The 225,476-nt window shown below is 40.3% G+C and overlaps 3 protein-coding genes and 1 long non-coding RNA gene across 4 annotated transcripts; 1 reads left to right on the top strand and 3 right to left on the bottom strand.

Moving 5' to 3' along the window:
• Positions 1-6,675: 6,675 nt before the first annotated feature.
• Positions 6,676-81,494, bottom strand: TRRAP (transformation/transcription domain associated protein). The gene is made up of 71 exons (XM_014869738.2): positions 81,405-81,494; positions 80,719-80,869; positions 80,307-80,356; positions 79,233-79,343; positions 78,574-78,678; positions 77,890-77,973; positions 77,081-77,137; positions 76,364-76,489; positions 75,960-76,037; positions 75,648-75,736; positions 74,713-74,809; positions 74,202-74,340; positions 73,652-73,730; positions 72,417-72,651; positions 71,356-71,683; positions 71,148-71,245; positions 70,322-70,516; positions 69,587-69,778; positions 68,017-68,182; positions 66,526-66,782; positions 65,730-65,930; positions 63,743-63,894; positions 62,529-62,728; positions 61,272-61,489; positions 60,954-61,151; positions 60,266-60,526; positions 59,152-59,313; positions 58,746-58,842; positions 58,175-58,296; positions 56,571-56,741; positions 55,761-55,829; positions 51,922-52,041; positions 51,479-51,598; positions 50,964-51,128; positions 50,382-50,563; positions 49,913-50,111; positions 49,374-49,502; positions 48,490-48,756; positions 47,748-47,954; positions 46,716-46,874; positions 46,495-46,629; positions 46,212-46,322; positions 45,226-45,372; positions 44,717-44,930; positions 43,900-44,025; positions 42,109-42,255; positions 40,741-40,943; positions 39,935-40,056; positions 38,885-39,098; positions 37,996-38,175; positions 37,506-37,652; positions 36,745-36,864; positions 36,164-36,451; positions 35,472-35,609; positions 34,980-35,092; positions 34,332-34,467; positions 31,866-32,057; positions 29,793-29,988; positions 29,323-29,588; positions 28,500-28,600; positions 26,114-26,315; positions 24,877-25,041; positions 22,831-22,921; positions 21,143-21,342; positions 20,129-20,390; positions 13,453-13,678; positions 12,429-12,646; positions 11,537-11,721; positions 9,934-10,137; positions 8,803-8,997; positions 6,676-7,971 (listed from the first exon to the last, which is right to left on the bottom strand). Exons 2-71 carry the CDS (start codon positions 80,816-80,818, stop codon positions 7,687-7,689), a joined length of 11,514 nt encoding a protein of 3,837 aa, XP_014725224.1. The 5' UTR covers positions 80,819-80,869; positions 81,405-81,494; the 3' UTR covers positions 6,676-7,686.
• Positions 81,495-82,645: 1,151 nt separating this feature from the next.
• On the top strand, positions 82,646-92,716 carry TMEM130 (transmembrane protein 130). The gene is made up of 8 exons (XM_014894350.2): positions 82,646-82,795; positions 85,235-85,525; positions 86,945-87,113; positions 87,536-87,705; positions 88,369-88,453; positions 90,091-90,293; positions 91,281-91,393; positions 92,139-92,716. Exons 1-8 carry the CDS (start codon positions 82,735-82,737, stop codon positions 92,313-92,315), a joined length of 1,269 nt encoding a protein of 422 aa, XP_014749836.2. The 5' UTR covers positions 82,646-82,734; the 3' UTR covers positions 92,316-92,716.
• LOC148221893 (uncharacterized) lies at positions 87,622-153,805 on the bottom strand. The gene is made up of 4 exons (XR_015807214.1): positions 153,665-153,805; positions 93,392-93,444; positions 90,069-90,398; positions 87,622-89,732 (listed from the first exon to the last, which is right to left on the bottom strand). It is a non-coding gene; the product is annotated as an uncharacterized LOC148221893 (long non-coding RNA).
• A 34,030-nt stretch (positions 153,806-187,835) lies between these two features.
• On the bottom strand, positions 187,836-197,873 carry NPTX2 (neuronal pentraxin 2). Its single transcript, XM_014869725.2, has 5 exons — positions 197,302-197,873; positions 195,719-195,935; positions 192,390-192,634; positions 190,669-190,848; positions 187,836-189,478 (listed from the first exon to the last, which is right to left on the bottom strand). The coding sequence occupies exons 1-5, from the start codon at positions 197,752-197,754 to the stop codon at positions 189,251-189,253; spliced, it is 1,323 nt and encodes a 440-aa protein (XP_014725211.1). The 5' UTR covers positions 197,755-197,873; the 3' UTR covers positions 187,836-189,250.
• Positions 197,874-225,476: the final 27,603 nt, after the last annotated feature.

Genomic DNA, 225,476 nt, shown 5'->3' on the forward strand with positions numbered 1-225,476 from the left:
TTGACTGAAATTGTATTATTTGATTCATGAACAGCTACCTATTAAAGATGGCGGGCACAGATACTGCAAATCCCTACGAGCAATCATGAAAAAATATTTCAGCTACACCACTGATGTCAGGTCCATTTGCACATTTTTATCACTGATTCATGTTCTGTAATCTACTGCTTCAACTGAGAGCATTTATCCCTGCTACTTCTGAATAACATTAAAAGCACATAGAGAGGTGAATCACACAACTCTAAGTTGCAGCTCTTACCATTTGATTCAGGCGAAATAGGAATATAATTGTTAACCCAATTTGCAAATACAGAGAGGAAAATTTTTGCAGCTAAGGCAATTAAGCTGAGTGTTTGTGTTTTCTTCCACTCTAGGAAAAGTAGAACACCTCAAAAGTGCCAAACGCTGGTAAATTAAAAGGGAACAATTCTGCTAAAAGGGGCAACATTTCTTTTCTGTGTGCATCCAGGTCCTGAGTGGTGAAACTAATCACAGCTGAAGAACAACACAATATTTACACAGCAGGACACTTAAAGACATGGTCCTGCATTGGGCCTCTCTTTGTTCCAAGCTCTGTTCATGCTTTTCCTTTAAGAAAAATGTAAAAGAGTAGCAGGGAAATCAGAAGAGGAAAGGAGTGAAGTAACTCAACCTACATGACAAACTGAGTCAATGAGAAACAGAAAACAGATCTTGGCATTTGCCAGCCTGTGCCATGGCTGGCAGATGTCAGAGTTTTTTTCACATCCTCAGATGGAGGAACTATAAACTGAGTTTCAAATCATTCAGCTTGCATTCCTCCAAGAAGGAACTGCAGTCAGTGGACAATTCCAGTTCTGCATCTGCATTTAAGTCTGTGTAAATAAGAGTGAGGTTTTTAAGACTGTGATCTGACAAAAATACTCTGTTCTTTAGAAAACTCAGGACTATTCTTTGACTTAGCAGTATTTGAAAGAGAAACACTGAGAAGCTAAAGGCAGTATTTTTCATTGCAAAGGAAATACATCTGTGTTTTGTCTTGTTGGAATCTGGAATGAGGGATTATGCCTTTAATTCTGTGTATGTTGCTCTTAACAAAACCCCTGAAATCTATGGTTCTGGTATTTTACAAAGATAGGACTAAAAATTGGTGAAAATCCTTCTCTCAAGCATTGCTTATCATGCTGCAATAAATACCAAGAGCTACACAAGCACAGCCTAACCAAGTATCTTGTCTTATTCAGAAGCAGCCTAAAAATTTACAAAATGTTTTCTAAAATCAAACCTCCTATTAAGAAGTGGGGGTTTAGACACTAAATTGAGTTACACTGACATTACTTCAGTTCCCCCAAAGAATCATTTTTGTTCCAGTCTATGAACGTATTTCACAAAAAACAACCATGTGTGGTGTTAAAAACACAGTTACCAAAGCTGAGTTCTCCTTCTAGGTGGATCTGCAGAGGAGTGCTACAAAGGAGGCTGAGCACCCTTGGATGTAACTATTACTACAGCAAAATACCTTCGTTCAGGTCACAGAAAAGAACTGATGAATCCCATGGTACACATAATGCCTAAAAAATACATGTGAATGAAAGCTAAACTGAGCTAGTTATCTTTCCCTGCATGACTGGCAGCCTGTTTGAGAGCTGAGCACAGAATTCATATCTGCACTGAACCATCCCACAGCTCTACAGCATCACGTCTGTCACAGAAGGAATAAAACAAGCATTTTGGCACTTTCAATAGTTACCTCATTCACAACATACCAGCTCAGTGAAACAGCCAAAGCAGAGGCAAGCAAGTCTAATATTTTCACCCCAAAGTAATGGTTTTGGAGTTTTTTGCAAGATTGAGAAAGGCTCAGGAATTTTGAGTCTGTCTTTTCCCCTAATCACCAGATTAAAAACAGGTAGTAGGTGGTGAGAGGAAGAGTCCCCAATATTCCAGTTCCTCAGTGTCTCTGTTTCATAAATTTCCCGGTTTTGATCCATTTCCAGAAGACAAAAGAATCCCAACACTTTCACCAAGAGTTTGCAGGCCACAGTAAAAAAAATTACTCTTTTCTCTCCAGAAATTCCCAAAGGCTAAAGCAAGGGCAGCACATCTCACACAGGGTGCATCCAGCTCCACATCTGGAAACCAGACACAGCCTGCAAGGCAAATTCATCTGCCCTGCCTCAGTGTTATTGTCATTGTGCCAGCTCCTGTGTGTCTGGACATGTCCATACATTTTGTCTCTGCTGATTTGTCTCTGCCAGGCATAGAGAGTGGAAGGGAGAAGAGGGCAAAGGGCCTATAGGAGATCACAGAATTTTGGACACTGTCCCAGAAAATTTTCTCTAAATTCGCTTAATCCCAACAAAATTGAGTTTGGACCACCCAGACTGCAGTACCTAGAGAGGAAAGGCAAGACAATTGGTTTAACTGGGAGACGCTTCTTTTCACTCACAGACTACAAAGCCACTGTGTTTTTACAACACACACACATCCTAAGTATCAAAATATCAAGTCCTTGTCCCCCACAGATTTATTTCACAGCAGAGGCTTTGCACCACACACAGAGTTAGACAAGGAGCCCTGAAATCCAGTCCCCACTCCTCCACAGAACCTCACAAAGATGGGGAGTAGTTCCTTCACAAGCTGAAGGATAAATGATAGCATAGTGTACTGCATGACAAGTTAAAAAACAGATTTTATAATAATGAATGCAGTTAATTTACAGAATTTTAAGGTAGCATCTTTCTCTCCTTCATAATCACTATTTTTTTATATTACAGAAAGGAATAGGAGTAGCTATTACACAAAGAAACTACATTTCAGTGATACCACCAGACCTCATTTAAAAGTTCTGTGCCACTTAGTACTGCTTCAAGGGATAGTAAAGCAATACTGACCTACTCTAAAGTGGTTTATGAATTGCTACCGATGAGGACTCTTGCTGAATAAGCAGGAAAGGTTCTTTAATGCCACTTTCTTACAAACAGCAGCAAGGAGTGGAGAGAGACAGTAATTAATGGCTTAGTATCAAGAGAAACAAAGAGCCAGCAAAGGTCTGTCCTTTCCCAGCTATCAGACTGAGCAAGCTTCTTTAATATAGCTCTCAGGGGCTGGACTGAGGGTAACCAATGCCTGATTGATAAAGGTACAATCCTGACAGTGTCATAGAACCTGGATAAATATCCTTTCCCCAAAAAAGTAAAATCAGGCTTCAGGCAGCAAGTGAAGCCTGGTATTAGGGTGTGGAGCACATGAATTTAACAATCCAAAGCTAATAGCACCTCCAAATGTACCAAACGTCTGCAGCATGTTCAGCACAACCAGGTGGATTGGAAATGGGCTTTTACCAGAGCTTTGTTATGACAGCTGATTTCTGTGACAGTTCAGTGTTTTCTCCCAAGAAATCCAACTATTGTGGATTAAATGGCAGGATAAGTTCATACAAAGCTCTAACGAGGTTTGTGTTGCTGAACACAATAGGAAATGAGCTGCTTCTGCCCAGAGCACACTGCCAAAACAGGGGGCAGAGGAGAAGTGCCCACACCAGTTAGTGCTTCTCCCTTGGAAGTGCAGACACTGCCAACTTTGCCTCCTCATTTCTTACAAGCAGCATGATATGTCCTCCAGGGCTAGACAAGGTCAGCATGGGTTTTACAGCTCACTCTAGAAGGATTTTCCAAGAGTATATTAACCACATGGAGTGCTCCAGTGGAGTCAGAGGGAAAAGCATCACCAAAGGATAAAAACTTCCCAAACAAACAAAAAAAAAATCCAAACAAATAAAAATGCATTTTGTAACATCAAAACATCCCTTACCGAGTTTCCCTGATGGTGTCCTGAGCCCGGGCTGTGCCAGACACACCCATCAGAGCAAGTTCCCCCAGCTGAAAACCTTTACCAGGCTGCTCAGCATCCTCAGCACAACAGTCTGGGATGAGGGATTCCACCTGATTTGTTGGCAATTAACATGAAACTCCATTCTTGAGGGGAAACAAACAACGAAATAAAGAAAAAACCTTAGGGCAGCCTCTTTCTTTGTGTTTCACCAGGTTCAGCTTTGACTCTGTCACTTCTGCTTCCTTGCCGGAAATTCCCTGGTTTTGCAGTGGATTCCACTCGGTCACTGCCCTTGGAGAAGGGAAGGGGCAGCACATCATGGTGCCCATCAGCCCTCCCTTCCCTCTCTCCCTTCTCCTCCCGGGATTTCTGTCCCCGGGGCTGGCAGGGGTCACCCATCAGGTCCCCCATGGGACAGGGGGGATGGAGCACCAGGAGCTCCCGAGGGGCCCCAGCTGGGTTCAGGAAGCTGCAATCCCCTGTGCAGTTTTCTGGGAGGAACTGGAAGAAATAATAAGATTTCTCAGAGTAAAGCATTGGATTATAACAGGGGAGGGAGAAGTTTGAAGGCAGAGAGGGAGCACAACCCAAGCCTGGAGCTCTCAGGGAAAGGCAATGCTCATCTAAAGATGAAAAGGCCACAGTCAAGAGATGAAAGTCTAAGTCAACAATTTCACAGGCTTCCTTTTTTTCTGGGTTTCAGCACCTTGAGCCCTGGTTTAGGAGGTGCCAGGTGAGGTGACACTGCCCTTTGGCTCACAGCTCATGCACGCAGGGACAGTGAGACCCAACACAGTCCAGGGATGACGATGATGATGATAAACCACACACAAGGCACCAGTTGTTTCACAGGTGCTCTCTTGAACCTCTTAAATGTGAAATGCACCCACACTGAGCTGATTAAAAGCTCCTGTGAGTGTGAAATCTTCTCTCTGAATAGGCTTCTAAACCACAAAGGAACATTTCATACATCATATTTGAAACAGATAGGAGCCTTAAAAGCAACTTTATTCGACTGCCATTATGAAACAGAGCTTTCATTGTCTGCCACTGAAACACTTTGAGTCATCATCTTCCAGTAATAACTAATCCCTTGCTCACTCTCTCTGTATCTGACAATGCATGGACAGCCCAATTACAGGAGAGGAAAGTGGCACACCACTTTCAGAGGGTGGACTCAAACACCCAACTACTGTTAAAGGCTTTTGTTTCAGAGTACAATCCACTTAAGCAAACAAATTCTGATAATCTACTTTGAGAGCAGACTGTAATAATAAAAAGTTAAATTGCAGCAGCATCATTTAATAAAGACAGAGTCAAACATGATTACAAAAGTCAGGAGACAAAAACTAGTGTAATTTGAGGAACCTGACAACTATTTATTCTCCATAATATCCACAGCTCACATTTTTATCCAGTTTTTCACGCCAAATTTGCTTCTTAGTTGTTCATACCTCTGTGCCTCGAGTGACCTCCCAGGTACACGTGCCAAAGTCTTCCAACATGCATATTGTATACAGAATTATAGGTGGCACAACTTTGGTGTCAAGGACTTGTCATTAGTCACTAGTTAGAAGATCTGGTTAAATCTGTCCATAACTCTACAGGGGTTAAAAAACAAACACAACAGGAGGAGTTTTCAGAATGGCATAATGCTCATACACAGTTTCAGAGACAATTTTAAATTTGACCTCTTTTTATTCTCGAGTGTTTGATTTTACAGAGTAATGACATGGGGTTTTTTGTGTAGTATCTAATCTGAGGGAAGAGACCTTGAAGGGAATACTTAGAGTGAATTGACAATTAATGTAGTTCACTTTCAAGTATCTGCTCAGCAAGATGCATTCTGAGCATGGATCTCTAACAAGACAGAGGGAACCCTTATCTACAATCATAAAAAATTAAATGCAGCTAAGATAGATGTCACATGTTCATGAAGATAATCAGGAACTTCATACCCTGTACTTTGTCAAAGCACTTTGCTGCTAATGGACAGCTGCTGATGATACAAGAGATGTCAGATATCCCCCAGGCTCTGAAGAATGTACAACTAAAAGCTTTCAGATTTATCTCCTGGAGCTGGTGGTAAAACTCTGGGTTAAGACTGTGTAAACCTTCTCAGGATTTGAGATACATCCATAGCATAGGCTCATGAAAGAAGAGAACCAAGTATTAACAGTTGCATATTAACACCATCAGGGAGCTCATTAAAATAACTCTGCTCCCTCACACCCCAAATCTTCTTTTAGTATATTTGAGATGATGCCACGAGCAAGAGAGATGTCATAAATGTAAAGACAACCAAGATTTGTCTCTTAACTCACATTCGCATTTTCCCATTAAGATTTCTATCATGGACAGAAAAGCAGCTGAATTATCTGATGACTTCCTGTCAGGGAATGCTGTCATCTCTCAGACAAATCCAAGACGTGCACATGATTAAGAAATGATCCTGCAGCTCCTCTGTGCAGTGTGTGCTGTATTTCACAGCTGCAAACATTACAATCTTCAATAAAGGGAAGGCAACAATTCCCTTCAAGTGCTGAAAGCACTGAGCTCAGTTGTGAATGACTGCACACACAGCGTGTTGTGACACATGCAGGAAGCACTATGTTTTATAAGACTCTTCTTGCCAACATGATTTTGATAAGGAAGTCTTTGCCAAAAAAAAATTTATGTTTGTTTTCCAAATCTTTATGTAGTCCTTAGCACTCACTTATTTGAGAAAAACTCTCTTTGATACAAAAGGAGCACCAAGCATGGGAATGAAGGGCCATGTTTGATCCATACATCATACAATGAAGCAAAATCATACTCATAGGTTAATATTAAAAATATTATAAATAAAATGAATACCACAGAGAGTTTTATAAAATATTTATTTTGGAAAAAATCACTCTGTACAAATTTAACATTCTCAACACTGAAGGTTTATAAAAATGCTAACACAACAGAAAGACGAGCGAAACATTAAACTGCTCTTTTTCTTAAATTACAAAGGAACAGATTGATTCTAAAGAAGCTACTGTAATTCTAAAGATAAGATTTCATTGATAAGATTTCATTTTCTCTATTACAGACAAATACAGGTATCAAAGGATGACTTTTTCCATCCTTTTATAAACTTCCCCCCAAACACTGTCCACAACTAAACCAAATACTCTAAATGGTTTACACTTTTACTGTACATAGCTTGTGCTCTAGGAAAAGTCAGCACAATTTGATCATCATTTTCTCAGTGCCTAACAAAATCTCACCTCTATAACATTTGGTACAAAACTGTCTGTACAAAGCAACATTGCTCGTGTAAATTTGAAGCAAACTTAAAAGTTAAGAGCATTTATCTGTGCCTTCAATTTGGCATTATGAAGAGAGAGTGATTAAGTAAAATCTCAGAGTAAAACTCAGTAACTGGGATCACTGTATTTTTCTTTTTTTTTAGTAATTACTATTGTACAAAAAAATTTATATACTGCAGGTTATTAGGAAGGGCAGACCCTAAATCTGCCATAAATTCATAGCCTAAATTCATAGTCTTCATCATAAAATTAGATTTTTCTGTATATTATTTTTCTCTCTTCATTTTAATCTATTTGCGAAAGCTGCTGTTGCATATCAACTGCTTAAACAGGAGGAAATGTCTCCTCATAAAATTAAAAACAGTAAAAACTCCATACTACTGTAAACACAGCTAGAATGAAAACTGACAAAATGCAGTGTGACAGATAAGCCATCGTCTGGAAAGCTTTTTTCACATTTTCTTAACACAAAATATGGCTCACACCACAAACAACAGGAAGAAATAAAAACGACAAAAAAAAACCAAAAACAACAGAAACAACAAATTGCCCCCAAACTATTGAAAGTTTCAAGTCACAGCCAGGGGTGCCAGGCAGGGTCCATCCTGCAGAGGTTGTCCAAGCTGTTTGCAGCTGCTACCAGAGTGTTGACTTTGCTTTCCCCTCCCTCAAACTGAGCGAGGTTGTGGAGGCGAGTCATGATGGCAGTCACAGCCTTCTGAACCAGTGAAACCAGCTGCTGGCTGTCCATGTTCTCGGGCTGCCCGGCTGCTGACAGTGGAGAGGAGGTGTCCTCTTGGGTTTTTTTGTGCCACGCAATGATTTCATCCCTTAGCACAGTTTTTAGGATGCCATCAACCTATACGAAGAAGAAAATCAGATTATTGCACTGCATCCAAAGAACAATCAGGTTCTATCAGATTACAGAATTTACTAGATTTTAGTCAACAGCATTTTGAGACTTCTGATGCCATGTTGCAATTTCCGACTTTTCAAGGTGAGTGTGGCTTCCAAAAATCTTTATTATTTCCTCTCCGGGTGTTTCTTTTCCTAAAACGTTTCCATTACAAAAGCACAACACAATGACTCTTACAGAAATTAATAACATATATTAAGATATTGATACACAGATACAGTTGTGTACATCCTATTTTTAAGTTACTCCACTAAATTCATGGCTTTTACCACACAGAAGTCTTGGGCAAAGATTTGGAATACTTTGTAAAGCTGGAGGGTTTTTTTGCAGTCATTACACTCTCAGGGAATATTATTTTCTGCTACACAGGGAAAGAACACTGACTACAACACCCATACATATGTATCTAATATATATACACATATATGTTATACAGGCCAGTTCTATCCTTGGATGGAAAAGAAATGCCTGCAACAAATACTTTCCTATTTTTTCTCATCTCTGAGTTGAGTTACTGGTATTAATCTGCCAACTCTGACAGTCTCAAGCTTCTAAGGCAAACTTATGTGTCCAGTCTGAGTCAAATTAAACATTTATGCATAACAAATAAAACATTTCCAAACATTTCCAATATTTCAGCTGGTCTTTGTGATGACCTCAGGGTAAAATTTTAAAACAAATATGCACCATCACTCAATTCCTACCTTCACCAAAAAAGTGCTGTTTCATTTCTAAATTGTCAAATACACATAACCATGCAGAAGGAATACAAACCTTGAAGTTTGGCTGTGCAAAGCAGCGAGCTACTGCAATCATGGATGCAGTGAGGGGCCCTGACACGCCGATGGTGGTGAGGAACTCCGAGATGTTTGGGGTGAGCCGGAAGGGAACCGGGCGATTGGCATCCAGATCTCCAGTGGCATCGTTAATGTCAAAGCGAAAGTAAGCCACGTTGAGCTTGCCAGTATCCTGGGTTGAACAGAAAGATGCACAAAAGCAATTAAATGAACTGATTTTCATTCATGGAACAAAGCAGTTGGATTTTTGTTTCTGTTAATGCTGAGTTCCAACAGTGCTTCAATAGTTTTTTTAACAATGAAGTTATAAATAATGGCAAACACAAAGGTAAGTAGTTCTCTCAAAATGTTGTGTCCAAACCTCCTTACTAAATACATGTAATATCAAACATAAGGAACAGATTCCTCTGGATTCTGCTCTGTACAGAGTCACTGCCAACAGACCACTGGGACAACACTCAGTGTCTAAGGTTCACTGTGATTAAACAGCTGAACACTTAAAAGAGGGATCAAAATTCCTAATTGCTATACAGACTATAGCTCTCCAAGCATTAAAATGACATTGAGACTTTAATAAATACCACCTTTGCTCTTTTTTAAGGTGGCAAACCTGATTTTAAATGTTGGGTTAAAATGCAAAAACCATAATTAATAGGAGGTGTAGCTTGATGGGTATGCTCAAAAGAGAATGGTATTTGAAAAGGAATCTAGCCCTTTAAGAACATGAAGCTCTAAATTTTATTTCTCTTACACCTGATTGATTAAATTTTAATTCTTACACCTAATTGATTTAATTAAGATTTAATACAAAGGTACTTTGAAAGCAATGTATTTGAAAGAATACTAAAAAGAGAGACTTATCAGTCATTTACAGGAGGAGTTCCAATATCTAAGAACAATTTCAAAAAGTTCTAAACTATCAGCACCGAAGGCAGAGTTGATGTCCAGGGCAATGCAGGTTCTCCCTATAGGATGTGCAATCACACAGCAATAAAAAGCCCACTGAAATGCACTGTTAATTATCCGTGTTGAACTTTGACTCGTTTCAAAAGCAGAGTGCAAATATCCATCCGACCCAAGACGAGAGAACCAACAAACTGAAGCACACCTGGGCAATCTGCAGCATCTCGGGGTTGAGCCTGTTCAAATGGAAGATGAACTCTGCGAAGCCAATGAGGGCAAGCTGGATGGTGAACATCTTGCGGAAGGTCCAGTAGTCGGTGGCGTTGGGGAAGGTGTGCAGGGCCCACTCCTTGAGCATGCTGCGAGGAACCATGTTACTCTGCACTTCCTTCAGGATGTCTCTGAGAACCTGCACGGCACAAGGCTTAGTTGGAAAAAGGCGTTTTTAATGCACTTCTTAGCAACAAATTGACCTAAAGCAACTACCAATCTCCTCTTAATCGATGTACCTCGTTTTAGGAAAAGTTAAAAAAATGAAAAAATTACCAAAATATTTAATTACTGTAGCATATACTAGCCTAATGAGTTAGAAAAAGAAGTAAGATTAGGATCTGCTCTGTTACACCAGAAAGCATGATAGTCATGTTGACTTCAATTAAATGGTTGTTAAAGTTCCAAATGTAAGAATTCTGAAAATAGAAACAAATGTTACATAGCATTTCCATTTTTATTTTGTAACAAAGAAAGTCTGAGACAATTGTTTAAACTACATCTGTAATACATATTTACAGTGTATTTTCTAATAGCTGTATTTGGAATGGGACTGGCATTTTATGTATGAACTTGCACTAAGCCTAAGAAAAAGACCATAAAACCACTTTATGTATCACAACTGGCTGTTTGCTGGAAGTTACAGAGAGAGGGAGCTTTGCTCTTTCTGAGTACTTCATTTATTAGGCGAGATTGCCCAACTGCTTCTGTTTGGCTTAGATGAATGGATCCACTGGCAATTTTAAGAGAAACATTAGAAGACCACGGGAAGCCTGCCTCACATACCATGCTGTAGCTGCTTATGTAAATTAGGAACGCTGCTTCCCATGCTGTCAATTAATTATTTTTAAAGCACTATACAAGAGAGCAAAAAAATCAATCAGCACCCTGCCTGTTTTCAGTTGCATTTACCCACAACAACTTCCAGCAATACAAATACAGCTTTTTTTTTTACAAAAATCTTTCCAAGATCACCAAAAACTCCAAAGAGATACAGAGTTCTCATTATGCAAAATCAAAATAAATGCAAAAAAATCGAACTGCCACCCGTGCACCATGCACTAACATCTAATGACATCTACGAAACACACATATCTCTGCTAACCTGAACTGCCTTTAAAAGACAGGCTGTGCTGAACATTTCTATTTTCTACATTAAACCTTCTAGCAAAGTCCTAGCTTTGTATATAATAATAACAACAACTTAAACCTGTCAGAATCTGCTACCTCTTTTCTAAACTACAAAATATTCTGTTATTTAGTACATAAAGAAAATCTTAAGTTCTGAAGAAACACTGGGGGGAATTTGCAAGGGTAAGGGAGGGTGCTGGGGAAAAGCCTGGGTGAAATTTCCCAGAGCAGGGCACACAGTGTGCTGGGGAAAATTAAATTGCCCAGGGCACTCAGGGTGAGGGCAAAGCCCTGCATGGAATTGCCCAGGGCAGGGCATTCAGGGTGAGGGCAAAGCCCTGCATGGAATTGCCCAGGGCACTCAGGGCGCTGGGCAAAGCCCCGTGTTCCCTCCTGTGCTCCGGTACCTGGTGACTGGCCTGCGTGCCCCGAGCCTGCACCGTGGCCAGCCGGTCGTAGTAGCGGGAGATGGGGTTGTCGTGCTCGATGCCCTTCTTGGCACAGCGCTGTTTGTAGATCTCCACCAGGGACAGCGACGAGGGGTTGTCCTCCACCAGCCGCATCTGCGGGGACACGGCCACCACCCGCGGCACTGCAGGGAGCGGGGCAGAGAGGGCAGAGCAAACCTGAGCTCATCCAGATCCCAAATGCTGACACACCAGCCCTTAAAACACAGCCCTGAAGATCAACTGAAGCCCATCAACAGAAAACTTTAATGCTATGCTTTTAACTAATTTACAAGCTCACGTGAAAAATAATTACAGCAGGGTTTTTTTATATCTTAACAGAAATATCAACTGTATTTTCAAAAAAAATTGAGCACGCATCACCTTCGTATTTTTCTTTACCTTTAGGAATGAGGGTGATACTTTGTTCAGATGAAATTCAGCAGAAAAAAGAAAAAATATTTCTTCTGTTATGTGGAAGATGTAAAAGAAATTTAGCATTCGTATATCACAACTTGGGGAGGTTTTGTTCTGTTCCTCTTCAGTTGTCTCTAAATGTTTATCCTGAAGTATGTGTACCCATTTCCACACCAACAGGCCCAGTGGGCATCTCTGCCTTAAATATTCACAAGTGCATTTAATATCATAAGGAATGCACATAAGCATTTCTAAAAACACCCCAGACCCCGTGCAATCAGCTGCACTTCTCCAGAGGGGTGCTACAGCTCCAGACAAGACTCATCACCCAGACAGATGTGAATTTACCTTCTGCATATTCAAAAACCTCCGGAGATTACAACCTCTGAGCACAACACCCACTTAAAAACCACACAGATCTCTCTCTTTTCGGTACCTGTGAAAAACAAATGCCTTTTGGTGGTCTCCTTCCTCTTCTCCAGGCAGGGGTTGAGCAGGCGGAGCAGCTGCAGGACGCGCTCCTCGCGGCGAGACTCGGTCAGGCAGGCGTCGTTCATCACCAGGTACGGGTAGATCTTCCCGTTGTGCCCGCGGATGTACAGCCTGCGAGCAGCTGTGTTGTGCTTCTGCACTATCTCCACCCTCGGCATGAACCTGCCAGGATCATTAGGTGAGACCTTTGTGGCTGTCTCGGACAACAGGATCTCCAGTGATTGTAATAAAAGCACGAATCTCAACTTACAGCAATGTGCAAGAAAACCAAATGAACTATGAACAGCGCAGGTGTTTAGTGATCAATCATAAAATTATTGGAGGATAAATTAAAAAGGTCTTACATCAAAGTTGGACTATACATGTGTAATATACATACATAAAACATGTATCTGCTATAAAATATACATCTACTTTTGCAGAGTGGATGGATGGATGGATGGATGGATGTGAGAGCTGATCTGTGAGCCAGAGAGGGTTAATGAATAAGGGTTATTTCTGAAAGGTATTCTATCAAGGCTGTTGGCCTGGAGACCAAAAGAAGAGAAGAAGGAGAAGGAGATAAGTGGGAAAGAAAACCTGCAGCTGGGAAAAGTATTTTTAGAAAAGTCTTCTGAAAAACAGAGGCGTAGATAGTTTTACACCAATCAACATTATGTTGATCTATTGTAACCAATGAACAAAGTGTAAACTTTGTAGAGTGTATAAAAGACAGCTAGCTGTAGTAATAAATGGGATATTAGCCTTCTGAAATGCAGTGTGTCTATCTGTGTGTTGTGCCCACCTCTACAGTGATGGATGGATGGATGGATGGATGGATGGATGGATGGATGGATATGGATGGATGGATGGATGGATGGATGGATGGATGGATGGATGGATGGATGGATGGATGGATGGATGGAGAAGGCTTTAATTTTCTTCTCTGTTTACAGAATTACAGCTACCAAAGGGATTTTTTTGGTTACCTTGCTATCTTGATGTAGTAATGTGTTGGCTTTGGCATAAGGAATTCTCCAGGTATCTCTACTTCTGCAGTTTGAGCTGAAAAGTTACTTAGAAAGCGGCACTTTTCCTCTATGAGGAAGAACTTTGGAAGCTGTTTAGTTTTGGCCTCCAGAATTTTGATCCATTTCTTTAGTTTGGAGATAAGGTTGTGGAGTTTCATTGATCCTGGCACACTGAAGTCAAAATCTAAAAAAAAAAAAGCCAAACAAAACCAAATCACCCAATTTAACAGTGTAACCAAACACACACACCCCCACTAAGCTGAACTGCCCTTAAAAGACAGGCTCCCTTTTAGCAAAGTCCTAGCATTATATAACAATAACTTAAACCTGTCAGAATCTGCTACCTCTTTTCTGTATACAACTCTAAAATATTCTGTTGTTTATTATTATTCCGAACTTCCTAAGATTTTCCTGCTTTACAGCCACACAAACATTGAAAAGCAAATCATGAAAAATTTAAATACTACTACTGTATTGAATTCTCTATAGACTGCAACCAGACATACTGCATAGAAAGAAAGCAGTAAAACCCCAAATTATTAGATCAGACCACTTAGCAAAAGAAAAAAAGTAAGCTTACTTTATAGCACTGTAATTTTCTACCTGTTTCATTACAAGTCATTTATTTATTTATTTATTTATATAAATTCAGTGGAGACCTTTCACTTCTAAAAGGAACGAAAGAGCCCCAGTTGAGGATTCAACAGAATCTGTGAGGAACTGCAGGATAAATAATAAAAATATTATTACTATTCTCTTCTCAGCCACAAGAAAATTCCTATTCTTTCCTGTCTTAGACAACAATTGAAAGACACTACAGGAAGAACAGCCACAGTAGCCCAAGAAAAATGACAATATTATGCAAACAGTCTACTCTTTCCACTGCAATGCTAACAGTATTACAGAGTGAGAATATCTCCTTTAATCCACTTGCAGGTGAAGAAGGAATTGTCTCAAGGTCAATACATGAACTTTGGTCCATTATGCAAGTAATTCTGTAACAGAAATCACTGCAATACTGAGCATTTTCTGGGCCACACCAACACCATCTTCCCAACATTGCTCTCACTACAGCTTCAGACTAAGCAAATAATGAATAAATAAATAAATGTCTTTGAATTTCCCAAAAGAGGGAAAATGAATAAACCACATTCATGAAACGATGGCTCAGCACTTCATTGCCACAACAATGAAAGATTAAATGCACTTGGATAAGAAGACAAACTACTCTCTGTAAACATCATTAATTATGGCATCCCAAATTGTGCAAGTGAACCAACAGACTTGAATTTTTAAACTCATCTCTACTCCCTAGAAGATGCCATTTTAAGTTAACACGTCTCAAGTGAAAAGGCAACTGAAAAAAAACAGAGAATGACAATTCAGAATATCTGAGATTTACAGCAAAATAGAATCTTCAGTATTACTCAATACAACAGAAGATTAAGTCTTAAAAATTTGTTTAAATTTTCTTGCAGAACCTTCATTTCAACCTTCATTTCCTAAGTTGACAAAAATACCAAAAACCAAACAAACATGAGTGCTGCTCAGAAAATCTGACCACATAAATATTCTACAAACATCTGCCTGCAAGTGTGCCAAGAGTGAATTAAGTATGTGCACACAGCAATTACTGCATATAAAAGTTTTTTTCAACCACAATTAAACCACTCAAAACTCTGATTGTCCAAAAGACTTACTCCTACAAACAACATAAAACATTCATTTAGCCAGCAGAGTTCCTGTCACACACTCTTCTAAGTTCTTTTCTTTAACCCAGGATTCTAATGCCAAAGAAAACAATGTACCTTAAGATTGCTTTCACTTTGCTGTTCTGTTACTTAAATAAATATCAGAGAACACATCACCCAACAGATTTCACAATAAACTGATCCACAGGAAACAGTATCCACAAACTGATATGCTAAAAGCTTCCAATGAAAGACCTAAGTTTACCAGCCTAAGACAGAGCAAAAAACCAGCTCATACAAAATCCTTTCTACTTCTGTAAGAAAAAAGTCTGCAATGAAAAATACAGTTTCATATTTATGGATGTAATATTCCCTTTTCTTTTCCTGCCTGCTGTGGGCAGTGCATCTATTGCAATATCACTGTAAAACACTCTTATTAAAATCCCAAGTCTACCCTCTAGTGAGCAGTGGGAGTAAATCATTTCATCAAAGTGACAAAATTATTGCATCATTTATCTCCCAAATCTCTGAAGTACAGGAAAGTACCCTCAAACTGCAACTGATTTTTGTGCTAATGTGAATCAGCCAAGAGGTAAAAACACGCATCAATGTATTTTCCTCACAAAAAAAAGTCACTCAGTTCACCACAAGAGCAGCTCTAGTTTGTTGAATGCTTATTTTAGGATTTTTGTTTCCCAGTGGCAGATGGGAAAAACAGAGAGTTCAATTAGTTTTTCTGCTTGTGTCACAGAGACTCCAACTGAGAAGAAAAATCACTTCAGCTGGAAGAAAGAGAAATACAAGACCAAACATTATTTGTGTACAAGGTCTCTCTGCTTTGCAGACAATCTATACAAACAGTAGTTTTGTTTCAAAAGAAAATCCATTTCTTCAGTACTTAGTACTGGAAAACACCTTTTTCAAACTAACACACACTGCTCTGAAGTACCTCACTACTTGCACCACCAATTCCTAAACAGGATGGGAAGTTTTCCCCCTTATCCTCAGTGGAGATTATCACTGAAGGCCATGGCACAGACTGCAGTGGAAGCAGTTTGCTCTCTCTTCTCAGTGCTGCTGAAGTTTTTTGCCACTCTCAATGGGAGGAGAAATGGGGCACAATCTTCTTCCCAGTGAGACAGACTTAAAAAAAATCCTGATGGCTCTTAACACACTGATTGAAGGCTGTACCATCACTCCTCAGGAAGAAACACCAAAAAACTTACTCGAGGTAGCAAAATTAGAGCATCAAACCCTCTGTGCTCCCCAGTCCTCTTGACCTACACATCATTAACATGGCATTAAGAAAATAAACAAGACTCCAAACAAAGACTCCAGAACTGCATACAAAAACACTTCTGCTCCACTGGAAGAAAATAGTTCTGAGCAATCAAAGACAACAGGCTATTAATGCTTTTAGAGCAAGAAACAGTTCATTTGAAGATTTTTAAGATTATTATGACCATGGGAAAAGCCTGATTCCATTAAAGGTTCACACCTCAAGGATCTCCAGCTAAAAAGCCAAGACACCCATTATGTCAGGTGTCCCTGAGAACTGAGTTGTAAGCTTAGCTGCACAGAGCAGGACAATCCTTTATGCCCATGACACTGAAGAAGATTCAAGCCTTCTCCAAAACTGAAGTGCTGTCTTGCTTTTGAAGTGATTATTCAAACATTTATATACTCTACTTTCCAAAACTTCTTTCCAATCTCACAAGAACTTTTGGAAAAAAACAATAAAGATGAAAAATTTCAGTGAGAGGAGAGCAGGATTTCTGGTTTATCACTCAGCTCCAGAAAACCAAGACTGTGTAGACCAGACACCAAGGTCAAATATTATCCATCTCTAACTGTGTTTCCTGGATAACATCCTGTTACCTAAAAATTACAAGGGAAGCAAAGAGCTACCAAAGTACACTATGTTCACTTCTGAACAAAAGGAAAAAAAAAATCCTTAAAAAGGCTGAAAATGAACAGAGCTCTTTCCCCTGCCCTCTCCAAACAGTTCAGAGCCACACTTGGGTTTCAAGAGCTTCCTCCTGACTGCAGAGCCAGCAGGAACAGTGAAGGATTCATTGTGCTGGGTGACAAGGTCTTGAGGAAATTACCATGCCCTTCAAGGGTGTATTTTGGAACTTTCCATTCATATTCAGCTTGAGTGGAGAGATGGTTGCAGAAAGAAGCTGATCCAAACTCTAAACTATCATCTGCCCACAAAAGGACAATTGAGGCAGTTTTTGTGCTGCTTTCACTGCTGAGAGAGCTCTCAAAGGGAGCATTTTTCAGCATTTTCTACTCTTTGATGTCAAAAGGTTTAGCAGAAAAGAAAAGAACAAAGAACAGATGGTCAAAGAACTATGCATTTGAAGTTCTAGAAAAAAAATTCAAAGTAAAATTTGTTTTTATAATAAAACATTAGGATGGATAAAGATGACCTATCACAGTCTGACAGTCCAGACTGCTGCAGACAAAGAATTTAGAATATAAGAAATGGTGTGAGAGTCTCCAGTGGCTCCAAATAGGAATCAAAATACAACTCTGATGTTGATGGAAATTATTATGCAACCAAACCCTGCTGCAAGTGTCTATAAACCATAGCTGTCAACATTAATCTGGAATAATTGACAAAAGTTAACTCCAAGACAGCTCCTTAGCTTGGATACTTCTGAAATGAAAGGCAACCACTGTAATTATCTGTCCATCATCCAAATGCAACTGGTACTGGGAACAGGAAAAACAAATATGAACATTGTGGTGTGACAGAAGCACACATCAGGCACATTCTACAACTCCCTTCTCATAATGTTAAAACTGCCCTTGCAATCTTCAGTACAGTAATCACAATCCTATTATTTAAATACATTCTACTGTTATTGCAAAATCAATAAAAAACTTATTTTCATTTTCTGCATAACGAATTAAATTACAGAAATTATTAAGTATGCTGATTGGTTTAATTTCTTCTGTTTTCCCACATTTAATTTGTAAGTTTAAACACTGAATGTAACAGATTAAAACAAAATCTAATCCAGCACTAAGCAAAATAATTATATGTATCCTGCAGACATCCATATTCCATTGTACTTGAAAAATAAAAAATGAAATAGTAAAAAAAAAAGTAATTACTGTTATTTAACTGCAGTTTCCTAAGAAACACTTTGCATTTGATGACTTTACATGATTTTTATGGCCAGGCCTATGTCATATTTTGGTTTATATGTTTTTCTATATAATTCCTTAATCAAGAGAGAAAATCTGAAAACCTTAAGAGCCATTTATATATCACAAAGATGTGCAAAAAATAAAAACAGCATAAAAAATACTGGAAGTTCTCTCCACTTTTTAATTAAAAGTTGTAACTGAATTGTAATTAAATTTTCTTAAATGTTTCCCTAGAAATGTTTTGAAATACTGCTTTAGTCTGGCACTGTCTTTACATTTCCTTTACACCTTGGAAACCCCAGAGCTCTCTGATGCTCACAGGAAAGGAAGCAGGAGCTCCTGTGACAGACCAAAATTAACTCAAATCCAACCAAAACTGAGCATATCAACAACACTAACAGCAATCAAGAAATGGCTATACTACTGTTGTAATGTACAGACTACAAACCATTATTAAAAATTAAAATCAAGTCCAAACTTGTATTTAATGTAGAGCATTTCAGCTGGAAGGGATCTACAACAAGCACCCCCTGACCCAGGGCTGGTCTCCAGCCTCCCCTCTCCTCATTTCCACGTGTACTTGCCATTGTTACTCTGTTCTGGGTACAGCACCCAGCACTTGGACTGGTGAAATTTCATCCCATTGATCATTATCCCATGATTTTTTTTTTCCCTACCCTGTATGCTCTCATTAAAGAGACACCAAGTGTTTCTACTTTCATTTCCTTCCCTAGTACACTTCATCCAGTAAAAATTTAATCATATGGTTCAGGACTTTCATTATCTGCTCTCATGCAACTGCTGTGCCTCAGAAAGGACATTGTGCAATGCTTGGCATGCACGAGATATGTAGGTCACTTCTACAACTCAGTTATTTTCACAGGATTCCTATCAGTTCTCTTATTTTCACAATATTATCAGCAAAATACTTGAAAAAACACCCCAAGTCGACTTGTCAAACACTCACAGTGTTTAAAGAAAAGCCAAGGAATTTATGCAAAACTCAAAACTCTGGCAATACAAAACACTGATGCCAATCAGTGTCACTTTCTGTCACATAAGAGCTGCATGGCCTTAACACATTTCACCAAACAAATCAAGCTTGTAAACAAGCTTTTCTTAGAATTTTAAATCAAGATCAGATACTCAGATATGTAACCACTGGTTAAGAGAAAATGAATGAACCAAAAAAAGCTACTTCCCTTAAGTATCTTTTTTTATTAGATCTGATTAAAGTTATTGATTCAATTTACCAGTGATGTAAATTTGGGTAATAGAATTTTTATAATCTAGTTACCCAAAACACTAAAGTAATCTTACTCATCGGAAGTATGCTGTTTTTAAAGACTTCACATAAAATCATCAGTTTGGAGTTCTGGGGTGAAAATTTCATTGAATTCTGCCATCATAGAGAGACAGAGACTATCACTGTCCCTCACATACAGCCAGCAGTTCTGTGCAAATTACAAAAATATTATACTGAAGTAAGCTATCTTAAAATACATATGTAATCAAACCACAGTTTTCAATAATAAAAGTACAACAATATATATATATTCTCTAGGTTGATGTCTGTTTTCCACTTGAATGACATTTATTACTGCACAAAAGACAGGAACTAAATTATTTCAGGTTTGCTGAATGACAGAAAGGTGCCTTTTTCTAAAATTTATCTCAGGAAAGATATTGGAATAAAAAAGTAGAATGCCCTCACAGCTGAACTGTGGGGGGAAATTTTCTTGAGATTAAAAGCAACATTTTAAAAAATTTTAAACATTTACCTGTTGTAAATTGGCCTTTTAACTTCTGGAACACAGGATCTTGAGCTGTTGCCTGTGCTCTCCTAGCTAGTGACTCTGAGGCTGCACTAGAGAACATGGTGGACACATTGGAGACATTCTCAAGACCTACTCCAAAGGTGCTGACTAATTTCTTGACAAAATTGAGTGTATGAGGAGTGATTTTGGCATCTGAAACAGCTCCACTTTTCTCAAAGGCCACAGAGTAGCACTTTGCCAAGCCCTGCTGCAGCTGTCTGAGAACCTAAGAATGAAAAACAGAAAAAACAAATAGTCAGGAAGATCAGGCTTTGTGATTTGACACCAGATATTCATTCCCACACTGCATTTTATATAGTAAAATTATTCTCTCAGAAACATCTGCTTAAAACTCTACTCTTAAACTGTATCAGAGGGGCAATCAGAATGACAGCACTGAATTTCATTAGCACTGCAAACAAACAAACTGAGCAGGGAAATGCTGCTTCACAAAGGACAACTTGCTCTTTCAACAGCAGGTTACTTTTAGATTTCATATTTTAAGATTTATGAAAAAAGGTGATATGAGGAACCTTCAAATAAACACTCTGCTAGGCAGACAGAACAGAATACTCCAACACTTTGAGAGGCAAGTAACAGCAGAGTGGCAGGTCCATCTGCTCTGAGTTGCAATGCAGATTTCAGGTAATAATCACCACCTGTCACAGACCACCAGATCAAAAGAAAACTGCTATCTCTGAAACTTCGTGTAAGAATATACATTTTCAGTTAATATGAACACCAGCTTAAATCCTAGAGGCATTTATGGCATTAACAGTTCTGCAAAACCCCCGTACTGCTTCCAGAAATAAGCAAGATCCTTAAACTCCAATCAGAACAGCCAGTTCTACAAACATCAGTTTACTAATCAAAACAAACAGTTAAGCTTTGATGTTTTAAATTAATTCTGGGTAAATATTTTGCAGTGAGCTTTCCCTTAGACAATCCATACATTGAAGGTGTTCTGAAGCCAAATACCTCTTCGTGCCAGTTCTCTCTGAACCAGACCATCTGATCCACAATGCCTTCCAGAGAGGACAGGAGAGTGGGGTGCAATTCCCGCTGCATGTGCATGATCCTGCTGCATCTCCACATGGGGGCAGTGGCTCTGATGGGCCCGGGGTCTGAGGCAGAGTGGGATTGGTTTCCAACTGAACTTGGCTGCTGCTGCCCTGAATCTGCAAAGTGAACATTAAAAAGGAAATAAGCATTACCTTCCATGAACTTGATATGTGTCTGTTTGAAATAAACTAAATTGTTCCAAGAATTGGCTTGAGATTTACATCAAGTATTCATTATGTATTCCTTACTGAGCTTCAGAAAGACTTTTTTTAGAAAGAAAATTGGGATTTTTTAGAGTGAAAACTCGGCACCAAATGCTATTTAATGGTACAGACTTCCCAACATTAAAGCAGAATAAACACTCCTCAAAACCACACAGGAGATGTAGCTTCTGCATTACCAACCTAATAACAGACATATTGAAATAACAGACATTGCTTCATATAGGATCAAATTATTTGAATTATGGGCAGATTTTTCCCTTCCCTTTTGAGGAGACCTTTCATATATAACTAAAGAATAAACATGTTGATGCCAACAACAGACAAACTGTCATAGTCTGTATCTTTTAGCACAAAACATCTCTAGCATGACAACTCCCAAGACAGTGATTAAGCAGTTTTGCTTCATCAGATGACCCCTACTAACTCACACAACTCACCCACTCAGCAGTGTTTTTGGCAGAAACTACAGGGAAATATTTTACTGTTGGTGGAAAAGAATAAATTATTAGGATATGTGGGCATCTTCTGCAAAAGAATACCCAAACAAAAATAAAACATTAATAAACAAATTAGTGCCCTTTCAAATTTTATACAGAAATTTAGTGAACTAATTCCCAAATGGAAAGGGCAACTAAATAAACAATGTACTTTGTAATAAGGAACACAGAACTGAAATAAGAGTTGTTCAAGTAGCTCTCCCAGGATTCCCAGGAAATTATATGGGACAAAAGAACAACTAAATTCCATGGACTCATTTAACATAACTATTCCAGATGTGATTTGTTCTTGGGAAAAAGTTATTGTGCAAGTTACTGAATGCTTTCCCCATCTCCCAAACATTTCTCAAAGCCAACATTGCTTTTATCTGGTATAAACAGAGATGGTAATTTTCCTTGAAAATTCACCATATGAAGTTATTATGGAGATATTATTTTTACAAGTGTGGCTCCTTTGAAAACAAATTAAATGTTGCATGGTTCATGCTTCCAATGAAAATTAGTCTAGAGAATCTTAGAAAACTGTGACATTCTCCTGTATTTATAAACCAAGAATTTTCTACTTCTCCACAAATTTATCAAGATAAACATCCAGTAAAGAACATGAGATTCTCAATAATTAAGGTGACATGAGAATGAAAGAGATTAAACTCCTCTTGGTATTTTATACAAGAAAATTCAAGACAGCTCAAGCCATCTGCAGGTTTAACTCCACAGAAACAAATCAATGCAAGCAAAGCTTATCAAGAGTCTTCTTCCCGTGCCTTGCTAATTGGTATGTTTTCTAGAGAATCTGTTTTCTCTGTAAAATCCAGTGAAACTCAACATAACAATTAAGTCAGATTAGAAAGAGCTCCAGCAATTCCATGAGGACCAAACTCACCGCTCTTGTAGCGCTCTCGCTGCTCTATCTTCAAGGTCAAATAGAGGGTCCTGATGGGGAAATAAACAGCCTGGGGATAGACTCTGCCCACCTATTTGGAGATACACATTTCTCAGTTAAGGAATACTGACTACAGATCACATCAACGTGGACAGATTCTCTTGTAAATGAGCCCAATTCAGGAATAATCAGCTCTTTGTGTTAAATAACAGCTTATGGAAATTAAAGATTCTTTCAGGAACAGAAACCCAAGGAGGATGAATTGGTAGCTCCCTGCACACACTGTTAAGACATTACCTAATTAGGGCTTCCAGATCATATTGCCTAATAAACCTGAAAGCAGCATAATGTCAGAGCCCCAGCTGGGCCAGCTCAAAGATCTTACTCATGTGCATAATGGAAGAAAAACAGACATAATGACAGCAGTTAGTCTTTAAATTAGGCCACAACTCCCAGCAAGCCCCACGATACTTGATAAGAGAGCCCATTAGAGAGTAACTTTACTCCACCTAATTGTAGCACTTAATGTAAGGGGATACCAACTGCACCCAAAAATAAAAACAGGATTTTATGGCTTCCATTAAAAAAAACAACCCTAGAGAGATGTTGACATTCAGCATCCCATTTAAATCTGTAAATCTCAGTATCTATTAAAGGAAAGAAACCATGTGTCTGCTACCTGTAATAGAGCACATCTTAAGATATCATTTGAGGCTTCTTCAGCCACAGTTTTACTAAATCATAGATCCTTTCCCCATCCAAATGGATACAGTAAGTGGTGGAAATGTTGCAATGGGACTGAAGTATTCAGTAATTTGATATTTAAGACAGACCACTAACCTGACACACACATGCTTCATGCTGTAACTCAAAAGTTATTTGAAGAGAATTGTGGAGTTTTAAAACAGTAACACAGAAAACATGGTATTTTTTTATTTCATACTTTTCCTATGTACCTGAAGTTTAAAGGCAAGACAAACAGGAGTATCTGTGGTATTTACAAGTCTAAGCTCCAACTAGTGTATGACTTCTGAGCAAATACTCACTTCTAAAAATTTTATACAGATCTCAACAAATAAAAAAGTGTCTACAATGTTGAAATGTGTTGAAATGAATTTTTTTCTGTCAGAAGACAGTAGAGCACACCAGTGTTGCCAGACAATACCAAGTCATATCCATCAAAGTTTGCCTTACCTACTTTGGTGCCTTAAGCTGCTTGGGAGCATGGTCTCTTCAAAGTTACATTTTAATTTTATGAAGAGAATGGGAAGGAAACATGAGTACATCTGCACACACATACTTATCTAGAGCTGTGTGCACCCATGACATATTCTCTAGCTACAAAAACACACATTCTCAGAGGACTGAAAAAGCAAAGACAGGGGATAGTATAAAAGCAGCTTGATCTCACAGGACCATAGAATACCCTGAACTGGAAGGGACCTGCATGGTCACTACTTCCCTATCTCAAAAACCAAAAGGGAGAGAAAGAAAGGAGTGCTGTGAGGAATTCAGCACAGCAGTTGTTCTGTGCCAGTTTCCAGGAAACAGTGGAGCAGTGCAAGGCTGGAATTCAGGTATTGTGAGATCTTCCATGGCCACCTGTGCCTTAATGGGACTTCACATCTGTTTTACATCAACCTGAATGAACAAACACCAGAACACTTCTAGACAGAGTTTGCCCTTTAGCTACTACATCGAACCATTCTTTACTCCTATGCTGCATGCATTTTAAACTATGTACTTCATGTGCTCTACCTCATTCACAAAAATATATTAAATAGAATTCCAAAGGGAGAGCTGCAATGCTTCATGCAAATAGGGATACAATTTCACTGGATTTAATCTCAGTAAGTAAAACTCACTTTGAAATTTAAAATATCCCGCTTAAAGGCAGAAATTACCATTTTTTAACACATCAACAGCTGCAAAGAAAATACCATTTTTAAAGCTTGGCACTTTTGTAATTTGCTTTAAAAAATATTTGTATCTCATATTGTCAACAAAGATTACAGACAATAAAGAATTAGAGATGATCTTCTGTACCTGACTGATGAGGTTGAGGAGGAGTTTGCCCTCGGAGCCAACCAGGCACGTCAGCAGCTGTGGGATCCAGGCCAGCCACTGGATGGGTGGGACACCAATACAATATTTGTCCACTGCATCTGCCAAGGTGTTCTTATCATCATCAAAACTCAGCAGCCAAAGAACCTACAAAAGAATTTCAAGAGGATCTCTCAGTGCTTCAATTTAAGACACAGCAATCATTATGATGCACAAAAGCAGAGATATTTTATTAATATGACTGTGGAGTACTTGAAAGCTGCCTTGGAGACAAGAACTCAAATTCATTGTGCCTGGCCAATGCTATTTTTTCCCCTCAGAAATATTTAAAGGATGCAATTAATAAATGTAAGTGTACTCCTTACTATGAAACAAGACAGAAAAGAGCAAATGAACACGACTGCATTCCAGAAATCCTTTGGGTCTTTGGCTGGGGGTGTGGATATAAATTTAGGCAATTTTATAGAACCTAAAATTCACAACTCAGATAAATTAACGTTGATGCAAGAACTTGATTATTTCTTTGGGTATTCTTAATTATTTTAACTCTCCACCCCTAGTTTAATTTAAATGTATATTGAGCATTGACTAAAAATCATGAATTATTATGCAACCAGACAGGGAGAATAATAAATTTCAGAGTGCTACTGCGGCCACCTTTAATCTCAAACAATATTTTCTGTGTTTGTTTCATGGTCAGAACAAATTGTCTTCCCTGGTCTAGTACAATTTTAAAAATTTTCTTCATGAGAGAGATTAAATATCCCCGAAGTGAGAAACATACAACACAAATAGCTTTTTTGGCCAAAATTTTGTTGAATTTCAGAGTAAAACTGTACAGAAAAAGGCTTATCTGGAATAAAATGCAGTATTATTTATCTATAGTAATGATAAAGAGACCTCAAACTGTGTTACTTTTTAAAGGACCAAAGGATGCCTTTTTGCAAGTACTTCACTACACTGTAGTAGAAATGCTGGATGTGATTTGTCCTCTTCCTCCTACAGGAAGGTTCCACATCTAAATGAAACCCCACACATCCCATGGAACTAAAAAGCTGCAGGATGAGTTACGAGCAACCACACACATCCCTTCCATCTAAATTAAAGCTTTCCCTCAGGAACCCTTTCTCTAATTACAAAAACTTTGATCACTGAACTTCATCCCAGCCCTTCCCAGGGGAGTGGAGCTCTGATTCTTTTTTAACCACCTAGACCTTACCTTTGCTAGGTATTTCCTGGACTTGCTCTCATTCTGGTGGCGACAGGCATGCAGGTAGCAGGTGATGGCAGACACCCCCAGGTGCAGCTGCCTCTCCTTCACAAAGATATTCTCCAGGTAATCCCCCCACATGGCCCACGCTTTCACCAGCACATCGTGCATTTGCACGGCTGCAGAAAAAGCTTTGTTTGCTTCTTCAGACCTGTGTGGTGACAAGAATATGAGTTTTATATAATTTAGTAACTGTTTGCTAGTCTAAGTCAGATTTGTGATAGGACAAGCAATTTGTTTCCTAATACTCAGTGATATTTTTGTCTAGTTCGGCCCCTTACAACTGTTTTGTCATTTTGCTTTCTTTAAAGTTCAGCACCTACAAAAGTAAATGCTTCATAATGAAAATAGTTTCACAAGTGTTAAAAATCTCCACATACTCCCTTAAAAAAAAAAAAAAAAAAAAACAAAAAAAAAAAAAAAAAAAAAAAAAAAACAAAAAAAAAAACTTCCAGTGCACTGCAGTGGAATCCCAAAAAACTGGGATAAAGAAGAGCAAATGATGACACAAGGGGAGTAGAAGCAAAATCATTTAAACACGCTGCTCCACTGAGCAAAAAAAGGAGTAAAGCAACATTGGGAAGATGTTATTTGTAAGTTATCTTTTAGAGGAGTGCATCTTACTTAGCTCCTTTTCCAGAGAAGTCATGAAAAATTTTACAATCAACTATTGAAACAGTCAGTTCCTCATCCCCACAGCTGTAAAAGTTTCTTTTTTCAACATGAAAAGTGAAGGAATTTGAAGGCCAATCACACAGTTCTGGGTAATCAAAAGATTATTTGTTTGTTACTCCTGAGGTTTTCTCCGTGTTTCCTCAAGTGTCACAAGTCCAAAATTTGGCATGATTCATCCCAATATGTATACAGCCCTTGAATCTATGTTAGGCATAAAAATAAAGGATGAGAAAACTCATACAAGCATTACCAAAATGAAGAAACTTAAAAGTATTTCAAGACTCCTTATTAACATGAAAACTTCACTTCTCCCTTGCAGAATAAGCATTGAAATAAACCATATGAAAGTAACATGATGCTTGTTTGACTCATTTTTTTAAATTACCTGTAATGTATTTTTAAGATAACAATATCAGCTTGGGTGATTATAATACTAGATTAAAATGACCAGCTACTGAGGCATAATTCCAAAAAGGAAAACAGTTTTGTCTGTCATGTATTAGTTTCTGTGCTTCATTAATGTCCTTGCTTCCAGAAGCTTCCTGCACCTGGATGAAGGTTTGAAGTGAACCAGCCCAGCAGCAGCCTGATGGATGACTTTGTATCACTACTGCTCCTTTATAAAAAAGGAACTTCTCTGTCTGTTTCCCTTTCTCCCACTCTACAATCCATCACTCTTGACACCTGAGGTGATTTTTTTAAATGGTTTCTATCACCTTGCCCAGCCAATGGGCAGCACAGGAGGATGCAGGAATAGAGGTGACCTTTAACTTCAGTTTTGCTGACACACAGGTAATCAATCAGCAGGCTCATTTTCGGGTTCAACACTGCCACTGGTCCAAACTGAAACCTTCCCAAATTCCCGACCTCACCTGCAGTGCTAAAACATGCTTCCGTGGTTTTTGGTAAGATTAAGAAACTGTAAGAACATCAGAACCGTGTTTTTAAACAGAAACCTTTACCCATTTTATCCTGAAGGAACAGACGGAGATAATTCTCTGTAAGAATTTAATTTTAAAATATGGGGGAGGCAAACTTTCTTCTCTTTACACCGCAACTACAATTAAGCCTGTGACCATATAAACACCCACTGTACTTTCCATCAAAGTAATTGCATTTTGCCTATTTAAAATTCTCTCTTGAATCCACAGAAGAAGATATTCATCATTTCCTGACTTGAATTGCTATGTGAGGTTGCAGTGTACTGATGGATTTCATTCCCTAAGTGGCCACAATGCAGTGGTAAAGGAATTATTCCACCCATATGTAACACATAGCAAAATTGCCATTAAATCCCATGCCCACTAAGAGCTCTTGAAATCTGAAAGGGTCTTTTTGGCATCACCAAACAAAATTTGACAAATAAAATATTTATTTATTGAATTAAAGATAGATCTTCCTCAAAATAGTAAAATGCTAATCAGTGCAAAGCAAAACCATTACTACATCCTTCCTACAAGGCTTCAATATAGGACCAATCATTACATTTCCAAACTGCAAAGGAACTCTCACAGGTACTTTTACTTTCTTACACACCAGTGAGAAATTTTAGGCTCATATAAAGATATGGAACAGCTTTTTTGCTCAAATATTGTGTTGAATACTTTGGCTGCATTCTTTTCAGATGTGTGCTAGTGCCTCTTGCAGCCAGCATACTCACTTGTTAATCTGTGCCAAGAACATTCCCTTTAATGCATAAAACTCTGCAGTCATCTCCTTGGTGAAGTACTTCAGATTGGTTGATTCAATAACTTCAAGACCCTGTTAAATAAGCCTTAGTGAGAAAAGTCTTTTAAAAAGGAAGGCTTTGTAAAATCAAAGTGCCATAAAACAACAGCCAAAATATTATCTTGAAATTTAAATAGCATGACTTTCTAGTATTTCATTTTCGTTTTTAAAAATATAGATTGACAATTTCCACTGGCCTATGCAAACCAAACACTACAGACAACACTTAACAGGTTATTTTTCCACCTTGTTTACGTTATAATATTATTTATATTGTTATATTACAAGGTTCATTTGCTGGTCACCCACATGCCAGTGGGTTTTGCCTAAAATCACATTTTTTTCCTTTTCAACACATACAATTTTACTTCAGTTTGACAGCATCCACCACTCATGAGTCAGACACTCAATTTCACTTCAATTAGTTTTGCAGCAGTGCTGTTTTTCCCCATTACAAATAATGCCATTTGCAAAGTCTCTTCCGTTTATCGATCTTGTAAGATCACAAAAAACCAACTCCCACTTTACTTCTGGGTCAGCTAATTTTCAATATATTCACAGTATCCAGTTCACAGAGGACATTAACTGCTTTAGACTAACAGCATTACTCAAAACAACACTCCCTGAACAGTAAAACACGGCCAAGGCAATTCAGCCCCTATTCTGGATACAGGCACTTGTTTAGATCAATGCATCCGATGGCCCCTGTAATCCCACAAGTTCCAACAGCAGCTTCAGGAATGGAGCTGCCCTACCTGCATGCACTCATTTTTGCCCATGACTCCAGCCAGCTGCAGGTAACACTTGACTTGCTGTCGGATTTTCTGGAAGCAGTCCACGATGGGCACGGTGGGGATGGTGTGGATGCGGCTCAGGATGTCCAGGGCCACATTGACCAGCCCCTGTTTCCGAGCGATCTTCCCGTACTGGATGATGGCAGAGGCAGAGGCGTGAACCCCCAGCATGGCATTGTTGGAGCTGGGGTCATGCTGGGAGCTGTTCTCATAGGCAGTCACAATGGCTGCAGAGGCAATGTGAAACGTTTGTCATTGTAAATGGAGAGATACAGAGAGCAGCACCTTACACAGCAACACACATGAAACAGGTGACTTAAGATAATCAAACACTTAAAAGAAAATTGAATAAAAACTAAAACTTGGCAAAATCAAGTCACCAAGAACTGGAAAATTCTATGATGAATGCATGCTGGACCAGGCAGACTTACCCTGGTAATGATGCTGCCTCCACATGAAAATGCTGCTCCAGTGGGATAAATCATCTGACACGATGGGTAACCTGTTCCTCCAAGTCTTGACAACGGTCTTCATATCATGTAAGCTGTTGTTCCTCCCCAGATTAGTTGGTTGCAGCCCTGCATTTATTTGGGCTGCTTCCTGAAGTTCAATTATTTGCTGTGCTGCCTAGAAAACACAAACAATATAAATAAGGAACAAACAGAAGATGGCAGCAGTCTCGAACCCACTAAAGGCAGCAGACAGTTTGTTAAAACTTCAACCACCTGAAGAAAAGGCCCACAAACTTTAATGGAATTTAATTACCTGTAGTACAATAAAGCCAGTGTAGTATTCTCTAAGCTACCACTTGGCAGATAACAGTTGTATTCATTGTTAATCAACCAAATGAGATAACTATTTGAGAAAAAAAAAAGGCAGTCCAAATTTATAGAGTGAAATATCTTGAAACAAAATAAATTAAAGTAATATTTTCCTACAATCATCACAGTATCAGCTCTCACAATAGCTTAACCTTCATCCTACACCCATTCATCACATAAATTTAATTTTCTCATGGGTATTTAATCACATACTATCTGATATTAAAAAAAAGTAATTACTGCAGTGCAAATTCAAGACTGCATTTGTACCTCTGTCAGTCACTGGCTAATTTATCATTTCTTCATGAAGGATATATACATATTAGATTGTTTTAAAAGCTTGTTTTAATTGATATCTGAAAGCACTTAAATACTTTATTTAGTAATATTAATCTTTTCCTGCTGCAGATGCTGCCATTCTTGAGCAGGGCAGGCAATTTGAAACATGGGTGAAAACTACACAGGAAGGAATTAAATTCATTGAGAAGGCATCTAATGGTATTGTGTGAGCTCACAAATTGTACTTATTTTCTTGATAACTTCTGAATGTGGAGAAGAATTCCATATTCATTCACTTTATCTGATGCATCAATTTATATTATAAAAATTCAAAGGTTTGAGCTGCTGTGTGAGCTCTATCCACAGGAGCAACCATTTTATAGAGGTCCCTTCTTCGTGTGGATTGGTTATGAATCACACACAGAGAATGAAACTACTGATCTTCAACAGAGACAGAGGCCTCTGTATCAAAGAGAATTCGAAGTAAAGTCCTCTCACTTCCACAGGAAGGACTCAGTCACAGATCTCTGAGCAATGGCCCGTGAAGAAATGATCCCTGTTATGATAACTGAGATATTTCACAATTTCTCCCCTGGAGATGAAAGGTTCCCTCCAGAGGAACAAGAGCTTTGTCAGGTATATATTTATAGGGTAACTAAACAGGGACAAAGTTTAAATGTCAAATGAATGGCATGTTTTGCCTAAATCTCACACAAGCCAAGCCCAGCATGATCCTGCCCCAGCCCCACTTCCACACTGGCTCCAGCTGTACCACACAGATCAGAGGAGAAAAGGATCATTTTCAAGAATCTTCTGAAAGTAACTCAAGGCCAAATCAAATTTTTTAAAGATGGATTTAGGCACCTAATTCTGTTTGATTATACTTGTCAATAAAACATCTACTCTGAAAAATTCTTCTCTTATAGTTGAAAAATGAATTATTTACATGATTAAATCCAAGACAAAACAACAGGGTGTGGCAATTTCATATATTTCAAAAGGAAACAGAAATCCATTTTTGTTGGGGTAAAATGTGTGCGAAAGTTGCAAAGGACACAACCATTGATTTTTTACCATGTAATACATGTTATTTCATTTCATGTAATAGTTAATACAATCAGAATCATATAATCAGAATAGTGCCAAGTGCTTCCCAAAAATATTTCTGGAGGCCTGAAAAGAGGTGGGTTCAATCTCTTACAAGCTCTTCCTGACAAACAACAAGCAGTTCAAAGAAACACAAACACACATTCCACAAATTCGAACAAAGAATTACCGTGATGCAAAAACTATCAGTACTGTACACATATAGTATATACACTAAAATATTTTACACTTGCAGCTACTGAAAGTTCTGAGGTCTGCTGCTGGAGGACAGCTGGGAAATAAGATCTTTGCTGTTACCTGGAGCAGGGGCGTGTGGACGTGGGACACGACGTGGGGCAGGCGCCGCCACTCGCGGATGGCCAGGCTGCTCGCCATCTCCACCAGGCGCTCGATGAAGTTCAGCTGCTGCTCCTCGGGGTGGCAGATGGCCAGGTACCCCCTGTACATGTTCACTTTCCAGGCCATCTCTTTTGGACAACTCAGTTCCACCTGGTCATGGAATAGGAAAAACATCCAGTAAAGATTGCTCCTACTCAGACAGTTTATTTTCAAAACATCAAAGCTGTTTGTTTAAGAAGGCTTAAAAAAAATTCTCATTCTTTAAAAACATCAGATTGAAGTATTAACATTTATGTCACTAGAGGAGTTTCAGCTCTCCTAAAGTTACTGCACATAAATTGCCAATTCAGCACAGGAGTAGAAGTGCCCATGCCCAAGCTGCTGCTGGGGTGTTTTCACACTGACAACTGTAATGCAGCTCAAAGAGCTGAGCCAGCCCAAAGCAGCCCTGCCACAGGAGCAGGAAGTTCACAGCAAACAATTCACCCTGGACCAAGCCAGAAGATGCTTCTCAGCACACACTACATCTGAAATGCTTCAGGGGCTCCAGAACACGTAAAGGCAACTTCTCACCTAAAAGGATCCTGCCCCCACCTGTCCCACATCATGCAGAATTATACTCCCTGCCTGCTCTAGGACATTGCTGAGTTTATGGAAATAAACAGCTAATATTTTTTCAAGTAATCAACAACCAACCTTCTCATTTATGTAAAGTAATTTCTGAGCACAGGTGCTAAGTCAAGTCATAGTGCTAAAATAATTTATAAAAATTTGGCAACTAAATCCAGCAAAGCACTTGAATTGTGCAGCACCTAAATTCTGTGAGCATTTTATAGCAACCTCACACTGAGCCAGTGCTCACCAGCTGACACTGCAGGCCTTTCATTTACAACTTTTTTACCTCTTTTTCCTCCACTTTATATCAAGCCCTTTATGGTTTGATGTGCAACACAGAAATCCCCCTGCATTATCCTCGTGTTGATAAACTGTAGGGTGACCATTACAATTGTTATTCCTGTTATCCTCAACTGACTTTTACGCCTGAGCCAGCAAAGAAAAAGTGCCAGGTAGCATCCTTACACTTACACAGTGAAAATAATCCCCTTCTTTATTATGTTATCTACTGGATCATTAAACACAATGGCAGTGTGAGCAAATGGAAATGAGTCTTGGGTCCTATCAAAGGCTACTTGCTGTTTTAATAGCTCAACTTTAATGAGTAGATTATTAAAAATCTTTCACCAAGATTTATGAAAGCTGATAGATATTTGCCATCGTCTCTGGCCTCTCTTGTGAATCAACCAGGGAACTTGACAAAAAACAACCACATTAAAGAATATCAATAAAATTGGAGTAGTGAGTACAGCAGCACAGAATCAATTATTCTTTCAGATCCCAATATTTATGCAAACATGTGCTGACACTTTTACAAGAACCTGACTAGAGTCACAAAGGCTCCATTTATGGCTTCAGCAGCATCTTCTCCTCAGTCATAAAGTAAATGTCTCATTACTGAAAATACCTCATTTAATACAACTGCAGCTAAAGCATATCAGCACTTACTCAGGGTTGTCACTTCCACTCAACTTGCAATTGTCCAAAAACAGAAGCTGTCAGATATGATCTATTTCACTCTCTTCAAGCCCAAGGCTTATAATATACTGTACAATATAATTCTTATTTTAGGCTTTAAAGGTTTCTCAAATATTTCTAAACTTAGCCTCTGAAGTTGCATACTTAAATAGGACACAAAATACTAAGTGTTATAGGAACAAAAGAAATTAATTAAAATGTAAATAGCACCCATAAGGCAGTTTTTGTTGCATGTGCAGTTTGCTACTTAAAGATTTGGCTTCACATTGCATTTTAAATATGTACTTCATCCCTTTATTGCAAATTCTGGCATCTTTAGCACAGTAATTCCAGTATTGTCCCACTGTATACAACAGTGCAAGAAAGATCTGCAAGCTCCCTTCCACCTGTGATTTAATGAAGTATTCTCACCTTTTATATTTCAGTTTTATATCTGGTTAATGTTTCTATATTAACTCATCACAGATGAACAACTCTACCTACCATGAAAAGAGAATGTATTTCCTTAAGACAAAACATTAAAAAAAACCCCAAAGAAAAATCAAATCAAAACACATTAAAAAAAACCCATGTTGTCCATCTTCTTTAAATAAGTGATACCATGTACAATGCTTAAAAAAAATTCCAGACAATCTACTGGCAGCTCCAGCAGAAGTCTGCCATTGGCCCTAAGAAGTTCAAGATGTTCATGCAGCCTGGCAGTTCATAGCAGCCTCAAGAACAAAAACCATCAGCTTATTCTCATGGGATGGTTCTTAAAACAGTTGGGATGAAGATACCAAAGGCAGGATGAGGAGAAACTCAACATGAGCACAAAAAGCCCTCACTCACCTGCACCAGAGCCTCCTTCATAGCAATCCAGTTGGAGACCCTCCATGCACACTTCAGCACTAGGTAAGGATTTATGTGACCTTTGGACTGGCCATATTCTGTCAAGGGCTCCCACTGGTTCAACTCTTTTGAGCAACTAAGAAAAGCAAATGCAGTGTCAATTTTGTTACAAAAAAACCCCAAAAACTTCAATAAAAGTGGCAATAAATGTTGTGCATCAGAATATTATCTGCATATTTGTTTGTCTACAAACAGCTTTGCAAGCACTGCACAAGTTTTATCCAGATGGGAAGACTTTTTTAAAATTTATTTATTTATTATCAGTTATAATACAGAAATCTGTGAACAGGGAAGAGCTGCATTTTGTGTCTCCCAGAACAACCATTTCAAATAGGAAAAACAAATTTTAGCTCCAGTCTGTTTCCACCAATGGCAAATTACATTTTTACAGCAATTCAGGCATATCACTTCTGAGGCTCTGTTAAGGGAATACAAAACACTTTTTTTTATTCCCTTAAGTTTTCCCTGCATCTGAGCTAAGTCCTGAGACAAGTTTATTCTCATAACTAATGCTTTAAACCAAGAGCAGGGTATTTTGCTTCTATTGCAGGGTAAAATACTTGTTCTCCACCAGCTTTCAAGTCTCACCGAATCCAGTGGTCCTCCCAGAGCTGGTACTCAGGGAAGATGGAAGGGGAAGCGTTGCTCCTTTCGTGCTCTTTTTTAGCCTTCTCCATTGCTTTCTCATAAGTTTCTTGTGCCTAAAGAAAATTCAACCATTCCATGTTTCCATCTGCTATATCCACAATAACTCAATACTCTTTTCTTTTTAAAAACAAGTGATAAGAAAAACTTCACAGACTTGAAAGAAAGTCAAGTGTGTTAAATTTATTCCTGAATATAGCTGTTATTTGGCAGCTTGACAAATGTCATGAAAAGCTGATGGGTGTGCACAGAAATTTCACCTTACCTCAGTATTACAAGGCCTGAAACTACTACTACAGACAGGAGGGAAGCCATGGCACTTTCCATTTTAGAAGACTTTAGTTAATAATTAACATTAGGAGTTTTTTTCTGCTGACCAGAATATTCATCCTGACAGTAGAACTACTCAGATAATTTCTAAATTCAAGACTATACCTGTTCAAAAAAGCCATGCTGTTCATAGGCAATGGCTGTTGCTGTCTCTGGGAATTTGCAGCGTTTCTGCCACAGCCCAGCCCACATATCCTCTTCTTGTAACAAAGAGTAGAGCTCAGCAAGGGAATCCAGGATTTCCTACAAGGTTAACAACACATTATTTCTCCACAGTCAAGCTGTCTTTAAAAAGCACAGTAGGCAGCAAACCCCATGTTCTACACCAAGGCAAGCTGAGAGAGACATGGAAATAGAAAAGAGCTTATAAAACTTTTTAAAACTCTCTTTAAAACTCTACAAGGCAAGAAATTAGTAACAACCATGTACTGAAAACAACACTGCATGACAAAAAAATCCTACGGCCTGTACACTGACTCTTGCCTGTCTTCCCTAACACAACACATCAAATCATAGAAAACAAAATTTTTCAACAAGTCAATAATACAATAGGACAAGAGGAAACAGCTTCAAGTTACACCAGGGGAGGTTTAGATTCAATATTAATGAAAAATGTTTTCACTGAAAAGTTTGTTAAGCACTGGAACAGACTGCTCAGGGCAATGCTAGAGTCCCTGCCCTTGGAGGTATTTAAAATACATGTAAAATATGTATGGGATATGGTTTAGTGGAGGACTTGTCAGTGTTAGGTTTCTCTCTTCATATTTCACAAGGTATTTCAATAAACGTAACACTACCTGTTGAGGAGGAGTTATGCTTTCCTGCTCATAAAATTCTGTTGTCTGTTTAGGCTTAATCTGCAGACTCAGTCCTTTTTCAAAGGCTTGATGTTCCAGCATGAGTGTAGAACGAAACCAGAGGTTGTGAGTTTTACCCAAGTATTTCAGGACACAAGGTCTGATGGGAATGGGAGGAACACACTGTGACATTGCTTCCACAAAGCAGTTCAGGGCACTTGGCTGGCAATCTCGCTGCACCTGATGGCTTCCACTGCACAAGAAAGGGCTTATTTCACCTGCTAGAGCCTAGGAGAAAAAACATAGTATTAGCTGTCTATTCAGATTCTACAATTAGAGAAATTAGATTTAAAATCTCTTTTGTACAGGGAACAACCATTCAATAAGTATATTCCCCTTTGTAAAATGAAAGGACCTATTTCTTTCAAAAGATGTATCAATACAGGTATACAGCATTCAACACTCTGAGAATGGCAAATATCTCAAAGCTAATGAACAAAGTCACCATACAAATACAGTTTCCTGGAACAGCAGTCATTTACAAAGAGGAATCTGCAAATGGGGGAGAGAGAGGTGCTCACATGTTGCTGTCTGTCAGACAAGATTTTCCAAAGCCGTGAAAATAGTTGTATCCAAGTCTTCTCTGCCAAAGGTGTAGAAATATGACATAACTGAACAAAGGCACTCAGCAACGCTCCCGTCTGGAAACAGACAGATGGATAGAAACAGGAAAATACAATTAATCCTGTGGTAAAACAGTTATACCATTGTTTCACTAGTAATGCTAATATCTTTTGAAAAAAAAAAAAGTTTCCTTTAGCAATAGAGACTTGCAAAAAGAAATTAATCCTATTTTCATGTTGATCAAGACTCTGATTCATTACTGTAACCATAAAAAAAAAAAAGAAGGAAAAAGGGAAGATGTTGAATAAGGTTAATTGGATAGAGCTGTTGCTAGTGTGGAGCTATTTAAACATAGCTTTCAGCTAAATTATTTTCTTAGAAATTATTTAATCATAACATGCTGATACACATTTTTGATCCCATAACCTGTGTTTGACATCACTAGTTTCTGAATTGAATTGTTAAAATATACTTTGGGTGAAGGAGGATGATATTTAATTTTGTAGAAAAGGGATGCACTAATAACTAGCGACAAAGTGAAGGCTTAAGAATTTTTTTACCACAGGCAAATAAGAAATTACAGATTATAAGAGATGTCTATGTAAGAAAACTCAGGTAAAAAATGAGAAGTGTGAAATAGAAGAAAAGAATAACCACCTCAGATCAATTTGAAGGTTTTTAGAATTAAAATGGTTTTTCACCAACAACGTGCACCCACCTTCACTTCCCGAAGGGAGTCAAGGAATTTGTCGTGCCTGTTGGTCAGCATGTGCAGTTGGTTGCCAATGTCCTTCTCTGAAAGTTCCTTGGTTTTGGGAGTGCTGGTCTGATCTCCTGGAGCCAATTCAATGTCTATTTCAACATCCTACACAGACGAAAACAACTCAGTAAATAAAAACAGGCATCTTCTATGTGCTCTTGCTTATTTTCCACAGTAGAAAACACCCTCCTGATCAATTTATTTCAGGTCCCACTGTTTCTGTCACTTCTTCAGGTTCAGATCTGTAATTGCCTAGAGTGCTGAAGCAAAGGCTAAATGAATGAATGGGAGTTCTGAGAGACCCACACGTGCTCAAACCACAAGAGACACGAACAATCTGCACACATCATCTTCATCACACATTCTCCAAAGTTATCAGGTGAGAAACTAAGAAGAGCTGAATTCCATCAGAGAGATTGCTTTTTCCACAGTATTTTCTGTCAGTTACCTCCTCTTTGGACTCGCTGTTCTCCCTCTCCCGAGGCTCTTGCTTGACATGTGTGACCATGGCAAAGGCTGCCCTGTCGTGGCTGTCAGCAAGGTTGATGACATTGGTGATGGAGGGCAGCATGGCACCCTGGCAGCTTGTGCCAATCGTGGTGTTCCTCTCACACACTGCCAACAGCAGCTACCACATGGAAAAGTAACAAGAGTTTTTGAACACACATTTTACTGCAGTACTTCAAAGAAAACATCACTATGGTTTAATATACAAAAAGAAAGTTAAAGTTGCAATAGTAAGTTTAAGACCCATTTATCACCTTTATTAATAGAATCCCCCTAGGCCTAAAGGCTGTATTTTGTACTTTTTAACACATGTATTAAGTGCCCTCAATCTGCTAATAAATACAGACTCTGTTACCCTAAAAAGGATGTTCACAGTCACCTTAAATTCATGCTTTAATATAAAATTTGTTAAAACAAAACGTTTTGCCCCATTTTATTTTAAATAAACCAAGGAAAGATGCAATTTCATTTCAATGCAATCCCAACTAACAGCTGGTACACTGTTAGAGGAGACATTCCAGCTTTAACAGTTTTCTTGAAATCGTCTCCTTTTTTTCCTGAAGAAGTATTAACCTGGTCATTAAGCTTTTTGGCAGAGAAAATAGATTGCAGACATTTATATTAAAGCCACTTCCCAAGCATCAGCATTTCACTGTTTAGCCACTGTATGTATTTTTAAGCACCACAGGAGCTGAGGCAGCAAAGTTCGTATTTTCAGCTTTGATACAGACAATATAAACTACAAAACACACCACTTTTACACTCAACAAGGAAAAACAAGGAATAAAACATATTTCTAATTGCATTCCTGATACAAGCAGTTTCCCTACCTCGATGCACTGCTTTATCCAGAAGTGATTTCCCATGGCCTCCCAGTTCTGGGAGCAGGTCACATAAAGCAAGCGCTCGTAAACGCGACGTTTCATGGAATTGTCAAACACCTCGAAGAATTTGGCTCGGATGAGTGGCTGGGCACAGCGTAAACCAGAGAGAAATGCTGGCTCCAGTTTAGCTGTAAGTTCACTCCCAGAAAGATTCTCATCCCTAAAATTAATAACACAGCCATTAGAAAGAGAGGACTCCTAGGTTTTGTATAACACACTTAAAAAAAAAAAGCCCACATGTGGCAAATGTCCAGGTGCAGTTTTTGAGAGAAACAGCAAAGAAAATATTGCTGCTTGTTGTAAAACTGCCCCAGAACTATCAGAAATACTCTCTCAGGATAAAATCTAATTATAATTGTGAAACACTGAGCCAAATCTGTATGGTGTTTGAAATGACAAATGGTATTGACTGATAAAACTTTCTGAGCACCGTGTGCACATGTTGCACAGTGAACCAGCAGAGTACAAGAGCAAAGTGACTGCAAAATAATGTGAAGCAGCAGCACATCATTAAATACCTGGCATTTGTTGATAAGGTGACTATTTTAATTATTTCATTGTGATTCATAATCTGCAAGTCTACCTAGCAAAGTAACTCTCCTGAGAGTCTAATTTACAATAAAGTTTCAAGGAGAAAGTATATTTATATCCTATGAGTGTGAAAAGACAGATCTTAGCTGTAACCATAGTGTTAGGTCAAGGTACAGTCAGGTACAAGGATGTCTTGGTATCTTGGGAAAGAAAGAAGTTGGGGTGGAGGTATTTTATCAGTGCCAAAAGTAAAAATCCTTACTAAGGAACCTCTGTTTTCAAATTGTCTTCCATAAATATGGACTGTGGTCTCAGTAAAGTGAATTGATTTTGCATTTTAGAAAAAAAAAACCAACAAAAACCCTTAATTCAGACCTAAAAAGATTGATGACATGTTATAAAGTTCATATATGGTACAAATTATGAACCAATAAGCTGCAACAAATGATTAATTGCTATAATTACCTATAGACATAGTTAACAAGGTCTAAGAACTGAGCATTTAATTCAAGGTCTTCTGGAAAACGCTTTTCAATGTAAGTCATCATTTTCACCAGTAAAATGGACTTCTCCCGGAGAGTAGGTGTCTGTGGTAAAAGAAGACATGATTAATTTTGTCAATTCATCTTAAAACATGCAGAGAACTAGCACATTCAAACTACAACTCAGCCATCCTTTACATGACTCTTTCACTTCTAAAGTACTGAAAAAGAGCTTGGTAGGTCATAGTTCTTAAAAAGAAAAATCACTCCAGCATTTCTCCTTCTAATATATGCTGAGAATTAAAAAATTATTACTAAAAATAAGTTTAAGTTGTTCGGGGATTAAAAAATTCTGATGCATATTATAAAAGTGTAGGTCCTTTTGTACAGCACTAGACTGTAAAGAGCTCAACTCTTAAAAAATATGGCAGATTGAGGAGGCCACAAAATGTTACAGAGTAACAATTTACACCAGCATTAGTCATCTCCCTCCTGAGGAGTCGTTCTATCCAGGTTAATGTGAAGTATATTTTACAATTTTTACTTTAAAGGAAGTTCTCCACAAAACAGCATTTGAGATCAAACACCAAATACAAGCCTATAAAATGCAAAGTATCTATAGCTGTAGCTATTTTCACAAGGAATGAAAATAGTCTAATCATCATCAAGGGCATCTAAACATATATAACAGATCATTACAAACCTCATTGTCAAAACTGATGAATTATAGTGGCTAATCATAGTAATTTAGTATTTGAGAGCAATAATGACTTCATCTACTCAATTTACCTGATTAGCTGCCATTGGGGAATTGTTTTTCACCCACTCCTCCACTATTTTTACCACTGCACGAAGAATTTTGGCATCAGTGGATTTTTCAATGAGAGATGTTAGAATAGCTTGTATAAAATTTTTCCTCATTTCCATGCTCATCACAGCCAAGCGAGTTTTCACAAGATCCAGACTCAGCATTACCAGTTCACTTGTACCTGCTATGGATGCCAAAAAAGGATTACAGTTGTGTATAAACCTACGAAACAACTAGGGAAAAAATTCTCCAGATAAGATCCTGTAATTTTAAAAATAGCAGCTGCATCATTTATTGCCTGGAAATACATCCCCATAATGTGCTCAGAATTATTCCTTTACATTCCTACACAACTAAGGCTTTAGTAACTGCCTAGTGGAAGGTGTCCCTGCCTCTGGCAAGGGGTTGGAATTAGATGACCTTTAAGGTTTCTTCTAACCCAAACCATTCCATGATTCCTATGACTCCTTTCAAAACCAAATCCATCCTAAAGGCAAGCCTGTTTTTTTCCTTTCTGCAAATCTTTAGTAAACGGTATTACAGACCCCCAGTACTGAAAAACTACAATTAACTTGGTGAAAGAAATTGTCTGTGATGCAGATAATTCTCTAATTCTGTTCAGCTAATTTCCTGACTTGCTTATCTATGAAGTTTAATAATTTTCCAACTGCTTCTCAGAGTTAATAAAATTTACAAGGTTCTTATTTACCTAATTAAAGTATGTGCTGAGAATCTAACAGCAGTAATTCCTTCAAAGTGTTTACTTCAGTAGCTTATTCATTAGTAAATTACAGGGCCCTTTACCAGCCCTGAATTTTCTTCTACAAGAACATCTGATTTTTTTCAATGACTCATGACCTAAATCATTTGACAACAGACAGAATTATACTGACTGAAAAAGATGCTATTTTGAGATTAAAAACTAAAGCATCAGCTCCAACAAGTTAATTCAAACGCAGTTGTTCCAATATTACAAAATAGGAAGGAGCAAAAAAAGTGAAAGCACAGCACAATTGAAAAAAAATCAGCCCCTCTTCCCTCAACATTCTAAAGCCTTGAAGAATTTCAGTACTTCTATTTATGCTGCAGCTCAACAAATGTTTCACTAACCCTTCACTGAAAAGGTTGGGCTAATACTGAAATTCATGTATTAATTCCAGCAGGTAACTGGAACTCATACGTGAATTTTTAGCTCCCAATACTTCAGTAACACTACTCACTAAGGCTCAAGTATTTTACAACAAGTAACAACCCACAAAAACCCCACAAATTCATTTGAATCCTTTTAGGATGAAGGTATTTTAATACTTTATAACTTCTAATCATGAACAGACTGCGTAAGGCAATACCTGTATTTGCTTCTGCTGTTCCTGCTGTTGCCTGTGGGTTCAAGTGTTCCCTGACCATCTTCTGCAAGGATCTCATGAAAACTGAGATCAGCCTGTCAATGTAGCTGGGGTTGTTGCTGCATGCAGATTTCAGAATCATCAGAGTCCCTAGAGATAAAAGCAAGACTTCAGAAATTAAAACTTCTGAGCATGACCTGAGTAAGGTACAGATGCCTTAAAAGAAGGATGGCACTACCCAGGTTACAAACATTAGAAATCTGGAGAGATTTGGAGAAAAATTTCAGTCTCAACTTTAGTCCTTAGACTAAGTCTAAAAAGTTACTTTTGTACTAATCAAAATATTTTGAAGTTTTGTATATAAGTGTGCGATGAACAGCAAGGGGAAAAAGGGAGGACAGAAAGAAAGGGATTGAGAGCAAATACTTCCCCAAGACCTTAAAAAAATGTATGTAACTACTCCTGATGTTGCACATTTATTTTAGTAGCAAAAAGTAGAAAAACTTTTAAATGAGCAGGCCTGGGTTTAGTAATTAAGAAATTGTAACTTTAGTTTTCTAATCTAGAATCTTTATTAAGTTTCATAAATCAGTTTCTGTAGATTGAAGTTAACTCGAGTTGGCTACTTCACTCTTTAAAAAAAAAAAAGCAAACATACCCTGTAAAATTATACCTACTGAAAAAAAAAAAACACCTTACTGCAACTCTCTAATTCAACATATCCACACAGCATATCTACAGAAGCATGCTCTGGTGATTGAATGGCTCCTGCCAAAGTTTTTATTCCTTTTTCTGATCACATGGGCACAAAATTTGACCCACAAAGCTCAGCCTCTGAGCCACAGAATTACTATAAAATGCACCTCCTGACAGCTTGATTGTGGTGCTGCTTTTAAGAGAACTCTGGACAAAATGTAAGAAACATCCTTCATGGTTAGTTTGATGTAAAGCACGTCCTGACATCTGACAAATAGGCAATTCCCAAGGTGAAATTACAACCATCCACACAGCTCACAGAATAGAACAGTGAAGGACATTTGCCATTTAAATCAGCAGGTTTTCCAGCATTGCACAATTTCAGGTCTGTAATACCAACACAACCAGTTCTGGGCCAAACTCTATTATTCCAATATATCTTTGTCATTCTATCATGTAGCTGAGTTGTCCAGCAGTTCAGTAAGTACAAAAAAACAAGAAAAGAAAAATATTTCAGCTCTTCAGAATGGTCTATAATAAAAACTCTGATTTTGTAACTCAAGAAAAAATAGTATATTTGTAATCTCTTGATTACTGAGAGTTTAAGATCTATGAATACATAAATCTTAATACACTATCCAAATCAGCTAATAAATGAGGCTTAAAAATTTAAAAAGAAAGGCAGGAACACATTAGACTTTACACAGATTCCTTGAAATATTCTGCTGTATCTCAGAGGACTTGCATGAAAGAAGCTACCAGTAACTTTTACTTTATTTTTTGGCTAGTATTAATACTGCACCTTTTTCTTATGCACTTTGAATACAAAAGGCTTCCACCTAGCAGATCTACACCTCCCCACCTCCAAAAATTGCTCCCAAGTCACATCAGTGAGAAGACAAAACACAAAGAACCCCCCTCCATTCCCTTTCTTCACAGATTATGACATCCCAAGCTCATCTCTCAAGTTAGCTTGAAATGCTTCCCACAGCTTGCTCTGCCTCAGGTCAGACTGCACTTTCCTTCTGGGGAAGGAAACTCGTGGCAGACATTACTGAGGGCATTCCCACGGAGCTGCCAGGGATGTGGGACACGTACCAAAGAGCTGGGAAGGGTTGGCATTGGTGGCCTTTTCATAATTAGTCAGTCCTTCATAAATCACCTTCCCAACTGCAGCATAAAGGCACTCCAGCTCTTCGTACTTGGATGCTACACTGGAGGTACCTGCAGAGTTTAGAGGTGAGTTTAGTTTTGGTAACATGACCCAAGGAACAGGCAAAGAACAGTTACACTGTGAATGTACAGTCACTAAAACATCACTGGAGTCTTATATTGTCAACAATCTAAAGTGACACAGGCAGATCCCTCATTTATATAAACCTCTTTATTACACCAGTATGTCCTTTATAATAATGTACCACTTCTTCTGAGTAAATCAATTTGACAAGCAGTCTTACATTACTGATTTACCTTTTTTCCAAGAAAAAAATGATCTAAATTAGCTTCTATTAAGACACAGCATATTACCTATTGCCTTCCTTTTTTACTTTATTTCCCATTTTTGTTTCAGCAAAACAGCAAAGCTTAATAGCTAAAAAATTGCACTTCTGAAGCTGAAAAGTTCTAATTGTAAAAATTCATTAGATTTATAGCATGCATTTCTTGAACTAAAATTATGACAGCCACAGGTTATTACGTTTTTATGTCAATGGATAATGATGTACTCCACATGATTACTTATTTCAGCTTTGCCTTTTTTAATCAGAGGTTGAAAGTGCAAGCTAAAATGGACTATTAAATGCAGGAATCATGAAACAGAATATTAGCACATTCCAAAGAGTGCCTTCATCCCACCCTCAACCACTTAAGTTATGCAGCAGCAAAGGATAACAAGGAGGAAGAAAACATCACTCACTTGGTTCTGTGGGGAAAATTCCCATCAAGCGAGACAGCAAACTATGGACAGCTCTCAAAACCTTGGTGTTCCCACAGGTCATACAGGCTGCCACCCCTCGCTGGAGGGGCTTGAAGCTGCTCAGGATAGCAGGGGGCTGCAGCACAGTCAACAGGAAACTTAAGACCTCTAAGCCAGTGCAAATGTTGGCAAAGTTGGCCTGATTGGGCTGTTCCTAAGAGAAAGCATCCAAAAAGGCAGTGAGTAGGGGTAAACAAGAATTACACAGATTACTATACTCAGACCAAATCTGTTAAAACCCACTAAGAAAAAAAAAACAAAACTAAAAAAGCACACCAACCAGTAAGCACTGCAGCTCTACAAATTATAACCACATACTTAACAACTTGTTTATTCCACTATAAAGAAAAGATTAGTACTGCAAAAATCTATATCCACATATGACTAGTATTGAATCATGTCACATGCCAGGGAAACCTAAAGTCCTACACGACTAGAATGCTACCTACCACAGTCATGAGCAGCTTATCAAACCACTGCAACTTCAGTTCTGACTTGGGCCACATGTCTGGTCTCAGAGCTGTTTTCAGAAGGTTGACACAGCGGCGAGACAGCAACTCCCCAGGGGATCCTGCAGTGTTGGAGTTGTCATTTACCTAGCAATTAATCAGAGTTAACAAAATGACACCCTTTTGGGACCTAGTCATTAATTTATTACACATTCCATGCAAGCACATCATTTCTTAGTTCTGAAATGGATGAGCTTAAGTACTTTCATCAGTACAGTCACACAGCATTTAATGCATTAAAAGCTCACAACTAATAGTAAACACCAGAACTGGTGTCGAAATTGCTTGCTAATTAACCCAAATCACCCCATCAAAGGTGTATTTTTAAAAGTTTCATCCCATCCTTTATTACTACTCTGAACATACCCAAGATGGTTAATCTTTAGTGTTTGCAAGGTATCCATAAACATGTGTGGCTCTTTACTCAATTCATCTCTATACTTAAGAGCACATCTACTTTGTGCAGTGGACTGTGGGATATAAAATCCCATGCTACTTACCTGCTGAGTCTGCTGCAGGAGCAGAAGTCATAAAATTTATCAGCCTGGAGGTACACCCAGATAATTTTCCCCATCCTAGAAAAGTTAATTCCCTCCAAATTTGGTGAAAAGCTTTAGTTCTACATGCTGCAGGAAAGTAATTCTATGTATAGGATTTTGAAAATAAAACTACAATCATTATCCTTAGATACAGTCATTCCCCATAAAACTCTTTAAATATTTTGGGATAAAGTATTCTTGTCATTTAACCTAGGCAACAAACCAAGCATACCTTGCAGCATCACCCAAATAGGTAAATTATTCATGAAAACAAAGTATAGAAACATTAGAATAATCCAAGCCTAAAAGGACCTGTGTGAACAGAGGGGTTTATGGGTTTGGCTGCTACTCCACACTGCTATCTGCATATCAGAATAAGCACAGTACCTGGCAAGCAATTCTAATGAGGAAATTCACAACAGTGTCTGTGTGCTGCTTGTCAATGGGCTTGGCAAGGAGGGCATCAGCTCCTGGCAAGGACTGGCTCCGTCCAAACACCTGCATGCACACAAAACACAGAAGTCATCAGCAAGACTGGAGGAGGAAAACAACAAGAACAGATTTAAAATACTTGCTAAAGCTAAAGCCTTCAATTTAGGGAGTTTTGAGTCATGTGGAAAAAAAAATTACACTAACTAGAGTCTCTGAACAAATCCTGATTTTCTCTTACAGCACTTATTGCTCCTGTAGCTGTCCTGAATCGTTTTACTTCTTGGCCAGAATCCACAGACAATCCCCTTTTCACAGCAGATGAGGCAGAACTTGCTCCTTCTCCACTTGCACTTGAGTCCATATCTGAATCTGGCTGAAATATCAGCAATGTGCATGTTAAAAAAAGTACATTAAACTGTGGAGCAGTTCAGTTTTTACCCATTTATTTTGATTTCCTACCTGCTGGTCTTTGATTCTTTGCAATTCCCATTTAATAACAACTTCAGCAAGATCCACAGCTAATTTTCTTTGCTCTATTGTAACACTGGGAGTGAAGCCCAGTCTCTGCATGGCACTAACCATGTGCTGAACTAAGTGATGTCTCACAGGATAATAAACCTGAAAAAATGGTTTCACAGAAACGTTAGTCATTAACCAATAACATTCTACACAAAACCCACAAAGTCGATATAAAGCAAAATTACAAAACAGTCATCAATCCCAAAGTTTGCTAAACTTGTACCACATCAAATTTTGCAATATGGAAAGGTAACAGGCACATTGAAAACAGTATTTTGGTTACAACTTTCAGTAGTGACTACTGATATCATGCACTCAAATGAACATGTTCTTTTTAAGATTGACGGTTTTTCTCAAGGACCACTTATACCAATTTTTACAAGCCTTTTAAAAAGCTTCAACTCTGATTTGAACACGCTCAGACATTCTTTCAAAATTTGCTGAGGCATCAGTTCCTGAAAAATTTGTATTAGTTTTCTCTTTGGATTGCATTTTAATACGTGTTTTCAAAAATGTTCCTGTATTGACATTCTGCACCATTCCCCCGTTTGTTTAATGCTTCCCAACATACATGGGCTGGAGATAAAAGTGATCTCATTAATCCCACAGAATATATAAAGTCAAACAAACAATGATTAGTGGAGGATGGCAAAGAATATGGTTCTGCACCATTTTAAAGAACTCTCAGAGAATCTTCACAGACCTGTTAAAGAACACTGCTAATGCATGTGTAATGAATTCATCTTGCAGACTCTAACCTGACATTTGGAATTCTAACTTCAATCATGATAGAGTTTAATAAATTACTTGCTATTAAACAGTTGTATTCAGTTATAGATAAGTATCTTTACACACAAATGATGCACTTGGAAGTTAAGCCATATAAATCAAGATTATACAGTTTTTCTAATCAACCTGTTTACTTCCTTAATACAGGAGATACAGTGAGTACCAGAATAACAGCATAAGTACCTTGAAATGTTGTACTATCAAGTGCAAAATATGTACTAGTTGGGGCACTGTATGGCCCTCCTCCACAATGATTTTTCGTGTCCAGTGAGTGAGCATCTGGTGTCCATCCTCCATTCGAGCAGGCACAGCTGGAGTCAGGATAGCCATGGCCTGCCTGACAATAGCCCGGGCCTCCATTGCATGAGCTTTGAGAAGGCTGTGAAAAACCTGGACAGCAGAATTTCTCATCAACATTAATACTGTATGTATTTACAAAAACAAAGCATCTATAAAGAAGGGGAAACAACAACATATTCTTCTAAAAAACACAATTTTTCTTTAAAGGCCCATAATTTGTTAAAAATATCATGATACATCAGCAGCAAAAGCATAGAGCATATACTTCTATTTCCTTTACACTCCCTTTTATTCCTCCCTCTCCACTGTCCAATCTGAAATTTTCCCTTGGTCCCCATATTGTGCCTCAACTGAAGTGTCTGCCTCTTAAATGAGGAAAATTCTCAATTTCGTTAATTCAACCAAAAGGTCTACTTGTGTGAAGACAAATGAAAACAGGAAGGCTAAGTAGTCCTTCTTTCTATACTCTCCTATTCCCAAGTAAATCTGTAGTAAACATTTGCCCTGCTGCATTTGTAGTGTTTGAATTATACTCAGTATTCAAAACCACAGTGCAGCTTTGACTCTGAATCTTAAAACAAAAGAAAGCACTCTGTGGAACTTAACACAAGGCCGTGGTCAATACCTGCAGAACAATCTTCTTGTGAATGGCAAACTTGGCAATGATGTGTGCCAAGAGCAAGTGGCCACTGTACTTGCAGGCTGGGTCCACACAGGCCTTGGACAGGAGGCAGGGCCAGGCAAAGGTCATCAGGCGCCGCAGTTTGCTGTTCCTGTTCTTGTTGTTGTCGTGGATGTGATGGGGGGCATGCTCCACCAGCAGCGTGGCAAACTGCAGCAGGTAGATCCTCAGAGAATCCAGCATATCAGCCTGCTTTTCTGGATCAAGTACCTAGTTCCAGGCATGATCAAAGAGGAGAGAATGAAGTTGAGAAAAAAACCTACTTTTATTATTATAATAAATGTTGTTATTATAAAGGCAAAGTCCCAAATTTTTGCTTTCTGAGCAGTTTTTAAGAAGACTAAGAACTTGTAATTACTTTCTTGACTCAGTTTAGCACCCACAAAACAACCTCCTGAAGTGTGAATCTTTAAATAATGAGCACATCTGGAAACTCCCGAACTGCTAATCTATAAAAAGAAATAAATAAAAAACCCCAACCCTCATCTTCAATAACATTCGTTTTATAACTGGTTCCATTAAACAGCAGTGAATTAGAAAGACACTGATGCTGGGTCATGGAAAGCTTTCCTTATAAAAAAGACTGGGATTACAGCCAAGTAAGGCCCATTTCTAAAGACACATTGCAGTTCTGAAAACAGCATAAACTGAAAAGTGCAGTCCCATTCCACTGATGACTGATGGATCTCACATTCAACATTATGAAGCAATTTGACATAACAGACCAGAACAGAACAACTAATTCAAATCAGGATGAAAAGTCAAATGATAGGAACAACTTTTTGTTTTAATTTTCAAATACTTCAATGTAAAGAAAAGATTGTTACCTTTGTTATAAAAACACTAGTGATGCTTTCTGGATTATCTCCTTCAGGGTTTGGGGGGCCCAACAGCTGTTCACCCTCTCCTTTTTCAAAACTGTACAAGAAAGCAGGATTCAGGATATGTTGCAGCACCTACAGAATAAAAACAAAGCAAGTTTTACTGTACTATTATATTTTTCTAATGGCAGCCAACATTCAACTCCCACATGCAAACCTGCCTGCTGGACACACCCACTGAGTTGCAAAAAGAAACTATAAATAAAACCCCAAGAAAAAGACACACGCCAATTTTTTCCCCTCTTTCTTCCTTCCAAGGGCATAGATTCTTAGAAAGTGTAAGCTAAAGCAGTCAGCATTGAACACAAGATGAATTGCTGTCTCTGTTTATTATCGCTCTTCTTCAGGTATGATATTTTCACCCAAATGACTCTGCCAATTATCAAACTCATTGACATTTAAGTAAGGGAGTTTTGTTGCCCTAGTTCCCAAGAAGAAAATTAAACCTAAATACCAGGCTTCTTTGATTTAATTGCTTTAGTTACCTTGGCTTTGAGCTCATCTCCAAAGTTTGGGTCATTCAAGTCTACAAAGCGGAAGAACAAAGCCCGTTTTTGGGGAATACTGTAGTTTTTGGGGATCTCTTCTTCCATATATTCCTTTAAGAAAGTCATATTGCAGAGAAATCGGCCTGTAAAAGCTCGAAGCAGCTGGAAAAGTAACTCTATATCACCATAATTCCTCCTGTGAAAACACATAAAATAGAAAGCTTCTGTGAAAAAAATACACTAACTACTATGCTGATGAAACTAACCTTTTAAAGGAGCAGAGAAGCAAGAGCAGCCAGTACCACAGGCATAGCTTTAGAGCCAATGACAGTACTATGAAATATATGACACTTTCTCTTCAATAACTGTAAACCATTTTTAGTAGCCCTATATACCTTTACAGTATTTTCCAAATTAAAATTTTAAAAAATCCATGCAGGGCCTAGGAAATAAGATTTTTACTTACTTGCAGTAATTCAGTAAGCAATAGGCCAACAGCTTGGGCTCTTTCCAGTTTGTTGCAGCCATATTCTCTTTCCTATGTCTCTCCTGAAAAGCTTCACTCACCCATACACGTTTCAGCTGATTCACCAAGGAGTGTTGATTTGCTAACCAACATTCATCATTCTTAACAATAATACTTATGATCTGTCCAAAGCAAAACAAGACAAATGCCCAGTCAACACAAAAGAGATCTGTTAGGAGAAACAATGATATACAAGCACTTGCTTAAGGTCAATTAAGGGTTCTAAAATATTCAACAGCAAAACAAAAGAGTGAAAAATAGTTTAGATTAAGAAAAATAAATTTCTGTTTCTGTTGTCATGCTTTCCTCTTGTATCCTACTTGACAAAAAAAGCATAGTTAATTTGAGTGTCTTTTCCCTTCTCAGAGCAGCTGCAACTACAAACACTCCACATTTTTTTACAAGTGGTTTTCTATGAGCTGTAATACACACACACACACTCTGAAAGCCTGGATGTAAGAGGCTTGTAGCTGAAGGGGTTTCAGCTATCCAGCACAGAGATAAACAGGGGTAAATGAATACCTTGATAGCCTGGAACTGCAGGTCGAGACGCATTGTGGTGGTGCTGGGGGAGCCAGGTCTCACGGCTGCCTGGGCACCCACAGGCAGCAGCAGGGTGATAAATCGGTTGGGATTAGCTGCCAGTACATCCCGCAGAGGTTTGGCATCTTTATGTTTCAAGAAACTCTGCAAAAGGGGAAGAAATAATTTTAATAACCTTTAAAAGCCAAAATATCAGGCGACTATATCATCCTGTAGCTTTTATATTCCACACTAAAGTTGCAGAGGTCATATTTCATGTATATAAAAATAACATCTACACTTCAGTAATAGCCTTACATGATCTGGAAAGGTATAAAATCAACACTTCAGGACAAACAAATATAAAACCAGGAACAGGAACCCTGCAGCCAAGAGTAAGACCATGTGGACTACAAGGTCATACAGGAAAAAAAGATGCAAAATATGAAACCTTTTTGTTCATCAGATTTGTCAAGTTGAGGGTTTTTTCCTGCTCCTCTCCCCACACAGCTTACCATAAACATTCTGCTCCACTGTGGGTCATTTAAAGTGGCTTCCATCATGAACAGTTCCACAGTCTGGGATGGATGACGTGTCAAAAACTTTATCAATGGTTCCCTAAATGGACTGCCAGCCTGAAAAATTCATAAACCTTAAATTAAAAATGCCGAGTATAGAGTGTTTCCTACTAATTTACTAGCACTCAGAAAAATGCATTTGACTTGGCATTTATGCAGATCCAAAATGTTCAGAACTTGCATGATGAGAATTCACTGACACTTTCAAAACTTCACTTCTAAGAGTGTAAGACAAATGTTAATACCTCCAAAAGGCTTGAAGAGCATATTTACTACATGAAATGTTCTCACATCATATTTGAAATATTGTAATTATCATATACTAATGTTTAAGAAGACTATAAAGCAAAAATTTCAGCAATGTTAACTTCCTCTTTTACCTCAATTAACATGGCTCGTTCTGTTTTCATAACAACTTCCAGGAGAGGTTTAACCAGAGTCTGTGGGGCAGCTGGGATCAGATGGAATAAATTTATAATTGCTGAACAGATCTTCATTTCCTACAGGTAAAAAGAAACACAATTAAATAAGTATTACTGGCTATAATGTCTAAAAACACTATCACACATCTTACTTCTTTTTTTTCCCTCTGCATTAGCATAGCCAGCAGCCAAATGCAAAGGGTTAACATACAGCATCTACTTACCATAATGCATGAAAAAATTGCACTTGTGGAAGTCTGCCCTTCTCCCTCTGGTAACATAATGATTTAAACGTTATTTTCCTTGCCAGTAGAGTGGTGTTTCACAGGTAAGAACTAAACACTCTAATGATGCTGCTGGTGGGGAAGTTAGAGTGCTCATTGCCCTACACCAAATGGGTCATGTACCAAACACCCAGACCTTCCCCCCTAAACATTTCCCCTATACACCAATGTCCTGGGGTGACCCCACACCCCCCGATTACACATGAAGAAAGAGAGACTCAGCTTTCTCACAGCACTGTTCAGCCTATCTTGCAAACAGCTGGTTACTCTAAAGTCAGCTCTGTTCTCTCACTAGATATTAAATTCTCCAGGAGTCGAAAATAATTTGCATCTTTTTTCATCGTGTGATTTAAATGGAGACTGCATTTCAGTTAGCTGGAGTGTAGATTTCCTTCAGTAAGAAAAGGTAAAGGAAAAAACAAAACAACAAATCCACCCTCAGATCTCTCTAAAACTAAGTTCTAGTGTGCAGTATCCAAAATTATTTTATCAAGTGCATTGCATTTTCTCAACTGAATTTAAACACAAAGCATTAGGCTCCACTCCTTTAAACTGATCTGCCCAGACAGACCCCACAAGACTCCTCTCATGGATTGAAGTGCAGGGCTGAGAATACATAAAAACCTTTTGAAACCACTTATGCCTTCACAGAAACTAAAAATCCTGCTCTTCCTGGTACAAACATGCTCAATATCCTTAACAGCAATGTGATCAAAACAGCTCTGCCACTGACAAACAGAAGACAATTCACAGCACTGCTCTCAAAGGCACAATGCACTGTGCCCAAAACACAAAGGTAAAACTAACAAACCATGAGTTAAAAGAAAAAATAAAACCAAACAAAACAACAACAAAAGAAACCATGACAACAAAAAAAGTTCCTGGTGCCTCCACTGAGTTTCTCACCTCTACCCCTTCCGTGGCAGGCTGAACCAAAACAGAAGTCACAGCATGAAAGGAAAAAGCCCACAAAAATATCAAATAAATGTACAAATTAGCACATGCTATTCTTCAGGCTGCACTCTAAACTTCAGCTCAGTTACTTCCTCATCTCAAACGGAAGGAATGGAGACAATGAGCATCTGACATGCTCCAAATTGTCCTCCAAAGGACTAGGATGAAAAGCATCCTTTTTTCTACTTTTACATTGATCAGACATGGCTTCTCAAATATTTAGACTGAATACAAAGATAATGGAGATGGTTAAGTCAGGAGAAACAATATTTTAGCATCTTTGAAGCCAAATTTGGCCAGTATCTATTACGAAACCACTTTCAGTACTTGAGCTACCAAGCTAAGAAGTCCTCCAGAGCTATCAAGTCCTCCTAGGCTGTAATGCAGAATTTCCACCATGGAAATTTCCACTCTCTCAGAAGAGAGACGGCTGAAGGCAGCCATATACTCAAAACTTATTCTTTCAATTACCAGAGACGACTTGAAATCCCATGCCTTTCCTTGGAGAGGCAGGGAAGAGAGGAAGAAAGATTTAAATCAAATATTTTATTCTCTGGACCAACGAATTAGATTTGAATCACTACTTAATATATTACATTCAATTTGTTCATTTCTGTGAACAGCCAGATCACAGTTCAGGATCACAGCAGGACTGTCATAAATTCTTTAGGTGAACAAGGCTTAGTTATTCTGGCATCAGTGTGGATCTTTACAATAGTCATCATTATGCAGCATTTCTAACTAAATCTTCAGTTTGCTGTAGTTCCATTTACACATGAAAACTCACTCCACAGACCTTTTGAATATTCTTTAAGAGGCCTTGCTGACCAGTCACTGTCTGCACTGTGCTGGAGAACTGCCTGACACCATCATCCAAAGGCACCTTCATCCCGTGCCTCAGCCTTTCCTGGTCAATTCTGTTCCCCACTGAGTGTTTACCACCTCCTCTACTCAACCACACAGTGTGAATGATTGAACCTGCTCCCCAACACTGCTTTCAGTGAGTGTCTCAGATGTTGGAATCTCACTAGGATGATGAAGAAAGGAGAGAAAGTGAAATGTCAGCTACAGTAACTAACCACCAGATTCACTATTCCTTTTTTCTACATTTAGAAGACAGTTTTTCAACAGCACAATGTACATACAGATACAGGAACACAGACTACCACAGGAACTGTACAAAGACCAAACTATGTTCTCCTGCAATATCCTAGAGTTTTTGTTTTTAAGAAAACTTTGGAGCAACAACTAGGAAGCAGAAGAGTAATATCCAACCAGCTTTGCATTGACACAATTCTACTTGAAATGTTTCCAGACTTCTCCCTCAAAATGTGACAGTAGATTCTTTCTCAAGTGTCTGGTGTGCACCACCCCACTCAACATATCTCTCTAAACATGTAATTACACAGAAAACATCAACAAAAAACATTAAAAGCAGGGGAATTCCCAACTTAGTGACAAATAAAAACTGTTCTGGAGGTGCCACACTGCAGTTTAAAAGACTATTGCTATAAAAAGATCTGCAAGAGATCTGCAACGATCACATTTGAGGAAAAGTGAATCCCAAAGGTATATGAAGGCCTTAGAACTACTCAGAGATGAATAAAATGAGGTTAACTGAAGAATGCAGAGTGTTTTAGTTAAAACATAAGAAACCAATCTTATTCTACTTCATTAGAGAACATCTGAGTCTAATATAAAGCAATGACCAAATTCAGAGTAAAAGCTCTCTTTGTAATGACAGGAAAGAGAAATGAAAAACCATTAAACCATTTCCATGTTTAGAGTGAAATAAAAAGCCAATGTAATTTTATTCTGATTTGAAAAACAAAGATATTAATAGAATTCTCCCCATCTTTTTCTTCGGTGCAATCATAAATCTCAACACTTAATAAAAGCATTTAGTAAAACATTAATAGAACTATGGGACTTGTGGTAATGTACAGGAAACTGCACTGAAGCAGGAATTCCCATCAGTATTACTAAGAGCACACAGTACTGACATCACTCTGCACAGTTTTCCATTTATAAGACAACTGAGCAGCTTCCCATGCTTCAACACTGAGGCCATTAGTTTCACTGGGAGAGTGATTTTAATGTGATCCCAACTAGTAAATATTGAACTTGGTTTTAATAAATTAAATTTTAAATTAACTGGGATTATGTTATCATTATGTATAATTTTCAAAAGGCTACGTTATGAACATCAAACATATTAATGAAAAAAAGGGGATTACTCTGCTGAGCTCATCAGCCATTCCAGTGAAGAAAGATTTCTAAGCAGAAAATCCCGAGGGAGAAAGGAAAGACAAATGCTTGAGCTGCTTCCATGCTAACCTAAAACAGTCTTTAAAGTAACCATTGTCAGCAGATAAGAAGCTCCTCTTACTGAGACTTCTAACAGATATTCAATATTCTATATTCAATTCAGCAAGTCTGTTAGCTTGTAACAAAGCATCAGTGTGTAATCAGTTATGGCAGCATTTACAACTGAATGAGTTAATTCCAAAACATTAATACTACTTCTTTCTTCTCACATAAAAGCATTCATTAACTTACATTTCCATCACTCCGTTGTCCACCTTTGTGAGTAATAACTACAACTTCCATCCATTTACGCAGGTGTTGCTATAAAGAAAGGATAATTAGTATTATTCTTCTAATTAGACTGCTCCATTTTAGCATATGCTACAAGAGACAATGTAGAGGCAGAAATAATTCTTTGAAGGAAACAAGGAAAAGAATTATCAGTTATTTTCATTCCCTCAAGTTGAAAAGTTGACTGTTACTAGAAGTCCTCTCCACATTCAAGAAAAGAGGGATATATATATATATATATATATATATATATATATATATACACAAAAAACTTAAGTCTGATAGTCTTACTCTTTTTTGATGACTTTGATGTGTATGCATTTAAATACCTAAATATTCACGCCAAGGGGATAAAGAATTCACATATTCAGTTTAAACACTGCAAATAAACAGAGCATAACCTCCTAAAATTTTATAAATCAAGAAAGCACCAAAACAGATTTAGTCCATTGGGATGTAAAATTGTTAAAGGTGCTGGTGGCACCTTGCTTAAAGATAAATTTGTCCAAGAAAACCTTAGCATAACTAGCTATGTCTTCACTAAAAAATAAAATCTCTTAAATTTTTGGTTAAGAAGCCCTTTAGAAATTTACTCCAAATGTTTAAAGAAATTGAGGTTTTTTATTAAACAAAATGAACAAAACCAAAAAATCTTTTATTTCCATATACCTTGAGTCACTACTGAACTTCTTTGATTTTTCACCAATAAAAATAGTAGCTAAAAGAAAACTTCTTCTAGAAGAGCTAAAATAAAAATTTGGATGGGCTTACCATCATCTGATCACAGAATTTATCATTGAAAGAGTTTGGGAAAAGTCTAGTGACTGATGTCAGGCGATTCACAACGTTGAGGGTCAGGCTCCGATAATCTCCCAGCATCATCAGCAAAGGTCTCATGTGGGTATGAATTTGATCAACTTCTATGGTAGCTCCTTCCAAGAACTGCAAGAGAGTGCACAATTAACATACAGGTGGAGAGGGACATGGCTTTTGTGCAAGCATTTTTCTTAAAATAGATACAGCTGACTTGATTTTTCTTCTTTTATTTTGTTCTTGCAGAATGCAATAGTTCAAACAACATCTAGTGTTGGAAATATACACAGTGACAAGATGGATTTGGGAAGAAGTGACGTATTTCTGACATATGGTAGGACATTCCATAAAATAATCAAGTAGGAGATCTTAATTACAGACTGAAAAACTACTACAGATATAAATTAAATACACAGCTGTGAGCAAACTACTTAGACCCTATATTAAGAACTGCCTGTGAATCTGGCTGAAGACAACAGAGCAAATCTCTGTGTTACAATCTGCATGCATCCTGAGCAACAGCAAAGGTCAAAAGAGCCTGGCTGCAAGCAGCCAGAGAGAACATTTCCTGTCATAACCAAATATCCTGTGGGCATGAGTTTATCACAGGAAAAAACAACCAGACAGATCTGATGTACAGGTCAGAAGAACCCTTATTTGCTGCCTCTCAACCCAACTGTGTTGTTAACAAGCCATAAATAATAAGTACATTCCCTTTCATGACCACAGTGACATGAAAAGACACAACCTCTGGCCAGTAAATGGCACAAACAAATGCAAACCACCAGTATTAGTGCAGTTAAATTCTCTGTTCCATGCCAGCCCATCTACACAGCATTACAAAGAGGCTGTAAGTAATTTCATTAGCTTTTTTTTTCATTTAGAAGAATAGAATTAAAATCTTGCTGAATCAGAATTAGGCACAGCTATTGAATAACTAATCATGACGAAAGAATATCCTTTCCCTGTCCTTCCAGCCTTTATACATGAAAATGTAACATCCACAGGACAGACAGGGCAGGGTCAGGCAAGGACACTAATTCTGACCTCAAACAAGACAGCCAGGGTCCTGTTCCTTAAGGTAACCATCACACTGTGATGCACAGTCAAACTCTGCTGTCCTGATTTACTTTTCCAAAACCAACTACGGGATCTCCACCACTTCTTTTAGGAACATAGACAAAACATGGGAAGAGCTTTGACAATAAAGCCAAGCCTGCACATTTGCAAAACAGCTGAGAAGGACTGATGCTATTTAGAAAAGGAGACTCATGTACAAAGACCAGAACAACAGAAAGAAGGAAAGACTGGACAGAAAGACTGAAAGATTTACCATGGTCCTTATCCAAGAGCTTATAATTCTTAATTGCAACCTGGATAATTCTTTATGGCCAAGTTCAAATCTCAAACAAACACATCTGACATGAACTTATCAGCATCACTAACAAAAACTGAACAGAGGAACAATATTTCCTGTAGAGAACTTTCCCACAAAGTCTTGTACCAAGGAAGTAGAGCAGAGAACAAAGGCCTCAAAAGGAATGTTGTTTTAATACAGTCACCTTTCTCATGCACGCTTCTCCTGCCTCCTGCAGCTCGTTATTTGTTGAATTCAGTGCCTTGAAAAGTGCAGCAATGATTTTCTCTCTTGACTGAGGCAAGTAATTGCAGGCAGCTAGAGCATCTGCAAATATCAAAGTAAATTTGTTCTCTTTGTTAACTCAATTTCAAAGGAGAGGAGAAAATAAACCCTAATTCTACACCACTTCTCTTATAGGTGCTTTTTATGTCATCTTAAATTGCAGACAGCTAAGGCACTGTATGCATTGCCAAAATCAACAGGCATCATAAAATAGTAAAAGAACAAGAATTCTATTAACATTCTATAGTTTTCCTAATGTTTTATAACATAATTAATCTTAAAATATTTTGGGTTCCTTTCAGAAAACTGAGTTCTAGTCATTAGGAAGGCAGTGATACTTTCCCATTATTCTCTCCATTAAACTGTAACCTCAGGAGAGCAGTCATCAGTCTTCCAGTGCTCATGTTTTCTGCTGATCTCAGGAAGCAGACTGCCCATTGCTCACAAGGACACTTAACTGCATCCAGTCTTGTTTAGGAGGTTTTACTTACTTAAGGCTGCAATTCGAAGAGGTACAAGTGATGGAAGACTTTTGTAGCAAGGTAGTTTCATTAGGGCAGCATCTTCAGCCTCACACAAATTCAGTAACTAGGAAAAAAACAAACAATCATTTTAATATTGCTTCTCACATTTGAAACACCACTATCTCACTCCCACCCTTACAGACAGCTTTTCATCTACAGCACTTTGTTTTTGTCTTAACTCAAAACCAGAGGAACTTCTGCATTGACTGCTGCAGGCAAAGCAGACTTCACTTGATGTTTCAAGAGGGAAATTCTTGTGTTTCAGTGCAAGTTTAGAACATACGAAGAAAAACATGTATTTTTAACAATGAAAGTACTAATGTCATCATACAAAAACATCTACAGTCAAAGATGAGAAAATAAAAGAAAGTACCTCTGTGTAGAAAACCTTGTGCTCCACAACATTCAGATCCATTGTAAACAATCGGGGCTGCAGGGTTGTGCAAAATGTATTTCCCTCCATCAGGCCAATCTGGGCATTTGCAGGTTGGTGCCGAAGCAAATGTTTTTTAGGAGGAACCATGTCCTGGAGAACCTACATGATGTGATTTAGATTACTGAATTAGCAGCTATTGAAATGACCCTACAGACCCAGCCACCAAGAAGAAATCATTAGTCATGGCTGCAGCTTTGTATCTCTTTTCCATTTTGGCTCCAGACGTGTCTTGAGAAATAATTAAGCAAGAGGAAAAGTAATTCTCTGAATTACTTTGATTCCCAGTCAGTTTGCAAAACAGTGTAGTAGCTGTAATTAATACATATTCTCCATGAACAGATCTATGATATTAAATAACTTCACACAACATCATGAACAATAAAGAAATTCATAGACTGAAGCATTTCAAACAGTCAAGAAACAAGAATATTTTAAGCTGCTAAAACATCAGAAAACCAAAAAAGTTTCTGTAACTTTTTTCCATGACACCAACTTCTCACTTTCCTCATTAAACAGCTTTAGCAAAGTAAGATATCAATTAAGGAGCTTCTCAGTATAATCTGGAACGTTGTCATGGCCCTTAAGACTTACGTGCATTCAATTACCTTCCAAAAGACTAAACAATATCAGCTTTAAGGAGTATCTAGCCAAAAGTCACTTCAACCAGCTTTGAACTTTATAGTCTCTTTCTGGATAGGGAAAGGCATAGTAATAATACCATTTTGACACTGACTCTCAAAATGTACTGTCTATATAGCCTAGCCTATGTCTGATTGGTGGTGGGATGAGCAACCCATAATTTAAGGAAGGAAATCAACCTGCTGACACTATAAATACTGGCTAAGAGTCAGGCAGAGCCTGTATGAACCTCTATAGTGTTCCAGCCATTGTATATATTTGAATAACAAAACTTAGCAAATGACAAGCATGTGCTATCAAAGCACTACGAACTTAATTCACTAGTGTGAAAAAATGTACTAAGAAAAGCATTTCTGCAAATCTGAACTGGAAAACAACTCTAAGCTCCAGCTCAGTAAATATTTCTGCTTACCTCTTTATGTGGCTCCATGATGACTGTGACACTTTTGCCAGTGACCTGTGCAAGCACCTGCAAAGAATGCATGGCTTGTTTTCTCACAGTGGAGTTTGGAGAGGTCACTTCTCGAACGAGGTCATGTGTGACATGATGGAAAGACTTTTCCTGTGCTGCAAGGATTTCTTCTGTTTTTTCTTCATCTTTTAAAGGAGTTGCACATCTAATCAAGAGCTGTTCTAATGTGGTCTTTGCCATAGCAACTGCTCCATTGGAAACCTGAGGTATCAGAGATGATTTTTATCAGCTAAGTACAGAACAAAGATCACACATCTATGCATTACTTATGAATTTAAAATTTGATTTTGATTAATCCCGTGATTCTGATTTCCAACTAAGCTTAGTGATTCTGTGGTAAGTGACAGTGAACCTATGTTCTTTTGTGATCTACGTGTGGCCTGTACATTTCTACTCTGAAAGCAGCAAATGTAAACTAAAACTTCAGCAAAGTTATGTGGAAAAATCTGACCTCATTCCTAACTTCAGATCTTGGTTTGAGTTAAAATAACTAGAATTCACTTCTAACTCTTGCAGGTAAAATGCTCTGAAGTTCAGCAAAAATCAAGATTATTAAGAGTTCAATCTGTGTGAATCTAAGGCCAGAAGTTTTCCCCACACTGTTTGATAAAATTCATTAATTACATACCTCTCCAGTTAGGTCCATCATAACGAAGAGAAGTGCCTTCAGGAAAGTCTGCTGGTTCTGGAGGACCCAAATCAGTGGCAGCCGTTCCATAAGAAATTTAATGGACACAACACCTCCCAGCTTAGCATACCAAGCTTGTTCATAACAGCAAGCACATAAACGTTCCACAATGTATGAAAACAAGGGAAGCTGACAAGCCTGGAAACGAAGGAATGGATCAGTTTCCTTTTCTCAGCTTACTGGTAGCCTCCAAAATTTTAGAAGCAAAATTGCATTGGCTAAAACTCAATCATTTCAACACATTTTTAAAACTCTTACCCTTTCCTTTGAACCCAAGATGATGCTTGCAACATCAAATATCACTGCTAGGGCCACTTCTCCTATTTTGCAGAGCTCCTTCTCCTCATATGCCATGCAGATTGCTATGGCATCAATAAGCACCAAGGGATCCATGCCTTTTGACCCATTTTCTTCACTGTGAAACATTGCTGTGCTAGGCTGGCTCCCAACTTGATAGCACTGCAGCAAGAAAGGACCTGGAATTTGTAACGGGGGGGAGGGGAAATAAAGATAAAACAATGGATATTTCAATATGAATAGTCTTCTTAATTAGATTTTACTACTCCTCGGACTAGCTGATGGCAAAACCAGTAAGCCTGTGCCTATTTGCATATAAATGGATTGTAAGGCATCCTTCACTCCTAGAAGAACAAAAGATTACATCTACTCGAATATTTTCTTCTTTCCACTAGACTATGCACTGCAAGAAGATTTAATTAAAATGAAGAGTCATAAAAATCCCAGTTACATTAATGTAACAATGAAGAGTGATATGCTCATAATATGCCTTTTATCAAATTACCTGTCATACAGCCCAAACAAAAAAGTTTTCTTCATGGATATAAGACACTGCAGTGCTCCAGTATTTACTTAGGTACTCTAAAGGGCCTTCAAAACCACAACTGGAAACAACCCAATTAGAGACCATCTGCAAATAGTACTGTGAGTATTAAGACACAAATGCTGGAACTTTGTAAGCTGTTCCACGCTGCAGTTATTTCATTGGCTGTAGTATTTACAGAGCATTATTAGGTGACTGATTGTTTTTTAAAATTTGTTTAATGATTTCCACTGCTTTTTAAATAATTAAAACACAATTCAGCTGTGGATATGGGTAATACAAATGAAACTCATAGTACTACAGATTTAATCAGCACATACAGCTTGATAACGAGGATGCCATGGCAAGAGCAAACAGACTGAATCAAATCACGGAAAATAAGATTTTATTAAGTCAAAACGTAAAGTTGGTCTATGTGATGGTTAACGAGATGATTGCAGTAAAATATTACCAGCCTTCCTGTAAATGGTATATAAGCACATGTAGTGCTCAGTAAAAATCAGGCTCTGATCACCATTCAGTGTCCCCGTCTCTCTCACATCATCGATATTCACCCATCAAACAGAAATCCACTACAGCCACCCAGAAGCAACTGCAGTACTGTGACTTTTTAAAGCCAGCTGCTGTGAGTAAAAGCACAAAGGTGTCCCAGGAGCTGTGTCCCCTGCCCTCACCGCACTGCTGAGCCACGGCCACCATGGTGTAGTGGCGGATCAGGCTGGCCACGAAGGGCAGGGCGCTGGGCCGCAGGTCCTTGATGACGGCCGACATGAAGGCACCGGTCAGGGCCTGCTCGAACGTCCTCCGGGCCGGGGTGTCCTGGGCCTTGTAGCGGTGGGAGATGATCACGCTGGGGATGGACTTCTCTGTGAAGCTGCAACACAACGTCCTGCTCAACACGGCGGCACCCCCAGCCCAGGCACCGCCGCTGCCATGTACTGCACTCAGAGTTTGCTCTCCACATCTAAACTCCTTCTCCACCTCCTGCTTTCCCCTCATTTTGATAGGGCTAGGCCAGTTCGCTCAGCCCATATTAATTTTGTCAGCCACTGGTCTCCAGAATGATGGATAGCTCAATTCCATCAGGAACATTTAAAGCCAGTGGTTCAGAAGAAGCCACAATATACAATAATAGGTATACAGGCATCACACTGCAACTCAATTACAGAATGTCATTTTCAATATTTTGACATTTTTCCCTTTTTTAAAATGACATTTGATTTTAATCTTGAACGATTGAAACATTATTTATCAAATTACTGCCCAACAAAACTTATTCATTGCAAAGCTATGTCAAGTCTAACAAGCCCAAACTGTGAAAGCTACTATGCTCTTTAGCTACACTTACTACATTGTAAGAGTCAAAGTCAGCCCACACATTTTGGGCAAAGATGGTAAAGTTGTCTAAAAGCAATAAACTCGTGAAATATCCATGACTAAATTGCAAAACATGTAAGAAAAGCTTCAATAAAAGGCTCCCACACCAAGACAGACTATGTGTGTGACTATGCTGTAGCTTAGTTACTAAATGAAACCAAATTTTCACTTTAGTAAAAGATTAGATGTATGTACAGAATGTCACAATCGAAATTAATCTTTAAAATACAATTAAGCACCAGAATATTTCAATTATTTAAATTTATGAAACTAAAATTAATCATATTGATCATATGCAATAGATTATACACGGGACTGTAATTCAGGGAAGAAAATTAAACTATGAAACATTAACATGTCACTTGCATTAAAAAACATGCTAAAAAAACTCCTTTTAACCAGCAGGCAAAAACCCCACGAATTGCACAGACTAATCATTGTCTCTAAACTAGATTGCTCCAAAGACACCATAAATTTTACATACACATTTAGGTTTAAAGAATTGTCATACTTGGGATGTGCAAGAAGCTGGTACAATGCATGCTTGTTATCATCCAGGCTCATCATGGCCACCAGGAAGCACTTGATGACCTCCCAGGCCTGCCTGCGGTAATAGGGCTCCGTGTTGGCACTCTTCAGACAGTCCAGGGCTGTCTCAATTGCCTAGAAGAGAACAAGAGAGAACCCAGACACCTCCTGCTCTTGGCAGTCACCATAAGATCATTAATCAAGGGAATGGTATCATTAATATATATTAAAAGTAACTTTGAAAGTATGCACAGTTTGGAGTGCCCAAGTTAAGAAATGCAGAGAGGTGGCCTGAAAACATCATGGTATTTTCTGTGCTTTTGTAAGTGCTAATTTTCATGGCAGACACATTTACCTCCATGGTCAGAAAGCATTTCAAGTTATGAGCCAGGTAAATCTTCACTGTGTCTCTCTCCTTCCCCAAAAAGAAACTTTCCTTGTCCTCCCTTCAGCAATAATTGCTGTGTCTAATCCCTTTATACTGCATGTATACAATGTATTTATACCCATATATAAATGGTACCTTTCCATGCATGATGAAATGTCCCTGTAAGCAACTTCTAAACAGCAATTATTTGATGGAAATAGCACTCCTCCTTTGCAAGAAGCTTTAACACATTTGAGAACAATTCAGATCAATCTTTTAAGATAAGAAGATGATTAAAAAGGGGAGTACATCTCTTTGGGAAATTTCTATTTTGTGTTTATATACATATATATACACAGAGATGAAAATACATAAAGGCACAACAACTGTCTAATTTCTATCCTTTTCCCACAGAACAAAGGAAGATAAACAAAATAGGCATTAAGTAAAAAAAAAAAAAAAAAAAAAAAAAAAAGTAAAAATTGTAAAATTTGTTCTGGAATGCATGAAAAAAAGAATTACCAATTGCAAATAAAATCTAACCATCCATGCTTAATGAGTTTATGCAGAAAAAGCCCCTGCTAAGAAATGGGCATTTTCCTTCCTTGGTATTTTTGCTTACTTAATTAATTGTCATCTCAAGTTTTTATCACAGCATCTCAACGAAAAGAAAACTTAGTTTTGGACAGACCACAAAAGTCTATGAGGGCATTAAAAAACCCAAAGATTTCTTGTTTTCAATTTATTTCACTTTTTTTTAATTTGCACTTCGACATTTCATAGATACCAAGTGTTCAGCAGATAACACTTTCTTCATCAATACTATGCAGCTGAAGATCACTCCATATCAATGTTTGATGCCAAAATCCTTTGGGAAACTCAGTTTGAATTAAACCTAGCAGGACAGGTAAATGTCAGCAGCTACATTATTGATATGTATTCAATTCATCATCTTCAGTACAGTGGAGAAATCGGTAAATCTGCATTTTAAGAATCACTTTTCCAAGCTATTTTTAAGTCTGTTGGCTGGATGGAGCCAGAGAGCCAGCTGCCTGTGAAGAAAATTGCTTACTACATTCAGATCATATCTACTTATGAAAGTCTAATTGAAAAGGTAAGTATTAAAACTCTACAGACCAAATTATCTCAGAATCCAGCTTCACTCTCAGAGATTAGATTGCTGTAATTAGTGAGAACTAAGCACTTGTGATACACTGTGACTGCCAGATGAAAGCCAGTACAGTACAAAGTGCTTCTAGAGACAACAAACAAAACCAAATCACTGGAGTCATAAGAATAATCACCACTGAAGAATTTCTACAGCAAATTTTTGATACATTTCAAAAAGCAAATAGGGACTTTTAGGGAGATTCCTGCTCCTAACCTAAGCAATACACCAGAAGTTCCAAGCATTCTGTGAAAACATTTATTTGGGCCAGTTTAGCTCCCTATCCTATCACTTTGTAAGAGCAGTACAGCATGCCTAAATCTATTATTTTGGGGGTGAAATCTTACACAGTTTATAGAAGAAATCAAGAAAGAACTTCCAGACAGATATTTTAAAAGTTGGTTTCTCAGCACTGAAAGTAACTTAAGCCCCTACCTTCTCCATTGGGAGCTGAATGGATGCTTTACAGTCTGAAAATTCAATTGTAATACTGGGTCCTTGGATTTCTGTGACCACATATTGTAGTTTCTGTGATTCCTTCAACATCTTCCTGTTACTTCCACCAAATTTCCCAAGCACACGATAAGCCACGTGGGAGATGCTGTCAGCAGGATTGCGCAGGGTTCGCCACAAAGCCTGGGGTTAAAAGGCACAGAGCAGGCTTACTTCAACATTGGCCAAGTTATAATGCAAAAAAAAAGTCAAGGAAAACACTTGATTCTTGTATTTGGGTAACTAACCCTGCATAAGTTCCTTATCAAGGTTGGATATAAGCAGTCTCAGTTCACAACAGCCCAAGTGCTTTGTAACAAGGTTGCCCTAAATGCAGTTTGAGATTAGACTATTGTCATCAGCTACAAAATCTTTGCTATCCTGGAAGGCAGTTTCATGCTTATGATGAATATTAAACAACATTGTTAATTAAAAACGCAGGCCAGTAAGGCTGAACTGAATTAAACTCAGAGCTAGTTTTGAGATATAAAAGCAAATAAAGTAAATAGAATATAACCATTTAACAAAGCATATAGGAGAAACAATTCGTTCACTTCTAAATTTTCAGAGTTTCCAGCTTAACAGCACAACACCAACTGTCCTTCTATACTCATATCAGACTGGTAGGGGTTTCATACCAGATTTTTCAAGTTTTTGTAACCAAAGCTTCACACAAATTTCTAATAATATTCAGCATATCAATGACCTCTTGTGGTCTAACAGAAAACGGCACATTTACCTGCATGAGCTCAGCTCGAACTGGCTGAATGTGATCATACAGAAAGTCTGGCTGCAAGTTATCCACACACAATTCCAGAGTTCTTAAGCCCTGGCTAACCAGGGTCTGGGATCCATTGAGAGCTGACACCAAGGGGTCCATCAGCATTGGCAGATAAGGCAGCAGCGAGCTCAGACGAACGGGCACAGTGAGGCACAGCTCCACAAACAAGTCTTTCATGTGCTGCTTGTGAAGGCCACTTTGTAACATATTAAGTCCTGAAAATTATGGATAAGTTATACACTCGCAGGAAAAAGTCCACAGTTTAATGTTAAAAATCGCTATTTCCTAAATACAGAAAATCCTGACATTTTTTAAACACTAGAGAGCTTACAGTTCTCTAAATAATGGATTTACAAAATATTAGTATCATTCATTATTCTAAGTTGCATCTAAGGATGTCATGCAATGAATGCTTTTTTATGTACACACATATAGAAGAAAAAGCATCTATGCATATTTTATAGTTTAATATAAGACTTAATATGGCAGCATTTAAATACAGCAGATAAAAAAGAGAAAAAGATAATTTAACCCAAACCTCAGCCTTGTAACAATAAAAAACACAAACAGAACAACTGTTTTTAAAATATTTTGAATCCTGAAAAGAAACATTCAGTGAGTTCAAGTACATTAATTGCTCCAAACAGACTAAGCACATTCCCCAACTGATTTTTCTTCCCATAAAAATTTCACATATTCCATAAATCTACTGACATGAGTTTTACATAATTTACTGATAACATATATATTTGCTAACTGCAATAAAACTGTCCCTACAGCTGTAGATCTGAACCAGTCGACAGTCCTGGAATAGTTCTGATTAGCTTGTCCTTAGGTTTAAGTAGCTCTCCACATTTCCTTGCTCACCCTCAGGATTTCTGGAACACAGTTCTTGCAAGCATAAATGCTCAATTAATCAAACTGATTGTTATTTCCATTTCTTTTTGCAGTCTGGCAATAGTTGAATTTCTATTTATCATGCCCTTGCAGGTGCACACACATGCCCTCAACTGCAGAACAGCCAGGGCTTCACTGCCATGCTCTCCCCACAAAACCAGGCATGGCCTGGCTTCACCTACTCACTCATCCCTCAAATGCTTTATGCCAAAAAAGTTACCCGCTGCAAAAAAACCCAAACAAGTAGAAGAAACAAACAAGAAAACCACAACAGCCCCATAATGAAAGGAAGAAAAACAAGCAGCAGAAATTGTGAAGCAGCCAAAACTATGGAGCCTGAAGCAGCTGATAGTAAATGAAAATAAGCACATTCAAGGTATTTAAATCAACCACTAACTCAAAATCAGAAGCTACTTTATCAGAGGTAGGGCTTTAGTTTTGAGGAGTTTTTAACTACATAACAGAGTTAACTTATGTTAAAGTAATAACTTTATTACTATTATTCACATAAAAAGTCAGAAGCTGGGGTGGGGAAAGAAGGTATTGTTCTACCTTGCAGTAAGTTTGGTAACAGCGGCAAGAATTCTTGGTATAACAGATCATGACTGCCTCCTCCAATAGATCTGAACAGTGCTCTGAGCAGCAGGAAATAGTTATAGGGCTCTTTGGCAGTCTGTGCAAGTTCCATAGAGCTGTTCACAATCTTGTGCAAATGTGGCTATAAAGAAAATAAAGCTCAAAGATTAATTTGACCATCATCGTACTGTACAAGAGTTTAGCATGAGATTCTGCAAATCTGACACAATGAAAAAATATTTCCTCTCAAGTACCTGGGGATGTGGAGCAGAAATCAGAGGTGGCAAGAGAGGACACTTAACAATATTAATTTACCCCGATCTAATTTCATCGCTAGTTCTTAATTTTTGTGAATGCTAAAATTTCATTTTGAAAGCAAACTCTCTCAAGTATAAAAGGCTATGGAACTGGAAGCCTTTCTGGAGCAGAAGACATCTTGCAAGAACACCTTACAAAATTCATTAAAAATAGTTGATAAATACCAGTATTGTCACAGACCAGAGACAGTAATGTGTCTGGATATTATTAACATCTAAAAAGCTTTCTATATTGCTATGCAAATGCTGCAAACAGCCTTTTCAATTAAATTGTCTGCCCAAGGCCCCTCTCATCCATCCTACAGAAACAAAAAAAGTAACAGAAGCACAAAACTGTGACGGTAGTAAATTACACTCTTTAAACTTCATCTCCATCTTATAAAATCCAAATGGCCTTGATTCTGATGATAAACTGCAAGAATTAAAGCAAAATTATATGAATATTGCTTCATATTACTGTTAGTTTTCAAAGATTCTGAGAAATTGGTAATCCCCCCTCTGTTCTACGCAGTTACCTGTTTCAGAAATTTTGTTTGGTACAAAGTACAAAGAAGAAAAATCGAAGAGAAATGATGAGAGAACAATCAGTGTTCCATTAAATTCTTAATGTCTTTTCTAGATACAGGCAGCTGCTGCTGCTTTTATGAGGAAAGTGCACTCTTGCTACAAGCTCAGCATTTCTAAATTCACTGAATAATGAGATGATCTCATCAACATAAATAGATCCTTGGAATACACAATATGCTGTCAGTAGAAAAAATAGCATTCCTTAAACCCAGACTTTCCAAGAGCATAGAAAAATCTAAGTCAAGAGGTACATGCCACTGAATATGACATGAGTGAGCAAGATTCACCAACACACAAAAAAGTGATTTCAATCCAAGCAAAACTGTTCAGTTAATACAGAAACAAAGGGAGAAAATATACAAGAATTTATGTATGTCCTGACCATGAAGTTACATGGGCTTATGGCAATCACACACCACAGTCATGTATCAGCCATTTATATGCAGAATTAGTACACCATTTCATAGTTTCAAATATGAAGAAAATATTCACAGAAGCCATCTCTTATAAATAAGACAATGTACTTGGAATTTGGAAAAAAATGGAGACGTGTGACAAATAGTGCTTCAAACATTAAATGACTCTCAAATGTTAAGACTGTGCAAAACTCTTAAGAGTGTTGTTTTTAAAGCAGACTTATTTTTAACACAAATGACCTTTACCTTCAGCATTTGTTCATTTTCAGCTGCAAATAGTGAAACTGAGCCAAAGACTAACTTGAACAGCTTGAGATACAGATTGGAGAGTTCTACATTAGAGCCCATTTCTGGCAGACGATCCAGAAGATACTCCACCAAAATGGTTGCAAAGAGAGCAGAGGTAGTAGGGTTTGCCAAGAAAGAATTGGCAACAATCTATAAAAGGAAACCACAAAGAACTTATTACTGCTGTAATAAAAAGAACAAAAGGATAAATGCACTATCCATTAAAAAAAAAACCAAAGACAAATTTCTTTCCCCATCTCCACTGCTACCCAAGTGATTCTGGTTATCCTCAGTGGAAAACAACCACATATGTAGCTTAATGTTGAAGTCTCAGGTTAAATTTTAAATGGATATTATAGGATTTGCATTCTGTAAAACAGCAGAACATTAGCACAACAACCTGAACAAAACAACAAGTCTATAATGCTCAGTACTTTGCAAGAATTAGGTCCATTCATATCTTCTAAACTGAATTGTTCATGTTTGTATTGCATCACTTAGTCAGGTCAGGTGTTTTGAAAATCCATCTTTAAATTATTTTCATAGACTACTCTTTATATAGACTGTTTCAAATCTCACATGCTAATTTCAATATTATCATTTATAGTTCCCCATCAGCCATATGTACCTCATGGCATAAGCTCTTTCCTATACGCTGTTCATTATCAATTTAAAAAGTAAACAATAACATACCTGAAGAGCATAGTTTTTAGAGATCCTCTCCACCATGTAAGGAACAGTAGTTTGAAAGATTTCTTTAAAAGTTAAAGGATTCATCATTGTGAACACACCAGCAAAATGCTCCAGAACTTCCTTTTCCTCTTTCATCCTGACTGTTTGACAGTTTGCTACTCGAACATATGTCTGTCCATTTCCTGCTATTTGCACCTACAGCAATTGAGAAAACACATAACCTGGTTACAAAATTTGAGTAACTTAATACACATTATTCTTAAAATAGTTTTTGAAAGTAACTGAGATTTTACGGGTTTTACATGCAAGCCCCACACAACTAGAAGTTGCGCACAAGAGCCAACCATGACAAAAATACTAAAATTGACTGTTTTCTGACCAGATTTTAAAACTAGAAGTAAGAAATGGAGAAAGAGAACAGTAGGAGATATCAGTGTATTTGTAAATGACTTAATACCCAATCAAACATATTTACATTTCATTAGTACTTTGTGTAACTACAGACATGTGAATGCTTCAACTGTTAGCTAAACTATCTCTTTCAAGGAAAGATTTAATTCACCATATGAAAGACAATTATTTCCAGTCTGACCTGCCTGCATGAACAGACAGAAACAGCTGTTGAGAAAATAGTCTGTTGCTTGCAAATAGTAAGTACATCGAAATTCACTTTTGAAATTAATTCTTTGTATTAAGCATTCCTCAATACTTGTGGTCCCAATTAAAGACTCAGTGAAAATATCTGTAATATGTGTTTTAGTTGAAAAATCCTTATTAAAAGATCTGACATACAGTAATTGTATAAATAAAAGTGCAGGTTACATACCTGATAAATATCTAACGCTTGCATTGCATATTTTACCAGTTTTATATAGATTTGAGTTTCCTTAGGTTGCAACTGCTTATTAGGAATGAATTGTGCTTCTGAAAGAAGAATAAGACAGTTATGCATTAAAAATACTGTTGGCTTTCATTCTAGAGGCTTTTTTCTATACAGTTATGAGAGATAAGGGGAATTAAATATGCAGTTTTACCACCAGGAGCTTTGCATGAGGTGATGCCCCACGTGATCGTCTTGACCCCACAGACCAAAGTTTTCACTAAGCTCCGGCAATCCGTGACCTGGAATGTCTGCTTGTCTTCTTTTTCTTTCTCCCCTTGTTTTTCAAACACAGGTACTGGTGCAGGGGCCACAGGAGTGGCTGGGGCAGGAGATGGGACAGGAACAGGGGCTGCATTTGCTGCTGTGGGCACTCCAGGTAAGGCAGCTTCAGCTGCCCCGAGCTCAGACTGGGGCTTGCACTTCTTAAAAATGACAGACAGCTGGTAGCGGGCTATGGTGTGGAATTTCAGAACAAACACCTAAGGCAAAGGAGGAGAGGCAGATCAAAGAGCAAGGAGGGGTGGAAAGAAAAAGAAAGTAAATTTCTCCTTCAAAAATCATCCTAAATTTAATAGTACTAATATTTCAAATCAGCATACTGAGATCAATAAAATTTACAGCTATTTTTGAAGTCATTCAAAACTAGTTTGCCTTCTTCAAACAACTACTGCATCCTCGATTCTCAAAAAAACGAAAAACACCTCCATTTAAAGATCCTTAAAAAGGATCATTAGGTCTTCAAAGAGCAGATATTTCTAATTGTACAGATTGTATTGTGCCATGCCAAGGACCTGTGCAAAGATCCTCTTTCAGGGCTTAAAAAAACCCACACCAAAAAGCACACCCATAACCAGAAGGCATTAAAAATACAATTCCTACAAATTCTTACACAAGGAAAAAAAAATAATAACTAAAATTTAGAATAATTTTCTAAAATTAGAAGCTACTCAAAACAGGCATTCGATTTCCAGCTTTGAAGCTAGCCACTGAATGAAGCTGAGTTGACAAAACATCTCCACTACACTTGAGATATTATCCCATCTGCAGAGCATTTTAAAGAGCCCTTCTCTGAAGCACTGAAGGGAAATACAGTACACATGCTGTTCCTTCATACTCTCATATGCAAAGAAAGGAGAAAGTAAAATGTGATTGACAATGTATTACAAAACAGGATATCCAAGCAATTATCAAATGCTTTAAACAAATCAATACCTCCAGCATTCTCATAAGGATGTCTCTACCATTTCCATTTTCCTGTTCACTTTTAGACCGGATGCAGTCTACCAAATTTAGCAGAAGCTTGCAAGACATGGTCTGGATACTGCTTGGCAAGGATTCATCATCAATGTTCTTGGCAAAGAGCTGGACAGCCAGGGAGAGGTCATTGAGAGGCAAATGCTGCCGGACATGATGTACCAGGTCTGCCAGGGTGCTGTATGCAAGGGGTCTAAACCAAAACGAGGAATGAGGAAAACACACTGAGCACAACTAAAAGTGTTGTTAATTTGAGTAAATAAATAATTACTGCCTGGACATACTTCCAAATTTCTCAATGTAAGTTTTCTATTTTCATATGCAAAACCAGAGTTCACAAGGCTTTTTTGGTTACACAAGGGAATTTTAACCTGTGCAATCTAACCAATGATGCATCAATCTATCCCACAACTCTGGTATTACTTCTCTGATCTTTCTTCACTGCAGAACACCCCACCACGTATTTTCATCTACATGCACTTAACAATGCATGTTAGCCACATTTTGAGCAGCCCTGGCAATGTTCCATAATTAATCATAAATGATTCATTATTTCAAATGCAGTTATGAAAACTGATAAATTTTAAAAATCATTTCATTTCAAATACCAGGTAAGGAATCTAGCAGAGCAAATACTTCTAATACATGCTGTCAGTAAGGTACACTTGATACTTAAACAAAAGTAAGTCATTCTCCTAGTTCAGATACTAATTTGGTCAGCAAGCTCACCTAGAATTTAGACCATTGAGGATTCAGAAAGTTAGGTATGCTCTCCATTTACTTTTTCAATTGCAAACAAGTAAGTTTTAAAGTATTCATTGACAAAACAGTTTAAATCTCATTCAGATTTTAAACTGGACATAAGATTTAGGGTGTTTAATGAAATATTGGGCAGATACTGAGCTGGTTTCTCTGTTTTGGTTGTGCTCCACAATCAAAAAAACTGAAATCATTTTCATTCACCCATTTTTCTTATTTTGTCCTGCACTCACATTACCATGCTGTGCCATCAAAGTGTTAAACAAAAGCCACCATTACAGCAGCAGAAGCTCTGCCAATAAAACAACCTAGTAAAATTAGTTATTTGAAGCAAAGATTTAGGACCCTATAGAGAAGCTGCTGTAAATATTAATAATTTTCAAAGTAAGCAATCCTGGCAGGCACTCAGATCATTACTTTAAACTTTCTCATACCTCAGTGTCTCTCGGGCAGTGTATCCAGAGCCAATCAGTATAGATTCATCAAACAGTTTGTCCATGCATGGAATAAATTCTAGAATTTAAAAAACAGAATAATGAAAAAGCCATACACAGCAATTAGCAAAGGAAATAATCAAAATAAGATAGTTAAGCATTAAAACCAAAAGTTAGAAAGTGATTTTATCCCCAAATTAATTCCTGAAACTTAGAAAAAGCAGTACCATTTATAAGGCAATTATCAAACAATCTCTTGTGACTGTCTACTCCACCAACATTTTCCCCTTGAGTAACACTGCAGTACCCAGTCAAAGCCAATTATACTTGCTTGAGAGAAAAAGATGCTCAGGTTATTCAAAACTTTGAAAAACTATTTGTAGATAACTAATGAGTTACTGGAAATATCAAGTAGGATAACCCTGCACACAACTCTATTTGGCCTGGCATCTTGTGGTAGTGCAATATAAGTAAGTAATGCCTCTTAAATTAACAGAAATAGCAGAAATCTTTCCAGTTTACAGGTACACTTATAAAAAGTGCTACATACGGCTCCTGAGGTCTGTTGTCAGGATGTGCTTAGCAGCAATCAGGAGCTCCTTCCTGAGATGTGCTGTTTCAGCTGGACAATTGGACAGCAGCTGCAACATTCCTTTTACCATTTGCTGAGAATATTTAGCCACTAATTCCTGAAAAAATAAATAATAATAGCATGAGTACAACTACTACAACATCCTATTCCTAAGGCTTGTGCTACATTTGCGAAATAGTACTCAGTTAAAATTCACAAGTTTCTCTTCCAAAATCTAATAATAAAACAAAAATAAAATAGTCATTTCATAAATGCTCAGGGAGGGGGAATGGGATATTTTTACTTTGTATTCACATGAGGATACTTTTGAAAGGATAACCAAGTACAGCTCTACCTTCACATATTCTACACAAATGCTCCTGTCTCCAACCCCTGATGTACTGCAGTCATGCAGGTCACTTGCCTGCCATTAAGCAACCAGAAACTTGATGCATTAAATACCAAAAAAAGTAATAAAAATTCATCCTACCTGGTAAATTCTGATGATGTAAGCCAAGAAAGACAATGTTTTAATCTGAGCAGCAATAAAATCAGCATACAACTCCTTGTTATAAAGTTTATGTTGTCTGAAATTAAATCGAACAGTGGTTACAATTTTGTTCCTCCCTTTTAGACCTTCACTCAGAAAATTCAGTGAAGTTTCAAATTACATAGTCTTGTAGTGAAGTTCTTGCTTCTTAAAAGAATGCAATCTCTCTGGAAGAGCCCATTTTTAACAAGCCCTCTGCCATTCAAATATCCAGCAGCACCTTGCTACCAAAAGCCAAGCCAAAGCAGCACACATTTGGCTCGGCTCCCCTAACTGAGGCCAATTTCCCTCCAAGCAATATTCCCTTCTACAGACTTGTCTGTCTCTCTCAAGCTTCAACCACTTAACCAGGTCATCCAGGCAGACAGGGAAAGGCAGAGATCTTGTTCCCACTGCCCTGACCACAACCATTTGCTGCTCCTCACAAACATCCCTCTCTGAGGCAGGAAAAGCAGTGCCTATCCCTGCAACATCACAAGGCTTTGTGTAAGCTACACTTTGGAAGAACACAGATCTATCACTGATGGTATGGCAAAGATAAAACAACAGCAAGTGTCCACACTGCCAGGGTCTTCATCACTGTCTGTGACAACGTGTTTTTTTGTCAGAAAATCTATTTTAAAAAAACTCATTATCAAATAATAAGCTAAGACCTACTGCTCAAGTATGGACTTTACCAATGACATATAATGCCAATAACTTCACCTACAGAACCTCGGCAATATTTAGTCTAATAACTGTTGCTCCTTTCAAGATTTTCAAGATTAAGTAAGACTAGAATCAAAAATCACAAGATACAAGACAAAAATATTTTGAGCAATACTGAATGACAGGTTTATCTCAAGTATCATCAAAATACTGTTAAATGATCTTACCTTGCTTGAGCAGAAACTTGTATTATAATAGTGTTCATAATCAAGGGCACAAATTCAGCTACTACATTATGAATGTTCAGTTTGTAGAGCTGAAAAAAAAGTATTAGAGAAATTCACAAGTCACACCTGCAGTCAAATTACTGGAGAGCTAATCAGAAAAAAAAATTAAGACATCTCACCAGCTTACTTTTAGATTATATTTTAATTTCAAAAGTATATCACATTCATTTTTACTAATATGTTAGCCAACAGAAGTTACACGAGTCATTCAGTAAGGAAGTATTTACATGCAAAATACTAAAGTGTACTAACCTGATACATGAGAACAACAATAATGGGTAGCTCAGCCAAGACCTTTAGTGACAGAGACCCTCTGGGAATTATTGAATGCTGAAAGAAAGAATACATGCTTTATAAACAGTCTAATTATTAATTCAAATTAATATGTAAAACACAGTATTACAGAAACTGCTCATTTTAGTAGCACTATATTTAACAATAATAACATTTTTTTAAAAACACAAAAGCATTGGGTATTACATTAAATAAAAATCCTGTAATTACAGCTGCATAGAAAATATCTGGGAAGTTTCAATCAGCTTCTACAGAAAAGTTTTGATAAGAAAAACAAACAAAATGTTATTTTTGCCTGGCCTTATGATCTGTGTTCCTGTGTTACAGACAGTCCCCCAGCTCAGAGCACCCAGAACACTCACTGTCCTCGTTTCGCTGTCCTCTCGCTCAGGGTTCACCTTCACCACAATGGTTGTAATCATGCCAACCATTTCAGGAGTGGGAACTGTGTTCTCTGGAATCACCTGAGGGTTCTCAAAGTACCGATTCTACAAGCAAAGAGCAGAAGAGAAATATCACCGTGCCAGTAATAGTCAGAAGGCCACCCATCCCCTCAGAACTCCTCCATAGCATTTTCTCCCGGGGCAGTTTTCTCCTCTCTGCATGTGATGTTTGCACTGCAGGATCTGCCTGGGCCACACACACACACCCTGCACCTTCCCCACTGGACAGAGAAGCAGAAAAGCCCCCCAGGCCAAGGAGGTTCTTCTGCTAAAGGAAAGCATCCCAAGAGGTTACTCTGTATCAAGGAGGGATGATCAGACCTTCCCCCAAAAACACATTTGGCTACATGGAAACAAGGGCAGCCAGGCTCACCCTGCTTCAGAACTTCAGCTCACCTCCATGTTCTCCTACCCATAACAGTGTGCCAAAAACAGGTTTTCCAAATCATAATGTAAATGTCTCCATTTTTAGACATAGTTTTGATAAATAGATTCACTAAAACTATATTTACTTTGTACTGAATGCACTAGATACAAAATAATTATGTCAGTATCTTTTAGAGATAAAATTAAGCAACAAAAACTAGTTTTCTGACTATAGGAGGAGCAATTTAATTTAAGAAATAAAAATCTTACCACTACTTTTGGAAGTTCCTTGTAAATCTGTTTCACAAAGTCCAAAAAATGATGAATCTAGGAAGGAAGAAGTCAGTTGCCATAAACACATTTTTAAAAAATAATTTGAAAACCACAGTTTTAGAGTCTCTGTATCAAGAGTACAAATACATAAAATCTCTAGTCACGACTACAGTATATTTTTTATGACAACTGAAAATAATCTGAAAGTGTTCTCCTACCTCCTTCTGCTCTGTCAGTACTAATTCAAATTTTACTTAGAAAGAATCTGATCTACCTATCATTGCTACATAGTTCCAATACAGTAGTGTTAGGTATAATTACTATGAAACAACTAAGTCTTCCCAAGAGAAAATCAAGGCAAAAGGCAAGAGAATAACAATGCAAACTTCCAAATTCCCCTTGATGAGTCACAGAAGAGAAGAGGGGAGGCAGGGGGAAGTCAATCAGAGTAAATTCTCTTTTCAGGATTTTCCTTTACAAACTAAAAAGGCATCAATTCTCTTCCTTGCATGGGAATTTTATTCCTTAGACTGATTATACTGTCCATAAACATTTAAACCAAGTATAACTAAGCTTTAACAGTTTGGTTTTCTTCCCCAGGGGTGCTAGCATAAGGCAATCCTCTTGTAAAAATTACTTTAAGATTTAAAAAATTGGAAAAAAAATAAAGCATATAGTTACCACAACAGGTCAGGCAACATACAAGGACAACAGCAAAAGAAACCAATCAACCCACTTGAACAAAATAGCAATACTAGAGAGCATGGCAGCAAGTTTTATACCATGTAACAAGAGTAATGACTTACTTCTTGAGTGATTGCTGGTCGGAACTGTTTATGCAATTCAATAATTATTCTTAAGCAAATCAGTACATTTTCTTCATTCTCTGTCTAAGAAAAAAAAAGAAACTTCTTAGTGAGTCCACTGCTCACTAAATTCTTCAAATACTCACTGAGTACTTCCAAAACCCTGTAAAATTATACTCTTCTCAACAATCCAACGTGCTCCATTAACATGGATTTGCGTGAACAAGACACCTTTCCTTGGATACCCTGCAGTCCTAGAGTACAGCTGAAATTAAATCCACCCCTGGGGGAATAAAACCCAGATATTTCAACCACTCTGTACCATCAGATCTGTTCTCACTGCCCCTCAGAGACCCCCATGTGAGCTTCAAATGACAATGTTGTGAATTCCAAGACACAAAACAAACTCCCGAGAATAAGATATCTTCCAGAAAACCTTGCCAGCATGAGAACAGTTCCCTGAATTTGTTTAATCCAAGTTTCTCCAAAGGACAGAAGAGAACATGCAGAAAACCAGTAGCTGGTAAGAGAGGGCGTGGGTGAAGCTTAAATAAATGTCCTTCCATTCCTGCTCCAGCAGCACAGCTATTGAAAATCCTACCCCCAGAAAATTTTGGAGATGAAGAAAGTAGAGGAAAATATTTCTGAAAATTTCAAACAGTTTTAAGAGGAAGTAAAAAGTACCTCTAGAAATCTGAACATGACAGACAGGATATTTTTGGTATGAAGACGAAGATGTTCATTTGTTGGTATTCTGTGAATTATTTCAAGCACAAGCTTCCGGAGTTGCTATAGAAAAAAAAAAGAAAAAGAAAAAATAATGATGTGACAAAACTTCTTGAAAAGCCTACAAAACCCAATAACTGGTTGCAGCATCTTTTTCAGCTTAATAATTCTGCATGTTGGAAATAGAAAAAAGTCAATTTTATTTCATATAGACACAGGCTTGTATACAAAGACATACCCTTCCTACTACCCGCCTATGTGAATGAGGCAAATTTAACAAATTTACAGTTAAAAAAATCAGACTTTTTCTAAGGAATAAATTTTAAGTACTTAATGACAAAGATTCAATTTTTGCCTTTCACTCCTAACCTTCAGTAAAGTCAGTAATTTGAAACAATATGTAGCATTCCAGTAAGAAAGTCAAATCTGTTGCATCTACTTTTCCTCCTGTTTCACAGAAGCCCAGATTAGCAAAGTTTATAGGTAACTTATTTAGAAACAGCACTTCTTCAGTTCCACTCCAAATGACAGTCTATTTTTAACAAATCTTAAATCAGTTCATTAGGTTAATCAAGGACTTCACAGCAAAAAGGCAGGAGATGCTCCACACAGTTTACCTGTGCTGGCTTCTCCTGCAGAAACTGAACTTCCCCATCCTGCAGAAAGGTGAGAAACCGAGGGATGATGTGTTCCAGGAATGTAGAATATTGAGGAGATGATGTCACATTCTAATTAAGAACAAAAAAATGGGGAGTTATAAAATAGACATCACACAGATTATATTCAGTTACATTTAAAGCCACTATTAAACATTTTCAGTGAATTTTGAATAGATTCCATGACTAAGTATCTGCTGACACATACACAGAACCAAGTAAATTCCAAGAGAACATTAGCAAAACAAATCCTGATCAAGTTCTTCCCTACTGGTGGGAAGAGCAAAGAGAATCAACCAAGTCTTCAGATTCTAAACAGATCACCAGATTAAGCAGTTAAAACTCTTCTTTTAGTCAGATAAATTGTTTCAGAAATAGCTTAAGCAGATAAAAAACTCCACAAGAATGATTTTTAGTTTTCTGTAACTTCAGAACCGGCACATAACAATTAGGTATTCAACTAAAGTATAATTTCTGCTAACACAAGGTTAATTTGTGTTTCACATTTTCTCTGCTGCTCATCTAAAATGACAGTCCATCACTCCACCACCATGCAAAAGACGTCACTGGAGACATCTCCATTCCTGATGTCAGATTCTGCATCTGACAACTCCTCTCTCACACCATAGAATACTCAGAGGAATCAGAAGGGCCTCTGTTTCACAAGGGCACAATACACATTTGAACTACATAAAAGAAAGCTTTAAGTACAGATACTTAATAGCATTCAAAAATAGAAGAAAAATCTCTTACTTCACTTTTATTTAAATGCTTAATGAATAAAGATTTTGCAATGAAAGCTCTCTAAGTCCAAATGTAATTCTTCAACAACCTGGTTAATTCCTAAATGCAAATCTAAAATCAATGACTTGTAAACATATAAATCATAAGTCACAGGATGCTACTATTAATATTATAACTGCATAACATCAGAAATTCAATTAATATACATTAAGCACAAGAAAGACTGCCACTGTAGAAAGTTGGGGGGGTTGCTGGGGTTTTGTTGCTTGGAGTTGTTATCTTTTTATTTACCTCAAAATTCTCACTGACTTCTTGCATCATTTTCAATTTGGTTTCATCAGCTGAAAATGGAAATTCAAGCAAAAAAATGTGAGTGTAAAACAAGGTCATGAAGGAAAACACCAGGCTCATTGATTGAAGAAGCAATCAGATCTTATCAGTTTAGCAATCACTGCCCACTTATAAGACACACAGCTCTCTCAAACAACCACCACACGTCTGCACACACACACTCACCTTACTCACTTTGGCTCATGCAAGTGCTTCTCATCATTTTGCTTCTTCAAAAATCAAAACTCAAACAAATTTCAAAGTGAATTTGACAGACTTCACTGTCTCATTTATCAACTGTCTGAAAAAGTCTGCAACACTTGTGAAACAAACTACTGAAGATCTGCAATTTTCAATAAGAAAAATGTCTTACGTGTATTGACATCTGTAAGAGCAGCCACAAACTGAAGGTATTTTTTCATCAAAGTGGTTTGGTCCACCACCGTAGGCCCTTGTGCTGAAACAAATGCCATCTTGGAGGAGGAAAGATCAGCTTTCAGTACATAAAATCAAGATCAATACACCTACAAAAGAATACAGAAGTATTTGTTAGTTTATATAGCTTGTTAACAGCAGCTATTCCATCACCTACATCCATTCTTCTGACACACTGAAGAAGACACCTTTTCCAAAAACCACAAGTGGAACATTTACTTAGGCTTACAAATACAACACCAAGCATGTACAGCACTCACTGTGACAGGTCTGGGCTAACAGATAAAAAGGTTATTGAGCTCTTCACAGCACAAGCATTCACGTGTTTTGCCCGGTTGTCTCTCCCAGCAGCAGGCTCCAGGCTCAGGGATGCTCCCGACACGGCACACCTGTCACCCTGCCTTCCTACCCAGCCACATCCCAAACTTACAGCGACCCTGGGACACACCCCTGGGACACACCCCTGCGGGACTCACTGTCCTGCCGCCACAGGCTGCCTGTCTCGCTAGTAAAGAAGCCTAAAATCACATCTACCTTGAGAGACCGGCGACCTCCCTCCTCCCCTGGGGGCTTCCCATCCGTTTTGCTCCCGGCCAGGTCCGGCCGGGACCCGGCGCCCCTCACCTTCCCCGCCGCACCGCTGCTCGCCCGGGTCGCTCCCCGCTGCCAGGGCGCCATCACGCCGAGCCCATCTCCGCCCTGCGAACACGGGCACCGTGAGCGGCCGCAGCGGCGCTTCCCCCTCCGTCCCTCAGCCCTCCCGGTGCCGTGCTCGGCCCCAGGCCTCCGGCGGGGCTCCGACCGCTCCCTCCTGCCCGCGGCGCGCCGGTCCCGCCTCTCCCCGCCCCGCTTCACCGCGCCCAGGCCCGGGCCGCAGCGGGCACCGCCACCGCGCTCCTCACCCCGCGGCTCCCCGGAACCGCCCGCCCGCGGCCCCCCGGCTCCTTCCTTTGTTGCTCCCGGAGGCCGCCGGCAGCGCATGGGCGCGACGGAAGCGCCCGAGCTCAGTTCCGGCCGCCTCCTCCCGGTGCCTCCTCCTCCCGGTGCCGCCTCCCGCGCCTCTCCCCGGGCGGAGGCGGGCGCGCAGCTCCGCGGTACCGCCCGCTCCCTTCGCCGGCCCCGCGACCCTCGCACAGCTCCGCCCTGGCCCGCCCCGCGATGCCAGCGGCCGCTGCCTGAGGCGAGCCCCGCCTGTCCGCGCGTCCCCGGAGGCTCCGCTGATGCCGCGGCCGCCGGTAACAGCGGGCGAGGAGTTACCGGGGCAGGGGCGGCCGTGGCCGGTGCCTCCGGCCAGCGCAAGGCCCACCCCGGCCCGCCGGTGCCCCGGGGGAGCGAAGCGCGCCGGGAGACTGATCCGCCGCAAGAAACAGAACGGCGGCCAGGAGTGAGAAAGGGCTTCGAATGCTGAGTTTAAGAAAATATAAAAAATAAAAGTAAACTAATTAAAACCATAATATACAAAACGAAACAGGAAAAAAACCAAATAAAACGACAAAAAAGGAACACCAGAAAAACACATTCCGGCGCTTTTGCTCTCGCTTCTCGCCAGCAGCGCACCCGTTACAGGCCGTTCGGAGCCCCGCGGGACCGCTAACAGCAGCCGAGCTGCCCACGGCAGAGGCATCCCCGTACTTCATACGTGCTTGCCGCAACCAAAGCGCAGCGCAAACCCCTTCCCAAACGCTCCGGGGTGTCCCCATGCCCTCGGCAGACGCGAGGCATTTGTGGTTTTTATTGACTATTTGTTTAAGCCGCCGGCGGCTCTGCAGCCCGGCCGCGCTGGCAGCGCGATCCCGCAGGAACTGCCCCCGGGAGAGGCGGGCTGGGCGCTGCCGAGGGAGGGGGAGCGGCCCGGGGGCGCGGACACAGGAGCCGCAGCGCCGGGGTGGCAGCGCGGCCGGACCCGCTCCCGGTTCGAGAGCCGGCCCCAGACCCGGCCCCCGCAGCCCTCAGCATGCTGCTCTGCACGCTGCTCCTGCTGCTGCAGCTCGGCCACGGTCGCGCCCCGGCCGCAGGTAAGGGGCCGCCGGTCTGCGCTGGCATCGCCACCGGGGAGCGGGCGAAGGGTGCGGGGGCGAGGGCTCAGACCTCAAGAGTGAGCTGCATCATGCGTGGGGGTGGTTTCCTCCCCGAGCCTGAGAGATGTGACAAGGGATGGAAGCAGCTCTCTCTGAGTACGCTCCCATCACCCCAGACTTTATTCTCAGGCGCTGCGATCTTGGTGCCTGCAGTGAAGATGGGGCAGCCAGGGCTCTGCTTTGCACTTCCAACCCAAAAGCTGCGCTTCTGCTTCCTCCGCTGACCCCGCGCCGCGGGTCACAAGGCACCTGGGCAGCTGCTGTCCCTCGCTGTGAGACTCACAGAGCTCCATTCTGCAGAGAGAGGTCGGAAAGGCAGGAGAAATCCCTGAATTGGATAGAGTGTCTTGCTGTGCCGGTCACTCCCTGGGTGACCTTGGGTTAGCCACTGAACCTCCAGCTGCTGCAGCTGTTGGGCCGGTATGGCCCTGATTTGTAAAGCACTGATAACCTCCAAGGAGAAGTGCTAGATAAGCATGAGGTAGTCGGCTATTTTTTTCCTGAATTCTGCTGAAACCAAGTGGAGCATAGCCTGAATCTTCTAGAGACATGAAACCTCCCTCTGCTAGGTTTCATCAAATCACAAGCATTTCTCTTTTAACTCAAAAAACTAAACTCGCGGCCATCTCTTGTGCTGTGAAATGAGAACAGTAGTGTTACAGTTCATTCCTCACAGTTCTGCCTCCAGAATTGCTCAGTACCTGTGATCTGTAAAATAAAATGCAAGCACAAACGCTGTCTCTTTCATCCCATCCCAAGCTGATGGGTGCAGAAAAGCCAGCACAGGAGTTGATTGTCCCCAGTGCTCCCTTCGTATTAGAGGTCATGGGTGAGTGAAAAACACCGTTTCTAAAGGTCTAAGATTCAGGTTCCTGATTCAGTCTGGTGGCTTCTGAGAGAGAGGATAAGGAAAGGCACCTGCATTAGAGCCCTCCAGCTCTTTTGCTCTGCCCAGCCCTGCTGATGAGAGGAGAACCAGGCATGGCTCTGATACAAGGAAGGGAACATGCTCCATGTTGGAGGCAAGCAACCAGATCCCGTTCCCAGCTCTGTCCCAATTCACACCTATTTTGCATTTCCTATTGTTTTGGGGCTTGGGGGTTGATTTTGTTGTTTAACACATGCACATCCTTTAATGCTTCTGCATTGTTATTTTTGGAAAAGTTAATGTATCCTTTCCACAAAACTCAACACTGCCTATTGCAGTAGTTGCAAGATCTGAGGTAAGCAATTTGAGTCAGCATGGCAGAGAAGATACTGGTGAGTCATTCTGAGCAGCAGAGCTGGTTCAATATAACAGCCCCTGCACCTTTCATGCTTTGATATTTCGTGGGATCATAGCATGGTTTGGGTTGGAAGGGATCTTTAAAGGTCATCTAGTTCAACCCCCTGCTACAAGCAGGGACATCTTCAACTAGATCTGGTAACTCAGAGCCCAATCCAACCTGACCTTGAATGTTTATACCGGGCAACTCGTGCCAGTGTTTCACCACCCTCATTGTGAAACATCACCTCCCTCAACCTGCTGGCTGATTTTTATCTCAGCCTCATATCTTCCTTGGGTGCACATTGTTGGCTCAAGTCCAAATTTTTGTCCACCAGTACCCTCAAGTCTTTCTCTATCCCTTCGTCCCCCAGCCTGTACTGAATACCAGAGGTTGCCCCAATCCAGACGTAGCACCTTGCACTCAGCCTTGTTCAACCCCATGAGACTCCCATGGGCCCACATTCTGAGCTTGTCCATGTCCCTCTGGACATCAACTGATCTGCCACTAGAGCATGGTACAACTTGCATTTACCTTGGGATTTTTGGTCCTTCCCTAGAAAAGGAAATTTAAGATGGACCATAGCACAGAAAATGCTTTTACTGAGTTTTTTAATGTTTATGAGGAAAGTCAGAGAAACTTTTCAACAGAGCTGGCAAAGGAATCTAGTGAATGAAATCTCACCTGAGTTTGAAAGTTCACATTTTTTAGGACAGAAATTAGAACTGAGCCTCTTCCAATAGCTGGAAGTCTAGTGATCATGTTAGATCATTAGTGACAATGAACCTACAGCCAGCACCCAGCTCTAGGTTTAAAACCTCATCAAAGCTTTTGTGATGTTCTAGATTGAAGCTGTCTTCTCCTATGAATTTTCTAGGACCCAGTCTGACATGTTGCTTACTGCTATTCATTTGAACTCATATACACATGCAACAGTTTCTGTTCCAGACATTTAAAGTAAAAAATTATGGTGACAAAGTCTTTGCTTGGATGAGTGTCATTGTGAGTCATATAACTAGAGCTGACTAGTTAAGATGTATAAATAAATAAATGAAATTTAAAATGCCATACAACAAGGTTTAGTTTACTCCTTTTCTTCTGATTTCCACAGAGTTGTATAGTCTGGAAATAACCAACAATAGTCCCATCACAACGGGAGCTCAAGCTACTGTTCAGGCCAGGCTAAGAATGAAGAACGAAAATGTCACATCAAACCCGTATCACTTCAACTGGGTTTATGCTCCTCTGATTCTGATAGAGAAATCCGAGCAGAGGTTTAGCTCTGTAATTAATGTGACTGGTGAATTTCCTGGCACTTTCCCTGTGTCTGTCTGGGTGACTCACAAAAACTGTTGGTTGTGTCGGCCGGTTGCAAGAAACATCACGGTGCTTCAGATTACAGGTAAAATAGGTGAAATTGCTTTACAGCCTGTACCTCTACAGGAACTCAGTATAGACGCCCTCACCAGCATCAGGAAGAAAGCCAGTGTACATATGGCTCCTGACAAAGAGCTTGATTTGTAGCCCTGTGGATGAAGGTGGATTTGAGTGGCATGGTGCAATTATAGTACCATTAAAGCCACGCTCCAGCCTCTCTATATCCAGGAAGAAAGTGTGATGCTGCCTGTGTTTTCCTGCCCTGTCACTTAGAAAAACTAAACTAGAAACCAGATGCTTCAGCAGCTGCAGTTCACACATCAGCATGGGTCAGTGATGCCCAAACCCCTAGAACAATGCTGCTTCTACTGCCTCCCAGCATTTCTAGACCTGAAGTTAGGATGACCATCAGCAGTGACCATCTGCTGTTTTTCCCTGTTGCATGACACAGCAAATCTTAGGCCATCAGCACAGCAGAGCATTACATTTTCTTTTAAAGCTCTGTCCAAGTGTACTGAAATTGGATGTGAAGTCATGGCTGCATTTCTAAATGTTGCTAAGTGCAATTTCAGTTTTCTGGGAATATTCATAACCATAAATACGCTTCTTTTTTTAACAAATTAACCACTGGTGTGCTATTGTTAACTTAATCTCTGATACAAGGATTGACAGCCCCATTCCAACAGTAAGAGCAACTATTATTTGTGCATCACCAAGAAAACTGTTAACCAAGTTTAATGAATTGTTAACAGGATAAAAGTCTGTTACTGGTAATCAATAGCCCATTAATTTTATAACAAGCTTATAAGTGTCTCATCATAATACCTCTTTATTCATAAGTTAGAGAAGATTTTTTAGATCAGTCCTTGTCACTCACCATCTGACATAGAACCTCTCACAGACAAAAACATTCCCCCTGTTCTGTATTCACAATGTATAGCACATCTGTTATTCACAGTAGTCCAATCTTAATTTCTGTAGAAATAGCTAAAACTAAGAGGGGAAAAACGACCTTTAAAAAACCCACAAAACAAGCAAAAAACACCATCCCAAACATGATGAATATGTGTACTGGCCTGATTCTGAATCTAGATACTTGCTATTAGTACCGGTTATTTTTAAATCAATAGTAAAAGTTTCTATTGAGCTCAATCAGTCCAGGATTATTTCTCTTAGTTCTATTGGATGTTTTATCATGACCCATTGTATAACCCTAAATAAATATTTTAATTTCACTGCCTCATTCGCACACGTGACAACGCTGAGTAATACATACAAAATACACTTTAACCACTTGGACTAGGACACAGAAAGATTTACCCAGTTCATCTGAAAGAATGTTTTGATACATACACAGAGCATGCTGTGGAAGCATGCTGTCATTCTCCTGTCATATATGCCATCATATATGTTGTCAGTCTTCTTCCTCCTTTTTATTCTGCAGAATTTATCACAGGGAACCTCACCATTGCCCAGATAGAAGACAGCAGAGTTACCACACATGGTTCTAGTTCCTCCACGGACACAGTGACCCGGATTTCTTTCTCTCTTCATGACCCAAGTCATTACTTCAAGTCAGCATCATTTGTCTACAACTGGGATTTTGGAGATGGGTAGGTATGCTTACTTTGTTTGCTTTAATGAGTATTCAAGATGGCTCTGATTCAGATGTTCTTATTGAGAAAAATCCCAATTAAATCAGACTATTAGCTAGCAGTCTGCCTGCTATAAAAGTTGTTTTCATAATTTACTGACTATTCCTATTCAATTTTGTGAATTCTTTTAGCATTATCTTTAGTTTCTTTAACTAAAAATGCAGCAGTTTACTCTGGATCTTGTACTAATTGTAGTTCTATAGGTAATACCACAGACATAAATCCTCATTTATATGGACGTAAAGTAGAATTACAATCACCACCACTGGAACGTTGTCTGTAAAGAAAATATATTAGAGCTTGCCCCTATTTAAACCAGAAATATGCAAGCACTTGGTAAATGGCAATTTTGATTCTGTATCTTTTCCTGTTGCACACAGAGTTTACCACATTACCAAGGAACCCTTTGTCTACTGCAACTGCTCCTCCAAGGGGAACCGCACAGTGCATCTGAAGGCTGTAGCTGAATGGGAGCAAACTGGAAGCATCATACACGAAAGAGAAACTATGCAGAAAACTGGTGATTTTACCACAGCTCTGGAGCTCTTGGGTAATTATCAAGTATTTTGCACCTTCAGTGCAGAACTAGCCACTTATGTACAGATACAATTTAGTATGTACAGATACAATCTAGCTTTGACATTGTGACACAACTTCAACATTGTTTCACGTGCAATGACTGGGCAACATTCAGTGAAGTGTTTCCATTGCACAATTGACTTCGTGCTCTTCTAGGGCAGAAAAAAAGGGGAAAAAGAGAAAATCTTCAGTTTCTTTTTAATCTACAGACAATTTTACTGTCTTTTGTAAAAGCTTCACACACAATTCAAACAATAAAGTATTTATGGTAACTTACGGTGGAATTGCTTGTTCAATTCACAGCAGCTATCCCTGAACAATAAATTAGTTAAATCAAGCATTAGGAATGTCTTACTGATTTGATCAGCTTCAGGAGTAAATAAACACAGAATTAAAAATGTAAAGAACTAATAAAGTTGATTATACATACTAAAAAGCAATCAGACTAAAAGTCAGGAAGCTTACAACATCTTTAGTAGTAGGTTTCCTTTTGGGATGTGAGACAAATACTATTATTTGTGTGACTGATGAAGCTCAAATATGCAAGTCTGTGGAAACAAACCCTCACTGGGAAACCAGTGAGACTCAAGTTTGTGTGTGGAGGGTGATATGCTGGCTTTTCATCTCTTCTCAGATGCTGTTAAAAGTATTAACGTAGTGGGCTCCAGAGAGACTCACGTAATGGAAAACTTGAATTTATCTCTTCATATCAATGGCACGTAAGTAACAGACACAATTTCTTTCCCCCCAAAATTGTCTCTTTAAGTGTTTTCCCCCAGTGTTTCCTAAAAATAGTCAGTTGAACCCCACAGAATAATTATTTTTAAAAACCAAAACCACCTCCTTCCCCCCAAAAAATACTGTTGAATATTGCATCTTCCTGACTCGAAATGCCATGAGCTCTAAGAGCCTGAAAGATTCTGCATCTTTACAGAAGAGTAGAATCCTCCTATGTAAAGCAAATGTTTTTTTTTTAGTCTTTGTAATGGGAATATTAAAAGAAAAGTAGCCAGAGAAATAGTGGGGGAAAAAATACATCTGAAAACTTCTTTCTGAACTTTCCTCCTTCACCAATTTCCCTGCTATTAAATTGAAATGCATTCTAAGTCCTGTTGCATAGCAGCAAAGTTTGACTGGCATAGGGGATCAATAGGTTTGGGGAGTGATTCTGGCAAAGTCTAGATTGCCACAAGATGAATAAGACATAGAAGCTCCATGCAGCAAGGATCATGGAAAAACAGGAGAGTTGTGAGCACCTCAATCCTAGCACAAGCTCTCTCAAGTTGCAGCATTAGAACACTTTGGAGTTTTGGAGGGAGCAGCACCCAAACAGAGTCATTTACCAAAGGCATAAACAGTCCCAACAGACAAAGCAGCACAGTTTGCATTCAGAAAGTGAAAGGCACATTGGCAGGAATGAGAACTGGAGATGTCATCCCAGTAAATGTGAACAGCCAAACCTGAGATCACTAAGAGCAGGCTTGGTGACCTCCTAGTCACAGGACTGGCGCTGATGCAAGAGGAGTTTAAGATAGAGACGCAGTGACAAAGAGATGGCTTATCAAAAACAAAGCTAGAAAATGAGCTAAACACATAAACGTAATTCTTTTTTGCAGCAAGGAATGTTGTAAAGAGATAAGAAACAAAATACTAATAAAATAGGGTAAAGAAAAGCTCTGTCTGCTGTCAGAATCAAAGTCTATAGTGCATAAGGTGAGTTCAAGCGGGATCAGTTGAAACAGGGATCTGGAAAGGTAAATAGAAGGCTTCAATTAGACGTGGTGAGAAGCCACATGGCCATGAAGTGGGTTGCACTAAATTGCTTGATAGCAAATAAAACCCCTTTTGTTAATGTAAGCGAATGCTGTGATCCTTGAAATTTACTTACATTTTCCAGCTATTAGTCCTTTGTGCAGAGCCCATATTCTTTCCAGTTTCATTGGCAGGGTTTTTTAATTAAAAGTCTTGGGTGTGCTTCAGTGGTAAAGACAGTGATTTCTGTGTGGGAAGGACAAAGAAAAAAATACCTTCCCTTGGAAGTGCAGGAAAAAAGATTCCTTTTATCTTTATTGGAGAGTTTATAGAAGGAGTTTTCTACACACAGTGGCCTGCTGATGACCCTTGCAGGTATTCAGCTCTCAGCTGAAAGACCTGCCTTTATAGAAGCATCACAAAGAACTTTTTCATTTGGCATATATTATAAACCGAACAACAGTGCAGTTGATTATTTCTTTATTCGTATTTAAATTAACTTCATTCATTTCAAAATTATTCTGCTATTTTAGCCAAGATCTTCGTGGAATTTTTTGCAGTTTTCACCTTTTTTAATTTTACCTTTTTGCTCTTGTCGTTTCAGGCCACCACTGGCATTATGCTGGCTTATAAAATCCGAATGCATTCCACTAGAAGGTGACAAATGCCATCTGGTGGAGATCAGCGGCTCCTGCTACAACCTCAGCCACACCTTCAGGGACGCGGGGCAGTATTGCCTCAGTGTCAGGGTGGAGAACGGCGTGACGATGCTGCAGACGTACCACGGGATCAAAGTGCGGCCAGCAGGTGAGGGGCAGGGAGGCTGAGCAGCACAGAGAGTCCCAAACAGGTTAGGGACAAACGTGGATTAACCAGCCTGCAGATGAGGTTCCAAGAATGTGGTGTAGATCCCTAAAAGGAGAGGAATAAAAAGGGAAATGAGAATTTATAATGTGCCTGTTGTAATTGCTCTGAGCTTCTTGTGTTCTGCTGAACCTTTAGTCCCAAGAGTGTCTTGAAGCTACCAAGTGCACAGAGAAGGCTGTATTACTTTTAAATGAAATATTTTTCAGTTTAAGTAGTCCAGCTTTTGTAGTTAGAGAGGATAACTAGGAAAACATATGCATCTGTAACACTACCCTATTTAAGCAGTCTCAATTCTTTTTGCTTAGTTTAGTTATGGATTTTTGAGGGTAGATTTTTCTAGCCTCCATTCCATTATGAGTCTCTGTCCCTCCTGCTGGTGACACCAGCTGGCTCCCCCATGCATGGTCACACATGCCCCTCTTGGGTCCTTAAACCATCTGGGAGAGTGGTTAGGTGGCCAAGTGAAGAGGACAGGGCACAGCCAGGCTGTGACACAGACTGGTCACACCATATCACTGTGAGTCAGCTGTGTACAGACAGGCCAGCACTCCAGAAGGCACTGGTGTGCACTCAGGGCTGGATCCTCTGCTGGAGGCTCCTGGCTGCTGTGGAGGTGAGAGTCCTTCCTGTCCTCTTGGGGTACCACAAACACCCCAGAAAGTCAGCTAACATATGTAACCGGGTGGAGGTTTTTGGGCTCTTCAAGAGAAAAGAGGGCATAAAGGGAAGGACATTTACAAACCCCTCTCCCACTCCTGAGATTTCAGAAAAACCTGGAGCGATCAGGGCTGAAAAGTTTATTCCTTCTTACACACATTCCTTCTTTTTTTCTAAAAATACTCCTAAAATTTCTTGTTTCCTTGTCACTGTTGCCTTTTTCTGGGGCATTGTGTTACTCCAGGAATGTGTCCTTGTGCTTTTTCCTAGGAATCCACCCAGCTTTCTTTGTCCTGCTCTGCACTGCTCTGGTTTCAGTGATGCTGGTACTGGTGCTGTACACAGCTTTTCGAAGTAACACCCAACAAAAAGATCTCGTGGAGGTATTCAGTTACTCTTACTTTGATCTGGGATAGTAATTAGGTAGCTTTCAGCCATGAAAGGTATCTGATATGAAAGGTTCTTTAATCTCCAGACAAACAGAGTGGGAGGGAGAATTCCCCTGGTAAGTGTGATCTGTTCCACCAAAAAACCCAAGTGGTGTAGGCAAATGGAGAAACAGCCATGCCTCTGGTTTGTTGCAGAGAACTCTAAATTGCCAGAATAATAATGGGGACTTTGTTAATATTCCCAACCAGATGCTTGCATTGAAGTATCCATTCCAGAGGATCTACCTTAGAGTAGTTACATGAAAGAAAGCAAGCAGACAGTGCAAGAGGGTACAGGATAATAAAAAAGCAGGGGTATGTTACCTAAAGCAGCTCTGAATTGTTACCTACCCCTTGTTTGTGGCCTTCATCTCCCCAGCTCCCTCCATCTCTAATATACTTTCACTTGCTACAAAAGGTGTTTGCAATAAGCATGAGTTCTTAAATCAAAAGTAGCTTTTGTGGTACTTTGGAAAGTACCTAATGCCCTTTACACTGTGCCACAATATAAATTATATACCTCTAGAGACATTGCCTATAAGCCATGTGCACAGCAGCTATAAATCAGAAGTCTATTTGAAGTCAGTGACTGAGTGAAAATGGTTGAGGACCAAGTGCCATTTGTAGCCCAGTGTGTTCTTGCTGAACTTGAGCCAGTGGAACTGAACTAAAAATTATCTTTCTGATGTTCCTTTTCCAGGTAGCTGACTTTGACTTTTCTCCACTGTCTGATGAACACCGGTCCAATCATTCCAAGTCAGGCTGTGGCCCACTGTGTTGCAGATCGTGTTTTCTTCAACCATCAAAAGAAGCTGCCTGGGAGAGTCATGAACTTCTACATTCACTTTACAAGCCAGTCAAAATGTACACGCTGTGAAGAACACATTTGCACTTTGGTTGCACTAACTGTCTAACTTTCTCACTTAGGCTAAGTCAAAAGCCTGGTGCTGCATGAATGGTTTGGTTTTGCCAATGCAATGAGGTTCACCACTTTAAGTCCAGCACTTGACTACTTCATTCCCTGAACTTAAAAAGAGCAAGAAACACAGTAAAAGCAGCTTTGTATTTTTAACTTACACAGATGTGTACATTTACAGCTGTAAATGCAGCATTTTATTATGAAAGATTGTTTTATGTGCAGGTTTGCTAAATTCACTACCTCTTGTAATTTCTCTGTTCTTTCTGTTGTCTGTTTCAAAGAAAAAAAATGCGTAAGACAAACATACCTCTTTTCCTATGTACAACAATATTACTGGAAATGGAAGTCACTCAAAATACTGTTGAATGTGTATTTCTTCTATCAAGGAACTGATGTGTCCTGGTTGAAAACAGAGGAGGTGTTTCCAATGAACCAGACTACCTAGATATGTTGTCCTTTTCCTGTCTTAAAAGACTCCTTTTTAAGCTAATGGACTTCTGTCAGACTGTAGTGGTGGTGACATTCTCACCTGCTAGCAGTATTTTGGTCCTGCAGAAACCTCCATGTGTCCACCACTATCTAAAATAGAACACCACTCTAATCTGTGTAAGTAGCTTTTTTTAGGCTATTCATGCTTCTTTTTTATCACATGTTGCTTCCCAATTAGCCATCAAAGGTCCTCTTCCAAAAAATGCAACAAGCAGTAGCTCAAAGCTGTTCAGCAAAACATATTTAATTTAAATTCCTAATCAATGTTCTAGGTTGTATAAACTCCATGCCTGTTGCAGACTATCATCTACTATCAGCTTCCTGCTCAGCCAGGCTTTGCCCACTGGCATTTCAGAGTACCCTGAAGGCTTTTAAACAGAAGTGCCTTTGTATCAATTTCTTTTTTAAAATGTGACACACCCTCCCCACCTCTGCTTAAAGCATATGGGTATTCTGGGCTTGGGATTTTTCATAGTTTCTCAAATGATTGGAAGATAATTGTCTGAATGTGAGGGGATTTACCATGAGGTTTTTGGGGTACTCACCTCACATGTTCAAATTATTTGCTTCCCCAGAGGAGCCCAGAGCTTCAATTCTTCTGTGAAAGAAATTACATGGCCCTTAATTAACTTCATACATTTGAAATAGAATAGGATCATGTAAGATATCAAATCCTACAAACCCAAGTTTTTGTACGAAGAGAACTTCTTTCAGCTTTAATTCCAAAGAGAAATGGTATTTCTAGGCAAGCTTGTTGATTAAGAGTGGTGTTCTTTCCATTCTTTCTCTGTGCTCTGGTATCAAACTCTTATCTCCAGCCATATTCAGTTACTAAGAATGTGCCTCTCTTTAGCAAAGACGCTACTGTGCCTGAGAGCACCAGTTTTGTTGTTTATTCCTGAGATCCCAGCCCCCTGAGCCACTGCCAAAGGCAGTGACTTGTTCTGGGATGTCAGTGTGGTTTGTAAATGGCTACATGGTCCTTGGACATGAGAAAAAGAGATTTCTGATATGCAAAATGCAGCTCAGAGTGATAGAGTCCCAAGACAAACTGCACAGGGGTTTCTGCAGCCAGAATTTAGTTTGGGCTTCTTTTATTAAATTTGTGAAAGATATGTGGCCCTTGCAGTTGTAATACACTTAAAGACAACCCATTCACATGTTAATGGATGTGTAAAAAGCCCTTTCTTCTCCATATTGTACTGCTAGCAAAGACAGTATCTGTGAGAGCAGACTCAGCTAGACATGTGAAACTGGCATCTTTTGGGTTCAAAACAGATCATACAAAAGGAATAAGACTTATGCTTGGCTCCTTTTGAATTAATACCCAGGTGATCCAAAGGGTATCTATCACAGGGTGTTAGGCCATGAACTTTGCTGTTTTGGGTTTTTGCATTAGTGTTCTCCTCCATATGTCCAAGCCAAGATACAACTGATCATGCCAAACCTAGCAAAGTAGATATCAACCCCTGTCAAAAAGTGGGACATGGAGTTAGAAATGCAAAAGACAGGCCTAAGAAAATCCCTAATTTCCTATTGAGAAAAACAGAGCAAATGTCCTTCAGAAGAATATTGAATACTCTTACTCTCTGCCTAGAGTGAAGAAAGGATGGCAAAGGAATCAAATAATTCAGGAGGGTAGAAAAGATAAAGTTCTGCAAAGTAGAAAGGCAACACTATCAAATACTGGAAGAACACTTCTTCAAGAGCAGAAAAGAATAGAGGTTAGAAAGAAAGACATCTCTGGCAAAACAAAAAAAAATAGCAGTGGAGAAAGTACACTTAAATGGGTATGTCAAGAAGCAAATTAACCAAGAAAATTTAAACAGCCTTAGCAAATTGAAATATAAGTATGAGAAATATTCACATGAATATATTCTTGAATCCTATATGAAACTGCTTCCTGAACAAAAGACTGATCTGTGGGTTTGATAAATGCATCTGAAATTGAAGACAAAAGGTAATTGAGCAGTTCAGGATATAGCAATGAGATTAGTGGGACGTAGCAAGGATCAGTAGGAGGATTCATTTTGTTAACCTTAGAAATCAATGACCTGCAAAAAGGAATGTTCAGCAAAACCATCAAACTTACTGACTCAAAACAACAGTCCAGTGAGTACAAAGCCAAAGAGCCATTAAATTCAGGTGATAAGCAAGAGTGTAGGCAGATAAAAAGTGTATGCAATGAGAACTTTTTACAAGGAAATGCATTTGAGCACAGAAAAGTTCTGGAAATGCACAGTAGAAAAACACACAGTAAAGCAAAAGAACTTCTGTAATTTGCAATTACTCTATAATTTGTCATATAAACAATGGTGTTGGTTTGTGCAGTAATTGTGGGGACAAACCAGTCTTTTATCTTAAAAGCAGAGCATAAGGCTCTGTGGCTGAATGGGTCAAGGCTGAATTTTGTCTTTCATCTCTGGAAAGGAGATTACACAGCCCAAGCTGTGACTACACTTTGAAGGCATGAGGCCTCTATTGCATTTGCTGGGTACTGTAGGAACAGAAGTTTTCTCAGCAAAACGAAGGTGAAGAACTTCACATTTAAATGCTCAGCTTTATTATTAGATAATCAGTCAACACTTCACCTTGATTTTTGTGCCAGTTTCCGTGGAAACTGAAATGCCATCCTGCAGCTGTCACAAAATTGTTTAGATCCTGCAGATCTCAGCTTTGACAGCACACCGTGCACTACAAATGTGGATTTTTAAATTGCAGTCACAAAAGCGGGGAGTGCAGAAGTTCCTAAAACTTCTTTCAGAGCTGGGTATACTCATCTCCAGCAGGTGTAATTCCTACAGCAGTGTGCACAAAGAGAGCAGTCACAGCAGATGATGGAATCACGAAATCATAGCATGGCCTGGGTTGAAAGGGAGATTAAAGATCATTTTGTTCCACATCCCTACCATGGTTGCACTAGACCAACCTGGCCTTGAGCATTTCCAGGGATGGGGCATCTACAGCTCAGTGTGTCCTGTGTCAGGGCCTCAACACCCTCACAGTAAACAATTTTTTCTGGTGTCTAAATTTAACCTCCTCTCTGTCAGTTTGAAGCCATTCTGCCTCGTCCTGTCACTACATGTTCTTGTAGAAAGTCTCTCTCCACCTTTCTTGTCATCTCCCTTCAGATAAGAGAATCAGGTCACTCTAAATCTTTCCCTTTTCCAGGCTGAATAATTCCAGTTCTCTCAGCCTTTCCTCATAGCAGAGTTGCTCCATTCCTCTGATCACAGTGGTGATCTCCTCTGGACTCATCCAACAGCTCCATGTCCGTCCTGTGCTGTGGTCCTGGGCCCCCAGGGCTGGGCCAGCTCTCAGGTGGGGTCTCACCTGAGTAGGACAGGGGCAGAATCCCCAGCCTCTATCCGGTGTTTTATAAAATTCTGCAGTTGTACAACTGTCACAACTACAGGAGCTAATCATTCTAGAGCACTAGGGAAAGACAAGCCCAGCCAAAAAACTTTCTAATGCATTTGCTCACAGCAGTCTTGGGAGGCAGGAAAGTGATATTATCACAGTTTATAGGAGGCAGAAGGGAGCCATGCAGAGATAGGGAGCTTGCTCGAGCAGAGGCAGCTGCAAATACCTGCATAAAATTCGAGATTAAAAAGATTATGACCATCTACCAAATCCTTCTCTTAGAAATTACATAACTTTCCTAATTTTTAATTAACAGTTTAAATTAATTTAAAGTAATTGTTTTATTTAATAATAACCAGTGCATTGATTATAAGCAATGTGTTATATCACTTTTAGCCAAAATTTAGCATGAGCAGGTTTTTAGGGAATACACCTTGGGAAAATTACAGAAACTTAAAGTTTTGCTAAGCCAGCTTCGATATGCTTCAATGAGCAAGGCCTGGGAGAGAGTGATGTACTGTTGAAATTGGATACAAGAAGTGAAGAATTTATGGACTACAAACATGTTTTTCAGGAACCAGAAGGTAAAGAAGAAGATAACAGAGACTCATTATATTTGTGTTGGAAAATCCCCGCTGGAGGAAAAAAGATGCTAAAAAGACTAAAAATATAAATTAGCAGGAACAGTGAGAAATCCATAAGCAAGAGAGTTCAGAATACTAATTAATGAATGAACTGTGTGATTTAGAATCAGTGAACATTAATCTCTTTGTTTGCTAAAAATATACAAACAGGTGAAGAAGTTTTGTACGAGCATCTTGTGTGGAGGCCGGAAAATTTTGTCGGGCACACAGACACACCCCCCCCCCCTCTCGAGCAAGAGTAAAGAACACCTTACTCGCTAGCACTGAAGGGTGTGTCAGAGGGTTTATCTGTCCCGGAGGGTTTAGAAAGGCGCTGTTAAAGGTTTAAGGGCTGCTCGAGGTTGATTTCCCCGCAGGGCTCGGGGCATCCCTGCGGCCCGCGGGGCGAGCGCGGCTCCGGGCCCAGGCCGGGCCCCGCGGCGCACGCGCCGGCCGGCAGGGGGCGCCCGCCGCGAGGGGATCGCCCTCAGCCGCCTCAGCGCCATGGCCGCGCCGAGGGACGGGACGGGGAACGGGATGGGGAACGGACGGGATGAGGGATGGGACGAGAGACGGGATGAATGAATGGACGGGATGAGGGAGGGGGGACGGGATGAGGGAATGGACGGGATGAGGGATGGGACGAGAGACGGGATGGGCTGAGGGGCGGCTGCCGTCCCGAAAAGCAGCGGCGAGGGTGCAGCGGCGCCCAGTGCAGCCCTGAGACCACAGTCGGGGTCATCACCGCCCTGAATGTTGGGGTCATCACTGTGCCAAAATGCCGTACAGCACAAGCCTTGTGTCCCACACTGGGAGGGGATGGATGGATGGATGGATGGATGGATGGATGGATGGATGGATGGATGGATGGATGGACAGGCTGAGTATGTTGAGCATTCCTCAGAGAGAGTTTTCTCTACTTTATTCAGCAGACCTGAATGCTCCATCCCACTCTCCCTTAGTGGGACACACTGCATGATTTGGAACTGGAGGGACAAAGTCCATCCTGTGAGCAGCAGCAGATTCACTCTCCATGAAGGAGAGAAGCTGTGAATTCTAGAACCACTTACATTGGACACAAGGTCATTGAGTCCAATCCCCAGCACCTCCAAGGCCACCACATCCCCAGGTGCCACATTCACACATCTTTTAAAACCCTCCAGGGACAGGGACTCCCCTGCCTTCCTGGGCAGCCTGTTCCAGTGCTTGACAACCTTCTGGTGAAGAAATTTTCCCTAATATCCAATCAAAACCTTCTTTGGTGCAACTTGTGGCCATTTCCTCTTGTCCCATGACTTTTTAAGTTGGAGAAGTCGTGATGTCAGTGAGTTTCGAACTACAATGACTTAAATTAAGGAAAACAAAGAAAGCATCCCACAGAATTAAACACAGCTGATTATAAACTTTTATGGAAATCACCTTAAGGTGCCCATGACTTCAGTGGAAGGTCTCAGAAACAGGGTAGCAGAAGAAGGAACAAACAGGCACGTTCTGGTTTAATAACTCAATAAGATTCGTCCTTTGTGGTAATATAAATTAGGACTTTGTCATTTAAGGAATCTTTTCAGACATAATTAAGATACAAAATGAGAATAGACCACAGCAATAAAAGTTCTCTTATCTGATCAAAAGCATGCACTTAATAGCAAAAAAAAAATTAATATTATGCCATAGGTTTTTAATGTCTTTTCAGTCGCCTGTCCTTAATCTATTCTTCTGTCATTATATGCAAAGCACTTATAATATTTTGAATAAAATCAAAAAGGAAAAAATAATCTACAAATCCAAATGCACTTGCTAATTAAATAGCAATGCCCTTACTTCCATTCAGGCAATCTCGATAAATTACAGTCTTCCCATACTAATTAACTTCAAGTTTAATGGATTTCTCTCACCACCGCAAGCTATGTAACAAAACACAACATGCTCAACTTTATAAAAACAAGTCAATATTGAAACTGGTCGCTTGATTCTGCTCCAGCAGAGCACTCAAACACGTGTGTAAGTGCAAACACAGGAGGAACAGCTCCTTGGGGTGCTGGAAGGTGCCCGATGGAAAGGTGAGTGGCCTCGCTTCAGCACAAGGGCCCAGTGCTCAGGACCACACTGTACATGTGCAGTGAGCTCCTGCACCTGCAGGGCTCAGGTCTAATGCAAAAATGCACTTTTTAGCCACTATCAGATTTTTTCACCCTCAATGAATTCACTTGCAATGGATCCAGAGTATTTTTTTGGGTCACGGGGGACTGGTTTATGATAGACAGCGTGGCCTGTTCTCTGCCATCCCAGGCAAGTGCCCCATGCAGAAACACTGCAGCCACAAAAGTAGATAGAGTTGCTCTTCTGAGCTGAACCCCATCAACACAAAAGAGTTCCTGGGAGGCTCTATATTTACATGTTAGAGTGGTTTTCTGCATTTAGTCAGACCATTAAAGTAAGATATTTCTGTTACTGAATTATCTGCTTATTGGGGAGTTCATAAAGATTACCAGAAAGTAAATTTGAGTTAAAACATTGGGAAAACATGACAGCAGTCACTCAAGACAGTACCAGAAAACGAGTTCCAGCCCCTGATCCTGGGGAAAAGAGATGGGTCAATATAGTCTCCCTGAGCTGCCAGGGAAACACTTGGAGGGAAACCGCTTGAGTTTTGAATCTGAAATTACTTCAGGTAGCTCTTCTTGTGGAATTTTGACTTCTTAGAGTGATTTTTTCCCCCTTTAATGGCAGTAGGATATTAATGCTCTATCCTGTCAAAGAACTGCAAGATTCCACTTATGGATAAAATTATTCATACTCAGTAAATGAGTGTTTCGTATCACAGGTCCACCTCCACAGCAGTAGTGAGGCATCCATTTCCCATAAATACCTCAGATAGGACCTGCATTCTGAGGGATCCCTGAGACCAGTCCAGACCACACTGCTCGGATGAGGAGGGGGGGAACTTTCACAGCAAGTTGATTTGCAAATAGCCATTATTTTATTCAGGTACTGTTATCTTTTCTATTTTGTTCTTTCCTTCTCTTTGGCTTATTAATAAGTAGTGGGGGAAACCTGCTTGCCGACAGGAAGACACAGTGTAATTAAAGGTAAAGTATTCTATTTAATTCTGTAGGAACAACATCAATTTTCCTAATACAGTATGTGAAATGTGAGAAATCAGGTAAGCAGTGCATACATTTTTTATTAACATAAGGATCCTGAACTATTACTAATGAAGTAGAGAAAGAAAAGACAGGAATCTCAGTAGGAAAATACCATCCATTAAATGTCTCCCTGGGGATCAAATGACACTTACAATTGAAAGACATTAACTACCTCCTACATTTCAATTGGTTAGCAGCAGGATGCCTATTTGTAGAGATTTGTGCTGCCTGTTAGTGTTAGATGCCACATTAATATTTTCTGACCTTTGCAGTAGATATTGCCCTTTTTTTCCACAGACCAGCAGCCTGATTTTACCTTTTAAAACCGTTGATCCTGTTAAAGAATGAGCACAAGAGCAACTCTGTGAGTGTGCAGGGGCCTGCTGAAGCCAGTCGACCTGCTGAACATGTTCTAAATATTTTCTGATACAAGTTACCCTTTACAAGAAGACTTCCAGGGCTCTTTTTGTAAAAACATACCTGCCTTTTACTAAATGCCTATCACCAAAGATCAAAAGGCTTTTGAAATATTTCCCCTAAGAAAAGCAAAAAATAAGAACTTAGAAATTCATTCATTTCAAAACTGATTAATCAAAGGCAGCTCTTTGATCAGTAAAGGAAATCCTCGGTTCCAAAACAATGAGCACTTTAATAGGAAGTGATTGCACCTCTCTGGGTGTGTTGTCCTTGAGGCATGTGTTGGGCTCTCATGGGTGTCACCACCAGGACACCAAGGCACATCAACTTTTCATTTTTGTACCACCTGAAAACTCAACACCTCCTTCCCATGCCTCCATATCTGTTGCCTCCATTTAGCTTCACAGTATGTGGTAATGTTTGCATTAGAGCTCCTGTGGTTTTATTTACATATATATATGTATGTGTATATAAATACACACATCCAGGCGTATACATGTCCTCCTGCAGTATCTACTGCCATTCAAATGAGAAATGAGCAGTGATTTCTTCCTACAGTGGATTTTATGTGACTCCTATTAAAAAAAAAAAGGTAAAAACAAAACTGTAGTCACAAATAGAAAGAGATTAATGTCATGGTCTGAGAGGAGAGATTACAGATCCCACATCCGCAGATGTTTGTAGCTTCTGACAGTCCTGTGATTTAAGGAGCTATTCTCCTATGTCACTGCAGGACAGGCAAACGTCTGCCACAAATAATCATCCAGAGATTCTACCTTTACAGCTTATTTTTGATCAAATGGATCCTGTTCAATACTTGCCATGCCCATTGCAGAGGTGGTCACAGTTCAGTGACAGGTGAACTGAAACTGCCCTCCAGAGTACTGAACTCTTCAGGACAGAAGGGACAATGAGGACACTTAATGGCCACACTAAATCATCAGGAATTCACCCTTTGCATGCTGCTCATTAGGAGCTACTACAAGATGATGAATTGCCAGTGACTTTGGGGAGAGTCACGGAGCAATAGGAAAGTAGTGGATATATGGTTGTAATTAACAGCCACCATTCTGCTGGTTTTCACACCACAGACAGAACACAGATGTGCACATTATGGAAAAGTGAAATAATTCCTGGGGACTGACTGTCATGTAAGGTAAAACAACTCCCACAGTAAGCTTTTAAATTAAAAAAGAAGAAGAAGAAACAAAATTCTGCAGTACAAGGACATTACAAAGGGACTTTCTGTCCAGAAAGAGATGTAAGGAGGCATTGCATCCTTCAGGGAAATATCAAAGTGAAGCTAAAAGCATTATGAGGCAATTCTACCACTTTGGATTTTTCCGGGTAACATCTGTACTTCTGTAAAACATTCATACTCTTGAGAGTCAACGATAATCAAGGCCTGTGTACAACATAACATGGAGTTTTCAGAAAAGGCGAGTGGGTGCCATCGTTCACTGGCAGTGACACAGCAACCTAATCACCCCCTGGAAGGGACAACGCCAATGCTCAGCGAGAGGGGTGTGAATTCACAGCTCATCTGCTCCTCGGCACTCGTTTTTCAGGTAGATACTCCTCCATGCTAAGTTCTGCTGGCACCTGTCCCTGCACTGGATCTGTCACATTGAGTAGCCCATGGGAGCATTCCCTAATTCACATCAGCAATCCCTTGGGACCAGCTCACATCCACCACATGGCCCGTTTGTGCCAGCTCTGCTGATGTTCTGCCAGCAAAGAGGAAGGAGCAGCATCCTCTGGCACAGGAGCACTGAGGAACACCTGCATCTGTATCATCTTCTGTCTGCTCAGCTGAACCTGCAGACAGGCATCTGTCCAGGGCCTTGCTGCACCTTCTGAGTGAAGTCAACTGCTTCACACAGAGGAATTCAGGGCGTTAGCTGATGTGCTCTCAGTTCACACCCTGGTCTACTTGCTATTAATTGTTTACAAGAGCTTTGAGTCAACTTTTCTGTTTTCTTCCCTCTCTTGCTAGAACAGCAAATCTACTATCAGTAATTCAGGCAATAGTATCTCCTGGATAAAATGAGCATACAGATGTGCCCCTGCAAACCCCAGATGAATGGCCACTCTTCTGCTGTTTATTACAGTAACACATTGCAGTGTTTGAGCCAGCAGAGATACTTGAAAGAAAACAGAGCAGAGCAGGCCTATTAGACTCAGTCAATAAATGCAGGTTTGTCATTTTACAGAGCTTAATCTCTTGTTATGTCCCAGACTCTTTGGGAGACTTGAAATACCAAATCCCAGGCTAATATATGTAGGTCTGACTCCCCAGTGGTCAGCTCTGGTTTACATCACCTGCAAGCCTAAAAAATATTCAATCCCAAATGTTCAACTCTTAGAAGATCACAGAGGGTAATTCAGGTTGGAGGGCAGCCCAGGAAATCTCCATGTGCAACCTGCTGCTCAAAGCAGTGCCAGCCTGGGGTCAGACCAGGTGGCTCAGAGCTTTGTCCAGTCGGGTCCTAAAAGCTTCCAAGAATAAAAACTTCACAGCCCTTCTGGCAGCCTGCTCTACTGCTCGAGCGTCATCCTGGGGAAAACAGTTTTCCTTACACTCACTATGAATCTCTCTTGTGCAGTTTATGTCTGCCATCTCTGATCCTTCCACCAATTTCAGTGAAGAGTCTGGCTCTGCCTTTTGGAGCCCTTACCGTTACAGGCCTTTTCTTCCCAGATTAAGGGTTTGTATTGATCATTATTAAATTTTGTATGACTCCTGCTGGTCTTTCAGCTGTCAAGGTCCCTCTGAATAGCTGGTCAGCCCTCAAGCTACAGACAGATAGCACCTGTAAATTGGTGTCACCTGAAAACTTGACAAAAGCATGCTCCATCCCCTTCTCCAGGTCACTGGTAAAGGACAGATCCTCGGACAGATGCTGGAGTACTGCACTTGTTATATGCCTATGAATGTGCCTGGGATCAACGAGCTAAGTTATCTGGTTCTTTGAGTTCTCTGTCCATCTGTTGATTTCTCAGTCCATCCAGAATGTAATGTCCCACACTACAACAGAGGATGGCCTAGGAGGCTGATGAAAGCCTTACTGAAGTCAAGGTAAATGACAGGCAGGCTCCTCACCCACCCACAAATGTTCTTGGTTCATCACTGAAGGTAATCGGGTCAGGCAGGCCTGTTTCCTCAATCTGTGCTGACTGCTCCTGACCACCTTCTCCTCCTTGTGTCCACAAATGTGTCCCAGGAAGAATAGTTAAGTGATGCACAGACAGTGGAAAATACACATATCACTGGAAATTCCCGTTAAACACCAACCATGGCTTGGCTGGTGCCAGAGAGAGCCCTTTCCTAGTTGAGCAGGACCTACCAGCTAATACAGCTAAGCCATAAGGTGTGATGGAGCACTTCCATCAGAAAATCACACTTGGAAATACTTCACAATTAACATTAAAAACTCTGTATACTGTTTTAGGCAATGAGTGTATTTAATCAACTGCTTTGAGAAGAGACATACAAAATAATTTTTTTAAAATCTTCTTTCTACCCTAGAAATTGCTATTTCTTACACAACATCTCAAGTTTTAATGTATACTGCGGCTGGTTCATAGTACTGTATAATTTTTAAAACAGATGGGGCTTGTTTAGTTCCAAAGCTCTTGGGTATGCTGGTTTTAAATACAAATCTGGAAAATTTCCACCTAATTTGTGCTGCAAATTTAGCCTGATTTCACAGCAGCTGGATACATTTCCCTGACTCATGTACTCTCTGAACACGGCCTGTACCTGCATATGCACATTGATCTTCAAGACAGATACAGAACCATGGAATGCAAATGTTTTCTCAGTGTACATGTGGGACAACATTACTACTTTCATGAGATTTTACTTGGGTTTCTAAGGCAGGCATGGCATTAAGGATTCACATTCACTCCTTTATCTATGCAGCACATAGCACACTTGTGAAGCTGTTGTAGAATTTTCTGAGAATTTACTTTCTTATTTTAAACAAGACAATTTTTTACATTCCTTTAACATTATAACCAAGTGCCTTTGTACCATCTGTCGAATTACTCACATAGAGCCATAAAAACCTTCTAAGATAATCTAATATACTTTTTATATGCTGGTGAGTGCCATAATTTAAAATATTTCTAATTCAGATATGATAAGGCTACGAATCAGTGCTCAGTATCAGAGGACAAATAAGTATTTTCTCTTTCCAATGATATACAGCACTGCAACATTTCAAAAAATACAACATAAAAGTTACCAACCCAGCACTGAATCTTACAAGTCATGAAGTTTTGGAGCATGACACTGCATTGTTCAGATGTGAGAAAGCCTGCAGAGCCAAAGCCACAACAGTTTAAATGTGATATATTTTTTAGCCTAGAAATGCTGAGAATATATGTGGCTATATATTTTTTTAAATTGCTTCTTTTCTCTTGAAAGGGAAGAAAGATTGTTAAGTTTTATTGTGGCACAGAGGGAATCACATCAGCTCTGAGAGGAAATAACACTGCAATCAAAGAGTCTTCAAGAGTGCATCAAGGATCCAGGAAGGTGCTCTGAAACAACTCCTTCCCTTCCCTCTGTGGATTCAAGGAGGATGAGCTCTGGTGTTCTGGAAGAGTCAGAGACACCATGAGGAGATGGAGGAAAACAAGGGTTCTCACATTCCAACACCTTGAATTCAGTTTACCTGAGAACCCTCAAAACATTCGGAAAGCTGAAATACTGATAGCTGCTGTTGGCATTATCCTCTCTCTAACACCTGAACACAGTATTTAATGTCACAGCCTGGAAGATGAATGTCCCATAGACAATCTGACAAGAAAACAAAACGAAAAAGGGGCTTTGTTTTAGTGGATTGAGAGGAAAGTGCACATAATAAAGTATTTTTATCTTTTATCACAAAATTGGGTTAATTTTCAGACATTTTCAGAAGCACAGAGAGCAGGTAAAGCCATGGGCAGTCCTGAAAGCCAACAAAGCAGGAGGGGTCCTGCCAGGAACAACCCTACCTCTGCTTTGGAAAGTTGTCCTCCTGCTTTTCTGCTTATCAAGATGGCTTTTATCAAATTAACAACCCAGAACTGCAGAATTTCACTTGTTTTGAATGCACTTTGCAGTTCTTTGTCCTTTTTGGACTTTTATAGCAAGTCATTAAAAATGTTTGTCAGAGTACCATGCTGCTGTACAACCTGAGGTATTTGGAAGCACTGCAGATCTGCCAGTAACTCACAGCAAGCAGCAAAGATGCTCTTAGAATACAAAGCTCTACAGACACTAACATATATGTGGATTATATGATAAGGAGCATGTTCCACCTGCGTCTGACTACTCCACAGGCCAGATGAACTCTCCCAGTCTCTGTTCTAATATTCTAAAGTACACAGATTTTCCAGCAATACCACAAATAAAACGGACCTCTAAGCAAGAACATGAATTTCCAGTTTTGTGTACACTCTGTGCAAGGTCTCTATTAACAGCACCTCTGGTGGCACTCTCTTGTCCTTGGAAAACTCAGCTATGCTCCTATCTCAGAAACCTGTGGGAGGGATAGATCCAGACACTGCAGATGGAAGTGGCAGCTAAGTAAAGCACTTCTTTTCTAAACCTACCTCGCTGCACAGGAAACTCCTGTGTAGACAATTCTTAGTCATCATTGTTTAAATCCAAGTCAAGGATTTTCATACACTTCCTCCTCGCTCCTTCATATGTATCTTTTTCCAAAACCCCAGACAACATCCACAGATCTGACACATAGTCACCCAATTGTAGTCACACAATTTCTAAATAGTCTAAATAATGTTTCAGACAAAGATTTTTCAGAACTCACACTGATGTCAAAGGACTCCAAGGACAGGAGACTGGAGGTAAACCAGCCTTGGGAAAGAGGATAAAGCTGGTATTTTGAACAGTGAGCTGCAGGGCTGGTGCAGGAACCACGACAGCTTGAGAGGCACATGAGTCAACAAGTAATGGTCCCAACCCCCTCCCCATCCATTCCTTTATCTGTCATCTCATGTGAGCCAGGTACTCCTCCCCAAGGGCAAGATGCAGTAAGGAGCTGGATCAGCAGCACGTTGACTTTTGATTGGAAACATCTCCCATTTATACCAGGTTTCTGCTAAGACACTTAATGTCCAATTTGCAAAAATATATGTGCATACTTAAAGACTAGCCTTGACAGGCTGCCAGCTCTTGTGCTGAGGAATGCAATCCAGAAATCCAGAGCTGCTAGGCTCTGCGTAGCTTGCTTGCTTGCTCACTCTCTCTCTCACAAAAAAGAGTATTTCTCTTCAGAATAGAAGGTTCCTACTGAAACTAGATCTGTTATGGAAACCTGCCATGCCTCTTAAGGGTGCTGCCTTGTGGAAAGCCATAGCCTAGATCTGTATGTGACCAGGTCACATCCTGCAGGCATGTGTACACCACATCCAAGGGGTGTGGGTGTTGGTGCCCTGGAGGAGGGCCCTGCCTGTTTCTCAGTCCATGTAAAAGCACTGGGCCCTGGGCTGTGTGCCAAAGGATGTGCCTGTGCTGTTTGAGCTCCCAGAGAAACCTCAGCAGTTCAAACTGAGAATGTATTTTTTCTTTGTGTTAGGATGCTGACACTGGGCTGGGGTATGATAACTAATCTTACACTAGACAGGATATGTAATGAGTCAGATGAACAAGGAGTAAATAGGGACAGGTTGCAAAGCCCTCCCTCATTTGCTAAGAAGCCTTGCACACTCCATACTTCAAACAAAAGTGAGATTTTCCATTGTTTGGAACCAGTCATTAAAATGCTCCTCCACCCTAAATCTCTGCCTATTACCAATACACCACAAACTTCCGTTTTCAGGCTTGTAATGGCATGAGTTCTGCATGCCTTTGCACTTCTGTGCTCCAGGGGGATGCTTGAGAAGTGTGTTCTTTAGCCCAGGTTTGACGACCCTGTGACATTCAAACGGATGAGAGAGGTTTCAGAGCAGTGCCTGAACTTCGGGCTACTCCTCTGAACTGCACTCAGCCCCTAAGGAGTCCAGCCATCATTTTTTGAACCTTATTAACAAGAGCTTTAGGGAAATAGCTATAGATTTTATTCAGCAGGGACATTCTGCCAAGTGGAGCAATGCTCTCTGCATTCATTTCCTTTTTTTGCAAGGTTTCAGTATTGCACGTTATTTAGGCATCAGGCCTGAACACAAATAATTGTACAATAAAAAGCAGTGACTCAACAGGTTATTGCCACAATAACTCCAACATCCCCACTGTGTGCAGAGGTAGCTTGGTTGCTTACCCCAGAGATGAAGGTAGTCCCATTCCTAATCACTGAGAGCCGTTTATCATCCCCGAGGCAGGAGTGCACATCTCTCAGTGTTATCGAGACCATAAGGCATGCTCCAAACTGGTGGAGGAGAGGGGGAAACCTCTGCTTACGACTGTTAGCAAATCATTCATACACATCTCTCTAATGTTGCTTCTCCCGTTCTTAGTTTGCAATTAGATGCAGAGCTTAGGCAGGGATGGTAGAGTAGGTGGAAGCACTTCCATCCCCTCATACTCTCCACTGCTCTCTTTCCTCCTTCGGTGCCCTCTTCCATTTGACATTGTATCCTACGTGCAGAGGGATGGGGCACTTTCCTAGTCTTTCTTATTAATTTCTAACATTCATGAAACTAAACAGGAGAAAAGGAAGAAGGAACACATGGATTCGTTAATATAAACACACTCTACACCTACAAGTTTACCACAGGTGGGAGAACAGACACAAAGAACCCCACAAAGAGATTGTGCTTCTAAAAGTTTGCACTCACAACCCTCCCAGATTCACACAACATGATGGAAAATTCCCTACGTCTGCATTACAGCTTCAGCCACAGTTACAGCAGACTGGAAAAGACAGCTGTAAGCCTAGGAAATAACCTAACAGCTTTTCAGTGGAGTACAGGAGCCTCACTTTCCTCTTCTGTTATAGTATCAAAGTCTCTGCAGTTTACATTTAAAGACAAAGAAAAAAAATGAACGCATTGAGGAAAGGTGGCCAAAACGCAGAGTAAGCCTACGTGGTACAGCAGTTCTCCCTCTCTCTCTCCCCAGACGCCTCAGAGGCTTGTAATGGGTTGTAATTCCCCAACCCCATGGAATTACAGAGCCATACAAAGGAGCCGGGACTGAAGGTGCCGCATGCACAGGCAGCCCTGGCACTGCTGGAATCACCCTGCACGCAGTCGTTCCTGTTCACTTGACTTTTCAGTGCTTGTGACTCCCCTTACAGGAGCTCGTTACAGCTCAGTGCAGCAGCAGCCTCTCTCCCTGTGACATCTCAGTGCGCGCCAGAGGAGGCTGCCCTTTCATCTCTCTGGTTTTTAAGCTAAGCTTTAGCACATCAGGGGGAACATCTTTGAAATCCTTACTGATTCCCACTGGAAACGGTGCCAAGCGAAAGCATCATTTCCCACAGACATTTTCCTTCCCCAGGGCCACAGGCAGGCTCAGCTCAGCCCTGTCCATAGTGTCATCTAGAAACAAAACAAGCCTAAACCCAGCCTGCCCTCTCTTCCAGCAACATTTTCTGCGTCTGTCTAGAGCCAGAAAACTCTCCCACCCCAGCCCAGCTGAAAGCATGGTGGTGGCAGAGGGCAGCAGCAGAGCTCCCAAGACAGCTCTGACAGCTTTTTGAAGCTCATTTAGCCTCAGCTTGGGCACTTTAGCCCAAATTCCGTGCCAGAGCCGGGCGGGAGAGGTTTATGGTTTTGTGCTTTGTGCTGGAGCATCCCTGGAGCAGGGGGGACAAATGGTGCCCCCAGACATGAGTACAGCTCTGGACACTGCTCCTGCCTGGCACACACCAGACCCTGGGGATGGAGCAAGGCTTCCCCACACCCACCACCTTGGCACTTTTTGTTTTGAAGCAGCATTGGGAAGAAATATTTAGCTACAGCAAGGAACCTTGTCTCATTATCTGTGTGGCCTTTTTGATGAATTATAAAGAGCTCCTGCTGCTTGCTAAGCATGTTCCAGATGCCACGCCACAGGCAGAGTTTTTTGGGTTTTTTTAAGTGAAAGAAATATTTTTCCAGAGGTTTGCTGTAAATTATAAAATGAGCTTTGTGCACTGTGGACAGGGTGCTCTTGCCAGCATGGAAACAATTGTACTACACTTGTGCCAAGCATGTATTCCAGGATTTACTTTAGGGAATACATGATCATTCTCTCTATCACATCTATATAGCCCCATAGTCTTCTTCTTTTTTTTCACAATATTTGTTTTCTTCTCAAAATACCCGTATGAGATATTTTATTATTCTGAGGTTTTTTTCCAAAGAGAAACCTTAAGATTTTTATGGATCACAAAAAGATTTAGGTACTTGAGTAGAAAGTGGAGCCCTAAATCCCACTGAAATGAACCAAAGATAAGCCCTCAATAGGACTGAAATGCTTTAATAATTCACTAAATTTCTGCCCAAGTGCTTTGCCCAAGGTCATAAAAGACTTCTGGAAAAACACCTCCCAACTCCACAACTTGCCCAGTATTTACTCTCCCTCTGAAAAGTGGAAATTTAGCAATTTTGCGAGGCCATTTGGGAAAACAAGACACACCTGTTGTGTTAGCTAAGCCCCAATGGGCAGCTGGTATCTTTCCTGAACACAGCATATCAATGCAGCCATTCTACTTCCCAGCTTGTTTGGAAGTAGCCTGGAATTCTCAGCACAGGAGTTCCCTGTGTCTGGCCAATATCACCTAGACCAGAGCAGAAGCTTGAGCCAAAATCCCAGGAGTTCCACCCAATTCCTTAACCACAAGGGCAGCTCTCCTCACGTCATCCCTCTTCCATCTGGGGGGGTCAGGATGAATGAATAGTGCTTTTTCAAACACCACGGAGAGTGTTTGATGTGGTGGGGCCTGAATTGACTCTTTCAAAGTCCCTGAACTTCTTCCATCCTCACAGAAAAACAAAAGTCTTCAGATTTTTTGTTTTAAATTCAGATCTAGTTACTGCTGAGCTCTGGAAGCAGCATGCACACACACAGAAAGCTTTATGCCTCCCTGACTGGTGTCAGGCAGAAAGTAAATTATTTATGAAAGCACTCTATGCAATATTTTATCTTGGATTTAAAGGGGCAGAAGTGATGGGAAGGATAGTTAAAATGCATTCAAACCTGAATCTTTTAGTTCTGTTCAGGAGCCTCTCCCTGCTAAGACTAGTTGCACAGAAGCATAAATATGATCTCATCTCTATTTACATGAATAATCCCATTCAATTCACTGGAGTTACTCCTAATTGCCACAGATTTATAGAGGATAAGATTCAGGATTTGCCGAAAAACTTCTCTGGTGCCAGTGCTTTGAGGCTGAGTGGGTGTTTGCAAACACAAACCCACTTTTCCTCCCACCGTTTGATCCACTTGTAATTTTTCATTTTCCAGGCACAAAGTTCCTCAATCCATTGCTTATGTTAGTAGCCAGACAGCCCTGAGCAGCCTTTGATACACGAAGCAAAATTACTTGAAGTGCTGTGCTGCTGCAGGAGGACTAAGATCCCAAAGAATGGAGTAAAACTGCCAGTAATTTCCCAAAGTTTGCTAGGGTCGTATACAATGAAATATTTCTAAGTGTTTGTGGCTTAGGACAAAGCCCATCACCTTAACCATCACAAAAGGTTTAACTTCAAAAAGCACACTAAAGATGGGATTTTGGAAAGGACAGAGCAGAAGTCATTCCTCGAGATCAAGGCTTCTACCTGCCTGGTACTTGCATATACATTAAGTCTGGCTGGAATTTCAGAGAGAAGTTAAATAGTAAAACACCTCAATAACTTTTTAACATATCAGGATCAGACCACTGAACCAAGGCTGGGCCTCACAAGATGTGAAGTTGTACATCAGCTTGCCCAAACACTCCCATAAACACTCCAGGAGAGCACTCTAGGGAGCAGACTCCAGTTTGCCTCTCCCCCCATTGGCATGCTATCTCAAACCTGGGTTTAGATCCTTAAACCATGTGCCCTTGCAGGGCTTTCCCCACATCCATGGTTAAGCAGCAGGACTGTGCTCACACTGACTACAGCCAGAGCTGCCCTCAGTTCTCATGAGATTGTTGTGTCTTCAATAACATCTTTCTGACATTGTCCTAATACAAAAATACCAGTAAAAAATAAGGAAAGCAAAGAAGTTGAACTGTCTGTCATTACATTACACATGGCAGGTTTTACACTCCCACAGCAGCTCTGCAAGTGATAACACAGCCGGGAGATGAAAAGGTTTCATGTGGTCCCAAACTCTGGGGGTCCAAGGCTGGTAACACCTGGACAAAGGATCCTGGGTTGGTATCACCTAGAATATTGGGACTGGCCCCACCTTTGAGTTTTAAAACCCAGAGAATGTGATGTTCCACCTTGTTCATGCATGAGTTTGTTTCCTGCAACACAATATATAATAAGTCAAGTGTCCTGGAGAAAACCTAAGAGACGGGCATCTTCTTTTGGTCATGAGCACCAGCATCAGCAATCTCTGTGCTAAAAAGAGCTCCTGCCCTTGATTTGGGTTCCACTTCTCTTTCAGAATGAGCAGTGAAAACCATTGTGCAAAGCTTGCAGCACACCCAGCAGAGCGGGTACATTTTTTCATTACAAAGCTTCTCCAAACTCATAATGAAAAACAGCTCTATATTTCTCATTCCACTTTCCTAACTGAGTCGGTGCTGTATTTCCATTCAGGATGTACACAAGTGCAGACTCTACTTCACAGCAGATAAATGAACTGGCTTGGCAAGGTTCCTCTCACCCCTACAACAGGATGAGCTGCCAGGGCTGGGGTCTATCCATGATGGACAATACATTTGGATGTTGAAGACAACTCATTTACTTCTTTGTGTGCCCCTCCACTGTCAACCATTGGTGACTCCTCAATGTCCTCCTCTTTTACATGCCAGAACTGAACAAGGAAACCCTTTCTTCCTGCTTAAGAAAGGCTGCAATAAACTTTTATTAACTTTTTGTTTTGAACTTCCACACTTCATGTCCTTTAGTGTCCACTGTGATACTAAACTGAGACTTCTACACTCACAGGCCCAGAGCTTACTTTCTTGTCTCTCTTGTGGTCATGCAGACATTTACACTTCTGGTAATTTAGGGCCATTTATTCCAGCAAGGAGGACATGAATCTTGTGCCAAATCAACCCCAGGATGTGCAGGCAGAGCATTCAGCTCTTTCTCTACTGCTTACCCACAGACCAGACAGCAGATTTGGCCCTGCTGGGAAAAAGATGAAAATTATACTCTAAAGGCAATTTATTTCTTATCTTAGGCACAGTTATAATTGTAGAATTGGGGTATCAATCCAGTATGAAATAATACTTTAATTTAAAAAATCACTAGCATTTAAAATAAGATTCCTCCAGTCGATGTGCATAGATCCTTCTTCCCTAACTCTTAGTTTATTTAGGGAGAAGGGTGTTTATTTCTGCTGCTGCTCAGATCCTGAATACAAAGATTTTGACAAGCTTGCTCCTTTCCCTTTTTTCGAGCTGCATAACAAATATGCCACCATCTTAGCAATAGGGCTACAACATTTCAAGTCAGCATACAAACAAAAAAGAGGAAAAGTAGTGCTAAACTTTCCTGTAACATTTCAGCAGCTGTTACCATAGTAATAATTCGTTTCACAATGCCAGCAAACATCATTTCAAGGATTTCTCCAAGTGCCTGTAGAAGAAGTAGCAGCCATCAATAACCTTCTTCCATAAAGCTTCCTAAAATTGTCACAGACCTTTCTCTCCTGTTATTTGCTGAAAGCAGAAACAAAACAATGAAGGCCAGAAATAACATCACTGTTAAGATGAATAGATGTGAGGAGAAGTAGACATGAAAAACAAAAGTGCTGCATTTTTGTGTACCCAAGGCCTAAGTTACTCAAATAGTCATTAACGCCAATTGTCAACTTGGGATGAGTCGGTACCCAGGCATCCAGGATCCTAAATAGGAAAAGCTTTGTATACCAAAGCCAACTCTTTTATTGTCTGGAGGGTTTCACCCATGGGGCAGTATCTTGTGAAACCAAGCAATGCTATAATAGAATTTTTCATTGCTGGAAGTTTCTGGGTAGGTTTGGGGCGTGTTGCAAAGATCACAAGGCAGAGGAGATCTGCTAGACCTTGTTTTCCAGTGCTGTAGAGAGGCAGATGTAATTGCAAACAGAATCATATTCCTGGTGGCAGAAGGACTGACACCATTTCACCTGCAGTTACAGAAAACTGAATAATCTACCCACTGGGATTTTTCCTAAATTCACTGGGATTGCAGGGTTAGAGAAACAGTGGGGTGGGCAGCATTAGTATCTGCAGCACCTAACAGCATTGGGGAATACACAGGAAAAATTCCTTCCCAATTTTAAAATGGTGATTTCTTTAACTTTGTATGTCTGCAAGAATGGCCACAGTTCCCTCATCAGTCTCTCCAGCACACCAAGATGCATCAGTGAAGTCCCAGCACCTCAGTCTGGGTTTCTCAAACCCCTGTAACTCGGTTTCTGTGACTGTCTCCTGGGACAAAGAATTACAGAGGGGAGTTCTACCTCTTCAGTTTAAAGAAACACCATAAATACACGCTCAAATATTTGCTTTGTAATGCTCAGAAAAGTTAATTTCCCATAAAAATTTACTTCATGCAAGTTCCAGAGCAGAGAAAATGTAGGGTTAAGTACATTTCTAATACATTCCTCAAATATACTCTCATTTTTCTATTTTTCAAACATCACCAGCACAACAGTTCCTATACTACATCTGCAGTACATAGCAACTAGCAAGACACAAATAATAAATAGAAATATTCAGCAAAGCTCTGACCTTACAAGAACATAAACATGCTTAAGGAAATGCACTGCTGAATCCAAGCCATGCTCAGAACCAATATCCTCCTGACCTCTTTGTCAGAAAGTATTTTTTTTTAGCACTCCTGATATCTCTGGAGTTTGTATTCTGGAACTGGCAGCATTAGTCATTTCTGTACATCATTAGAGGCAGCGAGCTGTCTCGATGATCATCATCTGCCTGCCCGAGTCTCCTCTTGCATCAGTTCAGCCTCAGCCTTGTGGCAGTGTGGGAGTGCAGCAGCTCACAGCCCCGGCACGGAGAAGGTGACAGCGGGAGCAAATGGCCAATGCCACCATATGTGCCTGCAGTCACCTGCTGGCAGTGAGCAATCCCGGAAACCAAGAGCACAATTTGCCCTCCTGTTGCATGTCAGCCTCTGCTGAAAATCTATAATTAAACTGATAACAACGATAACGAATAGGAGATGTACAAAGCAGAGCTGCAGAGAATAAAGATGTGCTTAATTATATGAGTTTTCCCACTGGGTGTTACAAAGTCGCTTCCACTGGCTCTGTCGAAATCAGCAGAGCTGACAGAGGAGGCTTCCAAATCTGCACAGTGGGGGCTCCTGGCCAAAATCCAGAGCCATGGTGAGGGACCAGGCTCTGCTGCCTCCCTGCCCTCTGCTGTGCTTGGCCCAGAAAGGAAAAACAAGTTACTGTGAGCCAGTGCAGACAAAATAAACCCTAAATCTGACCATCATTTTTCTGTAGGATCAGGTGTTTACTGTTTTCTCTATCTTCACATGGTCAAAACCTGAGCATGAAACAGGGTCATGAAAACGGTGAAACAAATAAATAATTCGATTTCAGTTAGAATAACTATCTGTTCAATTGATATTAAATGTATTCTTTTGCATCTGGGGAGTTTTTTATTTTCACAAGAGTACGTTGACCTAACTTCTAAGAGGAAGCCTGGTTTCAAAGCAGGAAACAAAAACATTTAATATAAAACAAAACTACTCAGTTCTCAGGCAGCAAAATCAGATAGAAGTCTGAATTTGCTTCAAACAAGTCTACATTCAACCCAAAACTTCATTTCACTGTAAAACAAATTTGAAACAAAAATAATTATTTCCCAGATTATTAAACTCTTACAAAAGTCTCTAAAACTACAAGCATAGAACACAACAGCCAGGCTGTGCCACTGCAGGCTGGAACAGACTCATGATCTCTGCAGAAAGATGCAGAGAAGAAACATAAAATCCATTTCATCCAGTGGGTCACACACATACATCCAGCTCTAAGTCAAGTGCAAAGCAATGATTCCCAAGTATTGCAGTGTCCATATAACATTCATATTGTGAGACATAACTGAGTTTGTGTTACTTTAAAGATATCACATTAGACAGCAAGAAAAAATATTTGTAAACTTCAAGGCAGCTTGTATGCAATGCTATTCTGTCAAAAGATCTTTTGCCATGTCAATCACACAGCTTCAGGATAAGGAGTAAGAAAGTGGTTTAGATATTCATTAATTAGTGCTTAGCTTTATTTGAAAAATGCATCCCTCACAATGTGCCGTGTTAATATGCCATAGCATTTTCAACATTATTAGTTTTATGCTTATTAGGCATATCCTGCTAGAAGAAAGCATTTTAAATTTGATTAAATCTTATACATGTTTAATGCAGTGTTCTCACAATTTAAAATGCTACTCTATTAAAATAGCAAAGAGAGAAATTGACTCACAGAATAAGAATGTGAAAAGAATAGATCATGAGTGAAATGAATAATAGATTAACCGAATAATCATATTACTACCTATATGAAGAGTATAAATCACAACAATCTAAAGCTGTCACAGCATAAAAAGGGAGAGCAGGCTTTCCACTACTTAACTATGTTCATTATCTAACATGAAAGCAAGAGGCAAGTGTGATTAGCATTAATGAGAGGCTATTTCATTGCAGCTGATGGTGGGTATCAATTCCAAAGTATATTGGTCAAGAACATTGTTCTGGAGATGTTCTTTCCAGTCAGTGGAAAGTCATTCCACCCTCACTCATCCTTAAACAGCCCAGGCTGCTCCTCATCAAGGCTGGAAGACCAATCTCACCCATCCTCCTGCATCACCAGCAGACGTTCACTTCCAGGACCATCAGCCCAGCAGAGCATCCTCCAATCTGACAGCCCCAAACTGCTCATGGGAAAACAGCCTCTGGATAACTTCCAGTAACAGAGACAAATCATTAGGAAGCCAAACCAAAGGCAATCAACAGCTGGAATGGATGATCTTAGATATCTTTTCCAACCAAAATTATTCTATGATTCTATGACAACAGTGGAAATACTCCCAGACACCTAAAATAGCTTTGATTAAAACTGTAAGTCTCCATATACATCTTCACAATACAATTTTAAATCACTCTATTATATATCTTTTATATATACATCTGATTTATTCACCTATATAATTGCTATGAGTGCATATCCAAAGCCAAGCCTGCTGCACTGGGTTAGAGATCACTGTGATCACTAGGTGAGAAGAGACATTGATCAGGTCACAATAAAGCAGGGCTCTTACTTCAGCCTATTATCCAACACCAATACAGCAGGGAGTTCATTTTCCTTCCTGTGCAGGATGCACAACTTGAAGGTACCCAGCTGGGCTGGAGTCCCTTGCAAACTTCAGTGGCCCTTAGCCAATGGTGGATCAGCAGAAGATGCTGAAGGTGCAGCATAGGAAAAATGGGAATTAAGAATCTGAAACCAGGACTCCTCCACACAGAGGAAGTCTCACTGTAACAACACGGCCCTGTGGACCAGTTGCAGCCTGTGTGTGATGCTCTCCAGCCAGCCAGCCAACCTTCCTCCCTTCCTGATGTCCCCTGTTCTGCCACCTCATCCCTTCTTTCTCAAAGAGCAGAGAACAGTGGGGGTCCCTTGGCAAATGGGATTCAAATACAAATTCCTACAAAAACCATGAAGAGCTGAACACGTGCAGAGGGACCTGCTGATGCTTACACCACTCACTGCTCTGGCATGGCCAGCTCTTCAAACACAAAGTTTGCAGAAACAGAGCTGATTAAAATGACAACTGGCACACACAAAACAGAAGCTGCCACCCAACAGTCTGTCTGTTAATGAGAAAGTAACATTTGTTACAAGTTTCTAAACTTGACCTTGTCGGCATCAGATTGAAGGAAGAGGATACAAAACAGGAATAGCTGCTGGCATTAGGAGCTGATTGTCAGCTGAATTCAGCATCAGAAGGGCTTGCAGTCAATCTGCTCCGTGCTCACTGAGTGCTCTTGGTAGGATGCGATTAAGACTCTAGAGACTCGTGTTTTGAGGGAGGCAAAAAAGCAGGGAGAGATACAAGTGCCAAATAGAACACAACATCACCACGGACAGCTAGGGCCAGATTTTACCTTTCCAGCTACAGCTGTGGGGTAGGAAAGGGAAGAGGAGAAGCTCAATGCCAGCAGACACTCTTCAAGTCTGGGGCTCCAAGAAATTTTCTGTGAAAGTAAGGCATTGAAAACCAAATTTTGAATGCTCTGTAAGCCTGAGCTGGCTGTCATCAGCCTCTCAGATGCAGCCTGGTTGTGCTTCAGGATCTCCTCTAGGTAGGTGTACAGCTTGTGCTACACAGCACAATGACCTCACTCACCTCTTGGGAGCTACCAGATGTCTTCTGTCACATGAAAAATCATGATGCCCTCTCACATCTCAGAGAAATTCTTCAAGAAAGATACTTCGGGGTAGACTGCTGCAGGAAATTATGATTGTGGCATTCAATGTGACCACACTCAGCCACTAAAGCATCCTTTAGGGTGCATGGCTGGGTGCAGTTGGGGGAAGTAAAATTGTCTCTGTGTAGATAGGTTTGACTTGAAGAACCTTCCCAATCAGTCCTAGAAACCAGGATCACTCACCAGACCTCTGTGCAAGGCCTGACATCTGCTGTGTGAGAAAAGCTTTCCATCAATTAAGTGTCAGTGATTCAGCTATGAGGAGGCAAGGTGACTCAGTGAGGCTCAGCAATGTGAACTCAAACTGCCATGTTCTTGCAAATCAGTGAGTGCCAGGCTCTACAGCTCGCTGCATAGCTCACTGGAATGCAGGAAGAACAAGATTATTCTGGCAGCTTGGGCTGACAGACATTACCCAAAATCACTGCCACAACTGGAGCACATTATTTCATAGCAGTTGGTGCAGCAGTGGCTTTGGATGCAGGTCTGTGAGTAAATGCAAATGAGGACAAAAGAGAAAGGAGAAGGGTAAATGTGGCATACACAATTTTATAGCTGAGGCATCAAAAGAACTGTTGCCCAAAAACTAAAGAACATAAAATGCTCCAGAACTGACTGAAAAAGTAGAGAGGATGAGACTGGGGAGTTCTTGGGGGGAAATCATGAGGTGGACAAGAGACATAACACCACAATTAAAAAGAAAACAACAAGTTTGGCTAAAAGCAAATTCTCATTTGATGAAAAATAAAGGAGGGAATTAGGAACAAAAAGCCAATATAAAATGACTGAGAAGGAGGAAATCAATAGGAATTGCTGTAAACAATATTAAAAAGATGAAATATTTATTAGGAAAACTAAGAATGACAGAGGAAAAAGTCATCTCGGGCCTGTCTGAGGACAGAATTAAACAGAGCAAAGGAACTTCAGCAGCACAGCATCTCCAAAGTCAGCAAAGTTTTCAATAAAATACAGAAGAGGTAAAATGTTCAATGCATATTTCTATTCCATCTATGAAAAGGGCAGTAGGAAAATTAATTGTTTTCCAATTCTTGAGTAACTAAAGAGGATGTTAAAGTTCTAGGAATAAACATTTTAAGCCAATTAAGGAGAGTCTGCACAGAGGAGCTGGAGCAGAGTCAGATGAGATCTTTTAATTTTTAATAAACCTTGATATCTCAGTGAAATCCATTCATATTCACCAGGTTCATTTAAAGCCAGATTTGTGGTCGTGTATCTAGGAATAAGAAGTGTGCTTAGGAACAGCTGCAGAATAGAGGACCGCAACCTAGAAAATGATCCTTACATGTATGAACAAGTAAGTGACAAACAGAGAGGTAAATATGCTTCCATTTGCAGCACTTGTGAGACTGGTGATGAATATTCTATAATCCCCCAGTGCCTCAATTTTAAAAGATAACACTGAAAACCAGCAAAGGTGCAAAGCAGAGGATAAGAGAACAAGCCTGGTTTTGTAAGACTTAGAGCCCAAAACAGAGACCAAGATCTGCCTGGTCTGCAGTGTATGGAGACCTCGGAGAAGGAAAGGCAGGAAGGGAATGGTTGTTAATAAAAGGTTCCTTCACCTGATGAGACGAGACAAATTCAAAACAGTGCCACGCAAGACATATAACATAAAGAAAAATTAAATGTTTGAGCAAGCACCGGGGAAACAGTAAATTGTTTCAGGGTGGTAGAATCTCCTGCCCTCCCTTCCTGCCTCCCTCATGCCATGGAGACAGGCTGAAGGCACCCAGTGTGAGCCAAAGAGCAGCACAAATCCTGCAGCTCAGCACAGCTGCTCCCTGCCCTGTGGGTGGATGAGGAGGAGACAAGACCTGCATGGCTGACAAGACATGGGCTCCTGGCTGACTGATATAAAATTGTCTGAGTATGGCACAGCCTTTGGGCAGCCCTTGCCCGTTCAATAGGGCCCCATGTTAACTTTAACATTTAATGTTAAGAAAACTCTGTCAAGGGCAGCACCAAGGTACAACAATGCCTATCAATACCTTTGAATTTACATCATCAATGTGTGTCTAAACAAAGCAGAGCCTGGAGACTCCCTGAGCCCTTTGCCTTTTTGGTTTTGTGTTTGCAGAGCAGGGAATCCTGGCTCCTTACAGTGGCATTGCTACCACAAATGCCCCAAACAAAAACTAAAGGGAGGAGAATTACAGATCTTCCTAAGAAAATGATAAGCCACGAGACAATTTGTTCATCTCTGTCAAACTCAGCCCAAGAAGGCAGCTGGAGGCAGATGATTTGAATGCAGGAAAACAAATCAAAATGGATCCAAGCCACAGAAATACCAATTTTCTATCTCCTGAACAAATACTTAGCAGAGCAGGACACAAACAACCCTTCCCCTACTGCTAGCACAGCAGTGTGCTGCTCATTTATTCATTCCCTGGCTCCAGGGCCTCAGCCCTTGTGTAGGTCTCTGCCTCCAGAGGCACCTCTCTGCTTCTCACTGGGCCATAATATTGCTCTTTCTTACGGCTGTGTCATGTGGAAACAACTGCATTAAGATTAGTGTTGTTTTCTGCAAGGCACAGGCAATAAAAAGCCACCTGAGTTACACAAGCTTAACAACGTGTGGAATTGGTTACAGGAAGGCAAAGGACCCGAATCATTTGCCCTCGTAAATGGGAAGCACGTAGGCTTCGTGGCTGTCCTGAGTCAGAACGTCAGCACTCGGCTGGGGAGGCAGAGATTGAGCCCGGGCAGCACCACTGAGCGTTGGGCTGCCTGTGATGAAACAATAAAAAGCCAGGAGAAAGCATGTCCTTTGTGCATCGAAAATGATATTTCACATTTCATTATGTATAGCAAAACTTCCTCTCGTCCTGACAAATCTGCAGGGCATTTCTTTGTGCGGTTGGCAGGGCTGTGCTGTATTGACACTGATGCAATTACCCTCGCATGGGCATCTCCCCAACACACTCGGTCCAAGGACGAAAGACATGTCAGCTTTCAAATGTTCTACCTTGTAAAATTAAAGTTATTAGAAAATGTAATCACCCTCCATCTAGTCTGTGTCTAGTGGATATATTTACACTCCCAAGAGGGGTTAAAACAACATTTTTAGCAGCTGCCTCGAAACGCAAATCAAATCTTTGTGAGATGCTACATTGATTTGCATATTATTAAACATGATCCTTCCCCTCCACCGCAGTTTTTCTTCCCGGTTTTGCTCCTGTGTGAAGGTTGCCACTCTCTGCACGTGTGGCACTGTCCCCCGTGGCTGCCTTCGCCAGCAGCGACAGCGGTGCCATGCTAATGAGTCCCAGGGAGACCCGGGGAGCTGGAGCTGCAGCCTCAGCTTCAGCAGAGAGGGAGAGCATGAAAATGCTCCTGGCAACTTCTGGATCTGCTAGAATTCAGTCAGTTGGAGAGTGTTTACACAATGCTAACATTGAACCGGGCAATTTCTGGCCCCGACACGTTGGGTTTTTGTTTAATCAGTTCTGCAGCATGCAGAGCCTGACAAGGCAATGCAGCAGGGCCAGGCTTTAGGCGTTTGCTAAGTAGGGCACTGGGCACTTTGTCTGCCTCATCCTCCTCCCTCCCACCCTTTTGCCATGAAATTCTGCAGTGTTTACACGTAAGACTCAGATGGGTCTGAATAACGCTCAGCACAAGGCTTGGATGTCAGACTGCAGCCCAGGGGCTGGCGGACACAGAGCTCACCCATCGGATGAGAGGTGGTGGCAGGGACATGTGACAGCAGAGTTCCAGCTACAAGCCAGGGGCATTTTCTCCTCCTGCCTGGAAAAAGAGCACTGGAGGGAGAACACGAAGGGCTGGCAGGATGCACACACACTGCTAACAATTCAGCAGCGTGTGGATGAAATGAAGGCTCACACCTGAGCAGAGGGCACGTGGCCACTTTTGGAGAGCTGTGCAGAGCCAGCCCACACAAGTGCCACAGCCAGGTGCAGGGTCACACTTCTGGGACAAGTAAGGGTTCAGAGGAGATATAATGCACATCAAAAGCTGAATTATGGTCTCAGTTGGGGGGAAATCCAAAATAATTCCCTGGCAGACAGACCACTGTGCTACTCCAGTCTATGGAACATTTCTATTACTGTATTGAGTTTTCCTGCTGTAACCATAGCAGAGGTCCCAGCTGTGATGTAGGTCCCAATTTTCAAGCACAAAAGGTCATGCAGAAATTGAAGACTTATTCTCCTGAGCAGAAATCTGGCCCCACACACTGGGCTACCCACCCCTCTCACACTTGGAGACCCTTCCAGAGGAGAGGGAGCCCTGTGCCTTAGCTGAAATGTCTCTTGATGGCATTTACCTACCTTACAAAGCTGTTGTAAAGCTTAATTAACATTTGTACTGCAAAATGCTTCAGGACTGTCAGATGCCAGGCACTACAGACGTGCTCCTGTCACAGACAGGATGGCTTAGCTCTGGCAAGTGGTGCTGCTGCAGCTGAGCATTGACTAGTACAGCTTTGTTGCAAGTAGCAACAATGATAAACTCAGTTTAAATGCACATATGACGGGGCTATAAACTCAATTTTTCTTTGCTGCTTGCAGATTTGTGCCCCATCCTTTTTTACATCTGCAAGTACTTTTATGATATGGGTTCCTAAATAATGGCTGTCAGCCCCTGCACTCCCTGGCATGAAGCCTCTTGCCTGGTGAATAGCTGAGTGCTCTGCAGCCTGTAACTCACAAGACTGTAATGGTAACAAAAAGGTAAAAGCTGCTTAACAGAGACTAGAAAGTCACAGAACTGATTCAGAGTTAGAAAATTATCCAGTTCACCCCCTCCAATGTTGCAAAGGATGGTATCTGATATTGAAAAGCACCTCTAGGTGCCATTTAAGTTCCCAGTATAAACCACTGTGGAAATTACCCCTCAGAGCACAGAAATGGAGACTCCACATAGATTTCTCTTTGTTTTTCCATCAAACTAGCAAAGGGGAGCACTTTTCAGCAGGAGTCTCTTCTGTACCACCACATAACATTTTACCTGATAAAAGCAGGTACTAGCAGAGGCTCAAACTGGAATCTCTATAAAGTCTGACATGCTAACACTTCAAACAAAAAAACAGCTTAAAAACACAGAGATGGATTTTGGTGAATCATCCATCTGTACACAGCACTGACGTGTAAAGTCGAACTTTTTTCATGTTGGAGGTTTTTAATCATCCTTTTTCCTATCAGTCTTTTGAGGGAAAAAGATGAGGAGCTGAGGGAGAGAGGTGTGATTCATTTTTACTAGAGTGAACCAATAAAGCTCTTGTAAAGTATGGTCACCCTGGTGCTCTGTTCAATAACAGCAATAACATCTAACCTGCTGCTACTGCTGCCATGCTCTTACCCTTCTCATGCTAAGCTGCTTGTTTCTAATCACAGGCTCCTACTACATTTATAAAGACATGGAAATTGTATTATTTCTTCTCTTTTTTTTTATCATTTGCTATGATGAAGTGAAAAGCATTCAGTGAGTCACTTATGGATCATCATCTCTTCCATATGCACTAGGAAGCTGCCACTGGGAGATGCTCTCCTGCAGGAGCAGCAGCCTGTCAGTTCTGTTCTGGAAAGCCCATTGCACCATTCTCCTTTTCCTATCATTTGCAGTGCAGAAAAAGGAAGTGTTCTAACCAGACAACCCCTAGATAAGTCAGTAATAATGTTGCTTCAGTGCTGCAGGTTCTGCACAGGGGTGATGAAGAGCTGCAGTAGGGCACTGCACCAAGCTCCATCCTGCCTTGCCTGCACCCCAGCCCTCGACCTGACCCAGCTGCCAAACAAAAGCCAAACAAATTAAGGGATCTGACCATGGGCTTGCTGCAGGGCAGCCCCAGGGATCCCTGTGGAGATGGAAAGCCTCCCCCCACCACAGCCAGGCTCTTGCTTTCACCACAGGGTTTAGCCATGGCTCACCCCGAAAGAGCGAACAGGGACAAGACAAGACACTCAGAGTCTTTTAAATCACTTCATCTGCTCCACCTATACACACCACAACAAGGAACTGGCCCTAGCAAACCCAAACCACTCCAGATTACCCCAACAAGTGGCTATTCAACTTGGTTATTCGTGCTGGAAACCACAGACACACCAAGCCCAAACTCAGTAGCATTGCTGAAAGTGGGAGAAGCTCAGAAAACTGAGAACCCACTGCTGGAAAAAAGTTCTACCATTTCTCTTTGTCCTCCTCTCCAGTATTTCAGGCAGAGACATCACTTCTGTTTCCAGAGCTGTTTGTCAAAGGGTCTGAAGTGTTTCTGTGGCTCACACAGGTGTTCCAAGGTACAATATTGTTCCTCAGCAAAATCCCTTTCTCAGCAATGCTTGAGCTCATACAATCTGATATCACACACCTTGTCAAAAGTCTGGTGCAGAAATATTAATCCTTGAGCTGATTCTCTTTCAGCAAGTGCCTGGAGGAAAGGCAGTGATAATGGGAAGGAAAGCAGAGTCTCATGTTTAGAAAGCAGGTGTTTTCCAAGCCAAGGGGCATCAAACAGCCATTCTTTATTTCTAGGCCACTGCATTTTTGTTTCATTTGCTCATATAACTTTACGTAGTTCTCTATTTCTTTTTTAAGTTCTCTGGAAAGAAATATTTATAGCCTGAAAAAAATCTCAGTATTTAAAAAATTTTCAATTACGCCTTGTTTTATGAGAGTTAAACACCAACAATGACATGATCTGATTTCTGGTAATAAATATTAACTTTTGAAAGTTAATTACCACGGCTTTGTATCAGCATCTACTCAGTTCCTGTTGAATCAACCCCATTGGTTTACAAGCCCAGCAATTCAGTAGATCACATTCTCCTTTGGCAAAAGCAGTGGATGCCCAAAGTAAAAACATCCCAGCTCCCTCAGCTGCTCCTCACAGGATTCACCCTCCAGACTCTTCCCCAGCTTTGCTGCCCTGCTCTGCACTTGCTCCAACACCTCCACGAAGGTGAGGGTCACAGAACTGGGCACAGCACTCCAGGTGTGACCTCACCAGTGCAGGGGGACAAGAGTTAACTTCTAGGGATTCTTCATGAAGGCAACAGAAAAGGATCTTTCTTATTATTTATTCTTATTATTATTCCTGTTAGTTTATGTTTATACTGAAGATTTTTCTTTCTTTTTTTATTAATCTCTAATCAATTTCTTGTATAAGTGATATATATGCATTTTTCACCAGCTCTAGTCCTCCATATCCTGTTGTCAATTCTACACAATGCTGGAGAGATTTCCTCCTCACTGCCACCACCACCTGTCCCCTCCAATTAATGTCAGTCAAATGCAGTGAAAATCTTCGTGATACTGAAACTATATTTAGACACATATACATCTGCTTAAAAAGATAAATTTTCTTCCTGCAGGAAAGCTGCCATTTCAAAATCTGGTTTTATTTTGCATTGGAATATAAAATCACAATTTTAACTTACCTGCAGAAAGAGAATTCTGATAAAATTATTTGTTACCAACTATAAATATTTCAAAAGTGACAAAATTTTATAAAATAACAATACTGCTATCAAAGGTTCAAACTATATATTATATTATTTAAAGTATAAATTGGGATAGAAATGCATTAACTCAAGAAAATAAAAAATTGATTTCTATTTATTCTGGCTTTTCCTTATCAGATTTCTTGGTCAAATATCAACAGGTTCTAATTAATATTTAATCCTGATTGCCGCCCTTCAAGCTATATTTTTGCAGTAGAAAAACTTTTCCATTAAACATTTCCAACTGTGTTCAGTTTGGGTATCCTGTTACCAGGTCCCCACTCTCCCTATTACAACTTCATAAAAGACAAACTGTATTTCATATCTTTCAGCAGGAATTATGACAACTGAAGGTTTAAACTTTAAAAATGAAGAAAATAATTAGATTCTAGTTATGGCCAGTGTGAGTGAGATCCTTGCTCTTTGGAAAACCATGAACTAATAATCATCTGAATATCTCCAGGGTTTTCTTTTTGTGTGAAGAATGGCTGAGCCTTACTGAATTGTTTCTGAATCTGCTTGATGAGATTTTTCTCATCAGTGGGCAGTCTCTTCACTACCAAAAGGCCCTCTAACCACTGGGATAAGAATTCCTGCTTTTAATTTCATCTCTTCTGAAATGCTCATGGGTTTCAAAAGAGTAATTAAGCTACTACGTGTGTCAAAAAACAGAAACAACCAAAATACTTCATTTGTCAGAACTAGGAGAAGCAGTAAAATTCTTCTTAAACAGTGTATAAAAAATGTAAGTGCATAGATTTGTGAGAAAGTCACTACAGAGTCTAAGCACTTTTATTTGTCTATAATTTACATATAAACTGTAAAAAATGCAGTTTGCATTGAAAATAAGCATTTAAATTCACGTATAGTTATCTGCACCACGTGTAATGGTCCAAGCACTTCAATGCATGTGTGACATGTCGTGACACTTGTGGCATCTCTTAGTGACTTATGTAACTTCTGTGAAATGTTAATAAAAAACTGATGAAAGGATCTTCAGGTAAATGTCTTGACTTCTTCCATATTAGAGTTGATTTCACTGATCAGGAAATAATTAGGTTTTTCAAGGTTTGAACTGGCAACTGGTGGTGGTCAAAGGAATAGGCATTACAGGATTTTCAACTATAAAAATGTCTCATGTTTTAGTCTTCTAGAGAGCAAGAAGTTCCACACGTCACACTCTGCATCACCCATTTTCCTAATCACAAATAAATTGTATAAGAAACAGAGCAGTCATTAATATTTCATCCATTGCATATTGCTTTCTGGATTTTCTATGAACTTTATAGCATACAAAAATCAGGTGAATTAATTCCTGTCTGTTGAGATTTATTCCTTCACTAAGAAATTAAAGTAATGTAATTAGAGGAAGTGAGAACGCTTTTTAAAAATGGTTAATTGAAAATCTCCTCACCACCACAAGGAATTGCCTAATTAAAATATTATCATGCACAGGACTGAAGAAATCAGTTCCTGCTGGCCTACAAAGATACTTTCATCTTTGATAACTATCCCTGCTGAGAGGAGGGAAGAGGCTGCCACTATTATCAATGTTACATGAGACACACAAATCTCTTTTTGAGAGCAGTAAACATGGATAAATCCTTTTCTCTCACACAAATCCTACCCATATATGCCCAGGTGATATTTACATTGCATCCATATTCTCTCAAAAGTTTCCTTCATCTGCTAAGCAAATAATTTATAATATAATATAATAATCATACACTAATTAATATTTATACATTTCTTAAGGGCCCTGCAAAGATCCTGTTATTCAGGAATGGGAAATCTAATCAAGGGCCTACTTCAGAAATATTTGCAAACTGTGCAAATTAATGTAATGTGAAATCTCTTGGTTTGCTTAGAGGTACCAGGGGACACACACATCCCACTGATGTTTTTATGGAGTGGGTTGATTTTTTTCCTTCTAAGAATCAGACCAAACACAGGAGTAATTTGGAGCTCAGAATCAGAACTGAAGCTCTTTTCCCATCTTTCAAATTTTCCTGCATTGCTTAGATTTTTAAAACTCATGTTTCAGAAAGAAGCCTTTTAAGTACCTGCCACTCAATTTAAACTACCCACTATAACTTCTATTCTGGAAAATGGGAGGAGATAAATATTACATTTTGGATAATTTATTCCTGTTTCTCCCTCCTCTTATTTAAGCCAGATGTTACCTCTGTGCAGAGCAAGAAGTGAAGCACAGCTGGTTAACTAGAAGATATATCCATTCATAAGTGTATATAAGAGCAGAAAATTACTGGAATTTTCTGCCAGACACGGTTATGTCACATAATTATCTATTTTCAAGCCCACCTGTTCTTCCCTCCCAAACCCGAGCAAGAATTTCAGGTATTACTGTGGCTGTACTGTACTGTACTCAGCAAACTTCTCTTCCACCACCAAAATTGCCTAGAATTCTTGATGAACATTTCAAAGTAAAGTAAAAAAAGAAAAGTAGTATTTGTATAACCCACAAAGAAAGCTCAGTTGTTAAAAAAACAACAACTGAGCAAACTATTAAAACTATTAAAAACGTTGAGGTGTTCAGAGGCAGTCAGTTAAGTCTCAGCATCAGAGGAATCTCAAGCAAAGAAGCTGTCAGTAAGGCAGCTTGTAATGAAACATGATAAATGCCACAGCAGGCATGCTTCAATTTGTTCTAGCACAGGTTAATTTTTGTATATGCATCTGCCCTATTCCACAACTCTCTGCAGCCTCCTGTGATTTCCTCTGTTGTCAATTAATGCCTATTCTTACAGACACTCTGACTGGGGAAGAAAAGCTTTACCATAACTTCCTGTCTTTTGTTTCTAGGTTTTCACAGTCATAACCAGCAGATTAGTTACATCACCTGAATCACACCACTGAAATCACTGCCTTTACCAGCTGTGCTTCACAGCCACAGAGCTCTGGCAGGGACTGACCTTGGTCCAGGGAAGCCCTGAGTGCTTCCAACAGCAGCCAGGTTCTCTCTGCTCCTCCTGGCATCTACTCAAGAAATGCTCACTTTGCTTTGGTTATTTGAGTTTTTCTAAGCTTAGCCCCATCAATAAACTAAACTGCTGTAATTTGCTGAGCATCTCAGTTCTGAACCCTCTCACTGATTTGTTGAAGACAGTAAAAAAACCAAGAGGAGAAGAACCCAGCAAAAGCAGTGCAGAAGAGGACACAGACCACACAACTGCACTTAAACTTCAAAACTTTTCTTTTGCACTGGATAAATAGAAAAAGAAACAAAATACCTTGCTTAAAGGAGAAAAGGAGAATACTTCTGCAGCTGAAAAATGCATGAAAAATCCCTAGAACTTCATCTCGTTATGGATCTTGGGAAATAAGATGGGACTGGAAAGAAGAAAAGAAGACAACATGAGACTTTCACCACAGAGGGGCTCATAAAGGAATCACTGGATCCCTCAGCTGGTCTTGGCCTTCCATTGCAAGCAGGGAAACATGAAAAGCTTCACTGTTCTGAAGCTCAGACAGAGGTCACATCTGTCACACCGAGGATCACCAGTCCTTCATCATCCTGATTCCAATTACACCCGGTGTGCTGGTGCACAGCAATGTGACAGAAGGGAAGGACTGAACCCCTGCTCTGAACTGAGAAAATGTTTTTTCTTGGTGCTGATGGCTGCAGCCTGCTGTGCACACTGCTGTAGTGTCCATATTATTCCTGCAGTAGCCAAGAAGTCAACATCTCAGCTGTTCCATGGATCTCTGCCAAGCAGCTCATCCAACCTCCTATAGCAATTCATGAATATACAGCAGCCAAATCCTTTTCACTTTGACATCATGAGGCAACAGCAAAGGAAAACAAGGCTCTTATCATAAGACTCTTCATAGAAAAATATAAGAAAACTAGAGATTTCTATGGACAGGGCTGAACACTCATGAAATTCTGTTTCTATTGTAATTCATTTGCTATTAAATGAAAAAGGAGTGAAAAAGAAGCTCCACTTCTGTTAAAATGGAAATTAAAAATATTCTAGGGTGATGTGTTCAAAGACATGTAGAAAAAGAATGATCTCACAGTGAAGGCATTAGACTGTATCTGCAGAAAACAGAATTAATTCCCTGCCCTATAGAATACTGCATTTATCACATTGGGTCTGATTCAGAAACCTTTGAAAATAGAAGGAGCCTACATATCCAGAAGGAAAGAAGGTAACTTAGGATTTTACCATCCCTCTTCTCTGTGCACTCATGATAGTTCTTTTATTAGGAGGAAATGAAAGCATTAAAATCTTGAAAAAATACAGTACAAATAAAATTATGCTCCTTTTTTTTCTGAGTAATTCTAAATAAACAATGAGACCTTTCTCACTTGCTAATTGGATTTTTAAAAATCTAATTACAATGGACTCTCACTAATTCACATAATGTTCAGGATAAGCATTACAAATTACTTGCTAATTTGAAGAATTCAGCAAGGAAGCTCATAGAAAAAAAATCATCAGAAAATGTGCTTCCGTCATTTAGCTCATCAACTCTAATTTATGGTTTCTTCAATTATTTACAGTGTGATAATACCTCCTATGATAAAAACGAATATATTACATTACACTTCACAAGAATAATTAAATCTTAATTTTGTAAGAAAATTCTGCTAGAATGGCACTGCTAATAGGTGGAAGAAAAGGAATTTTGTGTCCTCGCAGTTTCTGAGTGAGCGTCACATAGCCCATCTTCAAATGGTACCTGGAAGAGCAAATTCAGATTCCAGCACAGCAGGCGAGTACTCGGGTGTCCTTGTGCTGGACAGAGGTCACTGGCCTGCTTGTACAGGCTTGTGTTCCCTCCTTGAACAAAGTAACAGAATGCCAGCAAAAATGATCAGAGTCAACAAAGAGGAATTTTAGGTCATAACATGAATTTCAAGTACATCTCTTATTTACATTGAGGATTTGTAGGAAGTTCTGGTAAGTGGAATGTATTTGTAGATTCTCGTCATCCAAGACAGCCTGAAATCTGACTTGAACCTGGAAAATTTAATTATTGGGAAGTAAGAAAAGCCCAAGACTCCAGAGAGAGCTGATAGCTTATGAATCTACTCTGGCTGAGAGGCTGATGGGAATCTTTTTCTCTTTTTCACACTCTACTGTCCTTACACACACAAAAAAAAAAAAAAAAAAAAAAAACAACCCAAAACCAAACACTTCTTGGAAAGACCAAGTGGAGACTGAAGTTGTTCATACTTAAGTTGCTTAGAAGCTTCATTCATTCTAAGGTCTAATTATAACTGTATAGTTAAGACCCCCAAGCAAATTAAATCTCTGAAGAGTCAAGGGCAAATTCCCTTCATAATACACCTATAAAACCTGCTAGAGCAAGCCCAAGATAAAGAAATAGTTGTTTCATCTTCAGTTACAGAAATTTATAATTATTTCAGCTCTTCCACCATTCTCACACTAATTTCATTTCTCTTACAGCTTAATCCTTGCAACTCTTATCACTTGCTTACCTAGACAGAAATAAACGCAGCGTTTTGAAATACCAAAAAAAAAAAAAAAAATTAGACTTCCCCCCTCTTTTTGTCTGGCAAAATCTATTTCCGAATAACCCAGATCCTGTATTTTTCAAGGAAACCAGTATTGGTAGATGAAATTTTACCCAAAATGCCTCTCAAGTTATTTTTTATTCACCCCCTCTCCTACCATTGTGAGACTGATGAAGATGGGAATGCCAGGCTCTTCTTGGGCACCACAGCAGCACAGAGATGGTACAACAGCACAGACAGGAAATGTAACCCAAGTCTGCTCTTTTGCAAGGGTCAGGACATAAAAATGAAAATTGTGCAAAAGAGCAGAACTATATTGCCTTGTTTTTTTCAAGCCTTGTTTTGCATTAAGTGATGACAACTTAAAAAATGCCCACAGCAAATGTCTCACTGAGCACATTTAACCAGAGAGCAACAGTTTGATGGCTCAGTAGGAAAAGACTTAACTAAAAGTTATAGCATAGCAGAATTGTTATTTGCTTCCCTGGAGTAAGAGCAGAGAACTTCAGATCTATAATATTGGAATAAAAATAATAGACCAGACAGAAACCAGTTACTGCTGATTTACTGGCAGAAATGGTGCTCTAACAACAGGACTAGTTTTCTTTTCCTACTACTCTGATGCAGTCCAAGATACAGACAGTTATTTTGGAAGATGAGAGATTAGCCTTCAATTTATATCCGTAAAAAATTGCATTAGTTCAATCTGAATATCAAGGCTCTGAAATGAAATATATACAACTTGCACCAAAACAACAACAGAAAACCCTCTGCAACTGCTTTGGTGTAATTGTGTCTGGGCACAAGACTCAGCAGGGTCTGGTTCCCAGAGTTTCCCCAGGAAAATATGGAAAGAGAGACAGAGGGAAGCATCAAAACATGAATAATTCTCCTCACCATCAAGAGCAGATCTGTCAAGTTAATGCAGCTTCTGCACAGTCCAGAGCAATTCCTAAAGGTTATCACTGCTATCTCCTCTGTGAGCTTCCTCCCTCACCAACAACCCTCCTCAGGACATGGCATTTACAAAACCATGGGACAAGGACCAAACCCATCCCAATGACTACAAACGCTGTAGGGAATTTCGGAGAGGGAAAATAAATCAGAATCAACAGTCAGAAATAACTGATCCAGACAGGGTTCAGCTGTGGTGCCTGGACCGTGGAACCACATCCATCGTGAATTATGAGGAAAGCAGAGACTGTTCTCTTTCATTCACAGCCACAGCAGCTGATTCTGTAGCTTTGGCAACGGCGCTGGGGAGCAGCGAGGCACTGGGGCATCTGAGCCTGCATGAGGGATGGTGGCACTGGCCGTGGGAGATTAAAGACACAGGGGGAAAAAGTTCTTCTCCCTGCAGTTGGATTTTCCTTCTCCTCCTCCTTCCTGATTATGTTTATTCATTTTTACCGACTCCAGACAGCAGCTGAGACAAAAGCTGGAATTGCAGAATTGCAGCACTGGCACACGGGGATGGCAGCAGCCTGATGGGTCACTCTAGAGATGCTACACTCACACAGACACAAAGCAAAGGCACATATCTGCCCAAGAATCTTCTACCTATGGCTGCTTTCTCCTGGAAAAGAAGCCACAGCTGGGAAATTGAGTGGTAAAGGTTAGCAGAGGTTGATTATATTCCCATTTAAAGAAGAGAGGGCAAAGGGCTGTTCTGCAAGTACCTCTCATTTGATTTCTGTCCCAATTTGTTTCAATATTGTCATTTTCTTCTGACGTAAATGCTTCATAAAAGATTAAACAGCCTATATAAGGGCCAAATTAAGGGCAGTCTGTGCACAGAAGCCTGGAGTACTCATATAAAGTAACAATACAGAATATTCCCTTCGAGCCATTTCTACCTAAAAGTCCTGCTGCACTTATGTCCTCAACCCATCACAACAACCTTACCATGAATGCACCTACCTACCTTTCTCCCCTTGTTAGTACCTATTTATCATCACAGGGTCCTGTGTCAGATAAAGAAAACTATTCCTACCTTTAAGAACCAAAAAAACAGACTAAATCTCAGGTGCTTAAGTACTCACACAAGCATGGTTCTTTGCAAATCAAAAAGCAGAAGAGGTTCAGAGGTACACAGGTGGGCAGGAGCCTCATGTCTGGAAGTCCAACCCCAAGCTCAACATTACAGGGACACTCAGAGAACAAGGACAGAACCAGGCACAGCATGCAGGGAAACACAGCAGGTGCCTCTATAGGGTTTCCACATGGGGACTCTGAAGGTTCCTCCAATGCATTTCCTTTTTTTGTTGCTTTGTTATTTGTGACGTTTTTTCAGTTCAGCCCAACTATCCACCCACACCCAAACTTTTGTAGACTTGAGTAAAAATAATGCTCTCATTAAACCTCATTTCTTTTCATGCATTTCACTGTTGCAAGTTTGCAGCATGTTCCTTACTCTTTTTTCCTCTCATACACCAAACAGAAGACTGGTGAGAGTGTGACAAATATTACTTTCCTGTCCCTTTGTTCTTTGTGGATTTTTTTTTATCACTTATTTCATTTTGCTGCAAACAGCACCTTTGTACCTTGGACAAATTCAATAACCGTGACTCAATCTAAACCCATACTGAGCTGTCTTCTGTTTCATCTTGCCTATTAAAATCAGCACAGAGTGTTTGATGGGTGGAGAGGGCCCTGATTCCAGCGGCAGGAGCTCTCCCTGAGTGGAGGGATGCGTGAGTGCCACGGCAGAGCCGCGCTGTCACGGAGGGCCACGCACGTCACTCCCAGCACCTTTCAGCACCAGCTCTTCCTTTGTCACTCTTTCCACCTCAGGTCTATGAGAAGCCTCTGCCAGTAATTATGCATCCCCGTCTAAGTTATCTTTCATCAGCTGGGAAGGATGACTCCTCCTGCCTGGTGCTGTCCCCAGCGCCGCTCGTGTCACCTGCTGAAGTGACAGGAGTGATATTTCACCAGGGCACAGGTCCCGGTCCTGCATTAAATGTCAGCAGTGGGGTGGCAACAGGAGGGGAGAAAGGGCACCACGGTTTTTATTACCCAAAGCCATCATCCTTTCAACAGCAGTCAGAAAAGTACCCAGGGGCTCTCATTTTCATGGAGGTGATTATTTCTGCTGGATTCAGTCCTAGACTCTTTTTTCCTTTTTTTTTTTCTTTATTTTAATTTCCTACTCTTTTTGTTAGTTGGTTGGTTGGTTGGTTTGTATTTTTGAGGGGGGGTTGTTTTTTTTGGATTGGGGGGGTTGGTTTTGGGAAGAAGGGGTTAAATTCTCCAGTCCAAACCATGCAGGTGCTGGAGAAGAGCCCACCCCAGACCTGCACAGGCTCTTGCAAAGAGGGTTCTATCAGTAATGCCATATACTCACATTCTCAGCAGAGAGCAGCATTCACTGGCTCTTTCCCAAAATAATTCCTCATAGACACCCCTATATTTCAGTTTATCATGTTTTACTCCATGGATACTGGCTGTTCTCACAGCACTCTTCCAAGTCTTCAAAACCTCAATCAGAATCAAGTAAATATTATTTCATTATACCCTTATCAATATTTCTGCTTAGGAGGAAGAGATTTTCATTATCACCAAGGAGTATCAGATGAGTTTCAGTAGGATTTGGGCACTAACTCCTAATATCACTTTCAGTGGCTGTATAAATGGTGCACTCAGTTTATAACCACAACAGATCGTCTAGCAAAAAGTTCCAAACCCTTCATATCACAGACAGCTAAGCACAAAAATTGTATTATCTTTAATTTTCATCAGCCCATGAGAGCATAGAGACTTTGTAGTATGCAGTTATACAGAGTTTGGTTCTAGAGCTGCCAATAACCAGATCATCAAGGTGGGGTCAGTTTTAGAAAGAACATTTTTGGTGTTTATACATACACAGTATCAATTATTTCTGTTGTAATAGCACAGTAGCTTTGTGGCTTTACATTATTATAATAAAAACAAAATAATGATGACAGACAAAAATGAAAAAAGCTTTTGCAAGCACAGCATTAATAGAGGGATAAAGAAAGGATAAAAATCGGACTAAAATATCAATGTACTCAAAATTCTCCCAATCAGTGAAATCTGTCAGCAAAACAAACAAAACCAAAAATCCACAAGCTAGGACATTCCTTTAGGTAAACCTCATATATATTCAGATATAATAAGCATCTCTCTTGAATTATAAATATTGCCTAGAAATCCAGGATATGTCTTCGAGTGGCCCAGAAAGTTTCAGTTACAGTACCCTAACACTTACAGCAAACATTCCACAGAAGAGTCATCAAACACTACTTGATCCTCTGATTATTATTCCTTCTAAATGTTAATGTATAAGATTCTACAGCAAACTATGGGTAAAACTGCAGCTGGAGGATTTCTAGAGTTCTGCAAAGACTGAGTCAAAAAGCATCAGAAAACTTATAATTTACTTCTCTGATTTCTAAGACTGTGTCCAAGAATTGCTGCAGTGTGTAAAGAGAGGAAAAAAAACAAACAAACCCAAAAAGAGAAACAATAAACAAAGGCACAGCTAACAAGATACAAAATGAAACAAGCCAGGAGGCTACGTCAGTAGGAAGGGGAAGGTCAAGGAAAGTCAGACTGCTACTCAACAGGAAAGGATGGCTCAATAAATGATGCTGAGCAGACCAAAGCATTTACTCTCCCTTCTGCCTCAGTCCTCACTAAAAAGGTTAATTGTGATCAGATGAATAACAAAATTGATGCTGGCACGGAGAGATTAACGTAACAACTATGGCAAAAATCAAGAGAGTTTGAAAAATACTTGGCTAAGTTAGAAGATTCTGTCTTTTTCAGGGGAAAAAATCAAAGGGGTATTGAGGGAATTAGTACAGGCTTTGGAGAAGAAGCTGAGAGAGGTGAGAATGCAGAGTGCTATAAAACAAGCAATAGAGGGCCTAGGGATTTATACATCTTTCAGTATGCAGGGAAATACTGAAATATAAAGCCTGTAGGAAACCAGAAGGTGACGTGAAGATGAGTAATAGCCAGCGTGGATTTGCGAAGAACAAATACGTGAAGCAAAGGTAATTTCATTTTCTCGGGTATTTCTTTATGTTTTTCTACTTGACAGCTCATAAGCAACCCTGGGAAGCACAGCCTAGATATATTTCCTGTAGCCTGGTCAAGAAAATGTACTGTGAGCACTGTTCCACTGAACCAGAGGGTGCCTGAGAAGCTCTTTAGCATTGCTGCCACTCAAGGCTTCTGCTTCAAATGGTTGCCTTGGAGTAAAAAACCTCCCAACAAAGATTCCTTGTCAGCACTCAAGAACCCAGGAACACTTCATTAACTGGGAAACGTGCTTTCAGATTAATTGGCTGTTTGGTTTTAGTTGTTTGCCTTCTCTCAAGCCCTGTCTTTCTTACTTCACACGTGAGTTTATTGGACATGTGGGGAAGGGTTACAGGGAGATGTCTCCATACAGGAGGTTCCAGTTCATGCAGGGAGATAATGCTCATTGTCTCTACAAAACCTGCAATATTTCACAGCAGTGTTTTCAAACGTGTGGTGTCACCTGTCTGGATGCAGGTGTCAGGGACTGCAGAGCTGGCAGTGACAGTCACTACCTCAGAAGTTTGTCATGCAGCCACTCCACCAAAATGAGTTCACCTGAGATCATCCCACCATGATCAAAGGGATTGTTGAGTACCCTCAATTTCTAAAATATTCAGCATCAGCTTAGGACACCTGGCATCCCCCAGATCTAATGGGGTGACCCAGTGACTGAGTTTTCTGGTTCAGCAGCTGCACTGATGCTTGGTGCAGAGCTGCTGAGTCTCCTGCATCCTCCTGTTTGAAACGGGCTCTGTAAAGCCTGGCCAGGGCACACCATGCCGTGATGTGATTGCCTGCTCTGCCAAACGGGCTCTCTTGAAGACAAATGCTCACAGCTGAGTTGCTCTGTGGACTTGCCCCTCTGGAGGATGCAGCCCTGCTCCCAGCATGGACAGCACCTCCTTCCAAAAATATTTATTCCACAAATATTCCTTCTTCCATAAATATTCCATAAGTGAGGAGGCAGTGTGCTGCAGGTCTGCTCAAAGCCCATTCTGAGAGATCCCTGCAGGCTGCCCTCAGACTTCCTCTGCAAACACTGCTTATAAACTCTTTGGAATATTAAGCTCCATTTATTTTTGTGTTTAGGATTACCAAAGATTTACAGGGTCTCAAAAAACCTCATCCTCTAGATACACTGTTCATAATGGAAATTGCTCATCTCTGAGGGTTGGCTATTTTTGTTGTGGGGTGTTTTATTTCTTTGTATGTTTGGGTGTTTTTTGGTTGCTGGTTTGGTTTTTTTTAATTTAACTTCTTAGGTGAAATAGCACTTTCTCCATTAAGTTAAATACAGTTTAAAATAAATCTGGAATATTTATACTCTGGTTTCCCTATAGTATAATTTAGCAAATGTACCCATAATTTAGCCACTTTCTAGGCTCATTTTAGAAAGATTTTCTATTCGTTATGTAATATTTTACAGCCCTTGATGCATTTTCTATTGTTATACTGGTATTTAGTTGGGTTTTTTCACCTCAGAAGGAAAAGGATGGCTCAGGGTATCATTTCATCACTTCATTGTGGCTTCTATATGCTTAACACAATTCCTTCAGTCTGTATTTGTGAGTTCTAGCCCTGACCATGTTCTTCCAGATTGATGCAATTACTCTTCTTGAACTTTTGAAGACCAATTTTATCTGTCCTCAGTGTCTCAGACTCCTTTTCTTTTTCACAGCTTTTCAAATAAAATGACTCAGAAGCATGGAATGAACAGAACTTCCAGGTTTCAATATAACACCTTTCAAAATATGAACAAGTCTCCAAAACATTACTGGGGACAGAGAAATAAGTAAAGCCTGGAAGGTAAATGAAGCTTTATGGCTGGTAGGCTATAATGGTTACCAAGAAGTTTCAAAGCAAAATGTATTTTCAATACATATTGAAATAAATTCAAACCTGTTTCTGAATACTGATCTCTCTCATTTGTAGTAAGACATGCAGAAACCACTTCAGTTTTATTACACAGCAAAGATTTTCACATAATTAGATCAGGGTTTTTTTCCCTGTATTCATACTTCCTACTAATTGCTGTGCTGCATATTCCTAAATGAATAGCATCAATTTTCTTTATATTTATCAGGACATGATCATATGTTTTATGCTGAGAACATTCCTTCTACAGAATAAATGAAGTCCCAGGCACAGGTTAATGGAAACTTCGCCACTAACTTCAAAGGAACCAGAATTTTACCCACAGATCTAATGCAAAATCCTCAGAGGTTAATGAGTGTCTTTCCACTGACATCAGTGTGGTTTGAACAAGGGTAAGAGAGTTGCTCTAATTCACTGCTTAGACCCTGATGAAAACACTTAAGCATTTCTCTAAGTGTATGCTTCAGTGCTTCCCTAATTTGGCCCATATTTATCAGTGGTAGGAAAGGGAACCAGATATTTTCTTTCAACCATCTTTACTTTGCTCTCTGGGCTGAATATGAGAGTAGATTCCAGTCACGTTATATTTTTGTAAGGTTAGTTAGAAAGACATCTGGGAACTTTCATTCACATGTGCTTTAATCTAATAAAAATTTTCTCAACTTAGTTATCTAGTTTCTAACATGGTATTTCCTGAAATGCATCGTTATATATGCTAAAATAATAACTTATCCCTTGATTATTTCTTTTAGAAGGAATTTTTTGCAGAAGTGTCAAGGCCATGTAAGAATTAGCATTAATTACCCTAAGGCATTTCAGACCAACACTTGTTAAGCAGATCTATTAAAACCAGTGATGAGTTTTGAGTAAAACCTATGAGATTTATACAGGACCAATTAAGTACAAAAGTTTTAAATTTCTCTTCCTCCCCTCCCACCCACCCCCCAATGAATATAATGTTTTCAAAATTCAAGGAGGACAGCACTGACTAGAAAATAGTATCATCCTTAATAACTAGCATGCAACAAACAGATCTGAACCCAAAATATTTTCTTAAGAAAATTACATTTTGAATCTCATTATGGAGAAATTGCCTTCCTGTTACTTATTTGTAGGACTGTAGCAACCAGAAGTTCTGTTCTGGGTATTTACGTGCATTAAGTCCATGTCCTTATTGTGCACATACAATATAAATACATATATAGAAGGGCCATTCACTGGTTTCCACAGGTGGATCAAAGCAGAGGGAGATGAAATGACCTCTGCAGCTTGCACAGGAAGACCCTGGCTGAAGGAGAATGCAAATATTCAAAACCAGTCCTAAATTCTCTTAACCACAGCACTGTTGGTCTTCAACCATTTTGTTCCCAAAATCTTGCAAGAATAGGCCTGACCAGTAGCCTTAAAAAACCCAAATATTTGAAATAATGCTGAGGGAACAAAGTCATGAAACCTGCAGAGGAAGGTGCCACTCACTCTGTGGAGCAGCAGCAGCTCTTAAGGCCGGCTGAGCCTTTTCCTACAATTTGTATTTATTCATAAGTCTCCTGTGTTCCAGCTGTTCTTTGCAGCCACATGGCTTGGGCTCATCAGATCACTGACAGAGCTGGTTAAAGAACACAGAATTTGGGAGCTTTGCAAAGGCACAGAGTGGTCATGCTTTCCCAAGGCGAGGCAGTGAGGGCACTGGAGGGGCTCAGCAGTGCCTGGAGGTGCAGTTTCTGTGAGAAGTGTCCCTGCAGCCTGGTGATGTTGTTCTGTCCCTGTGCAAGGCCACAATTCCCTCTCCAGCAGAGATCAGAGACCCTGCCTTTCCCAAGGCAGCCCTGCCCTTCAGCCTCTCCCCACACCAGCTCCCAGCAGCAGCCAAATCCTAAGACAATATTTTTATTCTGATGATGCAGCAGAGTTATTGCAATTGTCCTTTTAATTTCCAGCAGCAAAAGGACTTACATGGCTGCAGTGACAATCTCCATACAGAGCATTTCTGAGGCATATGAGACTACTGGAGGTATGACCAGAGCAAACAAGTGTCAGTAAGGAGAAAAACAGTGCAGAATTTTAGTGTAAGCACCATCCCTGCCATCTCTCTGGTTCTGCCACCCAGTGTGACTGGCAGCTGTTGGAGGGATGTCACTGCTGGAGAAGATAAGAGATCCCAGGCAAGAGCAACGTGTACCAAAAACTCAACACTGATTTTTCAAGAGGACTTGTGATGTCCAGTCTCCACCTTGCAGGGTCAGGTCTGATCATGTGCTCTGACATTGACCTTTGATGGGAGTTTTCAGTTTTCTCTGAGCCACAGAGACAGAAATGCAGGTCCCAGTCAGCAGCTGCCCAGCCCCCTGGAGCCAAAGGAGCCTCCAGTCCCCTGCCACATCTTGTAAGTCACTTGGGTTACATTGCATTAGTCACTCTCTCGAGTAGAAGTTGTTTTGTTTTAATTTAGAAAAACTATCACACTTATTCCGTTGAGCAGGAGGGGGAAGCATTTCTGCCCTGCTCCAACCTTATATAGTGATAGGCAAAAAACATCACCATATGTCTGGGGGAGGCAGTTGGTAGCACGTGGGATGGGCTGAGTGAGTACTTTACTGGATTTGTGAAGTCCTCGGGACATTAGGCTCTTTGGGGCCCATCCAGTAAGAAATAATTGGAGAACAATCCAAGTGGAACTCAAATAATTTTTTTTTTTGAGCTTTGGTGGTACAGAAGCGATGTTTGGCAAATTTTACTCATTTTTCTAGATCCAGGTCTTTCCAGGGATCTGTGCAATATTCCAAAGGACTTGAAGACAAACAGTTCAAAACGCTAGAACACGACAACCCAGTTTCTAAGTATAAATACAATTTTGATAAATGTAACAACGTTTCGAACAGAGAGATGGTCGCAGAATTGTTCTCCAGAAGCAGGAAAAAATGTGAATTTTGGAAGAGTGTATTTATCTCTGCACAACCAAAAACAGTGGGGTTTTTTTGGACTTGCTAGCCTCCAGGTAGAAACCAGACACTTGTGAGTTGCTGTGCCTCAGCCCTGGCTAAATGAACCACAGAGCAAGGCAGCCCAGGGCTCACTGTGAATGCCACCGAGGGTGCCACTGCTCCAGCCCCTGTGGGTGGCACCTGGACAGCCACATGCACCCAGTGAGGTGCTGCTGCATCCACCACTGCTGGTGCTTCCCCAGCAAAGGGACCCGGGAATCCCAGATGTAGAAAATCAGATGTTGAGTAGTCACACATTGGCAGGGGAGAGCTGCTAAGGTTGCCAACAAACTCGTTTCCATTTTGAATCGCTGGGATTTTGTGATTTGCAAGCACAGATTCTGCATACAGGGGAAAGCATTATTCTCCTGTTCAAAGTTATTTTTCAATAATTAATGAATAAAGCTAAGTTCTCTGCGTATAATGAAATGGAAGTGTCATTTAAACAGATGGCTAATTGTTTTACAGTGTCACCAGCCAGTTTCTCTTGGTGCCCATTGCATCCTGATTTCAGGTATATTTTCTGGTCACTCCATTTATTTATTTTTCTGATATACAGCTCTGCAAAGATTTACATAATAGCATGAATGTTTGGTAACATAAGCCCTGAGTCTCACTGCAATACCTCAAGCAATTTGCTGACAGTATTTTTCTGCAAAATTAGATATGGAATTTGGAGCAAAAAGCTGCTGCCTTGACAGGCACAAATTCCCTTGTTACTGAACAAAGGGTTCCCTTTTTTTCATGGCAATAATGAACCAAGAAGCTTTAAGGGAGGGAAATAACATTGAAAGATTAATGATGATGAACCGATTTGGAAAAACTCCAGCAGACTTGAAACTTCCTTCCCCCCTGCCCCTCCAAGCTCTTCCAGTATTATTAATGCAAAACAAAATGAAAAAACATCTACAGAAAGAGGCTGAGAACTCCCCCAGGAAGATCTGAAACAATGAGACAGAAACAGAGGATGTGAGGACGCACAGCTCTGAGTGGGAGGAAAATACCCAGGTGGATTTCAAGGCTGGGAATGATCTTCAGACAGCCAGAGAGAACGTTTCAGGCAGCTGAGGCACAGACCTCGCCTGGAAGAGCTCAGCATGCCACAAAGTGCCTTTGCTTCCTTTACAAGACCCATTGTAGAGGATCCATGCAAAGGTGATGAAGCAAGATGGAGACAAGAGAGCCCAGCCCAGCTCCCTGGAGTATCAGAGCTGCCACTTACATAAACAAAAATGGAAGAAAAAAAAAATCATCCCAATCTGGTCAAGATTTTCCTTTTGAAGCTGAAATATTCCAGCGCAGTTTTCAATTTAAATTCACTTTAGACACACAAAGGTGGGTTTTCTTTTTTCCATTAGCCACTAAGTTACCTGTGTGCACTTAACATCTGCTTTTACAGAAATACATGCATGATACACATGGAAATTACATTTCTATAAGAGGGTTGCTATTGCCCCAAAATCTGAAAAGGAGGGGTGGCAGAGCAGAGCCAGGGCTCTGAAGATGAATGACAGATCTATGCCTTGTCCCTGTGCACATCCAACAGGAAAAGAGTTACATCAAGAGTATCACAACAAGAGAAACCATAGCACAACTTTTTATCTTCTATTTTTCCAACACAGCATACACTTTCCTGTGCAATTTTATTTTTGCTCTTTTTTTCCCCCTCGTCTCTCCTAAAGCCTCATGATCCCTGTGTCTTTCTCAGCAAAGCCATCTCCCCTTGACAGACCCTCCCACTGCCTCATGCAGAGTTTCCCTGTGAATCCTTACTGATCACCTGTGGAAAGCAATTTGGGGCCCATTTTCCTCCTCAGAGACGTGTATTAACAGAAATCAGAGCTATCTCATATTTCCAGGATAGAATGTAGGCTGAACCCTTCAAGCCAGTATTTAATGCTATTTCAAAGCAAGTATGTTCTGTTTAGATAGTTTTGTTCCCTCAGGAAAATTTGACAAAACAGTTAAACTCATTAAGAAATCCCCACAACTCAGGCTTTAATGAAACAGTGCTTTTCCAGTCAGCTCTGCTGCCAGGACTGTGCTTACCTCAATCACATACTCCTAGTAATAAAGCAAGTGAGCCCCTGGAACAGACACTTTTCCTATTCCACATGAAATCTCACATCAGACATTTTAAACATGCCCTATTCTCATCTGCCCTCCAAAACTCTTCTCCTCACACCTGTAAAATTCTCAGATAAAATTTTCTCGGGTAATGGGGAAACGAAAATCACAAGGTCAGGCAGGTTTGGATACAGGCTCCCTTCGGACACAGACACAAATTCAGTCAAGGTGCTTTGTCCATCAGTGCCCACTCTCATATCTTCACACCTCTCTCACCAGAACAAAACCTGCAATAATTTTCCTTTCATTTAGCAATGCTCCTGGCACAGCTCATGCATTTTTATGAACTTTCCAAAACACGGATGTTACTCAAGAAAGCAGTGACTGCACCTGAGGGCGCTTTGGGATGCCTTCAAGGGAAATGGGAGAGAGGAGAGAGAGGAAACCATTCTGAGATGTCTGCAAAGACTCTCAGCACTGTATAATTCTTCCCATGCCAAAATAGTTGCTTTTCCAACTGCTCTTTCTGTGCATGGTGGTATCTGAAGGAATTACTGGTACTGGAGGGGGCTACAGCATCATCTGAGTGCACTCATGTTATTTTTGGTTTCACTCTGGTCATTCCTTTCTGCTGTGACTTCAGTAAATGTACTTGCCTTGTAAAGAGTTATCAAAAATATCTAAAGCACATGATAATGGAACAGTTTCTATTACCAGAGATTTTCTCCTGAACATTTGTTATAAATTGCAAGTATTTATTGCACTGGCTGTAAAGTGCATTAGCTAAAAAGAGCAAATAGACAAAATTTTTATATTAAATTTTAATTGCAACATCACCTGCTATGCTATTAACACCAAAATGTTCAGCATAATTCCAAGCAGATCCTTCCACCCACAGAGGTAATACTCTAATACTCTTATTTACCTACTTATTGCTATTGCTTATGGTCATGGAAATTTAAACAAGATTATATAATTACAGGAGTATATTCCCTTTTATTAATTGTGACCAGATTGGTATCACAAATACCAAGATATGTAGCCAACTAGCCAAAATCTAATTAAGCACTTGCTAGCTAATCATGTAACTACTGTGGAATGAGACATCAAATACTAAAGAAAAATTTTATGACTACACAATTGAAAGCAAAAGCTGCATAGAGATGGAAAAGACATGATAAAAAAAATAATACTAAAGAATTGCATAAATCTAGCATATAGACGTGTGTAGAATTCAGAAAAAAACCCCAAGCCAATTGCTGGTAGAAAATCACGAGAAAACCAAGAAAGTGGGGTAAATGAGGACCTGTCCCAAGCATGCAGAAATTCTGAAAGTGCATCGGAAAGGAGAAGGCAATTTTCTGTGCTCATCTTTCTTTGTCATTCCTCGTTCAGAGTCCTGCTCCTTTCTGCACTCTTCAGGGATGAGGGAAATGAAAACTAAGCATGTGGTAATGCAGATATCACAAGATACACCAACTCATCTGATGTGGTTAACAGACAAGTCTCAAAGCAGTAGCAGAGAAGTATTAAGGTAGGTCAAGGCTTGGCATAAACCACAGCTAATTAGAAATATGGCAGGGAGAGGCAGCCATACTAAATTAACATGAAATTCCTAGTGCCAGAGCACACTGAGCCAGGAGTCCTCATCCTCAACTTCCACCCAGCAAAGCAGGAGGGCACCATCCCACTGCAGTCACCTTCTCTGCAGGAGAGAACTGCAAAATCCAAACTTAATCACACCTGGGGAGGCTGCAAAAAAAGTGACTAGGAGTCCTCTGGCATGCAGGTAGGAAGGTGAAAAAAGCAACAAGCAAACAAATGAACAAAACCTGCCACCAATGATGAAGTTTACCTCATGAACAACGTGCTCTGTGCAAGGTTATCAGCCTAGGAATGGCTCTCTGGGTGGTGTTACCCACCCAAATTAGCAACAAAAACGGTGAAAAAGAGTCTGTAAAAAGAGGCAAACATGTTGGAGAGGTGTCAAGGTAGCAAGAGATTTTGAATTGTGACAATTTAGAGCGAAGATTAAAAATGAATGAAAATTGCACTCTGAAGTTACAGCTCTCAGCAGGTGAATTGTTGCTCATCCTCCACAACTTTTCCCCAGACAGTCTAGAAAGTTCAGTTTCAGTTCTTAGATTTTGTTGTTGGCCCAAGTCCTAATGACTTGGTAGGATTAAGAGAGCACTTCCAAATTCCCTATTGAATAATCACATTTAAAAAGGAAAAGCATCTCAGCAACAATTTAGTGCATATTGTGGGTTGGAAAGAGAAAATCAACTGAAGAAAATGATGTCTTACAGGAGGTCAAGAAGTGTAGAGTTACACAAGAGAACTGCACAAAGTCAGTCTGAATCATATCTTGCAAGAGGCTTTAAAACACATAACTAAACATCTTCTGGCATACAGGTTGAGAGGCTAAAATAAAATTAGAATAATTTTAAAGAACAAAACCAAAACAAAGACATTAGGCAGCAAAGACAGAGATGGGAGAAAATCCAGTGTCAGGCACTCAGTCCCTCTTGCTGCCTGGCCCAGCAGTGGAGGAGGCACATGGATCACTGCATTGCTCTGCCCAGCCCAAGTGACCCCATCACCCCTGGGCTCAGGAAGGGGCCACGTTCCCACTGACCTGCCCCACACTGGGCTGAGTTGGAGCAAGTTCCACTGCAAGCTCTCTGGAAAGTGAAAAACACTTCATATTCAGAGGCAGCTTAGACAAGCACAGAATAAATCATTGTGGCTGGTTGCAAGAGCAGCACTCCCAGCCCATTTACCTGGGAGTCCTTCCCAGCCCTCAGCTCCCAACTTTGACAAGGGATTACCCCAGAGTGAAGGCAAGAAACTGAACCTCTGGACAGCTGAACTTTTATCTATGCACAAAGTTAGGGATGTGCTTTATTTATTTATTTAATGCAGGTGTAAGTCTACCTAGTGTCAGGAGACAAACTGAAGATGACAGACCCTCCTCCAGACAGCAATTAAAAGCTTTTCATAGCTGTGCAGGTGAAAGATGTGCTGGTACTGACCATTCACATCTCAGTGCAGTTCACAGGCACACTTGCACCTACAGGCTACACAATGTCAGTATAAAAGTATCTCGAGTCTCTCACATTAAAAAGAGCTTCTAAACTACCACTGGTTAAAGGCAGACCAATAGCAATTTTGAATTCTCTCTAATGTGCCACCTTTAATTTCAGTCCTTCAGCAAATTTTCTTTAGTCACATCCACTATAAAATGCATGGCATGTTCCTGAGAGTCTTTCAGCTCAGCTGTGCCAGCTCCTACTGCATCAAAAATAGTATTTAGGTTCTGAAGTAGCAGAACCTAAAAAGATATAAACCTCCCTTATTGTGTCTACTTGACTATATTAGCAGATGGCCATGCCTGAGACTACAAAATGCATAACAGATATTCTCTTTACAAGGGGGAGGAGTGCATTTCAAGATGCATTGAAACAAACAGCTCTGGTTACCACCAGCACCAACACCTTTGGTTGGCATCATCTCCTAGAGCTCTGAGGTGGCCAATTCCCTGAGCTCCCTCAGCATGGACAGGCTCAGTTTGTCACTCGTGGTGACAAACCAGGACAAGCATCCTTTACCCAGGGTGACAAGGCAGCAGCTGCCCCGTGTGAGAATGCACACAAGGAACAGGCACCAGGTCAGTGACAGCTGCACGTCCCACCCTGCCTGTCCACACCTGCCAGGCAGGAGGGAGGGGACATCCCTGCGACATGGCTGAGTGTTTGCTTTCAGCCTGTTCTGTTTGTGCCCAGCTCTTGCTTCCCCTGTGCAGCACAGGCACCCGCAGCAAGAAGGGGCAGCTGCTGGTGCAGGGAAGCGTGTTCCAAATCACACACAAAATAAATGTTCATAAAAATAGCACGGACTTCACCCAGCTCACACCAGGCAGAGGCAGGATCCTCTTGGGCCAGGCTTTGGCTTTAATGCCCACAGCATCACCTCTCTGGGCAATGCTGGTGGCAGGAGCCAGGCTGAAGGCATTATAATGAACGAGATGCTCTGTTAGGAAAGGCCAAGGCAGGGCTGGGCACCCCTGGCAGAGGAGACAGGGAGAGTGGGAAGGACAGCACAGCTTGGAAATAACCCACCTTCCTTAAAATGGCTTCGTGTGAGGAAAGTGTAAACTGCATTCCTATTCTCCAACTATGTCAGCTACACCACTGAAACCTCTCTGTTTAAGCTGCAGTAGCTACACCATAATTTTAACTATCAAATAAATTAATTTAGAGATACCATTACTGCATGGAGTATCTGTAATATGAACTTAACTCATTAACTCTATTCTAAATACCATATTCCTTCCTTTGACTGCATCTTCCACAGTCCATCCCATTTCCATTAGCAGGAGAGGTAGCATGCAAAGGGACTATGAGGAGTGAGTTAGCAAAGAGAATTTCAAAGGAAAATAAAAAAGCCCAATCTGCAAGTCCTGTGAGGAATTTCAGGATTTTTGCTGAACTATTCTGGGAGTTAAAATCACAGAATATCTCAAGCTGGAAGGGACCTGTAAGGATCATCTGCTGTTTATAGAATGATCTGGAACAAAACCACATGGCTAAGAGCACCATCCAGATGCTCTTTGAACTTGGGAAGGCTCCAACAGTTGTCCAGAAGCTTTGATTTTTAAATCTTTTTCTTTACCTATTTAAATCAAACTTGACAAGAAGCATTTTCTAAGAGAATTGGAAGTGGGGGCTGGAAAATGAAAAAAATCTTTCTAGAAACTCAGCAAACCCATTTCTGAGGGAGAAACTACAAAAATTATATGATCCTGCATACACCAAGAGAGCCAAGGCCAGACCTCCTCAATCCCTCAAAGCAGACAATCCACCAGCAAAGCTTTTCTCCACAAGGTTCTTCAGCTACAGGTTCATTTTACTTTCAAACCCATAAATACCAGCTTTGATGGATTATTTCAAACAGATATTAATGCCCACATACCTCTGTGTTTATTGGCACTTGGCAAGAGCACAGCTCCCTCATCCAGCTGAGTAAGCCCCCAGGGCTGTTATATTGTGAGCTGACCTTTGAGTGCCATGAGAAATGTATCCATCCTTCTTTTCAGGGGTATTTGTTTTATCCATAGAGGGAAGAAAATCCATTCTGAAGCAATAAGCTATTTTCACAAACTGAATGCATCTTGATGAATGGAATTTTCATTACAAATGTGTCTGACCTTTTGTAAATAGAACTACTCCTTTAAAAGCCTGCTCTGATATCTGCTAAAGACAAGGGAAAGACTTGCAGGTATTTCAGCTGTAGGTTCATCAGACAAAAAAAAAATAGATAGCATTGGCTCTTCAGCTTGATATTTAAGGCATTTTCATTAAATTTTTATACATTCTTAAACTCTAATATTATGCAATCAATATGTAGTAATTCACTGTCTTAAAAAATAAAATGCTAATAAAACCTATGGTAGGAAGATAATTTTCCAGATTAATTTTGTTTTCACTTTTTTCACAAGACTTTATTAAACTGCATTCTCCTCTTTTTGCTAGCTATTTTGATGGTAAGAGGGGCCAAAGAGAGCAGAGATACAAATCAATTCTTGCAACTCTTGCCATGATGCAGATCCAGAATTTCTACAGAAATAAGTTTCTTCTTCATCTGAGGTGCTTGCTTGCAAAGGGGATTTATGCATGCAAATGCACTGGGCAGCTGTCAGTCAGCAGGAATGAAATGAGAGCTTTTGCAAAGACACTTGCAATTGTAATTGTCAGATCTGGCAAGTGAGGAAAGCTGAGCACCATCAGATCTCCAATTACATGTGATAGCAAGGTAAGTTGTCATTGTCTCTTATTCAGCTTTATGCACAAGTTCTGTCCCCTTAGCTGAAATTTAATTCATTCACTGAAGAAACACTGAACCCCTAATGCTTAGGCTCAATAACCAGATATTCTCAATTGATGTGCCAATTTTCTAGACAAATTCTTTGTCACTACTGAAGTATCATTAACACATTTTGCTCCCTTCCAAAGCACAGATCTGGCGAATGAGTAATCCTAACACTTTATGGCATCCACAGATTTTGTTCAAAACATTGACAGCTTTCACATAGTCATTCCCACTGTAATGAAATGTATTGCTCTTTAAACAGCATTTCCTTACCATGAAGAAATATTCACAAAGATGTGCTACCTACATAAATATTTAACTTGGTATTTTATATCTGCAGCCCTGCATGAACCAATAGAAGAATGCTGGTCATAAATTACAACTGTAAGGAGCACTAAAGGTATCTGAAATCCTGGATCAAGCTTCTATTGCTGATAATCAGCCTCTGCTTATTAAGGGCCAAGGTGCAGGCATCACTTTTCATTATAAATCCCGAAACACCAGAAGTAAACAAGTAGCTAATATACATTTTATGTAGGAATAACAAACCACAGATGGCAGAAAGTTTCTGATGGAGTTTTTTTACCTCCATTAGACATGTCAGCTTGCTATATTTTTTTTCAGTAGGACTGATAGTTTTTAGAACTCTCCATTAGGAAATATTTGTTGCATCCTTGGTGAGTCAGTAATTTCAAGTGGGATGGTGAAGTCTGAGCAACAACCCTGTAATAACAGATGGACTTAAACACTCTATGGGGGCAAGGCACAGACTTGGACCAAGCCTCACACCTGCATTTCCCTGCTGGGTGATGTCTCTCCCTTCTGCTGCTCTCTAGTTCTCCCCACTCCTCCCAGAAGAGCCCTGTAAGAGTCTAATCAAAGAAATATCTAGAGAGAGGGGTGGAAATCAAAATGAGATTTTGGGACAGGAAAACCCTTTCCTGCTCAGCTCCGTATTAAATGCTTAAAATTAAGCACTGCATCCAATAAAGCTGTACCACAGGTGGTAATAGTGATGCTATTTTAGACCAAATTATTCTGCCAACTATCCTGGAGCAGACTCAAATTAATTCCACTAAACTCAGCTTGATTTGTTGAAGACCCGTGACAGTGCAGGGAGAGTTTCAGGGACCACATGGCAAAGCACACCAGACCCGAGGCTGAGATTCAGCAGGTGGGAGCCCTTGGAGCAGCATGTGCTCTCCCAGGCTTACCACGCTCCTGGGGTAATGGGGGTACAATATTTTAAAATAAATTAAAAAGCAGTAAACCAAAGAAGCCCACATTCTCCTTTGCCACCTGTCAACACTGCCTCTTTAGCTCTGCACAGCCACTTTGCCCACACACTGGGGCCATGAACCACACTCTGTTTGAGAGGAGGAGACCTCACCAGACCTCCTCTCCCTCCAATTTCACGAGTCTCCAGATGGGACTTACTGGGAAAAGGAGTGCAGAGGAGCTGGGTTTCAAAATCAGCTCATCTAAGGATGAGCTATTTATTATTATGAGCCTATTTATTATAGGCTATATGACACCCAAGAGAAGCATTTCACCCTGGAGGCTGCAGGCTCTGTGTGTGTGAGCTGATCACCTCCTCATGCTGCCCAAGGGAGAGGAAAAACACCCCCACCTCTCCTGACAGAGCTCAAGCTGCTCTGCTACAAAAGCCATTAGGAAACTCTCCAAACCCTTAAAAATTTATATTGGAGTTCAAGAATATATTTTCCTTTGGAGCATTTTCTGATTTGCCTGTTCTGGTGAGGCACCCACAGGGCAGGGCAATGAGGGAGCACAGGGAGGAGGGAACAGGGATGTGCTGGCCCAGCCTGCAAGAGAGGGGCCACGAGCCCTGGGTGTCACAGGTACTGCTTCCCTCACAATTTGTTTTTCCCAGGCTGTGGTTTAGCACCAGGTGAGGAGCTCTCCCACCAAATCCCCTTCTCAATCACAAGTATCCAGGGAAGGCACCAGAGGCTCCCTGTGCTGGGGGATATAACACAGATATTCCTTTGTTAAACAGGGACTTGTGTTCTGTGCAGACTGAAGTGTGGTGTATCATGGAAACAGCCTGGATATTTTTAGATGTGAAAATGCATCAATACAGTAAACTGGGGCACAGAAAACTAAGGCAGTGTCCAGCAGTAATGCATGTTGAATGCACTAATTAAGAAATTGTACTAACTGAAGTGCCATTAGCTCTGCTCCAGCTGACACTGGTAGATGTATTCCTGGCAAGGCTCACCCTCTTTACAATGGCTTGGTGTCTTCACTGTGCATCAGGCAGCCACCTCAGGAAAGACAGCCCAGCTCAGCTCAAATAAAAGGCAAAACTCTAAAACAATATTGCCTATAAAAGTTGATTTTACTCCAGAGTAAAATCTTGAGTGTCAAACCAGACCAGGGTCACCCTCAAAATGGCAAAGCAAAGGACAAGCATCAACCAGCAAAACATTTTTACTTTTAAAGTGTACTTTTAAAGAGTAGAGGAGAGAAGCAATTAATGGTAATGTCCTATTTACTGCTCTGATTTTAACTAAACTTATTACTGTATAGGACAGCACTTATTTATTTGGATACAATTAAGTCCTGGCCAAGCACTGTTAAACACATTACAAATTTCATTAGGCACAATCCAGCAGAGGTTCCAAACTGCAATTCAGAGTTAGCAAAGTGCTCCAGGATTAATTTGGCTCCAGACACGAGGGCTTCACTCAGCTTCTACAAAACTTGATGTGATGGGATTTGGAGCCCACTGGAACAAAAGTCACTGAGAAATGAACAAAACCTCAAGAAAATACTTGAAACTCAGTTTTCTGAAACACTCCTCACAGTTCAGGTGTCAGCTCTTAGTGACACGGCTGAGGACAGCAGAGGTGCCAATATTAATAACCAGAGTTTTAAGCCATGTGCAACATCTCAGAGGACTGAGGACTTTTTGTTTCAAAGGCTCTCCACAGCCCATATTTATCACCAATTTAGGGAAAAGCAGAACATTGATGGGATCAGCAGTTGCTGTCATATGTTTCTTCTGGTGAAATTAAATGCCTGGCCACTGAACTCCATGAGGACACTGATTTGAATTTAATGTTACAAAGAATTTACCTTAGGGCCACTGAATAAGCACATTTGCCTGTGGATAACTAGACACACAGGAGAGTGAGTCCCTATGTACAAGTAATAATAAAATATCTACATAGTTCATTTTAATTATGCCAAGTACAGCACAAAGAGACCATGAAGAAACAAGCACAATACTACACTGTTAAAATATACAAAAGGACAGAAAAAAAGAAAAAAAGAAGAGGAGGAGCACCCAAGCCTTTTGGAAAAAAATACCTGGTTTTAGACCTCTTAAAATTAAAAGGTGTGGAAGAAAACAGACCTTTCCTCCTCTCAGTGTCACTTGTACTACAGTAACTGTGAAATCTCACCTAAGATAAAACTGGTATTCCTACTAAAAATAGGAGAATATAGACTCTAAGAACAAGGAATGAGGAACAAGGCACTCTGCATCTTCTGTTCAGGTTCCAAACATACAGATTTTCCTCCCCACCTCATTCTTTTCAACCATAAACCAAGCAGTCTTATGATAAATTATTTGGATGATGTCTTGTTTTCTGACTGCTTTTAAAAAATAAAACTTGCATAAATATCAGAATCTCTTTGACAGTAAATCCCCTCTAAATTCCCCCAAGTATCTTCTGGTCTTGAAGCACCATTGGATCACTTGGGAATGGACCAACATGACAAAAAATTTCATTGAGTATGACAGTGATTTCACCAAGGAATTGCAACAAACTGAGACACTCCTAATCAAGGAGTGGGAAATGCAGATGAGGAGATGCCCCCTCCTAATCCAGGTCTCTTTGGATGTGGAAAAAAATCCTCAGTTTTTTGTGGTGGGACTTGAGGGAACTGCCATGGTAGAACCCTGGCTGCTGAGCTCCTGCCAGCCCAGGGCACCAGGAAGGTTTCTCTCAATGCCACTCAAATTAAGAGCTGTGCAATTGCCTCCACAAAGTGACATTAAAGTCTGTGGCTTTCAACCCCATTTCAGACACACATAAAACTGAAATGTGAAATTTCACTGAAATAAAACCTGGGGAGCTGGCCAGGCTTACCTAGGAGTTTTGTAGCCAGCTAGGATGTCCTTGAAGCACAGTAGCTCATTTTTTTTTCCCCCGAAAGTTCAGGAATAAACACACCAGATGCTCCAAGCTCTGTCTTTCTTTGGGGTCAGGGTAAACCCAGATGCTACAGAAGTAACGACCAACCACTTCAATTCTGCAACATCTACAAGTATCTCCTAGAGGCAGCAAAGACAACTACTTTTATATTCTTACAGGCCTTTTTTCTCTCATTTGGTTCATGTAGAGTATAATTTGAGATGTTGTTGTTTCTCTTTTTCCCAGGTGTAAATATTTGGTTCCGTTTTCATTGCTCCTTGTCCCTTATCTTTAATATCATATAAATAGAAGCCTGCACAGTTTTTCCATCTACAAATACACGAAGATTAATTTGCATGCTGAAAGCTTAAATCAAATATTTTAAACTGGATATGGATAAAACAATAATCCACTTCTGGGCTGAAATCCAAACAAATAAATAAAATAGATTTCACATGAAAGCAATAAACAATAGCAACGCCAATTACTCATTAGAATTCCTGCTCTGCAGACATGACTGACAAATACTTTATAAAAGTAATGAAAGTAACAATAAAAATCTCAAGCCATCAAACTGTCATTGCTGTTCAAACTTTCCTCCTCACCTAGGCTGTGCTGATGTCTGCTCCACAAACACCTGGAGCTCTGAGGCACCTAGGGGTTTGTAAATACTGAAATCAGCCTATGTGATGGGAAGGGAATCAAAGCATTTCCATTTAGATTCTAATTCACCTGTAGGACAGCAAGATGTCACAGGTCATTCTTTTTCTCAGGCAGCAACAGCATTTCTTTCAAAGTTGTGTGTGTATGTGCTGCAGATGCCCAGCTTTCCGTGGGGATGGACAGGGAGGGTTTAAGTGCTGCTCTAAGCAAGCAATTACCAGCAAGAGTCACCGTGACTCACACACATCCCCACATGTGAGTCACAGCTCCTCCTCTGCTCCACTACTCCCTTCCAAGAGCCGAGGGAGGCGATTCACTCTCTCTCAGTAATTACGGAAAACAGCCAGGCTCCGCATCGCCAATCTGTAGTATTCAAATATTATGAGTCAGCCCCTTTCCCCTCCCCAAAGTCAGGTGGCTGGCTTAAAAAGTCACATAGTCTTAAAAATATTAAGTCTGTGGGAAATATTTTTTATTCGCTTTTTGATGGTTATTTTGAGCCGGTTTAAACGCACGCCTTTTCCTCCCACCTCCTCTCTTCCCTGCTCTCCTGCAAAATCAAAGGCAAGATTCTCACGTATTGACTCGATTTCGTGCTTCAGAAAAGACACTTCATAATACATCACACAGGGCCAGACCATGAGAGGTGTCACCATGGGGAGAGAAGGGTCACCTTCCATGGTACTTGAACAGACACTGATTGAGCTAGGAAGCCAAAAGATTCAGTCCAAACTTGAAATTCTTTTGTTCTTCACCCCCTCAATGCTCTGCTGAGGAATATTTATCTCTGAATATTTAGCTGCAATAGCAGGCACCATATCTAGCTATACCAAGGTTTTGTGGAGGACTGGGGAATTTATTCCAAGCCCCCAGCAGCAGGAGTACACAGTGAGCAGTGGCTGTCACCTGTGAAATCTCACTCAGATCTTGGAGCCTCCACAGGTACCATTTAAATTTTCAGCAGCTCCTGTGTCCTCTCTGCCTGGGGTGCCACCTCACAGCCAAAACACATTAACACAGGTAGACCTCAGAGGCCCCTAAGCCAAGCCACAGAGTCACTCACCCCACTGAGTGACCCTGTGACACCACAGGGACACGAGCAGAGACCAGATCTGCTCCACTTCCATGCAAAACCCACCCAGCCTGCAGATCCTCACAGGGCAGCACTGCAGCTCCTCCCTGCAGCCCAGCCAGGGCCAAATGGCCAGATGGGATTTTTGGCCTCCAGCCTCAGCTTGGTCTCCAGCTTAATGAAGTCAGGCCTAAAAGCTATATATTGGAGGGGTTATTCAGAGTGCATGTGTACAAGGGGGATGAGCACCCAAAAGAGCATCTCTGCAGCAGGTAACTGCTTTTTGGAGTACCTGCCTTTAGGGGTGTTCTTCTTGAAGAGATTCATAAGGTTTCTTGTAGCCTGGCAATGCAAATCCCTGCCTGGCTGCTCTGTAATATCTCTCTACATGGCAGAGCTCAAAGCAAGCCTTTGCTGCCCAGGGCTGCAGGAATCTGGAGCTTTGATCTCCTCAGAGGTCGGAGCTGGTGCCCAAGGGGCTGCACTCCAGTGTGGGGACCCTTCCCTGCTGCCTGCAGCACTGGGGCACACATGTGGGCTGCAGGGCTCAGGGAACAGAGCTGGGGTGTAGCTTCATACAGAAAATACAGGAAAATGCAGGCTCAGGAAGGGAGGTAAGACATGCTGATGCTGTTTCCATTAAAAGGGAAGAAATCCAGTATTCTCTTGAAGCAATATTTGCTTGCTTTTTAGACAAAGCCAGAAACTACAGAATCACTGCTTCTTCTCTTTCTCCAGGTTCCCACCCAGGACCCTGACTCAGTTTGTCCTGAAGTGCTGTTGTAAAAGTGGATTGAAACCTCTGGTCAGGTGAACTATTAAACTTTAAACACACAATGCATACCAGGGCTTTGTGAGCTGCTTAGCAGCAGTTTCTTTTCTTTCTATTCACAAGAAGGTTTTCCTATTCTGCAACCCTCATATCCTGAGGAAGAGGCAGACCCTTTGAGCAGAACAGAATTTTCCTTATTCTAAACAAAAATCTTTACCAGCTATCAGATGAAAGCAGCTCTTTTTCCATTTCATTATGGGGATCACAAGATAACATTCTCCTCTGAGAGTTTTACCCCCAGGTTCAGGCTTGTTCTCCTGAAGTTTTGGTGCCCTTCCACTAAAAGTGGAAGAGAAACCATAAAGATGTAGAATCATATAAATAGAAATCAAGGGAAATCATACAAATACAAAGAAAAAACTTGCCACAGTGCTCTGTATACCTTTATATTGTCAACTGAGCACTGTAAGATACAATTAATACACCAATCAAGGCAAACCACTCCTTAGAAAAAGCAGACTATGATACTCTTCTAAACAATTTGCCTCACCAATGACATTTTTGAAGGAAAAAATAAGAACAACCTCTCACAAGTGCTTAAGACTTCAGAACAATGACTCTTATAAAAAATAAAAATCATGTTGCTACATGAATTTCAATAGATACAGCCACCAGCTCTTCCAACTGGACTTTTGTAGTCGCTGTACCAGGACACATTTGTGACTAAGTTGTAGTGAACAAGATGTTCTCAAATCCATGAGTAAATAAGACAATTTAACAATAGGGTAAACAGTAAACCTATTTGGTGGGCTGAGAGTGAAAATTCTCCAATATTTCATTCCCAATGACTCACACAGTCCAATATTCTTTAGCAAAGACTAAGTTGGCAATTTTTAGCCCACCTCCCCAAGGCATTGTTTTGCTGTCAGGAGTTTACCATAAATCCCAACTGTCCAACTTGCTCTCATCAATGTCAGAAAAAAACCCTTGAGACTTTTTCCCCCTGCAGAGAGCCCTGTGCATTCTCATCCTAGAAATCCTTGAATCTCTTCTTTCAGAAGTATCAGTAAAAAATAATAACACTGAAATCCTACAGTAGATAATGTTAATGTCCTGCTGAGCCCTACATGAATCAAGTCACCAGCTGCACTCAGGCTCCACTCCCAGTTCATCACTGCTGCTCACAACTATTGCAAATAAACTAAGCAAGTAATTTTGGTTTTAGGACTTCAAATACAACCATAAACACCCTAAACCATAAACTCTAATATCCCTCCTGATTCCCACCATGCCTATCACAGAAGTCTGGCCTGCAATGTGACATGTGGAATACAAAGGAAAAGCAGAACATTTCATTTTTCCTCACAGTGCTCCTTTTTCTCCCAAGGAGTTGCTCCCAAGCTGGGGGCAGGTCTCAGTAGCCTACTTGTTTCCCAATGGAAAGAAAAGCTGGGACAAATCAAGTGCTTTTTGGGTGCAGTTCTGCTTATTTACCACAAAAGGAAAAAAAGAAAAAGGTATAGCACAATTCTGCTTTCTCAACACACAAAACCCCAAACAATAAGGTTTTCTTTCCAGAAATCCAAGACTGCCTTCCCAGCAAGCTCTATTCCCACTATTGCTCATGCCTTTCTCCTGGGCTAAGCACTGCCTCTCTCTCTTTTTGCAGTGTTTCTCCTTAATTTTTTTTACTTCTCAAAAATATGGAAGGATATACCATTAACAAGTCAAACCAGAGTTTGCAATTAATCTACAGGAAAACCCGTGTCCATTTGGCTCTCTTGCTCATTAGTTTTGCACAGCTCATTGCCTTGGGTGCCAGCTGACTCTTGTTCCATCCATCACCACACAAAGGAGCACTTAATTGGTCTTTGTATTTACCATAAATGAAAGAGGTGAGTATATCCATCACCACTAAGCAGCACTGCAAATAAACAAAACACACAAACCCCATAACAGTGGCCATTAATACCTCCAAGCAAAGCAGTATTAAGCCCTTTTTCATTTTGAAAGCATTAACAACACAATCACTAACTAATTTTAGTTATTAATGTTTCAGTCCCACAAGATTTATGAAGGGGCATAAGGTCCTACAGCAGTTTTATATACCTGGGTACAGTAATCCAAAAACAAGACCACATTTTTAATGCTGTACAGCATTTCATGATCATAATCCAAATGTCAGTCAACTACTTGACTTTATATACGACATTACTAAAAGATTAAATATTCAGGAACATTAATTTATTTTTTTTAAATATGTCACAAAAGATGTACTTGATAATTTCAAGGGGTTTGTGGGGCTTTTTAATCAAATAAAATGTTGGTACTTTTTCAAGGAATAAATCATTGTAGTTGTATAGTTTATGCAGGCAATAAGAAATACTGCTTAGCATTCAGGGCAATAATAAATGATATGAAATGAAGTACCATAGAAACTTGTGCTCATAGCATATAAATAATAAATAATTCTTATGGTCTGAAACTTGCAAACTCCAAAGTCAGAAAACGTCCTCATTGCTGAAAGTATGGCCAGGAGAAGATTTTTTTTTATGCCAGTATTGTGAGTTTTGCTTGTTATTCCAAGGATTTAAGAATTCTTGGACTCTCCAGGCCTACACCTATGTGTGAAGCCTAATTTGCATGTCCTGGCTCTTCTGGCAAATTCCCAGCTGAAGATAAATTGCCATCAGTCACTTTTCTCTTTGCAAACCCAGGTGCTTGGCCAGTCTGTTTGCTCCTATCCAGGTAGCAAAAGGAAAGTTTGGTTTTTCAGGAATAAATTTACACCAATCGTAGCCTTACCTTAAGCAAATGCTCCAACTTTTCTCTAAAAAGAAACTCAAATTAGTAAATCACCAACTTCTCAGGACACAGTGGCAGCAATGAATGACTCGATTGTCTGTCCAAACTAAACACAACAAATCAGGTTTGGGGTGCCTTGAAAGGCTGGTGGCAAAACTTAGATTCATTGTGCCACATGTCCTCACTGATCTCAGTCAAATATGGATGCAAAACATCACCATGCTGGAATTTCACACTCTCAGTGTAAAATAAACAAGCAAATTAAAAATCCAGCATTTTAAAACCTCTCACAAATACAGCCACTTTTATTTTTCCTTTTCTCTTTTTAAGAAAGAAAGAGAAAATACATTTTAAAATTTAAAGAAATAACAACCTGTCATGTAATTGGAAAACAAAGCAGCTGGAAAATCAATGCAGCATTAGGATCTCATTGGAAGAAAGTAGGTAAGATCTGCAAATGCTCATGAACAGGGTCAATTTTTAAAATCCTTAACAAAACTGAGCTGATCTACCATCCCTCTGCCTCTGATCTCAGTCTCCTGTTACTCTCAGTGACAGCCACTGCAAGGAAGTGTCATGAAGATACAAAACGTGAATCTATATTGATTTTTCTTCTCAATACTGAGAGTATTCTCCCTGGAAGAAGGTACAGAAAAACACATGTAACACCAATATTAGGTTATCCTGAGTTTAAATTAGAGGCACCAAAATTGAAGCCCATATCTTCAGCTGTCAGAAATGAAAGCCAATATATCCATGTTGATTTTCAGCTGCCATCAGCCTAGCCCTATGCAATTATTCCTGGAAGAGTCTTTATAAATATTGATTTTTAATTGAATAGACCTACAATTTGTCTTCCAGCTTCATAGAGAGACATACATACACCTTGGAATACTTTTTTCTGTTCCTGCTTTTCCAAAATGGAGTCCTTAGAATTATTATATCCAAAATATTTTTTTATTGCAAAGAAATCTGAAAGTCAAAGCTCCACTTGGATTCATTTGTCAATGCAAAATAATAAAAATAAATCATAATTCAGCTATCACAGCAGCAATTATTTTAAAAATGCCTCCTTTTAGCTTCAGGTTATATTCCTTCTTTATGCTTGATGGCACAGGAAAGATCCCAGTTAAATTATTGGCCTGCACATTGCCTTTGCTGAAGTTTGTGTGACTGTATTGAGTTCCTGAGCAGTTATGCTCCTCTTCCAACACAAGAAGAGAAATTTGGCTTTTCTTTATACTGCATATAATTCAAAGTTTATTTTACTTCATGCAGTAGATTACTTTTGGAAAAAAAAACTTAGAGAATGCCTCTTCCAGGAACACAATTTCTACGAATTCCTCCTCAGTTTTTCTGTTACAAGACAGACATTAGTACTATGTGATATTTAACAAAGCACTTTGTAAGCATTCATTAATCATGCAGTGCCCCTGAGAGGCACATTATGTAACATTTAATCTGCTCAGTTGAGCCTGTAAGTACAAGAAACCTCTCACAATTTTATCAGCTTTACAATAAGAAGAGATGTATTTTGAGTACCATCAGTAAAAGCCACGGGTCGCTCTCTGTCCCCCAGGTCCCTCCAGCAGCAGCAGCAGATTTGCCCCAGAGCTGTGCTCAGTCACAGAACTGATGCACTTTTTGCTTCCAAAAGCCACTGCAGAATTTTTAAATGCAGTTTCTGGGTGGCCAGGGGCTGATTTCCAAAGGCACCGACCCTTCCCAGCCACGTCCCTCCTAACACAGCACACAGCACGGGGAGAAGAGGAGCCCGAGCAGTGCAAAGATCAAAACTCATCCCCTCACCCCCTTGTTGAGACACAAGAGCTCTGTGCAGGAAAAGGACACACCAAGGTGCCCACGGGTGGGTCATCCACGGGCTGCCTCTTTCCACAGTGCCAGTGCACACATGGTGTAACTAAACCTCCCTAAACTCTGCAGCAAACCCCTTCTCCTCCCGTACCTTGTGCAGGATCAGCCAGTCCTGACCCAGCACCAATGTCAGTGCAAGCTCTGAAGAAAAATCCATCCTTGGGAAACATTAAATGGGAAACGAAGGCAGCTCTGAGCCCTAGACACAGATTCTCCATTGCCTATATCAAATACGGTCCAAAAATAGTGATGTATTAATTAATACACTGTTTCAAAGAATTTTTACTCAATATTCATATTTAGTGACTGAGATAGAAAAGACAGGGATACAGAATTCACAAAAAAATAATCACAGGAAAGAATTCCTTTGCATCTTTTGTTTTATATCTTTCTTTTAAACATGCATTGAGTAAACATTTTATTAAATGATATAAAAACTTCCTCTTTCCTTTTCCTCCTTACTACCAGCAGAAAAATTCTACATTCACAATATCTTTGCTTTCATCACAGTCAACAGATACTTTGAAATCACCTTGACAGGGGAGTATAAATTACATTTGTGCAGGAACTTGAAGGAGTCAGTCTCTGACAGCACCTCTGGAGATGAGTCATTTGTAGTGCCATGGCCACCTGCACCCCTGCTCTGAAACACACAGAGCTGGTCTCAGTCTCCCTTAGACATGGCCCTTCTTTGCCCAAGATGAGTGCAGGAAATAAATAAATAAAGGCAGATCACCTTGTAGCTCACAGACATAATGCAGCCCAAAAATATTCCGATTTTCTAGTACATAGGCCAGCTCTAATCAAATTCATCAGCACATACTAATGGGTTCAACACTAAGACCACAATAAATCTAGTGAAACTGCTTCCAGTCAAGCTGGCATCCAGCTGGATTTTTCTTTTCTGGCAAGAACCAGGTTAATCAGGATTGTGCTCAGTGGTGTCCAGCAGCAGCCTCTGAGGAGTGAACGGGGAGCAGAGGAGGGAGAGGAAGGTGAGGGTGAAGCACAGAGATGGGCTGGGACAGGCTCAGCAGCCACAGCAATGGCTCTGCAGGGAACGGGGCAGCTCCTTCATGTGCACAACCAGGAAAACTGGAGGGCTCAGGGCACTGAGCTGCCGGCAGAGATCTCAGGTCCTGCTGCAGGCAAGAGCAGGGAAAAACCCTGGAACGGGACTGGGGTCCCCAGAGCAATGAGCACCCGAGAGCAGAGCCACCCCCAGGGCTCACGGAGAGGAAACAGCAGCAGGTCCGCACTGGGGACAAGGTGGGAAGCACTAAGGGGAGCTTACAGCCTGCTCATTCCCTTCTGCACACACTTAGCTAGTGATTTTTACCGAAATACAATGTCTCTAAAGCACTGCTTCCTAACATAAATGCACATGGTTCGGGATCAGGGGGTCCTCTCAGCTATTACACTTTTCTGAAAATTGATGGAGATATACTGAGCTGCCTTTTGCTACAAACATCAAACTTAAATAATGCCTGATTTAGAAGTGGACAACTGCCTTCATTCCACAGTGCATACAGCTTTCTGAGAAAGAAATTGTCACCTCTATGCTCTCTCCATTTTTAATATTCCCCCCTGCTCTCCCAGTTATCAATATTTCAGTTCCACTACACAAGAAGTTTCTTTGCCACTTGTGTTCTCTCTATTACCAAGAATCTCTATGTAGTCTTTAAAACTTCCATTTTAACCAGTTCTCTATTTCAAAATGTCTTACTTTGTAGAGCACAAAGCTTTTTTAAACACACATTGTATAGTTATGGACCTGCTCCCTATATTGCTTTTATTATTATCTGGTACATTCAGGCAAAAGCTGGACAATAGAATTAAGCTATCAAGACAACAGAGCTGTGTATTTAAAGCCTGCTATCTGTTCTACCAGTCCTTTAAAAAAAAAATCAGCAGGTTCACACTCATGAGCTAGTTATAAGGGTTTCTGCAGCTCTCCTTCTTGAAAGGATCTATTTAAATGTTGTATGACATCTATTTTCTCCCTGGGAATATCTTTGTAGTGTTTCATCTTTTTTGCCATCAAAAAAAAAAGCTGGCTATGCTGCAAACCACTGGAGATTGCTTATTCTCAGGCTCCCTGGCAGCTGCTGGCTGGTTTCACGTTTTCTGACATCACTGAATCCTAGCACCCTTTTTTACCATTATTCAACAGAAAGTTCGGTAAAATAGCTTAGGTTTTCCTAAGTTTCTTGAATTCTTATTGTTCATTCGTCACTACACGACACCAGGGAGCAGCTGGCAATTAGCAAGAGCAGGAAATGAGGACACCTGAGCTTTAATCTCAGCCTGACACTGGCACTCAGCAGGGGCACATTCTTTGGGGCAGGTCTGGGAAGGGTTTCTACAGTGCCAACGGTTTGTTTGGCAGGGGCTGTGCTTTAAAAAACTCACTGGAACAGTGGAAAAATATGAACCTGGAGTGTCCTCTTCTCAGAGTACATCATGTGAGGTCCTTGAGATCAGACATATCACAATGCTGACTCACAGTTATGCCACCTTTTCAGAGAAAAAAAAAGAAATAACATAGCCATTTATGCAAATATCTCTGTAAATTCTAGAGGCTGCGTGACTGCCATCTATGCCTTTAGCATAAAGAGCACTTGCCCACATTACAGTCAAGCTGCCTCCTTGTTTAAATAATTTATGTTGAGCCTGAAACACAAGACTTGGGGAATGGAGGTTGACCCGAGTCTAAAGCAAGATATGATTCTTTAATGCTGAATAGGGGAGAAGTGGAGAACTTGTGCCCAAATACAAAATATCAGATCACAAGGGCCCAGCTCCAGTACCAGCGAGCAGGTTCTGCACTGCGTTAGAGGCACCTCAGCAGGGGCTGCAGGATTATTCCTTAACAAGCAGCCACTGCCCTTTTCCCCCTGGTATTTTCCTGTGCTCACACAGACACAGCTGTGCAGAAGAAGGCTCTGCCCGGGGAGCATCCCTGCAGCTCCACAGGCTGGATCCTGCCCCACCCCAGCCCAGGCACTCCCCTGCTCCCAGCTCAGCCCATCCCTCCCACGCTGGCAGTGCTGTGGGTCAGAAATGCCCCCCACCCAAAGCGTCCCAGCCCTGCAGGACCAGCCCCAGGGCTCCCCCCCTGCACCCCACTTCAGAGAGCCATGTCAGAGATCCCCCACAGTGCCAGCAGCCGTTCATTTCCACAATCACTGGTTTTTTTCACTAGAGAAACACTTTTTCTTCAAAGCGCTATACAGCAAGATTTTCTAAATTGGAGCTCTGGGACTGGGAGATCTCTTTGGTCATGGTAGCAGTGACAGAATACAAATGTGTCCGTTTCCCTGAGAGCAATTCGGGTACCAGCAAAGGAGAATGTCTGCTGGTGTGTCTGCTTATTTATTCCCCTTTCCCCCTCCTTTTCTTCTGTGCTGTTTGCACAACAGAACAGAGTGGTGTTGAACAGAATGATATTATAGGATATAATGTGTTACAATAAACAGTCTGCAAAGAAAACCATCCTTGCTTTAAGAGATCACTTCCAAATTGTATAAGATGTGGCAGTGGATGTGCAGAAGCAGATTAACCTCTGGGAGAGAAAAGCAACCCACTTCACTTATAAACTCAAATTACCAATATACCTTTCAGCATTTCATCTGGTGTTTGTATATACACACACAAAAGCCTCCCAGTAAACTGGAATGCAAAACCTCTTATTAAATATACAAGCCCTGAGAAAATAATATTTCAGGCCATGGAACAAAAAAACCTCAGCAACTAGAATGTGGAGAAACAAACCTAATTTCCTGAAGCCCGCCTCACTTCAGCCTTGCCCAAAAGCAGCAAGGACAGACTGCATTTTCTGCTCGGGGAACCTGCTGAGCTCAGCAAGGCTCTCTGGAGAACACCACTGCCCTGACTGGGGTGGTATCAGTCACAGAGAAAAGGATTTAAATGCTACAGTCAGGTAGGTCTATAACAGCCAAGGGAAGATGTCCCATTACCAGCTGTCCCAATTAAAGCAAGCTCACCAGAAGGGAGCAACCAGTTCCCAGTTGCACAAGACATCAAAAAAGAAAGGGGTGAAATTCAGTGCAGCTGAACTGCAAATGCAGAGGAGACCCTGCAGAATTTGTGGGGACCAGGGATTTGGTGTTCATTTTCACCCTGAATTTCTCACCCCACCCCAAGACAGTTGCTCCCACAGTATGAATTAAGGATATGTCAAAACTCTGTGTGTGTGCTAAAGGGAAGAACCAGGTTTCCAGATAATCAACTGAGCAGTGGCCTGGCACTCCTTGGAGCTAATGCAGCTGAACAGGGGCTTTGTTGAAATGAGAAAGCCTAAAAGAGATTTGCTCAGATCAAGATTTAAGCTTTGTCGGACATGTTCACTGTGGCTCGGAGAGCTGCCCAGACAAATTGCAGGCAGCAGGGAGTTCTGCTGATTAGACAGGGAAGAGGGGAAAAAACCAAAGAACAAGAAGACAAAATAATCCAGAATTGGAAAGCAACAGCATCATGCTGATGGTGTGCTCATACCCAGCTGTGTCACACAGCACAGGACACCTGTCCCCAGTTTGCCCAGCCAGACCCACTAAGGGCCCCTTTTGCCAGGTCTTGGTGATAGAGCCACCAAGACACTGCCAAAGCAAAAGGGCATGTGTGGATTTCACCCACAACCATCTCTGGTTGCAGGTGTCACCTTCCTACCAGCCAGAAAAGCACCTCAGTGACCCAGCTTTGCAAGATTATTTACATTTCCAGGGCATATCTTCTGTCTCAGGCAAGGATGGGTTGCAGGACACAGCCTTCAGTTTGGCTTCACATCAAAAATAATACCACTGCCAATTTCCCAGAGGTAAAGTGAGCTCCAGAGCAAGAGCACCTTTGAAAACAGGAGAACCTCACCACGACCCCACGACTCTGCCCAAGCAATTTTTAGGAAATTGCTTTCCTTTAGTCTACTCCCACAGGCACTCCATTTATAATTCTGATGGGTCTCTAGTGAGATCCACAGCCCAGCTCCTGCTGAAGGCATTGTAGAGGATGTAGCTTGGGTGGAACCTAGACTTCTCTATCCCAAGGTTCATTTCAGCTGCTTCCCCCATCCTCCTGGCCTGAGCAGGCAACAGAAATTCCCAACAGGGCAGGGCATGGAGATGTGCAGCAGTTGTTCCACTGCCACAGGTCAGCTGAGGCATCCCTTGCAGGGAAACAAGATGAACAGGAGGGGATGCTTTGTTTGCCTCTGCAATATTTCAGCTCTTCCATTGTGAGGAGCCAGTCTCCCATCACCCCTCCAAGCCCCACACTTGGGAGCCCAGAGTTGCTGCCTCATATTCTGAGGCATCCAGCCTGCCAGCCCAAAGGGGACCCCTCTAATTAGCCATGCTACACATGGAGCACAGGGTCTCTCCAATGGCTTAAACCTCACAATACTACATTTTAATTATGGCTGTGTTAGAACAGAATCAGTTACCTAATCAAGCTTAAATTAAATGCATATTTAGCAATTTTCATGATAGCATTCTCAGAAATGTGATACTTGCATACTGAATTATTTATATTGTCTAGAACTCCAGTATTTTTTAAGAAGAAAACCAGCGAACCAACACTCCAGGAAGCTGGGTAAATGAATTAACCACTCTTTTCTGAATAGCCATGGTTCCCCACTGCCTTGGCTGCCATTCCCTCAGAGTTCCTATGGTAAAATGAATGAAGAGCATTCAAAACCCTGTCAACCAAATTACTGCAAGTATATCCAGTGTAAACATGAATGGAAGAATTCTTCCATTAACAACAACCTGCAGGTAAATATTTACTCTGTTTGCAAGGCTGGAGCTCCAGAGGGCAACTTGCTACAGCATCTGCAGAAGGTAGTCCAAAAATAGGTATTTTCCTATTAGTGTGTGAGTTTAATGCTCATGAAAGCTGCTGCCTGAAATGACAGAACGAGGATGGGAGCAGCCAGGTATTCTGCTCCATAAGTCCTCCATAAGCTGCTTTCAAGGACATGCCCTCATCTGTGCCCCCATCCAGCAGAACAGCTAACCTGGAGCTGGACAAGAAGCTTGAACATAAATCCCACTGATTTCTTGTGAATTTTAGGAAGGATCATCTGACAGTTAATCAAATTGACCAGGAATTGTGGTTACATAGACACAGATTTGGTAAAATACCCAAGTGACTGAACAGGGCTAGAATTAAGTACGTGCTTCAGCCTGTGCATATAGATGTGGCTTTGCAAGGCTGAGTGTATCACAGTCATGTCCAACTCTCTGCTTGTCTCTGTTCCAGCTTACCTGTCTAATAAGCCAGGATGATAGCACTTACTGGGCTGTTATGAAGCATGAATAATATTGTTTAATACTTCAGATCCCACAATAAAAAGTGATACGAGCACCAAACGTTGCTATATCAACATAGCATTATACCATAGGAATAAGTGTTATTAGAGTTATACACAGGAGCTTTATTTTAATACTGTGCAGTTTTCTACTGAGTCCATTAATGATCGGCCATTACAGCAAAAATAAATTACTTTTCACAGCAGTTAAGTTTTTCATGGTGCAAGCAGTAGTCAAAATTTAACAGAAGTGACAGGTTGAATTCCCAGGGACACCTGAATTTTGTACATCAGCTTCTTTTGACAAACAGCAACACAGAAAAAAAGAAACCAATGTAGTAAAACTTTCACTGGAAATAGAATGATCTTATTTCTGCTATCCATCATATTTCCCACTAAAATCATTAAGAATGAGGGGAACAGAGAAATCTGTAACAGGATGTTGGCAAAAGCACAAGGGGATCTTTTCCCAAGCTCTTAAATCTACATAGCCTTTCTTGAATCTTAATAAGGTATGTTTTAATACTTAAAGTTGATGCCAATCAAACTCCATTGTGATCAAAGCCCGGGTGCAAAGCTATATTTTCCCCAACATACTGAATCATTAGTCAAAGTCCACTCCTGAAATTAACATTTTGAGGTGGTTTCAGATAAGAATGATTCAGATTTTAAATATCTTCCCTTAAACAAAACCCACACATGTACATGACAGATGGTGTTAGACACACAGCATGTAACCTATAGTAAAGTAGCTATATATATATATATAGATATCTTATCTGTGCATGATTTTAGAGATAAGAATAGTTTGCATCACTTGTATGGTTAGTCACAAGTCTGGCAGGGGACCTGAAAGCTGCAGAAAACTTGGACAAAGAACTCTGGTGTCAGGAGATTCCCAGGCACCAGAGGTTTGCATCTGGTTTACTTCCTTTCTATCCCCAGCTTTTGAAAGCCAGTTTTAACTCAGCCACAAAGACAACTCATAGTTGTGATGCTGCTGGTGGTGTCCAAGCAAAATGGTGCAGTCTGGTTACTACCAGAGAGGAGCTGGGAGAGTGGCCTGATCTCAGTGTCTCCTTTAGGATCATCCCTAAGCGCTAAATGTGCAACCTTCTGATCAACTCATCCTCAAGATTTTCCTTGACAGACTCCAGGTTATAAACAGACTAAACTAGTCAAGACTCCAGTCCAAATCAAGATGTGAGACAGAGAAAATGGGACATGAATTTAGTTAACAGAGGAAAGAATCCATGCAGTGAAAGCAGCTGAAATTATATCTTGACCCATTGTCATACAAAAACCCAGAACATGCTCGTCCTGGTAAGTGCTACACAAGGCACAGGAGGATTGACTCCATTAGTCACAAACTAAGAGAGGCAGAAGATAATTTATTAAAAAGGGACACTCGCTATTTTAATGCACATAATCTCCTGGATGGCTGGTAAACACGTAAAGGAAATTTGGAACTTTATATTAAAAAGGACTGCTTTTCCCAGAGTAAATAACAGATTAGTCTCTTAATGCATCAGAAAACCCATTCCAAGCTTTTGCAGCTGTGTCCTTGGACATGGACAAACAAAATCAACATTGGGACAAATCTATCCTAATGCACCTCTACAGGCATCAGATAGCAGTGTGACCTCCAGTATTTGTCAGGGGGTAACCCTCATACAAACCCACCCATAAGCCTGATTCCAATCCATTTTTAAGGAGCACAGGGGCTGAAGCAGATGTCAGGGACATTAGCATCAGGCTCAGTAACTGAGTCACTACATTTGATACAAGATCTACTTATAGCCCAGCTAAGATTAACTGGAACATGTGGTTACCTGTCAGGCGGATTTTGCTACGCAAATAACAATCACGCCTTCCAAACCACAGCAGTGAGAAACGCCACCTCCATCTCCTCTGGATGTCAGGCAGCTGCAGCATTGGAACTAGCATTAAAATCAGCGTTATGTGATAGCAAAGTTTAAAATGCTGTCTTCTACATGTTCTCTAATCAAAGTCTGTGCACAGCAGTGTTTGTGATGTATCTGCCCTTTGCCTGGCCAAAGGGGGTTTCTTTGTGCTAGTGGTGCACTGCTGTATTGCTGTACACTGGAGGGATTTCAAAGATTTATCTTTATTTATTAGTTAAAATTGGAGTTACTCCCCTAATCAGCATGTTTCTCTTTGCAAATATGTAGTGCGTGCTATTCTATTACTTCATTTCTTCTGGTTTTCCCTTTTTTGAACCATCTTAATTTTTTCAGCTTATACAGGTTGATTTAATAATTTTCCAAATCCTTGACAAGCACAGCTGCACCAGACAAAGCCAATGCAACAAAAGCCATTTGTGCATTGTCTTCAAGTGCATTCAGTGTGCATCCTTGCAGGTATGGAGCTATTCCTGGGAACACAGGTGAAGTAGTCATGAGTATGGTAAAAACACTCCTGGCTACACATGGCCTTGCAATATAAAAACACTTAGAAGGAAAACCACAGTTAGAGATAATGAAGTTTCAGGAGATTGAATTTAAATACAAAGAAAAAAAATCAGAATATCAGGCTGAAATATCTAGTAGGAAGCAGAGTCAGTTCACTATCAAGACTTTCTTTAGCAAACCTGCATGTGTCAGACACATTATCAATCAACTTAGAAATTGCCATGAATATTTACCAGTTTTTATCTGGACTAAAGGATCAGATTTTGTCCATACAATACAGACACACTCTTGGAATGTTGGAAAAGTAGAAAAGGAGCTAAAACAAGGTTGGAAAGGATGTTGGTGAATACATGGAGATATTCTACAATAAACTCAACATCTGCAGCTTGAGCTCCAGTGCAGAATTTTGGTGGACAGATTTGCTCTCAGTGGCCTGAGTCAGAGCTTTGCTCTACCCTGCATGTCCAAATACCTCAGCAAGATCCTCAGGAAAGGCTCTTGCACTCTGCCCTAGGCAAGGCTGCTCATTCTGCATTTGCACCAGTGCTGGGGAAGCTGCTAAAGCCCAGGCAGCCCCAGCCTGACAGAGGCTGATGCAAGTGCCTTGGCAGAGGCCCTAATCTCCTTACTGCTGAAGGGATGGAGGGGCTAAAGCACTGAAGCTTTTGAAATGTAATTAAAAATATGTTGTCTTCCAAATGACTTCACGATCTTGGTATGGTTCTGGGAGCATTTAACTAAAACTAGTCCCCACAAAAGCAAGATCACAAATTACAAATAACTAGAAAAATATTAATGACGTGTTGCCTAATTAAAGTCTGGATTAATTAGCAGACTGTTAGCTATTTGTTTGTCAATATGGGATGTCTTCTGTACTGAGTACGGTTCATTCAGTTACTATCAAACTAATACCAAAATATTTAGCCAGGACTCGAGTTTAACAGACATATGTAGTTATACAAAAATCTCTTTTTGAATTTTCTTTAGGAAAAGAATAAACTTTTTAGGAAGATATTTCAGATAATAGCCAAATGCTGAAAAACCTGAAGATGGAAACCCTGTTAAACTACTATATATATGTAAGGTGCATACTTGAGTTTTAAACTAATCTAGTGATTTCCTTAGAGGACCTAATGCTGATAAAACAAAAATTTTATATAATCCAAAAACATCTACCAATTTGGAATGGCTTTCTCAACACATACTAAAGATGCTGCTGAAGGATGTGTGCCAGGACCACAGATTGCTGGACACAGATTTTTTTGTTGTGCATATGACTTCTCTGATGTAGCATTCTGCATTAGATATTAGCACAGGGAGCATAGAAAGGCAATGTCATATGCTAGATCCTGCACAAAAAGTAATTTAATAGCTCTCTGTAAATCTAATTATCTGACTGTGCTTCCCAAAGAGAGCTCCAACTTTCACTGCATTAAAGGCAAAACTGCCACCATTGCAATCTATTTTTGAGCAGACAGGCTGACACAGGGATCACTCTGAATGCTGCCACTCTCATTGCTTTATTCCAGGCTGGTTTAACAGCACCAGAAAATGTTTTATTCCTATTCATAATAAAGCCTTGGAAGAAAACACATTTCACTCGTGTCACTGGCCAAGTGACTGCATTAAGCACCCGACTGGTAGAGCATGAATTAGAAACAACTTTTGGAAACAAAAGGCTTATGATAACAACTTTGGGAGGGTTTCAAATCCAGGAGAATGACTTCCATCAATATACTCTTAACTTGGGTTCTTTCATTGCTGAGACAATGGAAGGGCTGAATTTGATCACGATGAAACAACTTCCCAACACAAGAGGCAAAAGAGCAACTTTGTGTCTTGAAACTCCTTCAGCACAGAACTGCTCTCAGCACAGGGCATGAGGAATAAGCTTTAGGTGCTACTGTGCCACAGATATCCCAGAGCTGCTACAGCAGCCTCTCTGGGATTCTTTCCACAGGAAGAAGATCGACACTTCTTTTATTCTGATAGATTACATTGAAAGTTGGCAGGCTAAAAAATTACAGAATTTAGTCCAAACTGTTCTGTGCAGGGTGCAAAAATAGTAACTCCGTGTTTGATTGCTTAATTGAACAAGTGAGCAGGAGACAGCTACACCCTACCCTGCAGACAATGATTGTATCCAACATCCCTTTCCGATTTTGATGCTGTAAAATACATACACAGCACTTGTAAACTGCTGTTAACATTATCCCTGGTACAATTATAAAAGGCACCTTCAGGTATTCATAATAAGAGAGATTGATCACAAAGAACACTTTTTCCTCATCACATGGTCCTGTGGAACAGCACTTAATTCCATCTCTAAGGCAGATGAACCCGAGTAGGAGCCAGCTCCCAGGGAAGTGCTCAGCGGCACAGGCAGGAATGAAGTTCAAAGATCTGCTCTACATAGCTCATCAACAGAACATGATCAGGCTGGGAGGAAAATCCAGGGGGAATTCAAGGGTATGTGCTTCTGATTTGGTTCAACATGTGCAATTAAAACGTGCCCTACAATATCTCTAGGTTTGCTGAAGTTACAGATAGTATCAGCATTCTGAGGGTCAGATTTGGTGTTTTAGGGTAATAATGTGCATTGTGCTGGATCCTACCTTCCACACCCACAGGAGGGATAAATCTAGAACTTGCTGGTTTCCACTGATATGTTGTTTTTCACCTCAAGAAAGGCTCAAGCATAGCAATTGTTCATCTCAAAGTGCTCACAGACTGGTGCCTTTCTTTCCATTGCATTTAGTGCTAAAAGCCTTGAAGGTGTCAATATCCTACCAAATGTTCAGAACTATGAATTTTTTGCCCCAGATATTAATCTTTTACTCAGGCATTCTTTATCAGTGCCAAATGCAGTCTTACAAATTTGGAAAATGCTGCTCATTTTGCTCAGGAGAGGTTCTCAGACTCCTGTCCTTCCTTTGGAGATATTTCTTTCAAAAAAGCATCTTAGGCACAAAGAAATACATCATCAGCTACATCACATCTCCTAAGAAATTCCTGTACACCATCCACTGCCCTCCAGCCATTTCAACAAGCCCTTTTATTTGATTTTTCAGAGAGAAGTTGTGACGTGAACTGATCAATGTTATGCTCAAGGTAAAGGCAGCAAAGACCTAATCTATATTTAACCTACTGAAAACTGCACAGACACTTCCCAGTGCTGATGGCAATGAGCCCCTTGCATGTCTCATGAGAGGAGCTGAGGAAGAAAAACCTGACACAGAAATGAACAAATGCTCTCCTGTGACAGAGTTCATCTCTGAAACTAAAGCCTGACCATCAGCTAAAGGACAGGTTTGTACCTCCAGGGATACAGAAGGGTGCTACAGGTTGTCCTGCAGCTGAAAAATTTTCCAGAAATGTTCAAGCATCCTTGAAGTAGAAAACATCTTCTCCACACGTTTCCTCCATTAGTCTTAAACCAAGACCAGCCAGAAATCCCACGACGACCTCTGATGACAACCTCCTGTAACCTCAGCCTTGCCCTTAAAGTACTGTTCACCACTTCCCAAAATAGAGCATGTGAGCAGATGCTTGGGAGAAAAGAAAGCAAAACATCTGTCCTGTTAGAAATGTAAATCCTCCATACCCACCCCCTGCCAGTGTGCAGCTTGGCACCAATCCACCCCCAGCTCCTGCAGCACGGGGGTGGGCACAGGAGCAGCCCCAGCCCTGGCCACAGCCACCAACTCCGGATTTGGGGCAACTCAGAGCATGAGGCACAGCCCAAGGGGGTGATGCTGGCTCCTACATGATAGACCCCACGAAATGGGGTTAGCTGGGGCTGCCAGCTCTGCTCTACCCAAAGGGCATTTGCCAGGGAAAGGGGATGAACAGCTGGATCGTGCCATGGCACGTGGACCACGTGTGTGATGGGATTTGCTCAGTTGTTTGTGACATGCAATAAAACTGAACAAGTGCAAGAAGTCACAGGGGTGCCAGAAGGAAAATCCTAGCTGTTCCTTTAATTGAAAGTGTGCTTGTTTGCTATGTTCTCTGCTGGCAGCACGAGCATTTTAAATAAAACATGACCGGTAATTTATTTAGCAAGCAAGTCTTTGAAAAGTTCTTTTTGCACAGCTCTTACTAATTTATACCAGACAAGATTAACCCTCCTTTCCCTACACACATCCATATGCTTGAAGTGATGGGGGGCATGATCCACATTAAATATTCCTCTAAAGTATCACATTGGGACACATCCCTTGCTCTGTTCCACCACCTGACTGCCTCAAAGAGCTTCAGGAAAAATGTGATCCAGCCAAGGATTCACTCTTTTGCTCCCAAAATTCAGTTTGAATCTTCTCCCAGTCAGTGCTCTTCCTTCAGGAATGTATATATTATTCATTCTATACATTATGGTGCCTGTAGAGCACAGGCACAGCTGCAGCTGTTCAGCTGAAATGATGTAAAAGAGTCTGTGGTGTCCACAGGACAAATTCACACACACACCAAGTCCATGCAGTCCTGGATAAGCCACCACAGGGAAGGCCAGGGCTCCTGGAAACATTGCTGTGAAGTTTAGCCCCAGCTCTGTGGGTGGGTTTGCTCTGCCACAGCGCCTTAAAGCAGATCCTGAACCTTGGTTTCAGTCGCTCCCTCTTCCCACACGTGGGGAATCATGTACATGTCTGTGTGCACACAAACACTTATATATGTATTAAACCTGTTCATACAAGACAGACATACATACAGTGTTTGTATGCACATTAAAACTATTTTTCAGAGGGAAAAAAATAATCACAAGGAATCAGAAAGTTTAAAAAAAAATAAACCCATACATGTTCAAAGTCCATTTAAAGCAGTCAGTTTATCCTCCTTCAAAATTGCACCCACTTCTGAGACAATGGCCACAGAGGCCAGCAATTTCTTTGGTATTTACAGTCTGGCTCATTTTCTACTCTTATTTTCTATCTTTCCAATATTATTATCTAAATACATGCAGCCTTTCCTCTGCTGAGGAGAAACCTTCATATTTTGAAAATTTTATGATAATTTTATGCAACAATAGGGTTAAGCCATTATAATGTAACCTTACTGAATCTAAGGAGATGCACATTTTATTGTATAGCCTTGAGCTGTGGTATAACAGCAATAGTTTTTCATTTTAATCACAGCAGTTTTTTAACTTCAGAAACTTTTTGCTAAATTTGACCAAAGTCTCCACCTTGACTTTTTGGTCAGCTGAGGGATAAACTGTCAAAGGGATGATAAAAGTATATGTGTCTGTAAATATATACCTGCACACATGGACAAAATATATGTCTTTTTATATACTATGTTTATGTAGTTATTATAATTTATAAGTCATACAGTTATATAATTTATATTATTTATTATATTAGTTATTCAGCAGTAATAGTTGTAAACTGTGTCTCACTTTTTTGCAGCATTTCTTTTCAGATCACGTTCTGGGAATGTGCAAGAGCTGGCTGTTTGGATTTGTGTTTGTCTTAGCATATTTCATACGAACCTTAGGAGCAGGTGGTAAATAAACTGAAAATAGAAACTTATAAAACTATAAGCAATAGTGTGGTTGAAAGTCAGAACTGTCACCACAAAGAGCTTTTTAAGATTTGGACTCACCTTCCACTCCTCACAATGGTGCAGGTCATAGTACTCATATCAAGAAAAGAATCCTTCTAGATGCTTAAAGTTTAGTTTAGAGTTCAAATTGAGCAAACAGTAAAGACTTGAACAAAAGGAAATCCATTGAGCCCTAAGTCTTCTTGCAAGTAGACCATCTATCATATACAGATTCTTATTTTTCTGGGAAATGTCAATTTTTTAAAGTCAATTTCAAAGAAGTGTATATCTCACTGAAACTCCTTTTATCTTATAACCACTCCAAACTTTCCAAGCTTCACATTATGACCACTGCATTTATTCTTAACCATGCTCTTTCTGATGCTTCCCTTACATGACCAGTGGCAGTGTGTGCACAGAACAGCACAGCTCACTGCTGCTACATTTCACTGTAAGGTAATTTACCTGCAGCAAAATCAGGCCTGGGATGTTCAAGCAAACCATTAAATTCAGAAACACCAGCTGGCAAGGACAGCATAATAATAATTTAAACTCTGATAAGGTTCAAGAGGAAATTAGTTATATTAAAAAAACCCAAACAATTTGACAGCCCAAGACAATAGCAGCTTTCAGAACCATGCTAATGAAGATCTCAGTCAAAACCTGATGAAACAAAGAGGTAATTTTAGGACCTAGACCCATCAAAGGGAAGCTGGGTTCTCACTGGGGGATGTGTGAGTTTCCCAGTGCCTGAAGGCTGGCTGGGAATGCAGGCACAGGTCAAGGAGCAGTTTATGAGCTCCCAGGTGCTGGAACACAGCAAATTCAGCTCTTGGCAAGCTCTGCCCATCCCCTTCCTGATGCACAGAGCCTCTGTCCCTCTGCAGCACCCACAGCACAGCATCACCTGTGCCAGCACCCCAGTTCTCCCAGCCTCAGTCTGTGCTGCAGCCACATCTCCAAACAGGACAGGCCACCCTGAGCCACAGGGAAATAAATTCTCAGCCAGCTGCACTTGAGTATTAGGGTGCCAACATGAAACATGATTTCTCCTAAAAAGTGTTTATTAGCAAACACAAGCATACTAAATATTTAAGGCCCAGTTCCATGACCTACTGCTTAATGTACAGGGCAAGTAGAAAGCAGCACACTAATCTGTGGGATGTACAGCTGGGTTCAGTTTAAAGGATCACTGAGAAATTATCAAGATACAGCAGTGCTGGGCACTGGGTATGCCATAGCACAGCAGGGGTCATATTTAACAATAATGAAACAACAAGGCCCATCTTTTCTGTGGCTCCAGTTTTGTTGTGTTCAGTAGCTACTTACAGGGAAATGGTTGTGGAGGAGAGGGCTCAGCTCCACTCAAAAAAAGTTTTGCAAAGTCTGGTTTAGGAAAGACTAAATTTCATTGTACAGACCCATCAGGTGCATCTCCACTGAAGTCTTTGTAGCTGTGTAGCATAAAACTAGCAGAGATCAGCAGTAAGGACCACATTTAGAAATTAAATTGGAAAGAGGAGGTAGAAAAACGTCATCTATCTCTTCTGAGGAATGTTTGTAAAATCAGGTGGGTTTTACACTCTAAAACAAGTAGCTACCAACTCAAAATGTTATATTTAAAATGCAGTGTTATTTTAGACACATTTTGTTTGTGAAATTGGTGGGGATGGACTAAGAAGGGAGAAATTCCTGGATCTTTGCCTCCCCCAGACATTTCCCAGACATTTGGGTGCCCAAAATATACACTGCTTTCTGTTATTTGATTCCATGACAGCAACAGTTCTTTCCCACAGCTACTGTCTTCACAGGCTGCAAAATCCCTTGGTTCCCTCCAGGCATCCAGCCCCCACCCTTATACTGCTGATACCCAAGAAATAAACCTACTTATTGTGCCCTTATTGATTTTGCAGAGCTACAACATCTTTGGGAAACAAAGTCTACAACTCGAATAAAAATGATCTGATTAACTCTGCAATTGTACTTATTGCTATTAGACCCCTTTTTTCTTCCTAATGGGTTTATTGATTTAGAGTTTAGAGCAACTTAAAAGTAACAACAAGACATGCTGTGCACAGAGATAAAGCAAAGAAAGAAAGGCTCACAACAAGAAGGACAAAGTAACACTTCTGTGAGCACATCAATGGAGATAGAACAGCTTCAAAGTAAGTGACTTGTTAGGTGTTTTCCTGTAAAACCTAGGAATGCATGTATTCAATGGCATTCCAAGGCACAGGGTAGCTTCCATCTGGTGCTTCCCTCCCCAAACATGTCTCTGTCTTCCCCCCAGGATGGTAAATCCTGGCTTGTAGCAGCCCTGGAGAGGCCTGGCAGGCAGGAAGGATGCAAGAACTGCCTGTGGACCAAATGTGAGGCTCTTAGTTTGGACAGAAGAGCCCAACTGATTTAGACCAGCACAGAGAACACAAGCCCATCACTTTCTCTCTCCCATAAATGAGATTTGTAGAAAATCCAAGACCTCACAAATAAAGGCACACACAGAAGAAAATCATACCCAGGCTTATTATTATTAATGAATCCTTACTTTTTATTTTTTAAATAATTGCACACAATAGCATATTAACAGAGTTGCCTTTGGAGTGAGGGACAGCAACCAGTCACTACATATTGTGTAGCAGAAAAACACAAGTTTTCCTCAGTGCAGGTACTCTGCAAAATTGCTACTCTATGTAGAATTTGCATTGCTTTGCACAGCAAAAATTCAGACTGGTCCTTCCAGGAAAAATAATCTTCTCCCCCTGAGGAGGGAAAGAGAACTGCTGCAGTTCATGGAGAAAGAAAAAACATAAAGCAAACAAGCAAAAGAAAAACACAAAACCTCCTGCCTTGATAATTATGCATTTACTATAACAAAATACCAACCTCCAGTCCGGTTCTACAGATCAGGACATGCTGAAGTGTTTCACTCAATTAGGATGGGGCCATTTACCAGCCCTTCTATTTCAGCTGCCATGAAAGACAAAGTTAACATGTACATCACGAAAGTTTAAAAAAAATGGGTAGAAAAGTTCAGAGGCATATTACAGAGGAGTTCAGTGCTGACAGCTGAGCTTGCTGCAGAAGTCTCAGCAGAATGTTAATGTCAAGAACTACCTGTTTGTAGGGGAACAGTATACACTGTATTGAACAGCCTGAGATCCAACCCCTAAATAAAAGGGGAGCAAAAAAAAAAAAGAGAGAGAAAGTAAAAGTGATCAGCTCTAGAGGAATTGCTGGGAGGAAAGACCACACACAAACTAGACAGCTGAAGGCTATTGGGATTTCGATTTTAAGATATTTATCGTACCACTTCGTTGTTTCAATTAAAAGTGCATATTAAAGGAAGTAAGGGTGGGGTAAGTGACAGATCTTCAAAAGCAGATGTCTACAGGGAAGCATCAGCAAACAACTGGGTGTTCCACATGGATTCACTCACCACTCTCAATACAGAAATAAACATTTATTCTACAAGCAGAGAACTTACAGTCTGTACAAAGGACAACACAGCAGTAAATTAGGATGGAAAGAGGCCAACAGAGTGGCCTGGATGGCTTAAAAGTTTGGGCTCTTTCCAACAAAGTAGGATCCCATAGAGACAAGACATAAAGCTCTATGTCTAGGAACAAGAAGAATTCAGCATGAAAAACTGCATCCTAGAAAGCAGAGTGAATAAAGGATTTGGACAACAAAAAGAACCAGCAATTTGTTAGGCATCCCCAGTGGCAAAGCTGTCTAATATCATCCCTGAATAAATGAATCCAAGAACAATGCCTGGGAGTGCAGATGATATTTGACTTCACTATAAGGGATTGGCAATAACCAATTCCTGCTTCAGACCCAATGCTGTGGAAAGACTCATGATAGCAAAGAAAAACAGGCACAAAAGTGTTCAGTGCAAAAAATAACTCACAATGTTCTTAGTCCTTCCTGCCACAGCAGAAGATGGCCACAGCTGGCTGGCAAGGAAGGAAGGAGCCTGACAAGGACCAGCAAGTGAAACCTGAAACCACCAAAATCAAATTAGCACAAAAAGACCGATGGTCTGAGCCTGGGAGAACTGACTGGGATGCACTGCAATGGGAAAAGTGGATGCAGCACCTGCTGACATCTTCAGACCATTTTCTAGGGAATCCATTTGACAGAGCAGATTGAAGGCACGGTAGAGAAATAACTGAGACCTGAGGGTCTACACAGCTTTTTACTTGGAAGATGTTTTAAGCCAAGAATTGTCCTTTGCTTTTTTTTTTTTTTTTTTTGGTGACTGTTATTATAAGGAAATAAAGAGTTCTCAAATTCCTGTCCTACAATTTTCAAGAATACAAAGTGTGCAATAAGGAATTTCAAACTCTTTCCTCTCCCTGTAATGGCTCAAATCCGTCCATCTAACATTAGGTACCTTCTGTATCTCCAAAGTTAATAACATAGCCAGAAATGCCAGTCCTGGGAGAAGAAAGCAGTTTCCAAATAACATCTCAAATCTGAAAGGCATCTTCTGCATATCTGTCTTTTCTACCCCTTAAGGAGAGTTTCTACAACTCCCCATTACCATTTCAGGTCCCTAAGGCAGAACTGGTTCTGTGCTAACCACCTGCAGGGGACGAGAAAGGTGCTTGGGCCAGGCTGGTGACCTCACTAAGATTTTTGTAGCTGTAACTTTCTTCTGAAGATTTTTTTTCACCAAAGTCAAATATTTCCATTTCATTTTTAACCCCTGTGAAATGATGTCTTTTCCTCCACGATGCACCCCTCTGCATTATCAATTTTGACACATTATGGTGTCTGTTGTTAAAAATTCCATAATAAATATTATTGCCAAGTACTTATGGGCAGATGTTAAGCAGCATTTAAAGATTAGAGGACCAAGGTAGGTCAAGTTATTTTAGTTCTCTCTGGAATCTAGAAAGCTCTTTTAAGCTGATTTTATGACAAACCCGATTGCCTGCTTTCATTACTAGAAATTCACCATATCTAATCCCCTTGTTTCATGTAGCAGAGCGTGCTGAGTGACACATGAGTGTTTCTTTTTGTCCAGCTTAATCAACCTGCTGCAGTTGCATTCAATCACCTTTCCTGGTGAATGAGCCTTCACTCACTACAGCTTCATCTAGAGAATAAATTGGTACCCACAAGGAGAGCAGGACTGCTGATGGTCGTGCTGCAATGTTGATTCAGACCCACAATAATACTCTGTTTGCATCAGTGACCCAGAACACACATAAACAGTTTGTCTTAGTCCAAAAGTAACAGAAGATAATGCAAATTAATTCAGCTTGAAGCTGAATGGAGCAGTGCATGACCTGAATGCCAGGTTTTTTGGTGGAGCATCTGATTAAAGGGAGCTAAGAGCTCCCTGTAGCTGTATGAGCCTGTTTGTCCTGTCAGTAGCCAGAGGGAAGGGGGGGACACCCTCTAAAGGACACCTGGGCAAGGCAGCCAGCAGGTATAGAGGATGGAGAGGATGCCCAAAGCACACATGCCCCTGTTTGGGAGTTAATTTATGTGATCTGCACCCAAAATCTCCATTCTGGGATGGATTGAACGCCCAGGTCTTGAGCATGTCCTGCTCCAGGACTCTCCCTGACTCTCCTTCCTGCTGTTTTAGTGCAGCTCCCCCTTAGTTTTAGCTCTTAGCACCTGCAGTGATTAAAGACTGTAATGACACAAGCAGCTTGAATAGGGAGGGCAGGAAAAACCTGTAAATAGGTACCAGTGTCCTGATTTTCATACCACTAGGAAGTGTTGTGGTAACCAAGTCTTTCAGGGGACACAAAATCCTTTGGATTGTCTATCCCAAGGAGCTGTTAGACTAAGATTTGGAGACTTCATCCACTTGTTCTCAGTAGCAATTGATAGTCACAATGAAGTTTCTTTTTTCTCAGCAACTCTGTGTGTTTAGAGGAACACAGACATCAAAACTAAATTGCATGCATTTAAATATGACCTCTGCAACAATTATGGCAGCAAAATATAAGATAAACAAGAGTTTAATGGCTCTATTCAAGTACTTTTATCTCTTAAGGGCCTGTTTCAGAAACACAGCTGAACTCAGAGACACAGGCTTTGATTTCCTTCCCCTACCCTTCCAATTCAGAAAATAATTTAAATTCTGCAAGTGCTAAATTGACCTTGCATTCTCCTCTGCTTGCTTGCTAACTACTTTAACAAGTGGTGCTTTCCAGCCCTTCACAGCACATCCAGAACAGAAAGTGATGCAAATGTGAACTGATAGGATCAGAGAGCTTTACTCTACCATCAATTTCTATATAAATCCAGATGGAACATCAACAGGAATTCTGCAGACAGGAGATGACCCAAAGCCAAGACCAAAGCAGCACTAATAAATCTTGATGTTGCCATGTTGTTCTGTTACACTCTCATCCTTTTTGAGGTCTAAAATATTACATCAATTCCCATCTGGGGCAAGGCCCAGAGTGTAATTTCATTATTTTCTAATGCTTTCAGCTGACAAGGCTGTCAACAGGCGAGTCTTAGTCACTGAAACCAATGCAGTTTCAGTGAGGCAGCAACATTCACAACTTCAGGCATAAACTATACTTTAGCAAATACAGGGTCCCTTAGCATAGCTCTTAATTGAATCAACTAGCAGTTGTCACTTAAGCATTGATAATGCAACACAATACAGTGAATTTTTCCAGGAAGCAAGCAAGGCTCTCTAAAAATCTCCCATCAGTCTTGATTTTCTGCTCCAGATGGATTTTCAAAGTCCTATTTGGAATTCACTCTACTTGTTATACAATATCCATGTACACTGTTCTTAGAGGTATACTTTGATTAAACAAAGATTTATGGGCTTTTGTTTTGAATTTGTATTTTTCAAAGCCAAAATGCATACACAAAAGTTTTAATAAAGTCTGAAATGCTGCTCAGAGGACACAAATAACAGAGAGCTCACGTATCTGGATTTGTGCTGTGCACTCTTACAACAGCATTGCTAATCCAAGAAGATGCAGAGGTAGCAAAGGGATGCTGAGGAAATGCCACAGCAACGTTTTAGGATCAAGTCATCTCTGCCAGCTCTTCAAGAGCCACAATTATAAACAATTGTCATCAACAGCCTTGTATGCTCAGCAGAAAGGAGAAGGCAGTGCTATGGAAGTTTCCTGGGAGTTCTTCCCACATCAGCAAGTCCTCACTGGAAGGTAAAAAACCCTGGGATGCAGCACATTGTTTATTGCTGCAGTGAACAGAGACACTAAATCCAAAGTCCTCTAAAGCCATGGATGGTTCCCAGAGTTACAGGAGACTCCTGATCATCCCATCATACAGTTCCCTGCCTTTCTGAACTGTAGCATACATCTACTAAAAAGCAGCTTCGAAGAATCATTTCTCAATATCACTGAAAAATAGAAATAGCTGGAGAGTCTTTATCAGTAACATATCCCCAGAAGCACACAAGACCCAGTTGCAGGTCTGGCATGGGTTTCTACAGCAACACTCTTCCACCTTGGCATTTAATTCAGGTTGCTCCAGAGCAGTCCTGTCTGCATCTGGAAAAATGAATTATTGTCTTTCCAGTAACAAAAAGGCTTTTGATACACCCCTCACAGGACAGGGGAATGGGAATAAGAAGTGTTTGAAGCCAGCTGGTGGAGTCCAGCCTCCCAAAATACAAATCTAACTTTTTATCAAAGTCCAGGTAGAAGATGGCTCTTTCCATATCTACAGCAAACACAACAAACGTTATTTCCAACATGCACTGCTGAATTCAGACACAGCTTTCCCCTCACCTCACATACTGCCATGGTCACAGTTTCCTTCCCCTTCTCCCCTCAAATGGTTTATGCTGTTTCAACTCTTCCTGTCTTTCAAGTGCAAGAAGTCTGCTACCATGAGCAGGGAAGAATAACTGCATCGAGAGAACTGCTGCTTCTTAGCTCAGTGAACACCATTGAAATTTGAACCTTCAATGGACAAACAAATATATGAATGACCAAAAGCTTTAAACCAGAGCACTGAATGGAAAACCAGGACACAAGCCAAGAGAAGTTAGCAAGATTCTGCTATTACCTATGACAGTGGAGGTAAATTATTTTGTTTTCAATCCCCACCCTCAGCTGCCAGAAACATTCCCCAAAGGCTGGTGCAAGATGGGAGAAAATGAAGGAGACAATGCCTAACACAACACATCCACCAAAGATGTTGGCCAGGATTTAGCCTGCAAATGCCAAGCAGCACCCAATTTCACACATAAACATTCAAGGAAGACAGCAAAGCTAATATTTCAATTAAAGCAATAAATCCTCCACCTTCTCTTGTTTTCTGAAATGACTTGATATAAATTCTTATCTACAATTTTTTTTTGCCTTATCAGAAAAGGGACCTGCTCATTTGGCAGTAATATTTATTGTGCTCAGAAAATGAGCACATTTCCCCTTTTAACACATGTAACCCATCTCTAAAATCTTGCCTTCTCACTGTGTCCTTAAAAGTACAGTGTGAAAATACAAAAAAAAAAAAAAAAAAAGAAAAGTAAAAGAAAAAAAGGCATAACAGACTCCAGTGATTCAGAGTAACCCGCTCCAGCTTGTGTTCTTAAAAATAGCTTTAAAGTCACACCAGATTTTTTTGTTTCATTTTTACCAGCATGTTCAGACTTGTCTCAGTTTCCTGTTCTTCTTCCATTCAAGTCTATGGAAATTTTGTCTTCAGTGTAATCAGAAAAAGAAAATCAGGCACATTCAGTTCTCATAAAGTAATCAGAAAGACATTAAAGGGCACAGCCTAGTGAGGGCACCACTACACATCTCTGAAGTCTCTCTACAGTCACTTTTTTCAAACTCTGCCCGTGGATGAAGTACAGATGTCACTGAATTTCTGGGACCTAAACAACACCTCGTGCCAATGGACAGGATTGGAAGAGTAAAATCATGGCTACAGCCCTCAACAGATCATCCTCCTGAAAATGCCAATCCCAGTCTCCAGGAGTGAGCAGCTGACCCCAGAGGGCAGCCTGAGGTCCCAGAGCCACCTCCCATCCCTTCCCGTCCCCAGGGCTGTTTGCAGCCATCCCCCCCGGGCTCTGCCCAGCACAGCTCAGGAGCCTTTGCTCCTCCCCAGGCTTTGTGCATCCTCCTTCCACTTGTGACACAGAGCCCTGCCTGCCTTCGGGCAGCTCCCAGGACAAATAGGCCGGCTGCTATTTTCATCAGGAGCCACTGTCATTGCTTGGGCTCACATCAAGGCAATATTTTTTTAATGTTTTTTCCAAATCCTAACTGTAGGGAAAAAAGAAAGACATTATCCCCCATGTAGTGAGTTCAAACTGATGTGCCAGGTCTTAAATTGACAAGCAAGAGCTACATTTTGTCCCAAATACTTTGTCTAAAGCTTTTCCAAGCTGACCTGTGCAGTCAGTGGTGCCTGAGTAACCATAGCAGCATATTTGAACAATGACAAATAGTTTTGAACAGAGCCTGGAGCTGCTGATGGACGTGAGGAGGGAGCTGGATTTGCTCTTCTCCAAGACCAAACTGAGAGTGAGGATGGGCAGGTGAGAGTGCTGGTACAGCCTCAGAATTAATATGGCAGCACAAGTGAAAACGGGAGCCAAACCAGCTCTGGGATGCTCCTGAATTATCTGTGGCCTCCATAGCGACCCAACCAGCCAGTGGTGACCAGTCCCTTGCAAAGCCTTGTAGGCACCAGGGTCCCACTTGACCAGAGCCCCCAGGAGTCCAAAGGCCATACTGACAGCTGTTGGCCAGTTACATGAAATTATCCTTGGTGCAGAGAGGTATTTACCTACTGCAGTTATCCCTGGAGCTAGAAGTATCTGCAAGACCTTAGAAGCCTTGAAAAAGCTAATTAGTGCACTGCCATAAATAATTTGATCTCTTAGGAGGATATGTCCTCTCTACACAGTAAGTAACAGCTTTCTTTAATGGAAAAAAGGATGATTTGCCCATGTATATCTCTATTTTATTATAGGTGTTTATCAACTGTTTATCATTTACCATAAAAAAAGGGGGGAAAAAAGAAACCCTGGCCTAAAACACAGCTCATTCCTGTGAGCTACACCATCCCTGGAAAGCAAATCTAGGTCTGTCTTGTTTTGTCAGGCACAAATACCTCTTGCAGGGTAATCTCACATAAAATTAAAAGTCAGTGCAGATCCCTTCTCCCAGACCCTTTTTTCAGCTGCAGAGGGAGAATAAAGCTGCACAGGGCAATCTTTTCTGAGCTGTGCACCAGGGAGGAGGCAGCTGCCTGCTCTGTGCCCTCTGAAGTGGGAGGAAAACCAGTTGCTGCTTGATACAGGAAAAACAGCCATTCTGGAAGCACAGCAGGACAGCACATCAGGTTTCCCACTGCAAATCAACAGCCAACACCAAGTAAAATAAAAAATTTTAACAAAAGGAAAGTTATAAATCCCCTGCTTAGCTGCTGTAGTTACCCAGAAGTTTTAACATCCTGTTTTTAATAAATGAGGTTGCCCTTTAAAGAGGTTTCCTTTCACCTGCTGAGGTCAGCAAAGCAATCTCCAGTGGGGGAGATAAGCCCAGGTGATGAACTCCGTTACAGAAACTAAGGATTTAAAGTTACTCATCAGCTGGTTTAAGTGTTCTCAAAGACAAAATGTAAAAGAGCATCTAGTACCCCAAAAACCACTGAAATCCTCCTAAGAAATAGCCATTTTTACTTTTCTCAGTACTTATTCTTAAAAAGCACTCCAGAACTGCTGCTGGGAGCAGCTTGGTGACGTGAACACCAGGGCCAGCCTCTTGCAGACTCCTTTTAGCACAGGAGGGAATCACACCCAGTCCAGCCAGCCCTGTGTGAGGTCAGCTCTGCCCCTGAGACTCAGGACAGGCTGAGGGGCAGCGAGGGAACCAGTGGGTACCACAAAGGCTCAGCATCCTTCCCGTGCCAGGAGCCCCTGGGAGCAGCAGTGCCACGAGCTGAGCTGCCTGGGAGCCAGTGCAGGTGAAACACCAAAGCATCCTTCATAAACAAAACAATTTCTCCCGCTGGCACCAAGCCATCAGGGAGCTTCTGTATTTCAAGCTTCGCCAAAACATCAGCCCAGCCCTCCTGTGGAGAAAGAAATGGCTCCTTGAACTCCTTGTGCAAATTTATACTTTTCTAAGCACAGTCTTTTAGAAACAGCTATAGCCAGGGGGGCAATTAATTCAATTCTTTCCAGAGGATTTTTAGCTCTGAAAAACTCATGTATTATTTAAGCATCACAGCTAACCATGAACATTATCAAGGTCCAACTTTCTCTTTGTGAAGGGGAAAAAAGGATCCAGAGACCTTTTGGTGAAAGGCCTCTGGAAAAAATCCCACATCACCTTCAACCCCCACCCCGATTCCCTGGCTACCAAGAGAGACCTTTCATTTCTGGAGGAGCTTGGCAGTGCCTGACTCTCTCCATCAGCAGGGCCCTTGCTGTGTCTTGCCTCAGATTTCTAAGCAGCATCAAGGGATCATCATCTGTGGCAGATGCCTCAGCCAGACCAGTGTCTCTTTTTAGGGTTTCTGCACTTCTAGAAGCATTCAGGATGATGCAATAAAAGAAGGCTGATCTTGCCTCCCAACCTGGATAACTAAAATCAGCTGGATGAAGGATCTTTACAGAGTCAGGTGCCATTAAGAAAGAAATAAATCTAACCTATAGTTACAGCAGCATGGTCATAGAACAACCATTACCCTGATTGAGAAAGTGCCAGCTTTAAATACCTAATACAACACAGCAGCTTCACTACTGACCTGCTTTTCACCTTTGGGAAAGGCCTGAGGGAAATCAGGTTTCTAAAGTAAAACAGAATCAGCTTCTCCCTGGCAGTCCCATGTATTCACTCACTGGGAAAATGTGTGTAAAAATGAGGGTAGAGCTTTGCTGTCCTCCCTGCATTTCTGAGACCTAAACCAGCAGTTCAGTGAGCAAGTGCAGCCCAGGCAAAAGCTGCCTGGATCCAGGAGTTGTCTCCCATGCACAGAGGACCCCAGAGGCAGATGTGATCCTCCTCCCCTCACCTACAGACAGCAAGTATGGAGCTGGAGCCTTCAAGCAAACTCAAAACACATGAGACTACATTTCCTAGTGGCCAGGCACATAGGAAAACAACTTGTCTTTGACAAAAATATAACTGGATTTAAATACACCAAATGCTCAACTTGTTGTCAGCCAACAGCCAATGCAGCAAGGATGTACAGAGAGGATGGTGCAATAGAGACTGAAGAGCATTCACAGCCAAGCAGCCACCTGCAGACCTGGCCAGTTACAGCTCCCAGGCTCTTGGCTGGTTGGGATCACTGATATTGCTTTTAGGAGTCCCAGCTCTGCCTGGTTTTAAAGAAAAACACATTTTCTAGAAATCTGCACCACTGCATGTTCCAAGTGCTGTCACTCAGCTTTCCATAAGTTATTACTTCTGTGCATTCAGAGCAGTTTGGGAACTGAAGGTTGTGTTGTCAGCTCCACACTCCATAAACAATATAAGTGCTGGAATGTGGTAATATTTACTCCTGTTTTGCCATCTGCTTATATATTCATATAAAGCATGTGACACCCAGGATGTAGAGCAGCAGAGTAACAGCCATGACTTTCCACTTCCAAGATAAAGGTACAAAAATCAACACATCTTTGCTTCTTAATCAAAAGGTACTACTGCACAAAAAAACAGTATATGTGTATATACATATATTTGTATAAAAAAATAATGAAATAAACCCCTTAACATTAAATATATACCACTTACCTTTGGCTTTTACTGAAGAGTCAAAGTCAAAAAAACCCCAACAAACCAAAATCTTCCTCCAAAATCCCCACCATCTGAACTACTTAATGAGTAAAACCCAAACCAACCCAACAAAGCACAGCCCCCACCATTAACACCTTCCCATGTGCAGGTGGGGCTTCTTACTCAGGTGCATATGGCTAAAGGCTGTGAGTGTTTAAACAACTCTGAATAAAGATCAACATGGCCAACAGATGTGTAAAAGCCTCTCTAAAACCACTGAGGGGGTGCTCAAAGCAGCAGAGCCCACCACCCAATGGGCTCCAGGACATTCAGCAAAGTGTCCAAGACAATTTCACTGTCGCCCCTTTTAAGAGCAGAGTGAAATGTGTGTCACTCCAGAGCTGAGCTCCTCCAGCCTCTTCTGGGCACCAGCCCATGAGAGATGAGAATTTTGCACTTCTCTCACCTCACAACACAGATTGTTTTGATATGAAGTGAGTTTTGTGGTTTGTTTCTTTCCTTAGGGCAGGGAAAGCACTATTGGAGGTTGGGGGTGCAGCATGTGTGTGTATTTTAAAGACAATCACAACTTGAGGCTTTTAGGGAATAAAGAAAATTCTACAAGACTGTACTTCCACCAGTCTAGAGAGAACTCACAGAAGCTATGAAAGAGAATATTCAGTGTCTTGTGTGACTATAAAAGAATTAAGAGACTCATTTTACAGTGCATTTTAATTAAAAGTTCATTATAAGAATTTTCTTTTAAGAACAGCATACTACATATTCATGGAAATATGTAACTTTACCCTACAAATGGGACTGTCACCATATTATTCTTACAATTCAAACATATGAAAAATAAAATATGATATTTAGCTTTATAAATTCCCCCTCCCCCCCTTTAAATCCTTTTTCTTTTAAATAACAAAAGTATTAACTCTTTCCCAGTACAGTGCATTTGCTATCTGCGAGCCACAAACCGAGTAGTCACATCAATGCCAAGGAAACAGCAACATTGTTTGCAAAATATTGAGAGAAAATGATAAAAAAATATAGTAGTCAGCCCAGTACTTACAGAAGAGACAGTTAACAAGAATTGAAAGAGCAGCACATTTTCATATTACATAGACCATTATAATAACATATAAACCAGTGCAGAAGACTTTTATGCTGGAAAAATAGATAGCAATTCTCAGCAAGCAGAAACTGAACTTTGGCACTTGCTCATAAAAAGGCCTTTCAAAGCAAAACAAAATGGAAATTCACTTAATCACAGCTTGTATATTTAAAAAAAATAATGACATTGACTGAAGCAAGAGAAACAATAGAGAAAAGTGTACAAGCCAGGTCACTAGGAATTCAGTACATTCAGCCCACAGAAAATACAAGTACAATCTTTCAGCCACCCACCTATGCTGGGATCCTGGCTAGCAAAGGACAGGCTTTGGGACAGAACCTCACCTGAAGCACCTCTGCTTCAGTGGAGCTGTGCTAATTAAACAGCCCTTTCTTCAAATTGAACTGTACAATGTGTCTCCAATACATCACCTCCTTATCATAAAATAAGGATTTCTAATCTGCAAATTAAAAAGCAAAAGCCTTGCACTCAGACAGTGGCTGTTCTGCTCTACCCATAGCTGCACCATAACCACTGCAGTGTAAGGATTAAGTGGTTTATTTTTTTAAGGGTTAAAAAAGAATGGCTTCATTTCAAAGGGGAGATGATAGACCGGAAGGAAGAGCTCACATTTAGTCTGTTAATCCTGCTGCTGTCAGCACTGCACATGATCAGGAACAGGACACTGAAGTGTGCACACTGTTCTCTCTCCCTGCACAACTGATGGTCTAAGCTCAGGCCCAACCAAAAGGCTTCTGCAGGCCAAAGCACATTTTTGGATCAGGCCATAAGAAAGCAAGGGCTGCTCTAGCCAAGAAATGCTCCTTTCATAGCCAGGCTCAATGCCCCAAACTAGCAGCTATCTTTGCACTGAGGCAGTTTACTCAATTATTTTTTTTTTATTCTTTCAAGGAGTTAAGACTGGGGAAGGGCAAGGAAAAAAAATAAGTGCTTTAGATTGCACAGAAGATTGTCCTACTAAAGGGGGCACTTGGATGGGAAGTGATCACAGCTACAAGTCAAGCAGACGCTCCTCACATGTCTCCACAGGCCATTTAGTAGCACCTCCAAACACATCCACGTTGTTATCGACCCAGGGGATGATGTTGCCAGGCATGTTAATAGAGCAGTTGGCAATATTCATGATGTCTTCAGCTTTTAAGACCCTGTCCCATATATTGAACTGGCTCATCTCCCCAACGAAGGCTTGAGTTGCATCAAATCTTCCTCCAACTGTGTCCTTTAGGCACATGAGAGTTAGGATTAGATGAGAAGGTTATTTTGGCATTTTCTTCTTCAAACTTGAAGTCCCTCCCCACCCAGCCCCACTGCTAGAGGAAAGTGCAGTTTGGTCACAGAGGTGAGTTTCTACAAGGGCTACATTGAACAAAGCATTCAGTGACAAGCTGCAACCTGAATCGTGTCAAAACAACTGAGGGCAACAGTGGTGACTGCAGAACACCACAACAAGGCTGCACATAACCAACCTTGCCCTCGAGCAGTAGAGCAGGAAGGCAGCTTTAAACTTGGAGGCTAATTTAAGAGCCACTGTGCAAGTTTAGCACAGGACAACTCCAGCAAGAACTGCAGAGATGTGTAAGGTTACCCTGAAAGCTTTATAGCTATAGATTAAGCCATAACTGCAGCCCTTGCCCAATTGTCTGCAGGGACTGAGAGATGTGATCTTTGGATCTAAATACCCAGGCTTTGTCTGGTTGTAACAGATGAGTGATTCAAACTGCCACTGCATGAACCGAGAAGTGTTTACTTGCTCCACTCACTACCCAAGGACAGAAATTACTCATTTTTGGTGATCACACTGACATGGAACTCATTGCACCAGAGAGAAGCCAGCACAGTGCAGGCAGAGATAAAGGAAACTGCCAGACACTCACTTGTGAGCTGCAGCATCTGCTCTGCAGAGTGTATTAAGATACTGAACTTGTCATTCTGTCATTTATGTCATGGATAAGTATCTACTAAAATCAATATCAAGACAAAACTAATTTTTCATTGCTCCAACTGTGTAGCTGGGAATACTGAACAAAGGCTATTTCTTGCTTCTTGTTACAATATTTTCTTTATTTAGTAAATGTGTAATGTAAGTAGAGAAATAATGTGAATCCAGGAGCCACACAATTTATTACTTATGAGATGTTAACTAGAAAGGCAAGCTTCTAAAAATCCTCTGGAGTTCTTTTCAATATTCTAAAAGGACTTATTCTTAACCCCAACACGAATATTCTGAATATTTAATAAGTGAAACAAATACACCAATGTGTGATTTCATTAAGTATTTGTTGCCTTGTTTCAGTCTGACACTGTGTATTTAACAAGACCAAGTGTTTAACAGAGAAATCCTCATAGCTCTTGTTTGTTTGGGGAGTTTTGGTTTTATTTAAACCCTGGAGCACCCTGTCATTTACTCACCTGCTCCTGACCCAGGATCAAGACACCTCCAGGTTTAATTGGATGCCAAGGAGCAAGATTCTCCCCAGTGCCAAGCTTCTCTCCATCTTGAAAAGCTTCCCACATTCCATCTCTGGTTGTCCATGTTATGCAGATATGATGCCATTTTCCATCACTGATGAAGAGAGGGAGCTGAGCAACCTACAAAAAAACAGAATAATGCACGTGGCAACCCAAATCTAGCAGTTCAAGCCCAACACGTTAAGAAGAACAGTATTTCCTCTGTTCTCAAAAGCAAAACCTTTATAGAGGCAAGAGTTAGTCCACATCCTAGTCTGGAGGATTCCACAGAATCATGAAAGGTTGGAACATCCCTCCTAGGTCACTGAATGCAGTCATTAACCCAGCACTGCCAAGGCCACATCTATACCTCTTATAAACACCTGCAGGGATCCTGACTCCCCATCTGCCCTGTGCAGCCTGTTCCAGTGCTTTGCAACCCTCAGTGAAGAAATTTATCCTCTTTTCCAAATAAAACTTCCCCTGGCACAACTTGTGGCCATTTCCTCTTTTTCTGTTGCCTGTTACTTGGGAGAAGAGACCAGCCCCCATCCTGCACATTAATCTGTGGCATTTGTTGCTTAAATATCAGTGCTTAGTGAGATTCCATCCAGTGCTCATGTTAAGTTCCTCTCAAAATCTGGGGTTTGCCAGCACCATTTGCAGTAATAACTTTGACAAATGGATCAGTCTGCTATCAGGAGAACTAGTGGGAACTGTTCACTAGACCTCACAATAATGAGGAATTATGTTCCTTTAGGAGTTTGATCTGAAAACCTTCTCAGGTCAACATCAAGACACAAGTGCAGTGGGCTATGGAGCAGCTGTGATGTGGAAGAAATAAAAACCTCACAGAATATTGATATTAAAGACACAATATTGAAGAGAAAAAAAGTTGTTGCTAAAGATAAGCAGACTCAAGTCTGCTTCTCTTCCACAAAGAATTAAAAATAATTGGTTATTGATCTGGGAGGATGATAGGACTGTTAGAAGTCCATAATCAGCCACAACCTGAGTTGTGTAGCAAACACCTGAGCCCTCAGAGAACAGTGAGTTACCAGGAGACCTAACTGAAGGTGGGGAGAAAGGAAGCATTTAAATACTCCTTTAATGACAAGCTTCAATGTTTTCTTCAGGCTTGTCAGAAACTATCAATGGTATGAAGGAGTGATATCTAAAGTCTGAAAAATTGTATTTAAACTGATGTTCAGCCACTAAGTACAACAAAACCAGACCATTATGTGGAGAGCCTTTTGCTCTCTGTCTTCTGCAAAATTCATTTAACATTTGTAACTTCTACAATTAGAAATCAATAGAAATGCAGCAGCTGGCTTAGATCTCACAGGTCTTGCAACAGCATGGCTTCAAATTTTGCCTGTGTTTCATAAAATAATGAAAAAAACCCAAGAAGCCAAGACTTGCTTGTAAACTTCAGACAACACAAGTGTGTGCACATCTAATGTCAAGCTGCTCTGTCTCAGCACACAAACATCTGTACAACTTAACTTCTGTTTTAAGTGCTTTTATGAATTTGAAATCAACAAGTGGACAACAGACAAGGAGACAGCACCACCTCAAAGGCTTCCCTCAGAGGGAAGGAAGGGAGGAGTCAGTGCAAAGGTACCGAGGGGTCAAGGCTTTGTTCTGGTTATGTTGACAATGAAGAGTTGGTCAAGTCTCACCTTATCATTAATTAGCAGCTCAATTGGATTGTTCCCCCATTCTATGAGGACAATTTCATTGGCTTGCCCAGGAACAGCATATGAGAATGGAGTGCCAATTCCAGGAGAAGCACTTGACCTCAGCCACAAGCACACAGTGAAAGCATAGAGCTCTGGCAGAGTCTTCTTAATCTTCCCATACAGGTAGTTTGTGCGAAGAGGAAGGGAGACTTTGAATTCATCAGGTGACTTAAATGCACTGTTACCTAGAATCACATGGAGCAAAAAAAAAAAAAAAAACCAACCCCTTAACATTAAGCAAAACAATGTATTGGTAATTCAGGCTAAGACACAATTGATATTGATAATCTTTGGCTTTAAGCACTTTTGAGAGGTACAGTAAAAAAAAAAGTATATTGAAGTAGTATTTACTGAATGTAGATTTTGCTGCACATAAAAATGCAAATAGATTTTTTATATACATTGTGATAATTTAGTTTATTTTTGCTTACTTAGAGCAAAAGAATAGCTGGTAGACAATCTTCATTGCCTAGGTCATGGCTGGAGGCCTCCCTGTTTCAAACAATCCAAACTGGCTTACAGTTAGTAAAATGGATTTTCTGCTATGCTCATTATTAAATCCTCACAGTGCTTCACAACCAGGATTTCTTTCCCTACTCCTGCTACACAAGCAGCATTCATGTGTTAAGATCTCAGGGTAACAACCAGATTAACACTCACATTTTGAACAGCAAATTTGAAATACACTGACATAGTCCAGAAAGCAGCTACATTCAGTAGAACTGATTCCTGTCCCACCAACTGAACAGGACAAGATCTGAAGCGTTCAAAGCTAAATGAATTAAAAATGCAATATCAAGCTATGAACTATGGGAAGTTTAGACACTAGATTTAATATAAAAGCAGAAATCATTACTTAGCTTTTTTCCAAAAAAGTGATAAAAACCAGTGGGATATTCTGAGACATGCTCACAAAATTGAGAAGCCTTAAGACCAAGACTTTCTGAAGTTGCAATACTCTGTATCGTATACTTGATGTAGATGCTCATAAGTAATTTCCTAGAAGTATTAAGAAATAAATCCCACATTGTGAAACAAACTGAACCCCCAGTTCTGTAGTTATGTCATCCTCAACTTTCTAGCAGCCTGTTCTTCTGAGTCTCACTCATTTCCTTTGCTTATTTTCCTGAAACAAATTCAATCCCTTTGCCAACTTCATACTCCAGTCCAAATGAAAAGCTGCTGTCACAAAAGGTTGCCACAATTCTCATATGTATTTTTTAAACCATTGGCATTCTCTCTGTTCCCTTTCTCAGAAGCAACTGAAGTGTTTTGGCTGCATTTTTCACAGAACGAGGGGGTGGGAGAAGAAAAAGCTTCTCTTTTGCTTGAATCTGTCTTGAGGAACCTTAGAGACACCTTAGAGACCTGAAATGTTCTAAATGGTAAGCAAATAAAAAACCACCAGGGTCTTAAGGTTAATACTGAAGAACTTCCATTAGGCTGCTACAACCAATCTCACATAGAAAAAACAGAAATATACCCCATTAAAAGAGCAATTATTTTTGGGCTAGGTGGGCAAGAAATATTGTTATTCCCTTTTAGAGATAGAGAAAGTAAGTTCAGATGTAATAAATGTTTGTAACTCCAGAAAATCCACTGGAGACAACCAGTGAAGGAATTAACAGAAAACTTTGCACAACAGGTGTACAAGTTTTAAACTCTTCTGTCCCACTGGTAATTAAAACATGTGTCACAACTACAGATAAAATCCAAGGCACTTAGTGTCACCTCATGAACTTATTTTTTTCCTCTATTTAGTCTCAGGACAATGAGGAGCTTAATTAGATGTAGGGAAGAAATGCTAAACAAAACTGCACTTCAAATAAAAGCACAACAGAAATACTATTTTCAAATGAGGTCAGATCAAATATTGTCTGCATTTAAAATACAAAAAAAAAAAAAAGTTCTTTCATCATTATTACCCTCACTTTGATTTGGCAGAGGAAGCAGAACAGCTAAGCTAAGCTGTACAGTAATAGAGAGCAAATTACACAAGTAAAAGGAAGGCTGTATCTTGGTTCCTGTCCCAAATTCTTCACTTCCCTGGAGACTTAAGACAGCCCTCACTCCCCACACAAAAAATAAAGGTGGGAACAGGTTATTTTTAGTCCAACTGAATTACACATTCTTGTTCTCCCACCACTCTCTCTTTCTGATATGAGTCACATTTTTCAGAGACAAGGACTATCTATACTTGACTCATAAGATATTAACAGGCCACTAATTCTCTATAACTTTAGTTGCAGGTAAGGCTTTATCTTGGCTCTCAGGAAATACTAAAGGACAGAGCCAGTAAAACATCATAATTTTCCTTCTCTTTTCCCCTCATTCATCCTTTTTAGAGGAAAGGATAGATACAATATTACACACAAGGGTCCATTAGGCTGCATTCTAAATTCATGAGATATGCATGTTTGTACCATTTGGAAGGCATGTTCATTAAGCTGCTTTTAAGCAGAGAGTTATTCACCTTGGAAAACCATTTAAGAATTGGGCAGTGATATCTGCTGCAACTCCAGCCTTATACAGTCCACTCTGTACATGTATACAGTCAGTACAGAAAGAATTCTGTTATGGACATTTGTAATTCAAATAAACAGCTTCTACTCAAGCAGAGAGAGCTCAGTAATGATTAAGCCAAGAATCAGAATGAACGACTAAGATTACGAGAGTGTCCCCCAGTGGACCATGTGTAATCTACTGTAAATTCTGAAGGCTGTAAGCTTAGAATAGAGTATAATTCAAGTATCTGCAGTTACCCAAAGTCATAACCAGTAAAAAAAGTAGAGGCCATTATCAATACTTCCAAAGCAGCAGGAAACAAAGCTGGTATAAAATGCCATTCATTACATCAAAGGTAGTTGTGCTAATTAAATTTAGCCCATATGACTCTCAGTCCAAATAAAGGCAGCTCTACTCAGATGCATGCTTGACATTATGTAGCTATTTACACCCATGCCATACTTATTCCTATCTCCACTTGCCTCCTTATAGATCTTTCCATCCCACAAACACTAAGAGTTTCATCCTAGCCACCCACACATGCCAAATTAAGAGACAGGAAGCCAAAGCCAGGCAACTGCCTGTCAAGCAAGAAGCCTGAGATAAAAGAAAAAGGAGAACCCAAGTATTTGCACTGTCACCTATTATTTAGTCCAGTACCTTAATGTCCTTCCCTCAAAGCCCACATTTAGTCTACTGCTTTGGAAGGAAGGAGTAAACAAAATTAATCAGGATGGGGAAGCATTTAGACCCGGAGCAATTACCTTTCTCTAATTCAGACACTCTTTCTAGCAATGCATTCAAGGCTGTCTCTGTCTTCTGCCGGTGGGCTGAGGTCTCGTTGTGAAGCAGAGACTTCTCATCCTCCAGCTCGGCCACTTTGCTCAGGAGTTGGCGCTCCAGGTCCCCGAGGCGCCGCTGCAGCATCTCCCGCAGGTCACTGGGCAGGGCTGCATAGGACACGTTGGCTCGGAGCTGGTGCTTTAGGGCAAAGCAGAAGGGGAAAAACACTGTCATTCCTGCAACAAACTGTGAAATGCAGATATGCTCCCGGTTCAAAGGGGGAAAGTAAGATCACGGAGCTCTCCAGCAAGTACAGAAGAGTTATTGCTTTTTAGCATTTGTCACGCTCGGTGCTTTCCTCAGCACTGTAGCTAACAGGTCCTGAAACAAAAGGGCACTTTTGTTAGAGGCTTCCAGCACTTTAGAAGGAAGTTTTCATACATTTAAGTTTAATAAAAGGGAGCAGGTCTGATGCACTTCTATTAGTATGCATACATGTAGCACATTGCTCAATTTTTGCTTTACTTACTGATAGTGATATAGCCAACATAAGTAAACAGAAAAACTATCACTTCATTTTAGATTAAAAATTAAGCTACTTTGAAAGCAGATTTACCAAAGAAAGATGCTCTTTGGATCAACCGAAGTATTGACCAGTGAAAGTATTCTTATACAAATGGAAAAAAGAAGCACCTCACACTCTCAAATAACACTAGTATCTTTAAAGACACTAAAAAAACAATATTTCCACCTACCATGCTATTCTAGTAGAGTTTCTCTTCTACAACGCTAAAAAGAATAACTCAGAAAGACAGCAATAGTAAAAGGATGTGATACTAACAGCTCATTCAAAACTGCACTTGCAAAGCAGCACTCCCAGAACAGCCTTTGGGAAGTTCGTCCCATCCTCACATCAGCACTGAGTGGAGGATAGCAGGAGCACACGTGAGGCTTTTCAGGGTGTGAAAAGCAGAACATCAGCACAAATCCTCTGAGAATCTTCTCTACAAAACATTTGTATGAGCAGCACTCAAACCACGGGCACTGTCCAAAGGCTTATGGAAATTACTCATCGGTGGGCTTGGACCAAATCCCCTTTCTGTTCAGAGGTGCACAGAATCGGGTTTTTTTTATTCTGTGTCAGCCCTGAGTACATCATCTTATCCACACCATCTGCCCAGCACAATCTCCTCATTACCAGTGGTCTGCTCAGCACCATATGCCGAGGTCTTACTGCCCAAGACGTCAGCTTTGTACCTCAAACCACATGAAGTCACATCCCCAGAAAGAGAGATTTACGCATTATTAATACAGAAACTAAGCTGGTGACAAGCAGGGAGACCATAATCTCCCCCCATGCAGTGGGCGAACACACTGAAGAGCAGCCCCTTAGGGCTTTTACCATTAAGGAGAGGAAATAATTACCAAGAAAACACGACACGCCAAACCGAGCCGCTCGCCCCCGGAGCTGGGCCAGTTTGGCTCCATCTCCACACGGATTTCGGGCACCCCCCGTGCCCGAAGTGCCCGCTGGACGTGAATGGGCTCCGCTGCCCGGCCCTACCTCCAGGCTCTCCAGCCGGTCCTTCAGGGTCTGCATGGTGCGGCTCAGCTGGTCGATGACCTGTGCCGGGTCCCGCGGCAGGTCGCCCATCGTGTCCTTGCCCTTGCCCACTTCGTTCTTCCACGCCCCCGCGGCGGACTTGCCGTCGGCGCCCTCGCAGCGGCTGAGCTTCCCGGTGAGCTCCCGGATGGCCTCCCGCTGGCTCCCGATGGTCTCCTTCTGCTGCAGGACGGTCTCCCGCAGCTGCAGCACCGTGGCTTTGAGCTCCTCCTCGGGGGGCAGCGCGCCGCCCTGCATGGGCACGGGGGGCAGCGGGCAGCCCGTGCCGGCGGCGTCCAGCGGCAGCGAGGTGCAAACGAAGCGGCTGCCCGGCGGGCTCTCCTGCTCCCCGGCCGGCGACCCCCGCCCGCCCGCAGCTACGGCGAGCAGGAGCCCGGCGGCCACGAGCAGCATCCCTGCTGGCGAGCGCAGCGCCCGCTCGGCGGGGCGGCCGGGGCCGAGCCGCGGTGCCAGGAGCGGGTCCCGCCGCCCTGTCCCGTCCGTGCCGTCCCGTTCGCCTCACGCCGATCCTACGCCCGCCGCCGGCAGCAGCTTTTATAGGCAGCGAGGGTGCGAGGGGCGGGGCCCGGCTCGCGCCGAGCGCGCTGGTTGGCTGCGAGCTGCGCTGACGTCCGGCGGGGCGGGACCGGGACCGGGACCGGGATGGGGACTGGGACCGGCACCGGGACCGGCCCGAGCCCCCGGACCGCGGCGGGGCCGCCCCCTCTTCCCGTGCCCGGCCTGAGCCTCTCGTGTGTCTGACACCCCTTGTCCCTTGTCCCCTCACCACGCTCCGGGGTGAAGAGCCCGGCTCCGTCCACCTCGATGGTCTCAGCCGAGCCCGCTCCGGCCTGGCAGTGTATTTCTGCTATTGAGCGGGTCAGAACCGGACGCAGCATCTCGAGGTGATCCAAGCAGCGCACAGCAAAGGGATTGTCCCTTCCCCTGGGCTCGCCGCCTACAGCGCCGCTAGCGCAGCCTGGGGTACGGCCGGCCTGGAGCAGCTCTCTGAGCTACAGGATAATGCCGTCAGAAAAACGGGAACGGTTCAAGCTATGCATCAGTATTCACATTTATTATGGAGGAGAAAGAGACAGTGACATCTTACTCATTAGAGTGCCATAATTCTATTGCTGGACCATAAGACCATTGTGGTTTCAGCTACATTGCTTGTGGCATCCAATATTTTTAATGCTGATCTCTTATTTACTTGAGTTACTTTAAATTTATAATCCGTGAAGGCTTTTATATTTTCCAAGTGACATACAAACACCGAACAGTTCTTACAAACTTCTTGTGGATAGGCAATAAGCACTCTTACCTCCATTGGAAAAACTGAGAAACAATTTCCTTATGCATCAGCAGAGGCTGCTCTTAGGACTCCCAAATCTTTGAGTAGAACTTCAGATTTTTAGAAAGCTTATATATGGAAAGACATTTTATCATAGGGTGAGTAGTTCTGACTATGAAATACATTACGTATTATGTTCATTCATTATAATTTATTCATTAAAATAACAATGAATAAATATTATAATAATAATGAATAAAAATAAAGAATAAAGAATATGTAATCAAAAATAATTTTAGCTTTTTTTTTTTTTTTTCACTCAGCATGAGAATTGCTTTGTTACATAATGAATGAACAAGTTTCCAGGAGAGTGTACAACAGGGACAGTTAAATCTGATGGTTTCATGAAGTCCAGTTTATTTGTTCAAGTCTTCTAGCAATGTCCTGTTTAAAGTCACACGAGTCAAAGGCAACTGCAGCCACTGTTCAGCCAGATGAGTGAGACGCAGCTCCTATTGCTTATTCAAGGGGAGAGAACACCGGGGGCAGGCAGAGTTCAAAATGTAACCAGAAGCTCCGATTTCTGTCTGAAGTGCCTTTGTCTGGAAACCAGGTCCCAGGAGGCTGTGCTGCTTCCTGGATGAATGAAAACATCCCCACTCAAGTGCAGAGGCTCTGACTAATGCCTGGTTAGACATTGAACTCCCATTGAAATTAACAGCAACCGTGTCTTCATCACTTGGCTGATTAAAATTCTGGATGCTGCAGTGAGGAGGACCATGCAAGCACACCAGGAACATCTCACCTGTCAACACGGGGTCTTTCCAGTCCACATAGTCAAAGAAATATTAAAGTCTATACAGAATAATGTAAAACAATTATTGCTCTACATGTAAGATTAATCAGTCCCATCTGTATTGCATTGCAGCACAGCTCTCCAAATTTCATGCGAATGGGTTTGAAAAACTACTAAAATAATTGTAAAATGTTGGATTTAGCCTGTAGGAAAACAGTAGTCAATTGCTTTTATACAGCTTGATTCTACTCTTTATAATATGAATTATAATGACATCCTGGGCAAATAACCTCACATTACTTCAAAATAAACTTCAAACTCCTGATCTTGATTTTAAAGCCCACTTTACAATTCAGAGCTGATCCCAAACAGGTTTTGACTGAATGCATGACAGTGATAAAGGGCATTGCATCCTTTTAAATTCAAGCAATGTAGAGTTTGAAGGTTTTGCTTAATTATAGATAGATTTTTGTCACGATCTCTTATTCAGACAAGCTGAGGAGTAACACAAGCAGCAGCAAGCAATAAACATCTGACTTTGAGAGTTCTGTAAGGTATATGATGGTAAATTGTTCATGACAACAAAAGTATTGTCCTTTATTACTCTACTGTTTCTTCTTGACAGGGGAGGTCAGTAAAACAGGAAAGAATCCCAACAAAGACACTCAGAAATGTCAGTTACCACACAATGGGGTATAAATGTGGAGGACACAGGTAAAGACAGGTATTATCCATTGTGCTTCTTAATATCCTTAATATTTTGCTATGGTACTTCAGTGCTCTCAGAATAAAAAGGAGGTGATTGCCTTGCTCTGCTCTGCTCTGCTCTGCTCTGCTCTGCTCTGCTCTGCTCTGCTGCGGCCTCACCTCGAGTCCTGTGGGCATTTTTGAGCACCACAATACAAAAAAGACCAATTAAATTAATAGAAAGTGCCCAAAGAAGGCTCCGAGGATGGGGAAGGGTCTGCAGGGTTGGCCATATGAAGAGCAGCTGAGGGCACTTGGTGGGTCCAGCCTGGAGGAGACTCAGGGCAGATCTCAGTGAGGTCTTCAACACCCTCGAGAGGGGCAGAGGAGGGGCAGCTCCAATCCCTGCTCCCTGTGATCAGGGACAGGACCCAAGGGAATGGCTGGAGCTGTAGCAGGGGAGGGTTAGGCTGGATATTAGGAAAAAATGTTCCCGCAGAGGGTGTTTGGCATTGGAACAGGCTCCCCAGGGCAGTGGTCACAGCACCAGCCTGACAGAGCTCCAGAAGCATTGGGACAATGCTCTCAGGCACACGTGGGGCTGTAGGGGATTGTAAGGGCTGTCCTGTGCAGGGCCAGGAGCTGGATTTTGATCATCCCTGTGGGTCCTTTCCAACTCAGGATATTCTATGATTCTGTGACTCTATGAACTCAAATGACGTGAATTACCTCACTTTACCCTTCTTACGGATTCTAACACTGAAATTTAACAAATGTCATAATTTATTGAAACACTTCTTGTCACTGCAGGCAGTGTTTTTTTCATGTTGAAGGCCGTATAAATCTTCATTTTAAGAGACTGGCATGCAGCAGTACATTATCATAAATAATAAAACATTAAAATTCCGAGAAAGTCTATCATTTTTAGATCAATGCATCACATGCATCAGCTAAAGCATCAGCTAGTTGAATACTTGATCACTCAAGATATTTTAGAAAGGGTGGGTTTTTTTCCTTACAACTGAGAGGATCAGTTCATAGGCACCTTGATGATATTTCACTGTAGGATAAAAGTTGATTGGGTTAGAGGGGGGAGCACAGAAAACCCTACAGTTAACTTACAGCTGCATTTGAGAGGGTTCTGAAACTTCTGGCTCTGTGGCTGTCAGGCAGCCTAGTGTGTCAGCAGCCCACAGAAAGGATTTTTAATTTTTAATTTAACTTTGACAGTTTCTATTGCCTTCAAAAGGGCTTTATTCTCTTTGGAAGCAGCACTTGCATGCTAGCTGCTATCTGTCTTTGATGCCTAACTGGAGTGTCTAACACCAGAATTTCAGTATCTGTAAAATGCATTGGGATTCTCAATAATACAAATGGTTTGTGTCTAGGATGAAGGTCTGGAATTCAGGGGATCTGACGTAGACCTTTGTTAGCACACATCTGTCTGGCCACTATCACTAACAATTTTGCAAAAACTTCTAAATAAATTAGGAGACTGTGCCTCATTTTGAAGGTGTAGCTAAAGCACAAGAAAGGCAGCTTACAAGTGACTTTAGATGAAAGATTGGCTTCTTATTTTTTTGATACTTCAGGTTTGTTCCACTCATTATGACCCAGATATTCAGTGAAATATTGGCCTAAAATATCTGAAAGGCCTGACTTAAGCTAAACCTACAGATATAGGTTTAGGTCCTTTTTATAGGTGACTTAGAAATTCAGTCTTATTGCAATGGGAGTTAAGCATTTAACTGGCTAAAGAAATTTTCAAAAGAGTCAGCTGTTGAACTTTCTCAGTAAGAAGGGATATTTGGAAAAAAAAAGTCTAATTTCTCTACATCTCCTTAACATTTCTCAAATTATAAACTCACACCAGGCAAAATTTGTCTATTCCTGTATGTCTGTGCATCACAATGGGACTTGATGTTTATTATCCATATCAGAGCAGTGTTTAAATCATTATATAATTATATTAATTTATTTATTCCTTTTTTTCCCTAAGAAAATGCTATTTGGGCTGCCATTTACATCTTCCAGAAGGTGAAAAAATAAATATTACATTTGTGTAATTCCTTAAATGTGTATCACTGTCAAAATATATCAATCCACTTCTTCCATCACAAGTTTAGTTATTTACTCTATTACCTATAGTATTACCTATAGTACTATTCATCAGCAATAAAGCCTGAAATTATGCCATTTTTTCCGTATTTTCTTAATATGTTTGCTGAAGTAATCAGATATGATCTGACTCTGTATTTATTCTTTAATATCTGCTTCTGACTGCATAAAAGTCCCCTGGCTTCTGATTAGAGAGGTGCCACAAAACTGCACTCCAAAATTTTTAAGCATGTTCCAAGAAACTTGGTATCTGGCAAATACTACCAGGAAATTTAGGAGGAAGAGAGGCAATTAACCAGTTACAGTAAAAGATATGAAACTCTGGTTTCCCTGCAGGAGCTAAAAGTCACAGCACCCAGGATTATTGCAGCATGAGGATTTTTTCAAGACTATTTAGGAGTTCTTTATATTTCCATTTTACATAGTTTTGATGGATAAAATAGAATATTAGAAGAAACCAACCGTTAAGAGACATTCTCCCTTTTTCTTTCCACATCCTAGGCTGGTCTTTGAAAATCATAAATGAAAAATGTATCTTCTTTTAAGCCAATGGGATTTTTTCCATTGATCTGAATAAATTCAGGATTTCTCTAGATCATTTAAATGATACATCACTTTTCTGAGAATCATTAATTTGGATGATCTTCCTCCTAGAAGAAGGACAGCAAAACTCACAGTAAAAAACTAACTTTGTCAGAGAGATTCACTGCAGCAACTTTGAAAGCACATCAGGTACTTGAAAGAGAACTTCCTGCCTCCAGCACTGCCATGTGCTGCTGGTGGCTAAAGGACAGGAGCAGGAGACTTCGTGGGAATACACACAAGCTGCCTGTCACCTGGCACTGCTCACCAAGCACAGGACAGCCACTGCAGACCTATTCCCCTCCCGTACTCTACAGACATTTAGCCCAAAATGTCAGGCTCAGAAATACATCTGAGAAGTGAAAGAGGTTAGGTACATGGAGAACAAACGCCGAGAGCTTCACCTTTATTACTTGGTTATTATTAATGCACATCTCCCTGAAATTATGTGAATTTTGGCCGATTCTAAGAGCAAGACAAACCACAGTTACAGTAGAATTTGGCTAGAGATAAAGTCTGCATACATACAAAATATATTGCAATGTATCAAATGCTTTCACATGTTCAGAGCTGGATATTTTTTGCCCAAGTTTCTTTTCAAAATTCTAAGTCCATTTAGATCTGGTGTTTTTGAAGAGTAAGATGCTACTGTGAGAAGACCTCATATCACACTTCTTTCTGCAGCACGTGAGAGGCGTTTCCTCTCTGCAGACTCCATTAGCACCACTTCCCACATGGACTATTGCTCTCAGAGCAGCAGCTGGAACTATTAAACTCCATGGCAGGTGGCTCAGTGCTTTGCACAGGAGCAGGAGAAAGTGCTTCCTGTTACATCTCCAAATACTGCAGTGTGAATAATTACTACAGTCCATGCTTTGGGGGGTTTCTAGAGGCAATAAGATTATGGCAGTCTCTTGAAATCTTTCCAGTTCTGCAAAGTTTCAAGTCCAGAAGCAGGTGAATGGTTTCCCTGTGGCTGGCTGGGAAATTGTCCCTTGACCAATCACTGTCACTGTGGTATTAGAAATGTCTTGTTTCTTTCCATGACACAGTTACATAAACCAAAAATATATGTTTGTATCAGTCATCCATAACTCTACATGTGTGTGCAAGATGCTCACAGACATGTTACATTAACTCCATTTTTTAATACAGAAATACACCCTTGGATTTAGAGCTAGAATCCATAGAATAGAATGTCATGTACCCACCTTGTGACAAAGGAAGAGAGAAGAAAAATCCATGAGAGATCAGAAATCCAGGACAAAAGGCAGAACATCTTTCTGTGCCTTTCCATTACAGAACATTACTATAGAAGCAGCCCAGTCTTTCATGTGGGTGAGTTCATTTCTCAGTTCTGGCGGGAGCAGAGTGATAACCTTGAGTTCTCCCACCAGGGATTTCCCTTCTCTGCTCACTATTTTTGTGTCTCTCTCTGTGAGTGACAATTAGAAATGCTATTATGTCATGACCCATATGACATGTGAAATGCCAAAGCACCAGGTGTTCTGAGATGATGTTAAGTCACCTCAATAGGTTTCATTTCAAGTTCTAATGAGTGTGACAAAGTAATGACATATGGAGAGGATCCATAAAGTTCTGGTAGGCCAAGGGGGAAAAAAAAAGTCATTGTCCATGGAGGTAGTTTTTGCAAGAAACTAGAATGTGCACAGATGGAAGAAGACTGACACAGGAAGATTAAAAAAATAAAAGGGTTACATAACTTCAGCTAAGGACGCTGCACGATGCTCAGACTAAACACCCGGGGCCAGATTTGACAGTGAATCTGGAAAATAGTTTATTGTTTATTTACAGCAGCAATGAGATTGTGAAGTTTTCGGGCTTCAAGAGCAGCTCCACGATTGACCCAAGCAGGGTATTTCATGCCCTGGCTCAGGTAAGGTTTTTGCACTAAGAGTGAGAAGAGTTAATCAGCCCAAAAAAGTTTAGATTTTTATTGTCAACAATGCATTTACCTGTCACTGTACTAACTCAATTTGGCAAGACTGCAATCATATTTTAACTGAGGTAGATCTTAATAATTTTATTAGATTTTAATGCACATAACAGATTTACTTTACCCCTCCTGCCACTTGCCCAGTTCCATTTTGGTTTAATCTATTATCATTTCATCATTTAAGATGACAAGACCTTTGAGGAAGTGATTGACCATTTTCTATATGTTTTACAGTACTCAGCTAACTCCTCACTGACATTAAATACAAGTACTGAGTATTGTAATGATGTTATTCCCATCTATATTTCTATTATCTAATATCTAAATTCACTGGTAATTTTACATTTAATTGGTTTTCTCAGTATATTTGACACAGTATGCCATCATGAAATGATGTCAGAAACAAAATTTCTTTCTTTGCAGACCAGTAGGCATTCATTAGAAAACATACACTGAAATAGTAATAATGCAGTATTAAAATTTTCAGTTCTTTGCATTTAAGTGCTTAGCAACATTTCAGGTATCATTAACTGAATGGCATTAAATTAATTCATTTGTGAAACAGATCTCACTTCAATGTTTTCACTTCCTAAGGCATGTCAAAATTTTGCAGTTGCAAATTACATAGGTTTAATTTTCAAATCAAAAGGAAAATATTTTGCCTATAAAACCTTAATCTCCAGCCTGTGAAAAATATTGTAGACTATAAAAGAGCAAGTTCTACATCCTTGCTGTGCCTTGGCCAGTCTGAACAAAGGTCTAATGAGTCTCTGAACAGTGTGAAAAAAATCCCTGGCTGTCTGACTAGCCGACTGTAGGGCAGAAAAAAATCCTATTTGTCTAGGTTTGATTGAAACTTGAGTTAACTGTCAGTGCCCACACAAACTGGAAAAATAGGATTAAAGGCCAAAGAGATATTAACAGTGGAAATGTTGTACATCTGCTTTGACAGATGATTTTTGCACTTCACAGGTTTAACTAAAGATCATTTTTGCAGCAGGTCTCATGAAGCTAAAGCCCTTCTAAATGAAATTATTGAAAAACAGCTGAGGATTAGAGAAATTGAAGCTCTCATAAAACTATCTGAAATGTTAGTGGTAATGATAAGCAAAGATAAAGTAGACCACTTAAATTTCAAAATAATTAGATGTCTGTACATCAAAATCCAATCAGGTTGTACAATGCTAAGGGCCTTAGTAAGCTATTTTCTCCTAACTCTGAAAATTATTAATCATACACCAAACTAATTTTTATTTGTGATTATGGGAATACAATAATATTTCATAGACTGTGAAAATCGTAATGATAAAAGTGAGAGAATCACCTTGGCTTGTAACATGACTTCACCCAGACACCTCCCAAAAACAATGACTCAAAGCCATTCAGCACACAGGAGCTGATGTACTGTCCTGTTTTAGTCTGGACCAATGGCAAATAATTCAATACAGAGCCATTGAGCCACCACAGCCAAATAAACCAAGGAATTTCCTTTCTGTTGTTTGATCTGATAACAAGCTTAGTGTCAGAGCTGCTCAAGGAAATGCTACAAATCCAAAAGTGCAAGTTCAAATGCTGATGCTGGGTATTGTGCCAAAGCCCACGCTCAGTCAGAGCTCTGGGAAAAGGGCAGGTGCCTGTTTGAGCTGGGAAATCAAAGGCACCAGACACAGGAGTGTGCCACGAGTTACAGATGGGCCTGGCTTGATCTCCCATCACCATGCTGTGGAGACATGAGTAAGATTCTTAAAACCAGGAGATTTTGGAATCTCATCCCCGATGTATGAATGAATAAATTAAAAAAATTGCTTTTTCTGCAAAATATTATTTACTAATTTGCATCCACATTTAATTTTTAGTGTTGTTGTGGCATGCTTACACAAAACATTGTATTTGAATGAAAGCTCCTGAAGGGAATAATCTAAAAATAAAGGGAAAAGTAAAGGGAATATTTTTAAAACCATGTCTGACTCAGTTGCATTGTGCAAGCCCCACCCAGAATTGTGCTTTTTAGAGCATTGATTTGGGCTCAGTCACCAGACCTGTTCTCCATTTGCCAAGCTACAAGGTACAGTCAATGTAACAGTGATGAGACCAATTGCTGGGAAAACTAAAGATCTTCTCATGATTAAAAGACCAACTATTGTTAGAGGTTGTAATATTTCTTTTAAGTTCAAGTGTGGAACTGGTTATCAGTAACTGTTTTTTTCTTTTTTCCCTGGAGATATCTGATGCAAGCTCTTAATGCCTGGGATGTGTAAAGATGTAGTAAAACCAAATGAGGACAAGTGGAAACACTGCTGTGGAGAAGGCACGGTGCTCATGTGAATGAGGTTCATTACAAATCAGATTTACTCCACAGTTTCCCTCCAGTTTCAGTAAAGGTAAAACTTGCATAAAAATACCATTGCTGACTGCAGCTCTGGGACTCTTCAATAAAAGGATTGATCCTTGTAGTAAGAGGAACTTGGATACAAAAAGGATTGCTGAGCAGCAATCAGAGGGCTCCAGATTATGACAAGTAGATTATCCCAGTAAGAACCACTTAAAAAGCAACAGCCATCAAGACCTTTTATCTACAGCACTGGTCTTTGTGGCTCAGAAGGTTGGGCAGATTTTATAAGATCCTTAGTAACAGAGAGGAAATATTACAGATCAAAATTCAGAGCGTGTGCACTCTCACATCAACACTGCTCTCCCAAGCCATAGTTTTCATTATTGCAGGTGCTTATTTTCAATTTGTTCAAAAATCATGGGTAGGGACAAATAGGATACTTAAGTCCAGAGGAACTGTGTAAAAATGGGAGGTGTATTTATCACTGAACTCTACTCATTGGAACCCAGTGAACACTCAGGTGAGCCCCTGAGTTAGCAGGTCATAATTCACCATCTGCAGGACAGAGCTGCCTCCTAAGGCCAGGCAGCAATCCCTGTGCCCAGCTAAAATCATGGCTTATGCCTCCTGGTGAGAGTTCATAACATGGTTTATTTACCTACTGCTATTCATTCAGAAGCACTCCAGTCTTCTAAAAATAACTCGATATATTATATACATTTCTCAGCAGATGGTTAATGAACCTAAACACACATCCTAAGAAAATCAGGGTAGCTCCAAGCTCAGCTGGGCTAGAGAAAAGGTCTCTGATTTATTTGGAGCTAGCCTGGAGTATCTGAAAGCTTTTGTTAAGAGAAGTTTAAAAATTTAAGCACTACTCAAAAATCACACATGATAAATTATTTTGGAATACTCCACTTTGCAGAATACAAGCTGATGCTTCCAAGGTGCATCACTGAGCTGTCAGAGCATTCCATACACACTGCAGAGCAGCCCCTAATTAATCCACTGGGTGCCATTAATCCAGCTGCTGAGGGGAGTGTTCCTGGCATCCCAAACAGCACCTTGCACCTCAGCACAGGGATGTGGGGCTGTGAGATACCCAGTGCCATTTTAATAGGGTATCTTGGCATTTGAAGGCCATTATAAGGCATATTAAAAGGACATATATTTGCATATGAGCTGTCTGGAGAACAGTTCTCCGTGTTTAGCTGATATCCCTTTATCATTCCATTAATTGTTAACTTTTTTACACACAAGTCTTTTCCAGAATTCATGCTCTTCATGAGATTTCTGTCTCCCTGACCATTCACAGGTGTCATGCAGTATCAGTTATCTGTCCACTCTCCTCATCCCCACTAACTTAATCGTGGATCATATTTAGAATTTTCCATCACGTTTTTAGCCTTTCAAGTTTGACACATCTTACTTAATTCCTTAAAGATATGTTTCTTTTTTCTTGTTGATAGGACAAAATTTATAATACCAAATCTTCCACGTGGATGCTGTATCTTATGAAGACTATTGCTGTGTAAATAATGGTTATGCTATAATTTTTTTGGTGGACATTCCCATTTATAAATGTGCAGGATATTTATGGAAAGCAAATGCACGAGGCACCAACACGACTAAAATAAGTTCAACTCAACATTTAAATACACTTTTGCTTAAAGTCCATTTAGCTGCACATGATATTTCTGAAGCAGTTAAGTTTCTTTATAGTGAAGTCACTACATTTAATTGTTCAAATCACCTAAAATTTTTAATTACTTTCCTTATTTAAGGTATAGTTCAATAATCCAACCAGTCCTAGTAGGTCTCTGGTTAAATTGCATCAATAACACCTCTGGGTGCTATGTCTGAATAAGCTGCAAGCATATCAAGACATTACTTTCTGTGGCTTTTGTAATATATTATGCACATAAATGAAAGTGGCAAAGTTTTTAGCCTCATCAATGAAGCCTCAAGGGGGCAGTTATGGTATAACTACATGGTCTCAACCAGACAGAATTCTTTGGGCTAAAAAAGTCCACAATTTATTCCAAGCATTTTTTCTCAAGTCTATTACTGCAGGGTTTGAGTAGATCCTGGAAATCATTTTCTGAAGAAGAATCAAAGAGCCACAAATAAGATTTATTAAGGAGTCCTTTTTTTAATGTAAAATTACATTTTGCCAATTTCAATTAAAACTACTCCCTAACGAAATCCAGCTAAGGAGGCAGATTCAGGACATCAGATACTTGTTGCTCTCAAGAATCAGATTTGCAAGGGAAGAAATTTAAATTTTTGAAAAAAGAAGGAATTGTCTATGGTGGACCAGATCCTTTTATCACTTACACTTGTATCAGGGTGAGAAATTCTCCTTTGTCACCAGCTTCCTATCAGCTCTGAAGAAGCTCAAAGTGAAACTAAGAATAACACACAAAATTCCATTATAAAAATATATCTGTCTTTGCCTAAAACACTACTGTGATTCCACAGCATTTGCAGAATTTTGTTGGTTGAATTTAACTGCACATAGTATCTCTTGACATAAGAAAGCATTTGGATTTGCTGCTCTGGACTTCAGTAAACACAGCTCCACTGACTTTTTCATCAATCAGTTCACTCTACTCTCTAAAATGAATGGGTGGTTTTATTTGGGTTGGTTTGGTCTGCAGAGCTAAGTAATAATTTCTTATGCCCCTGTGAATAAAATTGAAGTTCTCTCTTGTCAACAAGAAGGTGATTAGGGCTTTGAGCACAGAGATAAGCTTATTACAGCAGGAATCTGTTCCCAGTAATGGTTGCACAGTCTGCACTTATAACACTTGATAGGTGTTCATCTAATCTGCTGCCAGGTACTGGGGCCAAACATAGAACAGACGTTTTCTTATTATTTAAAACCTTAAGTACATATTAGCAATCTAATTACTATCTACTCAGTGGCACTGGGACAGACTATTAGTCTATGCAAAAGCTGCATAAAAGCAAAACCTAGCAGCTTTCTTTCAAAAGTGTTTAATGAAATTAAATTGTTCAATTGCCAAACGTGGCTGATCTCCAAGAGTCAGTGAGGATCCTGGCTCTGCCTCTGGCTCTGTCCTACATGAATAATGTGTGCTTCCAACTCTATCCCAGCTCCCTGGAGGGTTCCTCAGTAGTTATCTTTCAGCAAACTTACTTTGATAGCTTTCAAACCTATCAAATACATATTTAATAAAAGTATTTTTCAGAATATCTGAGTGGAGATGGACAAAAGAAAATGTGTATGAAAACTCTCCCTGATGGCTCCTTTCTGTCACAGCCTGAAGAACACATACAATTAAAATTCCACACGGAGCTTCAGAGAGGTAATGACTGAGACTCATCAGACTGTATTTTAAAGTACCCAGAGGGTGAAGCAAATCCAAAGAGGAAAAGTTGAAAAAAAAAATTGGGAACGAACATAAAACAGTCAATTAACATCAGATTTTGAATGGTCAAATGGTAGGAATTCAGAGAGCCAGAAAGTTACAGTTGCCTGGAGAAGTAGTCATCATGTAGAGAGGTACTACCCTGGAGAACTGGGAGGTGACTCAACTACACTTCTTTACTATTTGTTTTTCCTTCTCTCACTGCAGGAAATAAGATAAAAACTATGACATCCAAATCAATGACAGAAAAAGAATATCCATATAGCAGCAGCAAAAAAAAAAATACTGTATTGCACAGAGGAATATATTCCCTAATCCACACCAATTTTCTCAGTGTGGGCTGTGCAGGACAGCCTGCTACATGCCCTGTACAGTCACTCTATGACTAAACAATTTCTGTCTTAACATTCTCATTTTCCAGCTAAATTCCCACAACTAGAAACCTTCACTTGTATATTGCACTGACATAAATCAAGATTTCCAACTCTTACTTTCCAGTTCCAAATATGCTTCTGAGATCCTCGTAGCATTTAAAAGCTGTTTTTTCCACTGTACACGTATTAGCATATTATGAAAGAAATAATTAGCATATCAAATGCTAGAGATCAATTAGCTGCCAAAGCACCAGTCTAGACACAAGCTCCTGACACTTGTAATGAAATCAAAGCCAAGCTGGCCAAATGCTGCTGCTCCCTCAGTAGGGCTCCTCAGAGCAGCAGCAGCCAGTGTTCATTCATTATCCCCTGCACCAACAGTGCAAAAGCTGATTATCATCTGCTCCCATTTACTGTAATTGTTGAGCCAAGCCCTACATGAGCTCACACATTTGGTGACTATTCGTTTCTTGTCTGTCCATTGACTGCGTGGTTTTATTCCATAATTACCACTGGGTTCCAGTAATTCCTGCACTTACTCTTGAGGTCTCTTCAGACACAGCTCAGGATCTCTGCTCTTCAGCCTTCCCCATGCTGGAAAACAGAAAACTGGTGTGGAGATCCAGGGACATGCTCCTGGTGGACAGTAGAGTTCAGCTCCAAAAGTTCTGCTGTGTCAAGACTCTTTGAGGTTTTGAAGGATTCTGAAGAGGATTTAACTCATGATGATGAAACAGGACCAGAACACTGCACTGCACAAAGCAGAGATCAAATACATTTGCCCTCAAAAGGAGCATAAGAAATTGTGAGCTTCAATGCCTTGGCAAGCTGAGAATGAACAGCCTGAGGCAATACATGTCCAGAGAGCAGCAAATACAGCAAAACAGCAGTTAAGTACCTCATTCTGCAGTCTAAGTATGACCAATTCCTCATGAGATTTTCCTATACCTAAAAAAGAGAGAGGAAATTTCTTTTAAAGGAAATGTGATCAAATCTCTGCTCTAAATTCACTGTACAGTGTTCCATATCAAATGCCTTCTGACAGCTAAGATTCTCCATTCATCATTGAAGCTTTGCCTTCTTTGAAAAACTTCTTGCACTTTTGCCCTAATCACACTTCTCATGGTACAGACAGCTCAAATACTCATTTACTTCCATGGGATAATAATCTTTAACACACCATTATCAAATTTCTATCTGCAGATACTATTTAATGCAGGGTCATGTTATATGATCATGAATTGAGGAAAGGAAGGCGACTGACTGGAATTTCATCCACGTTAAAGCAGAGACAATTCAGGAAAGAAATTGTAGACAGCAGTTTAGAACAGATTTATTCACATGAAAAAAAAGGAAAACTATGTAAAAGCTAAAGACTGGTATGGCTTGGTTTCTTTGTGACTCCCACAAAATATTCTTCAACACAGCACATTCCTCTTACACCTTTTCACTTTGTCTAAAGAATAAATAGCAGAGAAAGAATTTCAGCAGAGAAACCTCTCACTGGTTTTATATGCTTTGCTTTGAACTCTATCTCAACAGGATGCTGACAGACAATAAAACCTATTTTCTAGTCCTTAACTGGAAGTTATTTCTGAAAAGAAAATCATATAAATTGACTACTTTGGAAAAATAATTCTGTTTCCACAGAATTATTTCCCGTTTATTAAAATGTGCAGTGGCCACAGTTTTATTTTGACACACTGCAGACCCACCATACCATGTATCTGAATGTCTGTAAGTTCAGTGTTAACAATAGTTATTTCTGCTGTTGACCAACTCTCAGATCTACAGAAAGCAAATACATGGCAGCAGCTGCCAAGAAAATCCAAGGTTAACTCAATCTTTGCTCCCAAGATTTCACTTGGTGTTTTTTTCTGATAGGCTTTACCTTTTCCACTGTTAGAAAAGCCAGTGTGTGTCCCTGAGTGATTGCTGGAACCCTAGATTCATACTGTGATTTTCAAAGGAATTATGAAGGATAGCTAATTGATACCTTTGTCTTATGCTTAACATACACTTACATGAATCTTAGACATTCAGGAAGTCAAACTGGAGGGGGCAAAGGGACTCCTGAAGGAATCTATGTCAGTGCCTTCAATCTTATGGTTAGAAATGGGGAACAGGGCAGAGGGAAAAGACACCATTTGATTTCACTTACTATGATAATTTGTGTGGATTTAGTGTAATAATTATAATTCAGATAAAATAAATTCACAAACATTATCCTAGTACGGCAACACATAAATACATTTGTAATTCAGACATTTTAAACAAAATCATCTATTACTTGTCAAGAAGTGAGAAACTCCTAAACATCTGCCCTGAGCTTGTACAAAATACTACAAATTGGTAAGGTTTCCCTGAATATTTCATTTGTGTTTAATTTGCAGCATATGATGTTTTATGCTAGTAATTATATAAAATCAACACTTACAAACACAGATAAAGGCCTTCACAGAGCCTAGCAGAGAGCAGAATACTGTGTAACAATGTAATCCATTTAAAAGGAAAAGAAAAAACACTGGCATCATTTCAGAAACGTAGAGCACTCAGTACAGCTGGAAGAAGCATTTATTATTTATACTCTGGAGGCTTTTCATTCACATTTACCAACATGTTTACCATTTGCAATGAAGATAAATTAGCAAGGCAACAGCCAAAGACAATTTTTTTTCCACAATAAATTTCAAATCCAGCAACATTCAGGTGAACCATTCACATCCTTCCTCCCAAGTGACTGGCAGAGATGTGAGAGCTTAATAAAATATGCTTGGATCAAAGTGGTAGATGCTATGTCACATATAGTTTCTGGATTTGGATACGTATCTGAGTTAATGCTAGAAATACATTAAAGCTTTCCAAGGCAGGTTGGTGTCATGAATAATGTATTGCATCCTACAACAGAGAACCCACCATAGAGGCTTTTATAGCTATCCATTTAACCACTGGTCCAACATACAGAGCATGAATTTTTCACACAAAAACCTGTCTGGGGTTTTTGGGCTGTGGGTACACAACAAGTGACTGTTCAGGGCATCATCCTAAGCCAACAGTATAAAAAGTTAACAAACTTGCATGAAACCACCCAGTGATTTTCAAATCTGCCTGCAAAATTTGTGTTATGTTATACTTTTATCAGTCACAGCAGTAAAATACCTGCACTGCAATTATGGATGGACTCAGATGCACAGGAAAATCCATTTCAAGTCACTGTTGAGAACCATTCAACTCTCTGCCAGTGGAGAAAGCTGCTGAAAGCACTTGTCATCTCAACTAGCCAACCTTCACTTATTTCACACTGTAAAAATGCAAATTGTGACCCTTAAGACAACAGTGGAATACCCACACTTCTATAAAAGAAGGTTATACTATTTGGAACAATTTCTGTATATATATCAGTATATACACAGTTGCCTCTCAACCAGTGATGATCCTCTGCTTCCCAGGCACTTCACTCTCACTCTTAAAGCTCCCTGATAGCTGAGAGGTTCTCCTCTGTGCATGGCTCCAATTTCCCCACTCTTGAGTACACCTAAAATCTGGATTGCTGAGGGGTTTATTCTCAAGGTATGTTCAAGACATCCTGCAGCCAGAGTAACACAGAGCTGCTAAGGGCTTCTTTCCAAGATGGGAGTGCTTATGTTGATGTGTGTGTTTTCTTGAAAAACAGCCTGGGGATCAAAAAACTCTTCCCAGTAGTGGGAGACCTAGATTCCATCTCCTCATAATCCTGGAAGGCTGCAAACTTCATCTCCCACCATCCCAGGGAAGCCACCAGCCTGTGTTCTGGAGGGCAGGCAGCTGCCTCCTTTCCTGTACAGCAGCTGCCTGAAAGGACACGAGATTCACAGATAAAAGGGGAAAAGCAAACATAATGCTATTACTCGTACAAATTATGAAATAGAAATCTAAAACTATTTTACCATTGGCTATTTATCATGCACAAACTATATGCCAGTTGGTACCAGCTGAAGAAAAAAATCTACTATTTCACAGCTAATAACATTGCCAGAGCCAAAACTCGGTCCCAGATTAGCTAATACTATGGATCAAATTCCTGTCAATAGAATCTCATGATGTTGAAGCTTCTGCCTTGACAGCCATCTGCCTCCACAAAACCAAACTGCATACACGAAACATGCTGAGTAGCTATGAGACAGTATCTGTTTACTGAGTACTATTGAATACATTTTAAAAGGAGTAATGCACTGTCATTTTCTAGCTTTGATATACCTCAGAAAAAAAATTTTCAACCTTCAGGCAGGAGAAAAAGAACACTTAATAAGGTATGGTTTCCCTGAATCTGATAAACACAATCCCAAAGCATCTCTTTAAAAAGTCAGAGCCTGTACTTTACAGATAACTGTGCTTTTGGAAAAATACCAAATTATACTTAGCTGGAAAGCAAATCTACACTAGGCATCTGGGACTAACTTAGGGGAAAAAAAAAAAAAAAAGGAAAGATGCATTATAAAGAGAGAATGCTCAATGTCTGGCTTATTTTGTGCTCAGAAACAATTACCCCTTTTACATCTCCATCACACAAACAGTGGATGAAAAATTCTGCCTCCAAATACAATGTATTTATATACTATATATGCTATGTAATAGGGTCTCAGAGGTGATTGGGAGCTCACATTGACCCAGGTTTGCTCTGCAGGAAGCAGTGAGCTAGAAAAGAACTGTAACTGGAAGAGACAAGCTGGCAGCCCCAGACTGCTCTGGCACAGCAAACCTGTGTGTGACAGCTCCCAGCAGAGCTGGGAATGTTCTCACTGGGGCACCCCTTCCCATCCCTGCACATGGACTTCCTTCCTCACACCCTGTCTGGGGATGCACTACCACAAATTTCACTGAAATTCACTGAAGTTGGTTCCCTGGTCTCCAGCCCAGGGGTGTGAGGAGAGAAATGTTCTAAATATTCTCGAGTATGAGAAAGGTGTATGTTCACATCAGGTGATGTAAAAGTTGTGACAGATCCGGGATGATTAATGCACATCAATGTATAGGAGTCCTGAGGGGAGGGAAGGAGACAGGGTCTGCTTGGCTGATGGAGGCTCTTAGGAGTCAACTTTGAACCTGGGGAATAAATCATGAGCCAGAGTTTTCTAAAATATAATCAATGGAGGGAAACCCCCAGGTTAGAAGACTATAGACAAGTTAAAGTAATGCTTAAAACAGGAACTAACTGCATAAAAACAGGACAACAAACAAGAACACTGGCTTCTATAAATAATGTTAAAAATGAGACTGGAGCTTAACAAAGCTGAAACAGTAAACAACAAATAAGAATCAATTTAAACTCCCCTATCTGATTTAAGTAGTACTACTGCAAGTCCTTTATTCTTCATTATGCAAACTTCTTTCCATTGATCTGACAAATCTGATTAAATGTTTCTAAGCACTCCCCAAGCTGAAATTGAGGTCATTCACAAGATTATTTTCTACTATTCAAATGACTATTGCATTAAAATAATTCAAAGCAATGTAGTGTGGCTATGAACAAGGATATGTATTCACTAATGTTAAATCAAAATCTTAATGATAGATGCTGATCATAGGTCTTCAATAATCCAATTTTAATATATCTTTGCAAAAAACACTGTGCTTCCAAACTCAGTAAAAATTTCTATGATACAAAACCAAAAGCTGTCCCCATGCAGAGGAAGATCTCTTCAATATTAGGCATGGACCAGAGCTGAGAAAAGAATTCCTAAAACCTGCAACCCCTCTATGGTACTTCTGACACTAAAGCAAGTTACAACAAATCTTCTTGGCAGGGGACAAAAGGTTCAGGACTGGAATTGCTGTAGGATCATGGGCTGTCACTGAAATTTAAGGTTTCCTTCAGTGCTCTCTCAGGAGTGAGGACAGAGGTCACAGCTCAGCTGCTGAGGTGCCACTGCTGCCACGCTCCACTCTGCCATGGCCATGCCAAGCTCTCAGATCTGTGTGGAATATCTCTCACAGTGAAGGAAAGGGGTTGATTTTCCTGCTCAGGGATTTTTTACTCATCTGTAGGAAATAAGAGGTATCTGTGTCTCTGTCTGTTTTACACTTCAGCTTCAACCACTGCTGGCAATCCAGAAGCACAAGTATTTAATGACAGGTTTCTCCCCCTTCCTCTCCAGACTTTTTTTCATTGCTAATGAAAAAGCACCCTGACTGTTAAGATTATGGCAACACAAACCTCCAACATGAGTATTAAAAATTTGTAAATCTACTAATATCCAGATCTATTCCCAAGGGAAAGCAGCAGCTCTGAGACCCCAATTCAATGGGTGTGCTTTGCTGCATGTCAGGTTGTTATGGCACCTCCAAGGGAGCAACAAGTTCTGAATCCTAAAGCAAACCTCCACCAATGATCCTTTCTGAGTCAAACTTACTGATGTCAAACCTAATTCAATTCTCTTTACTCCTGCAGAATGCCAACAGGAGACAGACAGCATCTTAGACAGGTCTCAAGATACCATTTTTTCATGTTTATTCAATTTCAGAAAAATTATGTACTTCCCCTAAAACAAATTGTTCTGTCAATATTTCAAAAGAGTAAATAGTGTGAGTCATACTGCTCTGAGTCATCCACCTGGATATTGATTTCAGGGAAAATCATACAATATCTGATTAAAGATTATTAATTACTCTTAGAGGATTAATTCTTTTTTATAGTACTCAACAGCTTTTGGGAGAACATAAGTCTTGTCAGATCAAATACTCCCACTAGCAGAGTGGCAGAAATTGTTAACAACATATTTCTGAGCATGTTTTAAGCTTTGAACTCGATACTACACAAGTTGCTGATTCTAAGAGACAGGAATACCCAGAAGCTACAGGGCGACATCAAACTGGAAAATACTTCCTTGATACAACACTTCTGAGTAAGTCATTATCAATTACTTGGGGTGAAAAGCCCATGACATGATGTAGTCATTTAACACAAATATACAATTAAAGCTGATGTTTCCAAAAGGATAAGGGTGGATAGAATGGAAAAGAGTGAAAAATAACTATAAAGTTTGCTTGGTAAACTGAACTCACGAGGTTCTTCTAAACAGCCAAATACAAGGTGTATGATGTCAAAATTAAACATTGTAATCTCTGACTAAGGGACCTAAAAATTGTCAACAGTAACTATCTCAATATGAGCTACTATTTCACAAATTGAACCAATAACTGAAATTTATTATCTGTGTTTTGCAGAGAAGTGTATTAGATGGTCATTATTCTAAATGTTACTGCTTGTAAAATCTGTAAGTAACAAGTACTGCAGAAATCATTTGTATTGAGCTTCTCCCATGTAATCTTATAATAAATTACATCAATCATAATGCTGCTGGATGCATATACTGACAGATCTGTAAATTGGAGTTCGCTTTTTGATGTTTCTGCAATTCTAACTTTGATACCTGAAGCATATCAGAAAAAAAATCTATATTAGACAACTATGGACTTGTCAAATTTCTCACACTTGATTTAAAACAAAGCCTCAATGGGTTTGATCAATTATGTTCTATGCTGATCCTGGACACAATTATTAACAACATCGTTGGCATTTATATAAATAAACTTTCACCATGTCCCAAGTAAAATTAAAAACCTGCAATCATTGAAACTTAGAGAAGCCAACCCAATGTCAGCTTGCTGCACTTTATTTTATGGCTTCCCAGAGCTCATACATCACTGCTTTGTAAACACTCTGCTGGCCTTGATGCAGTGCAGCTTCTCACAGTAGAAAAACAAAAGCATTTTTAATTATCACAATGAGAGGCATAAGTAAGGAAAAACAATGCTATTCATTAAACCTTTCCTAATTGATTTTTTTACACAGTCTTTTTTAACCCAGTAAAGCGCAACCTAAAAACTAACTATTATTATTATTATTCACTTTTAAGTTTACCAAAGAAGAAAATGCTGCAGAACTTGTATCAGATTAAATAAAGTATGTACAGCTATTTTATGGCACATTTATGGCATAAATAGAAAGAAAATCTGGATTAAATACTTGGATTAAAAGACCAAACTCTGTAATTTGCAATCTTAAAACAGAGATGGATTGAAGAATTAGGGGAAAAAAAAGCACTTTCAAACTTTGAATACTGTTGTTTGGAAGCATCTTTGTGGTTTCTTGTTATGGTAGATATTTGGAACAAAATGAAACTGTTCTTTTTCCTGGAAACAGGATACAACATGCAGTAAAAATGTTTAAAAAGCAGATTGGAGTACTCTCAGCTTCCATTCTAGGAAAAACACAAAGTAATTTGTTCGCCTCTGATGGCATCTCCACTTTTTCTAATTCTATTAACTGAGTTCTGCCAGAAATTATATACTCATAAACTCACTTATGAGGTGCAAACATTTGTCTTTGCAATAATTCAGCAAACACAGCACACCAGGTATCTTCAAAGCATTTCTCTTCCTTGTAAATGGATTATAATGGCTAATTTTGTTAAGAACTGATTCCTAAAATAGTGGCATTATCACTGTCATATGACAAAGATGGGCACAGGCAGAGTGAAGGGAGAGGACAAGCACTGAGGCTCAGGGCACTCTGCAGAGCTTGGAAACACGAAAAATAATTGAGTAATTCTTTCTTGGACAGACCCAAATGTGTTTCCCAGCTGCTGGAATCTCTGAAGGTCTGCAGCATCTTTCACACACCCATCTCTGCTGAAGGATATTTAAGAAGCACTTCTCTAATAAGTTCTAAAAATAAATAGCATGAAGTCTGAGTTTACGGTGAACGATTTTAAGGAAAGGGTACTACAGTACACATCACATGGTATCAACAAGAAATGTTTAAATCACTTTGAATTCCAGAGAATACTGAAGCATTTCTTTCATCTGAGTTTAAATGAACATATAAAAGGCACCTAAAAAGCATATAGGGAGTATCTCCAAAAAAAAACTAAATTCCAGGTTAGGTTTAATTATAGATTGAATGTGAAAGTTTAGCCTTACAGAGAAACCATTTACAATAATAAAAATTAAAAAAAAAAAAAAAAAAAAAAAAAAGAAAAGAAAATGGATCCAATCCAATTGCTAAGAATTAAACGAAATCAGACAGTAAGCAATCCAAAGTTTCAAAAGACAAAATGTTCACAGGAACATTTGTCTGAGGAAGTCTCATGCAATGAGAAGTGATGTTCTGCAGCTGATAAATAAGAACAGGATGAGGTTTTACTGGAACAAGTGTGCTGACATGAACTCCTAGCAGCAGAATTAGGGAACAGCATCCTGTGACACACATTTTTGCCAAATCACCTGGGATCTCAAGCAGCTTTGCACCACGACCCTTATGTTCACTGGGTAAACTAAAACACAGAAAATGAGGTGAAATGCCAAAGCACTCAAGACAACCAGGACTAGGAGGCAACCCCTAATTTCCAACATTTATTACAAAGCAGAAACAAAGAGCTCTAAGAGGCTTCTGAATGTTCAGCCTCTCTGGACAGAGTTCACTAACACAATAACTTTTATTTTTAGAAGTATGAATACCTGATAATACAAAGTATCTCACAAAACTATTGTATTTTATTTCATGCTGGGAACCAGTGCTAACATTGATACAAAAAAGCTATTTCCTCTTTATATATTACTTTTTCTTCTTGTATTTCCCCTTCTTCATTATCACAAGGTACCATATTGTAAAAAAGGAGCAATTCCTAAACTAAAACACTACCATAAAATATTCTCAATAAAATGCCCTGGCAACCGAATAAAAACTGAGTTTTAAAAGTCTACACTAAAATTATTAAGAAACAATTTTATTCCTAAAAACAACTACCCTAAGATTTTTACTCTTTTTAATCCAAAATCTTGTAAATATGTTATAGTCAGTTGATTATTTTAATTGATAATGAAACTGTAACCTGTGAAAATACTAATCACATTACCTTAAAAAGGGAGAAGAGAGCAGAAGAAGAAAAAAACTGTGTGGCATTAATCTTATGCAGAGATTCTAAATTATACATTTTATTATCCTACAGAGATTTATACTCCCATTATCTCTTACACCCACATAAGACAAAGCAAGTGTAAATCTGTCTTTCTCCGTGCAGGGAATTTCTTAATGCTGTATTAGAGAGATCATTATTCTACCACCACATCTCATAACATTGTTTTTTTAACAATCAAAAGTACTCTGAGTTAATATGATGACAGATGTTTTGACTGAGAGCAACTATGGATGTGTGCTGAAACTAAAAATTAAAACCCCATATGAATAAATATTGAAATGTACATTCATCCTTATTCTAAGGGTGATCTTCCACCACCAAGGAAGATTCTTGGCCGGGATTGTCTCTAAATATTTGCAGCAGCCAAAGGAATCACATTTCTGTACAACTTTCATGGGTTAATTTAGTCAAATTGCAAAGCACTCAATTCCTCCTGTTAATTGTACATAGGGTAGAGCTATCCCAACTGTGCCAATTCACACTCACATAAACAACAGAAGTACAGGCTGAGTGCATCTAAATTGAGACAGTTTTTAACAATACAAATGGTATGAGAAAAAAAATTTGCAAATATGTCAAATTCATATTTGATATATTTTCCTATATCATCCCCCAACACATCATCCATTCAGCTGTGATGGGATTCTGACTGAAAAGCTACCTGCCAAGCATTTGCACATGGTAACTACTTGCCCAAACTCTTATCAAATTTTCAGTCATGATGTTACCTGGAGAGCAAGGTGGTGTCTGGGTTAGATACAGTCAAGAATTTTGGGTCATTATAAACTAAACTCATGCTGTGACTCAGAGTTTTAACAGGTAAACCAGTTTAACCATTGAAAAATACTATGAAGAACTCCTAAAAATTCTTAATTGGTATTCACAGAACCATATGCTCACAGTTTGATTATAAGGATGGGTTGGGATGAAGAGGCATTAGAGATCGTGTAGTTCCAAGCCCCCCTGCCACGAGCAGGGATTTTCCACTCAAAGGACACTGTTTGTTGTGTAACACTTGTAAAGTTTGCAAACTGCACAGGAACTGAGATGAATTTCATGGAGCTGGTCTGTCACGTGGCTACACTTGCCATTTTGTAAATGATCATTGCTGGGTTTGGTAGGAATTAATATTGCCATGCAAGACAGCAATGTTTAATGAACTGCAAACCCTGAAGCAGCAGGAACACACCCTCGAGAACACTCTCATCCTGAAGCTTGGGAAGGTTTGCATACAAAACTCCTCAAATGGAAACATAAAACTGGCTCCTCGAGCAACAATTGTAACTCCGACTAAATTTTTCACTGAAGCTCAGATGCACCCACCCCACACAGCTGGGAGGAGGGGACACAGCCCTTCCTCTACCCACTCTCCCCATCTCAGACCTGGTGCACTGAAGGGCTGCTCTACATTTTACCAACCTTTCTCCCAGCTTACAGTCACCTGTGCCCAGTGAAAATCAAACCAACTGCTGCTCAGTAACTCTCCAAGCAAGCACTCCCTTGCTCTGGTTCTGTCTCCCCAGGATAGTCTTCCTCACAGAAATCCCAAATCACCTGGTTAGCCCAGCTTCCAATTTGCTTTGATCCAACAAAGTGGCTCAGAGCAGTAAGAGAGCAAAAACTACAGAAATGCCTCTTGGTATTTTGCATGTATTGAAGCAGATACTGATCCCAGTCTGGTTAATGGAAATTCAGAGGAGCTTCACTGAGGACAGGGATGCAGGTCAGGGAACCTGATTTTGCTTCTCTGCCTGATATTAAGCACAGCTGGTTTTTTTAAGTAAACAAAGAAAATACCACCACTGTGCAAAAAACTTCATCTCCTATAAAATCAGCGTCGCTCTTCTGAAGTCAACTGAGTTATAAAAATTTACATCAGCTGCAGATTCCTCCCATATGTGATGAAGAGTGTTCTGTTTCCTCCCTTGGGTCTCAGCTCAGGCTCTGTATGAATACAAACAGAGTTTTTTCCCTAAATGAGTACCAATACATTTTCTCCTGAGTCACATATCCTTCGTTTCTACATATTGCACATTGCCAAGATGACTAAAACACCTTTAAAAAGTATTTAAATGTTTTCTTCAATAAAAAACATCAATGGCATGGTTTTCTTATACAGTTAGAAAACTCGCTCTGTTTCATTGTTGTTTATTGCACCAGAATGTTAAAAATGAAATTTGCTGTGGAGAACAGGTCTCAGGATAATATACAGCACTGAATAAAATGGAAAGGAAACCAAGACAGAGCAACCACAGCCCTGAAAAGGCCACAAAAAATGATGTGATATGACAGATTAAGGCAGGAATTAAAAGGAACAGGATGCCAACAAAGTTATGAAAAAAATTACGAGTCTGCACAGATGTAACTAACTGTAATCTTGGAATCAAAGTTATTCTCACATGCATTTTATGGATTTAAATTTATATGCAAATATCTGGATTTCAGAAATAAAAAGTGTAAGATGCCCTCAACTAACAAGTAGGACCCACTACATCAGAGCCCTGGCATTGAAAACCTATTTTTCAAAGACTGCAAAGGTCACATCTGAATGTCAGTAAAAATAATGTTATTATGTTTTCATAGAAAAATGTAGCATTAGTATTTTTAAAGTATATAAGTATATCTGATACTAAATTTGCCATTTTCAGGGAAAACTATACATTTTAACAAGTCTAGATACTCTGTGTATGTTATTGCATTGTCTCATAAAAAAAAAAAAAAAAAAAAAAAAAAAAAAACACAAACAAACAAAAAAAAAACCTCCTAAGCAGACAAAGGCAGCTATTCAATTTCAGATAATGCTCACATAGTCTGTCTTGAAACGTGTTATTGACTTCTAAAGTCACACACGCACAAGTTAGAAAGCATCACAATTAGATCTGTTTGTATTTATTCAATTTAACAAATCCTTGTGTATATTGTGGAACCCTGGGCTCTTACCTTGTCTGTCACATGATCTCTAATTTTAGTGCACAAGTCATTCCTCATGTTAGGTTTGCTGCAGTTATATGAAGGGTATCCTTTTAATACAGAAAATGTTTTATTCTTAAAGGCTTATTTCTGCTGCACAGAAGCTAGTACCAAAATGTCAGTCAAATCCTGTGGGATGATGATTAATCATATTAAATCCTGCTTGAAATTCTACAGATCTTTGTGGCTTACTAACACTGCTTACAACAGCAGAGGGGTTGGTGCAGAGGGACAAGCTTCCCTTTTTCCTAGGAAAGCCATCTGCAAGCCCACTGATGTGTGGGACTGCTCAGGTCTCACAGTGACACACAAAGAGCCTCAGCAGGCTGAAACCAGCTCAAATAAAAGAGGTAACCAGCTCCACCAGATAGGTGAAAATATTTTGTCTAAAGATTTTCAGCAATGTGTCCATCAGAAAGCTCAGATATAAATTCAGGCTTTGTTAATGTCAGAGGAAGAGCAGCGTGGTCACAAGGAGACAACTGGTGAAGGTAAGACCTGGATGAAGTCACTTCTAGGAACTGGCCAAAGAGTAGGATTCACAGAAATAAACTGAACAGCTTCATGTATAGTCAAGAAATAAAAGAAAAATACATCCCTTTTCCTTTTTTTTTCCCCTTCCTTTTTTAATAACTTGTATCTCAATAAGGACTTCACTTAATGTAAAGCTAATGCCATTCCTCTAATGTTGCATTTGATGCAATTTCTATTCATATAAACAGATTATGAGATATATTGCAGCAGGAGGATCTCTCTTTAAAAGCAGAACATTAGGAATTATAATGTAGAAAATTGGGGCAAACTGCCTTCATTTTTGTCCACAAAAATACAGAATAACTCAATTTCAAAAGAAGGAGCATTGGAATTATAATGGCATCAACTATTATTAAACTATTGAAAAAAATTAGGCTTGTGGTTACCAGTGTAGTGCTGCTAGAAGCAAATAATAAAAGTAGGAACTCCTAGCAGAGGTTTCTCAGAATACTTACCACATTCTGCTTGGAAGCTGGAGTGGAGCTGTTTGTTTTCTTGGGAAACAGGAACTGTTGGAAGCAAAGGAGGCAGTAGAGCACTTGAACAGAGAACAGGCCCAGACCTATGAACTGATTGGTTTTCCCTCCAGCAGCACCATTTGCTTTGCAGGAGACCTTGGAAAAAAATTTTATTTTCTCTCTGTTTCAATCTTCTCACCTGCAGACAAGTACAATAACCCCCTTTAAAGCCTTTTTAAAACCCACAGACAGAAAGCACTGTAAGAATTATCCTTTCCCACCACTAAGTATTCACAATGCAATGGAGTCTGCAAGATCTCAGCAATCTTTTCATGTACTTAATTCACATTTAAATTTCTTAAGGCGTTCCTGGGCTATTATCATGTGCTGTTTTGAAAGATATATGACCACAATTCACGTTGCTTTAATGATTAAGGAACACTAATATGGTTCTGTGAAACCACAGGCAGCATAACTCAGCCTCCCCTGGTATGCCTGGTCCCTATATTGGATTGCAAAACAAGCAATAAAACCCCATAAACAGCTGAAGCAGAATGGCAGTTATCAAATAAAACATCCACACAAATATTTCGATTCTATACCACAATGGCATTTTATTTTACCTCATCCACCATGCAATGATCAAGAGTACATCATTTTAACTAGTGAGCAATACATTTTGC

This window comes from Sturnus vulgaris, chromosome 16 (genome assembly GCF_052056855.1).
Source record: "Sturnus vulgaris isolate bStuVul1 chromosome 16, bStuVul1.hap1, whole genome shotgun sequence".
NCBI lineage: Eukaryota > Metazoa > Chordata > Aves > Passeriformes > Sturnidae > Sturnus > Sturnus vulgaris.

What these genes read in the sequence shown, in the direction of transcription:
- TRRAP (XM_014869738.2), bottom strand. Translation starts at nt 80,818, where the DNA reads ATGGCATTTGTTTCAGCACAAGGGCCTACGGTGGTGGACCAAACCACT. An exon ending in AGCATGGCTTTTTTGAACAG is followed by an intron (nt 35,093 to 35,471) that starts GTATAGTCTTGA and finishes AATTTTCTTTAG; the next exon opens with GCACAAGAAACTTATGAGAA. An exon ending in TGGGAGGACCACTGGATTCG is followed by an intron (nt 34,468 to 34,979) that starts GTGAGACTTGAA and finishes TGCTTTTCTTAG; the next exon opens with TTGCTCAAAAGAGTTGAACC.
- TMEM130 (XM_014894350.2), top strand. Translation starts at nt 82,735, where the DNA reads ATGCTGCTCTGCACGCTGCTCCTGCTGCTGCAGCTCGGCCACGGTCGC. An exon ending in CACGGTGCTTCAGATTACAG is followed by an intron (nt 85,526 to 86,944) that starts GTAAAATAGGTG and finishes TTTATTCTGCAG; the next exon opens with AATTTATCACAGGGAACCTC. An exon ending in AACAAAAAGATCTCGTGGAG is followed by an intron (nt 91,394 to 92,138) that starts GTATTCAGTTAC and finishes TTCCTTTTCCAG; the next exon opens with GTAGCTGACTTTGACTTTTC.
- NPTX2 (XM_014869725.2), bottom strand. Translation starts at nt 197,754, where the DNA reads ATGCTGCTCGTGGCCGCCGGGCTCCTGCTCGCCGTAGCTGCGGGCGGG. An exon ending in ACCGGCTGGAGAGCCTGGAG is followed by an intron (nt 195,936 to 197,301) that starts GTAGGGCCGGGC and finishes TTTGCCCTAAAG; the next exon opens with CACCAGCTCCGAGCCAACGT. An exon ending in AGCTGCTAATTAATGATAAG is followed by an intron (nt 190,849 to 192,389) that starts GTGAGACTTGAC and finishes GTTTTTTTGTAG; the next exon opens with GTTGCTCAGCTCCCTCTCTT.